The 288,358-nt window shown below is 40.0% G+C and overlaps 10 protein-coding genes across 32 annotated transcripts; 4 read left to right on the forward strand and 6 right to left on the reverse strand.

The window, feature by feature from the left end:
* Window positions 1–32,814: 32,814 nt before the first annotated feature.
* sncb (synuclein, beta) lies at window positions 32,815–166,989 on the forward strand. Of its 7 annotated transcripts, none has more exons than XM_040119017.1 (7): window positions 32,815–32,963; window positions 74,918–75,005; window positions 156,507–156,640; window positions 160,502–160,531; window positions 160,852–160,937; window positions 164,620–164,706; window positions 166,250–166,989. In XM_040119017.1, exons 3-7 carry the CDS (start codon window positions 156,520–156,522, stop codon window positions 166,277–166,279), a joined length of 354 nt encoding a protein of 117 aa, XP_039974951.1. In that variant the 5' UTR covers window positions 32,815–32,963; window positions 74,918–75,005; window positions 156,507–156,519; the 3' UTR covers window positions 166,280–166,989. The 7 variants fall into 7 exon arrangements, with proteins under 7 accessions (XP_039974951.1, XP_039974952.1, XP_039974954.1 ...); XM_040119018.1 differs by having other exon boundaries at window positions 156,510–156,640; XM_040119020.1 differs by lacking the exon at window positions 74,918–75,005 and adding an exon at window positions 96,364–96,483.
* Window positions 166,990–173,746: 6,757 nt separating this feature from the next.
* cdhr2 (cadherin related family member 2) lies at window positions 173,747–190,045 on the reverse strand. Of its 4 annotated transcripts, none has more exons than XR_005706598.1 (32): window positions 189,983–190,045; window positions 187,999–188,055; window positions 187,848–187,907; window positions 187,593–187,729; window positions 187,432–187,482; window positions 187,255–187,344; window positions 186,917–187,006; window positions 186,705–186,827; window positions 185,450–185,596; window positions 184,988–185,063; window positions 184,775–184,884; window positions 182,992–183,213; window positions 182,718–182,867; window positions 182,406–182,567; window positions 182,234–182,295; window positions 181,869–182,112; window positions 180,588–180,827; window positions 180,416–180,485; window positions 179,748–180,332; window positions 179,533–179,604; window positions 178,704–178,753; window positions 178,448–178,599; window positions 177,734–177,830; window positions 177,518–177,606; window positions 177,292–177,363; window positions 176,816–176,951; window positions 175,936–176,057; window positions 175,665–175,778; window positions 175,477–175,560; window positions 175,049–175,112; window positions 174,072–174,967; window positions 173,747–173,959 (listed from the first exon to the last, which is right to left on the reverse strand). XR_005706598.1 is itself a non-coding variant. In XM_040120066.1 (32 exons), the coding sequence occupies exons 1-31, from the start codon at window positions 189,990–189,992 to the stop codon at window positions 174,818–174,820; spliced, it is 3,888 nt and encodes a 1,295-aa protein (XP_039976000.1). In that variant the 5' UTR covers window positions 189,993–190,045; the 3' UTR covers window positions 173,747–174,207; window positions 174,813–174,817. The 4 variants fall into 4 exon arrangements, 3 of the variants coding, with proteins under 3 accessions (XP_039976000.1, XP_039976001.1, XP_039975999.1); XM_040120066.1 differs by having other exon boundaries at window positions 173,747–174,207; window positions 174,813–174,967; XM_040120067.1 differs by having other exon boundaries at window positions 173,747–174,964.
* Window positions 190,046–192,438: 2,393 nt separating this feature from the next.
* rnf44 (ring finger protein 44) lies at window positions 192,439–205,150 on the forward strand. 7 transcript variants are annotated; one of them, XM_040120358.1, is made up of 13 exons: window positions 193,836–194,300; window positions 196,076–196,268; window positions 196,834–197,056; window positions 197,281–197,448; window positions 197,930–198,103; window positions 198,234–198,395; window positions 199,963–200,078; window positions 200,413–200,500; window positions 201,018–201,139; window positions 201,239–201,338; window positions 201,459–202,387; window positions 202,591–202,716; window positions 205,025–205,150. In XM_040120358.1, exons 2-11 carry the CDS (start codon window positions 196,162–196,164, stop codon window positions 201,519–201,521), a joined length of 1,323 nt encoding a protein of 440 aa, XP_039976292.1. In that variant the 5' UTR covers window positions 193,836–194,300; window positions 196,076–196,161; the 3' UTR covers window positions 201,522–202,387; window positions 202,591–202,716; window positions 205,025–205,150. The 7 variants fall into 7 exon arrangements, with proteins under 7 accessions (XP_039976293.1, XP_039976292.1, XP_039976290.1 ...); XM_040120356.1 differs by having other exon boundaries at window positions 201,459–202,373; XM_040120360.1 differs by having other exon boundaries at window positions 201,459–201,611; window positions 202,243–202,716.
* A 1,427-nt stretch (window positions 205,151–206,577) lies between these two features.
* faf2 (Fas associated factor family member 2) lies at window positions 206,578–211,426 on the reverse strand. The gene is made up of 11 exons (XM_040120275.1): window positions 211,289–211,426; window positions 210,278–210,346; window positions 209,974–210,108; window positions 209,494–209,570; window positions 209,273–209,411; window positions 209,052–209,137; window positions 208,725–208,816; window positions 208,098–208,275; window positions 207,683–207,854; window positions 207,408–207,551; window positions 206,578–207,006 (listed from the first exon to the last, which is right to left on the reverse strand). The coding sequence occupies exons 1-11, from the start codon at window positions 211,349–211,351 to the stop codon at window positions 206,824–206,826; spliced, it is 1,338 nt and encodes a 445-aa protein (XP_039976209.1). The 5' UTR covers window positions 211,352–211,426; the 3' UTR covers window positions 206,578–206,823.
* Window positions 211,427–211,963: 537 nt separating this feature from the next.
* On the reverse strand, window positions 211,964–215,265 carry pin4 (protein (peptidylprolyl cis/trans isomerase) NIMA-interacting, 4 (parvulin)). The gene is made up of 4 exons (XM_040120276.1): window positions 215,097–215,265; window positions 214,814–214,881; window positions 213,558–213,677; window positions 211,964–212,810 (listed from the first exon to the last, which is right to left on the reverse strand). The coding sequence occupies exons 1-4, from the start codon at window positions 215,131–215,133 to the stop codon at window positions 212,652–212,654; spliced, it is 384 nt and encodes a 127-aa protein (XP_039976210.1). The 5' UTR covers window positions 215,134–215,265; the 3' UTR covers window positions 211,964–212,651.
* A 983-nt stretch (window positions 215,266–216,248) lies between these two features.
* On the forward strand, window positions 216,249–219,007 carry nek12 (NIMA-related kinase 12). The gene is made up of 2 exons (XM_040120606.1): window positions 216,249–217,386; window positions 218,793–219,007. The coding sequence occupies exons 1-2, from the start codon at window positions 216,249–216,251 to the stop codon at window positions 219,005–219,007; spliced, it is 1,353 nt and encodes a 450-aa protein (XP_039976540.1).
* Window positions 219,008–231,188: 12,181 nt separating this feature from the next.
* Window positions 231,189–232,295, forward strand: drd1a (dopamine receptor D1a). Its single transcript, XM_040120185.1, has one exon. It carries the CDS (start codon window positions 231,189–231,191, stop codon window positions 232,293–232,295), a length of 1,107 nt encoding a protein of 368 aa, XP_039976119.1.
* A 15,579-nt stretch (window positions 232,296–247,874) lies between these two features.
* LOC120785736 (homeobox protein MSH-D-like) lies at window positions 247,875–250,964 on the reverse strand. Its single transcript, XM_040120607.1, has 4 exons — window positions 250,936–250,964; window positions 250,472–250,595; window positions 249,600–250,002; window positions 247,875–248,875 (listed from the first exon to the last, which is right to left on the reverse strand). The coding sequence occupies exons 1-4, from the start codon at window positions 250,962–250,964 to the stop codon at window positions 248,427–248,429; spliced, it is 1,005 nt and encodes a 334-aa protein (XP_039976541.1). The 3' UTR covers window positions 247,875–248,426.
* A 13,880-nt stretch (window positions 250,965–264,844) lies between these two features.
* On the reverse strand, window positions 264,845–276,227 carry LOC120785180 (cytoplasmic polyadenylation element-binding protein 4-like). Of its 8 annotated transcripts, none has more exons than XM_040119637.1 (12): window positions 276,089–276,227; window positions 274,031–275,150; window positions 273,803–273,901; window positions 272,820–272,913; window positions 270,920–270,970; window positions 270,252–270,275; window positions 269,657–269,833; window positions 269,232–269,321; window positions 268,997–269,115; window positions 268,285–268,399; window positions 268,007–268,188; window positions 264,845–267,839 (listed from the first exon to the last, which is right to left on the reverse strand). In XM_040119637.1, the coding sequence occupies exons 2-12, from the start codon at window positions 275,093–275,095 to the stop codon at window positions 267,612–267,614; spliced, it is 2,244 nt and encodes a 747-aa protein (XP_039975571.1). In that variant the 5' UTR covers window positions 275,096–275,150; window positions 276,089–276,227; the 3' UTR covers window positions 264,845–267,611. The 8 variants fall into 8 exon arrangements, with proteins under 8 accessions (XP_039975571.1, XP_039975569.1, XP_039975573.1 ...); XM_040119635.1 differs by having other exon boundaries at window positions 269,657–269,836; XM_040119639.1 differs by having other exon boundaries at window positions 272,820–272,910; window positions 276,089–276,226.
* A 3,668-nt stretch (window positions 276,228–279,895) lies between these two features.
* Window positions 279,896–286,610, reverse strand: stc2a (stanniocalcin 2a). The gene is made up of 4 exons (XM_040120014.1): window positions 286,417–286,610; window positions 284,064–284,206; window positions 283,173–283,384; window positions 279,896–282,931 (listed from the first exon to the last, which is right to left on the reverse strand). The coding sequence occupies exons 1-4, from the start codon at window positions 286,553–286,555 to the stop codon at window positions 282,568–282,570; spliced, it is 858 nt and encodes a 285-aa protein (XP_039975948.1). The 5' UTR covers window positions 286,556–286,610; the 3' UTR covers window positions 279,896–282,567.
* Window positions 286,611–288,358: the final 1,748 nt, after the last annotated feature.

Raw genomic sequence — 288,358 nt, forward strand, 5'->3', positions numbered from 1 at the left:
ACATATCTCATTATTTTAGTGTTTTCCTTTTCGATGTCCTTCATTAAGACAGTCTGAGTCATCCTAGCAGGGCAGTTTCCTACACTACAGCAGATCTAACTGTCAAAATGAGATTTGACCTTTGGGTCCTGTGAGTTATCCTGTATTTATCAGAGCTGCAGGTTTCTACCTAGGTCATTAGGAATCTGGAGCTACACCCCTCATGCTTTATCAAAGCCATAGAGATGAATCTTGTGTGATAAATATTGTAGCAGACACCAGTCTTTCTCAAGGAGACCTATATGTATGTCTCAGAGTCAGAGCCCAGCCTTTCGTGACCTACAGAACCAGGGAGTTATGTATTTTGCTGAGTACAGAATTTTTTTTTTATTATTATCATCAATCATTTACTTACCGCAACAGTCAAGACACGATTGAAATCTAGTGAGAAATCTGACATCATGTTCTTACTTACTGGTGGCTGAGCGTGTAGGTTGTAAATATTCTCTTTGAATAACATGAGGCATGTTGTATTCTTAAGTCTTATTACTAGTCAGCGTAACAAGCCTTGATAAAGTCTTGACTTGCAAAAAACATTTACTCTCTTTTGCTGCTTGCTTGTTGTTGGATTTACATTGCACTGGGAATGCAACTTTATTCAAAATGTTAATAAAGATGAAAAGAAATGTTTCGATCTACACATTTGAACCCACTCTGAATCAAATTGTTATCATATTCCACACATGTAATCATAAGTATTTAATCCAGAAACGCATTGTTAAAAAGAATAACTGATTGTTTTAAAATTGTCTTAAACAATTCGGTCAGAAGATCCTGCTTTCTTCTTTCTTTCCAGAATTACATTTTTGCACATATTTACTCATACATAGTTTCTCTATCTGTTAAATAGAGTACATCTGTAATAGTGGTTGTTCAGTGTCTGTTTGACTCCTGAACTATCATTCTAAATTGGTCCTAGACCTCCCGAATAACAGGCATATCAAGAGATTTTTACCCAACAGTCTGACTCAGTGCCCATAGCCTGCCATTCCAGACACACCATCACTTCAGATGTGTGAGTCTTCATTTGCCATGACAACAGTGCAGAGGATAGAGCATGACACATCTTTGACAGACTGGGGAGTAAAATAGGCTTGTATGTGTTGTTTTCCTGTCACTCTTGGCTTTATGTAACAAACATCTGTAAAAGCTAGCGCTGCTTCTTCTTGTGCGATCCAAATTGCTTTGCAGAGCTGATAATGGTATTTTATCGTGCGTCTGCAGACATCCAGAGACCATTAATGGATGCTCCCTGGCTTGGTGTAACTGGATGCACCCAGCCAACTGGTCAAGTCACAGGCTGGAAATTAAACATTTCGCAAAATAGTGTGATGGGGATAAATGCATTTCCTCTGTTGTGCTCCAAAACAGTTACTGTACCGTACTAGTTGCAGAACCTAACACACTCAGTTGGCCTAATTATGGGAGATCAGCCAGAGTTGTCTGTTGTTAAAACCTGCAATTATTCATGAAAATCTGTTCTTTAAATCCTTTGACTCATTTTACATCACAGCCTAAAACAATAAAAAAGAAAGAGGCTCGTCAGCTTTCTACTGTTCTGCCATAATCACCATGATATATTAAACATAACCAGTTATGAGAACAAGGTCATTAATTAAGCTAATTAATGCACGAATTGGAAAATTTTCTGTGTCAACATCTGTTTTTGCACAACCCAAGTGGTATTAATATGATCTCTGTATTGTAAAAGCGTGAAATAGTTACATAGAGATTTAAAGACAGTCTGTTTGTTTGGAATTAATATGTAAATTTGTGCAGAAAGGTGCTCCAAAATCAAATCCTCTACTTTGTAGAGGAGTTCTGCACGAAGTTCTTGAACAACTGTTTTCACATGAATATGTCAACAGACTGACATGTGCCAACTCAAAAACATAATGCCCAGGATGCTACTTACTGTGGTGGCTGGGGAGTAAAAAGACAGAGAATTATGGAGGCACGAGGTTAGAAAATAGAGCCACTAGTCAAACAACCTGATGCCAACGCATGCAGCAACAGTGATGGCTGATGGCCATGCCTCAGCTTGGCCTGGCTCAATATTTACACAGCTGTGTCTGGTCTGGAGCACATCTATGCAGGTCGGCCACCTCGCTGACCACAGTGGGTCACCACAACATGCATACACCAAACACAAACTAGCGCAATCTGCTTTGACTCAGGAACTTGTGGGTGGGCTCTCATGAACATAACTGAACAGTAAACACAGCACTTGTTTCCCAGTGCTAAATATAATCCGTCCTAGCTGGGAACTTTTATTCACAGGAGGATGGTTTTTATTTCCACTTATTCTAATCAAGTTCTGACAGAGTTCAGCTGTTTTATTAGCAAGCTTCTGTTTCTGTTTCTGTTTCTGTTTCTAGCACACTATAATTAGATTATTTCTAATTAAATAATCACATCTAATCACAATGTTGGAAACTGTTAGGGAGAAAGGCACACTCAGGTTAGTTTAGGGTTATCATTAGAAATGGGTACTGAGGACCAGCCTTAAACCGGTACAGTTTCTTGACTGGTCGTATCTGCAATACTGACAAGCTCCTGCAGTATCTGGAACTGTTGTTGGTATGTGAAAGTCATTCTCTCATTTTTTTTACAATCTGCATTTTCAGTTCCCCTGTTGTTATTTTTTTTTTTTTTACAACAGGTAGCCGTCCACTAACGATGATGCATTTATTGACATTGCTAAACTATACCATGGGTTTGATTGGGTTCTTTGGACTGGGTGAAATGCTCTAAAGAGTGGGCTGACTGTAAAGTATAAGGATACACAAGTAACAATAAACTACCGACCAATTGGGGAAATGCACCGAGTATTCCCAGTGATTAGAATTTTTCTGAGCAGAATTATTACTGCACCGTGGTCAATGCAGATCTCAAACAATAACCTCACACTCAACGTCTCTTCATCCTGGTGAACAGCAGTTAACAATATAGCAGGATCACTTTGCAAAAAACTAATCCTAGTAAATCATCCATTAATCCCATTAAAATTAAGGAATATTGTATAGAGAAGCAATACTACTATCAATATAATTCTAAGGATACCTAGCTGTGTCAAAAGTTGCAGTAACTGACAGGATTGGTAAAAAAGAACCTTGGGTTAAATGCTTGGAAAGTCTCAGGGTTTTGAGTGTAGAAAACCGCTTTGCTCCAGGAGTGCATTAAAACGAAAGTTTGAAGTTAATTATGCTTTGTTGGAATTCTAACAGTCTGTCATTAAATCAGGTAACACTTGAGAAATATTCTTGATTTTTATTTGGAAAATGTCATATGCTATGAGCAAGATGGAGCTGCCTAACCGCCGTCATACTGCCAACGCCACTCGAAATAAAGTTTGACATTATTCATATAAAATATCTCTTTGGACTTAAACTAAGCTGGTGTTAACAGGAAGTGAGGAAGGAGTACAGAGAGAGGGAATGAGATTTCTAACCCCAACACTTAATGCCTTGTGAGAAATGTTTAATTTAATGTCAGAAGAAATATCCTACATGGCATGAAGTCATGCATTTACAGAAGAGTTAGAGAGTGCTTAATATTTAAGGAGCGTAAAGTAATTATATCTTTCCTTGATGGATCCAGGGCTTCATCTGAGTAAACACAGTGCACTCTGGGGCTAAAAAACCAAGTTGGTGCTGTGATCATTTACTTTCTCTCCGTGGCATCTGTCTGGACGTCTAACCTCACACATTAGTTTCTAACATTAGATTCTGCATGTTGGAAAGTGAGCTCATTGAGCAGCAGCTCTGCAAATAATCCAGGATCTTCTTTCATTCTGATAGATACTGGCTGTGCTACTGGGTTTTCCTTGAATTGTAATGAAAGAATTTGTGTCATATATTTGGCAGTTTCAGGCATTGTGAGGTAGATATTCAAGCCTGAGTCATTGGATATAGACTAAGAAAGTGTGGCATACAATGATTTGCAGATTGGTTTTTTGGCCAGTACAGAACTTCCACACAGTAACTTCAGTTCACAGATATGTGCTATTGTGTGCTTTGAGCTGAGACATGCAATGGGCTGACCAAAGTCTAAACAATGGAGCCCATAAATTTCTACATCATTATGAGCTATTCAGATGTTCCCCGCTTGATGTGCATATTTTAGAAGCCAGAGGGCCATCAAAGTCGAGCATAAAATACAAATGAGACCTTTATGAACTCATACTCATTTACAATCTGTTGCAGCATTCTCTCTGAGTTCCCCTACCTCACTCTTTATCTCAATCATGCTCCTCCAATCTGGTGAAAGCTTAATATGCAAAACACAACAAACAAAATGCCTTTTTATCAGATCATTAATCTGTGATTATGTTCACTGTGTGTACACATACAGTATATATACATATCTCCAAGGTACTCTAGGATTTAATTGCAGCATCTTTCACTCAGCTATAATTGTTAATTTATTAAGAGAAAATTCTGAACCTAAAAATACTCCAACCTTAACAACTCCCCATGGGAGTGGCCACTAAAGTAGGAGCCTCAGGCACAATCTGCAGTATTTGGCCAGTCAACGTCCTGATTTCCCAGGCCATCTGATATAGCTGTACCAACAGTCATAACTCACACACCTCCATTCACCTGCCAAAGGCTAGTGCCCAAGGTCACATTTAGCTTCAGGTTAACACAGTACAGTCCACTGCCACCATGAGGTACCACTGTTGGGCATTAAGCCCTCTGCTGCACAGTTTTTGAAGTTGTTTAAGTTAACTTTCATCACACTGACTTTTAAATGAAATATAAATATCTAGGAATATTTAGTTTGAATAATTTTTCCAGATAACGACTTCATTTTCTTCCTATTTGTTGCACATACTCTAATTTGATTCCAATCGAGTGGGTTTAGAAAACAATCTTCCCTGTCAGATAGTGTAACATTCAGTTTTTGTGAATTCAGATAACCTTTTCTGAAAGATTAAACCTGAAAAATATTTGTTGTTTAAAATAGTATTTTTAATTTGAAACCTGCTGTAGAATTTAAATAGTTGTTTATAGAGCCTGCATCACCGTTGGTATTGGCACACAGTCCATAAAGTCACTCAGCACTTTGGCCTTTTTTTTTTGGCATTTTTGGCAGATGGAGTTCAGCCCAGTTGAGTTATAGATGTTCAAATTTACTTTTTTTCTGAGTCTTTTAACTTAAGACTTTAAAGGGCTCAGAAAAACAATTAAATTTGGAACATCTGCAATTCCACAGCATCTGCTGATGTAGATCATGTGATATGAAAGAAAGTGTTAATTTTTAGCTTCTAATAATTGCTGTTGCAGCTCCAGAGCTGAAAAAGATTAGTGAGGACAGAGGAAGTGATGTTTGCTTAGTACAAAACAAAGAGTCTGCATTATAATAAAGACCGGAGAAACATGATAAAATTCCTAAAGGTCTACAAGTCTAATACTCAAGTATACTGCACATACAGCCTTTAAATTTAATTTAATCTTAGTGACAGTTGTGTGTCACGGCACTGACACTGGGACAGTGACACATGACCACATGACAGGCTTACAAGTTACAGCCGTGTTGGCAAGATTTCGAAAATGTGAAGCGTCTGGAAGAACAAATCCAAATTTGTAAAATAGCTGTCTCGCAACTGCTAGAATTTGTTTCTACTGTGGCTGATGTTAGTCCAACTTCCCCAACCCCCTAACCCCACCCCACACTTTGTCAAAGCTTCAGATATTGGTGGTAATTCTCACTGAAGCTTCGAAGCCCCAAAAATGGTATTCTCGACAGCCCGATTTTGGATATTGTTATGGTGTTTTGTGTGGTGTCCACAAATAGAAAAACGTAAACATGTAGCATTGTGGTCCAAGATGGTGCAGAGAAGAGTTTTGACTCCCCAGTGTCTTAAAGACATGCTGATGCACACAAATCCAGACTGACCTTGTTCAATGTCAGAGGATGTGCATTGTGCTTTTCGGAATCTGCTCTGGTTTATTTGGTGTACAGCAACGCAATATTGCAAAATAATTACAGTCAAGACCAGAAGTATTTGGATAGTTGTACAATTGTTCTTTTTGTTTTCTTTTTGTTCCTCAGGCTTTGAGCTTCAGCATAATCAATTAGAAAATAAAATAATCTATACTACGTTAAAGTCTCAGCTTTAATTTGAGTAGGTTAATATGAATACAGAAAGACCTGTGTGGCAGATATAGCCCTTTAAACACTTAGTGCCCACAATTTAGGGGTTCAAAAGTAATTGGACAGATGCAATTGAAGTCAAACACATCATCACAATAAATATTTTTGTGGAAATTCCTTTGCGGTCAATGACTGCCTGAAGTCTTTGACCCACAGACATTTTGTATCTTCCCTAGTTTCTTTAGTGTGGTTTTCAGCAGGTGGAATGCTGCTTAGTTGGACTGAGATCCGGTGATTGACTCAGCCAGTCCAGGATTTTTTACCTCTTCACCCTGAAAAGCTCTGTGGTTGCTTTGGCTGTATGTTTAGAATCATTGTCCTGCTGAATGATGAAATGTCGTCCAGCGTGTTTTGATGTATTTGACTGAATGTGAGGTCACAGAATGCTCCTGTATTCCTTTGCATTCATTCTTTTGCTTACAATAATCATCAATAAATGCCAGTGTGTCATTTCAACTGGCTGCTATACATGCCCGAGCCATAACAGAACCACTGCCGTGAATGACAGATGAGGTGGTCATAAGCTGTTCCTTTTTTTTCCCCCTCACTTTCCTCTTTCCATCATTTTGATAGAGGTCGATTTTTGTTTCATCATCATGTTTAAAGGGCTATTTCTCTCACACAGTTCTTTCTATATTGATGTAAACCTACTCAAATTAAAGCTGAGACTTGGCTATTTAATGTAGTATCTGTTTTTTTTTTTTTTTTCAAATTGAATGTGCTGAAGATAAAAGCCCCAAGAACAACAAATGTGCAACTGTCCAAATACTTCCAGTCTTGACTGTATTTGCAATGACGGGAAGACGCTGAAAGGCATTAGGGAGGGTGGAAACGTTTCTGCAACAGAGTGAGCATGAAAATAAATGAGCGGATGGAGGAGTGAGAATTGGGCTGAATCTGCCATTGACTCTCCGAGGTACTGTACAGTACAAGGCATCTCGAAGAGTAAGGATAGTGGAGAGATCACAGGAAAAGCTGTTTATCTTTGATTTCCCTCAATCAGTAATCAGGGCCCTGGTTTTGTCAATTATTAAGCCCATAAGATCCAACAGAATACTGAGCCTCATAAAGAAAGGCAGATCCAGACTTTATAGGATTACTGACTCCCTCATAAACTAGGAACTCAACACCCTCCTGAGCGAATATTCCATTTATAGGATTTATTTTGTAGATCCCAAAACAGAGAGTTCACTGCTTTGCTGAACCTAAGGGGATCTAATGGTAGATCCCTGATGTCAACAGCGTGCTAAGCTTTTCAATATGCATCACTTCAGCTGACACTGTGAGAGGTAAATCTGATGGGCCATGAATAGAGGGAGAGGGAACTGAACATGATCCAAAATCCATTAGATGATAGATCACTGAGGTGAGGTTAAAGGGAATAGGGCTGCTTGCTGCATGGATACAGAACACATGAAAATAATAGCCATGTTAATGTAGCATACATTGACATAATTAGCTAAAAGTAATTGATAGATGGTTGAAAGGTCCAGCTTGAGGGATGCAAACTTTACCAAACCTACATAAACACTGACGGTTCAATTGTATGAAAAAATGATGTGAAGATATCCAGTTTATGTAGAGTTACTTAACCTTCAGTTTGAAATCAGCTGAAACATGACGAGTGGTATTGATTAGAGCTCAATCTTTCATTCCAGCTCAAATGTGACAATTAAATTTAAATTAAATAATCAATAAAGAAAATAATCATTAGTTCCAGCCCTAGTGGTGATGAAGGAGCACTTGAGGTTATCAGACAGGGATGTGGGGGTTTGTTAGGAAAAGGTTAGGAACCACTGCTATACAGAGAGGTAGTGGTAACATTTTCATCTAGTTTTGTTTCAATAATATTCTTTAAAGAACTCTTTTGTTTTGCACATTCTTTGTCAGTAAAAGACTCAAAGCACTTGTCTTTGCTACAAAGAAAAGAGAAAGACATTCGCTCATTATAACATTAGATTAAGCCCACTCATTCCACAACTCAAGGGTTTGTAGAATGAGTAAAATGCAAAATGAATAAAAACTTTTATGTGCGGCAACAAAACAACGCAGCAAAACAAAAAAAATGACAACGATATAAAAAAAAAAGGCATTCAGCTCAATTCAAGTATAAGTAAAACATTTTGCAATTTAAAGATTTCATTCTTCTTGTTTGGGAAAAACACAAGACATATTGTATTTGCAAAGATTTTTACTGAAGCAACAACTTCAAAATCATATTCAGAGATGAGCCACAAAAGAAAAAAAATCCTTTTAACTCTGTTCCATTTTCTTCTCTATATTTGAAAGTTGAAATGAGCCCATATAAGAGACTCACACTGTTTCTTCCCTCTCTACAAATTCATCTTTTCATCTTAAATCAAATCATACGCGATGTCCCCCAAGCAGCATGAAGACAGGCTGACTGATTTATGTTTCCGTCCTTCTTTTCATCTAAGTGCATGCTGTTTACATTCTACAGTGTATTAATTTATAAGTAAGAAGACATTTCACACGACATATGACATTGTTTATGGATAAGGCTGTGGATCCACATGTAAGAACCGTTTGTGTTTCCCCAGGAGTGCAGGTAATTACCGAAGCTAGGAGCGATTTGAGCTTTCTTCTTCTCTGCTTCCATATTTAATATGCCAACATGTGTGATTTTCGCCACACAAGAAAATACTGTGTGCCCAATGTGTTGGAATGACACACATTAAGCTTATGGCTTTGTGCTTCAGAATGACGTGTGGGCTGTGCTAAAGCAGGATATTTCCACGCGTATGAATTATTTTAAGCTCGGAATGATAACATCTAATTAAATGAGTCAGTGGGAAGGTCTGCTTTACTCATTTGTTTGGATGCCTTTAATGCCAGCTCCTATTCTTCCACACTAAGAGGGCATCTTCCTTTTCTTTGATAATATTACTAATGATAAGACATGTAGCCTATATGTGCCTACTATATATTCTCCTTGGCTTGTCGTAATGGTTAGTTTTACTGTCCTACAGCAATGTAGTTCCACATAGGCCGTAGTGCTGCTTGCTTGTTATTAGATGAGTACCGGAGGGTATTACAATCACTATCTTAAAAGTCAGAATATGCACCAACATCCTTGCCATGAGTTCCTCTGTCTTTCTCACCAAGTCGATAACATTCGCACTGTATTGAAGAAAAATCAATGTGTGTGAGGCATGATGGTATTGTGAATTCTAGACACACCAATCTCCACTGCAGAAATGTCTCCTGATGACTCAGGACGGTTGCTGTGTGTGAAAATTGCACATCATCGAGCAGTCGGAGAGTGAAGGATGCGAAGGAAATAAGTCAAGGTGAAATCAAGCTTTTCCCAAAACCATCATGTGTGAAAAGGCATGCGGCTCCTCTTCCTCCCTGCTTGAGATGCACACACGCCAAACATGAAAGCCAGTAGATGAAAACAGGAAAAACATATCAAGTATTCTTTGCACTTTCTCCACAGTCATGTCAATATGAGGGTAAGTGACTGTTCAATATTCTCCACCGACCTCCAAAATGATGAGAGGGGGGTGATGTAAGAGTTACAACTGCTGCAGTGTATTAGAGAGAGAGTTGGCGCAGAGAGGAGGGAAGGGAGGAGCGAAAGAGGAAAGAGAGGAATGACAAACTGACAGACAGATTCAGAGAGAGAGAAAGAGCATAGAAAATATTTAGTGGGAGCCATAGAGAAGAATGCTTACATGACTGCTGTGCTTTAATTTGCTTCTAATGCACTCCCATCTATAGCCTGATCAATTATTTACACAATATTTTCCTCTAATACTTAAGTCATGCTATTTAGCGAGATGAAAAAAATCTAAACGCCTTTGGTTAAATTCAAGCTCTTCAATTGGCTTCATGATGTATTCAGGCTTATCAGACATGCTCTGCCCACACGGTTGTACTGAGTATCAGATCACAATCCACAGTCAATGGCTTTTTCCCGTACTCTGTAGCTACACGTTCTTGTGTGTGGGGGGGGGGACTCCCACACACTTACTCAGTTTCATGGTAGTGTGAAGATGTGTGTTGTGGGATGGGCTGAGGTGACCATTTCATAAAGCGCTGCTCTCGTACAAGTCTCGTTAACAGAACGTGATGTTGTTGTGTGGGAGGACATACGGGGTGTATTGTAAATGGCGAGCTGTGCAAGAGACAGTAACAGGATGGTGGGAGCTCTAATGCAGTCATTATAAAAGACAGTGAGAAAAAAAAAAAGGACTTTCGATTTCATTTTGTTCAAGTTTGTCAATTAGGACCTGGTTTTAAAGCTGGAGCAGTTTGAACAGTACAGGTTCAAGGCAATCAGACAGCAACAGTACTGCTTTGAAGAATACATTTCATTTAAAATAAATAATACAGCGTTGACACCAGTGGGGATCTTCACCCTCATGGCTACATTTTGAGTTTTCCTTCTCATTTGTGTTCAGGCTCTGCAGCAGTTTGAGGTACAATGACTCAGGAGCTATATTTTTCCAGGTGAAAAAGTAAGACTGAATTACAGTGAAACTGAACACCAGACAGTATAAAGTCTGCTGGGAAAAGGGACACAAAAAAAGAGAATAAATCAAAATGCCACAATAACTGTTGAATGTTTGCTCTATACCCAGAGAAGTGTAAGTTAGTGGCTACCACAGGTCAGAGTGATACCTCTTCAGGGACCCATAAAGAGATTTGTCAAGTCCCTGTGCCTCGGTGTCAAGTGGGCGTTTAAATGGCTCGAGCTCGCTCCCTGACCTGGCATACTTGTCTTGTCAGCCTAACTCAATAAAGCCACAACCATCAGGTTGATTTTGACTGATTTTGTGGTAAAGGTTTGTAGCTGTGACTATTTGGCTATAGTGTTTTTGAACTCACCAAGGAGAAATTAACATCTCTGGAGATTCATTGACCCTTCACTTATCTCCACAAGCTTACTTTCCACGATCCTAATCAGGATTAGTGTAATGTAGAGATTAATTAAAGGATAATTCTGTTTTTTATGATACTGAGATATTTCTGTGGCCTGGGATTTGTTAGGGTACTGGAGATTGTATTTATCAAACATCTCAGATTTACTCCAAGGTATTATGCAGAAAGTTTGTCCAGAACTAAAACCTAGTCTCAGCTTAGATGAACATGAGAGATAATTATAAAGCCTCCTGTAGGCACACAACTCTTATGAGACAATTTTATAAGACTGAATACAAAATTATGATGTATTTTGTTTTCATTTGCTACGAATTACGTTCTTTGAAATTACTATATCTTGGTAATCAGAAAATTAATCAAAACGGCAATCAAAATGAGATGAAACTGGGAAATTTCATATGAGCATGGACCTTTTGCAATAGTACAGGTTCAATATCATCAGTAAAGCCTTTTCTACTTTCAGAAATCTTCAGGTTCTGGAAGGTTTAGCTATTGCAGTTTCTTTCCTCGCTTCCCATTTCAACTCAAAACCATAGAGCAGACCAAATTAAAGCAGACTGAACCCTGCCCAAAGAGGGCAGAGCGAAAGTGCTTTACACTCCATGTCTCAAGAAGGTAGATGTGTACTGTATCCCTAAGGGGATTGTTTGAAGACCCTGGCGTGTAAATTGGTCGGATGATATATGGGCTGATATTGGCTCATCATAGACATACAGGATTTGGTATCTATCTTGGCTAATAAGTTTTGAAGTGTGTTGAAAGGTTTGATGTAGTTTAGAGGAAGTACCACCATTACATTGTTTGCCCACAAAAGAACACTGTAAGGTTTAGATGAACTCAGAAAATAGTGAAAATCCCCATTAAAATTTCCCAGAGTCCAAGATAACATCGTCAAATTCCTGGTTTTAGTTGACCAACAGTCCAAACCATAAAATATTCTTAGTTCACTGTTGTATTTGACAGAGACAACCACCTTTGAGACACATTTGAGAAGCTGCAAGTTTGCCATTTTTGCTTGAAAAATGACTGAAACAATTAATCAAGTATCAAAATAGTTGACATGTAATTCTCTGTCAAGTGGCTAATCAATTAATAGACTAATCACGTCTGCTCTGTTGTTATTGGTATCTAGCTCAAAAGTCCACTATAGGTTGGGCTGTAATTATGAATTTCCTACTTTACAACATTTTAAATAAAGACAGTGAGCGTGCTCGTGTAAATGTGCACTTTGGGTTCAGAGCTTTGTCTTTGGTCCCCAGCTCCCTTTAAGTCGAATTAATTTATAGAGCACATTTAAAAACTAAGTCCTTTACAGAGAGAAATTAAAATACGAGCCAAAAATAAACTCAAGACAGGCAAATATTATAATTAAATTAAATAATAAAGTAAGTGGTTAATTTAATTTATACAATTAAAGATTAATTAAATAACAAATAATAATAATAAAACATAAAAGGGTGCTAACCGTGACAGACAATTTAGAACAATTGTATCATTAAGTTGATAATTATGTAGACTTGAATGCAACTGCGTAATTTTTAGCCGGGATTTAAAAGTGGCAGCAGATGGGGAAGATCTGACACTGAGGGATTAATTGTTCCACAGTCTGGGAGCGGCAATGGAAAATGGCTCTATCACCTTTAGATTTGGACTGCAAGCGAGGAACAGAGGAGTAGCTATTTAGAGAATCTGGATGTGGCAAGCGAGATGAGGAGGTCGGAAATGTAAGCTGACGAAAACCAAGCAGTGATTGAAAAACAAATGAAAGCCTCAAAAAATCAACTCTATATTTAACTGGCAACCAGCAAAGAGAGGCCAGTACAGGAGAAATGCGGTCTCTCTTCCTAGTACCAGTGAGGAGTCGCATTTTGAACCAGCTGCAGGTGAGCTAGGGATGACTGACTGCCTCACTCCCATAAAGAGAGAGATGCAATAATCAAGTTGTGAAGTAATGAGGGTGTGCAAGACTGTCTCAAAATCTCCGAGAGATAGAAGGAGTTTAATATTGGCTGCTGAACCAATGTGGAAGAAGCTACTGCTGACAACACAGTTTCTGTTTATCAAAAAGTAACGCAGAGTCAAAAAAACATTCCAAGATTTCTGGCATGTGCACAGACATTTGAAAACAGTGCGCCAAGAGCACTTGCTAAACCATCAGGGAACTTCTCGGCACCAGCAATAAGGACTTCTGTCTTACTCTCATTTAGCTGAAAAAAATGTTTCATTCATTTGGTTCATTTGGTTTCAAAGGGAACTATAGCTGCGTATTTTCAGCGTAGCAGTGGTAAGGGATGTTGTGTTTTCTCAAAACGGATTCCACTGGGATCAAAAACCTTGAGAATAATAGAGGGCCTAAAATGGAGGCTTGCGATACACCACAGAAGACAGCAGCATAGGAGGATGAGAACTTGATACTGATACTGATCTATGTAACAAGTACGATGTATTAGCCACCATTTCAACTAAAGGTTGGAGAGAAGATGAGGCTTTCAATTACACTTTCACTTGGTTTGTACAAGCTTTGCTTGGTCTACAGTTAGCAGCGTAGATAAAAAGGGAATTAGTTTTTAAACAACATAACATAATCTGATTAAATACCTTATTAATGGTAATGTTTTCTTATGGTGGGATTACAGAGTTTTGGAATCGTAGTAACAGATTACAAAACACAGTCAGAAATTTTAGAGAATAGTTTTTTGCTGTATTTGCAGAAGAAACCAGATCATATGCTGTTTGAAAATTACATTAGATAAACCTGCTGCCCATCCAAAACAAAATGACTCATGACTCATGACTCATGCCAAATGTTTGAACCTCCTTGATTCTGATAAGGTCCTGAATCAAGTTAATCTCATGGCTAGACTGGAGGCCCAAGGGACTTTCTGTAACTCAGACGGAAGAAAAAAGAAGGCCATCAAGATCCATCCAACCTAAATAAACAACTGCGAGCAAATAAACAGAACAGCTTTCTTTTAAAGGTCAAGTGCTTAAATCTGAAACGAAACATGACTAGGCTGTAATCCAACATCTCAAGCTTTGCCAAAGGATCAACAGCCATGTTCTAAACAAATAGAAATGTCAGAGCTGGGCACAAACCCGTCTACACAGGAAGCTCTTTTCATCACGGCAACACATTGAAGAGAAATTGTTTACATGCCAGCCATCAGGAATGAGAGCAAAGAAAACAGGTACAGTAAAAAAAGAAAGGAGCAAGACATAGAAGTAGCAAGCGTGGCAGAGATGGAAACAGAGGGATAGATGGAGGCTGATGGTATGTGAGTATAATCCTGGACATATTAAACTCTAGGGTGTGCTGCTGGATTGTTATGTTAATAATGTGCACCATCACATTGCAGGTTGTGGATGCTCCCCTTTTTAAATTAGGTCATTTACTATACCAGCACGACTTAACATAACCTGAGATGAGACCAATCCTATCTGCGGCGCGCGGCTACGATGGCCCTTTCACACAGCACACGCTTGATTATGTAGGTTGCTCTGAAAGCAACTGGACTTTCACCATACAAGGGACAGATACAGTAAATGCATTCCATTAAAATTTACAGCATGTAACTACCACATCACAAGTGATGTGTTTTGACTCCATTTATGTCTCCTTATTTTATCAGTTGTAGTGACTCCATGCTGCTCAGTAAAAATATATTAGCCGAACATATTTTCCTCATCATGTTCCTCTAAATGTCCATAAGGACAGATGCCCACAGCCATGGAGTACATCCTGGTTCACTGAGTCTTTCACTTAATCATAATCTTTGTCTCATCAAATCACATCATAGTTACTTCCCCCATGATGTAGCAATTTGTCATTGTAGTTTCAGTTGAGTGCATTGCAAATGCCCTAAATCCCCCTTATGTTTACTTTCTTATTGTACCGTGATCAGTTTACAACATGAAAAGGCTGAGGGTTTTAATGAAATGCTGCTCAGCATTAAATGTTTAACACAATTAACACTAATATCCTAATTACAAATAATTTTGTTAACTGCCCCTCATGTATGAACAAATGTAGGGAGCTTTAAACAATTCCCAGTGTTATACTGTGTATCGGTTATCTATGCATGCTGTTGCCTTTGAGTCTGAATAAGCAGTAAAAGCTGAAGAATAATACTGTACCTTTCACTGTGAGCTTGCAGGAACTGCTCAGCGTCTTATGCATAAAGTAGTGTGTTGTTTATGAGCTTACTTTGATCTCTAGCAGTGTCACAGATTCACTCACACGCACATAAAAATAATAAAAAAATACAAACTGCAAAATACTCCATAAACCCTAACACTTTGAAGAAGGTGTATAAAAACAATACAATCCCACATCAGCGCAGCCTTTTGGGGGCTTCAGTGTAAAAGACTGTTTACTGTTTTAAGTCGCTTTCGGAAATTGTGCTATTTATCACAAAGCTTAACACGATGCAAACATTTAGGACATTTATATCTGGAATATTTAAATTACACGATCTTAGTAAAACTCTGTGAACAATTATGTCTTCCTGAAATGCGGTGCTTCACTCCATCATTCTTTAGGTTCGACTTTATTATGTCAATCATTTTCTAAAATGCCCACTTACAAAACGGAGGACATGGAAACTGTTTTTGTCAGAAATAGCAATGAATGTGACAGATGTAGTGTGACACAGGGTATTATTTCCAGATCTTGTGAATCATTTACATTTATATGTTCTGAAGGAACAATACCGAGCAGAAATGGTTTATTTTAGCATCCATGCAGGTATAAATGTCTACATCTTATTTGTTACATGTGCTTTGGCTATGTATTGCGTAGTCACTTTATTATCCCATTAGTTATCTATACATTTGCTCCTCCAAATGAGCTCAATTGCGGCCAGTTTCAGAGAGATTGACGTCCTATTGCATGCCGTCAGAGTGTGGGTCTCAGTACCCAGAATTCCTTGGCATGCACGTGCAGAGTTGCACTCCTACAAAGTCACTCTTCACTTGTATTACTGATCCTTGCGTCATCAGGTGTCTGCTAACGTCAGCAGAGATTTGAGATTTGTCTGCTTGGTGTACACTTTCAGCAGTAAGTGGTAGAAAAATATCTTGGAGTAAACTCTAAAACGTCTCTGAGGCTCCGTGACAGTTGTTTTTCTGTAGCCTGTAGACCAGGCTGTACATCATCAAATGATGCACATTCCTCGGTGGTTTCATACAAATACACTTTGGATGAATCAAATGGCCAGGGGTGTGATTTTGCATACACACTCAGAGCCGCACACACACCAGGATCCACAATTCATTTATTTTTATTTCTTGTACCCGACCATTTTACCTCAGTTGTATTCATCTTTTTAAAGTAATTTTTGTCAGATGTGAAGGTGGTGCAGCCAAGGAGAATGATGCACATTTGTGACAGTTTCAAGATGACCCAATGGGCTGTGGACAGATAGACAGACATAAGTTGAATTGACGTATGCATGGATAGACAAAGGTGGGTTGTATATATGGATAACTGACAAATACATAGAAATGAGCTGGAAAGCCATAAGGCTGGATGGACAGATAGAAGGGACTTTATTTTTCTCTGAAGTTGGCTTTCAAGGCAACTCTCTGGCTGTGTATGGCTTCATTCAGCAAAACATAATCCATCATGAATGTTTCGTTTAACGTATCTACCAGCAGCCAACTATCACTTAAATAGTCACAAACCAACCAGAAATAACTGGATATGAAAACGAGCCAGGGATTTTTAAGAACCCATTTTTCTACTGGCCTTCTGACTCTACCACATTTATTGCAAAAATAACTTTTGTATTGTGTTGCAATGTTTTTTTTTTTTTTTTTTTTAAACTCTGAAATGTTTCACTGTTCCCACAAGCTTAATGTAAACATAACTGACCTTTTTTACCTTGTCTATTTTCATTGGAGTTACTTTGCTCTGTTGTATATTTTTTTCTGTCAAACCTACACAAAACCTACAACAGAATTCTTTCTGCCAACAAACTAAGCACTCAGCAAGCACACCAAACTTAAAAGTTGAGAGCATGTTTCAGGGCTCTGTGAAACCTGCAGTAAGGACCATTCATGCAGAGTGGCATCTCCAGATTAGAAGCAAGGAGGTTTTAACCCTCAAATATGGTTATCAGTAAAAAGAACAAGTTCTTGATTATGTAAAGTACAGACAATACAATTTCTCTCAAAATTAAAACGATACTTGGATGAATTAACCCTATGGTGGCACACTGTGGCTGAGAATCATGGTTTATGAATGGATCACTTTGAAAGCATATCTCACAAGCAAAAAACCCTCAGAACGGGCACTCATGGGGAAAGCCAAAACAAAAAAAGATTTGTGGCATCATATTATACACTATAAATTCTCACCGAAAATCCCCCTAAAACACTTGTCTTTGAACAGATAGATCGTATAGTCAGGCAAATACACAGCCACACAGACTGGGAACAGTTTAATAAATCTGTGCATCAGTGGTTGTTTACAAGTTCCTAGAGACAGTTTGTCAAATAATTTGTGCCTTACTGCGCTATAAATTTCCAAACATCTGTGATAAATTTACTCTGTGCCTTTGACGTAGTGCCATTTGTTTGCAAGCTTTATGATTTGTTTGGAAATCCGCATTTGCTTGCTACCTAAAGCAAGAACAACTCTAAAAAGATCAAATCTCTTCCTTAAAGTCAGTTCATTTGAGCTCACCCCTGTTCATTGCCTGTCTCTGGCCCAACCCCTCACTGTACCAACACTCCATTCACAGAATATGGAACCAGTATTAAATATCCTTCACATTAGCTTTCAGGTTTATACTGTTTGACATCTGGATAGTTGTGTGATAGCTCTAAGCTTAAAGCAGTCACAACTATCCTGCACACTTGCAGGTAGACACATGGGTCAAACCAAAAATGTTAAGCATGTTTAGGAGACAGATCCTATGATTTTTGGTTCTGATATCTGTAACAGCTGATTTTATATGAATTTTATTATTGCTCCTCCTCCCAGATAGTAATGCCTTGAAACATGGTTCTACTTTTAAAATGTCAAGCATGACTAGGCCAAATTAGCTTGTAAACAGCTTGTTGATAGCTCTTACAGATAATGAGTAATTCCTTTTTTGATATCTCAAAACCTGTGAAGGCTACAGAATTGAAACTTGACAGACAGCTGGCCACTGATGAGATGTTTCACACAGTCAAAAATTGTTGGTTGTTAAAATTGCGATAGTACAACTGTTTGGTCGGTTATTGATGTGTTGAGATTTGTCCTGATCACACATAAACCATGAAATGTACAAGAAAAATTATTTCATCTGTGGGTTTTATGTGTGGCCTCAAGATTTTCAGTCACTTAAATTTTATTATCAAAACATATTTTTCATTTCCTAGTCTGCATGTTTTCATCCAGTCTTCACCAAACTTGGGGCATATATTTGGAGCACCAAGGGAACAAAAGTAAAGATTGTTTTGAATTTTTCTGAATTTGATTGAATTTGATTCCCCATTTGTACAGAATTGTGCTTTCACAGATGGGAAGCACTAGAGTAAAAGTAGAAATCAACATTATTATAATTCTGTTTTTAATAAGATAAAACATGGTGTAGAAACTGCAAGCAGGCTGCAAGAGCTGAGAGCCTGTTTCTGCAGCTGCAAGCAAGTCTTGGAAGCCGCAAGAAAGCTGCAGTAGCTGCCAGCTACAGCAGCTGCAAGCAAGCCGCAGGAGCTTTCAGCAATCACACCGCATTTTCTTCAGGAATCTAGTTGACAGTTACTTTCTGAACGTGCCCATTATGTGGTTGTGAAAATACATCTGTGTAACCACAAATTGAAATTTCAGCAGGTTAAACTGTTGCATAAATCTAAGGGATTTTTTGCCACTGCTGTAATCACTCTTTTGGTTTCTAGATGTAATTTTTGCTTATCTGTCAAATTCAGGAATGTTGGAAGCATGCACTGTAATGAATGCATATGAATATGAATATTAAGTTAACTGTACTGTTTTCTTAGGTGAAAAGAGCCTGATCCTTCTTGCAAAGCGGGAGGCTTTCCACTTGAGAAATGAACCTTGGCCCTTACTTTAAACACATGTCCTGTGGCAGCATTGCATCATGGTCTATTGAATGCACTGCTGGTGCCGAAATTGCTCTGCTCCTCCTCTATGATGGATTTCAACTGTATTATTGTTGTTATGAGTCTAGAAAGAAGTCTTCATTTCTGGTCTTCATTCTGAGGGGCTCAAACATCCTTAGATGAAGATTTCTCACTGATTAATTTTTGCTGTTATAAGTAACAACAAATCAGAGCAAAAACGGTCAGTCGATTATTGAATGACAGGAAATGAATCTGCATAATTTCATTTCATTTTTAAAGTAATTTTTCAAGCAAAATTGTCAGTTTCTCAAATGGACTGTCGGCTGGACAAAAAAATCAATCTGACTATGTCCGATTCACTTTGCGTTTTAAGAGAACATTTTTCTCTATGATATTTTATCGACCAAATCAATTAGCTGTGAAAATAATACACAGATTAATTGAAAATGGAAATAATCATTAGTTGCAGGCCTATTTTTAACCCCAAATGACCAAGTCAAATGAATTAAAAAAAAACAAAACATCCAATGGCTGCTGAAGAAGATAAGAACTTATGTTATAATTTTTAGAAGAGCAATAACAGTGCACAAAGCATTCAAGAGTGCCAACCTCCAATACAGCATGTTCATCTCTCAAGGGAGCTCTGTTAGCTGTCAGCAGACGACACAAAGGTTATATAAAAGTTGCCAAATTTTGGCCTAATGCTGGCACCTGTACATGGAAACAAATAGACAAATGTATGTTTATGTACTGTACTACAAAAATGAACCAAATGGTTTGAATTTCAGGACTGTAATTTCGTGGTTTTATAAAACATTTTTGTTTGATATAATAGAGAACTGTTAAATTTAAGATGTGCACTGTCTTACCTGTATAATGTGCAGCAGTATTAGAGCAAATTGGGTTTGTTGCCAGTGGGAGTACCAGTGGGATCAAGTAACGCTGTACGCCAAGTGATTCAGTAAATGGAAAGAGGAAAGCTCTGCCAAGTGCAGTGGGACAGAAAGCGCTCTTTTTAAAGCGTATACTATAATCAGGGTTTTCATGTTTGTATTCTCGCCTCACAATATGACAATGGGACACATTTGTGCTATATCTGATGTGTCATTACTCTCCTCCCAATTTCCAAGTTTAAATACTGGAAGTTGAACCACGGAGCAGCGCTGCCTGCTCAAACACTTAAACCATCGCAGAGATCTTGAATAGTCGACTGTAAATAATGAATGCTAGTCTACTGTTGTCTCTATATCATACATGAGAAAGCTTTTATGCCGTCAGAGAGTACAGTCTGACAAATCAATGTACCATAGCCCGAGGTCACTCACTTTTTATTGTACCTATGTAATACACAAGCCTTTGAACAAATAGCAGACAGAAGCTGTGCTGTTAAAGTCAAGTGAGGATAAAAGAGCCAGAAAGGCGTAGGAAAGGACACAAGCTCAGTTACTTGAAGGAATAGGGAGCTAAGTGCCTTTTCTGTATACTATGTTCATATGAAAGTCTCCACAAAACAGCCAGGTAGTCCCAAAATCTGTCGTTGTACACTTCTCAACTATCTCATACAACCAACAAAACAAAAGACTGTCTAGGGTTTTCTTCTTCCCTTCTTGATTCACACAATACCTCCCCATACAAACACACACCCCACCTTGGCCCCATTAGAATGAAAACATAAGAGCTAGCTTGCATAGTTCCAAGAAGGGGATTGATCTTTAACACTTGTGTGACACATGTATTTTGGACAATTTGCAAGAATGCCAAAGGGTGTGATTAAGTCAACACACAGCACTGAACAAGGCTATTTAAGAGGCACTTCCTGATTATGAAAGAAAGGACTCCTTTTTTTTTTTGGTCAGTCTAATCTTTTTCATCACCAGTCCCTTGGTTGAAAGTCCTAACTTTAAATCTATTTTTTAATTGATTTGTAATTTTTTTTTTTCCTCTGGGCTGAGGTCTGTTAATGCCCACTTAAGTCACTTTCTCCGTTTTTTCTTTTTCGATTTGCTGTCATGTTTCTCTTCTCTCCCGCCACTCTGCCTCCACAACAGCTATAGTGTGAAATTATGTTGTCTGCCTCAGGTCATTAGTAGTCAATTTTAAGTTGTTTCTTTTAAATGAAAATGACAACTTTTCATACTCTCTTCTGCAAGAATCAGTCAGACAATTACATCTTACCGGTCACTGTTTTTTTTTTCATTGCACCAGTTCACTATTGATTACCGTGTATCGGCTTAATTGGCTTCTTGGTATTTAATTAACCATTTGGTTCTGTTGCTGACATTTAGTACAAATTCAAGTATAGATTCAATATTTTATTCAGTGCAGTTGAAATTCCTGAATGCAACACCTAGATTTTGGAGCAAGCACATAGAGTTGGTGTTTTCGATTATTCATCTCAAAGTGTATATAGGAGGATGATATTATATTTTTATGTTTATGAGACATACTGTTGCCAGTGGCATGTACTCCAAGTCGTTCTATTCCTAAATTAAGTCTTACCTTATGCAACATGTATTAATAATATTGATTAATAATTAATACCTTTATCATGTAGTCGATGGCATGTCAGTAAATAGAGAAAATTTCCTAAAGCCCAAGTTAATATCAGCAAATGTCTTAGACAAAGAGGAAATCCTCACAAGTAAGAAGCTGAAATTGGGGAATGTTTTGCATTTTTGCTTGAAAATTACTTGATTAATGATTCATCAATTAGCAAAATAGTTGCAGATAATGTAATCATCTTAATGTCTAACATGTCGGGAACCAAATTCTCAGCAAATATTTAACAACAAAAGCGAGAATGAAAGAAAAGAACTTGATTTTAAGTGCATCATTTAGAGATTGCAGTGAAGAAATGCAAAAGATATGTTTTAACTATATTTTTGGCAATTTTTCTCAAACATTTTTTATTATTTTTTATTTTATTATGAGTTCTATGTTTTGTGTGTATGTATTAAAAAAATCAATTTTGGTTAAAATCTCATAATCAGATATCAAATATCGATATCGTTATCAGTCTCAAAAATCCAGTATTGGTCAGGCTCATTGAGGATGCAGTCTGCAAGAGCCTTATCATTTTTACACCAGTTACTAAGGCCAGTTACTTCAGGCTGCCAGACCAAATCCATTTTTTGGCATGTCCAGATTGTATCTGGATTGATTTTATAAAGTCTGCACAGCAAAAAAACCCAACAAGAAATGCGATTTTTGCACATTTGGATTCCATTCGAATTTCTACAGATTTTTGGCGCTATGGAGGACAACTTGACAATGTGATTGTTTGAAGGGCAAGATGATGGACCCCCATTTCTCAGTCTTCTGCGTTGGAAAGCCAAATCACCAACGTATCTATGATTATGACGTTATCACAGCAACAAAGCCTGATGAGCCTTGATTGGTATTTACTTCTTTTTTGATTGTAATTTCATACCATCTATAATTTCGCAACAGGATAACCCTCTTAATTTAATAATTCTCCTAATAAGCAGATTCACTTGCTTTAGACATTTAATTTTGGGACGATCATTTTTGGAATAGTTCATTTGTAAATTCAATCAAATGCCTCATTATTAAAAAATTGACAAGGAAATTACCAGCATCAGAGAAAAATATTACATTTCTGATTTATGATCAGATCAACATCTGATCATTTGAAGCTCCAAAAACTCTGATCACTCTGAGAGGGGGATAACATATGATGTAGCAGACTGAAAAAGTCATGTGACTAGGCCACTAAATAACTTGCAAATTGAAAGGCAGCAGTGAATTGCGCTCTGAGGAGTTATTTGCCCTGTGGAGAGCGCCACTGGCAGCCAATGTGCTCGCATGCACGGCCACTGAGTGAGCATGGAACCATTTGGCCTGCTGCCTCCAATTCCAAACATTCAGATCCTCTATAGGACTACTCTTCTTTAAGAGTGCTTAGCGTCCACTTTGAATTAATGATCAAAAATTTTCTTTGTCTACTCTGACTTCATGAATGCTCAAATTCGCCAACAATGTTTCCCACTGTTCCCCCGGAGCACCGGTTTTTTGAAAACACATCTCATGCTGAACACAAAATTTGATTCTAATTCATGCTTCTGTTCAACCTTAGAAATCTCATTTGAGGCTTAACATGAAAATGTTGTCTGACTATAATACTCCTTGTAGAGCTTTTATAGCCTTGATGTGTACAGTTCTTTCACTTTAGATCATTCGTCTCACCTCCTTCATTAACACATACCGTAACCCCAACTGTAATTCTTTACATGACACCGAAAATTGAATTTACGCAGCATGAAAGTATAGCAACCAAATGATCTCACATTCTTCAACAGAATGATATGTATTTAGTTGACAGTAAAAAGCCACTCTGCATAATAGCAGCTTCATCCTCAACACCCTGTATGATTCATCCTAGTTACGTCTTTTTAAAAGTTCAAAGGTGAGCTGAGGTTAATAGAGAGCACACACACACCTTGACAAAAACATGTTAAGTAATTACTGGAATATTGAGCCACATTCATCTTTATATTTTATTTTTAAATCCTAATTATAATTTCTCTTTTGAGAATCTACCAGACATCTTAATTACTCTATTGACATGTCACTGCACCGTTGTATCACAGATACAAGTATGTTTGCATCGGCACTGCTCACCCACCAAGCTATTAAAAGATAAAGAGATATACGGACAGAAAGGGGAATGTGTTTCTCTGGCGTAGCCATATGAAGATTAATATAGCACTAAACGGACATAGTTTTATTAACTGAGTAGTGATCATGTCTATTTGCAGTTTTTCCACTGTTTGGTTATAAAAAAACAAGTTCTTGCTCTTTACAATAATTATTTAGTCGCTCTTAGTAAAGTCCCAGTAATTAGTATCATTGCACGGTCAAAAACCTGACTATGATATAATGACCAAGGCGTGAGGGGGACTTGTTTGTACTTGTTGTTCAGTAAAATGGAAGCTAATGATAATTTGCAGGGAACATGCATTTCTTTTCAACAGAATGAGCAACTCATTGGGGCATGAAGTCATTATGAAACTATGGCATATGGGAGAGATTGCAGGTGACCGCAGAGGTCTGCACTCACTCACAGTCTTCATCTAAATGAAAGTCAAATCCCACCAATCAGAGTGTACTCAATAGGTAAAAATAATGTTTTGTTCGGTGGTGATCATGAGCAGTGTTTACAGAGGGCTCGAGTCCATGATTTCCCTCAGTGAGAACAAGAAAGCGCCCCCAGTTTGGGAAGAAGTCACTCAGATATCAGCTCTCCTAATGTCTGCAGTGGTTTTTTAATAACTTTTGAGAAACTGTACATGTAAGTGAGCTACACAAGACTCTCCCCATCGTGTTGTTCCAGTTTGCCACACCCATGTACCTATTTAACATGGAGCACAGTATAAAAACTTAGTAAATAGACTGAATATATTTACACCATACGTCTACATTTATAGACTTTTATGGAGCAAGCACTGTTATGTACATATGTTTCACAAAGTTTGATGAACATGTCCACAAAATAAAATTCTGGGTGATTCCAAGTCCCAGCTTCTAGCTTCATGTGTGGCTAACCAAATAATCAGAGCTAGACATCAAGTTAACATTAACGTCACAATTCAGTCAGGAAAATCTTCTGCTGGGAAGGTCAAAGAGAAGCTACACAACACTTCAAATCTAAATGCGTGTCTTCATGTCTAAAGGTCAAGTTGCCATAAAAAACATGTTTTTCTCTCAAACACTGCTGCAACTCATACTGTCAAATAATGTTTTTACAAAAAAAAAAAAAAACCCCTACAAAAATGAAGAAAAACCAACTCTTAGACTCTCAGTGTTTCATCTTTGTGAAGGTGATACTTTGGCTTCTACTTTCCTGAAACTGGACACTAGGACAGTCACTGACACAAACTCCCAACATCAAGTGCAACTGGGTCTAGGCAAATAAGTTTTGCAATTTTGGGGACTAAACGCATACATGCACAGCTGCTGCTGTAATGTGTGGAAAAGAGGTTGAAGCAGCATAAATACAAAAGCATTAGGAGGAAACCAGCATCAACGGGTGGAGTCAGGGAAGACAATCATGTCAGCTCTTGTGATTACCTTTTAAAGATCATGCTGGTTTTATTTAATCTTTTATTATCAACCATTGCCCTGAAGAGACTACAACCTACAAATCATTCATCCTGCCACCAAGTATTTTCTGTGTAGTCATATGCTAGCATTACTTATATCTGTATACTATAAAACTGTTAAAAACATACTATTTTTGTGCTATCAACATGGCGAGAGTGGTTCATTGTGAAACAGCTTTACACTTTCATTTTCAGTCTCTTAGCGTAAGCTCAGAGGGGTGAGATGCACATGTCTAGTCTGTTTCCAGACATGGGAATTGCCGCCAATATCGCAGATGTGTTCAGCGATTGAAATAGGTCTGGTGTTGTGCCCAGTAGTAGTTGGCAGGGTTGAGATTGTCACGGTCATCTTCCATCAGGGCGAGCTAGCTACCTAGCTGCATTCCTTAAAAAAATATAAAAACTGTTTGCTTGATGAGCTGAGCTGATGAGCTGAGAGGAATAAATTAGACTGGTGGCAGAATTAACTGTTTGAAGAATAGAAAACTGAAAATTCTGCTCCACTTCAGCCTTCACTAGCTCTTGTCTCTGTGTGTATTTTCTAGAGAAGGTATTTTTCAGTGCTCTTTCTGAGAAACTGAAACATGCTGTTTATATTTTTAGATAAATGGGGATCTAACACTTTACTCAGCTGTAAAAACTTGAGGAGCTTGTCATTTGTCAAAACAAAAGTAGGAATATTTTGAAAAAATTCATCTACAGCTATCATCAGTCAGTAGTTGTTCTATCCAAACTTGTTCAGCTCTTTATAGAATAAAGAGAGTACATTTTCAAATCCAACCACAACTAACCAGTTGCTTTTTTAAAGTTGTCAGTTTCAGAAAATAAAAAAAAACAACAACTTACAGACTTCCCCCTAATTCAACCATTGGAAAGGGCCTTTCTGACACTGTCTGCTGTTTGGAAGAGCACTTTGAGTGAATCATGCAGCAACGCCTTTGGACTTCGGAGCGCTTAAATGTAGAGTGCAGTGTTTAAGCTGAGAAGTGCATTAGGCCCATCTTCTTTTAGCTCCAAATGCTTTGAGCTAAAAGATTCATCTTAAGGAGAAAAGTGCTGCACTGTAGAGGGTTCACTGAGAACTAGCCACAAAACTTTCTTGGCTCATTTACCCATTGGATAACTAACCCCCAAATGACACAGTGAAAAACAATTTAAAAAGCACCGCTTTATGTGTGTATTGGTGGGTTGGTTTATGCAGTCCATTCGTTGTCTATCAGTTTTACCAGGGGAGAAGAGTAATGGTGCCATCATGGGGGATAATCAGTGGAGCATAGCACATTACAGAGGAAGTGTTATTGAGCTATGTGTCACCCTTTCCTGTTACTTCCTTGGAGAACAATTACTGTGTTTGAGTAACCAATGATTGAGACAAGATGCACTCACAGTGTGTGTAATGGATGATCACTGTTGCATGCAAAACAAGGTGAATTTGCTATTAAAGGGTGTGGCAGCGGTTTTGTTTTTGCTTTTAAGTTGCTGTAAGTTTTAAAAAACGCTCTCCTGCTCCGGAGTTGACCTCGACTGGTGAGATAGCGGAGCTGCAAAACACATTTTCAAGCAAATAGCAGAGCAGTGTTGCTACCTGTGCTGCTGAGCAGTACCGTAACACAAATTCAACCATTCATGCAGGGCTTCCCTGCAGCTCGCTGCGAGGAGCTCTCCTCGCAGCCACACACACACACATGCACACACACACATACATATGCACACACACACACAGACATACACACCCGAACGTACATACGCATAGGTACACACATATATAACATTACAAAAATGTGTGTTCTCCTATTAAAAATAATTTATTAAAATAATAAAGAGAATTCATACAGGGTCTGATGCCCTTTGTATTATGTTCGTCATTGAATGACGGGATCCAATGGGTGAGTGACAGCCCACCTCATGAGATTCGGAAACAATGGTGATTACTCATTTCTTTTCAACTAGTATAAGGATAACTTCATCTGAATTTAAATTAATTCTCAACTGAAACTCATTGAATACCTACCAACTGTGTTTTAAGACATATAAAAACAATCGATGCATTAATAATTTGTGTCTTATTTGATTTTTCCACATAAAAATTAAATTATTTAATTAAAACTTCTAAAAAAAGACATCTACTCCTTCGCCCTAATTGAAAAATCCAGAAGTCTATAAATACAAAAATATTTTTCATTCTAATTTAACTGCTGCTCACATATTGCATGCGGGACAATGAGCTTCCAAGCTCATTGTGACTTCACAAAATTGAGCTCATACATGCACGTCTTAAACTCAGATTTAAGGTGAAAACATGAATGTACAGTTGAATGTGAAAACAGCCCTCTAGCTTCAAACTCTGCACGTACAGTACATCGTTCTGCATAGTGAGAGTAGAACATCCAAGTAAAGTAACAAAGAGCAAAGAGCAAGGAGAAGGTTTTTTCTGTGCTTTTTATTTGTTTACCCACAGCTGTAAACAAATCCCTCTCTCTTTTTGATAAAACATTACTGTTCAATTTATGAGTATGTTTACTTATTTTGAGAAAGCTCAATTGTCTTGGGATAATGACTAAAAATGAATAAAAGATATATACATGTATATTTAATGGCTGAGATGGCTTGTTGTCGTGTAATCAGGAATCTTGAAATCTTTGTGGTTTGAACATTACATGACTGATCAGCACCGGGGGCTCACAAGATTCCAAGATCTTTCACCAGGAGGAATCCCCAATGAGTCTGTCTGGTCTTCAGACTAGGTTTTGTCACAAAAACACACGCAAGACGTGACATGGGCAATTACATGATACCATAATGAGCAAATGAATGACATATTGTTCATTGCTTGAGAAATTAGGATTGTTGAATATTAATAGCAAATCATGTTCTTGACGTGAAATTTCCTTATCGAATTATGTTTTAAGATCCAACTGAAAATCCGCCCAAAACATTGTCAATGGTACACACTGAATAAACAGATGTTCACTGTTCTATATGGTTACAGAAAGAGCTTTTGTCTTTAATATTAGGAATATATTTACAAATAATGGAATTTATCATTTAATATCAATATAACATTTTAAATAACAGTTCTTTCACTTTGTTAGGCAACACATAAGTAAATATAATATTATTCTACCATTGAGAGCCTGGTCTGTCCATTTATATTTCTATTTATTCTATTTTTATTTTATATTTATTTATTTATTTAGAATTTTTATGATGTTGTACAACCCCTCCCCCGGGTTTCACCTGGTATCTCGCACTTTCATTGGCTGTAGCTCGTCCCTGCACTCTTTGCCAGTCACAACAGTTTTCACACCAGTGGATTAGGACTCCCCGACGGGTCCAGATATTTAGCCTGCTAGATATCTTTCAGGCATCTGCAATGCCTCGGCGAGTCTCTCAGATCGCATCTTCGAACAGTTCACAAATAGCGACTGAGCGTCGATTTGCCTGTTATCTGGGGCTTTTTTTGGCCATCTCCAAAAACTTTCAGCAAGTGGAAGATCACGGCTAAAATCGTGTAGTGTGAACTAAGCATAAGCTGAAACATAATCTTTATGACTATTGAGGCTTCCCTCAATCACCAGTTTTCACTGAAGCACACAGCTATGTTTCATCAGCAAAGAAACCCCAAACAATTATCTGACAAAGAGGCTGCACAGACATGGAGAATAACCTTGGAAGGTTTTTGAGGTATTATGCGGTTAAAATGTGACAAAGAGGATACAGCACTGAACAAGGTGACTGAATAGATACCGTAAACTAGTTAAGAGCAGTTTCTCTAATTTCTCAGCCAGTGCTCATTGTCAGTAATGAATAGATCTTTAGTGGCAGCGCCAAGGTGAAGCAGAGCTCAGAGTTGTCTCCTTTCTGTAATGCCAAAGAAAATCTACTTTTTCTATTCATTTTTTCTAATTTTCTGATTATTTCTATTCAGTGTCAATGTCTGTAATTAATGAGAAGAGGTTCCAAGTTAGATTTTTTTTTAAAGATGATTCTAGCTTAATAGGAGAAATGCACACAAATATTACAACAACTTATCTCTGGTCTGGGCCAGCTGGCATTAACAGTTTAGACATTTGAACAAAAGTGGTTTTCATGAATTGTGATCCTCAATGTAATAAATTTGAAATGGAGAAAAAATGATCTGATTTTCATCATATGGAAAATTTAGTAAATGTGTGGGTTTTGGTTAGGAAAAATTTAAACCTTTGTTGATCCAAGCTTATGCTTAAGGGTTACAATAAATCAAATTTCTAGTCATACCCATATAATTGTCTTTTTTCTGATATTTATAAAAATAAATGAATATAAAATATTATAAGTAACAAATATAAAATAGGATTTTTATGCCTGTATGTTAAGATGCATTAGTAGGTTGAAACAAATTTATCATTATGGTCCTAGAGACTGAGTTACATAGTACTGGGAATGACTAATTACCCTTTTAATGTCATATGATGACATTTTCAAGTTGAGATTTTTGTTGTGTTTACTTTTACTTTAGTGAATGACTCAGTTTTTCAGCATTTGGATTTATAAGTGTGATAGTGACGTGAGATGTCTGCAGGAAGGTTCACATTTAATGATCCCAGTGTCATTCCATTTTAATGGAAAAACATTTCAAATGTGTGCCAACGGGAGAAGCAATTAAGCATTAAGATGAGACAATAAAGTGTACATGCTAATGGCCTTAAGGTCAGTGAAGCCAGACTGTGACCAGAAGGTCAAGCGCTTAAATCTCAGAAGATAGATTAAACAACTATAAGTAGAAAACCTATTTGAACAGCACCAAACTATAAACATGTTAGTTAAGCTGAAGTATGCCAAACAGCAGAAGATGGCAGGGTTAGTCAGTAACAAACTTGCGTGCATCAGGGCGTTTGCTCCATTAAACTCAGATAAATGATGATTATGCAACAGGGGAAAAATTCTCTGCCTGCAAGCTCAGCGTAATAGGTAATTTACACTGGTTTTCGTTTACATTTTTGCAGAATGACTTTTTAACTACACACTGGTAATTTTAACGCGAATCATTCCAGGGGACAGTTACAACTTCTCCCCAGTGGCCCTTTTACAGTAAGTAATAAATAATGAAAAAATGGTCTAGGGTAAAGGATCTAAATTGCCTTATGAATCACCCATTCAATAAAAAGAAAAAGTGGTCAAATAGCCATATAAGTATTCTTAAATATTCCAAGAACAAGAATGCATTTACGCTTATTAAAACTAGTCAGAGCATGATTTCCTTAGGACAGATTAAATTATCTTTCAATTCCTCGTCTTGAATATTATGCCCAAATATACAATGATAGACTGGTCAACTGTCAAAATGCATAGTATTGTAAATTCAAATTGAATTTAGTTCATTACCAGCACTAATGGATAACTAGAATGTCACAGTTAGTGCCAGAATTAGTTTGTCTTAAGAGTTTGAGAAGAAGCAAAAGGAGAAAAGACAATAAAATGAAAGGGATTACATTTCAGGCCCAGATGCCCCATTTTTTTCCTGTAGCCATCATCAATCAAACATAGAAAACAAAGTAAATGTGTGCTCAGTGCTCTTGTTCTCCCAAAGTGTGTTTTATTACATAACCCAAGGACAGTGAATTGCATTACTTCCATTGTAGCCCAGATGATATATACTTTTGGACACAAAGGAACAATGAACAGAGATTAACCTCTGTTTTTGTACTGTTGAAGTTATAATATGTAACTTTTCCACATTAAAAAGTCTAAAAATGACTAGACCTATGTTACATATTTCACTGAGTTGCGTACTTACATTATCCCTAATAACAAAAATTTGTTTTTTTATTTAGTTTGTCATGAACCGGTGCTTGACCTCCAGAAATTTCTGACAAATGCCCAGAACTGAAACACAAGTAAGCTAGTGTCCAGATTCACTGGCTACCATAGATAAAAGTCGAAAAGAGCAGCATTGTTCAATACAATAGCAAGCATAAGAATGGATTTCTGGTGAGCATAAGAAGCAAGTGAAATCACTGAAATGGGAATAGGTCTTGATTTGTCTCTCAGTGATGTAATGTACCCTTGGTCAATCTGAATGCAGTAGTATAAAACAAAGTCCAGGTAATGGACACAGGCTTCTTATTGGGTGGCTGTTGGGTAACAGGGTTATTAAAAACATATATTATCTGTTTCGTTAAGAGGCATTTGGACATTAGTTTCATTAGAAGTCCCTTTTGTCTACATTAGCTGTCTAACTCTACCTTGAGCTTCAGGATGACAGAAAATTTAAATTCATGAAGTACAACAGTACAGTTGGCTGTGAAATTGATCTTAGCCTCACACATACTGTTTCATCCTGCAAAGCAACACCATAGTGTTTACCAGTATATCCTTCGCTTGTCCGTTTGAGCAGTGCATGAAATGACGTTTAGAATATGCCATTTACTCTGCTCTTCTCATTATAGGTAAGGCAAGTTGTAAGAAATGGCTTCGGATTATGTAAAATAGAGCCGTGGCAGGAGCTGAGCTGAAAAGTCCCAAACCTTTGGCGCTCCCCCACTGTAGAAATTCTGGATGGAGGGTTTGAATGAAAATGCGTTCACAGTAATTTTATGTTCACAGGTTAGATGGGTGGAACATTAATATATAAAGAATAATAACATTCATGACCAACATTTGCTGTCATGGCAAGAAATTATGAAAGTAAATATGATCTCATGGGACAGAGTAGTTCCCTTTGAGGGAGTCAACTTGGCAAAGCAGTGCTCAGTGCGCACATTTATCTGCTCATACAGTATACTGTCCGCTGTTGCATGATGCAACATAAGTTTTTGAAAGGAATAAGACTAAACTAAAACAATAGCACAGGCCATCTATCTGAAAGGGAAGCATTTTTGTTGAAAACTCTTGATCTGTATGAACATGTTTTACTGTCATTTTTGACTTGTGTGGGGACGGCGCCCTGGCTTCTGCGTATTTCATCAGGTATCTTTGTCCAGCTAACACTGTTTCCTGTGCCTGACATGAGTGAGGGGTGGGCACTGATAATCCCTGCACATGAAGGTTGTTTTGCCTCCAGGTGTCATTGCCGAAAGTACAAATACAGCCCAAGGCTGTTTGGCCTAATTAAAGCCAATATCCCGCACGGTTTGATCACAAACGTCAATTCAAACTTTGGGTCTGCTGCCTCTGTGCTTCTTTTTTGGTTATGTTACTTTGTATTGCTGGACTAGGCAGGCTGCTTCTTTACTTGTTATCTTTTGGCCTGCAGGTGAACCCCATCAGCATCTACTATATAGAGTATATACCTTTAATGTGGAAATGAGTACCCTAATAAGAGTATGCGTGCCACAACCAACTTTCATATTCTGATGAAATATTCTGACAGATAATTGAATGTAAAACAAATGAATGTTTACATTTTTAACTTTTTTGGCCTTTTTCTGTTTATTCTGAATTGCCTAGGTCTTTGTTTGACTTCCTGCCATAGGCCATTGTCACAGCAGGCATTTTGACTTGTCATTATAGGAAAAACACAGGTGTTACTAATAACATTAGCGATGGCTCTGTTCAGTCTGACGGTGAGCCAGCATGAAGAATACCAGGACTCTGAAACTGGAACAGTTACAGGGTTCTCCCTACCATAAAAACACTTAAGCGCTGCACCTAAGTGTCTCTGCAGAGCTCAGAATCAGCGTAAAGGTAAGCTGGCAACAGAATTGACCTACCATTCAACAATCAGTGGTTGGAAAAAAAATTGTGTGATTGGTATGTGACAGGTCGCCAAGCTAATCAAACAGATGATTGGATATCTCTCTGTACTGTCAACGTGAGATGGTAGTTACAGCCTTCGGCTCAGATAAGGAAGTTGCAAGCCATCGATACAGTAATCCTCAACATCCCCCCAGAACCTAGACAGCACCTAAGCCTCTGTACACCCAGGGAAAACCCTGAGTTACACGGAAGTCAGCCATCTTTAATTTTTATTATTTACACTTGTGCTTCTCCTACTGTGACATGTCAAAATGTCTTCTGTGAAAAAGGTTTGTTGGTGTATAATTCTGAAATATCCTGGTCAGTGGGATTGGTCAAAATATGGTGAGATAGGTTGTTTACATGAGGGGACGTTATGGATTATGTTCCTCTTTATTAGGTGGTGCCACACCTGAGGAGAGCAGATGTTTGAACTTTACCTGGCATTCAGCTGCACTGTTTGTCTATCTGTCATCAGCGCAGACACCCGGTTGTTAAGGAAGCGGAACTGTTACTTGTTGTTGCTGTTATTCGCTCTGAACCCTCATGTGTCACGTTAAATAGCCCACAAACCCCATGGGTTGGGCATGTCGGACATCAGACCACAAATAACCTCTGCCAGGTTTTCTTTTCTTGACCAATATTGTAACTTTGTTTACAGCTTTGTATCCCGGGGGTCCAGATTGATAGCTTTGAAGGTAATTTTTAAAACAGTGTTATGATAAGGCTTGAACTGTTGGGCTTAGTGAACAGCGAAAAGGCACAGAATACACTAAGTCTTTTCGAACATCAAAATTAAACAGAGTGGTGTTTCTTCCCCAATGAAATCACCTTTGCTCATGTGTAAAGAGTACAGACTCTGGCATGCAGAGACCATAATAGCCAGACATCAGTAAGTTTACCTTTTGTTGTCAGTGACAGCTGAGTAAACTGGCAACATTTGTCACTATAGCTGGTGAATATAGTATTCGATGATTTAAACTTTCCTCTTTCTACAGCTTGTAAAAGCATTGTTAATTGAGTGATAATTAAAATGATTCTTGCAGTTTGAAAATTACAAGCTTACAAAAGACGTTTTGCCCTTGTACCGCCCCACACAGATGAAGTAAAAAATGTAAAATATCAGTTATTTCAGTTTGATTCTTTTGATCTGGGTCTAGTCCATTGCATGTCAATGCACCTTGTAGGTTTTTAATTTTTAAATTTTAAATTTTTTTTTTTTTTTCAGTAAAGGTGACTTTTGTAGCACAATGAGTGTCCAGGAGATAACTAGAGAACTGTGGGTAAGCTGAGTGTAGCCAGTTGAAATAGTTTTGTGAGCTAAGGTTAGACATGAGGGGAATATGTCTATATCAAGGCACATTTAACTCCCATGTGACATTCTTTACCATGTTTTAGGAGTTTTTTTTCTCGCTATGTCGTTGGCATGTTTGAACACAAGTATAGTATGATTTCCCTTCCCTTTCCTTTGATCTCTCTCCCATTCCCTGTCTACCCTTTCGATCCCACTGTGTGAATCTCTTTCAACCTCATATAAACCCAGTTGGTGGTAGCGATGCCGTGCGGCTTTCTGCGGTAGGACTAGCTGTGTACCCTGGTTTGAAGTGGAGATGAGCAGCAGATTTGTCACTGCGTGGAGCCAGCTTATATCTCTTAAACTCTAAAACAACGTTAGCAAGAATGTAGAGCTGTTTAACGGACAGCAATTCCCACTGAAGTTTTTTCTGCTCTTGCTCCGATGTCACACTGAGAGTTTCACATACATCTATGTTCTTGTTAAAATGCTTTGTAGTTCCACAGTGAGCTATAGTGAAAAAATAAAAATCTCAGGTCATTTTAGTAATCAAATTTTTCCTTTATGTGTAAAATTAAAGGTGCGATTTTAGAGTGAGGCTGTTCTGTTGAGATCTGCTTAGGGGATTTTAAAAGATGTGCTTTTAATGAGACAATACAGGCAGGATTTTTGAAAAATAATTGCTCTCACTGTTGGTAAATACAGTGTGAAAGAAAGATGGTCTGCTCCAAATTTAATCAGCATCAACATGCATCTAATTCCAGCCCTGCAAATATCACTATGTTTGTGCCTGCAATTTCTCCTCAGAACAAATATTAACCTTTTTATACAATGTAGTATGAAAGATCAGGCATTGAGGCCTGTTAAAAATAATGGTATTGTTGACCTGATGAACTGCAAAGGACAACCACTGTAACTAGCCTTTTTTTAAGCTACTAGTTACATTAAAATCAATTTTTTTATTGAATTTTTTTAATATATTAATCCTATTTGGAAAAAAAAAAAACATAAGCCCACCTAAAACATGAACATTATGTTTTGAGTTACATAGTCTGCAGCTAACCAAATAGTAAATAGCATACCAGGCCCCTGCATCTGTAGATAAAGCTGCAGTAAATTATGCAACTACACCAAAACAAATAAAAAGGCAGGTCTCACCCGCAGCTTCAAGGTGTTGCAGTACGTTGCATTTGTTACAGGTTTAAGTTGGTTTATGTATATGATTTTACTTCTATTCCAGGAAATGCCCATAAATACTGTAGGTTTATCAGCAGCACAGTTATTAACTAAAGACAAACAAGATGATTCATTCTCTACAGAGTCATCCCTAAATATATTTTCAAAAGTGATTCTTTTGTCAGCAGGTTTTTTGGAAATTATGCCCAGCTGTGTCAGTTTATGTATCATGGCTGACTTGACAGTGGACATGTTGTGATAAACAGAAGTCACAGCCCTCTTACAGCTGTATTCCACTTTATCCATAACAAACTAAACCCCTCATGTTAAACAATTTGTTATTTACAGGGCCTTTCCTACATATTTTTGTTTTCTCTAAACCAGACTGACCTCATTTCTCTGATAATAAACCAGGTCATACATACTGTAAGCATTACCATAGATGGTTGAAGTCTAAATCCAAAACGTTTACCAGCCTGCAGTCACAGAAAAAAAGGTTTGAGGCATTTGTGAGAGGTCATGCTAAATTTTGCCTTGTTTTATATTTTAGACTGGAACTGAATATAAAATCATGTGTTTGCCAAGTCTTTTTTTTTAATTGCCAGGGTAAATGCAAGGCTACCACTGGACCTAAGGCACTGTGCGTGCAGCTGAGCCAATGTAATATTTTGCCTTACACACATGCAGGAAGGCAGAGAGCACATCTCTCTCTCTCTCTCTCTGTGTGTGTGTGTGTGTGTGTGTGTGTGTGTGTGTGTGTGTGTGTGTGTGTGTGTGTGTGTGTGTGTGTGTGCGCTGACCCTGTACTCTGGTGTCACTGGTGCTCTTCTGCCTTTAAGCAACACAACCATGTTACAGCTGCTGCTCTTTCAGTGGACACTTAGGTTAACCACTTATGAAAATTGTTGTCCCATTTGGGATGATAGTTAAATAATTTGCAGAAAAAGGTTAAAGAATGAAAATGTCAGTAATATTTTTTTGTAGATTTGGACAAATGTTATGCATTAACCTTGAAAGTGAAATAGTTTGAGAACACATCATGATTCACAAATATAAAAAGGGGCAATTTGAGACTCCCTACATGTCTCATCCCTGCTGGTGTGGTTGAATCAGTCAGAGAAAATCATCTTGCAACACTAGGAAGATACATTTTATGTGGTGAGACAAATGAAAATGAAAATTATGCCACAGGCTGTAGGCCATCAAGGGGTCATGGCTGTAGGGTGTCTGCATGTTTTGTTTGCTTACTGCTTGACTGTTGCCAGGTTACCGCATTGTTAAACCACAAGAAAACCATGCAACAATGGCAAAGACCATCAACAATTTCTAAGTTTGTCAAGAGATGAGTTATGCCTTGTGACTGTGGTGAAAATGTCGATCAACATGAAGTTCAGTTATTAATCCAGATTATTCAGTCATCAGCGCTTAAATTTCACAAAAATCAGCCCTCATACTAACCTTTACCACTTAACTATACTTAAACCTGAAGTAAAGATAAATAAATAAACAAATAAATAAAGCACAACAACCTTTTTGTTTTTTATATAATTCCACTAGGAGTCACCAAAGTAAGAAGTGTTCAAATCCTATTTACATAGTTTACTTTAAGCTCCGCCCCCCATAGTTACTATTGGTGCGCCTGTCAAGCTTTCCATTTGCGCCCAGTACATTAAGCAGCTTACACTGACAACAACGAAAGATTGTCTTTGGGTCTCTGACTTCATAAAGAAGTAAACAGAAGCAGGCTTGTCTTTCGTAGCTGACAAATGACAATTTTCTGGTCGGGACTGGCGCCTTTTGCTAGCAGATTTTATCAACTGTATCTAGCTGGCTGATTAGTGCTTACTCCCTGAATTGGCTGAAAAATTTTTGATGTATCCAGCTGACTCGCTTTAAAACACGAACCATGGACAAAGTTCTTTAATATGCACTTGATGACTTTATACATGATATAATGCTAAGCCTCATGGGTCAGCGCTATACCCGCGTTCTCATGGGTTGATGATCCATGTAGAATACCTAAGTAGGGAGCTGCATTGTTCTTGGCATGCAGGATAGATCTAGTTAGCCCCAGTATTATACCCCTGTATAGCTTTATTGTAGGACTGTGTTTATTGTTATGTATTATCAAAAATATGTTTCACTAATGTAAGAGAGAGAGCTTTGAGAATGAGTAATAACCGACAAGTTTGACAAACTTAATGCTATATGGAATTACAAGTTTAGCTGGGGATGCTGAAAGGTACACCAATCCAACAAAGAGCAGTACAGAGCCACTAACTTTCCCTTACGCTCTGATATACTAGCATGTTTGCTTCCACCCAGTGAATTTGTCAGTCTTGCATGTGGCTTTTTCTAATGTAAACTGTAACCTCACGTAACAGCATAGTCACCTTATGATTTGCTGCTTGGCTTTGGAAGAATTGCAAGGTTACTGCTGTAGTTAATAAGCTAAATGTTAGCTAGGAAAGCTAACATTTGACACTTATGTTTGAGAAGACAAATACACTGTTTGACGCATTCCTTACCCTTTTGCTGTTTCATTTGTACTGCAGCCCCATGCACACCACTTCAACGTGGAGAAATCCGAATCTTGACAGGGCCACTTTTGCAAAGCGAGGATGGGATGGGCGTTTCTCGGGGAAGAGGTTTAGCAAATTAATTACACATTTTGGCATAGGTAAAATGTTTTTGTTATTCCATTATTTCACTTGCAACTTCAGTGGGCGTTATTAATACATATGCCTTTGATGCCAAAACAAGCCTATTTTCTGCCTCGCCCCTAGTGTGTTACAGGCTGTGACATCAAATGCAGGACCTCAGTAGTCAGTCACTGTGAACGCAAAGTATCTGTGTCGCACCCGGTGAATTTCAGCTAACTGCGGATGCCAAATTAGTGATGATATTTATTTAACGATTATTTGTGTAGTATAAAGATAAGCCTTACAGATGTATACTGTGTAAGCAGAGGCTGAAACACTAACCAAAAGACAGACAAGCTATGAGGCACACCAAAAGTCTTCTCCAATTTGTAAAATAATTTGTTCTACTTTTTAAAGTCAGCTAACAGGAATTGATAAGCAAAGGTAAAAACTGACTTTTAATATCATCTCTAGAATAACCGAGAAGAAATCCATACAACAGATGTTGAAGTAAATATGTTATTTAACTTGTGAAGTATCTAGCTTGAGAAAATGACTAATTACAGTAGGCGTAGCTTATTCATGCTGTTCATTATGACACGCTGTGCCATGGCCTCCAGTACCATTGACATCAGGCAGCTGCCTGGATCATACAACGCACACCAACTCTACAGAAAGGAATGTCCCTTCAACAGAATGCAGATACCCTCTAGTCATGACCCTGTTTGGATTGTTATAGGTGCAGTGCAGCATGGCAGAGGCTGCTCCACTGGATTGGCTTGACTGCCTTCTGCCATCCAGAAAAAGAGAATTAGCTCTTTGGAAAGTCTCCAAGCAAAAAAATGAAAGTGATAAGCAGCGCAATGAAGGAAAAATAGCCTTTTGTTGCAGCATGTACTCAGCAAACTTCAAAGAGAAGTATGTCAACAGAAAAGCAAGAGAGCAGACATGACTTGCATTAGTTACCGATGCAGAAATCATGATTTCTATCAGTCATTATGAGGACTGCAGACACAGACTGTAGCCTTGCTGGTGACTCATAAAAAATATTGTTTTAGTGCTTTACCGGAGTGCTTCTTGAAAGCTGTTAGAAACAATAAATATTATTCCTGTATCACCTAGATTTTCTTTCAGAGACCCAAAAAATCGAATCAGCCTCTCCAAATTTGTGGACATTATTATAGTTGTACTTGACCTGTAACATAACACAAATATGACAGCTACTGTTCAGACAGTCAGTGTTATATTTCAGAGGCTGAATTAACTCCGTTTGTAATGTTACATTAGCCTGTCAGTCAAAATTACAAAAGTGTCTGGTTGCAGTTAAATAAGAAGAGAGCTGTCTTCTGAAGGGTGTCCAAAACTAAAACCCAAAGTGCTTGCTGTACATTATATATGTACATTGTACACAGTTCGTGAAAGCTTTTGCATTTATCAACACTTATGAGTAGGCGCATTTTCCTGAAGAAGAAAAAAAAATCCTCTAGCAAACAGAAAGTGAAGTACCTTACTGGAGGTAGCATTAGTGTATTGTTTTGAATAAATCAGAGGATCACAGTAGTTTTGGATGGGCAGTATCATTCACCTTGGTGGAATAGACAAACACAAGACTGTTACAGTTTATCCACTCAGATGAGGGCGAGTGAAATTGCCCTCAGGACAAAATTATTTCAAGGATTTTAAAATTTTCGGCTTTGAGGAGTCCCAGTTGTAGTATCAAAAGGTTGTTCTTGTCAAAATAATTTTTAAACAATTTTAGATTCAGAGTCAGATTTTTTATTGACACAAGACAATGCTGAGATGGTCTGGAGTATGAACAAAATATGCAATGCTGTCACAACAGAACAATTGTACCTGGCAAGAATGAAGTGAAACATAAATTATGTAAGCAAGAGAACACTCTTTAAGAAGGCACCTAATTAGCATTTACTTTTGGCCTTATCTGTTTGTAATAACAAAATTAATTTAAACATTAATGGGCGGTTTATATAGTACTTTACCAAGTAGTTTTCTCCACAGTATTTCTAATTATGCTTACTTAAGAAGTAGTAAGTGATAATTAAGTGAACCAGGCTTGTCTCCTGCAAATCTTACAAGTTCAGTGAAATATTACTGCATGTGAACAATTTAAAAACTAATGTTTCACTGTGTCTGTCACAAATAGCGAATATCTGTAGCAGCCTAACGAGGCTTTGATTTTTCTTTTGCAAACAAACAACCCATCAGAATGATGTAACTCATTTGGATGGGGACACTCAAATTAGCTCTCAGTTTCCTTTCAGATTGCCAGGATCGGGTCTCCAGTCCCAACTCCCATTGCAATATGGAAAATTAGCATATGAGGTATGCAAGCCAGGCATGTGACCTGACTCATCTGGTTTCGGCGGCACTCCCTGGCTCAGGAACAGAGCTAAACATTGTGCTTATGATTGCAGAGAAAGACCTATTTTACTGTTTTCTATGGGCTTGCACTTAGAAATATAATGTTGTACCAAAAAAACATTTCTCGAAGTTCAAAATTAATCACTTCATACTTTTCAGTCTTCTTGAAAACTGACCAATAATCATAGTATTTAAATGTGGTAAATTTATTGTAATCTGGGAAATACTTATCACTTAATCTCAGTAAATTAATTTTTTCATCCTCATGTCTAATAATTTGGCAGTAAGTAAATCGTTATGCCTTCCTGTAAAACTAAACATAACTGACACAGTTGCTGCACGTAAAACAGCTGAAAACATGTATATCTTAATGGCCAATTTCAAATTTCTGTGCAGGGAACACGTTCAGAAAAGGTACCTTTCGTTTCTCCAGACAGGTGCACATTATTATGCAATTGGTCTTTAATGAGCATGCCGTGTTTGTACAGATCTGTCTGAGCTGGAGGCCCGTCTTCATTCATTTTAGATGAAGTGCCTGGAGAGATACCACATCAATATTCATGCACTGACGATTACAGGAAGCAGGCAAAGATATTACTGCACTGTTAAGTGCAAAGAAATGTCAGATGTAAACATGTACAATATGATTTATGATATTTAAATGACACACAATTAGATTAATGGTTTGAACCAACCTCCCTGACCTCCATTAAAGACACATTTAATAATTACCCTCCAAGACATTGGGCAACACTTCAGGAAATTCAGTCATAATGAAGGAATGGACTGATTTAAATGTTTGATATTTGATTTGGTGACGTACTGGAAGAGTTTCCAAACATTTTCTCATTGCATTAAAGAGAGACAGTCATCCATTGCATTAAGGGAGTATGCAATAATTCCACGAATAACCAGCTTGTGCAACTATGAGAATGAGTTACCTGGTCACTGTCTCCCTAGTATCTTCTAAAAGTGCAAATACTGTGGAGCTACAGCTGAAGATGCTAACGCAAGCAAAGATTTCCACCAAGGATTTCAGCTTTGTGCTTCTGAAGCATCACCTCTCAGTTGATGTGTGTGGATGGCTGATTTCCAAAGTAGCTGAGGTAGTATTGATCTGCTAAGATAAGGAGGATATGGGTATATTTGAGCGGCACTGTGGGGAGGGAATGAATACTGCTTGAGAGGCTGGAGAGAATGTTAACTCAAGCACCAGTTTTACCATGAGGTAAAGTGCCAGTTTATATTTAAAGACTTTTTTTTAATTCAAGTATTCAAGAGAGAATCAGAATTTTCTCATGGCAATAGTGAAGACCTCCCTCCACATAGTCATACGAACTAAATCTCTAAAAGTTAGGTGGTGATGATCATGTGAAGAGGATGAAGGAGACTCTGCTGTCACCATCTTGATTGCATATAAAGGTTTATTACAGAGAATTACAGCTTCAAGTCAGGCATCTGCAGATCTGCTCGTTAGAGGTTGTGAAGCCAATGAACAGCTCTGAAAATCAGTCTTGACCACCGAGTCTTAAATAAGGCATTTGTTTTCCTAAAAACTGTCACTAACATATGGTTTCAGTCACAAAGCTTTAACTTCCTTTTCCGAACTGTGAGGCAACCTCTGAGGACCTTTTGACCTACGGCCTCTCTGTAAACACAGCTATACATATGTAAACATACACCTTAGTTTACTTTGCATAAAGTAGAATAAGAAAAGTGTGTCAAACTATAGAAAAACCCATTTACAATATTGTTTCAACATTGTTTGCTGTTCCTATGTTTATTTGCTGTCTTTTATGATTTGTGAGGATAGATAGAGATTTGAATAATATGATCAACTGTGTGTCGTGTTGCAGTGTATAATATGATGACATCAGGTTAATGAGACACCTGCCAAAATGTCTTGCTAACTGGGAAAATCAGATCTCTTATTGTTTGGGTCTAATTCCCACCTAGGTGTTAAACAGTCTGATAGATACAGAAAAACAATGATGAATAGCTTTTGTTTGCCATCTTAATAGAACAACACAATCTTGGCAATGTCATTATGGTAAGCCATCTCCACTGACAAAAGAAACCGGGTAAACATACTTAATATTCATCAGTAGCCTTCAACACAGTAAATAAAGTGGAAAAAGAACAAACACAGACTTTGACATTATTTACATCTATTCGAATTAACTGGAACATATTTATTTTGAACTTCTTTTACACTCTTCACTGGTTCTTTTTAATCATCATTTAGGTATAGTGTTTGAGGCGGAGCCAACAAAGGACACAGTTAATCAGTGGTGGCCAAATCTGAAAACTCACAATAAATCATGGTGTTTGTGTTTTTTTTTTTTTGTTTTTTTTTCTCCCTTCTATGTACTGTGCCACAGATTTCGATTTTTTTTTTTTTTTTTTTTTTTTTTCTTTTTCTGAGAAATTGCTTTTTAATTCCATTTGTTCACATTATATTTTCCACGCCCTGCTCAATAAAATGGGAGGTTAACAAACACAAGAAAAAAATATTATATTTTTTTCCAATTGCTAGAGCCATCTGTTAGTAGATGCTTTTCCATCCAGAAAGAATGAATTTACTTGAAAATGTGAGAGTATGTCAAATCAGCCTAAACAGAGTCTAAAATGAGGAGCAGGTTCTCTTCAATATTCATTTTCTTGTGCATAATGTGTCTTGTAAATAGCTGTTGTATTTGGTGGGAAAAACTAATTGGGTTTTGGAAATTAGATGGAGAAAAGCATATGTTTACCTTTAGTGTAACTACAGGTGACTCTGGAATCCTGAATTTATCAGCTTGACTACTGGAAGATGTTAGCCTATTGTTACCCGCAATTACAATGTCTGACCCATATTTGCATGAATCCAATAGGGGGCAATGGTAAAGCCATTGGTCCTTTCATTTATATTAGATGTGAAGCACCTGAGGCAACAGGCTCGTAACTGACAAACTTTAGGAAGCCAAAAGTTGACTACCAGGGGGAGCTGTTCATTCCCTGTCACCGCCAGCCTGTGCCACCTATATGTTATAAAACAGCAACAGCTTAAACCTGCAGTTGTAGACAAATTGATGTTGCCACCTACAGGCAAAGGAAGAAACAGCTGCGGCAATTTCAGCACCTGCACCACCTGCAGGCAATAAGTGTTACAGCTGCAGTTGTTACAGCTTTTTGCTGTAGAACACTAAATGTTTTTATTTATTCAATCTTTTTTTAAGATTTTATCATTTATTTCCCTTTCTGAATTTATTTTAACAAAGTTCTTTCGCACACTTGACTGACAGATATGTAAGCCTTAAAATTTTTTTTTTTTTCAGTAGAAACCTAGTAAGCGCTGCGTGGTGTGTGATTGTTGCTTTGACATACATTATTTTCAAAACATCCAGCAATAGTGGCTATTTTCACATGTTGTAGAAGTTGTTCAGAATTAAAATGGAACTGATTTCTGAGACTTGGCTTTGGAAATCTACTCAGGAAGTTCCAGTGGAATCATTATCAACATCAGAAGGCTGTACTGTTCCTCAGTCCGCACAGGCAAATAATTACTACTAACTAAAGGCAGGTGTATCCGTCCAAAGAAAACCGAGTGAAAAATGAAATGCAAGAAGCTTTTAACAAAGGGCTAACAAAGATGCAGCTGGTTGTAGTTAATTTGATTAGTAAAAATTACTGTGCAGATGCGAAAATCCCTTTTTGCATCCAACGCATATGGCATCAGCTCCCACTGAAGCACTACAGTAAATCCTGAATGCCAATTAGGATACTGACAAAATTCCTTAACAACAGTTGAAACACAGGCCCATAAATGTCTGATCTTATCATCAAAAGGTGAACTTACTTGTTGACAATGAGCTAAACATACATGTTAACAGTTGCAAGAAGACCTACCATTTTTTTTCATTACTGCCGTTTTGGGCTTACTGCTTTACAACCAAATGTTTTTATTTGCAACTATTACCTTTCACAATTACACAAAATGTTATTTCAGGCCTAAATCTCATGTCAAAAACCAAATAAATCATTCTTAACTAAAAATTCACCCAAGAAAAGATCACACTATTGTAAATGATTTAAAAAAAAATAATAAAATAAAAAAAATACTCAAGACCAATCCAATGACCAACCTAATAATGTGAACATTAAAAAATGATTATGGGTATGTAGGCCTGGGAACACTTTGAATGTATTCATACTTACTGATAACAATTAAGTCATTCTAAATAATGATAGTTCTTTGTATGGTAAGAAACAAACAAATATTTTGCATGCATGTCTGACACACTGTAACCTTACATTCGCTTCAAAACTGTTTCCTACCATTAAAAAAAAACACCACTCTAGCAGCTAGCCACTGTAGTTAGACCTAGTTCATTAACTTCACTGCAGTCAGGGGTACATGTCTACATCTGCAGCTATAAATTGCTGCGCCTTTTACTATTCTGGCTGATAGGTAGCACAACTTGTAATGGAACAGATCCGAGATGCAGCTCTGAAGTTGCTGGTGCTGTTTTTTTCCCCAGATATGACTCCTGCATGGATAATAAAGACCAACATTCATAGTTGAGAAACATTACAGCACATCTCAGCTCTGCTGAATGTGGTATCAGAATAATAAATTCACTCTTTTTCCCCTCTTCACTCATTGTCTGAGTGAATTTGATGATTTTATGATATTATTCAAGCACCAGACGACTGCTTTTGCATGCTGATACCATTTGGTCTAGCAAGCTGCTCAAAGAAGTCTGCTCCAAGTTGCTCTGTGTGCATAGCTGACACTTGTTGTGATTTGATGCGTTAATGTGCTAGAAAGGCGGATTTTCCTCATATCGATGAACCAAAGCATTTTTAATATAGCTTCCAAATCTACATAATTCTCACTGATAGCAAACACATTTACGTCTTGTTTGTTTTTCTGAACTTAAATATGTGATAATTTAGCTTGTTATTCAAGCCTTTTTTTGGCAGCCAACACACAAGTTTTGAATGACCAAAACTTCACAATACAGTTGAATGTGCCGCAGAGCAGTCTGTATTGAGTTTTTCCCATCCTGCACAACAAGGTAGCATGAAAAAGCTTGGGCACCTCTGGTCAAAATGTCTGTTAATGTGAATAGTTAAGCGAGCAGAAGATGAACTGATCTCCAAAAGGCATAAGGTTAAAGATGACACATTTCTTTAATATTTTAAGCAAGATTACTTTTGTATTTCCATCTTTTACAGTCCAGGCCATCTTGCTTGCACTGCTCTTTTGAGGTCCATCCACAGATTTTCAATATTGATTAGATCAAGGGACTGTGAGGGCCATGAAATAACCTCAGCTTGTGCTTCTTGAGGTCGTCCATTGTGGATTTCGAGGTGTGGTTAGGACCATTATCCTTTTGTAGAAGCCCTTTTTTCATCTTCTTCTTCTTTTCAGCTTTTTTAGAGACGGTGTGATGTTTGCGCCCATAATTTTCTGGTATTTCATTGAATCCATTCTTCCCTCTACCAGTGAAATGTTCCCTGTGCCACTGGCTACAAAACCAGGTCAAAGCATGATGGATCCACCCCTCTGCTTAACAGTTGATGAGGTGTTGCTTTCATTAAATCTACACCTTTTTTTTTTTTTTTTTTTTATACAAACGTACCTTTGCTCATTGCAGCCAAGAAGTTCTATTATACAATTCGGGAAATGTTTCCAAAATGCATCCCACTTGTTTAGATGTTTCTTTGCAAACTTCTGATGCTGAATTTTGAAGTAAGGATGCAGTTTTCTTCTGATGACTCTTCCATAAATGTCATAATTGTGCAGGTGCTGCTGCACAGTAGAACAGTGAACAACTACTCCAGAGTCTGTTGAATCTTCCTGAAGGTCTTTGGCAGTCAAATGGGGGTTTTGATTTGCCTTATTAGCAATCAATGAGCAGTTCTCTCAGATTTTTTTTTTCTAGGTCTTCGAGACATTAACTTAACCTCCACTGCTCCAATTAACTGGCATTTCTTAATTACATTACAAACAGAGGAAACGGCTACCTGAAAATGCTTTGCTATCCTCTTTTAGCCTTCTCCTGCTTTGTGGGCATCAGTTATTTTTAATTTTCAGTGCTAGACAGCTGCTTAGAGGAGCCCATGGCTGCTGATTGTTGGCACAAGGTTTGAGGTGTCAGAGTATTTATAAAACTTTGAAATTTGCATCACTTGACCTTTCCTAACGGCGACTGTGAACAAGCCATAGCCCTAACAAGCTAATTAAGGTCTGAGACCTTGGTAAAAGTTATCCGAGAGCTCAAATCTCTTGGCGTGCCCAAACTTTCGAACGGTTCTTTTTTTTTTTTACTCTACAATTTTGTACAAAACAAAAATAATACACTAATCTTGTTTTAAAATGCTGACAAAAATGTTTCGCCTTTAACTTGATGCCTCTTTAGAGTTCAGTCCATCTTCTCTACTCATTTAACTATTCAGTTATTGAAATTTTGATCAGGGTTGCCTAAACTTTTTCATGCCATTGTACTATTACGCAGAACTCTCTCAGGATTATGTTACCTCTATTACCTTGGCTGCAAAATAGTTTATCAGGTGGATAAAGATTGCAGCCTCCGTGATGTTGTTTGCCCCAGAGTGCCATGCACACACAGCATTTCTGAACTTGCAAGATTAAATGTTGAGACCCGGATGATTTCTACAAGCCTGGCAAAATCATCTTCCATGGAAATAAGGTCAAAGAAAGGGAATTTATCTATACCTTGATCTGAACCACAGTATGACTAATTGGTGGGGATTTAAAATTCAGATTTACGTTGTTGGCACCCTTTCTGCTTATAAAGGGGATCGACACAGTGTGGATGTGCTTTATCTTTGCAAAGACTTGAGGTTGCTTATTTCTAAAGCTACAGGAAAATAGATAACAATCAGACAGTTTCTCTTCTGGACAATGATTCAGGAATTTTTTGGAGTGTTATCCAGCTTTCAGTGAAAATGGCCCCTAACCTCCAGTGTTACAATCAGGCATTACCTCACCCTTTTCCCCTTTATGCCGATAGAGAGTAACAGTAAAAAAAAAAAAACTAAAAAAAAAAACGGGAAGAAAAGGGCTTTAGAGAACTAGAGTTCATTCCAGCTCTACCGATGCATGCTGGTCCAAGGGCATGAATGCAGGTCTGAAGGTTAATTGCTACCAGATGTTCATCCTCAATAGTTTGTTAATGGAGTAAAATGATATAGTGAATTACCCAAGCTATAGTAAGAGTTAAAGTAAGTAGGGTACATGATGAGTCCATGCTTAAGGACTGTGGCACTAATGTAATGAATGGCAGCAGCCTACAATCTATCAATATAATTCTTGAAGGAAGTCTTATCTTTGACACATCTTGGTTTTGCCCCCCCCAAAAGACAAAGATCTGAAAAAGATATTTGAGTTGAATGTAGCTTTATTCACTACTGTGGTAACTGATATTTGTTTTAAAAGCCTTCTCTCCTTCAAAACAGCCTCCTAACACTCTTTTGAAAAAACCTCACCTATGAGATTATCAGACACTTTGCGTGGCAGTGTAGATTTACAGAATACGAGAGATGGGACTAAATAACAACACTACCCTTAAACCTAAAACAAAAAAGCCAACATAAAGCTTCTGAATAAAATAAGATTAGCTTGGGGGGAAAGAACCTGGGCAGTTAAAAGTGATCATACCAGCCAGCCTTTTTCCTCTGACTTTGGAGAGTGTCCCACCACTGGCATAAAACCTGATGGCAACACTGATTGATGATGCTGTATGTTCATTATAATTTTGTTTACAAAAATAACAAAGGAGTGTAGTTGGAACCATAAAACTGTGGGGCAGATTGAGCCACAAAAATATATTTGAAATGTAAAGGAGCTGCTCTGTGAACGTGTTATCTTTTGGACAATCAAGGATTTTGCATTAGCTTAACAATTGAAAGAAATTAGAAATAATCTCTTCTATTTTTCTTATGCAATAATGTAAAAACTAGCACAAGCTACCCTATGTTTCTTTGGTGCCTTTCTGACCTTGACCTATGCTTTATCGTTTTGGTATTTTAGCTCTCTGTGCATTGTGTACAGCATAAAGGTGGATGACACATCAGACTGAAATAGGAGTCTGGTGTCATATGTTCTTTTGTAAATGTCTTACAATATTTAAGTTTAGTCTACCACTGCATTTTGAGTTGTTTATAGCCACTTCACCTTTTTTACTTTTTGTTTACTGTATTAAAAGTCATATTAAAAGTTAGTTTCCTAATTTAATCAGTATTTTACACTGCTCTTGGTTCACTCTCATGGTCAAGGTGCTTCTTTGGCCACAATATCAAGGATCAGGCGACCTTAATCAATATGCACTGTATTTGGGCTTTGAGGTATAAATATAATAATCGCAGTGCTTACCTGTATCAACTTTGAATCCAATCAAGAGGCTTTTAAGGGGCTTGTTATTTAAATCCATTGATCTACATTTTATACTCCCAAAACTACAGGAATGCATATACATGTTTGTGTTATCTTTATCCTCCCTCTGGGAACTTCTAGGACAGCTCTGCAGCTCCACTAAATCCTGGAGGGACTGGGTGTCTTCTCTTGTTAAGAGCATTGATAAACTGCTTTTGCTTCTGTTCCTAAAAGTGGAACCGAAAGTTCACCACTCTTCAGGTTTTAGGCCAGTTAGGACTAATTTCTCTAATTACCCTTGGATGCTCCATAAATACAGACCTAGAGCTTACATTATCCCACAGGATGGCAAGGAACTGAGAGGTTGCATCATTATCCCAAATGCAGATAAGTGTATGTGCAGGATTAACTAGACTTCTATGAAGCTCAGTTGTTTCAGGACATTCTTAATAAATTAAGAATGTTCACATTCAGAATGAGAGAAAAAGACTCACGAGCTCATTTCACAAGTTTATTTTATTGCAGGTCATTAAACAAACCTAAACCATTTGGATTGAAATAAATCTTATAACTTTCAGTAATGTTCTTGCTGGCTTGCAATCGTCACCTGACAAAACTAGCCAATGGCACTTCATCAAGTGAGCAGGAGAAATGGCTGCGTGCTCTAAACAGGGATTTGAGGATTAACTCTCCTTTATGTGGGAATATAAAAGACAGGCTGGATTAGAAGAGAAATGATTAATGTTGAGTTGTGCATGGACAAAGACCAATAAATATTCAGTTATAATCCTCCAGTCTAAAATCAAGATGACAAACACAAAAAATGAACCTGGAGGTGGAAGTAGAAGAGAATTGAAAACATAAATATAAATCAAGCCACGGGAGACAGAGGACAACAGTGGCTTTGTGTGTGTTTGTTATTGCATGATTCATAATTTTGTTGTATGATATTTTAGTATTAGACCTTCAATGAGAATACTTTTGCAAAAAAAGGACATTTTGGCCATTTTTTCTTCGAGAGGCAATTGAAGGGATTTTCTCAGGAAAAAGGCTTTAAGCCACTGAGATCTTAATGTACAGTATTTCGTCTCATGGTCAGTTTAGTTATTAGACAATGGCCTAAGTAAATCCCACACTCATCCATGCTCATTAAATATGTGAGATTTCATGTGTGAAATGAGTGCTTATTTCCTCTAATGTTTAATTTCATAAAAGTGTCTCGCATGATATTACCTCTGCTATACAACAGTGCATGAAACACTGCGTTGAAGATATAGAAGGAGGTTTAGGAGTTCAGCTCAGGGTTAACTGGTTAGAGATGGTCCATAAAGTATTGTATACTACAGCATAGGTTGGGTATTTTTTTCTAAAGTGAAGTGTCATTGTAAAATCACTAAATTCCAGTTGAACGTACTTGCTTTAAAAAGTCAATTAAAAGCTGCTTCTTACCTTATTTTTTCATTTTGTTAGTCTGTAAATACGGTCTCTTTTGGGGATACATTTTTAAAAAAGTCTGTAATTAATTTCAGTATTTAGTCTCAGTCTTTAAGCTTATCAGTTACACTCATTACTAATTTACAATGTTCATTAATGTGTTCATTACCCAAAAGGAAGAAATATCAGATATTTATTTGTTGTGATTTTGATTACATACCTCAATGTGTATGCCAAAGGCACAGCACACATAAAAGTACACATGTGCATAATGTGGTACAATAACAAATACATTTATACATAAACCATACAAGTTAGAGTATGACTCCTGAGTCCTTGTCACAGGATTTAAAGAAGCACCTGAGCGAAGGGGGGCAAGAGGTAACAGAGCAGTGAAAGCAGAAAAGAAAAATAAAGCGGAGGAACATAATGTGGGAATGATTTTAAAACACTCATGAAGTGTAGTTACTATGAGGTGAGTCATAGATTCACATGTATTTTGACTAATGAGAAGGGAGTGCAGAGGAATCTTTTGCAAACCAGCCTAGCTAAACTCGTATGTTGGTAAATTAAGCTTTATACCCTTCCGATGTAGTCATTACAGGGACATTGGTGACATGGTACTGGGCAGCAAATTGAAACTGGCGTTAATCAATAAGTGACTTGGTCTGTTTATAAATGACAGCAGGGGTGATTCAAGAAGTTAATAAGGAGAGGACAGGGACAAAATCAGGATATTATTTCACCCTTAAATAATGCTCTGCACTTTACAGGGGTGAAGTACTGTACTCCTATCATGAAAGTGTGGCATTGATGAAGACATATTTTGTTCTTACTGTCTAAGATTTATCCTGAGCTATTTGGCCAAGACAAAGTAAGTAGAGCTCATCCTCTGCATACCAAAGAGAGAGGTAAAATGAGGATAGATTACCAATTAGTGAGACAGCGAGAGACAGTGAAAGTCTCCAAAGACAGTTTACTGGGGCGCCCAGGGTTCCTCCTCCTTCCAACTTGCCAGTAATGCGGAGGAGATGGTCCAAGACATGTTCGTAGATGTTACCACTATGGACCCATGCTGGCACAAAACAATCCCTTGCTGAGGAAGATTAGATTTTTTTTTTTTTTTTTTTTTTTAGGAGAATTGTATACAGGACTTGCTGCTTGTTTGCTTTTCTGTTTATCCTCCTCCCTCCCTCTTTCTCTTTGTGATTCACAAGTTGACCCACATGACATAATAATAGTGTCTGGGGAAAAAAAATCCTTTTGGTTGCTCTCAAATTGGAAGGAAATCTGCAACATCAAGCTAGAATCCACATGGATCTGTTTTAATGAGGTTGAGTCATGCTGCAAAATATTTCTTCATCTTTTAGCCTTTTTCTGTGCAACTAAATTAATCTTGAGGAATACTGAGGTAGAATTGAATTGCGTGTGCGCGCGCGTGTGTTTGCTCTCTTGCGAATGCTTGCACATGTGTACTGTGAAATTAACAGCTGTGGGCTATGATCATCCACAGTCCAAAGAGACAAAAAAGAAAATCAGGCACATGAAATAGGAAAAAAGTGAAAAAAAGAGATTTCAGGTGTGCTTTGACTTTTCTACCTCAAAGCCAGTGACCCCAGTCCCAGTCGCCAAAAGATGGGAAATGCATGTCATATCGAGTCTCATTTGTAAGTCCTCATTATCCGTAATTCACTTTTAAATTTTCTCTCACTCCGGACACCACCACCAGTGGCATTTCTGGCTGCACTGATAATGCAAAATTTCAGTCAGTCACAGTGATATTAAAACGCAGTCAATAAACTGCTCTTTAGTGACCTTTTATGTTGTCACAGGGTTTGACCTTTTGTTGCAATGAACCAGAAGTGGCTTCTGAATGGCAGCATTGACACGGCAATTGCAAATGACATGTGAAGACAGTGATGTACTGTAAGTGCCATGTATGGATATGATCTCCCATTTATATAAAGGACAGAAATGCCCAAAATGAGAACATGTGGAAAAATAGGGGGAACATGCAGAAGAGGGGAAGGAAGGGATCATGACCTTCATTGATACTGGTAGCAATGGGAATGAGAGTGATGGTATTTGAGAATCCATCAAGCGTGAGGCTGGTCACCTCTAATGTCAGAGATGATTACGCACTAATTGAAGTAATCTAGTCCTGCCACTAATCACAGTTAAAGAATCCACCCTTTTATCACCTTGGACCGGATGTCATGTGGACTTGATGACCCTGACACTTTTAAATCAAGTTGCACAAGTGGAAAAAAATGGGAGTTGGCATGATACAATGGGCCATCTACCACTTTCAAGGGCATTTGGCTTTCAGTCACTTAGGCTTTCACATTGAGTGTAGTGGGTTGTTCAGCTGAAATATATAGTTTTAAAAAAGTGCTGCAATATAAAAAGGTGTAGATTTAGAGCAGTGCCTTGTAGGCAGATATATAAATAGTGAAACTTCAACAAAATCAGTAATTGAGTATGCCGGCTAAATTACCAGAAATAAAAGGAATGATTCTAGGGATGCAACAGTTATTTTCTTTATCGATCAATTTGTTGATTATTTTCTTGATTAGTTGATTTATTGTATTATCTATTGAATGTCAGAAAAAAAAAATATTTTTCAGTTTTTTTTCTTACAGTTACTTGTTTTGTCCAAATAATAGTCCAGAGCCTAAAAATATTTAACTTGCTGTCATCTCAGACAAAGCAAAGCAGCAAATCCATCACGTTTGGTAATTTTGCTTGAAAACCAATTATTTCAGCAGCTAATGATTGTTTTCATTATTGATTAATTGTTTTGTCAGCAAAATGTCACAGAATAGTAGAAAAGTGTCCAAAGCCCAAGTTAACAACTTTAATTGATTAGTCTTTTTTTTTTTTTCTGTCTCTTTTTATTTCTACAACCTACGGTTGGAACCCAAAGATGTTCAGTTTTCTTTCATGCAAAAAAAAAAATAAAAGCATGAAATCATCACTTTCAAAAAGCTGGATCCAGGGAATGTTTGGCTTTTTTGTTCCAAATTTACTCCAATAATCATAGTTAAAGATTAATTCTTTGTTGATTGATTAATCAGTTAATTGACTAAATATTGGAACTCTGCAAAAAAATCACTTATCAGAATAGTAAAAAGACCATTTAAAGGGGCACCAATTTTACACATGAAGATCGGTTTGTTTGCTGTGATGAGTACTACTCAACCTATGATAATAACTGCGTAATCTGGAGGAGCTTTCTGAAGTCTGAGAAAATTATCCTAATAATGTCATCAGGGTTATGTTGGATTGGGCTTGAGACTTCAAATTTTTAACAGAAAGCCTGTAATATGAATTTGGGATGTGGAGTTGAGACTCTTAGTATTTATCAGGCAGAGAAGCTCTGACAAAAGACACTATTGAGTTAGACAATGGGAATTGTAGGATCCAGTGTTTTTGGAGCTTGACCCATATTTAGGACAAAAAGTCAGGATGTCTCGATCTCTGCTGCTTAGATTTTGACTATTCTTTTGTTTTGTTTTTTTGTTTTTTTGATGATGCAGTTATTCCAAAAATTTAATTGAAAATAGGCAGGCTGATGTACAGGCTATAAACAACAGAGCACCTACCAACCACAGCTGTTTTCACACTGTGGCAGTTGTTACAGAAGATTTGGTTCGTACTCTCCACCAGGATCTAGATGAACATTTTTAGCAGACTCAATTAGGATTATACTGTTTGCTGTTGTGATACTGCATATTTTATGTGTTAAAATTTTATCTCACTACCCTTCTCCGTGAAGTGCTGTGAACATTAAGTGAATATTTTGACTTTTTTTATTGTCCAGTTACAACAAAATGTCAGTATTTTTTGTCCATTGAGCTAATTTGGGGGGTAAAAGGGAGAAACCAAACTTTAATGCAGGGCTTCAGTTCACTTAAGAGCAAAAATCATGTGTCTTTTCTACTGTGCTGAGGTGCCGCGAGAGCAGGAAATAGGGGTTGCCGGTCAGTCCGACTTCTTCACTCACAGTAACTCCAATTCATGATATTATTGCAGTTAAGGTCAGACTGAGCAGAAACACAGAATGAAGGAAAAGAGGGCCAGATAATGAACATGTGACAAAGCGAGAAGGTATATTGGGGGGGGTGTTGTGTATGTGTGCCATTCAAGTCATCTGATAATTTTATGGTGAATGAAAAGTGTAGCGATGCGGACCCTGCTCTTTTAACTGGTTTTGATGTTGTTCTTTGGACCAGAAATCTCTAAGAACAAGAGGCTGTCTCCTTGTCACAGTGAATATATACCACCTACTTCCAGCCCGCCTGCCATGCTTGTTGCTCCTTACTCCATGTCCTCATGCAGTTTCCAATAGCAACCACCTGAACTAAGAGATTTTTCCGTTGACAGATTATTATGAAAGATATCTTTTCTCCCCTCTACTGCATCTACCTCTGTAGATCATTGTGGAAGATGCTGCAAATTTGTACTCTCGAGCTCACTGAGTTTCTTAGTGAGGAAAGAGCTATGGGGGTGGATTGGGAGGGAGAGGGGAGGGCAGGCTGTTGCACATGTCTGTTGCCATGGGGATTCTGGCGCAGTGACTATGCAGTAATGCGGCTGCGGGAATGGAGGATTTGTTTTCACAAGGGAAGCTCTGGCAAAAAAATGGAGTGTGCATGAGCTGGAGCCTCAGCCGCCAATTATGTTGAGGGAGCATTTATTTTAGAAAGAGTTAGCAAGGCTTTACTTAGACCATGAGCAAGGTGCCGCATCAGAGACCCATGATGTTTTCATACTACCTCACCATCCAGATTAAATTAAGCATCGGCCACCACACAACTGGTTAGGAAGAAAAATCCATTTCACTAAGGGGAAGACAATGGAGAGCTAAAGGAGGCTTCATAATTTCATGTTCCCAAGATAAACGTGTTAATCAAATAAAAAGCCTGCACAGAAAACAGTAAATTTACTGTTCAAGAAGAGGAGCCTATTTGCGATATCGCCAATAAAATCACTAATATAGGCTTAGATGAATTAATTTTAATTAATAATAAACAAACTCTGTCCTTTAATTTGCATAATTTGAAAGAAAACATTTTAGCCATTTTAATATTGGAAATGGCAGTAACCCTTTAGTTGTACGTAGTAATTCAGAGTCCAATATATTTTAGGTCAGGGTAAGATGATAAAACTCACTGACAGAACTAGTCATTATACAAGACTTGTCAGTCACTGGGCTCTTTCTGCGTTCACTCTACACTAAATTGTCACCTTGACTCTATTTTGATGCAGCCACAGCTCTACTGTAAAGCAATCAGTGGCCTGGAGAAATTTAAGTGCTTTAAAGACCATTTACAATTTTCAGTGGTGAACAATGTATTTGTATTCTACACAACTAATTTTGATGTCAGGCACCAAGGACAAACAGGTTTACTTGTAAATTTAGGATACAAATTCAACCATTCTATAACTTTAAAAATTTGAAATGTCATTTTAGGAAAAATAGGTGGCAAGTAGCGGCACTTACAATGTTATGCAACCCTGTCCCCTAGAAATTACATTTAAAACACAATTTAACTGCAACAACAAACACGTTTTGTGGGAAATGTAACTATGACCAGATTACATTTTCTATTAGCGCAATGAGGGAAGTTTGTTAATTACCTCCACCAAGGAGGTTATGTTTTCACCTGTGTCTGTTCGTTTGTTTATTTGTCAGCAGGATTATGCAAAAACTCATGACATTTTGGGGCAGATCCTGGTCATTACTATGAATTTGAATTTTTTCCTCTGAAGTCTTGAGATTGGCCTTGGCAGAGGTCCGCTCTCTACTGAGCACATTTTCTAGTTTATGTATTTGGCAATACATTGATACTGAACTTATAAATAAAACATTTTTTGATTTCCACCAAAATAGTGATCTTGCATCACAATATCCACTTGTAATGACTACAGCAGTATTAAACTTTTTTATGGTTATGTTTAAGAACTCATAGGATTTGGTTAAGGTTTGGGAAAGATCAAGGTCTGGTTTAATAGAGAAAAAGTTCGCGGTGACTCCAAGCGCCGTGTGTTTATTTACTTTTCACAAAAACCACAGATTTTCCCTAACCTTAACCAACGTGCTTTGGTTGGGGTTGGGGAAGCTCTGTTGCCTGAACCTAACCATAGACAGGACTCTGGATATGAATCTGGTGTGACAGTTGTGCGCTTTGTACAATTGCTTTTCTTACAAAACATATTTGCTGTTGCAGTTTTGTATATAAATGTAATATAAACTTTCATAACAGGGTTGTGTTATGAAAGTTTATACCTATCTGTAACAATCTGCACAATTTGTTTTGATGAAAGAACATTCAAATATGAACATCCTATTCGACATAATGCTTTAAATTTCCCCCCAAAAAATCCAGTTAGTTTCCCCTGAGATGTCGTATCAGCTTCTGTTGGCTAGAGGCAGAATTACAACAACTTTTAATGGCAAACCATACTCAAAAGCTGTGGGTGCAACTTAAATAGCAGAACAAGATATGAAATGTTGAACACATATTTGTCAGTTAAATACTGTATTTAAGCCCATAATAGTACTTACTTTTTTAATACATAAGCAAATATTACATATTGCTGATTCCCACTTCAGCTTTAAATCTAGAAGTTATTTTCACTGAACAGAGGAATAAAAGAATAGAATTTTAAACCCAGTTAACATTTGTATAGTTGACAGCTTGACTGAAAGCTGAAGGAACATTCGTGTTGGACTTGACAGAGATCACAACTGTTTCCAATAAAATCATAACAATTTCATAATAATTCGTTTCAGAAGTATCATTTATGCATTAAGTCTTCTTCAAGCTCACAGATTCCTTTTGTCACAGAACAATTTAAGCAGTCGTTGAGGAAGTATTAAGATCATAGAAGTAGCAATACTGTAATAAAATTTAATCACTGGCAAAAGAAAATGTCCCCTAAGTAAAAGTTCATACGTATTATCAGCAAAATGTACTTAAAAAATGAAAAGTGAAATTGCCTGTGTTCTACTATTATTGATAATATTGTTGGATTTTATTACTGTTGTATTAATGTGTAAATAGTATTTAACTGTTGTAGTTGTTCATGGTGGAGCTCATTTTAACTATTAAACTACTGTGCAGTAATTTCATCTATGACAGTGTACATTTTGGAAACACGTGTGTTTTTGATGTAAAATCTTAATCTGTAATGCAGCTAGCAACTACAGCTGTCAGATAAATGTTGTTGGTAAAAAGTACAATATTTCCCACTGAACTGTAGCAGAGTAAAAGAATCAAGTAGCATGAACTTGAGAAACTCAGGAGGAGCTCAGATTTTATTTAATTACAGTATTTCAATCAAGTTCCTTAGTTTCATTCCACCACTGAATTTAAGTATGTATTTAGTGCTCATTTCTTAGTAAATCAATTAGCAGTGGTACCAGGGAGAATTTATTTCGGTACAGCTCACAAGATGACATCCACTTGGACTTTAAAATAGACTTTTCTGTTACGTTAAACAGTAATGTTAGGGTGTGCAGGTGGCTTACTGGTTAAGACACATATCATATAATCGCAAGCTCTTTGGTTTGATTCATGGCGAAGGACCTTTGCTGTCTAAGTATAATAAATATATGCACATTTGAAATAGTGGGTAGAAATACAACCAGTTTGGTGTAGCATTTTATTTTTGTTATTCAGTAATTGTTCTCATTAAATTCCATCTCTTTAATTAGTGCAGAAACTTCAGTTTGAACTTTTTCGCTGCATAATAATGTGCAATGACATTAAAAATGAACAGTCACTAACAAGTGGTTTTTCCGCCATGGCAATAATATCCGTGAATTACTTAGTCTCATGAAAACTTGGTTTCAAATCTTAAATGTTTTTTCTGTAATATTTTGATATTCTTGACAAATTAAAGAACAATCAATCAAATCTTGGGAAAACATTTAATTATCTATTAAGAGTTTCACATTAAGAAACTCTAATCTTCTTCAACAGGACTGTGAATGTGATGGTCATGTTTTAATATTACCCAAGTTAGTCTTGCTTTCTATCAGTTTTCCAATTGCTTGCATTTTAAAATATCCAATGTAAAGAGCATGCTTCTGTGGATCAGCATCCAGGCAAGGCAACAAAAGGACAATCTTGTTTATAATGGGGCTGTAAAGGACAGCTCACAGCGGTGGTATTAAATTAGTTTGTCTTAAGGAATAAATTATGGGAACGAGTTGGCGTCAGCTGCCATGTTGTGATGAGTACTACCTGGCAGTAGTTCCTTTCTCATAATTCATTCAAACATAAGAACACATGTGAGCATGATACATAATACACTCAGATGTCAGAGTGAAGAAAAGACTTTGAAAGAGAATACCAGAAGACAAAAATCTTAACTTTGCAGTCTGGTCTCACCAAATGGCGTATGAATAACAAATTTGAACAACAAATTTCTTAAGTCATTACGCGTGTTATTACGAAGTGTTTTTTGCTTTTCGCCCCTAACCCCTAACCCTAACCAAAACGGTGAACAGGGATTACACGGCGTTAAATTACATGTGAAAAGCTTAAAATGGTTAGACATGACACACGAAATATCCCCGAAAGTGGCGTTATATTTAAACACAATCCCAGTAGAGTACATTGAACTTGAAGATCTTATCTCCCCCTGTTTTTAGTATTGTCTTATGTGGCATCAAGGCACAGCAGTCACTTCCTATTGTAAATATGCTCTGATTAGCATGAATAATCAATGGGACACTGTCTCATCGCTTTGTTGTCTTAAAAGAGATAACGTAAGGGCATTTTTCAGATGCTCTGCTTCCTATGCAGGGTAAAAACTTATAGAAACATGATGATGATCACTCAAAAGCATCGCAGTTATCCCACGAATACCTGATGTTAGGCAACTAAATTATTGTGCATCCACATTTGGCATGTAAACATGACTGCATTTAATTTAAGTCTCTGCACAATGTCTTCTTCTTCTTCCCTTCCTCCCACCACTCCCACATGGCTCATATATTCATTGCGTCTCGTTTGCATCCAGACGAGGTAAATTTCATATCCCAAAGCAAACTCTGGAGGATCTCAATGTGGGCACAAAAAAACCACAACCTTTGCCATTGGAATGACACTTTTATCTGAAGAATGTTATTGTACGCCATGACTGCAAAATCAAATTTTCTGTACACGAACACTTGACTCTCTGACACACCTGGCATCTCTCTCTGCAGTGAGAAGATAAATGTAATTGTCAAGCGCAACTGAGGTGTAGATACACTGTGCCTACAGCAGATCCAAAGCAACAGATCTCATGCACGTAACGTTATAGCTCAGAAATTCAGAAAAAGGAAACCATTAGCTACAGCAATGTCAGACTTACTGTATGACTTTCAGCCTCATGACATTCTGGATGGATGACACAATGAGGTTCACTATTTCTGATATGACACATGTCACTAAAGAGGGATTTAGTCTGCACAATACCTTTTGAGTAACCTTGCAGACCACGGATAGAACTGTAAACATGGAGACGGTTGGTGGTACCAGGTCTGCAGTACAGTGTGACTGCTGTAAATCGCTGGGTATATTTAGTCAACAAATTAGCGAAACAGTTCAATAACTTAATGGCTAAAGTACGACCAGAGGAATCAGAGAGGAAAGAAATAGAATCAATATGTGGGTATTTATCCATTTTACAACTTTAGCTTTTTGATTTGGGAAACAACTCATGAGACACTGAATGTGTCAGTAATGAAGCCAATTAAAACTTTTCATCAAAGTCTCAACAGAGGCTTTGATACAGAGACAGCTGAGATAAACTATGAGTTAGATATTGTGTGATTAAATTACAGTGCTTGGGTTTCTGACCTAAAAAGAGCATGCAACATTAAGAACGTAACAAACAATAAACATATGTCATCCCTAGGGGGGTGATCCTTTGGGAGGCTGGGGCTAATTGCCTTTAGGGTTTTACCTCTCAGGGACCGACGTAATAAACTTGGGAATTTTAGTTTTTTCCCTGAGACCAAGAAAATCTGTCCGTGAAGATCAGAGTTTGTAATTGGCTATCGAAATGTACTCTCTGTTTTCTACTGGGAATGCCCTAACACGTCATCGTCAATCAGAGAGTCATAATGAGTGGGTTCATCAGGCTGAGTGGGTTCATCAGGCTGTGTGCCTTGCTTTTCAGCTTTAAGCAATTTCCTGCACCTTTTTGTGGCTTTCATTAACATACATTAAAATCTCTGGATGAGCCGTTATGAGAGATATCTAACCCTTCAACCCTGCTGTAACCTTGAGGGGAAAAAAGTGGGTCAAATTAGTTTAAACACTGGTGTTTAGACCGCATTCGACATGAAAGCAGGGGAACTTGAATACTTGTACATACACCAGTAACTGGTTTTAATGTTGCGGCTGAGCAGTGTAAATAAATTCAGGTTCAATCGGACCTCTTCCGCTCAATGTGTGTAAAATTCCTTTTAAATGTACAGGTGCAAATTGGCACTCTTGTATGCGCCCTTTTTCCTGGTTCTGATGCAAAATAATCTGCAGATTTGCGTCTGTTTTTAGCAAGGGACAAAGTGCAGTTTAGCTTGACTCTTAGCCAATTTGTGAAGAAGGATGACAGTGAACACAATGCCAACATTGTTTTTAATGGGACTTTCACCTCTTTATTTTCCTGAAATAAAGAGGTAGGTTTGTTTAATGTAGTTTTAGCCACTGTAGCTGAATGTTTATCATCACCATTACTATAAACAGGTAAATAAAGTTTTTTAAAATACATTATACCACCTCTGTCCTCAGTATATCAGTTAGGCTGCCCTCCACTTCATGATCTCAAGTGTCGTCTTGTCCTTGTTAGCCCTTTCAACAACATGAAGAGTAGGGATAGGAGTAAATCCCCTAAAATAATGAAATCTATTTATCTGTCACAACTGTGTTTAGGATTGTTGGTCCTTTTGGCTGTTTGTTTATTTATTTCTCATCTTTTAGCAGTTACTTCTTCATTCCCTGCTTTATATAATGTGCCCTCTTGACAATACTAAACACAAGACTGTGACTGCGTCTTGGTTGCTACTAACCAAAACTCTGACTGATTAAACTGTCAGTACATGTATTCATAGAAGACTAATGCATATTCCTTCACCGAAGTTTGATTCTAACATATTAGACAGAAACAAAAACAGGTCATAGGTTCATTAACAATAAACTTATTTTATATAACACTTTTATCTGTCAGTATCTCTGAGTGAATGTACTAGTACAGCGTGACATGACAAGAAAAACATAAACAGGTGTGGTGAAGCACTGCGTTACCTAAGGGGCCCCTAGGGGTTGCTCTCAGGAGCATTAACATTGTTTGTGTTTACTACTCCACTGAACTTCTCATATGATCATCACTGTAACTGTAATATTTTTTAGCATGTTGAATTAAAACAAATGCTCCAACCACAGTTGTAACAATTCGGTTAGGTTACTCCTACATTGTTACGGTAACAATGTAGGAGTATTTTTACAGAGTTCGACATGAAGTAAACTAGTGCTTTAAAAATCTGACAATATTAAATTCTATCCCCAGCATAATGCTTACATCGAACACCCAACATGACCAGCAGACTATAAAGTTTATTTATCAAACAAAGCCTCTTTATTTTGGGGCTGTTTTTAAAACCTGTTTTTTCAAATTCATGCTACCGGTTGGTCAAATAAAATTTTTCATGCAGTCCTGCTGTATAATAATGAGTATCTTCTGCCACTCTCATAACACAGAAATATAATCTATAATACATTTCAAATGTAAAATACTTAATTAATACACAAACTTAATTGCTATTTTCCATGTACAATGAAGTGGAATTGATTTAAATTAATCACTTTACAGGAAAATTGTAAATAAGCCTATTAGAAAGTGGAGAAGAGACTACTTTTTCTTTTTTCAAGATAATCATTTGAAAGAGTGTTAATCCTCGGTTCACTTATCAAGAGTGTATCCCAGGATAAACGTAGTTATGTTGTGTGAAGGCTGCTGGCTTTCAGTTGTGAACTCAAACCCTATTGATCTGAAATGACTTACAATGATTAGCGCTGATGAAGGTTGATGGTATCAGTAGATTACTGTATATGATCGATAGTCAGGCAAGCACTTCTTCATTTTTAATTGGCCCTCCCCTTTTACCCCCAGTTTCAGCTTTAACCACAGCTGTGTGTCTAACAACTGCTTGTGCTGCAGGTTACCTTAATGTTACCTCCTCAAACTAGAGGCCTAAGTCATTTGTATTGCACCAAGTTTATATCGGGACAAAGCTGTTCTTAGATTGTGACAACAGAACGTGTCTGAGTTGAGCTGGTGAGCCTCATACAGAACTCACAGCTCATAGATGACGACTTTACTGCAATGAGGCGTAGTTATTAAACACTTGCGTATAATCTGCCTCCAAGAACAACTGCAGACAAAAGCTTTGTTTCTGTGGCACAGTCGGATAGCGGAAGAAAGTGAGCCAAAAATATGACTTTAAATAAACGAGTGAAAACTGGCTGGGTGCTTGTTTAAAGCTTGCCACTTGTTCACTTTGATACAGATCACTATAACGGCTCTTGCAACCAAAACACATCGATTGTTCATTCAGAATTTCCAGTTTACTCTCAATGAAAGCTAATGACAGTATCACACACATTATAGATCCATAGGTGATTATCAAAAATAGGCTACATGACTAAAATGTAGCATAGAAAAAAAATCTTACTTTTACAATCAGGTTCTGACAAGGCTACATGTGCCATGCTGAAAAAGAAAGAAGCTTTTCACACACTGCTGTGGAGCAAGAGGTGCTGGTAACTGCAAAGGAATGCAAATGTGCGTTCAAGAAAAAAATGTTTTTGGTAGTAACTGCACACTCAGCCCATAAAAATATTTATGATTGCGAATCTTTAATTGATACTGGCATGAGCAATGCATTTTGCTCAGCACTTCATCAAGCTCATTAAAAAACATACAACAAACCAAAGACCTAAAGCCCCAATGTGGATTTTCAAAATTATTGATTTAAGCAACTCCTAGCGTTACAATCTTAAAAAAAAAAAAAAAGGGATTGACGTCAATGCAGACTATTACTGTTCACTGACTGCTGCCCCTACAGTTTTTACCAGGATGGTCTCATTATTCTACAAATGAAACTTACAGCATCAGAATCATTTTATAATCACCAAATTATACATAAAGGGGCTTTATGCAGCTCAAATGCTAATCAGGTGATGTATCTACATTTGTATGAACAGGCATAATTATATCCGACATACAATGAATGTATTGAAATACAGAAATTACTGACTGTCCCATGTCATTTACCTCATTTATATCATTCTTTCATGCTTAACTTGTAATTCTGTTACTTCTGACAGCCCCCTGAAGGCAGTGTAACACTCATTTGTTAGTTTAAATGTATGCAAAACGCTGTCAGTCTGTAATAATTTCAGTTCAGCCCACAAAAATACAGTTCACAAAGTTAAATATGCTCAGAGAAAAATGATGGACTCATGAGATGTAGTGAACTTGCGCCTGCCATTCCACCACAGACACTCCCACCATCCAGATGGCTGGTCCTGCCCTGGCTCTCTGTTGATTCTCGCCCTCGCAATGACTCTGGCTGAGGCAACGCAACAGTTAGCCTCTCCACATAGCCTCGGCTGCTTTAGTTACATTCACTGACTGGATGGAAAGACAAGGGAGTGAACTGGACTAAGACTGGAGATTCTTGAAATTAGGCTCAGCCATCAGAAGCCGGTCCCAGTTAAGACTAACTGCTGGACATCCATTTGCATGCCTGGGAAATGTGTTGCCAAAAAGTAAGAACAGATATAAAACCCAACAAACAGTATAAGGGCACAATTAAAGAAGTATTTTTGGTTTTATTGGACATTTCCACTGTTTTCTGGCCTTTTTATATACTAAACAATTTACCTGTCATTGTAGATGACGTCTTCTCAAACACCTAATATTAGGTTATATACAGAGGTTAGACAAAATAACATCAACACTTCATGAAAAACATTGAAATAATTAAACCACCATTGCAAACACTTGCCTATTTGACAAGATTCGTCCATTTTAACAGTCATGTTACATTCAAGCCCTTTTAAATTGACATGAGACAGCTAACAGAACTACAATGAGACCAAATCACCTGCATTGGTACATTGGTCAAGAAATGTTTAGTATGACGAGCCCAACACTAACCATTTAGGCCAAATTCAGACAGCACAGTGGTCACACACAGTGTACACTGACACACTGTACATGCTCTATGGGTTTCAGAAATGCTGATAATTAGCAGGCAACCTTTGGTCTGTCTTTGCTCAGTGTTTTGAAGTGGTGATTCGAAACCTTCAAAATCATTTCATCATGATGTATTTGCAGGATTTTTTCCACTCTCTGTATATTGGCAGACAGTTTCTAAGAATTATTTAAGTTATTTACAGTGCAGAATATCAAGGGCACAGTAGAGGGCTTCCTCTTGGCTATGGTATTGATCTAGGTGTAAGCAGAGACAACATTAAATGAATCTAGCGAGGCAGTAATCTGTGTGGCAATGACTATGTCCTGAGAAACAGAGGTGATTTGTATTCCAATATTAAAAAAGTTATGCCCATAGAAGGTTCACGGGTCTTCAAATTTCTCAATGGCTGGTTCGATATCAGCCCTGGAAAGCATTTGGTTCAGAAGAAAAAGAAAAAGCATCTGGTACAACTAATTGAACTGATAAATAATCAGGATATAGGCTTAACAAAAAACTTTGTTGAAGTGGTAGTTTTAAAAGAAGGTTCAGAATTGACTTTTTATCTTAAATATGCAGTCTAATCTCCTTTATGTTGGCATACACATGCTTTACGGAAAATGCTGCTCTGGGCCACAGAGAGAAACTATCATGCGGACTTAACTTTGCCATTTTATCATTAATTCATCTGCAGGCACCCCTTCTCAGTGATGTACCCTTTTAGCTTATCACATCATGTATTCTGCTGGAGCGAAGCCATGTTGTTATCATTGTTACCAAAGAGTAATACCAACCTCTTATACAATCTCTTCACAGCTTACTCATTACATGCTTAAACTCCAGCTGAACTGACAGTATTTTCAACATACACGCTGTATCTTTCCAAGTGACTTTAAAACACTGAAAAATCACTGTCTATAAAATCACTTCAATTGAGCTCTGGATTCTTGAGTGATATTTTCAAGTATGGTTTCTGTTTTGAGATGTCATTACTATTGTGCCATTACATAAAAGATTCAGTGAGTGGTTGTAGATAGAAAATGTGTATTTGGTGTTCCTGTTGTAACACTGGAATGTGCTTTCTATGCCAACTTGTATTGCATTTGTTTACACAAAATAACTTGCAGGAATCTCAAATATATATGGTGTACACAGTACATTAAATATGAATTATAGTGTGTTTAAAGCTGCTCTGATAAGAAATTTTATTGTAGTGCTGGATTAATTGACTGTGTCTAATGTGAAAGGGGTTGCTTCCAGTGATGAACACAGAGAATTATTAGCCAGCTCTGAAATTCACCACAGCTCTATGGAACATTTAAGTGTCTTTTAGATAAGTGTTTTGGTGTTACGGCCCACACTTTTACTTTTCAGGTTCATTTTCAGCTGCTGCGGACAGCTGTTCATAACAAAAAAGCTCTGATAAACCCACTGTACGCTACCTGCCCAGCACTGAAATGTTGACTATGAGACTAGTGCGTGTTGAGCAGGATCATGGAGGAAGTAGGTGGTTTTCAGTCACAGATCCAGACTCTGCAGCTCTAGAGGCAGAAACACCTGCAGAAAGAGACAGGTGGAAAAAGGAGAGGGAGAGACAGCAGAAAACTATGGGAGAGAGAAGAAGCCAAGTTAGTAACGAGCATTGATGCGATATGGATGCGTACAGATGGAGAGGAGGAGAGAGGAGCTCGGTGCATCCCTTGCAGTCTAGGCCTATAGCAGCATAACCAGGGGATGGTTCAAGACAAACCTGAGCCAGCCCTAACTATTAGCCTTACTGAAGAGGAAGGTTTTAAGCCTCCTCTTAAATGTGGAGAGGGTGTTTGCCCAAACTGGACGATGGTTCCACAGTAGATGAGCCTGATAACTGAGGGCTCTGCCCCCAACTTCTACTTTTGGAGACTCTAGGAACCACAAGCAAGACTGCGTTCTGGGAGCGCAGTGTTCTAGTGGGGTAATAGGGTACTATGAGCTCTTTAAAATATGATGGTGCCTGACCATTAAGGGCTTTGTATGAGGAGGAGAATTTTAAATTCTATTATGGATTTTACAGGGAGCCAGTGCAGTGATGCTAACACGGGAGAAATATGATCTCTTTTCCCAGTTCCTGTCAGTATTTGCGCTGCAGAATTCTGGATCAGCTAAAGAGTATTTAGAGATTTGTTGGGACAGCCTGATAATAAGGAATTACTGTAATCCAGCCTAGAAGTAACAAAAGCATGGACTAGCTTTTCTGCATCTTTTTGAGACAGGATGTGCCTGATTTTTGCAATGTTACATAGGTGAACAAAGGAAGTCCTTGAAGTTTGTTTTAGGGAGTTAAAGGAAGTAACCTGATCAAAGACACCCCTGGAGCCAGATATTTCCCTCAGGAACTGGTTGAGACCAAACAACAGAGCTAAAAGAAGAGTCAGTATTGGGTTTATATTCTTCACAAGGTCAAAAACATGACTTCAAATGAATGCTAACGTTGCTTTATGTCTGCTGGATGTATAATAAGAAAACTGGTTGCTAACATGTTCCTCATATCAGCTTTGTAAGGTGATTATCTTTCACTATTATTATATTATACTATATTTCATTTACAGTCACATTTAATTTGATAGATAATTGTACAGATTTTGCTGTAGGCTACCACTGGTGTTTTTTGGTATATAGAGGAATAACAAACAGAAGTGTAGATTACATTGAAATTGTCAAAATTTTAGAGTCTCTTGTTGAAGGAAATGTTTAATTTCTTGGTCCTTTTACCAAACCTACTTATTCCTGATCAGGCAAAAAGTGATGCTGTCCTAGAATACCCTGAGCAGAAGGCAAGGAAACAGTCTGGAGTGTCTGTCTGTGACACAGCAGTGCTTACCAATGAGCCATCATGCTGTCCTAAGAAAATCCTTCCATATCTTGCTCCTTGTACTGTTTATTAAAGGGCACCTACCTGCTTTTTTTGGTCACAGAAATGCACAAATCTTCTCTCTATAAGAGTAATGAAACATGTAAAGAAAAGCAACAAAAAAAAACTTGCGAAATTGTTGACACGTGGTTGCAGGTGTTGGTACATGAGATCAGTGAATGAAGCAGTGCAAGAAATAATATGAGCTATTTTGGCCACTGAGGTTGCTGGGCACACTGCAGCAGGCCAGTAAAGTGGCTTAATTTTCTTTCTTTTATAGACCTGTAGCCTCACTAATATTTGCTTTCTCCATTCAGTGCTCCTCCTATCTTCTCTATATTGCACAGAATGTGTAATATATATGTAATAGAATGCGTGTTTTTCTTACACCACGCTCATACTTGTGGCGTATAGTTACGGATATGTGCATCCTTGTGGGTGTGCAGGTACAACACATACATACACACACAATACAGTTGATTGTAATTAGCAATCAGTTAGTTGCTGATTTGTTCCTTGGTAACTGCTCTGGATTTTATTGGCCTCTTTAAGTGTTATCCACAAGCAACCATAGTATCAGGGCATCGTTAGGTAAAAGCTCTCGTTGTGAGTGAATAAATATAGAGGGAAGCACTGTAACATAAGATGTCGTGTTATGTATGAGTACATAATGCTAAACCAAACAGCACAGAAACTCAAGTTTCAAAGTGCCACTGAAAAAGATGGATGGAAGTATACATAATGTCTCTGATCTCCAGGTATGCTGTTTGCTGTTACCTGTTCTACACTGCTTATACCCAAGTGAAGAGACTATACTGTAAGCCCAGAGAGGCTTGGAGGCATCCAGCCCCTCCTGCTCATAGAGAGGCTCAGTGATGCAGGAGGACAGCACCGTCGTTCCCTGGATTACAGACTACTGTACAAAAACAGGTCACACTTTGTTTGTGTCGAGAGCAGTGTGTCAAACAGACAGCAGAGTAGTACAGGGCTGAATCAGGAGACTGTTACCTACTGTACAGCACCAGTCAAATGTCTGAATGTGCAAGCTGTGACACTGCCGGCTTCATACTTGAGAATGAGTGAAGGAATTCATGCACTCACCCTCTTTGTGCTTTTACACTTAACAGGTTGACCCCGATATTTGAAGTTTTGGCTGAGTTTTGGCCCATGAGCCAATTCTTGTCCACTCATGTTTCTGTTGTTTCTTTGCTAAAATTGAGCTTTATTTGCCATTTTCTGTACCCTTACTTTCAGCAATGACAATCTTGCCCCAATGTTACTTGTGTTTGTAGACATGACTGACATCTAACAGAGAGACTTTTATACTCAGGCAGTTGTTCGAACATCACATTTCAGAGCTGACTCCTTTTTCAGACTGAGAAACCCCTTGCTTTGGGGGACCATTTCATTCAATTTTTCCATTTTAATTTCAAATCAAAATTGTGAGTCTAATTCGCTTGTGGTTAGAGCATGAGCTGAAATCAAAAGTTGGCTCCAAGCAGGTTAAACCTGTGACTGGTAATTCTACTGTTACTGTTAACTTCACTCTATCTACACTGAGGCTTCAAATTCAACTCTGGATTGTGAAAAACTACAGAGGGATGCATCAGTTATTTCAAAGAGGAGGGGAATCAGAGTCTAGTGGCAAGTTTAGTCTGGGGTGTGATAATAACCAGATGTTGCTTATTGATGGTAAGATCAACCAAGCAGCTGGTGACACTTGTCAACCTTGCAGGTGTGAGGAGCTACAGACTGTGCCAGCAGGCAGGCAGCTGGGGATGAACATCACCTGGACAGCGCAAGAGGGCAAATGTAGACTGTTGTTCTTGAGGAAATCTGAGGTTCTTTTTGTGAAAGCAACAACCTCTGTGCGGTCTATCATTAAGTTGTTACCAGTGAACTTTATGCTTGTGTGCACAGTGAACTACAGTGTTTCAGTACAACACCTACTGAAGAAAGTAAGAGGGTAATATCAGAGCAGAGCATATAATCAAACCTGCACACCTTCCACCACCACATTACCAAATCTACAGAGAGCTTATGTAGTTATAGAGCATCCTTAGCACCTGCCTTATCCCCTTAAAGATGCAAAATTGAGTTTATTAGGCACTTATTTGTACCACCAGCTATCAGACAGCTCTGGGCTTTGTGCCTGGCTGCTGAAGCAGGGCGTCTGCTCCGTCTGTATGAACTATCTTGGGCTTACTTCACATTCCTGTGCTTTGATCTTCACAGGAACTGCTTGCAGAGTGTATGCACTATATAAACATGTATAATCTGACAAGACAACAAAAGAGAGAAGATATAAGAAATATGTTAGCTCAAAGTAATTATAAAGTATTTTTAAGATGATGTTTGATTGGCATTGATTATCCTTCCAAAAAAAACACCGTTAATTGTTTCAGCAAACGCCCAAAGGCAACATGTGTCTACATTTAAGTGATGTAGCCCCTTAGCTGCTGTAGGAATTAGGACTCTCATCCTTAACTCAACCTCATTATTAACGTCATTATTTTGACTAGAGCTGAATCGATTTGATCAATTAGTCGATTGACGGAAAAATAATTGATTTAACTGTAATGATAATCAAATAGATTCACCTAATTTTTCAAGCAAAAATAGGGGAAAGAAAAGCCAAACACACTGTTTTTTTCTTCTCAAATATAAGGATTTGCTGCTTTTCCTTTTCAATGTCATTGTAAACTACATATGTTATGGATTTTGGACTTTTGTTCAGTCGAAACAAGACATTTGAAGATGTCACCTTGGGCTCTGGGAAGATGTGATGGGCATTTTTTCATTTTGACATCTCAAGGACTTAACAATTAATAAATTATTGGAGGAAATAATCTGCAATGTCACAGTCTGGACCGTGACTCCAGTTTTTTCCCTTGTGTTTCTAATGTTTCCCTTTTCCTCGTGTTTTCTGTCTTTCCCCTGTCCATCTCTGTACGTGTGTGTATGTCTGTCTGTGTCTGGGGCAAAGCGCTCCTCCCTCTCCTTCTCTCTCAGCTACCTGTTGCAAATCAGCCAGCACACCTGCAGTCTATCAGCTCATAAAGTCAGCAGTATATATTCCCTGGTCCTACAGCCACTCTTTGCCAGCTCACTCTTTTCACTGTCCGGTAGATTATACTCAGGCTGCTTAAGCATTTTTCATTCTAAGTTCTTGCACCAGTGTTTCCTTCATGTTAACATTTGTCTCCTTGTGTTGAGGACCACTACCCGCCTGCTTGCCTGCCAGCTTTTCAGAGTGCCACGCCCCAGACCACCTGCTTGCCTTGCCAGCCACCAGGCCTCTAAACCCCACCTGCCTGCCTGCTCATCTACTCCATCTCCAGTTTCCCAAGTCCTGCTTTTGGGTTCCCCTTTTACTTGTGACAGACAGATTAATTGATAACGAAAATAATCAATATTTGTAACCCTTACTTTAACCCAAACCATGATCTTTTTCCCCAAATCCAGCCAAGTTTAGTTATGCTTAAACTTAACCATAGTGGTGTTAGATTTCAAAATATCTTATTTTGGCGACATCGGTTTGTAACAGTTTTTAAAGGCACTGACAAGCAGTGTCCTGCCGGGGGGGAAAAAAATCAGAAAACACTCGTATATCTGGAGGGAAATTACAAACACTATTTTCTCATTAATTTTTACATTGAACTTTGAAATGTTCGGCATCCTGGTGGCCTAGGTGGTGGTTTTAAGGCCCATTGAAACAACAGTCAGAGCATCTTTAGATACCATAATGTGACATATTTCTGCGAGGAAACAGAATGTGTGGGCAGGATTTCATTTCAAGATGAATTTGATCAAATTCCTTGGATAAGCCACACCTGTGTTTAGTCAAATACAGTTGTGGCTTAGCAAGGGTGAGTCTCTGGAGAATACATAGTGATGGTGAGCTTGAGAAGACATTTCACTTCCACCCACAACTCTCGCCCTTTCTACGTCTGTCTCTTAGATTGCTCTGAGGATGACGGGGAAATTAATGAACTACACTTTGACCACGCTCTTTCGGAAATGTTAAAGTTTTTGACAGCTGACGTCCAAATACACACCTCATCCACTCATTTGCTATCAGATTTTTATTTCATGTTATCCATTAAGGCAAGAAAAAAAAAAAATCCACAAAAGTTATTTAAATACACAATGTGGAACACATAAAAGTGAATAAAATGTCTAGGACATGTTGCAAAGTCTGTATCTGTGCTACCTTTTGAGTAGAAATCAGCCACAAAAGGAATAACCATTGAGTGTAATTTTCAGGAGAAAGTTTGAAAAGCCTGAATGCTTTTAATAGTGTTTCTAATTTGCTTTATTCACTGAGGACCACTATATGAGTTTTCATGGAGGGAGGTATTTCGGTATTCATGTTTATAAGATCAAATCAATCCTAAACTGTAAACAAAGACTCCACCTTGAGATCAACTTTATTGTCACACTGCGAGATAGAGCAGCAGAGGTGTCGCAAATAGAGTTGGAGAGCTATTTCCAGACAATGACTCACCACTCTTCTAGCTCTCAGACTTCAAGTCTTGTATATCAAAATAATTACATCTGCAGAAGAGTTATAACAATGAAGCTTATGCAAATGCATTTTAATTTGCACTGATGAGACAGCATTCAGTATGTACTGAAACTAAAGCTGTTATGTTAGTCAAAATGAGTTATGAGATGATAACTAGAATATGAGTTGGTGTTGGACGTAAAACTGAATACTGACACATTTCTCACAGGTACTGTAGATCCTATGTGGGCTTGGTGAGTCAAGACACAGTTTTAAGTGTTAATGTAGTCATAGGAAAGGAGACTCGCAGGCAGAGCTGCTGCAATTGCGTAGGTTTGATGTTGTGGATGCTCAGATCTCCTGTTTCTCTCCTCTGTGACCATTTGGCAGGGCAAAAATGTATGTCTTATGCTGCAAGGAGCAGCAGTCCTCGGCAGGGGGCCTTTAAAAATATATCATTTTTATCAGATGATCTAAATGGTAAATTATGAAATACTGTTTATGTATCTATCAAAATCCAAACGTAAGAGAAGGTTTACCACACCATAAAATTGAGTAATTGGCTATTTTAATCTATTATTTATTTCAGTCATGTTTAAGCTAAGAGGTTAAAAATGTATTGATTCTAGCATCTCAAACATGAGGATTTGCAGCTTTTCTCTATTTGATATCATTTCAAATTGAATATCTTTTTGTTTCGGACTGTTAGCCATCCAAAGTTGCATAGTTTATGGACCTGTTTTCCTTAACAATAATTCATCTTAAAAGGACCTTCGATGTGTCAGCAAAAACAAGAGCTCGAGTCAATTCAGAGGCAAGAGGTTAAGGAATGGCCTATGATTAAGCGTGGCTTTCAACCCTTATGATTAAAGTCACAAACTGACACCCAGTGTTTGATGAACAATCTATTATTCTTTTAATACATTTTTCAATAAACAGCGTGATGGACAGGGCAGATGAACTGCGCCAGGGTCAATCCAGAAATGTGCTTAACTGAGAATAGTACACAGAATTAAGCACTTAGACGGCTTCCATTGAGAAAAATTGGAAATGAACCCAGTAACAGTCATGTTGTTTTCACATTTTAATTCATCTTAACAAGAAAGTGCTCAGTAAAATTCAGCCTTCCCCAAGTCTGACAGCCTTCTCAGTTACAGTTAACTTTGCAGTCAACAATGTTCTGTTATGTGACAGAATAGTTATGTAAAAGTACGTAAACTGATACACTGAGAAATCAAACACCTTCTATAGGCTCGACAGGTGAGAAGTTTTTTTTTTTTTCGTTTTTTTCATGAAGAACTCCATTTGTGGTAGCTTGTATTCCTGTCAGTAACAATGTATTCCAGTAGTGACAAGTTTTCACAGTGGGAAAGAAAGGAATGGAAATGTTACAAAACTTCTCAAACCACTTCTTCATCGTAATCCATTTCCCCACTGCTGAGTACCATCAGCAAGTGGATAGTATATGTTTTGTTTCTGCGGATATTTTTTCTGCCATTAAAACTTGACACCATTAGAATACATTTAACCAAGCAAGATGACTACACCTTCAGTTTTTTTGTGAAGTTAAAAACCACTAACTTTTTACAGCCACTTTTCAAAAACTACAGAGGTTGAGTGTTTGATACTTGATGATAGCTTTTAGCACAAGTATTACTTTAAATGCACTTAATTAGAGCTTTTGAGAATTGATCTTTTACAATTGAACCCTTCCTCACAGTCAAAAGCCCTTCTGAGGCTGCCTGATTTGAAGCTAGTGGCTAGTTAAAGGTCACCAGCAAGAGTATTTCTAGTATCGTACCTAACATGCATTTCTCTATCACTCCAGTCAGCCTTAGAGGAGTTCAAACCCAGGACATTTTGCTGTGAGTCACAGTGCTAACCACCCAGGCACCGTGCCACCAGAGTAGGCAAAGTCTGACCTGAAGGTGAAAGGCTTTTTAGTAAAGTCAGGTCACAAAAATTGATAGGTTTTTCTCCCAGTAGGGAGCATGAATGTGCACTGCACATTTCATGCCAAATCAGCCATTAGTTTTGAGATACTCTCAGGTTGCAAACGAGCAAACAAACAAAAGGTCAGATGAAGGCAATTACATAGCAGAAGTAAATATGGTAACAGCACAGCTTTCAAACAATTTTCATATACAATACGAAAAGACTAGTGATTCTTCCTTCCAGCTGCAGCTTTTCTAGATGTGAATACGTCAGCTTTGCACAGTTAAGCTCAAAGATACCACTTGAGTTGGAGGTTAAGCTTTTAGCTTAGTGGAATACGTTCTCTCTTTTGCAAGGTTGGAAGAATGGACTTCTGATTTAGATTCCTGGTCACTTTAGTGAGGATAAAAGGGGCTTAGAGTCAGTGATCAGTGGTGGGACAGATTGACTTTGGAGTCTTTATCTCAAGAAGGCCAGAGCAGAACAGAAAAGTGAGATATTTCACCCTGCAGTTACAGCTTCACTCAGGGTAAAAGATGAGATTTTATATTTCTCACAAAGCGAGAGTGTGCTACTTGTCCCATTCAGCATCTTGGGTTTAGACATTTTGCTCTGATGTTAAAGGTTCTCTTAAGATTTTCATCCAGATCCGTTTTCCATATATTTTGTAAGCCATTTATGGTTCATCGAATAAGAAACGTGCTGCTTAGCCAACCACTTGGCACATTAAAGCTCAAGTTTTTTACCAATCAAACCTTGGGTTTATTCCTGCATTCAAAGGCAAAAGAGCATGATAAATGGTTGTTTAATGATTGTTCCCCTACACACTGTCTAACTTACCATCAAAGCAAACTGTAAAATTCAAGCCATTCTGGGATGTTTTTGATCCATGTATAGGTTCTTTATGCAGAAAGCAGTTATCTAACAATTCCCAGAGCTGAAGGTGATTGGGACATCTGTCTGCTTTAGAGTAGCTTTTCTTTTATCATCCCACAAGGTTTCACGAGGGACTTCTCAGATGGAAGCAGATAAAGAGGAGGCCAATGTCCCAGGGGCTTCACCGAATCTACAATCAGCAGAACAAGGTATTCGCTGCCCTCTTTGTAGCGCAATATCAAAGTTCAAAAGTGTAGCATCTCCCATTTACAGTTAAGGAGCCCAACCTTCAAAGTTATCCATAAGGTATCTTGTCGGATTTTATTGTAAGTGATTGTTTTTTGGTGCAACGCTTCTGTTTTGGTTTTCCCAGTTTGAGTTATTTGTATTGAATTGGGTTGGGTATAGATACTGCATGTAGATAATCGTATCTACCTCTCGATACTACTCTATCAATACATGGATTTGGAGTATAATTTGATAATGATTATGAAAACAAATTTCCAGTAATGTTAGCAATGCTTAGTTGTTTTGTAGTCACTTTGCATGAGACAGTATAAATGTACTGTTTGATCATGTCTCAGAAGTTGAGTAATTGATTTTTTTGCCCTTAGGGGCAATAAAACAAACTTTAAACACAACACTGACACATTATCACTGACAGGAGACGTACAGCAGACACAGAAACATTACCATTTATTTGTAGCCCTTTCGCTGGCCACCTGATGATTATTCAATATTTGTTTTCTTTCTAGCTCTATTTTTGGTCTTTTTAACTCCTGAGGGAAATATTTGGCTCTTTAGCAAATAAATGCTCCACTCTGTCCATTGTTGTGTCACTAGCTTTTGTTGATGTTGGAAAAGTGGTTGATGAGAACCATGAGTGTGAACCAAAACAGTGAGGTTGTGGGCTGTAAAACTGCTGTGTCTTTGAAGACACGAAAAAGCTCAGTAGAGCTGAAGGGAACTTCAGAATCTGATGTTAATTTTCTCTGAGTTTGTCATGTTGAGCAACACCTTTCACTTTAATGTAATTGTTTAATCCATTGTTAATATGAAATATTGATTAGTGCAGCTCTAAGAGTTACAAAATACAGCCGGATCACTAAAGAAAATGAATCATTGGATTACTAAAGAGACATAGAACCCATGATTAGCTAGAATCTGAAGCAACAAGATGTTGATTTTTTTTTTTTTTTAAATAACTCATATACCAGCAACTTTCTAAGAATTCTTTTTTCATGAAACCGTTCATGCCAGATGTTCAGGCAAGAAGAGATGTTAGGAGCAAAGAGCACAACTGAAAACAAAAAGTAACCAGTTCATGGATCACTACGGTTGCCCTTGATGTTTACTGATGGCAGGTCACACTTGCCTATAGAGAAGGACAGGCTCCTTAGGAACTGAGAGCAGCTGTAGGAATCAAAGATGCTGTAGCCCCATAATGTATGACTGCTTGTGCCCACCATAATATGATCCGACAATGCAACACAGTGCAATGGGAAAAGGATAAGTTGTATACCAGAGTCCATGCACAGCGGGCGTATAGGTCTGAGGTCATGCAGCTTGATGTAACTTGACAACACGGATTGTATACATAGAAGGAAAAATATTGGATCCACGGAGCAGCATCCAGCAGGTGTGTGCCTTAAGATGTCACCCCCTCACATGAATCAACAGTAGAACAAGGGAGGGGATTGTGGGGTGGATGGTGCCAGGGGGCTGCAGAGACCTTATCATAAAAACAACTAGAGGAGCAATCATGTACCACAAAGTACAGAACAGCTTGCATCATACCATCCATTGCTTGCAATTGTGTCCTTTGAATTAAACAGGCAATGGAATCACAAGTGGTGCTATATAATCATTTTCAACCAAGCAAATTAAACAACGCAGCGTCAACAGCTGTAACTTTAATCATTGATACAAGGACACACGCAGAGATTCAATATTTGTGGGGGTAACAGTATAATATATGACACCTTGTCTCAAGGTCAAGAGGGAAATGTATTCAGCAAAAACTCTGCACTAAGTATCTACGTGAAATTATGTTTGCTGGATGGTAAAGGACGCAGTCATAAAGGGTGTGTGTAAAACAAATTGCAATCTGTCTGTCAGCTCATGTTAAATGGAGTGCACCACTGATGAGACATGCAATCTGGTGTCTGCTGTTGTTAGAGGCAAGCAGTCGCTTATGAGTCATGGCATTTAATATAGATTTTATACATTGCATACATTTTGGGGATGATGAAAGCAAGATGAAACATATTGTTCCTTTCATTATTTGATGACATCATGTTGTTGTTCAGCAAATGTCAGAAATGACCTTCAAGAAGAAGAAAATATAGTGAAATATTTAATCCCATTTAAACTGATAGATTTACGCCTGATATTCTGTGAATTATTAAACCTGGAGATATTCCTCAACACGGGCATAAACTATTGAGTATAAAAATAGGATTCAAACACCGTAAGCCATGCAAATCAGTTGAAGTATGTTCACAGAGAAAAAATTCAGTGTTCCAATTTCACTTTCACCTCAGTTGATGTGGAGGCATTAACTGTCAATCCGGTAGTAGCCCTTCTTCATGCTTTTTACATTAAGTCTATGTGAACATTTTATGAATTTATTTTAATCCTTAGTCATGAAATTCCTCAATTCTTTTTACCAACAAGAGCATTTATTATTCTGCCAGCACTGCATTCAAAAGGGCTGGTGTGGCAGGGAGGTCAAACATGAATCAGAGCAGCTCTCTAATATAAAAATATCGCCTCAAAGCAGACAGCAGCAGAGGCAGTTAAAGATATGGGCAAATGCCAAGAGCCCTGTTTGCAGTATGGCAGCTGGCTGTTAGTGGTTGCAATACTATATACAGTAAAATAGCAATCATATAATATTATTAAACATCGCTCTTGTCATCACCATCAAATACTATAAATCCAGTTCTGTGATTAGAGCCACAGGTGTTTAGCTTCTGGTAAAAAAAAAAAAAAAAATCCATTATTGCTTCCAGCTATGCGGCTGCGTATTACTCCTGTTCTCTATGCTACTGATCCTCTGCGTTGTCACCATGAATAAGAATATGTTCTTAGGGAACTCAGCCAGCAAATTAAGGATTATTTAAAAAACTATCCCTCATGTTCATTTTGTTAGTTTGTTGTTCCACACAAGAGATGCATATGTTCCTTTTAACATCTGACTCGACAATCACCACCACTTCCTACTGCCATACTCCACAAAAAGAAAAAAGAAAAAAAAGACAAGTGACATTGTTTGGATGACAGGCCGAGTGTTATGGCATCAAAGGAAACCGACGTTTTTGTTAGCGCACTCAGTCTTTCCACCTATGCTTTGTCAGGATAGACTCCGTGCCCACCATGACTCAAGACAGACAATGCATACTAATCCAGCCTTACATGCATGTCTGCAGCCCACAGACCAGTGAATAGTGGCAGCCTGCCTCCCTGCGTTGCTGCATGGCACCGGGTGCCACTTACCTCTGCTGCTGTCTGAGCTGCCGTGGACCCCAGTGGCCTGTATGCTATAGGGGTGAGAGGTCTTACTGTGCTTTTACTTTATGGCCGTGGGTTTATGTCGGCGTCTCAAAGGACAGGATGGAGGGCACATGAGAGGAATACGTAATTCATCACCAGCAGGGCCTTGTGAGTACAATCTTGTGACACACATTGGACGTGTTAAAAAGGCGCTGCTGTTTTATGTAGCATTTCCAGGCATCTATGGAGTGCTCTGACATCAAAGCATGTGTCATTATTATGCTTTCAGGGAAAAAAAAGGTAACATCCATCAGGATGAAATGTGCTCCTCTCTAAAGTAGTCCTGATGGCTGGTATTCTGTGTCTCTTAACACTTTGCTGATAAATATTTACACCCTGTAAATATTTGAGGGCCAAACAACATGCAGTGCCATTTATTTTGATCATATTGTACCTTTCATTATTTTTCTGAGGCTTACAAAATCAATCTCTTCAGAGTGTGCAAAGACGCATTTAATTTTCCCTCACTATTAATCTCTAGCCCAATGAGATGATTAATTACACCGTAATAAAGGCTTGTCGCAGTTAGAACTGTGTCTTTATTCATGAAGACCTCCACATGGAGCTACATTTACATTTAAATGTGTTCATGGGGGGGTTGTTCTTATCTGCCGGGCTTAAGTTGGAGGGCAGGATAGGTTCAAAAGAGACAACAAATGTGGTGTTCTGCCCGAGTCGAGGTTGTCAAACCAAACTGGGAATCCTGCATGAATAGCCAGTCGGTTGTTTAGACACCGCAGCACAAATCTCCTGCAATCATAGGTTTTCAGTGTTTGGTGAGACGAAAGACAAATTTGTCCCATGGCGGTGTAGATAAATGGTTTATTGAAATAAGAGTTGAAAGGGCCAGTAAAAGCGTCTTGTCACCTCTTTTATAGTAAATGTGCAATGTGATTACAAGGGGGATTGTTGGTTTTGCGATTGTCTGCTAATTGAATTGTGTTTTTAATATGTTTGGAGCACAAAAGGCGTGACTTGTTAAGTGGCATTCTTGTTGTGAAAGGTTGAGACACACCTCACATGTTGAAGGGTGTTTTGCTCTAGAGGAAATAAATAACTAAATAACTACTGTTCTTATTCATTTGCATTTTTGCAGTCCATTCATCTCCACTCAGCGCAATTAAGATGTCACTTCAAATAAGCAGATCTATCCTTGAGAGATGACACTGAAGCAAGGGAATATTTAGGGAGGAGAACTTGAGTTTTCTTATACCCTTGGAGTATAGCAATTCATTTGACCTTCAGATGGTTTTAAAGGGAATCTCATTCAGCCATGTAAAGAGAAATGGCTTGTGTTAATGCAGAGGTATGCTGCTTGAATACAGAAGAGACTCAAAATACGTTTGGCATATGGATTCCCTACTAATAATGAACCCTTGCCCATTGGTACTCCAGGAGGAGATAAATGGATGTTGTCTGTTCGTATGTACAGCACTCCATTCCTACATACAGTCTCTCTCTCTTCTCCCTTTCCCTCTCTTTATCTCTCTTCCTCTGCCTCTGTCTCACTCCTTCATAAGCATATTTTCCTGCTTGCTCCTGCACTATCACACAAACAGGCTTGCACATACCCTTGAAAAAAAAAAAAGGATGTGGGGGGAAAAATGAAATGCATGAGTAAAGTTTTAATAAGGGTGAGAGGTAATTTGAAAAGTCTTTGGAGGTGTTTGGAAATTTATCAATAACAACCAGCTGGGATTTCATGCATGGGAGCATTTGGTGTAATTGCCTGAACATTCCTGATAGAGGTTCCTCTTCAATAACAAAAATATACTGTTTAATGCAAAAAAGACTGACACTACTCACCAACTCTGACTTTGTAGCTTTGTCTAAAAAGGTTCATAACATAAAATGATGGCTGCTGCTGCTTTTGTTTTTGACCACTAACAAAATGGCCTTATAATATATTTCATCTAGGTTCTCTTTGTGCCAGCTTCTACTGCTTGCAGTTTTTATCATGCAAAAAAATAAAGATCGCTGTACTTCAAAGGCATTCATTTGCATTCAGCAGCACAAATTTAAAGCCCCTTTTTGAAACAATAACATTCCTCAACGTAGCTCATTCCCTCTTAGAGCCTGAGCCAGCTACAGAAAAACATCACTTTTTTGGTCAGAGTATCACGGGCTCCTGGTAGTTGCAATGGTTAACAATTGAAGATGTACTATTGTAAATTATAACCCATCCTTTGTCAAATTAGTGTGACATGGATTAATTCTCTTATCTACAGTGTTTCACAGAACAGATTCTGCTTGTTGTAGATACTTTGGAGTAGCTGATGATGAAGCCTAAATAGCACATCAAGTAGATCTCTCTGTTCTACATAGCCATGATTCAAGCACATAAACTGTCAATACAAGTCCTAACCACAGACATCAAAAGTGGCATAGATGGATGCTGAAGGATTTTGATAATGAGAAAGCTAAGCTACTCTCACTGGCACTTCATATTTCATTGAATGGCTGCCACTGTTATCACCCTGATCAATGGAAGAACTCGTGGACCATAAAACAAAACAAAAAGGAGCTCAAACATTAGGCTAATTGTCCACCCAGAGGCCCAGTTTGGTTTAAAGAGTAAGCTGGAGAGCTTTCTTTAGTAACATCACACCATGTCCCTGATTTGATTTGATTTAGGGGATTCCAGTTTTCACTCAGCAAAGTTATCCAGATAATTCACTAAAATCTGTAAATATAATTTTTTTTTTTTTTTTTTTTTTCCTGTCATATAGTTTCTTGCCAAGGCAACTGTAAACCACTCGCCATGGAAAGTTTCTGTCCCATCCTTGTTGACACTAAAAAAGACGCTGGGCTTGGTTTTTCTTGCTGCCATGAAGCAGTGTGTGAATTCTCTCACACAAATTACACATGAATGATAAGGTCATGGTCAATAGCAGCGTAATCATCCAAACTGGAGATTGGATGTCTGTCTGTCTGACTGTCAAGAAAGAGTCACGCAGAGGGAAGCGAGTGCTCTCTACTGTGCAGGGAACAAGCTTAGGGCCTCATAGTGTATTACAGAGGGAATAACCCACACTGCCACCCCTGCTATCAAAATTGCTTGGGAGGAGATTGCTGCGGGAGGTTGTGTCTGTCTCCACGTCCCAGTTCTATATTTTGTACTGTGCCCAAGGTGTTTCACTGATCTCAGGCCAAAAGCTGTGTGAAAAATTCTGCCAACTCATAGAGGATGATAGCTATAGGAGGGGAAATTCAACAATCCACCACAAAGCGCTCGTGAAAAGGAGAGAGAAGAAAGGAAGGGGGTGGGGGGAAATGAAAGAGGAACTGGAAAATGAGGACAGGATTCTAGGCTCTTATCTCCTCTTGTTGTGATGTTCTCAGAGATAAGTACCGCCTAAGTATGTTGTCAGGTCCACTGCAACACATTACTGACAGCAACACAAGTTCTGGGGAGGTCTTGCGGCGTTGCTGCTTGGCTAACCTTTCGATCCTGCACACTTTTGGTTTCAAAGAGCCATTTTGTCTGGAGTCACTGAGCTAGAAATTATTCGACCAAGGTTTATGGATGTTGTGGAAGTGGAGAGTCCTAGTGGTTAGAGAGATCGTCTTGTTATTGAAAGGTCATATAGTCAGTCCTTGCAACGGCCATTATGCATCCATCAGTAGGCATGCGTGCTGTCAAAGTGTGCTGGAGATGCCTGAATGCTTACCTGCTCACTCACAATACTTAGCCTACATAAGTGTCAGCAGCAAAATATGTAAATAATAAATATGGTGATTGTAAATGAATTAGATTATGGATTGCAATGCTATTTCCAATAATCATTAGTCCAAAAAAAAGTTACCACTGCATGATTGATTCTAGCCACTTCTTGTGGTTTCATAACCATTTTTCTTTGGACTTTACTGTGACCTTGTTTTTCTGCGGTGTCCTTAATATGACTGATGTGGATTCACAGCTGCACACGAAAAAGCCATGAACCCAAAGCTTCTCTTAGAGGTCCTATGAGATTGGACAACTTTTATTATGCTGTTGAGTATTTTTCTCTGACTGCATGTGCACTCAAAGTCTGAAATAAACAATACAGCTTAAAAATTAGTTAAAGGTGAATGTTATCTTAGACAGCCTTAGATGTAAGTACAATGATTCATTTCTCTCAGCGTGGCACATTTCAAAGAGCCATTTTGACTGGAGTCCGGAAAGACTGAAAACCATTTACTTCCATGCAATGCCCTGCTCAAAAAGCTTGCCATTGCAATATGTCTACATGGCAAAGCTGCCATCACTCTACAAAACGTCAATGTTTCCCTGCCATACAAGTGTAGCTTTCTTGTTTCTGGTTGTTTGTTTTCTAAAGTTGGGCCGAGCTTACTCAAGCAAAACTCAGTATGGATTATGGGTTTAGCTTTCTACACTGAGGTGTGCACGACACATGTAGAGTACAACCGTGTTTCCTCACTGTGCTGTTTGACTGCACTGTAACCCTAGAGGTGCCATGTTTGTTGATGTTATGGGGAATGCGCTAATGGTCTGAATGACAACACTGTTCTTTGTAAATAAAAAGAAGAAGAACATGCCTGCTGCTTTTTCTTGTGAACACACAGAAACAGAGGGAGATGATGGACCACCAGTATTTTTCTCTATTACCATCTGTGTTGAGTATTACTCCATACATAGAATAATCTGTCTAAATAAGAGAACTGAGTATAAAAGAGCATACAAAAGAAAGGAGATAACTATATCCTACAATGTAACATAATATACACCCTAAAACACTTAAGAGTATACATTAAACAGAAGCACATTACACCCTTACAGCTGCCTGTTCCAGTTAGTCTTCAGTCAACTGATCTGGAATTCAAACATGAAACTGTCTTCAAGTGGAGCTAGTCAGGATGTGTTTTTGACATGGGAGGTCGAGTACACACTATTCTTTGCATTGAAGTGGTTTAACCCCCGGAAACACTCTCTAGGCAATTGACAACAGAAACTTGCGTTACCTTGCTCTCTCTTTTTTTTTAAAGAATGGTGAATAGGTTTTCTGAATTTAACCATTAAGCTCATGAACAGGAAAAGAAAATTAGATGACAAAAGGTGACAAACATTGGTGGGCTCCTAAACTTAAAGAACGCCAGCATACGTCACATCATATGAACTCTGAGCTAATAGATTTTCACTTATTAAGTTGTCACATGGGTTGTTAATGTCATTTCCTGTTAAAACATGTTCAATTGAAAGCATATGGAAAAAAACACGAGTGCAAACCAGGTATTTGTGAATTTCGGAGTATTTGTTAAAGGTCATACAAGATGAGTCAGCCATCTTTTAACAGGAGGTATTTAAAACCAAGCATTGTCTAATTTGAAAATTGACCTTTTTCTGCTTGGAATGGTTAAATCTGATCATATTGCTGGAATAGTAGTGCAATACACCCTGTTTAATTGAAGAAACGTTGAGCAAAATGCTTGCAGCCTTTTGAAGTTTTAGTTTTGTCATTGTAACTCCAATAAAACGGCAGTGCAAAGGTTTATTTTTCTTGGTGACCTTGATCAGCCAGCCATTAAAAAAAAAGTGGCTTTGAATTGTATTGATCAACAACAAGCATAAACTTGTGTCTGTGACTCTTTCTTAAAAGCACCATTAAGTTCCATCCTCTTTTTCATTAACAAATATATAAAGGAGTGTTTTTAGAGGACTAACATGAGAGAGGTCGAGCCTATGCAGCCACTGGGTTGTATCAGTGCAATTTTGCCATTCACACAAAAAGAATGAGACGTGGATAAAACATTCAATGGATCTGCCTCCTGTTTTAATTAGTTCTGAATGGAGCGTTTTGTTTTCATCACTTATGATTTTGTATTGGAGTAAAATCCTATTCATGACCATATATACAAATATAATTGTAACCAAAAAAAAAGCCAATGAACAGCCACATATACAGCATGCAAGCGCGCACGCACGCAGGCACGCACACACACACAGAAATATAAGTGTTTTCTGAAGATAGTATATCGTTGGTGTTAGGTATACTGACAGGTTGTTAGTGCTCACATATTGTATAAATCAGGTTTGGCCTCCTATCCGAACTGTTGGTCATTACATATGGCAGTTTTCCTACAGACATGCTGCATAATTGGCCACTCTGTAACTGGTTCTTGTATAAATCAGCCAGCTTATCTTTATAGCAAATTGCCAGGGAACACGTTGCATGTTATTAATGATGACCAACGTCTGGGGTCTACTTTATACACTGTCGTTTGCCCTGTTCAAATTTATGGGGACTGGGAGGCTAAGCTAAAAATGTAAACACTGTTCAGAAGCTCCAGTAGACTCTGAACACAAACCCAATAGCTCAGCAAGTCATTATATCTCGGTAACTGGATAATTTCTGCTGTCCCATGTCTTACATGTTGACTGCAATCACATCTCTGAGAAATTTATCAACAATGTTTGAAACATCAACTGCAGGATTCTCATATCATTTTGAACCCTGTCCAGGACAAGCAAATTGCTGCCTGCAATATCAAGCTACATTGATAAATGGTCCCTCCTACCAGTGGCCTGCATATTTGCATTTGCACAATTACCTTTCACTGTCAAGGGTTTGCATACAGGTTTCATCAGATTAGAAATGTAACATGCCTCAACATGTGTGTGTGGAAAGGCCTGCGGTAGGATTCCCAAAGGGCCATTTCACACACTCATGTTCTTCCTCAAAACAAGTGGTGGAGGCCTTTGAATTACAGGAAAGACGGGGTAATACATCAGGCCCGATCAGAGCATTCTTTTGGAGTCAGCACTATTGGGCAGTATTTCTCAGAGATGATAGAGAAGGAGAGTGAAACCTTTTGAAAACAAATTTGTCACTGGGGATTATTTTTATCTTTATGATGACCTTGCAGTAAAAGAAACAAGCAGCAAAACAACATATTAGCGAACCTTTCAACTACATCCCACTGCTTGGGTTTCTGCCACAGAGCAGATGATACATTCTGATTCACCGGACCCCCCTGGCTCACGAATCTGGATGGATATAAAAAATCTATCAAGAAGACTGAAATTATAGCAGAAGAGTGTGTTTTTATGTAGTTAAAGTATTCCTGTTAAAGTATACTATATACAGCTCATGTTTACTTGCAGAGTTTTTGAACTATTTTAGCCCCAGCTCGTAAAGAAGCACTAATGTTTTTCCTGATAAAGACAGAGTATCTGTGGAAGTTATGTTTGTTTAATATTCAGTTGTATGCTGAGACAGTTTAGGAAACAAACCATTAAGTAAGAAAGGACTTATTCATACTTCTCCAGCCCACTGCTCCCTGTTGCACTAAAACCTGACAGATTTGACTTTGGCCAGCAGTCTGAGTGTGATTAATGATCAAACAGCGCCTGAACCTGGGATTTATTATCCATTACTGCTGTCCATCAGGTAAAATTACACTCCACTCCGCTGTTCATCTCAGTTTGCCAAGCAGCAATACACCACCAGAAGAAATATGCTGTTGAATGTAGTTTAACTCATGCAAAACATCGAGTGACACGGCAGTGTCTGAAGGGGTTTTTTTGATCCCTCCAACCTTTTCTTTTCCTCTCAGTTCTGCTGAAGGGTCATTTGATGTATATCACTGGGTTGCACATATTGCTGTGCCATTACTACTTCGTTCCTTGCAAGCATGTATTTGATTACATAGTACTGAGAAATAGCTTTGTGAGTCTGAAACTATATACTGCAGGTCTGTCTTTTCCTTTTTCTTTGTAGCAGAATAGAATCGTGTTTGGATTCTTTGAGTTGACAGTTCAATCCAAACTTAAGTTCCACTTACTGGCATGTATTCGGGCTGTCAACGAATATTCTAAATTCGATTTTATAATCAAATAGTAAAAAACAACAGACATCGCAAGTTCTGGCGTGGACCTGGGCCAGGGAGTCACATAATGTCACAGGTCAAGCTGAACCAAGTGAATTCAACGACACACGTCTGGTAAAATGGCAGACAATTCACAAGACAACTTGGCCGCAGAGATTGATGTGCAAAAAGGCCCCGATTGAAAATACTTTGGATTTGGTCAGTAGACGGCAAAATTGTGGAACCTCGAGATAAAGTTGTATGCAAGCTATGAAAGCTACAGTTAGCCCGCCATTCCAGCACTAGGCAAACCTGAGGTCAATCTCGAAAATATTCACCCAAGTAGTTACGTCTCTCGTTTTATTGGTTTGCCCTCTTATGGACGTAATGCGCAAAAATACATATTTTGTTTTTTAGAAGGAATAATCAAATGTGGTTTTTGGCAAGTTTTGACAGCACTCGCCTGTATTGTATGCTGTTGTGAGCTTTTGACAGCAAATGTAAATCCTTTAGCCAGAAATCTGCAAGTTATTTTTGTTCCATACATACCTGAATTTCAATCAGCACATTAAAAGCCTTATGCAATCCTGCTGCCTCTGTAACACCTCTAAATTTAGAACAATGCTGCCTAGAATTACAGTTGAGTAAATTATCCACGCCTTCGTTTCCCCCTGCCTAGAATAGTGCAGCTATTTACATGTCTGAATGGTTCAGCAACTGCATGTTAGCAACTGGTTCATTTGAAGCAGGGCTTCTGAGCTGCACTATACACAGATAAGGTATTACTCCAGTTCTACTTCACTACATGGACTCCCAGTGCATTTTAGAATTTAATATAAAGGAATACATCACCAAAAACCTATGGTTTTAGTCCCAAACATTTTCTGTAGGTTTAAAATGTGACTGAAAAGTTTTTTTTAGTTTGTGCCTTTGTGGAGAATCCAAAGGTCACATTGAAAATACAGAATCAAAATGTCCATAGAAACGTCTCATCTTGATTTCAACTATAAATACAGGTTTTACTGCACAATAGTTCTGTCAGCTGGGAAGTGAAACATTTGACACTCAGTACCTCAGAACTGCGCTTTGCTGATTCCAAGTTCACAATGTGGCAAATGAAAATAGTCTTCCTTAGAGCATGCCTTCTTTCGCTGACCCTTATTAGTATTAAACAGGTTTATTGTGTCTACACTGATTCTGACTTTGCATGTCATTAGGCTGATCAGACAGTTACAAAGATGTGGGCAGACAGTGTGAATATCAATTATTACTGTGTTTTTCCTGGATACAGCTGCTGTATAACTACTGGACTGACCTGATTATAAGATGATATATTTTTCTGAAAATTCTGTTTGAAAAAGTAGGAGTCTTAACATTTACGTGCCCAACAGCAGTTCTCATTGAATAAAGTCACTGCTCATATGCTACAGAGTGAGCCTGTTTCTTTTAGAGTGTTGTAATATGGGTTGTTTGTAGCCTTAATGTTGCTAGGTTCGTGAATTCATATCTCTACATGTTCATTGTGTCTGCTAGAGTAAGTCAGCCCCAAAAGTGTCCAGTAGTCTCAATTTAATATACAGCTGTTACTATATATACTAAAATATGATGTTATAGGTAAAGAGGGGCCAAAAAGACAGACAAGAAAAATGATAACAGTCAAAGTAAAGTTTTTCTGCCGCCTCCAACAGCTTGACAGGAGAGTGTGTACTGCCGTGGTTATGTGTGTCTTTCCCATCTACTATATTTTGTTTGAAGTTTGTTAACGTGATGCCTTCGTGTGTCTGTGGAAAGCTCACACATTCAAGACATGCGTGTAGACTGCCAGACAGCTAAATTTATATTTGAAGAAGCTACCAACAGTATCACAGTATCCTGTTTACAACATCTATGTTTGTTTGATTTTCAGCTCATTATGTGAACGCTATTCAGGAGCAGTCTCCACAGTTGGCTTCCAGATGACTGGCTTCTGGACAGATCCGACCCCGACTGCGCCATCCGTCACTTGGCTCAGTTGTAGACAGTACTAAAGTGTTTGTGTGTCATTCCTGAATTTCTTCACACTTGTTACCAGGACAACCTGCTCCGTCAGTGTGCCCTTAAAGTAAATCATGGGGAGGATGGGTGGAAAGGAGGAAGGGATCTAGTCATTCAGATCTCCTGGGAACCCTCGGAGAGACGGAGGGAGCAGATGTTGAGGATGAGCCCTTCTATTCTCGGCCTGTTTCTGGAGGTGTGTTTGGTCATTAGCAAATATTCCATGCAAGTGGAGAAATGGCATAGGATCAACATTTGCATAAGGCAGAAATGTGATTCACTGCTCTATAAAATGCATGACTCTCATCTGCCAAGACTCTGGGACTTCTGAGTATCTGTTTTTGCCTGTGATCAAACATGCATGACAGCTCGCCTTCAAAGCCAAGACAATGTGAACGAGGCATGCTGGCAGAGGCATGCAATCACTGCATCAAGACGAAACACACACCCTCACGCATTACAGTTGACAGTCCTGCTTCTTTCATCCAGCTACAAAGATGTGTGCTAACTCTATGTATAGTTGATAGAGTTTAGGCTAATACCCAGGTTGTAACTCCTATACGTCAATAATGAAATGTCAAGACAGCCCCTCGACAGGCTCACCGACCCATGTATCATCTATTGGTATGCATAATATCGCTGAAGCCTATGAGAGTTTCCCCAGTCTGAAACAATTCATTTTCAACTATACATCTGTTCAAGTCTCCTTTTAGAAAGGAGAAGCGCAAACAATTGACACTTAATTGCTCAAAGGCAAACGACACTAAAGGCTCATTTCGCAGCAGCCATCCAGTGCTGGCTTCTGATGACTCAAACATGAAGACACATCATCACAATGCGCTGCCGGTTTTGATTAACACAAATGCTGTTCAGACCCTTTTCGCACATATATTCAGAGGAGAAACAGTGCAGCAGCTTCATTTTTGACAGAGCTGTAAACAAGGTACAGCAGCTTTAAGCCTCACATAACGAAAACAGACAGGAATAGCAATTGTGTGCGCTTCCCCCTGAGGCAATTTTCCCTGAGGCAACTATCCCTGAGGTAAATAGATTTGCCAGCGCACACTTGAATCTGAATGTAGTGACCGACACTGAGATCTCTCTTTGTGGGAATAGGATATGCAGAGCGCCACAGGTTGGTGGGGGTCTGCAGTGAAGAGGTAGAAATCCTTTGAGCACAGAGTTGTTGTACCAGAACATTGTTCCATTTAGCTGAAAAACACCTCAGGTAATAAACAGAGGCATGTTTGGCTACATACAGTCGAAGATCAATTTTTAATAAAAATTCGAGGCACTGATATTTTTCAAATGTCAGAGGCAAATCTAAAGAAAGCAGCGAAATTTGAAAGAGCTTCTTTTTGCCATGACTCAATAAATTACACACTTTTTGGAGACATCTTGTTAACAAACAAACAAACAAAAACACATCTACAACTGAGACTTTCATGGCATGGTGTAAGCATTTGCATCCCTTCTGATTTGATGCAGGCTGCAATTATTTATGACTAATAGTTGATAGGAAACTTCAGTATTCACTGCTGATATTTTGCAACAGTGTGTATTCAAACTGTTGATCTATGTATTGGAACAACCGGGATTAATACATTTTATTAGCCTAAATGTGTTATTTGGGTGCCAAAAAATTACTTGTATGTTGATGGCATGCTAAGTGTCCTGTTGTGTGTGTGTGTGTGTGTGTGTGTGTGTGTGTGTGTGTGTGTGTGTGTTCATTTTTACTGAGCTTCTATCACATCAACCTCATTAAGTACAAAATGGAAAACAAACCCGAGTCTGTCAGTCTGATAGATTCCACGCAGAAGAGACACAATGATTCGGGTGCAGTTAGCCAGCCTAAACTTTGCATCTATCCAGTTTCACTTTGATCATGAAAAGAGTATTAATTAGAGGAACCTTTCAAGCCTTAAGTGGGAGGATCTGAGGTCCAACTGTTTTCCATCACTTTTTATTGCAATTGTGCTCAAAGGACCCCTGAGAAAGGAGCAGTTGCCATGATAAAACTAATTGATAAGGCAGCACTTTGATCTGTGTTCACCGAGAGACAATCAGCAGACACTGACACTGAGGTGATGTTTATGTTTTCTTACTGCGCACTGGTAAATCCCTCTCTGAAAAGACATGAAAAGGTCTCAATGCCTTCTTTAATTAAAGAGGGTTGAAGGGCTGAACGAAGGATTCAAGGCTGTTCTTTATATCATGCTCAATATCCTTTTTAATGATGGTCAGACAAGGACATTAAATTGTCATACTGAAAGTCCTTATTCATGCAGTCTGAACTGTACGTAAAGTACCATGCAGTCTTTTACATCTTCATTTTACTGCTAAGATACTACCACTCCTTATGATCATATTAAAACAACATGGATAAAAAACTAAGAGGGAAATCATATCAGTATAGATGGTGAAAAATTATGAACCATCTTACATTTTTCATGGACTCTAATGCTTTTACCCACAATTCGTAGAGTATATATAATGCTTATGTTTCTATACATATGCCTCACAAGATGAAGGTGCTCTGTGGCGTTTTCTTGTAAACAAACTTTTTATTCACATGTAGGGTTACTCACCAAAATGCGCGTGTGTGTGTGTGTGTGTGTGTGTGTGTGTGTGTGTGTGTGTGTGTGTGTGTGTGTTTTGAATGCATTTCTTTCTCATAGTCAATTGCAAAGCAGATGTTCTGGAGCGTTTTGAAACCTGCATTTTTTACATCCATGCTTACCAGCTAAAAGTGTTGTTCTTCTTTCTTGGCACAGTTACTGCCGCCCTTCAGTCAGTGGTATAGCGTGAAGCCATTGGCAGGAATGTGTATCTCCTAATGTGCATGCACATGGTGAAACAAAATGGGGTCCTGCTAATAAAAATATTGCCTTATACTGTTACTAGTGGTCAAAAACTGCACAGGGCACATTTAAGTGCCAGCCATTGATGCTTCACATGAGCAGCCTTGCAGTACCGCTTTTTTTTCCATTTCTCCCCTTTTTATTTCATTTTTGAGCAGACCCTAAACCTACTGACATTTTAGACATCTGATAAATTTTCTACTGTCAAGCTTTGTTCCTGATATCCAACAACTGTAGCTCCATGTCATCAATATTTAAAATGAAGAAAGGAAAGAAACTGCATAAATATAGCCTTTAACAACAATAGCTGTAAATGCTGTAGGTTCGGTCCAAGTTTTATTATTAAACAACTTATTAACATGTTAACACTGTGTGTAATTATCTTGTATCTTGACCATATAAACTGGGTGTTTGGCCTCTCTTTAGGATGTGCTCATATAATCTTAATAAAATGCATGACCAGATTTCATTCATTTCCACCCTAATTACTAGGGCAGGGATTATTTAATTAATCACTATACATGGTTTGTAATCCACGCATGTGGGCATATACAGCTACATTAATTTTCAACTCAGAAAACATGAGTAAATGTAACACCGTCAAAGATAGATTGGTTCAACAGATGTTTTTGCATTACTTTAACTCACATCATAAGCATTCATATTATAACGATACAGCCCAAACAAGGTTTAGTTCAAAGTCTCTACAATTTATCAGCACACAGATTCTCTCGGGCACAGCTTTGCTGTTTCGGTAGTTGCACTCAATAACCACAAGTTAGTTTTAATGCAGACAAACTAAAATGTTGTTTTTTGCTGAAGCCAAAAATATTAATTTGGATAAACTCATCACCACCACTAAAAGTGGGAGCAATATTGCAAGACTCGTGGTATACAAAATAAACTGGCATCTGGATTGATGAAAAGATATCCTTAAAAAAATCTTGTCAAATTTGGTGAGTAAACGTAGGCAAAAGATTGGCTTTCCTTTAGGAATAAATCCTGTTTCCGGTTGCATTGTAGAAAAATCCTTTTTGGGTCAACTTTTTCCTCAGTTTTAGATTATGGTGACATCTTGTGCATGCATGCTTCATCTGTAACTCTAAAGCCCCTTCATGCTGTCTACCATTCTGCACTCAGGTTCATTACTGGCGATGCATATAACACTCGTCACACGGTACAAAAAGGTCGGGTGGTCCTCTCTCTCTGAGAGGCGTGATTAGCATACATATGTTTATTTACCAGCCTCTTATTGGAAACCTGCATTCATATATTACTTCCATGCTAGTTTGATCCACTGAACCACATTACACTAGGACTAATGACTGGTTTACGCTCCATGTCCTTCGAGTTCATACTGAGCTTGGAAGATCTGATTATGGCTTCTTTGCACCTTCCAGCTGGAACTCACTACAAAGCACTTTAAAAATTAATTTGTTAGTAACTCTTGGTCATTTTAAATCCATAATCCCAAACCTATTAGCTTCTGTTTGTACGTGTTTTAATTGATTTTGTTGTTACGTTAATTATTAGTTGTATTCGTATGTTTGTTTTAATTGATTGGTCTTCTTTTATCTTCTATCTTTATTATTTTGTATCTGCTTGACATCATTTCAAATGAGGGATTTGCCCTCGATGATTTTCAAGTTTAAATGAAGACATATATAGATGCTTTATCATTATGCTGGGGGCGCATAACGACTGGGATTAATGTGGGGAATGTAATCATGATGACAAAAATTTTAGATAATCTAAATTAAACAGTAACTTCATAAAGCTGCAGACATCTGAAACAAAAGTGTACTTTTAGTCAAATCAAAAATGACACATACAGATATTGAAGTAGCATTTCTAAAAACTGCACATTCAGATTGATCTAACGCCACTTTATAATTTTATTAAAATGTTTCCTACTTTAAAAGATAAGCCCTTATTTTTCATTTTGCAGATTACAAAGTGCCATTATTATCAGTTTAATTATTCTCAGTGATTAGAGTCTTTAATGAATAAAATGTCTACATACTGTAATAGCAGTGATTCACTCTCATTTAATGATGGGTAATCTCCTCACTGAGAAACACTTCCCATGCCTTGGTGCAGACATAAAATCCACAAGAAAAGGGGTTTGAGCTTTAGTTGCTAAAAAAAAAAAAGTAGCTGCCCTTGGTTTAATAATGGCCTTTTACTTCAGATATGGGAAGTGGTTTTGAAAAGTACAAAATAAGTACTAATCAGATCAACAGTTAACAATACAAAATCCACTTTGAGTTTATGGATGGTTGGAAACAAAGAAAGCATTTGCTTATCAACTCTATGTATTCTCACAGTGGAACAAACAACAGTGTAATCTAGTGGAAAAAACACAACATAAAAACACTAAAAATAATGGTGCAGAAGTCATAGTCAGTGGCCAGACAACTACTCAAGTTACTGTTTTTACATCTAAGGTTTCTACAAAAATACAAATATTTATTTATTAACTTGCCTCATTTGGATTTGTTATTTTTTTTAGCTGTTGTTTTGCTGCACATGCATGAAATTCCTAAAATGGCTAAGAGTTGTCACTTTTGTAGGCTTGGCTTTCATGTAAGATCACTCGTACAACTGATTGCATAATGCTGCTGTAAAATAACATGACATACTAATAGAAGAAGTCACTTTTATAGAAATTTAAAAAATCGGTCATCATGGAAAAAAAACAACTATTCAAATCCTTAAGGCCCCAATGTGCGTCTTTTCACCTTGAGGCTACAAAGTGCATTGTTAGTCCTTCATTTGTCCCCTCAGGTGCAGGTTAGACCAGCACTTGTCACTCAATTTGATGGGCTTTTGAGACGACATTCAGCCTGAGGCGGTGGTAAAATAAAGCAACCATGAGCTCTGCGGAAATGGACAGAGGAAGTTGATCAGAAAAAAAAAAAAGAAATAAGGTAACCACAACTGGCAAAACCATGGCTCGGCCCATGTGACAGACACCCACAGCAAATGTATACACCCCAAAACATGCTGGAAAACAGCCAGCTTCAGGCAAAAAGGGGATTTTGGGTATTGTATGTGCGCACAGCGTGTCAGGTGAACAGTATAACACCTTTAATGCTTCTAATTAAATGTATGATATAACTTATTTAATCTGACATTTCAAAACTACGGTTTACTTTGAATCATATTCACTTTGAAAACACTTAGTCAGAGAAACGCTGCATGTTCAACAAAACACTAAAAGATCGATTGAATATGTTGTTCACTTGTCAAAGTTGTTCGAAAATGGCGACAATGTTTACATTTTTGGTATTTTCTAGTGTGTTACTCACTTTTTAGTGCTCTTTTTTTTTTTTTTTGCTCGATTGTTTTAATTTTTATTTCTTTACGCCACACGTGTCGTCAAACTGGTGAATCTGTTTCTTAATTTGCTTAAGTTTCACTTATATGCTGCATTTTTTCTAAATGTCATCATAGTGGTGAAGAGGTTTTATTCACGTGATTGTATTTTGTCAAACTGATTGTTTGTTTTTTCTTGGGTTCTGAGCTCTCTCAACCGCTGTTTAGCTTAACAATATAACCTGCAATCCTACAGTAATCTTGTCAGTCAAACCTTAACACAAATACCTAAAATCAACACATTTAAATTAGGAATGTCTGCTCAAGAAGTACAGATGCCTTAGTGTTGAAAACGCAGTTGCATTAACTGTGCATACAATCCCTCTAGTTATTCCCAATAAAAATCAACCAAACAGAAACCTCTTTCAGTGTCTCTCCCTGTCACTCTCTTGTGCATTTGGACAAAAACACACACACACAGCTCCTCTTGAATGTCACTCTGCAGTTATTTCAAATAGCATGCTTAAAGACATTTGAAATGACGTAAATAGCATTCAATTCCGCAAAGCTGTGAGGCAAACACAGGCTGTCAGAGCAAGATGTACATTTCTCGATTGACACTTGGCTGATTACAGTGTAATTTATAGAAAGCAACTTATTTCTCACTGCAACACACATACAATCGGCTGAAAACCGCTACTCAGTTGTGTCTGACAGAGATCCGGTCAATACTGTCAATAGCCAAGTAGCTGGAACTACCATTGTGAGATGGTTTTTGGCCTTGTCTGCAACCTTTCTCCTCCTTATTTCTTTAGTTAAGTCAATTAATTGTGTTTGACTGTGTATTTCTGTTTGTCTCCCTCTCTCTCTCTCTGTAGCTTGTATGTACACACACACTAATGTGAAAGCAGGTTAAAGCAAGAAAGCGGTTAGCACATTTACATGCAGTGCAATGCACTGATGATCAGTTTAATATGTAGGATCACCCTGAGTATATAAATGGTCTAATAGATTATATTGGGTATTTAATCGCTTTAATAGACTAACAGACCTCATAATTTTTGGAATTTGACCACTGGAGAGTTTACCGGTCACAGTGTGTGCCCAACTGTGACAGCTCAGCTTCTGAATGATCTCAGAACCATCCAGGAACTATGGTTCTTTGTTATTTTCCTCCACACCTCTACATTTTTTGTCTTCTCCCTGTCGGTTCATGAACTGAAGTCACAAAGCCCCTGGGATAAGCACAAACATTTCAATCAAGGTGAAACATTTTCATCTCACGTGGACATGTTTTTTACTTGAGTTCATGTTGCCCCGGGCAGACCCATGTTTATTGGCATCCACTCACGTCCTCGCATATGTAGTCAGGCCACCTCTAAAACCCACTTTGCATTCAGTCTGAACACACCTGGTGTGAACTGGCTGCGTAGAAAAAGCAACATGTAAGCCGCTGCAGTCTTCTGCCACGGGTTGCTGTCAGCTAGGGCTGGGCGATATCACCTAAAAGCAACATGACGATTAATATGTACATGTACCTCGGTGACGATTAATAAAACTCATATCTTATTACGCACCACTGCACACAAGATTCTTTGTCCTCACAACGGACCCAATAATTCTTTGCACTGAACAGAAAAACATACACATTTAGGTATTTGCTAAAACAACTCCTATGACAATCATAACTGAGTAACTCTTTATGTCCTGCCATCTCATTATTCCATCATCGGGATGTTTTAAGGTATATAGTGACATTATTTTAACAAAGGCTGTAGACTGCTGAATCTGAAATGACCTGCTTTAGCCTCCAAACTGTGGTTGGAAAGCACAGGGGAGGCTCCTCCAGAGCGCCAGGGCGAAGTTGTAGCTACTTTCAAGGTTATCCTCTGTCATTATTCTCAGCTGCTGGTAAAAAAAAAAAAAACTTGGGCGCTCTGCTTGGTTCTTACAAACTGTAGCACATAACGAACATTTACTGTTACATTTACAGTTTACTGCTAACCTGACTCTGCTCCCGATGGCCAACACACCTGCACTTCCCAAGTGAAAGCCACACCATTTCTCCTTCCTGCACTGTCCGCACAGAGCGCACCGAATGCTTCAAACGTAGGTGTGCCACTATGCTACTTTCTCACAGTATTCACATTTAGCTTCTTTTTGTCCTGTACCGTGTTGACTGAAGACAAAGTACGCCCAGACGACCGACATGACAACTTTTGTCTTAAACAGGACATGCATGGTTGATTACATCGCTAAAAACTAGTAGGTGGGACAATGCCAACTCGACCAATGAAATGAGACCACACAGCAAACTCAGACTGGATGTGTACATAAGGTTAGATTCACAGCACTGTAGGCTGCATTAGGCACCAGCTTGTGAATAAAATGGACTTACCCAATATAATGACATGACTGAAATTAAGTTGGTTAGAGTCAATTGCCCGGCCTTACTTTCAGCTTCGGTACTGGAATGCACTGAGGTGCATTTTGAAGCGCTGACATTAAACAATACACAATCTTGTACTTGTGTGTGTAAATGAAAAAAATAGCCTTAAAAAGATGATTGGTTTATTGTTGTTACATCAGATGTCAAAGTGATGACTGAAATGCATTTGGTGGTGGGTTACTTAATAATTTAGTAGCAGTCAGTTAAGTAAGAGGTCAGTAAAGTCTGACTGCAAAGAAACCCAGTTTACACGCAGCTGGTCAGTAATATCCCCCCACCCATCTCCTTACTGCTGCCCATATGATACTGCCTCTATCCTGAGTCTTTCACGTGCAAATGCTCACACTGAAAACATGTCTGTGAAGATTCAGGTGCAGGTAATGGATTACCCAATAAAACTAAGTCAAAGGTAGCTGGATTTGCTGTTTTAGTCTTGAGCACATTCATCTCCACTCGACCAAGAGGCTTCATCAGCTTAGCTGACAGCTGACGAGTTCCCAGGTATAGAAACCGTTGGAGTCATTCACACATTTATGTCAAACGTGAAATGTTGAGGTCACATGAAAGTCATGCGAGGACTGTGAATGGGGTGAGAAAGTGACTCGGAGGGCTTGTCAAGTATGACAGTGTAACTATCTGATAATGGGTTGGAGGTCCCTTGTTGTTAAAATGTGACACTGAAAAAAACAGTTTATAAACCTGGCTAACAGTTTATAACCAGTTTAACACCATTACACATCTACTGTTGAACAAGTTTCTCTTTACCCTTTAACCTGACGAAGGAAAGCAAGTTTTAAGTTTACATGATGTTTCAGAAATCAAATCACTGCCAAAAGATGGGAATTGTAAAGTCGCTCAAGTGCATGTAAACACAGATAAGAGTAATGCAGCAGCAGTTTTCCTCCCAATGTGATTCAGTGTTGATTGATTTTTTTTAAAAAGATGTTGTGCTATTTAGAAAAATCACAAACTACCCAAACAAGGTACAGCCTCATCAACTATCACATAAAATGCTTCATTTATGACAATTTACTAATGCACAGTTATTATTATGACACATCCACATACTTTTGAATAAAGGGGACAGTATTTTCCAACCTTCTGTCACCGTTTGGTGTCACTGTACTGTACATCTACTAAATACATCTGTGTCTGTGTTTCACCAAAAGTTTTTTTTTTTTTTTTTTTTGGGTGTCATCCAACCTCTAATTCTTATTCTTAAAATCTGTTTGACCATTACCCAAACATAGGTATTATTCAAAAGCCATTGCCAGATGAGATTATTGTTATATGCTATTGCTCTTTTTGCCCTGATTGTTTATCTAATATTCTATACAAATTATTTAAAACATTTTTCTACTAAACCTTCATCTCTATACATGTCGTTAAAAGAATTGCTAAAAGATTCAAGCTGTTTATACTGAATACAGAAAGTGAACACTTGTTAAGTCACGGGGCAAACTCGTAGCTGACAAGAGTTTGACAAATGCTAAGGTAGTTTTCACATCATTTGTATGTATAGTAGGAAGGAATAATACCATAGGTTTTGACTCATCATCAGCACAGGTTATGACTTCTAGCAGTAGGACTAAAAATTTAGTTTTAGACAGAATAAACCCTTGTATTAGCAGACATGCAAACTAAAGCACGTGTATACTTCTTGTATGCACCCTGGTGTACCTAATTTTAGAACATCTTTGAAGTGTGATTCATTCGTCTTTCATTTAGATGTGGATTTTATAGTATAATTGCAGCAAAATGCTCTAATGAGGGGGGCATTTGCAATTCACAGTGACAAGCTCATACATAGAGTATGTAGCTATAAAGACACCAGCATGTGAATATTTAATCGAAATGACAGAGATAGATATTTCCTAGATCTATTTCTGTTGAACTGTTAATCTCAGAAGTCTTAAACAAATAAATGCCAAAATCATGAATGAAAAGGGACAGATATGGTGTGGATATTACCAACTGTGCCTTAAGGTTATGTTGCTGTTTTCTATTGATGAGAGCAAAAACTATAGTTTTAATACAATTTCCTGAATAGGGAGCAGCAGCCTTTAAATTTCAGCTTCAAACAATGCTTGTGATACAGAAAAAATCACATTGTGAAGATCAACGCAGTACCATCCCTGCAGTAAATGTCAGCCTGTGTACTTGGATGTCATATTTCGTCTTATATTTAAGACTCTTAACTTAACAGACATACTTGAAGCTGTACTGCTCTGAGCTAAAGGCTAATGTCAGCATGCTAACATGCTCACAGTGACAATGCTGACATGCTGATGTTTAGCAAGTATAACGTCTACCGTTATCACCATAAACAGTTTAGCATGTTAGGAATCTAAGATTTGCTAATTAGCATAGAATACACCTTTCATTAGTTTTGCAGGTATGTGGTCATACACTGAAGTGTTGGATGTGATGATGGTGCTAGATGAAAATTCAAGGGTTCATCAAAGGCCCATGAATGTCTGTACAACATTTACTACCAATCCATCTAATAATTGTCATAACCACAAATGTGAATCTTAACCTTAGATTGATAGTGAAATATTCTACTTGAAAATAAAAAATCGGCCTCAGAGTAGTAGATGAAAGGTCATCAGATCAGCAGAGTCCTAAGAATTTGTCCTCTGGTCACCATGAACGTTTATACCAAATTTCATGGCGATCCATCCAACAGCTGTTGAGATACTGTATGTCAGTCTGAACCAAAGTGTTGGACCGATCAACCAACATTGTCATTGATGGCGCCACGCTGATAGCGTGCTAAAAACTATAAACATGTGTTGTTATTATACACACATTGAAGCTGCTCCACGCAACATAGGGCACTGAATCTGAGTTATTACATATTTTACATCTTGAATCAGTGCAGGTAATTTGGCTCAAATGCTACAGAGTTTGTCATTGAGGGGCAGGGTAGTTAGTATTCACAAGAAAGGCTGAACTCTCTTGTATCATAAACAAAAACATAATTCAATCCCCAATTTTGGCAGTGTTGTCCTTTAAAAGAACTGGAACAGATATAGCGTTGTGCAGTTTAATAAGCACGGCTCTCAGCCAGCCAGATGCAAAATGACACTTGTAGAAGGTCAATGACAGATGGAAGGCAGGGTGTCAGATCTGGGAGCGTGACCGTGAAGCACCAACCTAGTGTATAACCCTTGAACTCTACATGATGGATTGTTTCCATCAACAAGCTGCAGGTGATGTTGTGTCCGGTCCAAGATCTGCAGTGTTCCTGGAAATCAGCTACTGTACAAGCAGCGGGTGAAATGGAAGACATTTTTCAGAACATAGAGAGCAGCAGGAGTTGACAGATAGGCCATGACAGAAATTATCAACAAGGGGTGAGTAAATAAACAGAAATTACGAAATTACAGCATTACTTTTTACAGTTCTAAATTTACGCAGTACTGTTTCTCTTTTTCACTTAAGGCTCTGACAGTAAGCGGGGCATTGCAGATTCCTTTGAAATTCACAGTGGCCTAGTTAAAAGATGTGCAGACCCTTAGCGAAAATTCCATACTAGATTCAGAGACATATAAAAACTTCAGTAGACTTTGCTCAATCACCCATTCATTCACTCACTGACTTTGTTAGCCTCTTATGGGCATATGTGGAGCGTTCCCACCCAGCGGCTAATCTCTAGCTCCCTGTGCTAGATTTCCTGCTTGAATGCACTGTAATGACATTTAAATCATTTTGTGAGTAGCGTACTCAGATTCCTTATAAGTCCACCCACTCACAAATGTGCATTACATTATGGTGTATGTGGAAGAAACATTGTGATGATTACAAAATAAATTGTAAATTGGAGTGAATCTCTCATAAATTGCCCATCGAGGCTCTTCTGTACTGTGTTCTGCTGCTTGGCTGGTTATCATTCATTTTTATGTGGCGTATGCTTTAAATATGAATTTTCTCACAAAGTGTTTAATCAACAGTGCATGTGCTTGGAGTGTTCATAGGGGCCCAGAAGGTGTTAAATGAATCATGGATTGCAGCTGGTCCTCTGGTACAGGGGCTTGCAAGGTTATATCTGGCTGAAAGGGCAGAGGGCTAATAAACTACTTTCCCAAATTACTTTATCTAACTGTAAGACTAATGCCTACATATAATCAAAGGATGTCATTTTTTTATAGCCCCTGGACCTGGTGTTTCATTCCTCCTTTTAATTAAGATTCACTGTGATTCTGGTCAAACTGGAGGCACAGTTAACAGTTGTCTTTCGGTTCTGCAAGGAGGTGTAGAGCTCAGGATCTGAGTGACAAAGGGTCTCATTCCCTATCAGATTGAACACACAAATCTATGCTTTAACACATATACACACACATTATGGACAATCATGGATTCATTAATTAGGTCTTACTTGAATTTGTTCTTACTGTGGGAATAAATCTAGATTTGCCACATACCATTGACCAATAATACGATTTTTACGATCAAGTGTAGAATATCCTGCATAGCACATGTCTTGGTCACATAATGAAATTAAACATAATCTTATAAAAATGTTCTGCTATGTTATGGGTTTAGGTAAAAAATTCAATATCTGCAAAACTTTGTCAGACTTTCTTTAAGCCAAAAATACTAATATCAATATCTGTCTCAAAAATTCGGTATCGCTTGGGCTCCAGTTAATATTATTAAAGCTGCATTTCAAGGTTTTTCTGTAACCTGGGGGGCAGAAAGATTCCAAAACAAACATGCCAAAACACAGCCAAGATGTAATAAGCTGACCGAATAGTTGTGGCTAAAATGTTTGTGTAACTGACTACTTACACATGTAGATCCAGCAGACATGGAGCAACATAATCATTCCATTGGAGTCATGTTTCTGATAAATTTAAATCTGATTTTCGCCGACCTTAAAGATCTGGTCTCATCCACCAACTCCTTTAGCCAGGTCTTCAGCTGCCTAAACGCTAGACTTTCATCATCAGTCAGGCTAATGAGACTCAGTCTTACTGTTTATGTGCAGGACACAGAACCAAACCTAGCGCCATAAGTTCAGAGTTCATGATTGCCATCCATGTATTTAGTGTGGAATAGTTTGGACAGCACGCTAGTTGCAGTGAGATGTATTAACTAGATGTGATATCGTATTGTGAGTCTGCACTTTCACTATGTGGGTTCCAGGTATGTAAATACAGCGATCAAAAGCTGATCACAAAACATAATATCTCTCAGTGGAGCTTTAAAGTTGGCCTAGTTTGCACTCATAGCCATCAATAGATTGCTCCTTAATTTCCATATCAGACTCTACCGTATTAATTAACATCAGCAGAAGTGTGTACTTCGTGGTGACAGAGACGCAGCATCACTGCCTCTGTTATTGCAATCCAAGCCTTTTTTTCCCTTTTTTTCTCACATCAGGCATTCCAGGAGAGATAAGTCGAAAACCACCTTTTTGGCTTCAACTTCTAAATTAAACACTTCCCTTTCAATATTGATAACTGTGTTTTTAAAATTCCTTTTTACTTTTATGGCAAAGTTTTTTTTTTTTTGGTAAGACTCTGACTATGTGCAAAGAACAGAACAAAAGTGCCTCACAAATGCCTTGAACCCAACACAATCTGTTTTCTGCATAAAGAGTGATCTTTCCCACAAATACGTTTTCAGTGAATTTAATCTACGACATGGGCAGATTCTTATAACAGAACACCAGACACATTTCATATATTGTGCCCTAACCGTGTCTCTTAAGGTTCAAGTTTCAAGGAATTTATGAACATATGCATTAAAATACCACCCGTGCATTTCCATACAATGGGAAACTTTGCTGTCAGCACATCATATGGTCATACTATCGTACACAGTCTTACACACAGTGTAAGCAAAGCACAGTAAGCAAAAGGCAGTTGGATGCTGTTGGTCTTATAAATGACCGAAAATTTGAAAATGTCTTTGTTATAGTATAACTATGAAACTGGATAATATCCACCAGCCTGAGTGAAGTCATCTTCCAACTTTGAAGCATTCCTCACAAAAAAAACATGATTTTATTTACACAGTGCCACACTTGATGTAACTCACAGAACAAAGCAGATGCTTGTTTATCGTTGCCAAGTTAAGTATCCTGTGGTGGAGATATATGTTTCTATCTTGTTACTATCTGTAGTGTTGAAAGGACTGTTCGCTGCTCATCTAGTCATCTTTTCACCGTCTGTTGACATTGGAGACGCAGTTACCAGGTTAACGCTGTCCTTGGACTTGAGTAGTTGTGCTGTTTTGGAGTTCTGCTAACTGCTGGTTTTTGACAGGAAAGCTTGATTAGCTTGCTGTTTTGTTTTGTATCCCATAGGCACTTTTGTTGAGTGGAGAGGTGCATCTACTGTCACACTCATGGCAAACTGTGGCTTGTTCACAGAGATCAGTGTCAACACACGCACCCTAATAAATACACACACTTTTTTTAGTAGCAGCTGATGCGATCCTACTCAATGCATAAGCGCCCAAGTGGCACCCTCCATTAAAACCATACCTGGCACTGCTGGGGTTGTCAAATGCTCCATAAACTGGACTAGTTAACATTCCCCAAAGGTACATCAGTACAGCTTCACAGGCCTTCAGTAAAACTCTTTTCCTGGGATCTTAGCATTCTGAATATAGACACAGTGACTCTCCAGCAGGTTTTGAAGTATGGAGCAAACTTTAATTTCGCATCCAATTGCAGCAATGTTATTAGGTGAAGTGATGAACATGCTGAAACAAAATTGTCTGTCACAGTGCACACACGCTGCGCTCTCTTTTCACTTCAAAAGGCCCACTGAACCTTAACAACCATGGACAGTGGATGTTAGCTAACACATCCACCCCACCCCCCACCCCTGTCCACAAAATCCCTAGAGCAAATACTGTTTGCTAAGTGTGTCTGTATGTACAATGGGCTCAGATGTTGGAATAAAAGTACACACAGATTTTCCGCCGACCACAAACAAATCCCAGTGCTAGACAACACCTTGCCGGGCCCACTTCTGTATATGCTAGTCTCAGTTTTTAAACACTAGATTAAAATATCTTTACCCGCATAGTCATTAACCATTGTCAGTAACTAGTCAGACTAAAAGCAGCACATGTTCCAGTATAATCACCTCATCAGCGGGAATTTCACAAACATTGCGATAGAAAATAGCAGTAGCTGGAGGCAGTGTACTGTTTCCAGATCCATGTCTCCCCTCCTTTTAGCTCGGCTCCACAGGGAGTGAAAGTGTGACAACATTCTGTTTGCTGTTCCTCCCCACCTTACTGCCTACACAAGCTTCCTACGTTACTCTGGGGAGGTTCGCCAGGCTGTTTTAACTTTAGCAGACTTTATTTTACTTTAATTGTCCTGTCCCTGAGCACAGAAAAAGTATCCTTTCTTCTCTCAGATACACTCTCAGTTGGTTTTATAGTTGTTTTTTCAGGGTGGAGGCTACAATAGTTCTTTCTGCAGTGAATGATTAAAGAAAACACTGTCTTGGAAAAACAGTTTGACGCTCCTTCTGACAACACGTCATCTTTTAGATAGAGCAGCTGAATATCAATAAGCTGTTTTACCTTAGTGAGGATGCATGTTACAGAAGGGTGGAAAGCGATGAAATACAATATACCCAGAGGGATCAAAATGTCTTCTATGGAACGTCTTAGTGGGTGCAACTTGCTATTGTGCAACAAGTTTAACATGCAAACAAAAAACTGGTGGTCATTTGGCCATTCTCTGCCTGTCTCCCATATATCCTGAGTGTGTGAATGGTGTAAGTAAAATGCCAATTGTCTCTTTCAGCCTCCAGGCTCAGCACACAGTTAAAGTTTAGCCATCTGTTTCCACACATGACCTTTCTTTTTAATTGCCTAAATTAGAGGAGAATGAGGAAGACTGGCTGGATGCTCACTCCTGTCCAATTCTAATATTGAAGAAACAATTGTTATTTACAGTGACAAATAGTGTGGGCGAGCTATGTCTGTGTCAGCTGCTTTCCACCTGGCCATGTTGAACACCTGCCCAGAGCCAGTTTGGTTCACTGCAGATGGCTAAGGTGAGCTTTCTATCCTCAACAATCGTTCCTGCAGGCGGCACCTTGTGCGCGGAGAGAGCTGCACTCTCCAGTCAGCGCTATATCAAGTTAATTCTTGCTCTCTGATATTAACTTCCTCCGATACAGAATATGAGAAGCTGTGGAGTCAGAGGAGAAAGTAGAATTAGTGTTGAGGAATGGAGGACGATAGATTAATCAACAACACAGTCGTGTGCACGTTTTCTTACAATACAGGATTTGATCTTATTATATCATATCTTAAATGCTTTCCGATATTGCTTAATTGTTGTATAATATGAATCTATTATTCTTTACAGAATAATGTGAAGGAACACATGGTCTTATAGGAACACATTAGGAGTCCTACTTACATTTAAATCAGGGTTTTGTGCTGTTTCCACAAAGGTTACATACACTCCCTCTGCTCTTCTAATCAAGCAATTTTGTGTTGGATGTTAGATTATTTTCCAGTTCTCAATGTGACTTCTATGGTTGAATAGATATTAAGAATAATGCTTTCACAATTAAAATCATTTGGTATTTTTCAGTCCTCTAATTAAGGCACTTATCAGGATGGCATTAATATACAAAACAGGTAGGCTGCTATTTATCATAAACTATTCATCAGATAACCTTGTTACTGTACACAGGAGATAACATTAGAGTGATCGTTCTTTTAAACCAGAAATTAGTTTTTCAATGGATCTTAGCGAAATACAAACCACTTAGAAAATACCGTAATTACATATCCTAGGAATAGTTTCTATTACCCACCTTTTGTTGAAATGCAACATGTTGTGGTTGACCTACTGATTGATCCAGTTGTATTTAATGAATCCACTACTACTAAAGAATTGTATTTTTAATAAAAATGAAGATATGTCATCTAGTCAACATTTAAATGAGTTTGCAGGTCAGCACTTCTCAAAGTTTACCATGTGGAGAAGCATGTGAAAAACCACCATTTATACTCAGACTTCACTTTGTAAGTTGTGTAGCCATTTTTGGTTCAGATCCTGATATACTTTCATTGTGTTTGAAGAAAGAGGGATCCAGGGAAATGCCAGGAGCCACTGTTCCTTTGATAACCAGACAAGCACAAAGCTCAGACCGACTCAGTAACAAAGCAGATCATCTCCTGTGTGTTGTCTTGTTGTTCTCTTTTCAATGGAAACAAGCTGAGGGAGACATATGACAGGCTGCCATGGTGATCTATAAAAAATTAAGGCTTGTAAAATAATACAGGCACCTTCTAGTAAGCTTTGTGAAATATTGAGAGACAAAAGAAAAAAAAGTGCTGCAGCCAAAATTCCAACTTCATTATTTATTGCTGACAAAATGTACTGGCCTCGGTGGAGGTCAGACCATTGTTGTGACTGTAGTCGGGGACTTAGCTAGTGGACATGTGGCTATTGGGCAGAGGTTTCAGGGTCACGCACTGATATGCCTCAAGGAAGCTGTGTAATGAAGCATTAGACACAGTTGGTGTTTGCCAGGGCAGGCCCCAAGTTACAACCAGGAATGAAAGGTCATTTTTGGACCAAAACTGTTTTAGATTAATAAAGTGTTTTTGTGGTGCAAGGTAGGAGGTGCGGGCATTGGCTAACTGTAGGTGTACTGTAGGTTAACCTTGGTTCGGAGTGACACACAGGATGACCTAAAGACTGAGAAAAGATGACAAATGACTTTGAAAGCGTGCATTTGGCCACCAAGCCCCTTTGTCCATGTATCCCTGCACAGCGCCAATGAGAGATGCAGGGGAAAAGCACGGCAAAGCAGATCTCATCAAGTAATGTATAGCGGCAATACAATGAACGTCGAAGGGTAGCCCAGGGGTAATCGATAATTTGAGCCACCAATCTGTTCCAGGTGCTTTATGATGTGACTGAGGTAATTATCACCAGATCAATAAAAGAGTTTGTTGTAGAGAGGAATGGGAGAGGGTGGGGTAATTGGTTTCTGCTGCTGAACTGATTTTATGTATTTATTTTTCCAACCTGGGGATAGGGGTTAAAAATGATTCTCTCTACAAGTAGGAAAAGTCCGCTTGTCCTGCACTGTTCATTCCCTCTGGGATCAGGACCAGTATTCTGAAATGTCCGTAGATTTATTTGCATTTGCTTGCATCATTAAATAATCACAAAGGGAGCTTCGGTGAGACTATGGAGCGAGAAAGAATGTACCGAGGTTGGGACTAAAAAGGGAACCCGAAAGAGGAAAGGGCTGAGAAAAGAGAACGGCCAATTTCAGAGAAGAGCTCATTTGCGAGAGGAAAGAATAAAGCTATTTCTTTTAACTTGCATCTTTTGGTTCACAAAATTGATCAACAAAACAGATGAAACAGTGACACAGTTTCCACCAACCTTTGACTCTGCCATGTGCACTGTGTTTAGAAAGAACTGAACAGACACAAGCTATAGAAAAGAGAGAAGGAACAATTGTGTGAACCACATTTTGTTCAGATGACAAAGAACATGTGGCCACACAGCTTGGTGGCCCACTTCAATTGTTTATTCTTGCTTTTTTTTCTCTTTATCTGTTTTATTTTTTTTCGGTGTGGTTGGTGTCCAGCAAGATGGGTGAAATCCAAGTGGCGACAAAAAATGTGTGGTTTTCCAAAAAAAAAAAAAGAGTAAAATCCTGTATTTATTGACTTTTTTAGCCATTGGGGGCATCACAGCCAACTGTAAACACAGTACTGACATATTGTTGATATGGTGAACATGTTAGCAAATAATCCAATATTCATTCTCCTTATAGTTCTGGTTTGATCTCTACAAACCCATGAAGGAAATATCCGGCTTTTTGGCCACTAAATACTACACTATGTTCACTAGCTAGTCGCAAACTTTGTCTGTTAGCAGCCAAAGAAGTTGGCTAGGCAGATAGTGTAAAGTGATTTTTAAGAGCTTTTTCGCAGAACACAGCTGCCTGATGAGCTGGAACTGAGTCTGGTGAGAGCAAACCAAAACAGTAAAGTTGTGAGTCGTAAAACCAAAACAATGAGCTGAAAAAAGTTAAAACATTAAGTACAGCTGAGGGAAACTGCAGAGTTAGTTGATAGTTCTTTGTGGGCTCGTCACTACAAGCAACCCATTCACTTTATATGTTGTCATTTGATCCATTGTTAATAAAGAATATTGATTAGTGTAGCTATAAAGTCTTAGTGAGCCATTTAAGATTTATATGTTGAATATGCTGAAGAAATAAAATTCACTTTTGTGCACAATTAAAATAACCTTCAACATGTTTAAAGTTATATACTATGTGTTGAACTGAGGATTTGTGTTTAGATATAGTTCTGAGGCACTCATACTGTCATCCTAAAAAAACCTTTTGCATTAGAAAGCTGGAATGATAACTGTAGAACTGGTGAAATCGGGACTGCAGGTGAGGAGGACATTCAGGATAGTAGGCACCATGATGAGCCAAGTCTGAGTCTTTGAGGTAGGGAATGTTGGTGATAGAGGCTGGCCTGGTGACCTGGAGTGAGTGAAAGTTTGAAGGTTTTTGTGTCAAACCTCCTCATGAACGGTAGGAGCCCATCCATTCTGTCCATGTGCAATTCCACCACTGGTTGGCCCTTTATGCCTTTGGCTAATCATCTTCCTGATGGCACTCTACCCCTGCCTCATGCTGTTCTCTTGAACACAATTCTACCAACAGACTGTTTCCTTTATTTTACATTTAAGCTCCCTCTGGGTCGACTCAACCTCCTTTCTGTCCTCAGTTCTTATTGACTTACTCTTATTATGATGAGGGATTTAATGTCTTGTATAATCTGGGGTTTGCAGTTGTTTTATGTAATTGTCGGGTCTGCCCAGTGTCCAAACCAAATAGGTATCTTAGGCCAGGGCTGTAATTGTATTTTAGTAAATTCTATGATTGGATGTACCAGAAGCAAAGAAAATGCTGAATACATTCACATGTTGTTACAGTTTCATTGTGAACTCAGCCTGTCTTATCCTGTAATTAGATGTGTTGCTCCTGTTTAATATTCTATTTTTTCTGTAAATAGTACTGAGTGTAAAATAATCCTTTATTTCAGTGTCATGGAATCTATAGAGCAAGGACACACAGTAGACACACTGTTGCTTGTTTTATGTGTAGTGTCTTCTTGTTCCTGTGGAGAGAGGGTTATAGTAAGTGACGGCTGGTGGTGATATTGGGTGGATGGGCAAACAATCGCATTATACCCACCAATAGTTAATGCTGAAGCAACAGCAGCATCACATTCGAGATACCAAGTTACAGCAATGACACTATATACCTTGTTATAGCAAGTGCTCTACCACAACACTATAGAGAAGTACCCATAAGAATGCAAGAATGACCTCTGTATACATTAACACATGCCCATTTTGAACAAAAATAAAATATGCAAGAATGATGGAATGATAGGCTACAGGATAGAACAGAATACTCTATCATGTAACCTACAGTTTCAGAAAAGGGTCGACCTAGGGATGCATTGCAGAACATATTCCCACTGTAACAGCTGCCAACAGATGTCTATGAAGTTTCTCAGTCATCCAAGTCATGGTTATCCAAGTAGGGAACAACAGCTTGTTTTGTTTTTTTGGACTGTGCCGTGTGTGTGTACACATTGGAAACCCACACATACGGACCAATACCTACTCTTGGACCCTCAACAACCAGTGTAACATAACCTAGGAGTTATCGGAACCCAGCACCACTGAGCTGATCATGAGCAAACACCTGAAAGATGCACTTTAAGCTTGTGGATACCCTAAATTAACCTTTGTGAAAACAGCCAAAACATCCAGGAAAAACACCAACACGACGGGTGTTGAAGAAAAGAACAAACGCAACAACGGCATCATCTCATATGTGTCTGGAGTATGTGAGAAACTCAGGAGGAGCTTCAACAAGCATTGATCCCTGTGTTTTTCAAACCCAGTAACACACTCAGACAGTAGCTAGTCAATCCAAATGACCCTACAACCGAACACAAGAAAAGCAGTCTAGTGTATGCAGTCCAATGCAGTGACTGAAGCACAGAGTTATATATCAGTGAGACTAATCAACCATTGAACAAACACATGGCTCAACACAGGAGGGCCAACTCCTCAGGTCAAGACTCTGCGGTATACCCACATCTGAAGGATAAGCAACTCTCCTTCGAGGAAAACAATGTACATATTTTGGATAGGGAGGACAGGTGGCTTTAAAGAGATGTGAAGGAGGCTATCTTAGTTAAAGTAGAGAAAGCATACCAAAAAAGAGGAGGAGGTCTACAACACCACTTATCCCCCACCTATAATGTTGTCCTTCCATCCCTTCCCAGGAGATTTAGCAACCATTCACACATGGCTTCACATGACTCAAACGACTGTCGTTCACACTTGGCCTCAGGTATTTCCAACAACTCTACCGACTGTCTTTTACAACAGCCAGGAACACTAATGAACCAAGTTACATCAGTGGCCTTGACAACGATCCCACAGACTCCCCTCCAGTCGGTCAGAACTGAAAAGTCCACTTGAACGTCAGGTGAAACGTTCTCGAGATCTACAACCAAGTTCAGTTGCCCTCGATTCCACTCCTCTTGGACAACCCATAGACACTGTGTTTTTATCATAAACATTTGTGTCAAAAATAATGTTCCAACTAAATCAATTTGGTAACCACAGCAAAAATAAGTTATTACAGAAGTAAGACAATCAATAAGTAGACAGGAAAGCTGAAGGAAACATGCGTGATGGTTTTTTAAGAGGTGTATAGGCTAGGACCTACCTTATTTGAAGAGAAGCTCACATAGTCAACCTCTCTGTGATTTTCCCGCTCAATAGACAGCATAGCCAGTGCTTTCAACCTATCCTGTTCCATAGTATTTAAGAGAAATGATTTGATCCTCTTAAGTATACTGTAACACCTCTCTGACTAAGCCAGTGTCACGGGGGTTTTGTGATGGCTATTTGGGCTAATTTCAGTGTTTCAGAGAAAGTGCTCTGGAGATTGTTCTCAATGCTCAATGCTTTAAGAGTTTTGTAAAAAAAAAAAAAAAAAAAAGAAGAAAAATCAGACTTAATTTGGGAAGTAAAATAAAATGAACAAATGTTCTTTCTGCTTTGTTGATCATTTAAGTGTTGATACATTGTAAATGAGGATGTGAGATTCAGTGTCTGAGAAATCTGTCTAATCAGATGATGTGATTTAATTGTATTAATAATTTGTATTCTTTTTAATTTTAATCTAAACTTGATGAACTGTTGTTACAGCAGTGCACTTTCCTAGCACCAAGCACAACACTATAATTTTTTTGTTGTGGTGAGCCCATCTCAGTTTGTTCTGCATCATAAGCATTCACGGCAGCCCTTGTTATTCATTGTAAATGTGATTGATGCTTACAAAACCACTCCAAGACAGTATTGCAATCAGTTATGTTTGATTTATTGTCTTTTCAATTTCAGTATGCATCGTGTAGCCAATATAACAACAGAAACTTTCTGTGCAGCCTCACTCACAGAACCATAATCATTCTTTTTCCAACCCCTCTGTATGTTGTAGAATCAACGCTCCCAAGCTGTGCTCATCATATTTCATTACTGTGATTCACAATGAAGGTCATTTTTATGAATTGACTGAGGAAAGACCAGTTTTTGTCCAAACTTAATTAAAACTCCGGCGTAGCTCTCTAGGCAAGGCTTTTTTTTTCTTCCTCTACGATTCAATAATCAACAGAAGTAAATCATCTACAGTCTATTGCATCAGTCGCCAGAAGGCTGGAACAAATGCAAAAAATAAATAGACCTACTTTGGCCTGCCCTGAGTTACTGGCAGGAGCTGGAAGGTTACTCTGGAGCACTCAGAGGCACCTTTAGACTACACGGCTACAGTTATCACAGAGAGAGAGAGACTGTTTAAAGCGCTGTGATCTATGTAGCGCTGACCAGCTGTGATATCAGCTATAGATGTTATTTTATCCTGTGATCTAGTGTAATCACAATATATCTTCAGTGCTGCTGGTGTCACAAGCTTCACTAATTACTAATGGTGATTTAGAGTAACGCCGTGACCATTTCCTCTCCTGTGCAGGGCCCATTCCTGCACTGTTGTCCTTGTAAATTAGTTGTGCACCACTGATTAATGGTTAACGGCCAGTATTCCAAGAGAAGCATCATCAGCAAAGCATTTCATTAAATGGTTGTCTCAATTACTTAGCAAACTCTGTTTAAGCTACATTAGTTTGCTAACTATATTAAACGATATGAAATGTCACCCATCCAGATTAAGTTGTACACAAATGTTCCAATACTAAACCATCTGGATACAGGTGTAAACCCGTATTTAAAAATACTATGATATTGTCGGACATAAGATACTTAATTTTTATATGTATTTCAGACCTAAAACAACTTAAGAAAAAAAAACACTAGATGACCATGTAGTGATAGATGACAGAGCAATGGTACAATTTGCAGGATATTTTTAGAAACTGTATATTTCCTAAATCAAAAGGAAAAAAAAAAATCCCCCCTCAAATTAATTGCTTCTATCAACTGGTTCAATTCCTGAGCTGCACTGCAAAAGACAAAGTGCCGAGCCAAACGTGGTGCCCCTTGCCATCAATCATTGCTCTGTATTAACTACCCCACCTCCCATTGCAAAGAAAACAATTAAAGTTAAACTTGTTGATTTGTTATGGTAGACCATAAATCACACTGGTATGTGAAACCCAGCATCTCCTGGGGCCCCTTTTCATGTTCCTCGATCAGTGAGCCGAGGTTAGAAAGCACTGCTTTGAACTAGTCAGATGGTATTCAGTTATTTATTTCCTTGTTTGTTTTGAATAAAATGATAGTTGCCTCAGTCACATTAAAATATGCTGAATTAAAGCTTCCAGTGTGAGTCTATAAGCACTGTACGTGTACAAGTAGATAAAGCGCTTACATTATTTGAAAAGAAAAGAAAAAACTTTTCAGAGGGAGGGAGATACTGAAGTCTTGAGGATTATACTGTCTGCATAACTTTATGTTTCTTCTGACTTCAGTACAGTGATGGGAGAGAAATGTTGTCTGTTTGTCTCAGCAGGATGTGATTTTGAAACCTGTAGTGACACATTGTTTTGAACAGCCAAAACCATTGCTGCTAATGAGCTGTTCTCTTCTCATAATGTTCCTTCCTTTCAGGATTGGCTATTGTTATTTTTTGCACCTACATTTCATCAATTTTTGTTTTTGTTTTGACAATAGAAACACACTGTGCCACTGAGACTTTTCCATCGCTCTTGGCCCCTTCTCAGTTAGCTATTCTGGTTCTGGCGGTGCCTTCGTCTGCCAGAATAAAAGAGGTGGGCATTGTGATAATGTCTGGACTTTGAACGGCTGACTAGGAGTGAGTCACCATTTCCAAGGCTTTGGCTTGAAAGTGTTTACTCCTTGGCCACTACTACTCATTGTATCCATTTGGCCACTGCTAGACATTGTATGCATTATTAAGAGAGGAAATGAGAGAGATCCCTCAGCTTGCAGCATAACTGGCAGGTTCATATCCCAGATCCTGTGACATTTGGGGATCATGCAGAGAGCACAGAAATTCTCTGCATGCTCCATTACTAAGGGGGAAGAAGTAGAAGAGCCAATTTGATAATGAGATACAGCATAAAGGCTGTCCATGGCTACTCAGCTTCAGCAGCACAGGAGACCTTGTTATTGTCCGGGGCAGGCAATGGCTCAGACAGTCTCTGTCTGAAAATGTTATGGATTGAAATTTGTCTAAAGAATATCAACTGCACAGAATCTGCACAAGTAATGAGACTTAACACGTTTCATTAGCTGAAGACGCATCAAAATCCACAGATGGAAGCATCACCTTGTTAAATTGCACGACAAATTAAGTTAAGACAGCAAATTACAAGACTCCCAGTAGCTGGACAAATTACCATATCTTGTTAAAATCAAGCCACAGCGCTTTAGGCTTAACTTTGATGTCAACAGACAGTACATGTTGTCTCTTATGGAATTTATTTTCATTCAATAATTGAATAAAAACATTATGCTCATCACCATTTTTGTCTGCAAAGCTAATCTGCTACTCCCATGGTTAGCACTCAGTGGCTGAAAAAGCAAATTAAATTGTTGACACTGGATATTCATTTCAGCCAGCTATTTAAAAAAGGTCACTTGTATAGATTATAATTGTTTTGCTGCTGCCTATTAATCGTAAGGTTAAAATTTGGAATAAATTAGATTCCGTGCAACAAATCTCTTTGTGCTGAGGGAAAACAAGATAGGAAAGTCATATCCATTAAACAGTCATTTCTTTTGCTGTTCCACCTAATTGAGAAAGCAGTACCATTTTCTGTTCACATACCTTAATGTAGGAACAATAAATGCAAAATGACTTCCTTTGTTACTGGCAAAAATCTCATCTCTCAAAAAAACATTCTTCATGCTTTATCAGAGGGGAGTAGTACTGTACAGAGAATCTCACAATGCTGAGAAAACTCAACTGAAAGAGAGACCCAGAGGTCACAGACATGGTCAGAAATTAGCCCATGATCACACAGAGAGCTGGCAGGTATACAGACGTTAAGGATACATTTGCAAAATAATCTGTAGCTGGAAAATGTTCTTATAGGAAATCAGTGGCCTACATTCTCCCATGCAAGAGCATATCCTCTATATCTACAGTGACTCTTGCCAATTTAGCCTGAAGCTCTTACAACTAGACGTTGAGCATGAACACAGCATCCATATCTAAGCCAACTGCCATGATGTGAACACACACTGTACAGCTGGTTGCCAATAAAGTCACTTTGGCTAGTCCTGACTTTGATTTTTGGCATGTTCTTAGTGCTCTAGCGCTGTCTGGAGGTGGCAGCTTAGCTAATGAGCTAACCATGAGAAGTGTAAAAGCTTACCTGCTGGCTTCAGAGCCCAGACTTTCAACTAAGAGGCAGGACAGCTAAGAGCCCTGCTGAAATGCGTTTCTTTCAATTAGACTTTGAAGAAACGCTGATTCCCTTCCTCTCAGCCTCCCTATTCATGTGGCTTGGCTCCAAAGGATTCTGAGTTAATACCATGAATAACCACAGGTTTGTTGTTTTGTAGATGACAAACAAATATTAATAAAATTTTGTTTGAGGACTTTGATTTATTTAGCACTTACTCAGTGTTCTGAATGATTAACAGCTAATAGTATCTGCGTGCCAGCATCACTGCAGTTTTATTAGTTGTATATCAAATGAAATACTTTGTTTACTTCAGATTTAACAAAAAGAGAAGTCCAAGTGACCAAGTTCAAGTATTAGAGAGCTCCACCACCAATTTAAATGAGAAAATGTGTTGATATGAACCCATAAAGCTTTGATTTGTGGCGAAACATTGGCAGAATCTTTATGTACTTTTGGCTCATTGATTCACTGCGCTGCAGGGGTTTGCAGAGAATGCCTACTATTTGGAGCTGCTCAGCACTCTACAGTAATAAGGACTGACTGTGAGATTTGTGCGAATAGTTCTGTTGGTTCTGGGAGTCTGTTTGAGCTGTGCACATTCAAACGATGTTACCCAGAAGGCTTTTTCGTCTGAGTGCAAGCTACAAATGACAGCATAGTACAGCTGCTGCAATTCTAGTAAAGAGAAGAGGAGGAGGAGGAGGAGGACAGGGGGAGGCTGGTCCACTTCTTTTGGGGAATCAGGGAATACAGCCTCTTATGGTAGATGTAGGGCGAACTCAGAGGGTCGTTTCACAGTAGGGGAAAAGAAAACAAAAAATAAGTATGATGAACTTAAAACTTTAGATATTCCTCACATGGTTTTGGGACTGCAGCACAGAAAATGTGAAGATCTCTTCATCTGTGTAGCAGAAATATCCCTACGCTCTCTCTCTCTCTCTCTCTCTCTCTGCCGTAGTTTTTCCTGTTCCATTGGTATTCCACCAGATTCATCCCCACATGAGGATGGCGTCCTGCCATCTCTTCTCTAACATAGCTGAGAGATAATTCTAAATCACCTCCTGCTTTAGGGACCGGCGGCTGCTGGATTGTTTTAATCACAGATAATTGATTTTATTTTAACAACGAATACGAGAAAAGAAATCCTACCACTAATAGATGAAACAGGGAGTGTGGAACAAGAAGACAGTCAGTTAAATGTTGTGCTATTCCAGTTTTCTGGAGGAATATAATTCAAATGCATTTCATTGTAGGAGCCTCTAATTGTAAATCTGTTATGTGCTCCTTGTTGCTGCCTTTATGGTCCAAATGAAGGATTAAAAAGAGCTGGTGAGTGTTAAATCAAATTGTATACATGTGATTGAATGCTGTTTAAAATTAAACAAGCTTTCAAAGACTTAGTAATCAAATTCACACAGTGTCTAAAAATCTGTTCCATTACCCTATATGTCCATTACCCCCCCCCCCTCGCTTTTATATTCCCAGAACTTTCATTCATTTAATGGCGAGTTCTGCTAACCTTGCCAATTTCTACACCAACTTAAATTGCATATAATTGCAGCAAATGCTGCAGCTGAGGAAAAGCTACATTTTAGTAAATGTTTGCTTTGTCGCATTTTGTTGTACAAGAGCCTCCTACTCATGTGGCTGGACTGTGGATAAACGGCTCGGAGCAGAGCAGCTCTGCTACAGATTTATACAAGAGATTATACTTGTCTGCTGGAGAGTACCTACCACCTCTTACCCATCCCCTCCAAATGCGTGTATGTGATATATTCATAGATACACGCGTAGGTGCATACATAATACTCTATGTGCGAGGGAATTTCAGACTAAACATATGGGTACCGCTTAGGAAAAGCTAATTACTCACTAGTATACAACAATATTTTAAAAACATATTTTCATAAATTGCCCACCTGTTCATATTGCACTATGGAGCAAAGTTATGTAGTGTTCTCGGGTAAAACTAAAGCAGATTTGAAGCTGATTGATTCCAGTTCATTGAATTTGCTGGCATCAAGGTTGTCTAAACATCTATTTACTTAAAGGCAGCATCCTCTGCAAAGTGGATGGTGCTGCCATTGTGCATGAATCTAAAAGCTTGTGAAATTATTTCTCATGAATCAAAGTTGTATAAAGTCAAACAGAACACATATTGTAGCTACAAGCAGAAAGCAATCTCTCTTATCCAACACCTCAACATGGATTCTGTTTTAAATCATGCACTTTGCGAACCACTAGTTTGAGCCAACGTTCCCTCCTCTCAGCCCCGAATGAAGCACAGCGATAACCTGAAAATATCTCAATGATTTTGTCTCAGCTCTATACCATGTGGGTATAGGCCTGTGTATTGGCAGGCGATCCATGCTTTGGCAAAAGAATCCCTCTCCTCATGTGCGAGCAGTTTCCACTGACGCTTTCACCACTTGATCCGTGTTCTGGGAGTCGAACATGTTAAGCACCATGCAGAACTGCCCCTCTCTAAATTTTTTGGGCTTCTCCTTTCATTTGAAAATTGAGCATTACATGTGGTTAATGATCATTTACATCTTATAAAAGATGAACATTCCTTTTCTTTTCTGTTTTTCTTGTGGAAATAGTTTGGTGATAAATCACTGTGTATCAAATCACCAGTTAAAGATTTGTGAAAGCATCTCATTAATTAAGTGACACCACCACAGTGAGTTTGTCTAAATTAGTTGAGGAGTAAAGACTCCAAATTACTTATCCTGTCTTGTTCTTAATTAGATTACCTATTGTAAACATTATAAATTATTCTCGTAACGGGACCCCAAACTGCTGATATTACAGAACTGTCTCTGGAGTGCTGAAACTGTGTGAGATATTCAGATGAAATAATCATCCATTCTTGTTAACAAATCTAATCATTGAAACATACTAAGTAGGGCTGCAAATTTTAATGAATTTCCTAATCCATTATTGGACTTGTTAGCAATCAATAGTTGGTTAGGGCTTAAAAAATGGTGTAACACAGTGTGCCAGTTTTTCCATAATAACAGTGTTGTTGAACTATCGGTGTGGCCCACTACTGCTAGCAATCCAAATAAATTAGATATTTGTGTAACATATTAATTAAAAATATTTTTAATTTATAAAAAAAAGTAATGCATTTACTTACGGCATTAAATTGTGGTTCTCCAACTCCCTTTATTGATATACAACTAATTGCCAGACAACCACAAAATATCAAATATAGCAAATAATGCTGCACAACCTCCAGGCTTCATTCGATGACATAAATAAGATGAGCCGAAATGTGTTGGGCAAATGTAGCACTTACAGTATAGTTATAATAGATAGTCTAACTCAATGTTCTTAGCTTTAAATGGCTGTTACAAAGTAAACATAAAATATGTTACATTGGACTTCAGGCTTACTGGTTTTATTTAAGATGAGGATACCTTAGTTTGGGGTGAGTCAAGCACTGTTTGTTCACTGTATCTGATCCAGATGCTGAAAACACCTGCTCAGGCGGGACAGATTTCCCCGGGACATACAAATGCTGTCGTGCTAATTTTAAATGCCTAGGGAATCCTTAAACTTTTCACCTGTAAACTGGATCTACACCCAAAGAGGGGAGATGATGCTCAGAAAGTTCATGATTTTGTTTTGATAGGGTTGGAAAGCACTGCTTGTCCAAAACATTAGCTATCCCTGTGATAGCAGTCAGCAGCAGTTGTTGATTGAGCAGCTGTTTGCTTGTTCTGTTGTAGTTTAGCATTATGTTGGGTTCAAGTCATATCTGAGTTATTGTAAATTACGGGTTTAAATTTAGAAGTAGTGTTCGTGTCAACCTCCAGTTGTAACCTCTAATTACAACTGGGAAACTCAGATTTTTAAGAAAGCTCTGATTTATCAGACTTCAAAAAAATTATGGATGCCTCATGTCAGCCATTCAGTTTAAATAAACCCTGATTTAATGGATCTGATATAATGTCAATGCACCGTATTTTAATCTTCACCCAACACACTCTTTAATGATACAACCATCGTGATGACGTGAACACTCGCAAGTTGTTAACATGGGAATCTTTCCCATCTCTGCCACCTACCCATATGGCGTGAACGCAGCATCAGCATGAGCCTCTGGACAGCTAGCTAAACCAGACAGCTGCCAGAGAACAATTCGGTGGGATTTTCTTTTACAGGAAAGCACTTAGGGGCGTTCATTTAGTTCATGTGTGCCGCCCTTACAGGTGGTTAGCACACACTTTCCTGCAACTCCGTCTCATTAAACAGACAGAGGCACCACTTAGTGATGCTGCCCTGTACTACACCAAAACCACAGCTCATTCTCTGACAGTTCACACCGCATGTCCCTCATCTTTTATGTTGTTGGTTACTATATTCTAACCAATCAAATTATTAACGGAGATGAACTGATAATTGATTAGTTGCTGAATTATTTGCATTGGTCTGCCTGTGGATTCTGGTAAGATTAAACTTGGAGAAGTGGTTTAAATTAATTTTTCTGTGTTCTTGGGGCATGAAGCAATAAGCTATGATATGATATAATTCCCTCATTAAGAAATGGCTGCTTCATGCAACCTATCTCCTTGGTCTGCCCCCTTGGTGGTAATTTCCCCAGTCAAGGTCATGGCCATCAGCCATCAAGCAGCCATCAGTCATTTCCCTACAAAGTAATACATTTAAGGGCTAATCATTAATTACCATCTCTTGACATAGCCTGCTTTTTATTATAATTTGTGACAAAGGAGAAATCAATAATATTTAATGAAATAAATTAGGTTCTGTAGGTATAGTTGACAGTTCGTTTGCAAAAAGGAAAGTCACATCAAACTTTAAAGTGGCTCCATTTATCCACAGGCAGGGTGACTGAATATGATTTGACCAATCCATCCCAGCATTTTGCTGTTCTTTCACTTAATCCCTGGAGTGCAAATGTTGTCAACTCGATTACAACTCCTGGCATGAATGAATACACTTGGCATGGTGACTTTTTTTAGATAAATATCTGTCTACTTGAGAAGACACTTTTAAGCCTGGAGCTCCAACAAGATTAAATGGCTGGGCGATTGTTTGTGAATTTGCAAATGATTTGAAACAAAAGCAAAAATGATTAAATATTTCCGTCTTTTTCTTGTCCTTCCAAAGAGAGAGGCGGATTTATGCAGGGAAAGATTGGATCATAGATTTCCTTTTTAATATCTCTCAAAACATTTGCTACATTTCATATTTCTAACAACTTAACATAAATCTGTTCCCTTAACTTGATGGTCAGATATCTTTTCAGAGCTGCCCAAGGATTAAACACATTCTACAAGTATCTGTGGAATGAATGATTAGCTGACATCAAACTCCCTATCGCTCACTGGAAAATCGCACAATGTCCTATGTCATCAGATCCCCATTATTATTTTTTCCATCTAAAAGCAACCTGATGTTATTGTATGGACAGCCATACTAATTATACCCCGCTGCACTATGGAAATGCACTGAATGAAAAATAGGTGCAACAGGAAGAAGGTCAGGCCACTTATGTCTTGTTAGTAATGTGTGTACATTTTATTTCACGTAAATGCGAAGGGAGTGGAGGGTTCAGTATCTATTAAAAATCCCGAACAAAAAGTGGCAGACAGAAATGAGCATGAGGGACAGAGAAGAAAGAGGGAGTGAAGGAGAGAAAATGGGTGTCTACCAAAAGTGAAACAGTGGAGTGAGGGGAGGAAGGACTTGAGAGGGTGTGTGAGGGAGAGAGAGAGAGAGATATTAAAGAGAAGCAGTGATGAGAGAGCACATTAGTACAAGAAAGAGAGAGGGGAAGAGGAAGGAGTGATGGAGTCACAGAACAAAAGGATGACAGAAAATGGAGAGGGAGTGCTGAGAAAAAGTGAAGATGGAGGGAAGAGAGCTACAGACAAAGAGGAAAGTGCTGGAGTGCCCCCCACAGGCCTGCTGACGCTCCACCATAGCAACACACACTGGACCATGTATCATTGTAATGCATTGCCTGTGTAAATTGACACATTACACAAGGATCACCTGAACGGTTGCAGTCATTTCCTAATAAGATAAGTGCAGTGAATGAAATGAATGCAATTTCTTTTTTCTGACAGACTTGTTTTGTCATTACATTAACTATTTAGACTTTCTTCAAATGTATACGCAGCCAGAGAAAATGAGCTAACACAAACAGCAACATTTGACAGTTTGCCATCACAAACAGCAAAACTGTTGCTGTGCAGACACCAAGAGACTTACCTTGCTGCTTAATTCATGTGGAAAGGAAACTCCACACCTCCAAGGTCAATCAGTACATCACATCCTACTTGTGTTACCATGAGAACAAGATGCCTAGCAGTCTCATTCATATTCACAGGCACACAGATGTACGTTTGCAATAGCAATTAAATGCCATTTTGTCTTTGTAGGCAGAGAAGAAAAAAAAACAACAGGGTGATGACAAAACCATTGCAATGTAACTGCGGTAAATTGATTTCATTTTGAGTAACTCTGCTTTTCATAGATTTTTCATGCAAACCTCAGAAAAACACATTTGACTTGTTGCGATAATATGCAGGTTTTATTATTGCCGTTCATATCAACCTAAAAGTGTAGCCAAATTCAAATTGAAACTGGGTGCTAAAATGCCAAGAGCACATTTTAAATAATTCTATGAGTGAACCCGATTTGAATCAAGCTAAAAGCAAAGGAGGTTCTCTTTGGCGTGTCCAAGCAGTAAGTGCCCTTCGTCTCTGTTCCTTGTCTGTGAAGTTTTCTCAGCACAGTGGGGGTTGCTGGAAAAAATGTGGATAGTAAGGATTAAAACCTGAAGGTTCAGTCAGAGGTAGAAACACAAACACGTTTTCAACTTGTAACTGTTAAGCAGCAGTGCAAGGAGCTAGAGGACCTTCAGGGGAAAAAAGGCGAGGCGTATTTGAAAGAGGGACAGGTGAAGAATGTGATGAAAGGCTAATGAGAGATAAAGGTGAAGGTTACAGGGACACAGACGCCATTTTAAAAATTTACATTTTTCTCACCTCATTTTTTAAATTTCACTTGCCTCATGCTGCCGCTGTGGAGGTCAAAAAAATTATGATACAAGCAAGTTTCCAATGCTCAACTCAGTGTGCTCTGATTTAAAGGGTCAGGTGTTTCATGACTAAACATGCTGAGGCTCTCTATAAATAGTGCCGAGCAAATGCTCATAATGGCCTTGGAGAGCTGGGGAAGCATGACTGACATTTAGCATGTCCATATATAACAGAAAACTCCTATACTTGCCCGTAACTTGTCCTGTAGGTAGCGTGCCAAAGTACTTATTGATCTGCAATTGCCTCATAAAGGCATTTCTCAGCAAATAAGGATGGAGGCGTAAATGGTAATGTATTAATTCATTCTCCTCATGACCCCATTCAACCAGAGAGGAGAGAAAAGAGGGCATTTGAACGAGCAGTCAGGAAGGATGTAGATAAAAATTTATAATTCATACTGAGTACATATAGAGAGTTGATCTTAAGTAATGCTTAAACATTTTCTATAATATAGCAAACCTCATCTAAAGGTGACCCATGCTCTTGATCCTCAGAGCAGAGAGGGTTTTCAGGGAGACTCTCAACGCGCTGCTATGCCCTGCAAGGAGAGAGTCACATGATAGCTGAGCTAGCACTAGTGCAAGCAAAGCTCTGCCAGCCCGTTTGCTGTTGGCTGACCACTTTGGGCAATGTGAGCTGTTACAGTGTTCTCTCACAGACCACACTGGCTGTGGGTTTGACTGTGTTGTTTTATGAGTTTTTGTTAGTTAAAAGAAAACGGGGGAACAAAGGACATAATGTGTTAATGTGTTATCTGATATTCATCTAGCCATACTGAACAGAGCTGCTGGATGTATTTAGCTGTGCGACAAACTCAAGAAACTGGCGACAAGTCAGTGGTAATAGAACTGTAAAACACTGAAAAAATTAGAAGGGATTCTTCATTGTTTTTTTCAAATTTTGATTAACTAGAAGTTATGTTTATATGATCTTTCATAATGAATATAATCTTATATTTTGGAGGGAGGTAAGTTTGCCACAATTCTTTTTTTCTCTAGCAATTAGTCAAAGCTTAATAAAGGTGAAAGAATTGGGTTTTTTTTTAATGTGGCAGGTTGATTAACAAGCTTTACAAAGTCTTTCCCTTTGCAGTAGAAAATTGTACACAATTTTTAAGGATAGTTTTGTTATGAGCTTTTTCTCCATTCACCTTCTTCTAGAGTGCACGTAAACAAGCTAGCAACGCTACCAACAACGAGCCAAGATACACCTTCGTCTGTGTTTGCTGGTGATTTGACCCTCACAATAAAATCAATGCCATTCAAGAACCAAGATGGATTGATGAGTCCATTGAGTGGAGTTTGTATTTTCTCTACAATATTCATCATAGAGTCTGTTATTGAAGAGCAAGTGTAATGTACCAAATCAACAATGTTTTTATACAACGCCAGTGAGTTTGGCAGCTTAAAATGGTTGATAAATATGTGCAAGTGCCATTTAAGGTAAAGCATCAATTCATTAAAACATCCAATCAATCATCAGTAATAATGAGTAGAAAAATAAATGGATTTTCAAAGTAGCCGCTGTACCACAACCCAGTGATTAACTCTGCAAAAATGGCACATCCGCGCCTGCGCATCCGCTGCCCCAGCAAGGACTTGACAACAATAGCCCAGCTGGATTCTGCCATTCCAGCTCAGTGTAATCAAACGCTGTGTGCTCAGAAAATGCAGACATGTTAAAATCTGAAAGGATGACATTAAGGATGAGAGATGAACAGGATGACAGAGGGCTGTGTGAGACAATAAAATCAAGGCCATCCAAGAACCAAGATGGATTGATGAGTCCATTGAGTGGAGATGGCAGGCAGCCAGCTAGCGCAGAGGTCAGTGCAGAAGGATATCTCTTGGAAGAAATGATGCATTTAAAAGGGCCAAGGCTGCCAGGGTGGGCTCACTGGCGTGGAGAGAAAGAGGGAGATATGAAGTGAGCGATGGATGAGGAGGCGGGGAGAGAAGAGTGGTATGTAGATGAAGTGAGGGACGTGAGAAATATTCAAAATGAGAGAGAAATGATGGAAAGTGAAAGATAGATCGATTTAAAGAGGTGGCAGGTTAGTGGACAATGGGAAGGGAAATATGGAAGCAGGAGTGAAAAAGAGTAATGAGAGGTTAGAAGCGGAAGACAAAAGGCGGCAGGTGGAGAAAACATGATGTGATGAGTTAAGTTAATTTGAATTAAATTTGTCACATTATTGGTAACAATGTTAGAAGATAAAATCAATAAGAAATTCACCCAGCACATGAACAAATGGTGGACTAGAGAGGTTAACTCTTCCTACAGAGACACTAGGTTCCACACCACAGTGTGAGCCCAAACAATTACACCTAAGGAGACTGGTTTTATTAATCAAACTGATTATTCAATGAGTCAGGCACTAACACAAACAAGGAAAAATAATGGGTTTGAGCCTCTGCCTCCAAAAAGGAAAAATATCCCCCCTCTGCCCACTGTGATTTGCTGCGATGGATCCGGCTGACACCCCGGCTAGCTAATTGAGTTAGGGCTGCAGAAATCCATGCTGTAATGTGAACAGCACTAGAGGTTGTCTCCCTTCATCATTTCTCTCTCCTCCAGTTTCTGACGTGTTGCAAAAGTTATTAGTTGACTATGGCTGATTGATATCCTCTATGAAGGCCCTAAAATGCAACTCTTTGCTTCCTGTTGCAATTCAAGGTTACCAGACTAATAAATGTAAGTATTTTCAGGGGGAAGGAAAGCAGAAAGCTTTCTTAGATGTGTGATAATGGTGATTTAATATACTTGTTAGAGTGAAACATGAGCTCTATAGAAGCAAGTAAGGCAATGCAACAGTCACATCAAAATGTAGCATGAATGAGTTCACTGGAAGGATTTCAACAAAACTTCAAATCAGAGAGACAGACATAAAGAGCTTAACTCTACCTTTAACTTGCCATGATAATCTTTGATGTGTCAGCTCATTGCATTCCTCTGTGTTTAGAAATGCAGTCAAATAATGAAATGAATCCCCTTAAGATGTCCCCAAGGGAAGTTCTTCAGATTTCTTTTTTCCTCCTCCATCTGTCAAAATCATACTCTCACTCCAATACACAGCCTGCGGAGTATATAAAACGAGAAGGTTGTCGTAAATGTATATTAAACTTTTTAGAAGCACAGTTGACAACTACCAAGGGCTAAATCGCTCAGTTGAAGCAGAACCTGTTTTCAGGCAAGACGTAACATCCTCATAATCCAGGTCATATATAGAGAGCTTTCTAACCCACAGGAGTATCATACGTGCATGCGTGTGCACATTGTGTGCACATATTAGGAAAAGATAAAAAGGAGTTTGCTCTCAGGCAATTAACTGGGTAGGCTACACTGCAAATTATACTTTGAGGTAGAAATACCATTTTTACATAGAGGGACTTATTTCCCCTTACCAAGAAAATACACACTGTAGCTGATGAAAAAGAACATGATCTATTTAAAATGCAAAAACTTGTGTCGCCTTGACTGATTTAAAGTAACGCTGCAGTGATTAGTCAATTTATCACTTAGTTGATTGACAGAAAGTCAAGCAGTAACTATTTTGAGGATCTTTTAAGAGTAGTTTTTTTTTTTAGCAAAAATGCCAAAAAACTCTGTGGTTCCAGCTTTCATGATCTAAGGATTTTCTGCTTTTCTCTGTCACATCATTACAAATCTGAATATTTTGGGGTTTTGGACTGTTGGTCAGACCAAACACGACATTTGTAGACATCACCTTTGGCTCTGGGAAATTTTATTGGGCACTCTTTAATTCTCTGAGATTTTGATGACCAAACAATTTATCAATAAATCAATTGCTAGCTGCAGCCCTGATTTAGAATTTCTAAAATTTCTGCATTGTTCTTTTCAGCTGTGATGAAGTTGTTCCTCTGCAGGAGTATTACTAGAGAGTGAGTTTGGTTTCTGTTGCTGACCTTTTGTTACTGCTGGTGCTCCGCTGTGCTTAGATGTTTGCCGCAAGCCAGCAATGTCATTCTGTATGACTCGCCAGGCAGGCGGCAAACGTAAGTTTAGGTAAGTTGTGTTCAGCTTGTTACATCAAGCTCTCCTCATTGGGCACACTCTCTGTCTGTCTGGTCTGTGTCAGCTTGGCAAATGTCCAACAAGCAGCGGGTTACCCCTCCTTTCACTGCCACTGCATCCACATGGGAAAGAAATACCTACAGCAGTGCTTTGATATTATTTCTAAAGTGCCGAATATCGCAGCTGGCTTTCTCTGGATGAGAGGTGTGAGTGTGGTGGTGCACAAAGAGCTAGGCCCCCTCGTAGTGAAATGTTGGACAAGTTAGGCTCACCTCTTTTGACCACACTAGCCTCTGTGCATTCCCCTGCTCTCACTGTGACAGCCAAGTCCAATCCCAATTCAGCTGGCAGGCCTGTTTGCATCAAGTTGCCATCCCTTTGACAAGAGAGCTTTAACCTACCTTGCTCAAAGAAACGCAGGACTCCAGATGAGTTGCAGATGGCAGCTCGGGCCCCATTTTTCTCATTGTGGTGTGAATTCCTTCAGGGTAGCTTGCTACCCCGCCCCGTGCAGCGGTAAACATGGCTTGCGACAACTTCCTCTCCTCGTAACTTCACTCTCTGTTGAACTCAGAAAAATTTCAACTTTTAACGATAAGCTGAAGCTGCCGTCACTCTGAGTTCCAGCTGTATTTCTTGGCCTGGTTCACAGAGTTGAAGTTATTGGATAGTCATTTGACAAACCTTGTCAGCTCGTACAGCATCTTACATGCACTTGTCAGCATCCCAGCAAAAGATCTACCATGCTCATGTACTCATTCCAACAGTCTGGCATCAGCACAGCTATCTTTGTCAAGGCACAGACTGGCAGAAAGTGGACTGCTTTTACATATAAACAGGTGAGAAACCAGCTCAGCACACCTTGGGGAAAACGTACCCTATTTGCAGTGGTGGTAGAACTACATTAATGCATTAATAGATTATTATTAGATTATCAGATATTAATACTGATGCAGAAATGTATAAGCAGCATTTTATTCTTGTAGCTGGTTTAGGTGTAGCTAGTTTTAACTATTTTATGTGTAGTTAAGTAGTGTAATCCAGTGGTTTCCAACCTAAGGGTTGGACCTCATCTAAGTGACAACAAGATGATTATCATGATCATTTTAACTCTCTGGGTCTCAAAAAGTTAATTAAATGAAACCATCTGAGAGGTTAAGAGGAAAAATGTCTCTTTAGTGGAACTGCTAACAACAAAAACACCACAAGGGGCCCCAACTAGTTACTGTTTTTCTGTAAGTGGTCACAAGGCAAAAAGGTTGTGAACCACTGGTTTAATCTTTGACAGTGCATTGTTTTTTGTAATCTTATTGTTCTTTGTTTATGTAAAAGCTTAATCTGAAAAGTAGTAAGAAACTATAGCTGTTAAATAAATGTGGTAGAGTAAACATTGCAATATTTCCCTCTGAAATGTAGAGTAGAAGAAGTAGTGATTTGCATAAAATAGAAATAAGCAAGGAAAGTACAAGTACCTCAGAATTGTGTTTAAATTTCCACCACTGCTTATTTTATAGTTATCAGAGGATAGTTTCACATAAAATTGCAGTATGTCAAATGTAATGTATAGAACTAGATGAACATAGTAAGATTTTACTGAATACACAAAAGTATGTTTATTTTTGAAATTAGTAGTCATACATAATTAAAAAGAGCAAGATTTCACATTATGTAGTAATAATTTCGAAACTGGTCGCAGAATTCAGGAGGAACCTTTTATACGAATAGTAAACTCTGTGAGGGTCATGTAAGTTAGAACTGATCTCATTTTTTTTATCATTTAACATTATTATAATCTTTAATGTTAGCACTCACCTCTAGCCTATTAAATTCTATGTAACAGGGTTATAGATTTCCCATATTTTTACATGCTGTCAGCAACTTCATACCAGGATATAATTTATCTAAAATTACAGTTTACCAGCATTTCCTTATCTAGCATTACAGTTTATTCTGCAGCTAGTTGTGTTTACTTCATTGGTATTGATGGATGAAAGGCGCACATTAGTCGACACCAGTTCAGTGTTACCACACTATCTGGGGATCTGTCCTTATTGGTAGATATACAATATGAGTCCCCTTTGGAATTACTGGATTCAGCAGGCCTTCTCATGGTCTCTTAAAACTGCCCTGTTCTTGGGTCGCTGCTTATCCAGGATAATATTTGACTTTCATGCACTGTCATCTCATACCTTCTGAGCCAGTTGCCAGCCAGTGTAAATATTATACCCTAATTTTGTGTGTACTCATAAGGCTCTTAACCTGTCTTAAAAAGCTGTTGGTTTCTACATAGACCTTTTTTCTCTCTTGTGCTTCTAAGGAGCAAAGGAGACTGACTGCCCTGTGCACATATTTAAGGCAAATACACAGCTCTTGACTCATGCAATCAGCTGTTTGCTTGCTTTGTAAATCCAGCTCAGGGCAAGCTCTGTCGAAAGAGTCTTTGTCACTTTGGATTGCGCATATTATTAACACGGCCTTTACTGCTAGGAGGGCTGATTGCCTGGCAACACTCACATTCGCACTTGCAGTAGTGAAACTGCATCTTGGAATTATTCAAATGAGTGTCATTGAGAGATGCCATTGATGATAACTTTGTTTCACCCTAACAAAGTCATTAGATAGCAGCGTAAGAATGTGAGGGGTTCCCATTAACCTCTTCTCTTCTCCAAACTGAACTGCCAGGGTTTGTCGGGGCATTACTTTATATCCTCCACACAGCTGATGTTACACCGGGTGAACAGACCAAAGTGGAATGCAAGCTTATCTACATAAACCCACTTTCCCCACAGAGAAAGAAGTGAAATACAACAGCATCAGTTGGCCTTCCATCATCCCTCAGGACTTGGTGAAGTGCAGAATCAGAGTCTGGGAGTAAGCATGTTACATGCACCCAAAAGAGACATCTTCCCCTGACACAAACGATTTTATCAGTCTGAAGGATGCCCCTCACTCACACTAAATTTAATCACCTGGGACACAAAAATCCCACATGATTTAACTTGCACCTTATACCTGTCCTTCAGCGAGCTGGCATTGTACGACTTTATACTGTAAATAACCTCATGGAATTTTTGTAGCTAAGGGAAAAGAAAAATATCTTGTGCAAGCAAAATTGTAAAAAAGATAAATATGTTGTGTGAAAGTAACCTCATAAAATAAAATAAATAAAACCATAAGGTAGTCTCTGGCCCATTCCAAAGCATTTATTTGGCACTGAAGCGCAGTAGTCCGGTTGTCCCAGGTTTCAAGGATTATTAGATGAGTTTTTGCTGTCAGGGACGAGCTGTACTCCGGCTGATGGTGTGTTTCACTCAGGGACTAAGTATCCTATCAATCTAACACTTTAGAGAATCATCAGTACTTTAGACCTTGGTGTGCTTGGCAGCTGAAATGAATCGACTGTCTGTTCCACAAGCTAAACCATAACAGTGCTTCTGGTTTCTCATTAGTTCACCATAAGTTACTCTTACTTCTGTAGATGGAATCTGCTGCTTTTCCATATGTTTTTCCACTCTTGAAGAACTCATGTAATTTTACACCAATGCCATGCCTTGCTTAAAGTCTTAATTCCTGATTCATGATTTCTATGCTCCTGTTTATTTTTTGTAGATCTGTTTACTGCTGAATCTCAAAATAAATATTTCCTTTCAAATGCAAATCATGCCATGCAGAAAAGTTTTTTAAAAAATGTGTATAGCTGTGTCTTCCGCTACTCTCCTCTTGCTCAGGAGCATGTACTGTGCATCCCGAGGTTAAACAGGGGTTGGGGAAGATGCTGTCATCATTCGCTATGACTAGTTCAAAATGTGCCGGGCAGAAGAGGCTGATTGCTTGGCCTGCGTTTATCCATCTTGCAGCTTTCTTGAGAGCATCATCCAAACAACTTCACACTCGACACTGCACTTTGTTGGGTCCTGAACAATACACCTGACATGACATAGTTGTGTCCCCAAGCAATGCAAGACTAAAAGCGTCATTTCTGGAGTTGGCTGCTCCGCTCTGATAGTGTCTGGGTGATTGTGTACAAAGTGCCATCACAGTTGAGTTCCGCCTTTCTTAACGCCCTGGCATGTGTGCGCTGTAAATTGCCCAAGTGCTGCACCGCCCTCGTAGCGTAGATGCGCCTTTTTCTTCACGTCAAGTAACATGTAGACAAGTGATGTTTCAAGATTTCTCAAGGACTGCTTCGAAAACTTCCCAGTGAGCACTGCACTTCCTCGGGTCCTCAGCAGTACACCTGCAAAGTTTGAAGTTGTTCAGATGGGCAGTTGTCGAGAAAAAGACAGACAGAGATTCCTCTACTTATAGTTAGAAAGTTAGTTGTAAGGCTGTTTTCTCCTGGGAAATGTTATCTGAAAGAGTATCTCATGAAGTTGTTGAATTTTTTTCTGACCACTACCTCAAAAAACAGCATTTGCATCATTATTGCAAATGTAAATAATGAATAAATTGTGCTCGGTGGTAGAGTAAACAAATGCAAAAGCATAGATTCATCAGAGACTGTTGAACTTCCAGCTGGGCTTGGAGTTGGTATCTCTTTGTACAATGACACTTAAGAACCTATTCATCTTTGGTGCCAGCGGTTCCTGATGCCTTTTTGAGTATTATAAAAGATGTCCTCTGAGTGTTAATCAGAGGAGCTCCTGATCAATTGTGAGAGAAAAGTAATAAAACATGTATAAATGTGGTAAGGTGGGGGGGGGGGGCTAACATTGGCTAGTGTATCGCCCTGCAGATTGATTTCTGTGCTGTGCAGCAGTGGAGTCAACTAAATATGTAATAGGCTGGCTATCTGTACAAGCTCAGGAAATTAAGAATGGATATTTAATGAACTGGTTGGACTTCAATATATCACTTCAACATGTGCACATACTGTATGTGGGAGGAAGAAATGAATGTAGAAGGCAGATCATGTTGGTTAAGAAATGAATAGGCTCTATCTCATCTTCAGAGTCTTAAATTAGATCATCAAGTCTATAATGTCGACTCCCACGATGGAATTTTATGCACAAGCAAAGTACTTTACATCTTACATTTTATCAAGCATTACCATGGAGGGTGAAATTAATGCAGTGGTATATGTATGCAGACACAGAGATGAGATTGTCAATTTGTTGAGGAATACTAGAGTCATGTAGATGCTCTAAATAGTATTAGTCTAAAAGTATTAAAGAAACAACTAATTTAAACCCATAATTGGCATGGTTTTCAAATACTGTAGACTAAATTTAGACATCTTTAGCTTTAGGCAAAGGAGCCGAGATTCTCTTGAAAATGTCAGCGAGACGTCTCTGAGGTCTGGTGGCAACAATGACGGCCGACAGTGAATGGGTGGCTGACAATGTGCGCAAAATATCAGTTTCACATATTGTGATGATCCAAAATAAAATAAAGATCTCAGAAAAAAATAAACATATTAATTACCATTAATCTCCATTTCACTTGTTAGTGCTCCAGTTTTATCTCACAGTGTTGCGCCACAAGGTTTTAGTCTCTAGCTTTTCAGTATTAAATTCGCTTCTGTTCATTAACATTGATTACTTATCTGAGATCACAATTATAACACATTTTTGCTTTAGCACAGCTACTGTATATGTTTAGCTGCAGTACTGTGTTTGAATGGAAGGCCGCATTAGGAATGTTGAGAGCACGACTGTGTGAAAAAATGGCATCAAACAAGCAACACTATGCCAGGCAAGAAGATTAATGCTTCTGCTTCACGCACACATAATGTACATTTCACTCAGTGCAGAGCATGAAACATGAAATATTCCTGCTTTAAGTAACACTAAGCCTGATTGATGAATCATACAGCTCTATGCCACTAAATGCTGTAACTCCCCAAAGATGCAGCTCTTTGTTAATAGCATAACAGGCCAAGGACTGTACTCCTTTACTGGCAGAGGTCCGATAGACAACCGAAATATCAAAGACAGACCAAGGTGTTTTGTGAATTCCTCCTCCGCACTCAAGTGCTATCCCTTGTTACTGAATAGAAATGCTTTTGATCTAAAACTTGAGACCGATGTGTTCTCAGATGACAATGAATATTACATGGAAACAGCCTTCAGATGCAATTCAGCGTCCTGTCCTCTACAATTATGTAGCGTTTGTCAACCAGACCACAAGCAAGACCGGAAACAAAAATAAGAGCCGGAGACTCTCTGCAGACTTTCTCAGAATGAGTACTGCAAATAGTTTAACTAGCTTGGGTGACAGCTGCTGTCACCTAATTGAATTCTGCAATTCATCATTCATTGTTTTTACCGCCAGCACAGCAGGTGACAGGCTGATGAGACATCTCCGAAGAATTAAATGATGAATGAAACCCACTGCTACTATCAGTGTGAGTTGTGGGCTCCCTGCCTGCCAAATGGCAGATGTCTGTATATTTGGTTACGTCAAAATCCCAATGCTAGTTTAAGGTGAAATCACACAACTCTTTTGAACTTATCAAATACCTTATCATTCCCTTGCTATGCAGTCTTCATTATCTTCCGTATTGCAGGAGAAAGGAGGAAGAAATAACCATTATGAAATGCAATTACAAGTTGCTCAGGGCCTCAAACACCCACGTTATGCATTACATTGGGCCAAATTTTCTTTTACCACGGTGAGTGGTTGCTCATACATATTGCACTAAGGAGAGATTATGTCAGCTCAGTTCCACCGGGCTTTCACATCCTTTTGCAGTAAGTGTTAACACTCAAAAATGTATGGACTTCAGCCAAAGGTTGAAAAGGCTAGTTTAGGATTTCCTTTAAGTCCAAGATAACAATTAAGCAATACTAATGAGAGGGAGTGCCATCCACAATGCTCTCACACAGAGGTACAAAGCGATCAAGCTGGTTAGTTTGCGTTGCCTAGCTGCCTGCTGTTCATTGGTTGCTAGGTTACAGATATGACTTGGTAAACAAGTTGGAGCGACACTTGTGGGACACTGTATTAACATACAGTATATTGGCACTTGTTCAAATGACAGTGACAGATGAGCTCACCTTGCTGTTATTAGTCTTTTACAGGACAAAGCCAAGATGAGCGGCTTGTAAAGAACGTATTTAATGCTGGACTTCCACCTTAAATTCTTAATTCAGTGTCATTAGTAAAATTCGTCCTGTTTAGGCTTTATTTTGTTATTTGTTTTTTTCTCTAAAGCTATGAGGATTCGGTTCCAGCATCTTGAAAGCGTCTGCCGATGCAGTGGTACCTGATTACTTTCATCAGCTCTTCATTAGTCATGCCTTAATCATAGATCATAGCAGCTGATGCACCTGGGAATGAAATGGTCTTAATATGGCTGCTGGCAGAGATGAGCTCTCCAGCTGTTTGCTACCCTCCAAAGCTGTCAGCCCTCATTTGAGCCAATTGCCCCGTGGAATTAAATAATCAAACCTGTAATAACCTCACACAACCTCGAATGCAGCAATGCACATGGCCGGCTGCTGCATTTCTACTCCAATTTTCTCTCTCTCTCTCTCTCTCTTTCTCTCTGTGTCTGCTTTGGCCGAAACCTAAGTGTTGTGCAGGTCTGTGTGGAATTGGCAAACCGAGGATGATTCATTTTGGACTCAGTTATTTGACCTCAGAACATGCCGACCTAAAGCTACATTTTTCAAGTTAGTTCACGTGGCTTGACGTTACAGGAAAGTGTGTATTTTCATTTTGTGAAAACCAAGCTAACATTTAAGGGAGATCAAATTTATTCTTATTTCTATGCTTGCTTTGTCTTGAATTTTTGTTTTGTCACAGGTCAAAAGTTGCCTTTTAGCTCGCTCGCACCGGTGGACAATAAATTATTTTACAAAAAATCTAACATCAACTTGGATCTTCAAGACTGCCGTTGTTTACAACAGCAATATATATTGATTTGTATGCCTCTACTGAAGATACATTTTGTAAATCAAGCATTAGAAAGCTTTATCTTCAGAATGGGTTTTTAGTAAAACGTGACACATCAAATTCAAAACAGATGCCATAACATGTGTTTTCTCAAGCAATAGATTTGACTAGTTCCTCTGTCAATGACAGATAAAAAAATGTATTATTTTTTTTTCTTGTGCTTGGACCAGAATGAGAGGTTACTGCAATGAAGAAATAAAATATCATGGTGTAGAAGTGAAATGACGTGATGGGAGTGCTTTGGAAAGTGCTTACTTAATTATGATTTTCTTGCAACATAGTGAGGTCTCACTACGTAATCCCACATCTCATTACATTTAAAGGATGCTGTCAGTAGCATACTTGACCTTTGTGTTGCTCCAATGCCACTGTATGTTCATTACAAGCATTTCACGTAGGTATTCCTTTAGATGTTGGCTATATAAAACAGTATCTTTCAAATCCTTGATAAGTGCATCACATAATGCAGTCTGTTGCTCTCATCGAACTGCAGTATCTTTTGTCACATGACCTTGTGACTTGGAGGCACCTTCTGGCTTGTACAGTGGTGTTCTTAATGAAAAGAGCTTGAAGCTTAAACTTTTCTGGACAGCTTCCCTTTCCTACTTTGCCTAACAAGTTCAGTATGCCAATTTCACTTGGGAGCTTTCAAATACATTTTAGTCTCTGTGGTGTGATGAGGTGCCAAAACTACCAGGGGAAGGCAACTCTGTGGAGAGTCTGTCAATGTGCTAGGGATCAAAGCCATTTGCAAAGAGCACACACACATCAAAAACTGCCGTGCAACGTGTTACCTAGCAACCCCAGACCAGGTGTTGCAGAGAGTAGGAAATATTAAAGCCCACAGTCTTCCTGTTTTCTGCAAATACAATTTTAAAGGAAATCGATAAAGCCGTGAATGTGTACTGCATGTGAGAGGAGCAGAGAAGCTTTTTTTTATTTTTTTCATCCTGCACTACGGCAGACAGCAGGGGTGCCAAGAAGATAAGAGTCTAATATCAAAACCTGCAGCGGGAGGAAAGAAAATATGAAGGAGTGACGCATATCCTCTGATGGATCACAATAATAATGTCAATATCCTGTCTATATAAGGAGGTGCACACTGAAGTGAGCACCAAAACCAAAACCGTGACAGACATACACACACCTCACCAAAGAGAGTAGAGGATTATGTGAAGCCAGAAAGGCCCAATTCCACTGAGTGGCCGTGTCAGAACAGAGTTAGGCAATTATGTGTGATGCGGCAGAGTACTAAAAGGGCGCAACGCTTTGAGCACCAAAGTGAGGCCACTGGGTCCTCATGAACCCCGGGCAGCCCCTTTATCATGATTAGAACACGGCTGTCATATTAGCAGGAAATTATGCAGTGCTACAGTCATAGGGTTTAACAAGACTGAGCAGCAGGCATGGATACCTGTTGTTACTGGCAACAACTGCATCAAGCCCCTGGCAGTGTGTGTGAGGTAAGATCCCCCTCAGTGAAGTCAAGCATAAGTCAACCGTAAGGGATGACAATGCTGTAATGTTGTTTGAGATGCACCACTGCCTCCGTGATGCAGGTGAGCCTGTGATTTAGGGACGTTAATAACAACCATTCCCTCTTTTGCTAGCCTCTTGTTACGCCGGGGCAGGTTAGCTTTATTTACCTATAAATAGCGATGGTCATTGTGGGGAGCTAATGTGAAAAGCATCAGGAACAGTTTGCGTGCATAGCCCCCTCAGGAGCTCTTGAGAAAGCGCGGAGAGTGATGTGGCAACACAGCCGTCCCAGCTTGTCTGTCTTAGCCAGCGGAAACAGGTGTAAGCTGTGAAAGTGCTTGATGAATGTTCTCTTTAGTGCCGGTGACTGACTGCCCTTATTCAAACAGCAGACAGCTCCTCTGGCGAAGTACTCACGGAGCAGATACTGTACATGGCTCACACAGGCATATAGTGCAACCAGGCAGACACACACACAGTTACAAGAACACGTGAGCAAAAGTAGACACATGAAGATATTTTTAGCATGCTTCTATATCACACAAAGCCCAGTTTACCCCACTTCGATAAGAGGACACTCATAGGGAACGTGATCATTGATTGATTGTTTGTTTGATAATAAGAGACATGAGCCCCATACCTGCAGCCTCCCACAGGTGCTGGGTGTGTGTGTGTGTGTGTGTGTGTGTGTGTGTGTGTGTGTGTGTGTGTGTGTGTGTGTGTGTGTGTGTGTGTGTGTGTGTGTGTGTGTGTACTCTATAAGAGATGCGTCCTTTGTGATAATTATTGCTCTGCAAGGATAAATAGGCTGTGAGAGGATACAGCCTCGCACATGACAACTTAATCAAGCCACACAAGAACAAAAATAGGATTAAAGACACAGAGAGAGATGTGAAACACGTCTCTCTTTTCATGATCTATGAATAGAGTCTGAAACAAAAAGACAGCAGTGGATGGAAGGCCTGCGTGATGAAGACAGACTGCTCCCCTCTGGGCTGAAGGGATGACTGACAGAAGCACAGGGTCGCGATCTGACTTCCCCCTGACAGAGGAAATAAAGAGTCACATTTCAACAAAGAGCTTGCCATCCAAACACAGCTTTCATCTCACTCGGTCTGACTATGAGAGGCATGAAAGGAAAATATGCTCACACAATCACTTACACCACAAAAAGCACAAGCAACCAAATCAGCAAGCACCCAGTTTTAGAGTGGTCCTAGCTTTATTACTTTTGGGTTATTGCTTTTTCTTTCCTTGGCTGACCTCTGACCCCATCTGCACTGCACTTTTATTCCGTTTCCGTTTTATCCTTTTTTTTTTTTTTATGGTACACGCAGTTATATCAAATGTGAAAGCTAAGAGCAAAAGTTACTGTAGAAAAGGGAAGTTGCCGAATGTGTAGTATCTACAGGCATAAATTTCTTCCAAGCTACCTGATAGCTATGCCGGTATTGATGAAATGACAAACGTGATGTCAGTGAGGAATTCTAAAAAATTGTCTCTGGTGTCGTGGTCTGGGGAGCTGCATGTCTGATGAACCCTTGTAACCTTTCCTCAGACACCCTGCCCCATGTCCCAAAGAAACCAATTACTCCCTTGTCTGAAGCTTTTCCGCAGCTCAATATGCCAACTTTTATCCTGGTCAAGGCAATCATTATTCGTTATTTCACTACTTAGTTCTCATATTCTTTCTTCAATCTTGCACATGTGGTGGCTCATACATAACAAAATGTTGCTTGCTTTTATTTTACTTCTGTGCTGACAAATATAAAATCCTTTCAAGCACAATTAAACTTATGAAAATAATAGGCAATTACAAAACACTGAGAAGGTTTGTCAAGTGCAGCAATGTGAAAATAATGTGAATTTGTGTTTTCGGACATTGATGCTAACTAACATAGTAACAAAATTGGTTCACTAGGTTCAGCAGGACAGCCATCAGCCAACAGTCAGGGGATTGCCTACAATATATCATCCTGCATACAGTAAATTCAGCATTGTCACACTATGAGTATCCATGCAGCATGGTATATAATGGTGAGTGTGCAGCAGTACGACTGCACTTCATTAATCACAGTTATACCAAATTCAGTCTTGATTCAAAGAAAAAGAGTTTGGCCTGTAGGTTGACATGAAAAACAAAATAGTTGTAGTACAGACAGTCGGGCAACAAATTAAAGGAAAAACCTACAAAGTGGCTCAGTAAGGTGTTTGGCCACCGTGAGCCACCAGAACAGCTTCAAGGCTCCTTGACATTCATTCTACAAGTCTCACGTTCAAAATCTCCCATAGGCCTTCAATTGGGTTGAGATCTGACGACTGCAAAGGCCACAGCATATGATTCACATCATTTTCATACTCATCAAACCGTTCAGTGACCCCTCGTACCCTATGGATTGGGACATTGTCGTCCTGGAAGAGACCACTCCCATCAGGATAGGAAAGTTTCGTTACAGGATAAAGGTGATCACTCAGAACATCACTCAGAACAACTTTGTATTGATTTGCAGTGACCCTTTCCTCTATGGGGATAAGTGGACCCAAACCATGCCAGCAAAGGCCCCCTACAGCATAACAGAGCCACCGGAGCCCCTCACTGTAGGGGTCAAGCATTCAAGCCTGTACCGTTCTCTTCGTGTACGCCCCTCATGCACTCGCCCACTTGTTGAGAATATAGCGACTCATCTGACAATATCGCTGTTTCCTACATCTCTGTAGACCAGTGTCTGTGGTTTTGGCACCACTGAACTCTCAAGTGTGCATTCATCTTTGTAATGAGGGGTTTATGCACTGGAACCCTGCTATATTATCCCTCTCTCCCTCTGTAATTGTCGATGGACTGTTCTTGGTGACAGTCTGATCACGTCCTGCGTTGACATTCTCCGTCACCTGATGAAGAGTTGCTCTTCTGTTTTTCCTTACATTTCACACTAATGCGCGAGTATCACATTCATCAAATATGCGCTGTTGACCACAATGTCAGACCCTATTTACTGACGTCTTTCCCATAGATCTAAATGCAGACCTCACTTTAGTCGCTGTTCCTACTGAAACAGGCCAGTTGAACAGTCTTTGTGACTGAAGTTCCTGCCATCCGTGTCCCAACAATGAACCCTCTTTCAAAGTCACTTTTCATCTTTTCCTCTTGCCATCTTGATACAAAATCAGCATCAACTGGGCCTGCTCAGCATTTTTATTCATGCCACAGAGCATGATTGGATTTTAATGGTTTAATTGAACCATGCAGCGCACCTGTGTGAAAGCATGTGCATTTGTTATGTTTCTCCTCTCATGTATTCAGGTTGTTCCTTTAATTTGTCACCTGTCTGTATTTCTACAGCAAATAAAGAGCTGCGTATCACAAAAAGAATACCATACACATGCTAGCTTTTGTTGCCTTCAAAAGCTTCTTGTGGTCTGTAGCATGAAACCCTTTGAGAAAAAGAGTCTTCTTGATCTGCCTTCATGCAACTGAGCTTTTCACTGGGGGAAAACTCTGTATGCATATTTAGCTTTGGTTGTCACAAATTTCACAATTTTGAACCAGCCAGCAGCGTGGTGTCTGGCAGGACGGTCTCGGTGGGTGTGAGGATGATTATGATTCTCTGTAGCATTCTATATTTATAGCTTATACATTTTTTAATCTTTAAAGCTTGAAATAATGACATTTTTTTAAGACAATGACTACACACTAAAAATCACTTAGGTCAAAACTGACCCAATTTGGGTCAATCTATCACTGACCCAGTACTCATTTAACTTTACTTACTGCCAATAGGTAGAAAACCACCCAACACAAGGGGTTGTTTTGATCCAGTGTAAGAAAAGAAACTACATTAACATCAGTTCAAAACATCCCATTGGTACTGGGTAAAGTAGCCCACTGTTGCATTGGTGCTTTATTGAGCCACACTGGGTCAACTTTTAACCCTGTGATTTCAAGTGTGTGTATTGTCATGTAGGCCTAAAATAGAGACGTGCAATATGGATGAAATAACAGTATATTTAAATTTAATATCACAATATTAATATATATAGTGATATAATACATTGTCTGGCAAATCAATTGATGAATTGTTAATGGGTAAAACTAATCTAAAACTGATCTAGCTAAGTAAATACATGAAAAACCAAAGTACTTTGTCACACTGATACAAAACATGTTGCCAATAAACAGCATATAACCAAGTTTGGTGCAAATCGGTTCAGTAGTTTTGCAAAATATCGCTGACAAATAAACCAAACCAACAAAAAGACGTGGGTGAAACATAACCTCCTTGGCAGAGGTAAAGTGCACATTTGTAATACAATATACCACGCTGTCATTTGCTCCATGCTGAATACAAGGAATAATCTTAGAGTAATTTGTTCCAAATAAGAATTCTATATTCTCGTATTTTCAAACCACTACAAATAATTTTCATGCCCCTCGGGCAGAGTAACCGTTGCAACCACCCCAAAACAACATTTCTATCCATGAGCAGATGCTTGTTTCATCAAACTTTACTCAAAATGTTTAGAAAAACTTATTTGGCCTGTGTTGGTTGTTGAATGAGTGTGAAGCAGTGGGTCAGTGGTTTGTACTGTCTCCTCACAGCAAGATCCCAACCCGACCAGCTGGGGCCTTTCTGTAAGGAGTTTAGCATGTTCTGCTTGTGTCTGCGTGGGTTTCGTCCTGTTGCTCCATTTTCCTCACACAGTCCAAAAACCTGCAGGTCTTGTGAATCGGGGGCCCTCCAATGCGTGTAGTGGGTGTGAATGTGTTTGTCTGTATGTGTTGGCCCCGTGATAAACTGGTGACCTGTGCAGAGTGTATAACACCTATAGGCTGCAGCCCCCAGGGACTCTAAGCAGGAAAAGAAGCTATAGAGCCTGGATGGATGGATGTGACATGTCAAAATGCATTGATTTAAGATGTAGACTATCGGTGAGATGCTGGCACCTTAAGAGTCACACTCAAGCATTTTTTCCCTTTAAGTTTCCATATGAGGCGTTAAAAGTCAAGCAAATTATTTCCCCATCCAATGATTGCCTCTTAGCAATATTTATATATTTTAATGATGTAGGTTTTTATGATTCTACTGGCTTTACTGTTGAGTTTATAAAACACTTTGACTTACAAAGTAAGAATCTGAGTCATGTGTTCTATGTGTAAAATCTGTACTGCAACCATCATACAAATGTTGTGGAGTAAAAAAATATGGAATCTCTCTCATAAATTTAGATAATTTAATTTTGCATAGTTGTCTTCTTCGCAGACACAGTAAGTCTATGAAAATCAGTTTCATAGTAATTTGGGTGAAATGTAATTTTCGTAAACATCCTGTTAGACTAAGTTTTTAGATGTATACCATATACTACATCCTCAATGACACGACATGTTCCTCTCCACACCAAGAAAGCCCCACTCCTGCCACCGAGGAAAATAAACCAAATGGCCACTTGTGACCATGTAGTGGCATCATACAATGTCAACAATCAAGTCTGCATTATGCAGAAAGTGGGTAAACAACAGACTGAGGGACACAAATTGGCTCAACACCAGCTGTCTAATTAGCTTTGTGCTGCTCTTGAAAAGCAAACAAACAGTGAAAGCGGGACGGTCTGAAAGCCGGCCAGGCATCGGTTCTAAGTGTTCTGTTCCCCCCAAATCAGATGGGGCTCTCTAGTTCTGCTTGCATAGAGAGAGAGAGAGAGAGAGAGAGAGAGAGGTTTCAAATAAGGCACACACATTAGATCGTACGTGAAGTCCCCAGAAGGCCTTTGCGCGGTTATTTTGGAAACACTGTAAAGACTCACAAGAGGCTCGGGTAGAATTTACATTTTAATGACACCTTAGCTGATTGCTATTACTTGGAGTTCCTCGCAACCGCCTAGTTTAAGCTCAAGCGAAGCACACAAGAAAGCATACACACACAGACACAGAAAAACAGCCACATTTGCCCACGCAGGCCTGCAGATATGCACACACACGCCCCACTAATTTCACACACTCCTGCTGAGAGGTTGTTGCAGAAACAAACTGTCCTGTAAACATAGGGAGAGAGCAGAGAGCACACCCAGGGGTACATTACATGACAAAAACACCATTCTCTCCCAGCATGATATGGCTAGAAAAAAAACATTTGCGACTATTTTCCTGCATTAAAAAATGTAAAAAATAAAAAAAAGAGGCTTTTTATATTATATAGGACATGAGGAGATCCAGTTAAAAAAAAAACATTTAGGGGAACAGGGAATGGGGTGGTCTTTTTTTTCCTTTTTTTTTCTAACATCACAGTGACAGGCACGGCAATGAGTAGCAGGAGCACCGTGACAACTGGCATTGGTGACCAGTGTCACTGACGATTTTGCTCTGCCAAAGAAGACATGTATCACGTCAGAATCGGCAGGACTCGTCACTTCCCTTTCATATAGCAACAGCCTGCGTGGGAGTGGAGACAAACCCACATTCCCACGTCGTTATCAGGAACACTGCAGTCGGGGGCGTGAGTAATGATTAGTCACATACAGTGGTGGCTGCCATTCACCGGTCGTCACTAGAAAAGATGGCAGTAATGGCAACTTGAAATTCCTGCCGTTTAATGACATTTTTGGTGGGTGACATCAAACACACTATGAGGCCGTTTGATGCTGTGAAAAACAAATCCAGCTTGTGCTGTGAAACAGAGTCCTGGCAGCCCTAACACCGCTTTATATATGATCAGTTCCTCCCTTGTAAATGGCATAGGCTCCTGGCACATCCAGAATAGGAGACATCTTATCTGCAGCACCCCTCTTATCGCTCAGCCCCAGCAGAAAAACTATTGCCAGGTAGCAGGCTGTCATGTGACACGCAGGACTGTGACGAGCCACAGCTCGGCATAGTTTGCCACACCACTGGCAGTTCCCATGTGATAATACATAACACAACAGTACTGCGGCGTCTCAGATAGCACCGAGAAAATGAACCCAGTGGTGATTTATATCTGCCTTATTAAAGAACTGACCTTGACCATGGGGAAAACGGGATTAGTCTGATTTCTTTAACAAAGAGGCAGGATGATGTTATGCTGTTGAAATGAAGAGCCTCTTCCTTTTCATGCCATTTTTTCCCTTCACTTTCTCTGTCTTGCATTTACTAGCATCCAGTGTTCATTGTCCCGTTAAACAAAAGGAAGGGCTGATGCAACAGTCTGCGGCCAGGCGTCTCTCCCTGGCACAACATAAACACGGCAGACACCGACTTCCCACTCGCTGTTGGGCAACACTGCTTGAGCATACAACGCACACGCGCGCCAGCCGTACTACCTCAGACAAAGCCTGACTAAAAGGTGATTGAAGGGGTACGCACATCCCACAGACTGCAGCCAGTGGCAGGTATAAATCGCTTTTTTTCTCCGAAAGAAATACATGAGCATGTCATTTTTGACTGCGAGAAGACGGGTGCGAGAAGGCTTTTTGTCCAGAACCGTCATCATTTCGACTAGGCTTGCATTTCCCTGCTGTTATGGGAATTTAATAAACATATCCTAATTAAACTTAGGTAAAGGAACCCCCGGGCTCTATTATTTGAGCATTTTTGCGATATTGCTCAGATTTCACAGAACTCCTGGGCGAAACAGACACAAACCCTCGCTACTAGCAATTACCTCGGTGACGGTGACCGGGGTTCGGTTAAAATCCATTCTGAATGCTGGTAATTGTAGAATGAGAAGTGATAGTCTCAAAGGATGAAGGCCAGTTCTTGGATAAATGAATTTAAAGGTATTTACATTGCAGAATTGACTGGGGGACATTGAATTGACCTTACATTATTAGGATGACTTCTTTCCTTTCTCTTCTCCCACATGGAACATTAGTGCTCCTCTCCTCCCCTTTTCTTTCTCATTTTCTCCTCTGCTCTCTATACGGCTGGCTCCTTTTTCTCTTTACCGATAGACGTTATCTCAAAGACCAGATCACCATGGCAACAATTAGTCACATCGTCATCGCCCACACTTGTATTTGATGGCTGTTTTTATTTTGGAGGGTTTCTCAATGCGCCCATACCTCACTGGCAGATTGCCAAGTAACCTGTTCTGGTGAAGAAGGAACAATGTTGCCATCTGTTGGATCCATGTGTTTGCACAGAGCGAGAGACATTGAAAAACACCCAGCATCCCTGTGATGACTCATGACAGGCAATCACATGCCAATAAAGACCTTCGGCTCCAACCAGGAGCTGTATGGGTCAATCTTATTACACACGTTTGAAACACATCTAAGCCTTAGAAGCTCCTCTTTGAAAAGGTCAAACGCGCACCATCGCATTTCTTCCCCTTTAAAATAACAGAAATGGAAAACAAAGATCCTATCTCCCTCTACTTTCTGATATAAAATGCAGCCATACACACATAATGGTGTTTGAGTAGCTCGAGGGTAGCTTGGTTAATTAAACATAGAAAATATTTGGGCTAAGGACCAGTACATGCATTTATTCATCAGCCCCTGCCATATTGTATATCCCTATCCTAAATGAAAAGAGTTCTCTCTTGCAGCGGAGTACAAACTAATGTGAGACATAATACATTTGGCTGAGATTTTGGCTTAGTGTTACCCTTGAAATCTTGGATCTGTTTCTGCTCTCTGGAGGTGCTAATTAAGTTTTTTTTTCTTTTCCTAAGTCTTACCGTTAAGTGATGTAATACTTCACAGTCACAAATAATTTTCCATGTGGGACAGATCATTGCTGTTGTTATTCATTCTGCTCACTCCAATCCTCGCCAAGGAAATGATGTTAAACTGTTTACCTACATTATCAGGATTTGTTCTCCAGATAGTGCTAAGAAAGATATTCCTCAGCAGGAACAAAGTTGGTCGGTCAGAGTGAGATAATGTAATATTGGAGAAAAATGAACTCCAGTCTGCTGGGGGCACTTCTGCTCTTTCACCATAGGTGGGGGCCCCTGCTAAGACGCAAGCCCTGGGCTATATCTTAATTATTATTCTGCAGAGCTGTTCAGTGAGGGATCTAATTCAACATCTTTATAGTCGGATTTACAATATGGCTTGTCCTCTAAAGATAAATGACCATGTCACACTGACCAGTCGCTGGCACACGACTGCGCTCTGCTTTCAGGTCTCCGACAAGAAAAGACAGCAGCTTCCCAGTTCTTGGACCGTAAAGCTCTGCTATGGCTTGCCAGATACTGGGAAATAAAAGAGACAATTGGCCTGCAGATGCTCAATGGTCCTCTGTAAACTGGGTACTGTCTTCATCAGCTGTGCAGCAGGAGACCAACTACAGTTTCACTATAGTAGTGACTGTAAGCAAAGCTGTCCTGTATAAAATAATGCAGTCACAAAAATGGGCATTTATAACAGGTAAGATGTACAGATGAAGATCAAAATGCTCTTATTTCTACAACATACTGTATATGCACATGAATTTATACCAGCCTTTTTAACCCTACGGTATATCCTTATGTTTAAAAACATACTCAGCTATTCATCTTAGTTTACATTTGGATTCAGCACCAGTCCTTAAATATATAACAGTTGTAGAATGTTTTCCATTTCATTTACTGTAATGTTCATGGCACTTTTAAGGTTTCCTCACCAAAGTGGTGCTATATTTGGCTGCATATTGTAAGACTACGCCGTGAGGTAAATGATCCCCAAAAAACCTTGGCTTAAAAGTCTGTGAAAATTTCTACATTTTATGCTTTGCAAATTAATGCAAGCACCTCGTTTCCTTTCATTATTTATTCATTGGGAGCAAATGTTTTTCTCTGTATCCATGTGGAGGCTTTTTCCCCATCAGAGGACAAATATACACTAACCTATCGTTATTTTACAAAATAAAAAAGTGCTAAAGAAACACTTTTTCATGTTTGCAGTCAATATACACTCCCTACAAATACCAAAAAACATTATCTTGGCACAGAGGGGCAAATAAAAATTTCTGACTTGTTTTTCAACAATTGCTGAGTTTTCTGTGTCAGGCAAAAAGCCTATCCCAGGCAGATTTGCATTAAGTTTTATGGAGATTACCAGTATAAAAATAATTTGACTGTTGATCCCTTGCCAGTCAGTGTTATTCGGGGATCGGGCTCAGATATCTTCAAATATCCTAAATATCACTACAACATTATATAACTGTGAGTTTAATCTGATTTAGGACCCCATAGGTTATAAACATTCAATTATGGTGTCTGTTTTTCAGAAAATATTGAACTGATGCTGATCTTTAGGAATAAATTTTCAGAAATCTGTAGAAAATGTTGCGTATGTGCTTTTAATGAGCTCTCGGTTAAATTTGCATTCTTTGGAACAGTTGCTTTCACCAGTTATCTACAACAGCTCATCACACCAGTTACCAGACCTTAAACAACCCCATTTAATTAAGCTGGATCGGGATCCTAACATAGACAGACTGCACGCATTGTTAAGGCCTTTCCCGCACCTTTAAACGTCTGTTGTAGTAGACATCCTCAAGACTGTATTGATCCTCTTGGGTACATTAACCTATCAATGCAGTAGGCAGTGTGCATTATGATTAGGCAAGTCGAAAACATCCACGTTCCTCACTCAGAGGTCAGCGAGAGACAGCTACAGTAAACCACAAAGCGCCGCATGGAGCAAAGTCCTGGCATTAATATGAATGAGATGGAGTTCACGCTACGCCATATCTATCATCTATCATGGAGCAAAGATACCATGATTAATTGGGGACTATTACGCCTATGGCACATCTGGACTATATAAGTGGGTCCAAGGTATTGATAGGGACACGTGGTTATATAAGGGAGGCGAGGGAAGAGGGAAATAGCCGGCCATTGAGGTGCGGTGTAATTAAAGTGCAGGGGGCGCTTGTGGCGCTGGCGGGCTCCTTGCCACGTTTCCCATTGACTTTCAACTGGACGAGGAAGGTCACCAGCAAGGTGTTTGGAGCAATCTCCGCAAATTGTTGGACTGAGGCTTGATAATCTCCAAGGCTTTAATGGATCTCAGATCTGTTTACCAAGTGAGTGCACCTTGCAAAGTCATTTGGCAATTGTTTTACCCTCTAACACAATAATAGAACTGGAATTGGCTTTTTGATCAATGACATCAGTGGTTAAGTTGATATATTCAATAAGCACGACAACCTTGAGCCTCATAGTATTACTACGTGCGTGTTTGTGTGTGTGCCTGTGAATTACAGAGCGAGGTGGCCGGTCTGTTTGTACTGTACCCCTGAACTGTACGAAAGAATTCATACTTGTATACTGAAGGCATTTCTTTGAATTTTCTCTTCAATATCTCATTAAACTGCTTTGAGGAGGTTTGGCCAATAGAATATTTGTGAGTAAATCTGTTTATGTACACAACAAAGTGCATAATGTGCACTGTCTATTCTGTGCTGTATGTTTATCCCGAACTCCCGAGACAGCTGAATATTGCATCAAAGGTAACTGTAATTTTAAAAAAACCAAAATGCTGAGCGCACAATAGTTTAAAATAGCGAGGAGGAGGATACGGCGAGGGTTCTGGTCTGTCTTGTCATGTGTAAGAATTATTGAATTTTTACCAAGGCTGGGCGAAGTAAGCAGTGAGTCTGAGGTGGAGAGGGACTCTGGACTCGCTGCCTCAGAGTTGATCTGAGGACTGTGATGTTTCCTCTGGTCTACTCTCAGGCATTAATGGTTGAATGGATAGGATTAGACATGCCTGAAGACTAAACCTGCCTCTAGATTCGCTCCCAGCAAATCTCAACAGCCTGCATCTTAAGCTCAAATAAGCACTGTGGTCACTGCCCTCCCAATAATTTGAACAACTCCCAAGTGTAAAAAACCCCTCTCTCATTTGTAGCTCATTTATCAGATAGCTATGCAGAGGCAAACCAAAAAGAGAGAGAGGCAGAGAGGGAGATGACTACCACACAACCAGCCTTAAATACTTTCACTTCCATAGCAACAACTCTGACAGGGAAAATGAGGATCTAATATACACATTATTTCAGGAGCTAACAGCTAATAGTTACAGATGATTATTGCCTATAAGATCGCAGGATTTCAGTCTCTTAGGCTGACACAAAGAGATGGGGAAGGAAAAATGAGCAATATGGTTTCATAAGTATTTAACAAGAACTACTTATGACTTGTTACGCCGCACTGCAGCTCTAATGCAGTTGTGAAATATCCCCCCTTTACAGCCTTTTAAGACAGGATTCTTTTTTTTTTTTCTGCCACTTCTTTGTCATCTTAATTTCACTGCAGCAATATCCATAATTCACAGGGATTTTCCCGGCCTCTCTCTTTCCCATGCGAATAAAGTTTAGAGATGGATTCCCCCTAAGTTTCATGAAAAAGTGTAAGATTCTCAGGCGAACAATGCGAACACTATTACAAGACTTGGCACAGAAAAGCCTCAAAGGCCTTGGCACAAAAGCCTGTACAAATTGAGAAGATAGAAGTGCAAACTCATTAGCTTACCAGGTTTCCAATCACAGAATTTTTTATATGCTCGATGTCTCAGTCTACAGAGTTCTTATCTGATGAGAGCCGTTTTGCCCAACTTCAAAGGATACAGCCCTGCCTCAGAACTTGTGGCCGATGTTTCCAGCACTGATATACTTTGTCTGAACATATATGCTGAGATACAACTCACCATAGAAGCGCCTTCTTTTCTTGCTATTGAGTTTTGCCCTGAGCTCCCGTCACCGGAGCATGACACCCTGCCTTCTACTGCCATTTTGGTGAGCACAGAAAAATTCTGCATTGTTATGTATGGCCACTCGCTCTTCTGAACCTATTTTTTGCTTTTGCTACAGTGTGACAAACTTCCTTCACCACAATTTCTTCAAGCACTTTTGAGAGTGTGAATCTATCTGCCCCCATCCAATATAGAGCTAAAAGACAGCCAAGATATTTCCCAAATGGTATGCAATACAGCACAAGGAAAAAAGAAATACTTGACTTCGTGTTTAGGGGCAGAGGCAATTGGAAGCTCTATTGAATCAGCCAGTTTGATCCCACTTCAACATGCACTTACTGGATGGCAAATTTGAAAAGGCCAAATCTGAAATAGCAACTTGTTTCAGCCTTGGAACAGGTAGAGGGTGCTCTATATTTGACATCAGAATACCTATATTTCACATGCCAACTCTATGCACAACAAAGCAATGTCTGGTGACAAAAAAATGACAAATCCTCCTGTAAAATATGCTCTTTGTGATGCAAATGTAGCCTTTGTAGATACTGTTGACTTATCGCATCCTCCTTGTTTGCTTTCTGTAAACCCAACTGGATGTCTTTTCTCCTGCTGTATCAAGTATTTAATCTGCAGTTTGAATATTATTATTGCACTCAATCCTGGATTCATTTACGTAAGTGACTGGATTCAAAAACTGCAGCCATACGCACATACATTCATTGCACCGCGACTATCAATGTGCTCCACTTTGAATCGTCCCCCCGGGTACACCATATGGGAGATGTTGAAAGATATACTGCTGTCATTCGTGATTCTGTCTTTTTTTTTTATGTGCTGCCTTGCACAATGATGGTGTAGGTAACATATTACCCTATTATCCCATTAAGGTTCGTACCTCCAGAATCTGCAGCGCTCATTTTCAGACAGCTCGTCTCCTGCACCATTTTCATCCTGTTCTGAGAGCAGCTCCTCTGCGATGCTGCACTACCATCTGCTGGGGAACCTAAAGGCAGAGTCACTCAAAGCAAATGTTTCCCTCTCTCTCTCTCTCTTTCTCTCTCACACTATAACAGAGATTGATTTCTCTGTCTGTCACTGATGACATTGTACGACTGCTGTGTTTAAATTAGCGGCAGTCTGGTAAAAGAATAGAAATGAATCAAATCCCCCTGGACCTAAATCTCAGAATTCATTTACAAAATATATTGAAGTACTGTAGGAGTTACAGAAGCCCCCACTGATATGGCTTAAAATTGACAATGATCTGTGACAGCTCCTATTTATGATTAGGCTGTTGTCTGGGTAGAGTTGTGTGCTAGAGGAGAGCGCTTGACTCTGGTCACAGCAGAGACAGCCAATAGCCACAGCTGTTTGACTCATCTAAAAGACAGCACAACACATTATGTAATGCAATTATGCATCAACATTACTAGCAGTAAATTGTGCAGGCAACTCACCAGCTGGGATGGCTTTATATAACCGCAAAAAATTGACAAATAAAAGAGAAATGGGCAACCTTTTCCTGCAAGGAGCAAATTCAGGCACACAAAGACCATAACTTATCTTTGTGCTCATGCAGTCAGCCTTGAGATGGGTTAACAAATTGCTATGACATAATTGTAATATTGCTTCCAGTATGTCACACTATTAATCTGTATAGCTTGGCTTACATTCAGGTGCTTTATATCGAGTTAAATCATTGGTGAAAGTGCTCTCACGCAGATTCATAGAATTAAGCCTGCATGCATAAAGAAGATGGAGAATAGCTTTGAGCGCCTGGTATGTACAATTTGCATAATGGCTTTAATTTTAGTACATCCGTTATTATACCCAAAGGATAGTTCCATCAGCAGACTATAGACATGCCCACCCTGTGTATAATGTATACAGCGAATAAAGGATCACTAAAACAAATGTGTTAACAACAGATGTAACATAAATTAACACACGTTATCAAAAGCGTGGGTCTATTTTTAAGAGATATAGAGAGATCACGGAGTTACCTTTATGAAAAATACAGACTGGTGTAATAAACAAAAACAAATACAGCACAAATCCTCTCTAAGAGCAGTAAACAGGGCACATTATGACAGTCACAGTGAGAATAGGCAGTGTGTATAATTAAAACACACATACAAGTTTTGTTTCTCTCTCAGCATCTTTATCATGAGACAGCAGTTCCTCTTGAGCCATTTTGGATGTGTATGCTCAACTTGCTGCTCGTACACATGCATGGAGACACGCAGAGCTAAGACCGTTCCAGGTGATGACGGCAGCACCCTGCTACGTCTACTAACCGGCACGCTCCAGCTCCGGAGCGGTGTCACATACAAGTAAATATTTCACTCCGTGCAACCGTGGGTATACATTAAACTGAATCGACTCATGTATGTCCTGGGTTGATATGTGCCCGGGTAAGTGCTGTGAATAGTAATCACGCTCTGTGAGAAGTTCAACAGTCTCTGCTGCCACCCAGAGGTGCTAAGGTTGCTGGTTTATTCATCGTCATTCTTAAAAACATTGTTTTCCATTCAAAGACCTGCAGCAAGCCCCCCCCCCCCCTTTTTTTTTTTTGGTTTTGGTTTTGTGGAAGACTAAAGAATATTAAAACGCCATCTGATGCAGTAAAATGTACCCAGTCATTCATGATTGCTTCAAAGAGGGAGTAAAACTCAGATTTGAAGTCTCCCACAGGCAGGGTTTTATTTTCACCCAGCTCTATGAGGCATCTGCAGTGTGTATTCACATGCCACGGGGAAATGACTTGCAATCTAAACAGCTGTAAATTTCAGCTGTAGCGCAGCCTCAGCCTACGTCAAGATTTTATAACTCAGATTGATTGGAATTATGTAAAGCTTGCTGTGACTGACTGACTCCACTCAATGGATCTGTGAAAGGGGAAGCATCATGCAGGAGCTCAGGTTGTAAAGAAGCCATGATAGATAAATGCAGGTTCACTGGGGGATAAAAAAAAAAGGACTGAGGCTGAGGAACTTGACTGAGCTAGCGATTTTTAAACTGCACACAAGGAACATTTTGTTTCACAGCTTATTTTCCATGTGAATCCCGTGTGTCCCATGTGTTTAATCAGCCTCATTTTTGGCCTGCTGGGTCTTTGGAGCTTGCGCGGTCTAATTCAGAAATACCCTGCTACTCATTCACGCTTAAATTACTGGACAGCCACCTGTGCAATCATAATCTTCTAATGCGGACCACTGGGCATATTTTGGGCAAACATAGGAGGTTAAGGCCCAGATATTATCCAATTTTCATAAATATACCTAAGCTCAGGATGAAAGTTGTTCCCTTTAAAGTGCTGTGCAAGTTAATGTAGTGTAGTAAAACTGTATTTGTTAAATGGATGGGAAAACCAAGTTTTCAAAGGCTGAACACCGGACCCTTATTAACAGCAAACAGCAAGCTGTTCTAAGACAAATAAGGTAAACCTGCTGAGAGGAGGCTTTAAAAGGTACCGTTCATTAAAATGCCGTTAATGCTGAGGGGTTTTAGGAATTTTTCACCAAGGGGAGCCAATCAGGACCAAGTCAAACTGTGATGTGTTTACTGGAATAATTGAGTCCCATCAATCTCAACTTTTTTTGAGTTGCAGAAATTGTAACTACTGAAATTAAAAATGAATTATGATTTGGAAATTTGGAATTTGGAAGTATCAATAAACATGATCATTAAAGGACCCTAAAAGATTATTCAGAATCATCATTTGATGCGTTTTTGATGAAAGCTCAGTCGAGCATTTATCTAATTTATTCTTTCATTTGCAAGATTTGACCCAGTGTTGATAAGCTCAGAAATGATTATGATTGTGATCAATACAAATTAGAGTCCACTTGAAAATGAGAAACTTATCCAATTACCTGAGGTGTATGATAAAAATCACAAGTTGAACTATAATTCCTAAAATGGTTGTGACTCAATGAATGATCAGTTAGACCTTTACTCAGCTCAATATCTACATCACAAGGCTGCAACTCATGATTACATTACAAGCAGTTTTAGCTTGTTAGCATGCTTTACAGGACATCATATTCATTTGACAAATTCTTTTTTCCAATGTGACTTACTTCCCAGCATGCATTGTATTTCAGTTCAGACTCCAGAATCCTAGATTACTTCTAGGTTTAAATGAAGGTACACGAAGGGGATTTGTGTGTGTATTTTCATTTATACGTAGCTGTGTCGAAGGTTTTAAATCCCAGGATCCCTTTCAACACATATTCCCACAATCATTAGTCAGCTCGACCGCAGATGTGAAATCCACTTTATAAATACTGGTCTGAATGTGGCTCCAAAAGTAGAAGTGATTCCGTGTGTGTGTGCACATCATAAACTGAACCTGAAAATAACTCTTGAGGGAATATTTGTTACCGGAAACCAAATCTGAGAAGTCATTATGACATAATAGTTGCTGGCTGAAGCTGATACCTGTTACGTGTATTGACCATGTTAAATTGACTCTGTGAGTCATTTTTCAACTGTAGGGGAGTGAATGGCCTTTTACTAACTGACTGACACACATTTTTAAAAGGGAACATGCGCAGCCCAAAGGGGCTGACTTGAAAGCCCCCTTTTTTTTTTTTTTTTACATTTTAGCAACTGTGTCATTAGATTTGGCAGCTTTTTCGACCCTTTAAGGTCTTCAAAAAAAGGGAAGATGAATCTTCAGTCCTCATGCTTGCCGTAGCTGAGGCTCGGCTGTATTGTGAAGTCAACTGCACAACATCCCATCTGAAACAGATCTAACTGCAGTGCATCATTGGTATACTGTATGTGAGAAAAGCATTTTCCACTTGTTCTGATCACTGAGTGTATAAAAAAAAAAAAAACTTGACTTGCCCAGTTTTTTTTATTTTTAGCTTAAAGAACTCAATGTCCTTTTTTTTTTCTTTTTTCCACACTGAACATGCGCTCAACCAGCATGGTCTGTGGTTAACAATATGGGTAACAATGACATTCTTTCAAAAATGATGACCAACTCTATTTCATTACTATAGATATTCTCCACATAGTTGGTTATTGCAGCACATCAGCTTATTTTGAAAAAACAGGCGCATGAGAGGGTAACCGGAGCTAATGAAATGGTGGCTTACTTTAGGGATGCTTTAAAAACACTGGTTATTCCTTGAGTTCCTCGGATTGAGGCAAGGCAATTTTATTTATATAGCACTTTTCATTAAAAGTAAACTCAGTGTGCTTTACACTAAATTGCATGTACAAACATTACCCCACTTATTTGGAACAGGAACCTTAACTGAATCGGGTTTTATTTAAATTAATACTGATGCTGTTGTTGTTGTTCGTATTAATGAAATGAATTTGGCAATGATGCTGTGAATATTCCTAATTTTTAACAAAAAGACGATCAGGTGAAGTACTCTGTTTTGAAAAGAACATAATGATGTGGTCTCATAAACAGCTCTTGCCTTTGATATCCATATGCAGTTTCAGGGAGGGACGCTGAAAATGCAGAATGATCAGCATGCCTTTACTACAAACCGCCACAAGAGGGCAGATGTGTCTTACGGCTACACGCAGTCAGCGATGAAACCAAGATAGTGAATTCCCAGAGCTGACGGGCCGGTTTCAAAAGAAAATCTGGATTTACAGTATGTAAAGTTATCTTGCAGCGCGTTAATGGCAGATGTTAGCCCTTTCTGTCGCGCACCTTTTTCTGCGGGGCTGTGTAATGTTCAGCGGCCTTGGGCAGAGGCAGACTTTCGGCTCAGCACCCTGGACAGCTCCCGGCTGGGACTCGGTGGAGGATGGAGCTTCACTCACTGTTCATGGCTGAGATAAGATGGGTGCTTATTAAGTAGCGTGTAATTGATGGGAGGATGAAAAAGAAGGTCGTTGTTGTGTGTGAACGCATTTCTTTCTTTGTAGGACGTCACGGTGGTCGTGCCTCTGTAGCTTACCTCCTCTCGGGACGTGACACACAACGGCCGGATCCGTGTCGAGCCAGAGCCACGGCCCTGCCCACTCACGCTCACGGGGACCAGATGAGACATGACAGGCAAATTCAACAAGACGTAGCTATCTGGGATTTCCTCAAGCTGGGGGGGGGGGGGGGTCGCAATCACTCGCCCACTACAACCGGGATGGCGTCACTGCACATGCGTCAGACAGGGAGCTGGTGGGGGGGGTTAGTCAACCCTCCGGCTAGGCTGCAAACCAGATCCGCGGATAGTGGGAGAAACGCGCCGTTTCCGGCGGCAGCAGTTTTAGCTCGATGTCGTGTGTGTTGCAGTCGTCTCCCGGGTTCGGCGTGGAGCACATGAAGGCGTCGTGATCGGTGCTCCGCCCGCGGGGGACGTCGCGGTTCGGGCTGGGGCTCGTCCTCTGCTCCGATTGGCCGAGGCACGCTCGACGCAGTCGTAAAACCACACGCGACGAAACTGCCGAGTCCTGACCGCAGCGCGTGGAAACTGCAGCTAACACGCGAAGTCGGAATCGAGTAACACTTAACGTGGAACATTAAATAACCCGTCTTGTGTTCTTAAATTATTTAAAGTTTTTTTGTTGTTGTTGTTGTGTGTGCGCGCCTTCTTATCTTAACCAATTCACCAGTTAGCTTCACTTGCTGGTCAAAAAAAAAAAAAAAAATCAATATACAGCACAGCCTCATGTGTCTTCATGCTAAAGTAACCCTCCCCCATCTCTTTCACAAAATGGTTTCACCCTCAGATCACACTCATGCCTGGTGAATGGCAGCTCTGAGTATGTCAGTACAAACTACTTGTATAATGACTGGTTTCAAATGTTTGCACCCCACACAGCTGGCAAATCGGCTAAACTGCCAATTGGAGCAGTTGAAATGAAAGATGCAATAAACTATAAGACATCACACTTACATAGGATGGAGGTTATATTTCCTAACGTAAGCCAAAAAAAAAAAAAAAAGGTGATACCAGTTTTCAGTGCAACATGCGGAGTCCGTAGCAAAGTTAAATCCAAAAATGGACTCCACAAGAACCCATCAGCCAGGTAGGCAGAGCAGAGTTACTTCTGGAATTATTTTTACCTAATAAAAGTTCACAAATCGTAACCACACTGCCTGACAAAATGTAGTGTCCCTAGAGTGACTGTCTGTCCAGAGCCCACATCATTGTCCTCAGTCGGATTTTCCTACGGTGTAAGGACAGCAGTCCGACATAGTCACATCGCAGCCACATAGCTCGATCTTTCAGCGTGGACACCGGTGATCGGGGCTGCGAGAGGAGACGGGACAGGGGGACGTGGTGCGCCCCGCTGTGCCAGTGTTCATCTGAGGGCGATCAATAGTGGAGGTGAGCAAGTGATGATGGAGCGAGAGAGGGGAGGGGAGGGGAGGGGAGAGGAGGGGGTGGGGGGGTAGGGTGTGGGGGGGGGGGGCGTGATAGTCTCAGCCGCACTGTGAAGGGGGCCGTTCCTGTTGGTGGAGATCAGCCCGAGGAAGGCCCACCTAGTGATCATTTGAAGATATCTTCCATTTAGACGATAGTTTGACTCGACCGTGCGGCAGAATCATAAGGGGACAAGTCGAAGGCTATTTGTAAATAGGTAAGGACGCGTCATTTTTCTCTTGCAATCCTTTATTGTTGTAATATTTTAAGCATATAGAGGTCACCACCATTTGAGGACCATGCATGTAAGCGTCGTCATTGGAAGGTACTGGTTATATAAAAAAAAAAAAACACAAAGCTCTTAACCCACATTCCTATATACATATATAATACGAAAGCTCTTGCTTCTGGTCTCGGTTCGTTATTAGTTGTGAATGGAAGATAAAGCAAAGGCAAAGCCATCCAGTCTGGCACGGATGCAAACGCGAAAGCTGGTGGACATAGTAAATCGCCGCACGTAGTGATTACAGGCTTGACCCTGCAACATCCAGGATGGGACCGGGAAGGATGGGTGTCTGATGCGGGAATATCATTTGAGCTGTCAGTCTGCAGCCCGGTGTGTTTTACCAAGATGTTCCCCAGCTCAGATTACGTCCACATCATTCAACGTTTAAAAAAAAAAAAAAAAAATTCGTGATTCGTGCAGATATGGTAGTGGACATCGTGCTTCCCTTCCCCCAGCAACGTTGTGTAGCTCTTGCCATAAATGCCACCTTCTAGTATAATATGCTGCACGGTCCCCTGAAAAGGCCTTCGCCTTTTCCCAGGCGCAGTCCTGTCGCCCCGCTGCCACTGAGAGTAGCATTACGGGCGAGCAATAATTAATGAGCGCCCTCACAATTAATCATTTCATTGAAATCTTTTTGCCTTTGAATATTTCATGCATTGACGAGGATGTGAAAAGGGGGTTGAATGCATGAGTGAACGGAGCGTTTGTACTACAGCCTGATGGCTGGACTGCAGCTGTCAGGATCTGCCACGGGAGGCGGTGCTGCCTACGGTCTTGTGTTAGACTGAAATCCTTAGAGCCCTGTAGAAATAGATGGAAATAATCTACTGAAAGTTGCTCGTTAATAGCATGAGCCATTAAATGTCATCCATGCGCATAAATGAAGTAAAAACCACATGTGCACGCATTGGCAGCGGCTATGGTGACTGACAGCCCCTATGCTCCCTCTCTCCACAGTAGCTCGGCCAAGATGGATGTGTTTATGAAGGGTTTGTCTAAAGCAAAAGAGGGGATGGCTGTGGCTGCCGAGAAGACCAAAGAAGGAGTCGCAGTTGCAGCTGAAAAGACTAAAGAAGGAGTTATGTTTGTAGGTAAGATGATCAGAAATCTCTGTTCGCAGGTTATTCACTCGCAAATCACACACAGGCCCACTGAGACTGCTAGGGTTCCTGCCTCATGCAGGAGCAGCAACAAATTAGCAGCGGGAATATTTTATGATTTAGCTCATGCTGCCTTCCCATATGTCCTGAAACAAATGGTTAAATTATGCACTAACCTCCTTTATCGGTTTGATAAATAGCAGAATCCTGCTTCCCCTATACATGGAAAAAACCAGTAGGCTGCATATATCTTTTTTCCGCATCATGATAGATGACAGTATCACACCTTCATGGTTTCCTCTGTATAACTATATTTATTTTACTGGATTAAATTTTTGGTGTTAGTTAAAATGACATATATTTCACATTATAGGGCATGGTAAAGTACAAATGAATGCACTCCCCCTGGTAAATGTAGTCTAGTTTATTATAGCAGCAGTAATTTAATTAATCATTCAGCAGGTCAGATGATCAATTTCTTGTTTTACTAATGCAGGCCGGTGCAGTGTATAAATAATCATCTATTTTACTCGTCTCGTCAAATTTGGTAATCCAGCATTTTTTTTCCTATAAATGTTGGTAGTTTTGAAAAGGGTACCCTGGGATAAGGAATTATTTTGACGTAGATGTTGTGATACAAAGCTCTGAACGTCCTTATGCCCTTTCGCCCGACTAGACTGGGCTACAGGCAGGAGATGGGAACAGGGGTGGGGGTGGGGCAGCGGGATGATGGGAGTAGCTGTTGCCACATGTCCATGCTTTGGATGGCAGCAGATTGCAACACAGTCTACTGCGATCCCCTCCTAGAGGCGCGGGCTAAAGGCCTCTGCTTTTGTTCTTTTCAGTGTCGCCTCATTTGTAATGTAACAATGTGAAAACTCGCGAGTCGCCAAGTATTATATGGCAGAAATTACTGACCCAATCTCTATCACCTGCTTTAAATCATTATTTGAGTAATCACACATGACACGGAGGTAGACACGCACCTGAGAAAGCAGCCGGGCAGAGGTAAAATAGATCCTGACAAAAACGTTATCTCAAACTCTTTTATCATCCTGTCTTCATAGCATTGAAATAATGACATTTTAATGTCATGATAACCAATGCTAACCAGATCCATTGTCTAGATAATTAATACCAAGCTCAATAAATTCAAATGTTAAATACAGTTATATCGACTGGTAATTTAGAGAACTTGAAAAACTAAGGAATCTTTTAATTATGTATTAATCTGAAGAATATTTTCCAGATTATTCAATTGATCCATTGATCAATTGGGTTATAAAATGTCAGAAAATTGTGAAAAATGGGCATCACAATTTACTAAGAGTCAGACATCTTCAGATTGCGTAAGTTGTCCGACCGACAGTCCACAATGCAAAGATTTACGGTTACATAAGATAAGGAAATGCAGAAAATCCTCATGACTGAGAGGCTGTGTGTGGGTAATGTTTGGCATTTTTGCTTGAGAAATGACTATTAACTATTAAAAAATTATCAAAATAGCAGCTAGGCCATTAATGGACTAATTGTTCCAGCTCTAAATATGTCATGTACCACACAGATGGGTGTAATGAACATTACTTGTTTTACTTTAGTTAATGTGATTTCAGCTGTTTCAGTTACTATAAATTCATACTGACAAATGTCCCCATGTTGTTTCTGACCATTATTTGCTTGTTACCCTCCAGTCGGTCTGCGATGGGTGAGTGGGAGGAGGGCTGGGTGACCCAGGGGACGCATCGATGGGCAGAGGCCCTGGAACCTGCTAGGTTTTACCGATATTTATATTATCGGTCGTTGAGCTGGTGTCACAGGGCCCAAATGTCCAGTGACACCCCCTGCTGGTACTTCTGTGGTCACCAGCTCGTACCATTGATTCGGTGACTGTACCGTATGTTTTGGGTGCATTCAAGAGGGGTGGAGTATTCCAGGAGAAGTTACCCTACATATTTCGCGCCATGTCCCTGTCACTCATCAGCACAGCTAAACATGTCACCACAGGTACAGGTTCGTCTTCATCCTCTGAGTGTTGCTCTTCAACTTGCTAAGGGAAAGGAGCATTTCTGTGGCATCTGTGTGCTTCGGCGTGCTGCTTGTTGAGCGCGGTAGTGCCCTAGAAAACTGCGTTTGATTTGCTTGAAGGCCCCACTTGGAGGAGGGGTGAGAGTGATCTGATAGGTCTGTTGCCCACCTTTTGACAGCTGCTGCTGCTGCAGACCGCCCACCCAGCTGAGCTTAGCAGCCAGCCCGAGTAAGTCAAGGAGGAGAGGCGGAAATGTGAAAACCCTGCTGCACTAGTCGCCACGTATTGTCACAACTGTCTCGTTCATAGAGCACATACTGTATTTACCCTCCTACGACACGATGGAGTATTTATACAGTGCTATTTTAGAAGCAATGTAATTACTTTTGTGATAGCTTGGCGTCACAACATATCAGTGTCAGTATATGGCAGCTCATTTCTACAGTTTAATTTAAGCAATTATCACCATTACTAATATTTTCTAAACAACAGCTATGGCCTTAAATTGCATTAAAAAATAAGGACAGTCTTAGTTATTGGTTTCAATCATCATTACATCATTACTTTGATGCTAATGTTTCTTTGTCCGCATTTGAAAGTCAGTACCACTAGAGTCATTAACTTTAAAAGTCAGTGACTCAAGAGTCATTGACTTTGAAAATGTCAGAAAAATCACTAGACTATTTTTTCTCTTGCAAAAGACTGTACTCTGAAATTATACCAATTTTTTTCTTCTTAATTAAACGCTTAAAGAGTTTAAAACAGTTCTCAAAAATTCTCATTAAATCTTTTGTTTTTGTTCACTTACATTTTGTAAAAGGTTGTTTTTCTGGAGACGCTTAAAAATATCAGTAGTCATTTGTACTAATTATACTTCCATTGTCTTTCAGCTATAACAACTACAGCTATCATCCATTTGTGTCGCACCACTTCACCAAAGCCGATGTTTAAATGGATGCATCTCTTAGATGTATGTTTTGCTTTAAAGCTCGCCTTTTGTAGAGACGGTTCTCTACTTCATCAACATCGTTTCGTCTCTCCTCAGTTATCTCTTAAAGGCCCGCAGGGACCAATAAGGCATGCGACTGCTGCACAGTACAAAGGATGACAAGGCTTGAGTGATCAGGACCAGTGGGCACACAGTAAATTGCCCAAATAGCTTGATGGAGTACAGTGTAGATGGATGAGATCTGTCCAAAGTCAGAGAAATTATCAATGCCATGGTTGTGGTTTAAACTGGCTACAAAGTTTAATAACTCCTCACAATTAAAGTACCAAGTGCAGAAGCTATGACTGCTCCGTTGTGCTGGCAAGGCTGTGGCAAGCTGTGACTTCTAAACCAAATTTCTTTCAAAATCACAAAATGAGAGGCTGCAGCTTAGAGTGCGGTCATGTAGGGTGGTCAAGAGCGCCATGACTTTTGACATTTGTTTCAGCACATTTTCTCTGGACCTGTATCACATCTAATTGGTCGATAGTCAGGGTACGTCGTGTTGGCCTACTGTAGCAGCAGTGCGTCGTGAATCACACCGCCCGGTAGATGACAATTGACTTGTGAGGTTGGCGAAGAGCAAGTCGTTCAAAAATGGTGTATTTCAAGTACAAGGCAGCCTGAAAAATTCAGACTGCGTGGACATTTTGTTCGTTTAATGAATGGGAGTAGTGCTTTGGTGGTTAGTTTTAGGAAAGTGTAAAATTTCTTTATTTCTCTTCACACAGACACACACACAAAGAAAACTAATCCTAACATGCAACATGTCAAATGGTGCTTGATTTGCAAAAGGACCTACACCTTTTCTAAATACATTCTTTTTTTGTCAATTCAGGTAACAAGGCAAAAGACAGCGTAGGCACAGGTGAGTTTTGATCAGATCATGAGTTTTCATCATTTTTTCAATTAGTTAAGATTTATTACAGTGACAACAAACATCTCACTGGAAAATGGCAAATTCATTATGATTACGGGGGAGGGTTTGTGTAATGCAGGGGGCGCCGTGTAAGTGTTCATTATGTACAATGATCAATTGGGAAACAATTGGTTATCTTTTAATCTGAATCTGTTGACATAATCGTTTGTGTGTGTGTGTGTGTGTGTGTGTGTGTGTGTGTGTGTGTGTGTGTGTGTGTGTGTGTGTGTGTGTGTGTGTGTGTGTACATGATGTTTGTAACTCTGCAGTGGCTGAGAAGACCACCGGGGCAATGGGGAACATAGCTGCTGCCACTGGCCTGGTGAAGAAGGACGAGTTCCCCGCGGACATGAATGTATGTACAACCTTTCGATCATTATCAACTCCCTGCTAGCACACGGATTAACTCTGTACTGTAACACACTATTTCATTTTCCCTTATCAGACAAAGTGTTGCAGTGTTCACGCACACCTTTGGTACAGGTCCTGAGTTGGATCTGAACTGTGAAACCATGTTGGTGTTTTACATGCTGCGTCTGTGTGTCCTGAAAAACACAGACTGGCAAAACTGAAATGTGTATTTTAAGAGTACATCTGTGATCATTATACATTTAGATAAGTATACTTTTAGTATACTTTCTAATGTATAGCATTTCTCCGATGCTGTATTTGATTATATACAACTAGAGCTGCAACAACCTATTATTTTGTATAATGGATTAATCTATCAATTGTTTTTCTGATTGTGCAGTCCTAATATTTGAAAAGTACTAAAATAGTGACAAATGGCATCAATATCAAACACAGAAAACCAGAAAATCTTCCCATTAAGAAGATGGAATCAGTGAATTTTTGGCAGTTTTAATGTTTTAATAAATGTCTCTCAAATTGTTTCCAATTTTTTGTTGATCAACTAATCAACTAGTTGAGTAATTGTTTCAGTAGCAATCCGAACATGTTCAACCTTCTCAGAATGTGGGATTGGGCAATGTGCAGCACAATAGTAGTTTCCCAACTTTATTAAACCTTGGCCCATCCTTTATGATGCGAAGATGTCGTAGCGGTGCAGATATACAAAATACGACTTCAAAGTGCATTTAAAAGGCATCCTTTATGCTTCAGAATCAAATGATGATATCATCGGGGAAACTTTTTCAAACTTAACAAAACTTTCTCCAGAGCCACAGAGGAAAAAGAAGTATTCCTCATGATAAATTAATTAAACCCCCTGTGTAGGTGCAGTGGAGTGCCCTTTTAATTACATGCCTAGGGTGAAATGACTGCGGAAACTCCCTGGTACATGCAACAGCCCGCTGTTATTCTTGATTGAGCTCACTTACAGTTGCCAAGGTGCGTCGGTTAAAGCCTTGACGGGATCGTGGTTGTAGCTGAGCCAGATTGACACAGTTGATAAATCTGCATGACGCTCCAAAACGGAGTTACTAATCTGCATTTCGTCTATTGTATTCCTCAGCCCAAACATTAACTGTAGTTGAATTTCTCTTATCTGAGGGAGCATGATCATGTTTTTGTTTATGTATTTTTTGTTTTGTTTTATGCGTGTTTGGGCTTTTTTTTAGAAAAAGCCTAATAAGTAGACTTCTGATTGACAGTGTTTATACAGTTAAATTTAGACAAATAAATCCTTTTCATTTAATGAAAATACATAAGGTCTTGTTTTACACATGTACACTTTTCGTTTGGAGGAAGCTCAAGGTTCTTGAGGATGAATGGTTGTTCCAAACAGTCTGCACTATCCACACGACTACCTTCGCTCTCTGATAAAGCTTCAGCCTTTTTCAGTGCTCAGCTGCCTTTACATGACCTGAACAATCTCTCTGTGGGACTATCGGCTCTCTTCAGCACACGGCTTTTCCATTATTGCACCCTGCCCCCCCGATGACCCCTGCTAATGTGACTGCTTACATCAGTTTATACACACCGTGGTCCTGGAGATGAGAGGAGAGAGGCGGAACGGATTCGACTTTCCACAAACATAGATCATGGAAAAGCCAACATATAATTTTGCGTTATTCACGCTTTATTCACAGACTGTTTGTTTTCCTCCTTTGTTCTTTAACTACGTGTGCTGTCAGTCTGTTACATTCAGACTGTCAGTGAAACAGGGAGGTCCTCGTCCCGTCCTACGTCATCCTTCAGAGTCAGACCCCCTCCACTGACTCGTTAATATAGTAAATCTGACACCAGCCCTGACGGGCTTCTGGAAGGCTCTGTCCCAGTGATAAACAACTAACCTCAACACCCTGACAACAGACTGTTAAACTGTTGACATTCTTTTCACAGGTATATTTTCATGGTTCAGTTTTAGCTTGTGCTGGGCCGTATATCCACTCTGTTAATTCTATTCTGCAGATATTTTGAAGAAAAAAATAACCAGTATTTTGCACATCAAAATTGCGCTTACGCATCCATTTATACAATAAGATATTTAACTTAGAAAAACTTAATTTGAAATATTGTTTTAGAGAGATTTGTGCTACACGGTCTGAACATAAGGCTCCTCTTGTGTTTCAGTCTCAACTGAATTCAAATGTGTGACCAATCTGACACACAACTTATCTTTCCCCTCTGTTATAATCACATAAACGGCCTTTTTCATGTTCACTTTTTCTCAGGCAATGATCCGGCTGATTAGGTGTCTTTGTGTTGGTTTCCCATTGTGTAGCGTTTAAGGCCATGCTAATCGTGTTGCTGGGCTTACAGCAATGACACCAGCTTGATGCAGCACACGGGATTATGGTCTGTTCTTCTCCGACCTAATTGACTTGATTAGTGCTGGGTTTAAAAATAAATGTGTGGTGACCCACTAGCTTTGTTTTCAGGGCTCTTAGTAGCAGGTGCGGCAATGATGGAGTGCTGTCCGCTTCAGAAAGCTCTCAGGTGGAGATACAGTATGGTTAATGCTCACATTGTCATGATATCAAGCCATTCGATTTTCAATGGTACCTTAATTATTAAATCATAAGGCTGGTGATATTCTGTATTTTTCTTATCGCAGAATCGATCTGCAGAATCGATCGGCTAAGAATTGTCTGTGAATCCAAAGCCTGATGAAGCTTAGTAGCTTGTGCCGTAGAGCTACATGGCTGTCCAGAGACTATTAAAAACACATCAGTGCAATGCCACGGTATTCCCTCATTACCATGGACACACAGGCTGTAGTATATTTCTGTTCTAAATACTCACTAGAGTATCAAAGGTGTATTAGTCCACAGCTGAAAATAGTCCCAAACCAATGCTCTAGCCTATATACAATACTTCTGTTTGAGGAACATTTACTGAAAACAACAGTGTCCAGCTGTTTTAGAAAAATTATTGATCCATGTATTCGTTAGCCATTTTTAAGTTCAGTTAAAACCAGTGCGCTTTGGGCTGAGTGCAACAGACAGGAAGGGTGAGAGAAGTACTGAGAGATAGACTAATGCATTGTTGGTTTCCATCTTTTCTAGCCCCGGTTTTGCCTCTTCCCTTTTACCTTTACATTCAAGTCTACGAGCTAAGCGCCAGATATTCTGAACTACTGACCTTTGAACGAGGCTGAGAGTCCACAGCCATGCAAGCGGCTCTGGTGTGGCTCTACTTTGCCACATCGAAGCTTTGAGCTATATGCTAACATTAGTATGCTGACATACCTATGATGACAATGCTAACATTCTGATGTTTAGCAGGTTTAATGTTTCCCATGTTCACCATCTTAGTTTAGCATGTTAGCATGATAACGTTTGCTGCATAGCGCTAAACAGACTACAGCTGAGGCTGATGGGAGTATCGCTAGTGTTTGTCTGTATCCTATTATTTAATATTGTCAAACATAATAACGCCTCAATATTTTTCTTGTGTTGTACAAAAAGACCATGGAGATATAGCATCTCTGGGGCTTCCTGGATAGGAAATAATGTCACAATTCAAGAAGCAGGATAAAAATCTACAATTAACCAGAAATGTGTATGGGTGGTTCTGGTACTTTGGCTCTTTCCTCTCTTCATCTCCCTATCTCTCTCTCTCTATCCCTGCAGCCTGAGGAGTATGGGCAGGAGGCCATGGAGGGCCAGGGAGAGGCAATGTTGGAGCCAGAAGGGGAGACATATGATGACACCCAGCAGGTGATCGGCCTACACGACACAAAGCCCACACATTTGCTGTACATTAAAGTATCTCATGTCTCAGTGTTTGAATTGAAGTATATTAATTTATTGTAAAGAGCTATTTGTATGTTATTTGAAAAGCTTGTTAAAAAAAAAACTGCAGAGCCGTGGACTAAAGGCAGGAATGAGTCCATTCAGTTACAGTAGATGGAGACTCATAAGTATTCACCAGCTCCGCATGGCTACACATTTTAGCTGTATTGCGTTTCAATAGCACTCCACACTTGCCCTCCACTTCTGCCCCACACAAACACTACAGCTCACGCCGAGGTAACTATTCTTGTCTCTGGAAATGAAAACAGAGGGTTTAACAAGCCAACTGCCACATAACAAGTACAGTGAATATAGCACCACCTACCTACACAGAGCGTTGGGTGTGTGTCGGTGTGTGCGTGGAGGAAGGATGCGAGTCTGACACAGATGGTTATTTTTGGGATTTGGCTGTGAGGGGCGAGACAAACTGTGCAGAACCTATTGCTTTGAAAACAGATTTTAAATAGCTGTAATAGTACATAAAAATATTCATCAATGCATATAATGCTGAAAAGTATCATTTTTACTCGTATGTATAATGATTAAAAGCACTGCACCAGTTATGCTTTTAGCCAGAAATCTATTATATTCATGGTTAATATAAAAAAATATTCAGAATCAGCTTCAGTTTCAGGAAGATTTAATATGAGATTTATACGTGATCTGTGTTAATGTTCCATTTATTCAGTGCATTTGCTGGGGTTTTCTCTTCATTCCCATTTACAGCTTCCATCAGTGGATTATTGCATTAATCGGCCAGAGGAAAAAAATGGAGATATTTCCTGAGATGCAAATTAAAAGTGAATTTCTCAGAGGCAGTAGCTTGGATCATCCATGTCCTCCTCCATCTCTCTCCCACTCCTCTGCATCTCTTTCCCCTCCCCCATCCCCTGCTACACCGGCGATGTGCAAGCTCTGTCTGAATGGGTGTGGTGATGACGCTCTCTGCCTCCTTTCATTGTGGGTAATGCCAGGGCCTCCCTGCATTGCTGTAAATATGGAGTCAGAATGCTGCAGAGTGAAACCAGCCTTCTCGGGAAGGATTTGGAGATAGAAATCCATCCCGGCCAGTATCGCACTTGGTTTTGTGACACATTCATGGAGGCTGTGTTATTTATGATCATGTGTGAGGAGGAGGCATGTGCAGGGTAACGAGGATGCTGGGAATGTGCTCACAGCACGTCCTTGAAGGTGGTGTAGGCTTGTGCTGCCCTCTGCAGGCTGTTGAGAGTCACTGACCCAGCAGAGGAGGTCAGCTGTAATGGAGTGACATCATTACCTTCAGCAGAGAGCTATCATGTGTTATCACAATAAGCTCTCTGTCATATATATTCTTCTTAAACTGTTTTAAATTGAATTGCATGAGATTAAGATTTAATTAAAGTCTTACTGATGAATTTAATTTGGAGCTTCTCTGTACTGCAGATGTGACCTTCCTGTCACTTAAAATCTTTTCTTCTTTTCCCAGGAGAGCCAGGATTACGAGCCAGAAGCATAAAAGCATCAGTCCAAGCCTCCATCCAACCAGCAGCACAATAATATTTCTAATAATAAAAAGGACAAATGCTGAAACTATTACAAATATACCCCTGTTGCAAAAAAACAACAAAAAAGACAAGCATTCCCACTGAAAAATGTTCTTCCTTCAAGACAAATCTTTTATTATTATATATTGTAAATGTCATGTTATTAATGTAATGTGTTGGGTGTAGGTATTTATTGAGATGTAGGATTTGTCCTCTCAGTCTCATTTCCTTGATTCCCTCCCAATGAAATGAGACCAGAGCCAGGGCTTTTGACTTTGTACTTGTGTGAATCTGTATTTAGAAACGTACAATAGATGTTCATCAACTTCCAATGAGACATTGGGAGTGGAAAAAATAAATATGTCCGGTTGCAAGCAGATATGAATACAATAATATCCCCTTAAGTGTCGACAATGCCTGTTTGTGGGTTTTTTCTTTTTGCGTTTCTTTGGAAATTTATTTGAAAGTTTTTTGAGGTAAGAGTTTTTTACATTGTATCTTTATAGTTGCTTGTGAAATCATTCCAGTAAACTATCTGTTAGAAATGGACAGAGTATTCACGTTTGTGTGTGCGTGTGTTTGTGTGTACTGAAGATTTTAAAAGGTCAATATATTATGTCTTGAAATCATACTGGTTGTCATATCAATATGTGTTTTAAATTGCAGGACTTGTCAATATTAAGGTTTATGTGTTAAGCCAAACATACAAATCCTCTGTAAATAAAAAGTAAAAAAGAAATCATTTGTTAGTGTTGTTTGATAATGTTTAAATGGACTTTTGGCATTGATCGATCATTTGATTTTAAAGCTCTTGTAATCAGTTTTGTTTCTCTGCCTGTTGAATGAGGATCTATTATGCATCATCCTTGCATGTTTCCATTTTTGCTCACTGCTGTCTGGGGGTTTGATTACAGGATGTGTAGAATCTGCTGAGCGAGCTCTGGCCCCTGGCAGGATGCTACCATGCTTGCGATGCCAGTCTGATTGGGCCTCTTTGGCCGGGTTTTGTTTGGGTTAATCCGGCTGGAACGTGCAGGCTCTGTGGTGTTGCGCTCAAACAGAGGGTATTAATCAGCCGCTCCCACCACTGTCTGCTCAGATGGATGTTTGGAGGCTGCAGGGACAAAGACGGGAGCCATGGCCTCATTCAAGAAGTCCTTTGAGAGCCTAAAAGGCACGAGCCACTCGGCTGCGAAAGGAGTCACAGACACTGCAGGTACAGAACTACAGATGACACGGGGCATATGTGAGGTCATGTAAACAGAGGAAACAATTTTACAATGATTTGTCCACTTGTTCATAAATTGTGTCATTTTTATCATTTACAACTGTTTAAATTGCTGGAGTTGAAATCTTAAAAAGCAAAGGTGTCAGCTGCTCTAGTTTTTCCATCCTGAGTCGGCCTCTGTAATTCCCTGTGATGTGTTTTCAGTGCAGGCAGCTCATGAAGCTGTGCAGCAGGTGGCAGACTCCTCCAAAGAAACAGCCAACATGGGTAATGTGCACACTCTTCTGTCTTTGACGCTTCATGATGTGACAGTGGACATGTAATTTTGACTTTTTTAGTCAATTTCAATTTTAAAATTAAGTGTTTAATGGTCGATGAAAGACAGGCTCCTAAAATGACATGAAAAATTATCCAAACACTCCACTTGTTTCTCTCAGAGTTGGAAACGTATGAAGAAGTGCAAGCGGACTTGGAATTTAAATAAGCCCATTCTTTGACTTGAGTAAAACTGAGTGTACTACAGCAATATAGAAATAAAAATTCACCCAAATTTTGCTTGGTTCAAAGTAGTTTTAAAAGATTTTGAAAATGTTATAGGAGTAGAGTGACAGTCGAATTGAATATTGACTATTTTGGAGATGAGATTTTCACAGATGCATAAACATATACTCACACTCGTTGTTGTGCATGTAACTTGATAAGAAAAGTTTGATAGTCTTAATCAAACTGTATAGTACTTAAACAACTTTCTTCAGCCTGATACTGATTATTTGTTGGTTGAGTTCCTGAATATTTCTCCTTTGCTTCACTCTGACTCTTTGAAGCTGCTCAAGAAGCTGGCAAACAGACTCAAGCAGCGATAGGAAAAGCGGCGGACAAGGCAACGGACACCATCAAGGAATTTGGACAGAAACTGGAGACCAAATGATCCCTATTACCCCTATTGTAACAATTTTAGCCAAAACACTACAGCCAACTTGTCTTATCATCCATAGGTTATAGACAAGTAGTGATGTTGAAATGGAAGTATGTTGGTATCAGAAAACCAGAAAGAAGTTACTATGACTGTATATCTCCACACAGTTAACATTCCAAAGGAAATATTTATAAACTGTCTTTTTTTTTTATTTCCTCTCTCCTTCATCCATTTGTGTTTCTTGCTTGTTACACATTTCATTATATGTGACTATTTTGGAAAATAAAAACAGATACCAACATGTTTCTCCGGTTTATAAAATGTGATATCCTGCCAACTACAGTAGGAATAACGCTGTTAGTAGCTGTAGAGGCACGGCGTCTGTGATGCATCCTGTTGCGGAGAGTGCTCACCAATGAGTCACCACCACAGTCATTAATACCAACACATTGCTGAGAAGATGGCCTTTGACAGGCTGATGGCTCCCGATGAGAATGTGATCAGAGCCGTCTACCTTGGCCCGCAGCGGCACACCTCCCTCCATTACACTACACGGTTGCTAGGCAACAGAACTCTGTGGCGGCCAGGGATTGGTGGAAGCCTTTGAATTAATGGTGAGAATACTTCTGTCAGTACATGGTGTTCTGGCCAAGCTGCAACCCACCACTACAGTAAAACCACACGAGGGAAGATTCTCAAAAATTCAAGAAAAATAGCATCCTCGGTCCCACACATTTACTCGAGGCGAGCAGAATTACAGAGGCTCTAGAGAAATGCACGCTGCAAGGCGGATAGGTTAGAGGGAGGTCTGAGTATGAAAGACGTGGTGGTTTACAAGTGTTTGTGTGGGAGGTGCAGCCCTGCTTCCTCCAGGGTCCCTCAGCTGATATCCCCCGTTGTCTTTCGCGTACTTTCACAGTTGCAGGGGTACTAATATTTCACAAATTTCCTCCACAGTACCTGAGTTTGCATTACATTTCTGGTCCTGTAATGAGCCTGTTCTCATCTGTATCCACAAAACTAAGATGGTTCAGCGGAAGTGTCTTTTTTTATCTTAACCTTTTTACTACAATGGTCAAACAAATGTGGCCTTCTTTTAAGGAGAAAAATCCCTCTTCTGCACACTTCACCCACCCTTCAGACACCCTCACACTGATCACCTGTATTAACATGAAAGCTTTTATCACCAATTTATGCCTTTTTTTAAATTTCTCAAGCAAAACCACTTCACAGGTTTATCTTTCTGCACAGTTGCCTTTGTGTTGCTATGAGAACCTGGAGTTAATTACTATGATTTACTGATGATTAGAGAGCTGAACAGTGATTTTGTCATCACATTACCGCTCACTGCCAGAACCCGACCGTGGTTTCCAGGGAAACTGGAAATGTGAAGCTTTTCAATAGACACAGCCAGAGCTTAAAGAGCGTGGATTGCCTAAGATAGATTCTTCTAGAGACAAACCTGTAGCCACTGCAAACAGTATCAATCAACAGGAGAGATGTACGGACAGATGTGGGTCTCGATCAACGCTGAGATTTGCGATGTTTGACCTGCTGAGGTATGTCTTTGACTCATGATTTCCTTCCATTTGTTTTATCGTGTTTGTTTTCATAGTTAAACATTGACTGGTACTCTGGATTCCTGTGCATGCAATCGGTTTTATGTGATTATGAACTAAAACAGAATTTAAATGTGAGCTATGTGAATGTATTTTTAGGGTAGAGAGGTCTGAATAACGATCAAACAGTAAGATATTCTTAAAAATCTAAAATTTGACATTTAAAATGCAGTTTAATGACATGTTTAATAATAGTGAATATCCCAGATTACAGTCTGATACTAAAATAAACGTGAATATTTTCCATCATGTCGTAGCAGTGATGTAACTTGTGTTACATGTCAGCGTTTTGGATACTCGACATCATATGACAGAATATTTTTATCACAAAAATAAACCGTTGTTTTATCCTCCACTCATGCCCTCAGGCTTGTTGTTATAGTTACTGATTACAAATTGCAGAAAGAGTGTGTCATCGCTGTGTCATGCCCTGCAGGTTCTTGTACATGTTTGATGCAGAGACAAAATGGGAAGTCTTAAGGACGAGATGAGAGGTCTCAGAGAGGACCACCAGCCTCATGAGAAGGCAGATGATGGAGAGCATCCAGGCAGCTCAGATGGCAGCACTGAGCCTGAGGGATCTCAGATAAACACGAGTCAAGAGTCAACAACTCTAGGGGACTATCAGCCAAAACTACACATGAATGCCAACTATGCTGAGGAGGGAGGAGAGAATCAAATATCCAAAGATCAAGTGCTTTCAGGAGGGGATAGTGATGAGACTGACTCTATACGAGTTAAAGTCTGTATGCAAACTGACGCCATCCCTCTGACACAACAACCTGAGGCGGATAAAACAACAGCATCTACATATAACAAGATTACAATCTCTAATAAGTTCCCGAATGATGGAGATGGAAATGCAGAAATTCAGGGGGAAATGTTTAAGGATAGAAGCATGCGTCAGGACAGAGAAAAAGAGGCAGAAATTGAGGGTATCTTGGAGCCTGTGCCGTCAACTCCAGACTCCTCCAATCCACATTCCCCTGACCCACGTTCCCCAGCTCCTTTCGGGCAGCACCACATGCGCACACAGGTGAGCCTGGAGGTGGTCCAGTGTCTCTCTGCAGCCACCAGCCCTATGACTCCTCCCGAGGGAGGCCATTCCTTCTTTTTCCCAAGCTCCTCTGGGAGATCCGGAGCCGTGGGTACTGACACTAAAGACGCTGAGCTACAGGTGGGTCAACAGGTGGAGTTCTGCTCCGTCGCCACCTCCCCCATGACCCCAAAGACGCCATCGACCACCGCTTTCCCAGAGCTTATTGGGAGGGAGACGGTGCAGAATGTGGAGAAAGCGAAAAAGAGTGAGGAAAAGAGAGAGAGTGGCCAACAAGAGAGTTTCACTGCCACAAAAAGTCCAGCAAAGGCTGAGTCAGAGATAACCGGAGCTTTGAAATTTCCTACATTAAAGGAGCTGACCGAAGGCTTCAGCTCAAATGCATCTCCAGAGAGCTCTGCCGGCTGCCCAGCTGCCGGGTTAATAGAGTCACCAACAACTCTGGAGGATAGTAATCAGCAGTGTTCGCAGCAGAGGATGGGAAGTATGGATCAGGACATTACAATCCTGGTGACCCACTATGGCAACAATGAAGAGGAAGATGAAGACAAGGCTGAGTTATCTTTTTATTCCATTGAGCCAGAGATGGTCAAGATAGATGAACACGAGGAACTCCGTGAACACAAGAGTGATGTGAAGTGGGAGGATCCAAAGGAAAAGATCTCCACAGAAACTGCGGCTCCTGGTCAGGCACAGGACACCTCAAACACAAATCCTCCACAAAACAAAATTGGAGAATCATCTGTTCCTGCTAGTGAACGACCAAAAAGCGATGTAAAATCTTACAGTTCGGAGGTCAAAGATGCAAATGAAGAGTTGAAAGATGTTGCCATGACAAAAATCCCTGTCCCTGAATCTCCAGCTCCCTTCGGCTGCCACAACATCCGCACACAGGTGAGCCTGGAGGTGGTGCAGTGTCAGTCTGCCGCTACCAGCCCTATGACCCCTCCTGAGGGGGACCATACCTTCTGCTTCCCAAGCTCCTTTGGGAAATATGTGGCTATAGGTGCAGAGACTAAAGACACTGAGCTGCCGGTTGGTCGACAGGTGGAGTTTCGTTCTGTGGCTACAGCGCCCATGACCCCAAGAACGCCCACCTCTATGACTTTTCCTGAGATCAGGAAGGAGCCTAGCATAGAGGAGAAGATTGTAGAGGAGGAAGAAGATAAAAAGGAGCAGGATGAGGAGGAAAAAGCGGAAGTAGTTAAAGAGGAGCAGAAGGTAACTGAAGAGGACCAAAAGGAGGCGATAAATTGTAAGGAGAAAAGTGACGAGAAATGTGAGGAGCCGGTGCAGGAGGTGAGCTGGGACGAGAAAGGGATGACGTGGGAGGTCTACGGAGCGGTGGTGGAAGTGGCCGTGCTGGGCTCAGCCATCCAGAAACATCTGGAGAAACAGGTGAAGAAGCAGAAGAGGCAGCCCTCCATGCCTCCCCCTCCTCCGCTCAACCCCTCGGCCACGCCCCTCACCTCAGAGTCCACTCAGGGGGGTGCGGGGTCGGGTAAAAGCCGGAAGAGAGGGGAGCAGGACGGGAAGGTGAGCCGACGCAGAAGAAACCCCTTCCGTCTGCTGATGGAGAACATGCAGCAGCCACATTGTTGCTCCAGGGCTCACACCACCGAGTGACACAAGAATAACGCAACAGCTGACTGGATGAGAAAATCTGTGCTGGAAAATCACATGACTTCTGATATGTGTGGCTGGGATGCTCACTGATCCACTTCCACGTGGCATTGTCTTGAAAGTGTGAGAATCAAATCACCTCCTAGCACAAGACGAAAGCGTACAAAAGCATTTAATATACAGTTTCTATCACAGAGCATTCGTCACTGAGAATCAGCCATAGAGGATGTTTTGTTTTTTTGGATTTCTCTTTTTTCATAAATTTCCTGGGACTTATCACTGTACAGACTGACAGGTTAATGGGCTCTGTGTCAGGAAAAATTAGTGTGATATATCAGTGTCATTGTTAGCACTTTTCCTTTAATGTTTTTCACCCAGACCATTGAATTGTGTGAGTCATTTTAGCTGTTGATGCTTTTTTTTCCCTTCTTTTTATGCACCTCAGACAATATGAAGCCATGGCAACCAGCTATCCTTTTTCTGGTTGCTACCGGGGTTAACACTTCGACCGAGAGAGATGACAGTAGAGTGACAGTTCTTGATTAAGATTTATGACCTCGTGGTCTGTCAGTACAATCTGGGGGTCACTTTATTTCGGATGTATGGAAATTTGAATTAATCTAAATGTTGCCTTCATCTATGTGTGTGAGAAGAGTCCCTACCATTAGTGCAAGCTTTTGTATGTCATATATTCTGCTTTTAGATTTGGCACAACAACTCGTTTGTATTGTGAAAAGTATAAAGATGTACTGATGACAAGCACAATCATGATCGTTTTAGAAACGTGATGACTCCCGTCACTACTACTTACGATGTTTTAATGCCATGACAAGTGATTCAGTTGTAAATTATGTGATGAAACTTACTTCAACTTTTAATTCTGAGGTTGTTACAGTGTCAGTGATGTTGGTGTTCATACATTAACTTCATAAAAGTGGGATGAAATCCACATTTGAAGAAAATTATTTTATTCACAGATTGCACTTGTGACACATTCATCTAGATGTCAGTAAACAGTGAAATAATCTTTTCAGTCTGCTGCTTGTAGGATGTCACAAAGTCACACTGCATGAGGTTTTATTAACTTGACAATGACAAATTAAACACACAAAGTTAAACCTTTAGGCTGACATGCAGTCATAATTAAGGATTTCATTCATACATTGACATTTTCAATATTATTTTCTTTGATTTTCTTTCTAGTAGCATCTGCTGCAACAAAAAAAATAGCATTGTGTGTTGGCATAACTTATATTACAGTTTATTTCAGTTTACACTTTTAAACCCTTGTTTAATATATGATCAAAATAAAGTGATTCACCTGTGCAAGAAAAAATTGTTTTGTTGGCTTTTCCATAGATTTTTGTCCAGTTTTTCTTTGTCCAGATGTTGTTTATGTAAAGTCGGTTTTAAAGGAAGAATCTGACATTTTGGGAAGTATGCTCTTTGCTTCCCTGCTGAGAGATAGATGAGAAGGTTAATACCACTCTTGTCTCTGTACAGTAAATATGAAGCTACCATTAGCTGAGCTTAGTTTAGCACTTAGCTTAGCATAAAAGACTGGAAATTGGAAGAAACAGCCAATTGGACTCTGTCCAAAGTTTAAGAAATCAGTTCTTTTGTGGATTAAACATCCAAGATATAATTTGTTTTTATTTTTATGTGTTTTTTAGTTTTCGAGGTGCTGGTAGGCAGTTTTTATGCTAAGCTAAGCTAATCGTGTTCAGTTCATAAGTAAATAAATTAAAAAAGTTCTAAATTCAGCAACCACAGTAAGAGTATAATGGTATCATTATATCATTTTCACAGAGAAACATCTTCAATTTTGGTTTTTACTTTTTGTTTTTCCATGAATTAAATTTTTAGACTAGGCACACTCATGCCTTTAGATGCCATTAAACTTATACAGTTATGTATTACTATTGGTCAGAACAGAAGGCTACTTGATGAGGTCTTCATGCAACACTATAAATATGTTGGATTTGTGATTTGGTCAGCCTGATTACAGAGAAGCAACACATGTCCATCTGAGACCTGAGCTCGGTGCCTGTCTCTTCATTACCTCCATCACAGGTCTGTAGTGCTGAATGCAGGGTTATTAAAACCCACGCGAGGTTTGTCTTTTTTCTGTCCCCGCTGGGCCAGCGCTGCACCCAGAGGCTCAATGTACTCTGGTGGCCTGCTGTCCTCCTCCTCCTCCTCCTCCTTGATCATCTGCTAATGAGGAGCCGTTTTAAAATTAGACCACATTCTAATAAAAAGTTAAAAAGGAGGTGGATTTTTAAAATGGAAACTCACCATGCTTGGTTTTGTGTCGTTTTCAGGAATGGTCATTTCATCACCGTAGTCCAAGGAGTTGAGGCTTTAGTTAAAAAGAAAAAAAAGGGGGATAAAAATTATTTTGATATGCACAGTTAATAATCTCTGAGAGACAATGTTTTCTTTTCTCGTAAGACAGTTTAGGTTTTTGATTTAAATAAAGGACACATGGAACTGCTGGGACCTGAATGCCAGCTCTCCATCACAACATGCTGTAGCGAGCAGACAGTGACAAAATGTTCACCTGGAAACTATTCCAGTTTATTAACCAGCAGTGCTCCTGAATGGAGAGTGAGGTTAGCTTGTTACTGTGAGCCACCACCTTGTCAGACAGTGGTGACCGAACAAATAACTGCTATCAGCAGATGGTGGATATAGTCACGATTGTTAGTAAGGCAAGTCTTTACCTGACTTTGTCCACATCTGAGCTCTCCTCGTCCAAGTCCAGGTCCATGGTTGTGTTAAAGTTGAGGTTGAGAACAGGATTAGCCCTGTCAGAGAATAATGACATACATGGAGTCAAAAATAAGTCATACTTCCTTCTGTTCATTCAACTTATATTCCTTGCTTGATGAAGATGCTGTTGTCTCCTCACCCCTCCATGGTGTACTTGTTGGTACCAGGAACCACAGGACCACTTTTCTGGTTGTCAGAGATCACCATAGATGCAGAGTTCATGGCTTTCGCTGCCTTCAGCTTCCTCCTGTATCTGTAGTATGAAGTGAGCTGATAAGTAAACAGGCACAGTACCTCTCACAGATGTTTTTAGATCAATGGCACTTTTGACACTGGGATGTGTGTCTTCACTGGGATAGATGGTAGGTTTTTGTCTTGTCCCTAACTTTATTCCAAATCCCTTTTCTTACTTTCTGCGAGTGCACAAAAGAGAAGTGGTGAGGACGGCCAATACAATGATGAGGCCTCCCACCATCCCCAGCAGGATGTACTTTACAGGATCTACATCTGCTTCGAACACAGGAACCATCCCCTGAAACAGAAGTAAGTATATTGTTGTCTGTAGACCTATAAGGTTTCATTTACACTTGTCGCGGTCAGATCTAACAATATAGTTCTAACACTTTTTGCAAGTATCATTCATAAATTACATTAAAATATAAGTTACATAAAAACACATACTATAATAATTATTATTTGTTTCATCTTTATGTGTGAATGATCAACTTTTATTAATTGTATTTGAAATAAAAGAGTCATCTGACATCTTGCAGTTCTGCAATAAGCTCCTCCATCATTAAATTCTTAAATATTCTGTAGTATAAAATAAAATATAGTCAATTATAATAATTAATTATTTAATTGTAGTAATTATGTAGAGGAAATTATGGTTACTTGAGGCAAATAAGTTGGAAAATGGTTTAATAGACCATGAACAATTTATGGTAGTTGCTGAATCATAACAAGCTAAACAATCGGTAAAAGAAACAGATTTTCCTCATTTGTGTCCTCCAAAAAATATTTGTAGAGGGTAATTGTTTTTTTCACATAACAGTATTGTTACTGATGTGCTTCTGGCTCTGATTTAGTTTAACTTGTAATTTTATTCAAGGTCTCGCTGTCCCACAGAAAAGAAAATCTCTCCCGGTGCAGTAGAAGATTGTGCACTAACAGCATTGGGAGAAGATGTGATGGAAAACTACTCCAAAAACTCACATGAGGAATGTAAAGCTGCTGTAATTAAGTTGATGATGTAACGTAGAGAAAGTAGAACATACTGCCCGTACTTACAATGTTCCTTAGGCCCAGGTCTGTCAGTACAGAATAATGCTCAGGATCGGAGAGCATAATTTCCACTTCATTGGAGGTAAGAGCTGTCCCGTTGGAGTAGACAAAATATGCCACCATGACAGTGATATCCAAAGCCCTGAGAGAAGAATATAAAGCTCTGACACACTGAATATAAAGAACTAAAATCAACAATTTTAGCTTTTAAAACTGAAATCAAAATCCTCTTGTGTTGCTGCAATTATCATCAGCTATTATCGTAAAATAAGTTATCCTGAACAGTATGACTGTTTACAGGCAAACTTGCACCACCTAGTGGACAAAAACAGTACGTATACCGGTGAAAAGCTAAACTATTTGGGAGTTTCTGTCAACACCAGCCAATGATTTATGATCTGTATTCACAGACTGTATAATATATTTTGATGTAAGATGATTTAAAGTTAGAGGTGAGGTGAAAAGAAAAAAAAAAAACTTGCCTGGATTTTTCAGCAGAGTCAGGCCTGATTGCAACAACTTCAACAGCTGCCTTGGTGGCAGCCATAAGCGACCTGGAAATGTAGAGATCAGAGAAACTGCTAAGTCCGCGAGGAGAAAAGAGCTCAGTTTAAGTGTTCAGTGAATGAAATATAGCAAAATGCTTCAATTCTCTGTCACCAGATCCAAACTTTACTAAAGCACAGTATAGCCTTGAGAAATGTATACCTGAGGATTTTATTGCGATTTTGTTCAACATCATCTACGGTTCTTGTAAACTGAAGTTCAACTTTATACGATTCGTCAACTGTGAAAATCTGCAATATAAAAAGAACAGAAGTATTAACAAAGGGAGCAGTTTTTATTGTCCCTCTGGTGTTTACAAAGACAGACAAGGCAATGCTGTACTTCATGTAAACTCATCTGCTGTTTTCAGTCACACACCTCCAGTACGGTGCTGCTGGAGAGGCCGCCAGTGTCAGTTGCAGTCACTGTTACCAAATACTTCCCTTTCAGTGACAATTCAAGCCCTTCGGTCGTTCTGTGGAGGGTTAAGAAATCATGAGAGCTGCCATTGACACATTATGAAGCAACAGGTGAAGACATGTAAAAGGCCTCCCACCCCTCCCATATTGAGGCACATACTGTACACCCAGCAAAGATCCCTGTGCTCATTTTGTGTCTCTTTGTGAGGGTTTGGTTTCTCTTTGTTGTTGTTTTCCGTCTCTTTGCAGTCATTTTTGTGGGGGGGGTTTTTTCTTTTGTCTCTGTGGAATTTTGTGTCACTTCGTCGTGGTTTAGGGTCTTTTTCAGCTACTTTTTTTTTTCTCTTGTGTCTCTCTTCTGTGTCTCTTGGATGTTTTGTAACTCTTTTGCTGATTTGTGTCTCTTTGTGTTAATGTTGCATCTCTTTATAGTCATTTTGTGCCTGTTTGTGGGCATTTAGTATTCCTTCCTAGTCATTTTGAATCTCTTAGTAGTTTTTTTGCATCTGTTTGTGGTTGTTTTGCTTCCCTTTGGGCCTCTTGGCCTGTGCCCATTAGACACATTCAAAAATCAATTGCTGACTGCAGCACTAAACACCAAAACTAATGAGAAACATGTTTAGAGCAGAATAAGGTATGCTAGTATGATGCTGATGGATAACTTTGTACTCACTGAATAATCCCAACAAAAATATCCTTTTGCTGTGTGGTGACGGCCTCAAACAGCATCCTCATGTTAGTTGTGTGATTGTTGGTGTCTTCAAATTGGACTGCTGTTACTTTAAAGTCAATCTCCCTGTTTATGTCAGAGTCACGATCTATAGCCTGAGAGCAGCATGAGATACAAGCAAGAATATCTGGACATCATGTCACATATTTTATTAACCAGCTGAAATCAGGTCAGATGTTTGTTTTTCTTTCATACTCACAGTGACTCCCGCAACTGATGTCCCTTTACTTGCACTTTCTGACACCACAACTAAAGTACAAAGAAGGGAAATCAGTATCAAACTCACAGAATGATGTGCAATCTTTGATTTATAATGTTGTCAAAACAGACCAATTTCACCTCAAAGTTGTATATTTGCAATTTTTATACTAGTTCAAAGGGGGGAAAGTTTACTGGTCTAAATGACTTTCTCAGGTGAGTATGTTTTGGCTGAATAGGACAATGTCCCTTTAAATCAGGGGCTCCTAACTCGGGCATCAGGACACTGGCGAAGGATGAAAAAATGTAAGAGGTCGATAAGAAAACAGAAAAAAAAAAAAGTTATATATATTACTAATAACAATGGTAATAATATATTATTTTCTCATACATTTCTCCAAAGTAAAAGTACTATGGAGAAATGTATGAGAAAAAATAATCATAATGGCTACTGAACTACACAACAACAACTACTTCTCAAGAACAACTGAGCCAACTCTGTCCACTAATGAAGTCCACATGAGATAGTTTGAAGCTCTGGGAAAAAAAACAAACAAACCTGTAAGTGGACCTTGAGTTGAGATTGCTTTGTCACAATGCTGTATTTTTTTGTTTCTTGTAAATTACTGGACATTTTTACTGACTTTATTCAAATAAACTGTGACCAAAAAAAAAGAAAAAACAGCCTTTGGTTGACCTGGTCAGACATGTGAAAGCTGTGACAATGGGTCATGAGTAAATAGCTTCAAGTTTCTGTGGTCACAAGTGAAATAAAACAAACACTCACACAAAAAAAACAAAAACAAAAAAACACTCAGACATACACTCACCAAATACAGAATGTGAGGGAAGGAATTCTGGAGCGTTGTCATTGATGTCCTCAATGTAGATCACCATTTTTCCTGAAATAAAATCAAAGAAAAACACAGTGAACCGACTTATGTTTGAGATGTGTATGTAGGTCTGTATTTGACGATTTTATGCTTGTACTACTTTTACTTCAGGCTGTTATGCTTTTAATATCTGTAACCAATCCAACTCTGACCTGTTTTAGCACTGTTGTTATGTCCCTTCTCTGTGTTTTCGTCCACCACCTGAGCCTCTATCACCACCTGGTCACATTGTTCATAGTCCACCTTGTACTCCGGGTTGGGTCTGACTTCCCCCGTTGGATCGAGGATAAACCAGCTGCAGGGTGTCAGAGAGCTGTTGCATCTGCATTTCATGGATTCCAGCTGGTACACCAATGAGTGGTTACCATCTTTATCCTGAGCTGTGAAACTCCCAACGGCCTCACTGCTGGCGGTGTTCTCCTTCACTGTCACGGTCTCTGTCAGGTTGAACTCGGGCCTCTCGTCGTTCACGTCCAACACGTCAACCGGCACCATCACTACAGCTTTCTTCTGCTCCAGATCTGTTGCCTCTACCTTCAGTATGTATTGTTTGCGCGTGCTCTCATAGTCCAACTCAATGTCTGGGTCAATGGCTATATTTCCTCTGTAACCCCACTCCTCTGCAAAGGTGCGAATGATGAAGCTGCCAAAGCTTCCATCGATGATGCTGAATGAAATGCGGTTAAAGTCTGTCGTTTGATCCAAATCCTCAGCGTAAACAGAACCCACAAATGCACCTGATTGTGACGGAAAAAGAAAATGAAAATCCAGCCACCCAGTTCTGAATACCTGAAAGCCTTTTGCAAAGTTAAATACTGACCCTTTTCTCCTTCTTTAACATAGAAATTGTAAGAGGAGGGTTCAAATTTTGGTGAGTTGTCATTGACATCCTGCATCAAAAAAAAACATTGACAGTTATCATCCTCACCAGGAGTGGCAGCATCAGTAGCAACACGCCACCAATGACTTACAATAAACTTTTGAAGTCGTACCTCTACATTGATAGTAACTGTGACCACAGTGTCCAGTGGGGGAGTTCCCTTGTCAGTAGCAGTTACATTGAGTTGGATCCTCCCTCCCAGCTTCGGGTCCAGGGCCTCACGATCCAGCTCACCACGGTTTCTCAACACACCGGTGTTTGGGTCGATGGTGAAGTTATTACTGTACCTGCTCGGCATGATTCCATAGACGATTTGGCTGTTTACTGTATTGGGGTCATCTGCATCAGTAGCCTGTCCAAATGAGAAACATTAAAAGACATGGTTAAGTATTAATGTGTCTTATTTAATATTACAAGTACACTACATTGACATAAGCATGGGGACACCCTATAAGAACACCTACATGTCATTGGTAAACGTTTAATTCCAAAACTATGGGCATTAATATGCTGCTATAACAGCTTTCACTCTTCTGGAAAGGCTTTCCACATGATTTTGCAAACTGGCTGCAGGCATTTGCTCCCAGCTTCACAAAAGCATTCGAGAACCCGGGCACTGATGTTGGGCTATACGGCCCCGGCAAACACTTTCCAGTTCACCCTAAAGGTGTTGGATAGGGTTGAGTTCAGGACTCTGTACAGGCCAGTTTTCAATACATAGTAAAACTATGCCAAAAGTTGGGTGAGCATTCATATGGAAGCCCAGTCAGTTCTTCCACACAAAACTGGGAGAACCACTTCTTTATGGACCTAGCCTCGCGGTTACGGGCATTGTTATGTTGAAACAGGAAATGGCCCTCCCCAATCTGTTGCCACAACTTTGGAAGACTATTGTCTAAAATAGCAATTTTATGCTGTAGCATTAAAGGGGAACTCCATTAATTTTCCACACCGAGTGTGTTTCTAGGTGTTGGGGAATACTACTACTGCATATGTAAAAAAAAAAAAGCAAAGAAAAGAAAAAAAAGAGTAGTATAAGGCCTTTTTTGGCTCCAGATATCTGATACATTACCACAGTTAGCTTCAGATTACCCTTGTCAGTAATTTAGGGGCCAGTGTTTGACTAGGAAGATTAATGCATGGAAAAAAAATACAATATGCCTGGTTCTGATGCATTGATTTTAATTTTTTAATGAACGGGTTTAACACTGTTATATGGGTGCAATGCTAAATTTGTGCAGTATTTTTTAAGACTTGGCAAAATTGTAAATAGCGGTCTATAACCCAAACCATGAAAACAACCTCATAATAAATCAGAAATCCTGTCAAATACAGCATCACTACCTATGAGATGGAAATGTTTACCGTTGTCTTATTGCTCTCTCATAGTTACCTCTATCTTAACATAAAGCTGTCCACCCTCTTCCACAAACACCAGGTAAGAGTCTCTGTTGATGACCGGATGCTGGTCATTGATGTCAGTCACAGTGATCTCTAGCACTGTGGTGCCGGGCTTGCCGTCTGTGTCTTTGGCCTGCAGAGTCGCCGAATACAGGGACCTGACCTCTCGATCCAACAGACTTTCGTTTTTCACGAAAACTGTGCCCGTGTGCGGCTCCACGTCAAAATACTGTAGTCTGGAAACACAGATACAGACTGTTCAGTGGTGTTGTCTCAGTTGGCATGACAGCAAGAAGCACACAGTGGCTGCATTCAAATAACCAGAATAACTGTAGTTTGGTTTGAGTGTAGACATACATGCTGTCTGGAAGAAGTCTGTAGGTGATTTTGCCCTGATCCATCGTGTCAGGATCCTCTGCCTGAGAAGAAAAAAAATAATAATTTGAGCTTGCCTGAGTGCCATTCAGGAGTTTTTTTTACATGTCAGCTCAAACTGTCTGAATAAGAAAAAAGGTAATTAAGGACTTACAGCAATTTTGGCCAGTACCGTCCCAACAGGAGAGTGCTCAGCCACCTGCAGCTTATATGTGTCCTGTGGGAACTTGGGGCTGTTGTCATTGGTGTCCTTGATGTTAATGGTAACCGTAGCAGTGGAGCGGAAGCTGGTTTTCTCTTGATCTATGGCAACCACCTGCACCATGACACAAGCACAGGAAACACCTCAGGCTGGTAAAGCACTTGAAAAAAAAAAAATCGCAGTTATGAAAGAATGATAGAGAGATAAAAGATTTCACTAATTTTTATCGTCACTGACTCATGTCCAGTTTTTAACTTTTCTTACCTGTACAACTATTTGCTGTATTTTTTCAAAATTCAGTTTTTCGGGCTGCTTGACCAGAAGCTGAACGATGCTATCTGATGAAGTAAATCGAGGTACCACGGAAAACACGTCACTGTCAGCTCCTTCTAGGATTAGTTCAGTGTTGGAAAACTGTGAAGATCCAACAAAGATGATTCATGCTTGATCGTTAGTGTTTTTCGGAGTTAGTCACTTATCACACATGCATTACAGGAAAATCTCATCTTTTAGTAAATAATTTGTCGTTTTCTTTTACCTTATCAAGATCTTTGACTGTCATGTCGATGGGAATAGACCCCAGCGAGTGCTCAAAGACCTCTCCTGTGAAGTTACTCGCCTTCACACAGAGAAGCTCTTCTCCTGAGCCTGCACACTTGTAAAACTCTGGCTTGTTGTCATTGATGTCGACGATGTTGATCTGTACCTTTGCCATGGTGCTGGCTTGCAACCCTTGGATGTTTGGTTTAGACTCTATGGCCTAAAAAACAACAGAGTAGAATCCTTTTATTGTCTCAACACTTTCCAAGAATAAATGTTCTCAATTAAATAGGTTCTCAGAACTCTTTTGTCATCAAATTCAGCTTTGATTTATTTTCAATTTTGTGAGGAATTTTTTTGTCAAATTCACTACAAATTACACCCTTCATACAACATAACGTATCAAGCCAAAGCATTGTAACACATAACTGATCATTAGGCTGTATATAACATTAGTTACAAAGTGACTGGTGTTTCTGCATATCTCACATATTCCTATACTCCTTCACATTGATTCAGAGTTTTGTCCACTACTTGTATCACATCATGACATATTTCATAATTTTTCTCCATCCTCTTCTTCTCTGAGCGAAAACAAGGGCAGAAATTTCAACAGATGATTGCATAAAATAATGCCTTATTTTCTGTTAAATTTCATAGACTGAAGCTGGCATCTTTCTTTGGTTTGAGCTGGTTTGTGACTGAGAGATGACTGGTTCTGTCTTACATTATTTTAACTTAGGTTTAGGAGCAAAGATCACGCTTCCTTCTAATCCAATTTCCTGTCTATGTACTGTTACAGGAGTGTCTCACCTCGTTCTCACTACGTTCCCTCAAAACCCCTTTTCATCTTCCTCAACTCCTTCTCTCTCATTACAGGAACCAAGCGGTAGGGACAATGAAGTTATGAAGAGTCATCAAGACGCTGCCCCCACACTGAGCCTCACTCCCTAAGGTCCTTGCCATCACACCTTCTGCTCTGTGTCCAGTGTTAATCCCCATTTGACCCTGTGCTTATCCCCATGTGCTCAGCTCCCATTTCAAGTGTAGCCCCCTGTCTCTTAAACATGATCCTCCAGGTGACTGAAATCTCTTTTAAAATATTTCTACCTACCAGCCTCATTTTGAGGCAAAACAAAATTGCTGTCATTTCGTTGACAATGATGTTTATTGGTGTGAGGGTTTTGTTTCGAACTATATAGGCTCAAAGAACAATGAGAAGTTGGGTAAAACTAGATTTTTAACACCTTAAAAGGAATAATTTGACATTTTGGGAAATATGCTTAGTCACTTCCTTGCCAAGAATTAGATGAGAGGCTCTGCCCACACTTCTAAAGGTACCTTATTAACATGTTATATCATTTGTTAAATCCATTCAAAAGAAGAACTGTAAAAGAACAATTTTTAGTTTTACAAAAACACTGTCTTTTGGCTGCCTTGAGGTTGCCAAGCAACCAGCAGACTTGTGAAAGGTGGATTTTTACCACTTTGGACAGAGCCAGGCTAGCTGTTTTTCCATGCTTCCAGTCTCTATGTTAAGCTAAGCTAATCGCCTTCTGGCTTCATGTTTAAAGTACTGATATGACAGTGGTATCAATCTTGTATTTGCCTAAATGCATTTCCCAAATGTTGAACTATTCCTTTAAATGGTGGTACCTGGATGTTAAAACTTAAACCTTAAAGGACAGAAATGTAAAATAAAAAAGTAAAACTTTGGTCAACATTGAACCGTATTACACTCACTGTAATACTAACTATTAGGGGGAAAAAAACAACTGTACCTTTATAGTCAGGGTAACGGTATCACCAATAATTTCTCTGTCAATATCTGTCAACACGGATATGACACCATCATCTCTTGAGATTGTAAACATGCCATGTGGTGTCGAATCTGTCAAACAATGTGGAAAAAATGAAAACATTTTGCATTTGCTTACTCACTGCAAACAACACATTTTCCCAACTTTCTCTTCAAGTTTTTGATTGAGGCCGACCTTCAATGCTATAGAGGATATAATCGTTGACTCCTGTGTCTTGGTCTATGGCGGTCACTTTAAACACAGACATGCCCTGGCAAAGAAAAAAAAGATTTTCTGTAAACTTGAAGTAGTGGAAAGTCTCCTCATTTACACACAAACAATATGGAAACTCAAAGCAGACTTCCGGCCTGTGGATTTGTGTCATGTTGCACCATGATTTGCAGCAGTATTGTTACATGAAATGGACAGAAATGTACATTAAAAACACACAAGGTCACATAGCTACATGTAAATTAGAATTAAAAGAAGATCTGATACAAGGAAATGGGAAACTGTGTAATGTATTTTTTTTAACTGAATGGTGAAATACATGGGATGACATAATGATAGTAAATCAATAACTTCCTATTCATTCACTCTTTGAAAATTAAGCACATTTTCTGATGCACCACCCTGAATAAATCCATCGGCTCTCACCTTAGGAGAATTCTCCTCAACTTTCCCTATGTAGGGAAGATTGATGAACCGTGGGTTGAGGTCTGGGACATCCACAACCGTAATGAAGGAAAAAGCAATGCTTGAGAAGTACACAGTTTCCTTAAAATAGCAATGGCCTCCACCATCCTGTTATGAGACATACAAAGCTGCATGAAAGCACGGCTGAAGCACAGAGCATAAATATGCATGCAGTAGATAAATGGATTAAAAAAAAGACTTAATAGCATAATAACCAACAATAACAAAAAGTAATATTTAAAAATAAAACAACATTCGACAGTCATCTGCACTGCATTAATTGCATAATGAATATCAAATTAATCATTTCAGAGAGCAGTTTTGCTGTATTCACAAAGGAACAGAACCGCTGAATTTCATACCTTCAAAGCATTTTCATATGAAGGTTAAGGTAAATGTACATGATTTGAGTAATTTAATGGGTAAAAACAATTGAATTCATAGCTTAATAGACCAAAATCAAGCTGTAAATGGTGCACTATGCTCCTGCTCTTATTTTTTAATTATTAATACTTATCATGAATGTAGCTTCGTGTTTTTTATATAAAGGAATATTTCAACATTTTGGGGAAATATGTATATTCAGTTTCTTGCTGAGAATTAAATGAGAAGATTGATGCCACTCTCATATCTGTCTGTTTAGTATGAAGCTACAGCCAGAACATGGTTTGCTTAGCTTAGCATAAAGACAAACTGGGGAAAACAGCAAGTCTGGCTTTGTCCAGAAAAAAAACAAAAAAAAAACAAAACCTTTCTGCCAGCACCTCTAATGCTCACTAATTAACATGTTCTAACTCATTTAATTAATTCATACAAAGATTGAAGTCTAAAAATGACAAGTGGTTTCAACTAGAATTTAGACAGAGCCTGGCTAGCTGTTTCCCCTTGTTTCCAGTCTTTATGCTAAGCTAACCGACTGCTGGCAGTAGCTTCATATTTACCACAAAAAACATGACAGTATTAATCATCTCATCTCTGTCTCAGCAAGAAAGCAAATACGTGCGTTTCCCAAAATGTCTACTCAATGTCTCCCAACTATTGCTTTGAAGATCCAAGGAACCATGAGATTATATGAAGGAGTGTTTGCATAGATGATCAGGGCATATTTCAGTTTTAAGAGATACTTTGCCAATAGTTCCACTTGTCCTTAATCATGATTAGTATCATTATGAGTAAATAAATAAAACCCATTCCAAAATTGAAGCATAATACTTACAGTTGCGTTAATCTTAAGCCGATAGAAAGTGCTCAGTGAAGTATAATTCAGATGTCCGTTTAATTTGACTTCACCAGTTGTGCTTACAATGCTGAACAGACTGAATCCATCATTCGGAGTAACCTAGAAAACAGAGGGCAGTTGAAGCGTTAATAACGTTTATGGAACATCAGAATATAATATTAGTGAATTAATTTATTGAGGAAGCTTACTTCGTCAATGCTGTACTGAACAACACCGGCAATTGAAGTGTCTGCATCAATGGCATGCACCTTAAACAGAGATGTACCTACAAGGGTATTCTGATGAATTGGATAAGGATAAAAGAAAAAGAAAAAAAAGAAAATTAAACAAAGCAACGTCTCTCTGTGTAAGCAAATTTTGACATCATGAAGGATTGGAAAATTGATGCTTTTCTCTGACCGAGGCTTGGAGTACATGGTTAAACAGACATTATACTGTATATACTAACAACATAACATGCCGGAGTAGAAAAACTGATTAACAAAAAGGTTAAGAGAACTACTAACTCAAATAGGATTTGACTTACTTCAGGGATCTCAACATCATATGAAGACTCCTGAAATATGGGTTTGTTGTCGTTGGTCTCTAATAATATTATATTTAATTCTCTGTTTCTCTGTAAGACAAGGATGAAGCATTCTATGAATACAGTCGACAAAATGACATGAAACGGATGATTAACAGTAAATTACATATCACTTACAGTATTGAAACCATCAGAGACAGAAACTCCGAGCTGCATTAAGTCACTACTCTATAATAAAAAAAAATAAAAAAAAATAAATAAATTGATAAAACACATACACACATAACCAAAATGAAGCTATTGACGACTGAAGGGGCTCTACTTCCACCCCACCATACCTCTCTATCTAGATGCCTCCTGACTTTTACAGTCCCAGTGTTGTCAACAGTAAAGTACAAGGCATTTGGCCCAGTGAGTGAAAAAGTCAGTGGGTCATTTTCTGCGTCTGACGCAACTATAGTAAACGCATCGGCACCTGTAAAAAAAAAAAAAAACATTGGTGGAACATGTAATAAAAATGTGTTCAGTATTTTTTGCATAATATCACAAAAGTGAAATAAAAACAGTTTTCAATATTTCACACACATGTATACCTATTGGGGTGTCTTCACACACATTGTAAACTAAAACGTGGATTGTAGGACTGGTATTTGCTGTAGAAACACACATTATTTGATTGTTAGGTAGTGAAGTAAAGACATAATGACAAAATTGTAGGCCAATAAAATTAACTAAATTACTCACCATTAGTTAAGCCAATAAGGCACAGCAGGAGAATACTTCCTGTTATCCCTTCCATGTCTGCAAATGAAAAGAAATAGAAAAACTTATAAGTAAAATAGTTAGATAGTAGACCCAGTGGGGTTTTGAGCTACATGCTAAGGTGGTTACAATGACAATGCTAACATGCAGCTGATTAGTAGGTATAATGTTTACCATGTTCACCATCTTAGTTTCGCATGTTAGCATGCTAACGTTTGCTAATTAGCACTAAACATTAAGTACAGCTGAGGATGATGGGAATGCCATCCCTTGCAGGTATTTGGTCACAAACAAAGGGTGAGATAATCTAAAAATTAGTTGTGCTAGATGAAAGGTTGGGGGATCAGAGTTACTACAATAAATCCTCTGAGTACCAAATTTCACCGCAGTCCATCCAATAGAAGGCGAGACCTGTATCTAAAAACCAAGCATATCACCCTGCTGGCGGCGTTACACGAAAAGTCAGGGGAACACCAAAGTCAGAAGGATTTTTTGCTCCGGGGACCATGTCTGTACAAAATTTTTATGGCAATCCCTCCAGTAATTGTTGAGATATTTCAGTCTGGGCCAAAGTGGGTGACTAACAGACCAACACTGTCATCATCATGGATTCCAACTTCTCAAATGTGAGGCTTTGGGTCTGTTCTCTGATCTCTATCATTGTGAATTAAAAATGATGTTATTTTCGCATTGCATTCCTCCGGTGAAACGTAAGTAATTTATGATGCAAGATGTGTTCCGTTTCGCAGCTGGACAACACACACTGAAGTTGCCTGGGAGTCACACAGGGCAGAAAACTGCGTTTGCCCTGATTTCTGTGGGTTGAAATTTAACGGCATATTTCGCTTTCGACCATACCCAGATTAGTAACATCAGAGCAGGTGATGGGACATCACTGAGTAAAGCGCCATAACACGTTGCAAAGTTTCATTACTAGAGAAAGCAGAGCAGCTTCAGCTTTCTGCCCTGTACGATTTCCTCTGTAATACCGGTAAGCTTAGAGGTACACTATAAGAGAAGCACAGATAGTTAGACGGAGACCTACATTATGTCAAATGATTTAAAAGGGAAAATATGGTTACACCATGTTTTCCAACGTAAGCAGGAACTTGAGCAGTACATAAACATTTTGACAAAACGGGAGCAACGTGAAAAAAGATCATCTGAGGATATTTTTGTAGTTTGGCCTTACATTCACTTGACAACAGAACTTTTTACTTTCATACCCTGAAAGCCCCTTAAACTTTTCGTATTAAAGTTGAAGTAAATGTGCATGAAATATTAATTATTATTCATTAATATTAATTTAATCTGTAAAAACAACTGAAGGTAATCTTGAACAGACCAAAATCAAGTTGGAAATTTTACACTTTGATTTTACATCCATGATTCAGTTTGAATGTTTAAATTTAAGCTTTACTTATGGAATTGTCCATTAAGGATTTAAGGACCCCCTGAGCTTATATGAATGAGTCTTTGTATGAATGATTACGGCTATTTTAAGCTTTGTAAGGTTTTTGCCACTAGTTCCAATGTTATTATCTGGTGTAAAGACTGAAAAAAAAAGTTCAAATCTGCCTTGTGGCAGGTTTTGGGATGTTAGGAGCAATGACCAATTTATAATAAGTTTGAGTATAAACTGATTTTTAATACTGAGATTTCTGAGGATGAATCACTTTGGTATCTTCATGCTTCTTAGAGTTGTTCCAAATTAACTGGTAACTCTCCAAAAAATGAGTAGAAACTTTAACTGTATCCCACAGTTATACCATTTTTACCACAGTAGATCGAAGAGACACATATTTACTGTCTATTCAATATCAGCACATTTAAGTACACATATATTGAGAAGGAGAATTGCATTTGTCCATTTTGCGAATGTCACCGAGCTGTACAGTCACTAAAAGCAACACACAAACACTTTAAAAGGCGTAAATCTAATTTAAAATGCAGCAGTCAGACTTACCAGAGGACATTTACAGAGAAGCTTCTCTTTTACTGATGTCAAGAAGAGAACTTTGGCTTTTCCTCCTCCTGGAGATTATCATCTAACAGTTGTAAAAATCAATGATTAACACACACGCTAATGCACTGCCAATAACACAGCACTAACCTCCTCATTGTGTTTGTTTGTTAAAGAAAAGATTGTTGTTTGCTCTCACGCGGCTACATTATGGCGGTTTAGGCTTGGGTAGTAATGAGAGACAGGTCCCATACAGCAAACTCCTCACCCCGCCGTTGGCGGGACAGCCCTGTCATCAGGAATACATGGCAGCGTGCCATACTGGGTCACCAGCGTCCATAACCGAACCCCGGGAGCATGTGAAGTGCTCTTTTGTCTGAATGGGTGCTTATGTTGTCATGGCAACAACAACAGTCTCTTTGCTTCCACTGAGGGAACCCGATGTGACCAGGGGCCTTTCTAAGCTGAGTCTCATCAGAAGTGATCATTGGACCGATGCCTTTTTTTTTTCAGAAAGCACAGATTTATGCACCTCCTAATGAGCTCTTCCAAATGCCCACCCCCAACTCGCCCTCCCAGCCTGCCCCCCAAATTAAAGGGCATCAAACAAAAGATCTTATCCAATTAGACTTTGGTTTATAACTAACAGTAGAGAACACAACGTTGCCACTGCTGAGCCAGCAATGTAAATAAAAAAATGGGTGGGAACGCAATAAACCAAATCAATTCCAGTAAAGAGTCTGAGATGAAAAAAATCCAACTCTATCTTTAGTAACCGAGTGGGCGTTGTCTTGCCACGTAGACAAGATGATAAAATGAGTCCTGATAATAAGACCGCTTTGGTCCAATATTAATGAATTAAGAAACATGATTGTGTGATGAGAATGACAGAATAATGTGGACAAAGTGCAATAAATAATAATAATGGATAACTTGTGCCAATCAGCATGTTGGAGGGTTTCACACAAGTGTTGATAGTTTCTTGTCTGATATAATTTATAAAATGTGGCATACCTCCCTTTTCACTCCTTTTCTCTTTATTACCTTCCTTTTTCAGGGTTAGGTTGGGTATGGAGTTGTATTTTTTTGGTACTTTTTAAAATATTTTTTCTCTTCCTTTTTTCTCTCTGTTATATCCTTTCTTTTGAACTCTTTATATGTTTTTTTTTCCAGTAAAAAAAACAAATTTCCCTGGTTTTCCTTGTGGAGGAACTTGTTTAATACCAAATGTAATAAATAACTGGTCATAAAAAAAGCATATAAATTACAAGTCATTAAGATCTAACTTGGGATAAGTTAACATCTTTTGAAGACATCATTAAGTTAGGTCACCACACAATCAAAAGAACAGACATTCCCAAAAAAAAGTCACCATAGAATAATCCCCTTAAACTTTAACTACTGAGCACACGCCTCCCTGTAATGTCTATTTGTTTTGAGCAGGTATGAAAAATAAAAGAAGTTGTGAATTTAAAAAAGGCACCTGTGGGGTTCCTCTATTAGTGTGGCACAAAAAAACAAAGTCCTAAAATGAGATAATATTTATAAAGGTTACTATAGAAGACTTGGCAGTTTCATATAAAAACTTTTCTCAAAATGTATAGTACTTTTTCCAAAAGAGAATTTCAACTCTTCATATTAATCCTGCATGGGGTCAAAACATAATCAGTGCAGCACTAGGGGAAAGTAAATAAGTAACTAAGCACATTTACTCAAGCCTGGACTGAGGTACAGTGTTGCAGTACTTTACTTTCATTTCCTGCTACTTCACACTTCCACTCCGCAACAAGTCTGGGGAAATACTCTACCACTGATCCCACTGCATTTATCTGCCAGCTATACTTAATAGTTGCTTTGAAGATTAAGATTATACATACAAAAAATAGGATCAGCAAAATATGATGTATTAGGGGTTACATTTCCCAATAAAGTAGGTAAAATTATTTTCACATGGACCATCTACAACATAATACTGCTTCTTTTTTTTTTACAGCATGTATAGTTATAATAAGACATTCATATAGTATATATTATTTTACCTTTGATACTTTTAGTAAATGTTGCAGGTTCTGTGCTTTTAATCAAGTAAAAAAAATTGAATGCATGAGCTTTACTTGTGCCAGACTATTTAAAACTGTGTTATCATTGCATGTAGGTTGTGGGTACTTCATCCCAGGATACAAATGAACGCTTTTCATAGGCGACCCAGAACTTTCGAGTCAGACCGGCACACTTTTTTCTGTCCATTACGGTAAAAAATGGCAGCGCGGCGTCTGCTCTCTGCTCTGGAAATGCGCAGGAATGGGGGTGTAACGGGGAAATGCAGAAACCCAAAACAACCGTGGGGCTGGGTAACCTTTCCCAAAACCAAAGAGCGGCGATTCCGGATGTGATCTCGGGGGGTCGCAAAGCCGCAAGGCCGCGCGATATTTAGTCTGACCGTGCTGGTGATACGCGAGTCTAATGTTTAGCACCTTTTTTCGCAGCAGTGGTGAAATCCACGGAATGTTCCACACGGGAACAGCTGACCACGGGATGCAGCACTTAGCCTAACGAGATGTGAAAATTACAAGGAGAATATCAGTGATCAGATGTTTGCATAATAACAATCAGGTAACGACACTGCTCCTCTTGTTACTGCTTCGTCTCGGTTGAATTGGGGAGATTTGCGGCGCGTGTTTACGGGAGATGCTTAGACGGGTTATTGGGGCTGTCATCCTGCTCAGCCTCCAGCCCCTCCTTGTTTCGCTGCTACCGAGTGCGATGTTGTAATGTTTACATTTAGGCTGCGTTGCGTAGCCCCGCTCCTCTCCTCAGCCAGCTCTTCATTTGTTGCCTGCTCCTGGATCCAGTCAAAACGCCAGCTCTGCTCCAATGCTCTGCGGTGAAGCAGTCAAAACAGACGAAGACATTTACTCATTAACTCTTACTGGGCAAACCGGGCCTGATGGGTAGCCCGTGAGGCCCGATAGGGGCTTGATCATTCTCAAGTGCAACATTCACATCCCCTCTTTGGCAGCCGCATTCGCTGTCCTGCAAAGACGTAAATGAGGAATGTCGTATGATGGCTGGCGGAGGATGTCTCCCACTCGATCATGCAAGTGCAATATTACATAACTGGCTGAGCAGTCTACAGTAGGACACTATGGCCTCCACTGAGAGCCAAAACAGACTGTAGGCCACAGCAGAGTTACAGACCTACAGTGAAGCACTGTGCTCTACAAATAAACACCCGGGGCATGTGGGCCGAAGCTAATGAGTTAAAATGACTTTTGGTTGAAATGGATCACTGGATGTTTTTCTTTTGTGAAGGGTTGCCACAAGAGAGATGTCTTAGTTGGGAAATTCCCCAACTTTTCTGGTTGATGGCGCTCAGATGGCTCGATATTTGACCAGGTTCTTTATTTGTAAAGAGTTTGACCTGTGCACACCTTCTTATTCTGTTTTCGATTTTATGAAATCATTTAGTATATAAAATCTTCACTCGAAAAGTAACCGGCCGCTTAACTGATGTAAGGGAGAGAAAAGTTCAATATTTCCCACAGAAGATGTGGAGGACTAGAGGTACGAAGTAGCAAAAAATGGAAACACGCAAGTAAAGTGCCTGAAGATTGTACTTCAGTACAGTACTTGAGTTAATGTATCTAGTAACTTTCCCCAGTAAGTAGGAACAAAAAGTAAAAACATAAGGTCGGAGTACGCATTCATTCTGTCATTGGGCCAACCATTCAGGTTGTGGAGATGGAGTTAAATGTTGTTTGTCACTAGTTTTTCTGGTGACCTGTAACGTCTCCGGAGGCTTATTGTTTGTAAACTACGTTGTGATACATTGTAGCCAGGGCTGTCTGGACGTCTGCTGTCTGTGTTTGCTGCGCGCCGATTGGCGGCTCAGAAAAGGAGGCGTGGTTTCACCATAACAATGCATTTCAAGGAACATACACGCGCCAAGGAATGTTTTCTGTCGCTGTGTCGTTAACGCTCTCGTTTCACACTTTTAACGGTGTCTCGTGCTCAGGTAAACGCTGCCGTCAACGGACAGGACGTTTTTGCGCTTTCCGAGGAAAACGGATTCCCTATGCAGCAGCTGGAAAGCGTTGTGTTAGCTGGTTAGCGTTAGCAGGCTAATCGCAGCTCCGTCGGGGACATTGTCGAAAATCTGTAGAAGAAAACAGCAGTCTTCAGTTAACGTCAGTTTCTACCGAGTGATGGTGGTTGGTTAGAGGCGGTTACACGCAGGGATAACTTGACAGGACACGACGTTTCGGAGACTGAAACACCTGCCATCCCCCCTTCTCACCGAGCAAGCAAACTAGCTAAGAAAGTAAGATTTTGGACTGTGTTGTTTGTTGGCCAACTCACATTGCTAAACGTGTGCGTACAGTGCCCCTCTCTCTCTCTCTCTCTCTCTCTCTCTCTCTCTCTCTCTCTCTCTCTCTGTGGTGTAACATGTTAGCTACACTGGGAGAAAACACAGTGATAGCTGAGCAGATGCCCTCACCATATATTAGCATGCTGGCTAAAGAGCTCGCTGGTCATCTGCAGCTGAGCCCTGCTATGTTTGGACAAAGCGTTAGCCTAGCTTGGCTAAAGTTAGCAGCTTCCCCTCAACAGGGGACGTCGAATTTGCCCTGGCACTGAGAAAACCAGCGGCTGCCACAAAGAGAGTGTTCCTAATTTCCGCAGCGATGTGTGCATGGTTTTGCATAATACTTGTGGGAAACGGTGTAACGGTACAGTGGCCTCCTAAAACTGCATGGTAGCGAGCGGTCCGCTTACCAACCATATCTTTTGTTGTTGCTTTGTCTTTTGAGCACATGGCTTTCCGTGTTTTTGTTCGGGCAGGCTGCAGCGACCCCTATTTATTCTGTCCCCGAACATACCATATTAATTACACTGCCACTTAAAACACCTCTGAATGTGCTATATTTTTGCCTTTTGCTTAAGCTCAACACATGTATCGGTGAAGTCTTTTTGATACCCTAAATTAAAGATGAAACTACGGAATATTTATAACTGAACAGGGATACGTTTGTGACTCTTTTCTTCATTAGACGTGACATGAATTTAGTTATAAATAGCCTAGATCTTGATCCGTGTTATTAGGCACCTGTAGCAGACAGCCTACTGTTATTTGTCTCATAATTGGTGTTAACACTGTCTTATGTGTTTTTAAGCAAGTATGGCCCTTTCCCCAGTGTATTTTCCATTTACAAAGCACTAATGTATGAGAAAAATATTTTAGTGAAACACCCAGCAGACATCATGGGAGGCAAATGTCATCTCACAAGAGAGGAAAAGGCAATGTGGAATTAAATATCCAGAGAAATTACCACAGGATTTGAAGTATTTTTGGACAAGCAGCTTTCACTGTCAAAAGGCACCTAGAAACGGGAGTGAAATGCTCTCGCAGACCTACTGTATGTTAATGCATGCAGAGAATGCCAGTAACAGTCACCATACGAATATGGAGAAGTTGGCTGATGCATGTGTCTAAGTACAGTGTTTAACTATGCCATTTCTATTAAAATATAAGAAGCCTGAATAAGGTCAGTGAAACTGAATTGTAGCAGTGAAGTGTATGATTCAATGATTATAAAATTCCCTGAACCAAAACATTTGCCCACATGCTTAATTTCTGCTTCAGTAAAATATGAGGTCACAAACATTTTCTCTGTTCCCGATATTCTTAATTCTAGGGGATTTAGGGCACAGCTGATTTGAAATTGGATCGCTTGAGATTTAACCTAGACTGCAAAGTAGAAGAGCTGTCACCAAAGTGGGGTCCAAATACCTTGAGTGGTCCTCAGAGAAATTTAACTTTACAATTTTTTCAACCTCTATTTTATTATCATGTAATTATATAATTATATTTTACAACATCATATCTAATCCCACTGGGCTGTGTTGTATAACGCATCAGGCAATCTGAATTTTTGATACAGGGTGTTACAATGCGACTGACACCATGGTTTTATTTTGAAGCTCACTTTCCGTAATGACTAGATGGTGTGCTCAGTTGAAAGATAAAGGCTATAGGAAGCTCTTGAGCATAAGAAGCAAAGTTGTTGATTTGTCCTTTTGTTGTGTTTTCTGCAGGGTTAAGACAATCAGAGGCAGCATACAAGTGCCTCCACTGTACTGTTTCCTTTCCCAGAGTGTGACTCGTCTGCACGACGTCACCAATGCGACCATGGGAAATAGCAGTAAATAGGCTGCCACCAACAGCCCCCTTAAACCCGAGGAGGTTCCTTGGAGAGCCCTGCAACGCCCCAGTGCATCTCAGGAGAAGGTAAGATCTTTGCCCTGTCTTTGCTTAAGACATTTTTTTCTTTTAAAGGTAGAATTTATTTATTTTGTTGTATCTAACGATTAAGATCGGGATGCTTTCAAAACATTACCAAATGTCAGCTTTGTGTGTGACTCATGTTGCCTTACTTGTAGGCGGAAGAGGAAAGCAATGTGAACCTATTATCATTAAAATAAGCCCCCACTGCAACACTTTCCCCCGTACTAAACATTCCAAAATGTGACTTGCTTATTTCCCTACACGATATACTAGTATGCTAGTAATTAGTGGCAAATGCTCATACTGATACGTTTTAATTCATTTTTAGACGTAAAAACAATATACCACTTACGACCACTTCTTCAAAAAAAAACACAGATTCTAACATTTAAACACATTTTAAGTGGTCTGTGTGGAAAAGCAGCCGTGCGCCTAGACTAAGGCAAATGAGAGCTCATTTTAAGGAAACAACATACTGTCCATTAACCTGATAAGTTTAGAGGGTTTATAGGGATTATGTATTGAACTATCTGTGGCAGTGATTAATTTTTTCTCTGTGATCTTACAGCCCACCAGTGAGACGCCAGTGGGGGAGACGAGACAGGCCTGTACTGCACACTTCCCTGGTCCAGGATGAGAACTTCCATCACCTGCTTTTCTCCCAGCATCACCAACAGGTTCCTTTAGATGAGTCCAGACAATACAGCCACACCAGCACACCACCACGCATGCTTCACCCTGCTGCTCACCTGCCCCAGCAGAGCCCCATCATGGTGGATCTACATGACCAGGTAAAACAACCAGAACAACCTGGTGGGTAAAGAAGTTATAACTTTTACTGAATATGACTTGCCATCTTGCCTGACCAAATGTTGTAGTAATGTGCAAATTTAATATGAAACATGCAGGGTGTGATGTAGCTGTTTGGAAGGAGTTCTTTTTGGCAGACAGGCTTCTGTTTTAGGCAGATTGTGGAGTCACCCCTTCTCCCCTTCCCCACTTCTTTTCTTAAAAGATGCACCAGGGATCAGTTCCAATATCATACACTGTTACGACGGTGACGACCCACGGATTTCCCATCCACACCGGGCAGCCCCTTCCAGGGTGCAACACTCAGCAGCTCCCAGCATGCTCGGTAATGTTCAGCGGACAGCTCTCTCTGCTCTGCTGCCTTCCTCCTCCTGTGAGTTTGAAAAGGAAGAGCCCAAATGTCAGTGGCATCCATGTAGCACACCATACCAGCCATGCAATCTGTCACTGTTCATGACTAACTAATAAGCGGCTGCTGTTACTAAGCAGGATTAGTAAAATAGTCTTGATGTTGGCACAATTATTAGCGGCAACACTTCAGCCAGAAAAATATGATTCTGTTGTACGTTTAGTTCATTATTTGTGGAAACAGACTTCAGAATAATATCTAGTGTGGTGCTGTACTGTCAGTGCTCTGGTTTTATGTGATGCATCGCCTCTGTTCACTGCACGCTTACAACATGCTTTCATTATAACTGCCTTACTGTGAATACGAGGAGCTAATTTACTTTGGTTAAGTGGAGGCCGCTTCAAAGTGTTGAGTTAAATTGTTGATGTAAACAAAAATCCAAAAAAGAAAATGGATTTGCGTAAATGTATGTCCCTTCTTGTGTGGTTTTTTTTCCTCTCCTCAGCTCATACAGGCATGTACGATGCAGCATATGCCAGTGTCTTATCAAGCCTTTCCACCCCTGATCTCCAGCGAACATTTTGTATTGCACCCAACCCCATCTGTACCCCCCCACCAGCCGCCTCACCTTACTCCTTTGAGCCAGTTTGTCCCTTTACAGCCTCAGCACCCACGCATGGTGAGTAGTTGACGGTATACACACGATTATTAATGAAAACACAGTCCAGTGCATGTAGAATGTTTACACTAATTTGGTCATTTGCATACACACTTTGAGTCTAATAGCAAAGTTTTCTCTCTCCTCTCAGCCTCTACAGAGGGTAGAGAATGAAGTTGACCTAAGAGGGGACCAGCACCCATTAGGGACCTTCTCCTACCCTCCCTCTCATCACCCACCAGCGCTGCCTCCTTCTCTGCCCCTGCAGTATCTTCCTCAAGAGCCTCTGCATCAGGAGCTTCCCTTCGGAGTGGTAAGACAGGCCCTCGGACATTTTTGGCCTTTTATTTTGCAGGGAAATCGACAGTGCACTTAGAACTCATTTTAGCATGACCTTCCTTACACCTACTCAGATCAACACATCAGTATACAGGGCATCTGTAGGTCTCGACAAGTCTTAAGAAGCATTTAATTTTACTTCAGTTTCCTTGAAAATGCCTTAGAGGGTATTAAAAGGTTTGGAATTAGATTTACAAGTCTTAAACTTTTTTTCTTGCCTGCCAGAGGCAGTATTGTTAGTTATAAAACATTTTTGTATCGGACTCTGGGCTGTTGGGAGAAGTTACACACTTTTAAACTAAAGATGGGATTGTTTCGACGGTGTATTGTGCACACAGGAGGCTGCTCAATCCTATTTTGTGGAGTTTCAGTCAGCACCATCGTGTCGATTTTTAACAATGACTTCACTGAAGTCAAATTAATTTATCATTTTAATTGGTTATTCCATCCATCCAGTTTTTATATCACTCATCCAGGTCCAAGTCACATTAATTGAATTAATTGCATATGCATACATACATTGATACTTTGGTTAGTATGACAGTGGAACAGGTATGGAATTGCATCTGTGTTGTATTAATAGGTTTTAGATTTAGCTTGGTGAGCCCTGCTGCAGAAACCCTGAGTAAAACTGCATTCTCATGCCGTTGGCCACTGAGCATCTCCGCTGCACCAGTCTTGGCCCAACTAACTTGCTCAAAGGCACCTAGGCGGTAGATGGGGGATAAGAGTGTTTCTCACCCAAGAAGTGCATATAAGCAAGAGGTAATAGGTTGAGTAAAGCTAAAGTTTAATAGCCCCTTTTCACAGTAGAAATTGTTACCCGTCAAACACAGGTGTAACAGAAAACATTAATTATTACATGGCAGTAATTGCTTGAGTGGATCATTAATCTTGTGCTCTTCCTGCTACGACAGGTCAAAATATCTGCTTAAACGGTGTATGAACCTAATTTATTTTGGAACAATAAAGAAACAAGTGTTATGATTTATTCATAAAGCTAAACTGGGGCAGAACCTGCAGTTGATGTTCTTGTTGATGTTGCTTTTATTAAAATTCAACTTAGCTCCTTTTTGTTACTGGCCAATAAAAATGCCATAACATATCACTGTCTTAACCAGTACCATGCACATTACTCACTTTACTTATTGCTGATTGAAAAAGAAATAGCATTACTTAAAAGTAGCAGTAAATAGTTACATTACTCATGACATTACCTGCTGTTGTTCAGCACAGCTCCGCCAACGTGCCTTCCAACAACTCCAGAGCTGCCACGTTTTGTCTTATACATTTAACACTTGTGGCTTATACTTAGAACTGTAATATAATTACTGACTTTGACATTTTAATCCCACACACTATTTGCTATCAAAACATTTGTCACAAAGTGTCACATTACTGTAAAACGGCTCTTGTATGTGCTGTTGTGCCTTGTTGTGTTTTTTACTCACTTTACAGTCAAATTAAAGAAGATAGTTCACTTTATTCACAGGCTTGTATTTTACATAATTTCATTAATATGTGTGTTTGTTTCTCTGCAGCCATATCCCCACATGTTGCCCCGGCGAGTAGGTGGTCAGAGATACCGCTTGCAGCAACCCCTCCCTCCTCCTCCACCCCCTCCATCTTACTACCCAGGCTTCCTCCCTTACTTCCTGTAAGTACCTGTGGTAGAAGCACCCTGTTTATGAAGTATAGAGGTCTGAATCGGGCAGTTGTTTACTTGATTGTAAAATGCCAGTAATACTAAGTTACTGGCCTCAGTGATCAAATGTTGTACTAGTTGTGTCAGAATACTGCAGCTGAGTTAGGGTTAACAGTGTGCTGCCCTTAAGCTTTTGCAACTCTGCTATTCAAAAAAGATTGGAGCAACGAAGAGACAGACACAGTAACTGTAGTTACCACTCATTGCCGGCATCTACAGAACAGGTGCTGCTTAGGATCACAGTGAAAGTTTGCTCAACAGGTTATGTTTCTCTATCTCTGCTCAGGTCAATGCTTCCTGTGCCTCCAACTGCAGTGGGCCCAGCCATCAGTCTAGACCTGGATGTGGATGATGTGGAGATGGAGAACTATGAGGTTAGTGTGGTGGTCAGAGGAAAACCAAACAAGGCCAAATTCAGCCTTTTTTCACACATTAAATATACAACAAAGGTTTGACGCTCTTTTTTTCACTGAGGAAAAACTAATTCTCCATTAGGTTAGCCATAACATAAACTAGGTTTTTGAGTTTTTAGAACAGTGAACAGTACCAGAGATTGTACATGAGTTTGACCCCATGGAATTCATGTAAACGTGTAGGGATTCACATGTACAATGAAGTTCTCATTTTATATCTAGTAAGAAATTCTATAGCTAGAAACAACACTAGACATCTTTTAAGGAAAAGTTACCTTTTTCCTTCTTTCACTATTCCATATCCAAGTTTAAAGGATGTGACTAAAATTATTTGGTGGCTGTGTGGAGCCCGTGCCAGGTTTATGACATTGCACATCCCAAGTAAGAAATGTCAATCAAAGTCCAAATTTAATCAACATTATCTCCCCCTCTCTGTCTCTCTGTCTCTCTCTCTCTCTCTCTCTCTCCATCTGTGTAGGCATTACTGAATCTGGCAGAGAGGTTGGGTGAAGCGAAACCACGTGGACTCTCAAAAGCAGATATAGAGCAACTTCCGTCCTACAGATTCAACTCAGAGAATCATCTATCTGAACAAACGCTGTAAGCCTTGTCCTCACCTTTGGAATAAAACAAACCACTTATGTTCAGTCCATGTAGATGTATCTACAGCCTGGTCATTTTTTCCTTTCTACCCCTCAGGTGTGTTGTGTGCTTTAGTGACTTTGAGTGTAGGCAGCTACTTCGGGTATTACCTTGTAACCACGAATTCCACGCCAAGTGTGTGGATAAATGGTTGAAGGTAAGTTGATGCCAGTTTTAAGACTTAAAGCATTCAAACTTTTTTCTCATTGTTTTGTGTGAGTACTGCCATATCAATAGTGGTTGGTGTTTTTATACGTTGTTTGCGCTTGACTTCCAGACCAATCGCACTTGTCCTATCTGCCGAGCCGATGCCTCGGACGTACACCGGGAGGTGGAGTGAGAGCTGTCTCTGAGTGCTGAACTGGAAAGCTGCACAAACCAGAGTCTGTCCCAAAGCCGGGGACACCTGCCACCCAACCTGCGTCCTCCAGTAAATATAGCTTGCCAACCCACTACTCCTGCCCCCTTCCTAAATAATAAGCAATCCAGGATTGTTTCTGGAACCTGTTGTACCTCTGCTGTGCTTCATGGTCTGAGTCTCATGAAACCCACTGCCTATTGCAGCCTATAGCCAGAGTTCTGGGATCGCCAGCCAGTTCTTTCTCTGCCCCCTCGTTGCAGATTCCAAAGATTTTCCCTACAATGCATTATTTGCTGCTTTTGTTTACAGGGTTTCATTTTTCTTTAAAGGATTTGGTTGTGGTGTTCATGAATTGTGGGCATCCAGCATTGGAAGAGGTGAGTTGGGAGCCTGGAGGATCATAGGCTGGACACCTTGTGCAATTAGCAGAAAAATAATAGGAATACTTCAACATGGATATCTGTGTTTGGAGGCGACGCCTGACCATCATAGATGCATGTTTGTGTAGGTGTTGGGCAAACTGACTTGTTAATAATGTATGTTCTGCAATAATGTATTGATAATTTCAACAGTTTTACCCCTTATTTGTTATAGATTTTGCCAATGCTATTGTGAAAGTGTGACTTGCTATGGTTAAATGCAGATTCTGTTAAGCCTGAGGTTATGGGACATGCAACTGTTGGGGTATCTTCTACCCCAGATTATCCACTCTGGAACACAGATCTGTACAAGAGCAGTCATGGATAAATGGACTGCGTCTTTTCGAGGTCATCTGGCATAACTGCACAAGTGCTACATCCACCCTCCACGTCGGCATTGTTCCTCTGGCAAGTGTGTACGCGTGTGTGCGTATTGTGCGTGTATGTTTGTCCTGTTCACAGACCCAATGCATTGTGTAACCACTGGATACAGGGCAGCATGCTAGGATTTGCATGAACTGTTGATTCAGACTAGCAATATTTTAATCAAGCATTGCCACCAAAATTATCAAATTTTAAGAAAAAGAAGAGACAAAGAAGCATACTAAAAGAACTGCTTGCTTATTCAGAAAGCGCCATGAGGGAAGACTAGCATGTGGTTCCAACCTGACCGCGTTAAAGGATGGGAGTCCTCGTCTGAAGGCTGTGCTGATGCCATAGACCTCTGGAGGCCTGTGCAGAAAGCAATATGTGCAGTGAGTGTCGAGTTTTAAATGAACATTTTCTTGCCCTTTTAGGACGACTGGGCTTTTTATTTCTTTGTTTGTGAGCCAAATCCAATATACAGATATAGCCTACTGTTCAAGATTTCAGATCTGCCTTCTTATGACCTTGACAAGCACAAACCTATTACTAATCCTGAAAATTACTTCCTCATTTCCGCTTGTTTTAATAGTATGCCTTTTTTTTTTTTTTTTTTTTTTAAGTTTTATTTATTGGTTTTATCTTCTAGAGAAAATACATTGAAGGAAACAGTTGGAGCACTAACAATGTTTGTGTATGGTATGTGTTATATTCTGGTAACTTGGTCAGGTCATCGTCTTAGGCCATGGTAATGGTGTTGTAAAAGAGCAACTGTATGTATAGCTTCAGTGTGAATGCTTTTAGATAAACATTTGAAGACAGAAGAATGTTGAAAACCCCTGTAGAAGTCACTGGTGACACTCCATTTTAGGCCAGCTGTCTGTATCCCACAGTGATCAAGACGGCCTTTGAATGACACAGAGCTGGAGTAATCAGTAGTGTAGAAACACTGTTAGACTTCTAGTTCCCTGCTTGTGTTCACACAAAAAAAAAAACAGGATATATTTGGGTTGGGAGGGAGAAGAGCAACAAATGAACTTTTACTTTTGATTCACTCTTGTCTCTTAACTGCCCCAGTAAGCACTAAAAGGCAGTTGTAACCTTTGCCCTTCACATGTAAAGGGATCTTGCCTTTTTCTCTACTTTTGTTTCTTAAGTGAATGTGAGTCTTTGACGTGTGTGCCACCTTCAAGAGAAAAAAAAAAAAAAAGAAGCCATTTAATGAGTTAAACCCACAGCTCTGAGAATTAACCTATGTGTACATATCTATTCGCTGGCATATATTGTAAGTTAAAAAAAATCACTCAGGGCCTCTCGGTATATAAAAAATAAATAAATAAAGGAGAACAGTCCATTTTAAATGGAAAGGATGCCATGAAAAGGGTATATCTGAATTTAGTTTGGTCGTTTTCCTCAGACCATAAATAATTTAATGTAATCAATTATAATATTCTGTTTTGTCTGAAATAGTAGATATTACATCATTTAAAGACAGGCATGCAAGAAAAAAAGATCAGTAAATATGTTATTGATATTCACTGAAAAGAGGCAATGTACACTGCAACTCATTACAAGTGTATTATTCAAACCTGTTTGACTTTTGTTCTTGTACTCAAACCATATGTTGAGACATAGCGGTTGTGATCCCATTTCTAAATGTGCCGCGGTGCACACTATTCTACCTAATTCACTCCCAAATCTACTTCAGAGGTGTTTGCATGACTTAAAAAAAAACAACAAAAAAAACAGTTAAACAAGTGTGTTATAGTGGAGGATATCTCAAAATCTGGTGGGGACCTATTTAATGGTGCACAATATGCATGCTTGTCAACCAGATCCCAACTGATTTTTAGCTCTAGTTGGCTTTGGGTTCTGGGGGTTTGGATCTTAATGCTCAGCTGATAACTGCCATGCATTGTACTGCACACATTTGTAATAGAACTGAATGACTACAAGATTTTATTGCGCTAACTTCATTTTATAGGAAAAAAAAAACCTGGTCTTGATTCCAGAAATTCTTACATACATTGTGTTACTGTTATTGCCCTAACGACTGAAAATAACATGCTCTGAAACTACTGTAGTTTATCAAAAGCCATAGTGAAAAGGTGCTAGATGTTCTGCTTTTAGGTATGAAAACTCACTTGCGTGAATGCAATAGTTTGTCATGGATCCCATGTATTCTTAAAGCATGTTATACTAATACCCCTAAACAATGTCAGTGGAAATCATTATAGTTTAAGGGATAAAAAAAAAAAAAGAATAAAGTGTTGTCATACTTATTTCAGTGTAGTACTGTACCTGCCTATCAGGCTCTTCCTCTCAGTGTATCAATATCTTAAAATGTATTGTTCACATATAGATACCTTAATTCATGTTGATGTTAGCACTATTATTTTTGGAGTAAATATTTAATTGACAATATCCAGCTACACTGTTAAATAAGAAGAGAACCTCCCATTAAGGTCTAGGTAATGAGGTAATTTTTAATGACAACTGAGAATAGAGTCTTGTAGTCTTTCTGTTAAGAGTTATTGAATAATCTCACAGCTTGTGTGGTGCAAAAATGTGTTCCAATAAGCAGCTAAAATTTATTTAGGATTTGTGATTGATTGCTCTGTAGATGCCATTTATTGTTTACCAATGATTTTTGCTGTGGTGGGATAGTGGTTTACTGTTCTTACTCTCCCTGGCCTCTAGGGGTCCTTGCCTGAACACCAGACTACCCACCCGCCAACAGAGCCAGGGGCATGTGTTCTGTGTTAGGCAGATATTTTGCTTTGGTACTTGCACATTTACAGTTACCTCATTTTTTCCATGTTTGTATTGGGGAGGGGGGGTAGGGGTGGGGGAGAAAACAACTAATATATATTATATATAGGAAATGGTTCTTATTAATGTTATAATTTTTCATTCCATTGGAATCATATTGTTTGTAGCATTTAACATAACTAGTTAGTGTATTATATATACATCTGTATACTGTTTGAAATTTTTAAGATTTGTACTTTTTTTAAATGAAAGTTGCTAGTTATGCTTTACCAAGTAGTGCAATCATATTTTTTTTTAATTGTTGTGGCTGATCTGAGAGGGTTGTTCACTAATAAATGTATGATGTATACCAATATCACACGTCTTATTTGACTGAAAGCTATTGAAAGGTCAAACTGCAGTATTTATAATAATGATGACACTAATCCCTCAGTGTACCTAAAATGTCATTCTGGTTAAAATAGTAAAGTCTGAAAACTACCTAAAATATCCCACTCATCAGAGTTACAGTTTCTCTTCATGGTGTTTCCCCACTCAACTCATGGCACAGACAAAAAAAGAAAAGCTGTTTATCTGAAGCACCATGTTAGAACAAGCAAGTCGTACATTCTCAGTAAACCCACGTTTTTAAAACGTTTTTAATTTATAGTTGGAAAATTACATCTTTACATGAGCCCATTTAGATGTTACAGGCAAAACAGGCATCTATGAGTAACCACAGGCACACTATGGGCAGACTTGGACTATACTAGATAAAGCCACATGTAAAAGCTGTGGCCTCAGTTAAATATTGTCTTTTTAAATTTATGAACTTGAGGCAGTCTGCTTTACATAGTAACAAACCTGCATTTGGTCATTTTATGACACACACGAGTCAAAAAAACAAGAGTCAGGTAAATTTGGAGGTTTTAAATATCTAACTTATGTACAGGTCATGGCTCATTTAAAACAGGGTTCCCATATTTCCTTTATGTCCAAATCCAGCAGCCTACTCCCTGAAGTAGTACATTTGCTCTCCACATCTCATGGATTAACAATCACAGCAATACCAAACCAAACTTTGACCAGTTCTGTGCTTGTCAGTCACTGTGGAGGAAGCATGTGTAAACTTAAGGCAAAAAGGGTGTTGAATTAGGACAAATGGAGCAAACATCTTTGACAAGAAGAAGAATAATTAAAAAAAAGCCAAGGCATTCACACCATCATAGAAATCCATAGTTCTCCATTCTGCATCCTGTGTGTATCAGTAGGTATTAATACAACCTGACTTTCTCAATTGCGCAGTTGGCATGAACTAATTTGGGATATGGTTCTGGTTTTGCACAAAGCTATGCTACTGTTTCAGTATATATTTCAGTAGATGATTAATCCTTTGCTGCAACAATTACTGGTGAGGAAGGACAAGAGTTAACTGGTAACTAGTACAGACAGTGGAAAGCAAACTTCTCTCTCCATACGGATACAAAGATGAGTTCAAGGAAGGACTTCAAGAAATATTTATTTGATAAAATTCAAGACTATCCAGGCTACTGGGAACCCTGTAAACACAACCAAACAAGGACTGGATGCAGGGTGGTTTGAATTTTTCCAGGTCAGAATTTTATCTCAATGATCCCTTGTGCATAATGGCCATTTAACAAAATAAGTAAAAAGGAAAAAAATGGGGGGCGGCTGGGCATTGAAGGAAAATGTGTTTTCCACGAAGAGGAGGTACTGTATGTCATCTCTTAATCGTCCGTAAGGTCCTGAACAAAAAGGACTTCGGAGCGGCTGAGTCCTGCCTCTTTCAGTGTTGGTGGATTGGGCTGCTCCTCAGTCGGGAGACAGGGCAAGACTCGGCGAGGGAAGTTTGTAACTATCTGAAACTTCTCTGGGGTTTCTTTCAAAGAGAAAAGGAAGTCGTATATTACCTGTGAAAGAAAAAATGGTCATGGGAATAGCTAATTAGTTGAAGTGATGGGACCATTCAGTGAAGAGAATAGCAGTATCTTAAAAAATGATTTCACATTTCCACATATGGACCAAGTCTGTATTGGATGAACATACAGTACTTATAATTATGGGTGTCAAACCATATGCCATTCACAGCATGCTTTGATAGCGCAAAGTTTTGTTCCAGCCTAAGACTAACATTATTATATGATGTGGTTTTACGCTGCCGTAAAAAGCACGTTTTGACATCCAGTGATAAAAATTTATTTGAGCTTTGACAGAAACTGTTTTCATTGTCAAATCTACTGAAAACCACTGCATAAGATAAATCAAGCAGGGTCAACTGGGTAAACAGAGCCTTGATAACTGTGGTACTCACCGTCAGAGACTGCCCAAAGAGGAATCGTCTCTCCACTCGTGTATCATTGGGCAGCTTAAACACTATTTTGACACTCTCTGGATCATCTGCAGGTGGCTCTGGAGGAAGACACTCCGACTTCCTCTCCTTCTCCTCTTCGAGTGTCTTGAGTCACACAACAAACAGTGACAACATGAATCAGAAAAAGACTATGTATTTAATTTTTTAAAAAACGGTAAGTTACAGTCTCTGTGTGTAAATTGGCATCTACAGCATAAATGGAAAATAAGACTCACTCTTCGTCTCCGCTCCTCGGCAAGAGCACTCTGTCGGACCTTCTCCTCCTCTTGCCTGCGCTGCTCCTGCTCCTCCCTTTTCTTTCGGTCCTTCTCCTGGTCTGCACGGAGGGAGGCCAGATAGGCCTCGTCCTGCTGCTGCCTTAGCACTTGGGTCTGATTCCTCTCCTCCCTGACAACAAAAACAGTCATTACACTGCACACTATTAACCGATTCTGGTACACTAGCAGAGTGTGGCATTAAACAGAGGACTATAAACTTAGGACTGAAAATGAAGTGAATTGCTACAGATAGTCATACTTTTAAAATTCAATCAAAATCACGACAACATGTAACTTCCACTTTTCTTTACATAAATTAGATGAAATGTCTGAAAGGAAAGCCATCCATTGTGAACTTATTGATTTCCCATACCGTTCAAGGCGTTCTGACATCAGATATGTTTGGTTGGCATCCATGATGAAGGTGAGCTGATTGATGAGGTCCTCTTGCTGAATCAGGCCCTCGAGCCTTCCCACCACTGTCATCTTGCGGTCCTTCAGCATTATCATGGCCAGGAATGGATAGGTGTTCTCCCGCAATGCTTGGGAAACTGAAACACACCCAAATATTATACAGTCAAATGTCACTCGTTCCACAGTGCTGCTACTATACATTTTACTACTTTAATTAGAAGGTGAGTTCACCCAAACACACAGACACACCAAACCATATCCACGTTAGCCTTTGTGGTAGCTACTATGCAAACACTTGCTGTTTTTATGTGCCAAAGTTTTAGGTTCTCAAGTGAGACTTCCTTTGCTTTTTTTTGATGATTTTCACAACACAAAAACAAAATAAACCTTTCAAGTTCCTTGTATTAGGGTGGTGATAGAAGTCTCAATGGAGAACTCAAAACCTGGGAACACAATCACCTCTTCACCTATGTACTTTTTTGTGATTAGGTCAAAGAAAAGGAGGGGCACATGGTCATAGTAACAAATGTTACATTAAATCTGATTCACAATAAAAGATGAGTTACATAAAAATAAATTTGCATACCTCTGTAGCCCTCAGGCTTGCTGGTTGAGCATGCCCAAAAGAGCATTCGCGTGTTGAGGAAGGTTATGACCTCTTCTGTACATAATGTGGAGCTATGTAGTAACAGATCAGTAGCACAAAACACAAAATTTAACAGAAAAGATCTTTTTCATGTCTACATGGTTAGAAAACACAAAGGTTATATACAAATACAAATATACTATAAAGTTATGTGCTTTCAAAACATGTAGCAAAAACCAAGCAGACTGCGCCTTGAGTAAAAAAACTCTAGCAACTGTACTTAACAGATAGTAACATAGACATAGGTATAAAAAATAAGTATCATACCGGGCGAACTCATCAGTGTCTTGATGATCATCCCCATGAAGGTACACTAATAGGTAGCGGAGCTCCCGCTTGGCATCATTCAGTGCCTACATGTTTCACGATAAACAAAAACATTACAACATATTGTAGTTTTTTCCCTGTTGAATGACTGAACTTCATTCAGAGCAGAAAAAGATGTGTGTATCAAGCTGGGCATTTGCACTCCATATATCTGAACTTACCTGGCTGTATGTTCCCTGGTAAAATACAGGATGTGCCCGACCATACTTCTCCTCAAAACTATGAATGAAGGACACAACATCTCCGACAGGGTCTGTCACACGACCACGAGGATCTGGCCTGATGAACCGCAGGGCAAACCTGGAAGAAAAATACATTGTGGCGATCGATTACGTTCCTTCTATCCAGCAGCTACAACTTTAGATAAATGTGCTTGAATTACCTGAATATGTCCAGAAGTGTGTAATATGTAAATCTGAATGGTAGCATTATCAGGTAGTAACTCCATCCTAGTAATCCCTGAAATGAAGAACCAATGCAGTTTATTAGGAAAAAAATCCATCTTTTCTATGTTTTGTGCAATAGAAATGCCATTAAAAATGAAGAAATCATTTAGAAGATGAAGAAACCACTTAGACTTACACTCCTTCAAGAACAAAGCTTAAAATTCACCTAATTTTCAGTCACCTAACTCATTATGTCAGAACGGTATCTGAGCGAGACCATCAACAACAAAAATATACATTAAGAAAGTCCAGACAGAATGTGGCTATATGTCAAACATCACCACGTTTTACAAAATATGGTATGAGCACTTTACAGGAATCCTCTATATTCATTTAATATTTTGTGAGGTGAAAATACTCTACAGCTACGCAGCCATATCATCCTAAAGCACAGACATGAAAGCCTGCAGACCTACCCTGGGTTGTGGCCTTGACACGATGTAACTATATACTCTATGGTCTGCTGTATTGACCTGTAATGGTCTGGATGGTGGAGGGTTAAACACACTGGGCACTCCTTCCTGCTCATTAAGTCTGTCTTGTACTGCAGCCTGAAACACAGAGTTAAATCCATCATACGTGAGTCAAGTCCTCCAATAATTTAAAAGAAAACAATGGCAGATGACAGCACAATTAACAGAATCTGTATAGGAATAAAAATGTAAAAGGAGCCATGAAAATCTTACTGTTAACCCTGCGGGACTTTAAAAAGCACTTTACCTCTATGTTCCAATTATGCTGCTCTAATGTTCGACGACATTGGTCCATTGACTCCAACCCGGTTAGGTCCTGTGAGACATGACAAGAAAAGACAGAATTAAGGCCTCAAGTTGCTCAGAAAGGCAGGGAAGTATGTTTGCCCGTGTACAGCCAGGGCTTCCTCCGGTAGCTCACATGCTACTGCTTTGCTGTGTCAAGTTCCTCCTGAACAAAAGTTAGCAAGAATCATACAAAACTAAACTGGCTCGGTTGTCAAAAGGTGTAAGAGTGAAATTATCAGTATAGCTGATTAACTACAATTTAGTTATCCAGCTATCTAACCTCAAAATTAACGTCAACATAAACAGAGAAGAAAATCGTTTACCCCAAGCAGGCTGACGTTAAAAGTTAGCTAGCTCTCCAAAACATCAAGAGATTTTAAGGGGTAGCTTTTCAATTGTGCACTATGAGAGCTACAACAGGCTACAAATTAAAGGGCGAAGAAAGTTGCATCACTGTTATTGTCATAAAACTGAAAATTTCATTTGGCATAGCTAAAAACAGTTGTGTCGTTGAGCAACATCAGTGACAGCTCGCTCATCACTGCTCTGCTAATGTTAACTCAGCAAGTGTTGAGGGGAGCGTCAGTGGAAACCCATCCTTAGCCAAGTTGATGTTAAGTCAAAAGTTACATCAAAAACGCACCACGAATGATGCTGATGAACAAAATTTGACTGAATGTGAGTAAAAACAACCCACACGTTATGCTATGCGAGTCCACCTGAGGCCCTTAAAGTGTGCTAACTTGTTAGCTAGTTTAGCTAATGTTAGCCAGCTTTGCTAACGTTAGCTGTGACTCCAGTTGACGGGTAACGTTAGGGGACTGGGGGTAACGTTACCGAAGTTGACTGTGCAAAAAGCGCTTCAACGCGCACGGTTTCTCCTGTTTACAGTGATTCAGTATCAATGAGAACGTATTAGCATATGAGGTTACAAACGGACACGTGTTAGTGTTGTATTTAGGCTGTCTACCTGAAACTGGAGGAGTTTTTCGGTCTGCGCCTGGGATAATTCTGGCTCCTCTGGCGCCGCCATCTTACCTCGCCAATCATCTAGCAAGGCGTAACAACGTCAACTGCCTTTTCCCGGTGCGGGCCGTGCTGTCACGGCCTCCGCGGGCTATCGCCGCCTAGCTGTACGGAGGTCACCACGTCTGCGCAGTACTAACGGGTTTTATTACTCTATGAGTAGCTGTCACCAGGGACTTAAGGGAATGGTGATGCAGATTAGTGAAGTCTCCAGCGGAGGATACTTGTACATTCTGTGAAAGGTTCATGAGTCACAAGTGTCCATCCCAAGTATATTGCTATATTTGCCGTCTAACTGATGCGCATTGTTGAAATACATAAAATGAGTACAAACTACTTAACGCTTCTATTGAACAGTCAGTAGCCCGAATAGTGCTGAAACAACTACCTGATTGTTAGTCAATCAACTGAAAAATACTCAACTTTTTTTTTTAATTAGTTAATCATTTCACTTAGTTCCAGCTTCTCAGTTGTGAGACTTATTAGTTGCTTTTGTCTTTATGTGACAGTGACCTGAATATCTTTAGGTATTAGTGTTGGTCGTACAACAAGCAATTACATGCCATCACCTTTCTCCAAACCTTTACAGACCAAATGAAAGAGACTGAGAAAATAATCAGCGAATTAACTGATAATGCAGATAATCACTGGTTGTAACCCCACTCAGTAAATATACTTTATCTGTATCAGCTCTGCTTGGTAAATGTCAGCTTCATTCTTTTTTTTTAATTTAACCAGAACACAGAATAACAGAAACAGAAACTTCACAAGTAATTAAATGATCTTCATACCTTTTTAACAGTTCTGGCTTTGCCATCATTACAAATATGGGTTATATTTCTGGAATAAAACATGTAATACAATGTAATGTCAACATGTCCCTTTCTGAAAGACTTTACAGCAAAAATTCCTCGGGGTGAGGCCAACACTTCCTCCACCAAGTCTTTTTCTGTCACTCTCTCATACACACACAAACAAAGCTTACACGTTTTGTACAGCATGAGTGAAAATGCATTTATTTGGCCCTTTGTGGTTTGAGTTCCACAAAAATGAATAGACTGAAAACCCAGGTGATAATGTGAATGTAAAAGCTAAGCTTGTAAAAATATTAAGGTCGGATTGTCAGTATGGTAGTGTATGTTTAACAAAGACAAACCTGACATGATTTCACTCCAGGATCATTTACTTTTCTTATTCTTATACATTTAGCAAAACATAAAGAAGTGAAATCAGGAATTCATCATTTTAACAATATAGCCAAAGGTGGAATTTGTATGTCCTAATTTCAAATGTTGAGCCATCCTATGTCACTTTTTTCCTTCTACCATAATGATGTGATACCCAAACTTAGTCTTGACAGGAGGGTCTGTGTAGACAGGTTTATCCATGGAACTGACAGGAAGGGCAAATGCTGCATCCTGGAAAGGTCCAACCATCGATCCTCGCGTCATCCACCCCAGATCACCCTGTCATCGACATAACAGTCATGAAGAAAAACCCCACAGTATGAACTTAATATGGGTACCACGCCAGAAAAAAAGTGACTGAACATGAGCAACAAACGCTTAACGATGGTGAAAAATAGTCTTAATTTCCATGAAAGTTTCCAAATAGCTGGGAATACACCAGTGTAGGTGTTGCGGTGGGATGGAGGCATAACACACAATTCTGTGAGTTATGGGGAAGCAGAGAAGCATCATTCATCAGTCTGGAATTCATCACCCTTCAGGACTCATTATGAGGTTTAGGCCTGTATATCATACGAAGCATCTCCCATATCTCGCCTGTATTTACCACCACCAGTTAAGACGTATTTGGTTTTGAAAAGCACACTTCAAAGAAGGCAGCGCCTGATTTTTTGGATGCAGCTTTTAACTACGAAATGGAACCCAGCCATGTACTTTTCCTGCTATGAAACAATGACAGGATCAAAACGCCTGCCATAAATGGACCCTACCCAAACCTCAGGTATGTTGGTATCCAAATAAGGCTGATTAATAACAATGGAATAGGATAAATGGTGACCCAGTGACCCAAATTTTCAATTTCTATATTACATTAGTAGAGACAAATGTAAAGGACCTTCAGTGTTAGGGTTTGTAGTTAATACTATGGGATAATTTGAATCAAGCAATAAAAGGGTAGTAATGGACAAAGTAATGGCATTGAACCTGACCAAAACTGTACAACTTATTATGAGAGCATGTTCTTACTCCTTGTCTAGCTTTGTCTTCACTGTATTGTGATGCTACTTCACTGAAACGGACTCCAGCCTTCAGTTTCTCCATTGCCTCCATGCATTTTCCATGTTTTTCACAGAGGATATGCCGAACCTGGGGAACACGGACCATAAAAGCACAGTTAGACTTCCCGGAATAAATAATGGACAGGAAACAATGAATATCATCACTGTAAATGTTAAGCTTAGCAATTATACACTCACTGAGCACTTATTAGGAACACCTGTAAACCTGCTTAATTGTGCAATTATCCAGATGATGCAAATACAGGTCAGGACCTTCAGTTAATTGATGTTCACATCAAACATCATGATGGGGAAACAAAATATGATCTCAGTCACTTTGACTGTGGCATGACTGTTGGTGCCAGACAGGCTGGTTTGAGTATTTCTGAAACTGCTGCAGATATCCTGGGATTTACACACAAAACACTTTAGAGTTTAGTCAGAATGGTCCCAAAAACAAAAAACATCCAGTGAGCAGCAGTTCTGCGGATGGAAACTGCCTTGTTGATGAGAGGGGTCAGAGGGAAATGGCCAGACTGGTTGGAGTTGACAGAAAGCCTACAGTAACTCAGATAACCACTCTTTACAAATGAGATGAACAGAAAAGCATCTCAGAATGCACATCATGGTGAACCTTTAGGCTACATCAGCAGCAGACCACGTCAGCCAAGAACAGAAATCTGAGCCTGCAGTGGGCACAAGCACACCCAAACTGGAAAGTTGAAGACAGAAAAAAAAAACGTAGCCAGGTCCGATGAATCTGGATTTTTGCTGAGGCACGCATGGACCCAACCTGCCTTGCGTCAACACCACAGGCCGCTGGTGGTGGTGTAATGGTGTGGGGAATTTTTTTCTCGGGCACAGTCTGGGGTCCTTCAATCAATCGTGGTTTGAATGCCACAGCCTGAGTATTGTTGCTGACCATGTGCATCCCTTTATGGCCACAGTTTACCATCTTCTAACGGCTACTACCAGGATGATAATGCACCATGCCACGGAGCAAAAGTCGTCTCAAATTGGTTGCATCAACATGACAATGAGTTGAGAGTACTTCAATGACCTACCCAGTCATTGTCACCTCCTTCCAGGAAGCTCATTCAAAGGTCACGTCGTGATTGGGGAAGAGGAAGAGGGCAGTGATCGTTTGGTAAAATTTCCCCCAATGCATCACATTTGACTTTTGCAATGCAGCTGCGGATAAAAATAAGCAACTATTGATATTACCTTCACAGCGGTGCCTCCCTTAGGTGCTTTTTCTTTCTTATCGGCCTCTGAACTTCCCGCAGCAGCTCCTACACAGCACCGAGGTTCGGCACCGTGGGAACACAACAATAACAGCAACATACAATCAAAACAAGCAGTACTTCGCGACCAGGCGAGCTACTCCAACATTACACAGAAACGTGTGTGGCAGTTGTATGCTACAGGCGATTAAATGTGGCTGAAGTACAGCTAAGCTAGAAGTACATAACGGATAACAAACTGTACACTTGTAACGGCCACTGACCTTTACCACCCTTGCCACCTTTACCCTTTGGCGGCATACTCGATTAAAATATACTGAAATTCAGAAAGTACTGAAATAAGGAAGACTAATAGCATGCCCCCATTCTCTGTTGTGATTCACATGCGCAGTAACCTGCGCCGACGACTCTTCTTCTTCAGCCAGTTATTGGCAGACTGCAGCCAGTTAACGGCCATACCGCCACCTAGTGTGATGAACCACGAATGATACAGCCACACCGCAGTTCTTAAAATACCTTATATTTAAATATTTTAAATTTTAAAAGAAGCACAAGTGGACCTTTACTTTTCTCATATGAGGGAAATATAACTTTCCTTTTACTCCTTAGTAATTAGACTGTTTTGAGAAAGAAGGGTTGAAACATGTTCAGATTGTGCAAACTTTAAAACACCTCATTACTGAATACCATGATGACCACTACAGATGCATGGGTTTACGCGTGCTGATTCATTTATTCGTACGGGTTTGGCAATGGTTATCTAAAGAGGGGAAGGGGGGGCCCCCGTGAGACTGCATATGTAAGGGGCCCCGATTTTTTTTCGCTACGCCACTACACATCCCGAGCTTTCCTAAATGTGTAATAGCCTACATATTATACATGCCATAATGAAATCCATAGCAACACAAAGGACATAGTAATGCTAGTAGGAATAAAATGTTGTGTACAATACAATACAAGAAAACATGCCACATTTTCAGAACTAATTCAACCAACCAAAAAACAGTGCAAGAAATACCTACATAAATACACAAGAAAAAAAAAAAAACACCCTGGCACAAAAATGCAAGGCCACAATGACAGACATATAAGAACAGTGGGGTTTTTTTTTATATGTATAGAAAAAAACCTCAGGGAAATCAGTTAAAGAATCTAAGAATAACCACGAAAGGCAGCGTCTTTAAATCATTTACATTTATTTGTAACTTTGAAACAGTTGGGGCTACTCATGAGGACTATCTAGTGACACAACAGTGAAATCCAGCGTCAGCTCTCAGGCCTGTCCCCCTTCCCGATCTCACGGCGTCAGCGCGACACGGTTGCCGTGGCAACCGACGCCCAACACAAGCGGGCCTTTCTCGCGTTGCCGCTCGTTCCAAAAAAACGACCTCGCTCGTCGTCCCCCAGACCGAAGCATGGAGAGGTACGAGCGGGTTCTGTGTTTGGGCCGCGGAGGAGCGGCGGACGTGTTCCTCATGAGGCACGTGGAGCGGGAGAGCCTGCACGCGGTGAAGAGGCTGAAAGCGGAGGACGCGAGGGCAGCAGGCGCACAGAGAGCTGCTCTCCAGGAGGCTGACATCCTCAGGAGGCTGGAGCACCCGCACATAGTGGCATGCAGCGACGCCTTTGTCCACTCTGGTGATGGGTTGATTTACATCGTGATGAGCTATTGTGAGGGCGGGACCTTAGATGACAGAGTGAAAGGGAGGAAGCCGGGGGAGTTTTTCACAGAGGACACCGCGATGGGGTGGTTCGTGCAGGTGACTATGGCTGTAAATTATATACACGCGGCGAAAATACTACACAGGGACATCAAAACCTCAAATGTGCTGCTAACAAAGCGAGGTGTGGTAAAGTTAGGGGACTTTGGGATATCCAGACTAATGAACAACACCGCCGATATGGCCTCCACATGTGTTGGGACACCCAGCTACCTCAGTCCTGAGCTTTGCCAGGATGTCCCATACAGCTCCAAGTCCGATATCTGGGCTCTCGGCTGTCTGCTTTATGAGATCTGCTCTCTCAGACCCCCATTTGCAGCCACAAACCTCCTGAGTCTGTCATACAAGATCACCAGAGGGGAGTACGATCCTTTGCCCGACGTGTACTCGGACCACGTCTCCTCTTCGATAGAAAGGATGCTCTGCCTCGACCCAGAAAACAGGCCCAGCGCTGCCTGCATACTTAGCAGTGCCTATGTGCAGGATCACCTAGAGAACATCACACACACAGAGACTGACTGTGCTCCTGTGACTGAATCTAAAGGGGAGAGCTGTGACATTAGTACAGAAGGAAAAAACACAGACACTGGCACCACACTGGGGCCACACGTTCTCAGTCAGTCCCACTTATGGGAAGAGAAAAAAGACACTATGGAGGGCAGTCTCAGTGACGTGGAGGACGAAGATTGTGATGCTTTGTGTGTTGGAGGACAGAACCACTGTGACTGCCACTATCCCGAGGACTTTGATGAGGATGAAAGCTTGTCCTCTCCAGAAGTTCACAGTGAACGCTCGGGGTCTCCGATGAGCAGCGATTCTGCTGAGCCCATTGGTAAACATTAAGTGCAACATCTTCTTAGAAGTGGTGGGAGAGGTGCTCAGATCCTTTGCTAAAGTTAACGTACCAGTACCACAGTGTAAAAATATGCCATTGACTAAAAGTCCTGCATTCAAAATCCTGCTGAAGTAAAACAACAACAAAAGGTACTTATTTGTATCAAAAGTAAGAAGTACTTGTTCTGCAGAAAAATGGCTCCCATGAGTGTCAATTTATCATATATTACATTATTAGATTATTATTGCTAATACACCAATGCAAAAGTATCATTTCACTATTATAGCTGGTGAAAGTGGAACTAGTTAAAACTACTTTACACACAGTTAGATAGCTTTTAGTCCAGTGGTTCCCAAGCCAGGGTCAGCCCCCTCCAAAGGGTAACGGGATAAACCTGGGAGATGATTAATGTTGTAGGAAAGAATAAAAACAAAGTTCTTAGATGCAAATCTGTATTCATTCTTGGGAATTTCCCCCTACTCTTTCCTTAATTGTGAAATATTGGATAATTTTATTTCTCTGAGCCTGAATGAAACAATGAGAGAAGTTTCAAGGGTTAAGGTTAGCTCAGAGAAGATACGGCTCTTTTGTAAGGGATCACAAGCCCGAAAAAGTTGGGAACCGCTAGTTTAATCTTGAACAAAGTATCGCACTTGAAAAGGGCGTTTTTTAATGTAAAATCCAAATCCGAAAAAAGTCACTTGTAGCTATAGCTGTTAGATGAACGTAGTGCAGTAAAAAGTATAATATTGCTCTCAGGACACTGTAAACAGGTACTTAACAATGACAACCTGAAACATTTATGCCATCAAAACATTTGTGGACTTGTGCTGAAACAATTTGTCAGGAAAATGGATGGACAAATATTTTTTAAATCGATTAAGCATATAAGTAATTTATCAAGCAAAAATGTCAAACATTCACTGGTTTCGACTTCTCAAATGTGAGGATTCCTTGCTTTTCACTCTGTTATATGATCCTACATTTAATATTTAGGACTGTTGGTCGGACAGAACAAGCAATTTGAAGTTCTATTTCTGACTTGTTGGGACTCTGGTCTAACAAGTTTTTATCAAAAACTCCCTCATTTTGTCCTCTTAGTCTGATTTTGATTATACTTCCTACAAAACAAGAAATGATATACATATTAATCAATGCAAATATATAAACTGTACTATACTACAAATCCTTATGCAGGCCACAAGCCATAAGTTGTTTTTTTTCATGTTTCCTCAGTAGCTTATTTTTATTAACCTTTATGACTTTTGATGAGCATTTGGTGAATATGACCCTCTAAATATAGAAGTTGTTTTATGATTAAAACAAAAGCCTTCAATCTTGGTATGAATTTTTCGAATGGAACTCAGTGGCAAATCGCTCAGCAGATTGTTTCTCTCTTACAGTATTTCCAGAGCTTCCTGACATTTCAGAACAAGTTGACTATCCAGATGACTTTGAGGATGACGAGGAGGGGGAGGATTACGAGGATGAAGCAGACTCAGTCCACGCTGCTGCTCCTCAGCGGCCACATGACGATGATGGACTTGAGGAAGAGTTTCAGCTCTGTGATGCTGGAGGACTGAGCATTACACTGAAAGCATTGAAGGAAAAGGGCTAACAACACCTCTACAGCCGCAGTGGACTGCGATGTGAAATAAAGGGACCTTGGGAGTTGGAACCGTAAAATCTTTGTCGAGTGCCCGTTTGTTAAGTGCCTATGTGCATTTGATGTCATGAAGACAAGACAGGCTTTGTACGTTTGAGAAAGGCCTGCTGACACAGTCAGAGCAAAAACTGGAAGCAGGCCATTTGGGAGTCTCCTGTCTTACCATACATGCACTGCGCACCATGAGACACTGTTGGGCCGATAGTGCTTGATGTTTTACTGCTAGATGATGTCCACAAATTAATTAAGTCCTGCTGAGTGTGTGTTGTAAGTGCGGCTGTTCAGTGACATGAATATTCCTGAACGTGGTTTCTGATTTGCATCATATCAAGTGGCGGTAATGATAAATACACCATAAATTACTAGATTATTTTATAAAATAAGAATTTATTTATAAATGTGAAAGTATCTAGAATCACCCACAAGGACTGTTCATAAATTCCATATAAAATATCACATTGTGAATTTCAAAAAGGATGTAAAAGGGCTTCCAGGGGGTCACAATGTTTAATCTGGGGTCAAAACTTTCCTCATATCTATTACATATGCTTCATACTTTATGTACTATATTCTGTCAATTTTCCCTGTCAGTGTTTTTTTGTCCGTAGTTGTACAACATTGGTGTTGCACAGATGAAATGAAATAACTTTTCTTGGTTCATATCTTTGGCTCAAACTGAGATAAAAGCACAAAAATGCATGCAGTTATGCCTTCAAAGGAAGTATGTGGTATAAGCAGTTTGCCACAAAGATGCTTTGATATCACACGATAACAGAACTAAAATGTGATAAGACAAAAACCTTGCGTAAGAAACAGTTTTGGCAGCTGAAATCAGTTGTTGGTTCGGCCTTAGGTGCTGCATTTTTGTGTCTATTTTGTGGATTGTGGATACTTTGGTTTTTTCAATCACTTCACTCAAAGATAAGATGCTATTGAGCCTTGTTTGATGTATTTTATTGTTGCAGGAAACCATGTTGCCCCAACACAAAGTAAGCGGAATGATTAATGTAACCGATTATGATTAAAAAAAAAAAAAAAAGTTAGCATTTGCTACACACATACACACAACTTACATGACCTGAACAACTAATTGCACCATATTTTTGATTGAAATCTATACTTTTCCGTCCGTGAGTTATCCCGGGAGAAACACCACCATCACACTGGCACAACTGGATAATGGCCGGAATACTCGATACATGTATTATTATCGCAGACCGGCGTTTAGTGGATCGTTCTCCTTAACCCTGTTGTTTCTCCCTCTATCTCTCCGAATGTTGGGCCATTCATGTCCAAATAGTTTGTGTGATTAGAGTCTCTGATTATTAAATGACTGGAACAAATAGTTTGCCAGTGGTCATTTGATGACTAGAAAAACTCAATTCAGCAAACTGAGAATATTGAAAAGTTTTTCTTGTTTAGATTTTGCCCTAATCACACTCGCACAATTTCAACCCAGCAGAAACTGACCTGCGGCTACTGGGCAGTTGGGGGTTCAAAGCCTTGCTCAGGGGGCACCTCAGTGGTAGTTACTTTCTCCTCCCAGGTTCAGCCTGCTGGTCTGGGGATCAAACCGGGAACCTCTGAGCCATAAGCCTGATGCTCCTGTTTCTCCCTGCAGTTCAGTGAATACCACAGTCCAATAACGTGGAAATACGAGTGACAAATTTACACAAAAGGCTTTCTCTCACTGTCTATTCTGAAACGCTGAAATAAGGGACCTGGGTTTTTGCCCCTGTTCAAAGGCAAACAGTTGTCCAAACCCGTGGAGGATAGAAAACTCCTCATTAAGTACTTTTACTTCATGCTACTGTACTAACTAGCCGTTGGATAAACTGAACAAACAAGCAAACAAGCTTAAAATAACGCTTTACAATTTGAACATAGCTTTTGTCTCTGTCGGGGGGCAATGATATTAGCATAAGGATACACTCCAATGTGTCCTCATATAGAAATAAACAAACTCATCAACACGTTATTTGTTATCACTTCTGTAATATACCTGAAATTTTAAATCTCTTTTGCTCCTTCTATTTATTAGTAAAGTATTCATCATTTGAAGCTATTATAATTAAAAATAACCTTGTCATGGCATTATCATGAATAAAAAAAGGTTGGCTTTAAAGCTCTTTTGCGGCAATGTCCACGAAAAGTACTTTCACACACACACACACACACACACACACACACACACACACACACACACACACACACACACACACACACACAAACACACACAATCAAACCCTCAAGATTATTGCTTTGCCATTGACAAAGTAATTGACACACCAGACATAAGATGTGAAGTAGATTTTACAGGAATCATGTTTTTCTATTAACTCATTTAAGGTCCTGCACTTTCTGGGTATAGATTTAAAATCTAGTATTGATGGGGACAAGTTAAGCTTTGAATGAGCCAAGCTCGAGGTTAAATGTTTTCTCAACGGAAATGTAAGATTCATGGTTTATCAACACGCAATCTCATGAGCTGACCAAAGTTTTTTCCAAACTCACAGTCAGCAGTCTCGGGTTCACCCACATTACATTTACAAACCATACAATACAGGCCCCACTCTGAGAGATCAAAGACACCAAGACACAACAATCTTTCCATGAGCTAATACTGAGCACACCATTACAAAGAGCTTTTCCTATGAGAATCTCTACTGCAAGCAGAGGTTAACTGGGTGAAGCGTTTCCGCATACATAATCGGCGATCGGTTTGGGGTGGTGATGTCCCCGGTCAGTGTTAACAGGCCCCGTGCAGGTATTTGTGGTCTTTGTCCACAGCCATCACCACGGACGGATTGCTGAACGGGCCCGAGAGGTAGCCCGAGCCTCTGTGCGATAAATGTTGGAGAGTTGAAAGGTTTTGTCAAAACTCCCTGCAGTCATTTTCATTTACTTCTTTTATCTGACTGCCTTTGGAAAACATCTTCACTTTGAAGTCACAACAATGAAACCACTGTGATACCTTCATAAACCGTGTCAGTCTGGAAGTATGCTATGTATGAAAAGGGAGGGGGGGGTTGAGACACCGGTGCCCAGGGGGGCACTGATCATCTCATAGTCTGTTCATGCTGGCTCCAAGCTTTATCAGGTCTCTGGTCAACACTTGTAAGGTCAACACACATACATGTGCATATTTGACATGTGCATAGGAATAAACGGTGGAACTTGATCTTGGATTTGTGATGGCACACCGGTGGCTTTTCTTTTTTTTTTTTTGCCGTTCTGTGACTTTCTGTGCAAAGATTCCCCTGCTGAGCACAAAACGGCGATGTTCCCCTCAATCATCCACAACTTGATACCTGCATACTCATCTGATTATTCATTCACTGATGGTGTTACAGACAAAAACACCCCAGTAACTTCCATGATGACAGCTGCAAAATGTTGTAACCACATCCACACAATAGATGCAATGAGTCATGAACTACAGCTCCACAAAGATATTAAGAGATACTGTGGGTAACCTTTAGGAGAAATGCACTTCGCGGATTCGTAAGTATGTTTTTTAGAAATGGGATTCTGTTGTGATTATATCCTGTGATATTGATCTGCTCACCACAGCACACCTAACCCGAACTCATTTTCAGTAGTGTCAGATTACTCACTTCAAAACGCTTGTTTTAACGTGAGAGAAGCCCATACTTTTGTCAATTCACAGCACTTTGTAAGATTGGAAATACATTGTAATGACTGCACTTTTCCTATGACTCTGTGTGGCTCCCAAAATTGCACAAGGACATTGCAGTCATTTTCATTTGCTTCTTTAATCAGACTCCCTGCGGCGTTTCACTTAGACAAGTCTTTTCAAGTTTCAGTCACACTCATCTAATTTGGTCTACTTCCAAGGAGTGAATAATACATATTTGAAACAATCAGCCATTCCTCAGAGAAAATTTTTTTCTGACCGTCTGGATGCAAATTTTTCCATAACATTGTGATTTAAGAAATGAACATGAGCTATTACAGTTGCTAAAACTGGGTTTTGCCTGTCAATGACAAAATTATTCAGCCAAATACATTTAATTCTCTGTCACAGCCTGATTGATGTCTCTTGTTCATCTAAACAAGATGAGTTTGTTATCAGGGCTCCCAAACATATATCCAGTAATCGGGATGTCATGCAACATTGTGATACCTGTGTGAAAACTGTAACATGGTGGCAACAACAAGAGAAGAAAAATTAAATAGTTATTTATAAATATGGGAGAGTCCAAGAACTTTAACAATAGATGACAGCAAGTAATGTAAATCTGTAAGAGAAATCCTAAAAACAAAACATGTTCACCATCTTATCATCACCATCAGACTGTACAATACGTAAGCAAGGGGGGCAAACCCTGGTTATTTAAAGGAAGGCCAAATGCAGTATATGTGCTATCTGATTGATGCCTGCGCTATATTGTTTCAGGATGTTCATGATGACTCCCATAAAACAACATCAATATCAGTTAACAATTTGCCAAAAGGTGAGTCTTGTATTTGGGATACCAGGTGGACTGTGGGCTCAAGCTAATGATGACTCTCCTGCTCCCCGTACCCAAACATGGCTCACATGTGGGTTTTATCAGTGTTTCCTTCCCAACTTCGCCGCCACAAAGGCATGTGCATGCTTCAACTGAAGTGCTTGTCGGAACAGTGTCTAAAACCCCCCTCCCACCACGCTTTTCTGGTGTCAAATTTGAAGAGGCTGCGACACATTCTCTACCTTTCTGAACCCGACAATTTGACAGGCACACCCACTCCAGCCAGTGTTTGGTCAGGTGTCTGGCGGTGAGAAAGTATTCGGGATTTAAAGTTCTCTCTCAAGCTCTTTTTTTCTTTTTCAGTCTTCACACAATTAGCTACGGCTGACCCGAATACCTCGAAGCTTTGAAGCTTCTACCTTTGCCGTGGTAATCGACGTTCAAATCAGTATTTCAACACTCTCATATGCTATATATACTATATTATCATATATGCATCACCACCAAAAAAAACCCCGAACCCCATGAAATAAGAAACAGTAATCCAACATTGTTCATTATGCGTCAACATTGATTAATATTAGTTATTCTCAGACAAGGACATCCAATCTTAGTGGCAGTTTTGTGAGTCACAGCTCTCATCTCACATTACCGCCGCTGACAGTGGGACAGTGATACGTGAACACGTGACAGGCTTACAAGTCACAACTATGCTAGCCCAGTGTCGAAAAAAGTCAAGCATCTCGAATAACTTCGTAATTTGCGGAGGTGAAAAGTTGACAACTAGGACAGAAACATGGTAAAATCGTTGAATGTCAATCAGAAAAGATTTGTCCGAACTGAACTGGGAGACTCCTCACAAATATGACATGGAATGACAACAAATACGCCGGCCAGTGCGACATTTCAAGCACCATTTTTTTTTTTTTTTTTTTAAAGTTCAGGGAAAAAAATGTACAACATACTGGCACACACACACAAACCAAAATGATGGAGGAGTGAGACTCTGACAACAATGAGCCAGTGCTACTGCCAAAGCTTGTTTGTTTTGCTGCATTTCCAAAACATAAAAGCGGTGCAGATGGATGGCACAAGCTGAGGATGCCCCGCTGCTGCCTTTTTTTCTATTTACATTTCAGCCCACATTCATTGCACAGTCTTACATTCCTCAAATTTTACAGATATAGATTTTGAATACAAATGTATTTTACCCATTCATTTGGTTTCGTATGACATACTCAGTGAAACTATGCTAATATTAGTTGTACTATACATGTCTTCACTTGCCACAGTATGGGGATGGGATCTCCCCATGTCTTCCTTCCCCATTTTGTTACCACCTCTTTTGTAAAGATAAACATGAAATTAAAAATAGCACATTTCGTCAGGGTTTCTTATTGACTAGACATCAGATAGATGACTATTAAAAATAGTTATCTATCCTAATCATTACTTTGAAGTATGACACACAATCATGAAATGCTTTTCCTAACCACAGACAATGAATCGTGAAAATATGAGTGTGTGTGTGTGTGTGGTGGTGGTGGTGGTGGGGTTGTCCATCTCAGTACTTCCTTTTATTGGAAGCCCACGCAACATTTTGATGTTTAGCATGCTTCCTCTGGTCAGACAAACCAGTTCAACTCTCGCAGTGGTGGTCAGGTAGCTTTTGCATTCAGTTTATTGATTACTGTGTGGAGACCATCCCTATGATAGGTACGTGTATAATATTTGCCATGAGAGCTCACAGTATTGACCTAGTCGGATGACCTCCAGCACTAACTGGTGAATGAAAGAGGAAAATTGCACAGCTCGGATCGTCAGTGCTCATCTCTTGACATGTCAGCAGAGAGAGCGCTCACTTTCTATGTTTGAAAACGCAGAAAACAGATCAGATTTGCCAAGGTTGAACGGGAGAGTCTGGTTGACTGATGCTATCACTGATTATTTATAGATAAACACGATCACTTCTGGACCATGTGTAATAAGCCAGGCGGATGCTGTGAAGATCATAATGTTCAGTTTATTAGTATGAGAAGACATAAGTTGTCCATTTGGCGACAAAAATAATTAAAATAATATTGTCCTACAATATAAAACAACAAAGGGTTTTACATTGTGTGTTTGTGGCTGTTGTATTCATTTTAATTTACCAGTTTAATATCTCATAACAGAATGTTGAAGGCGTCTTCTATTTGTGTTTCAGAACACAGCTCCTAAATATTATATATTATATGCTTTCTTTTTGCTTTCTTCTGTCTTGTAGAGAGCACTTAAGGTAACAAACTACTTGTTACTAGCAACCCTATTGTCCGATCAAGATTGTCTTGTTACAAAATGCAATGCAACAAGACTGTTGGCAGTCATTCTTAAAAGAGGTGATGAAAATATTTTTCTCCTCCTGGTGCAAGACAGTCAGCACCGTTTTCTAAACCTTTTGCCATAGAATCTGTTTTAATTTTTGTTTTTAAATAGCCTAATTTGTCCCAACCGGTAATGTAATGTACAATTCGCACATTGCAAAAATGGAATGATCATTTCCAGGTAGGTGTAGAATTCTGACATCAGACTTCCTTTTTCCTCGCTGACTTCTGCCTATAAAAGTATGGGCAGATACCGATCACATCAGTAGTCACACTTAAGAAAACAAAAAGAAGCTGCTAAGCAAGAGAGAGTGAGACAGCGTTACCGTATGATGAAGTGCATATTTGCCCTTGTTGTCCTGCTGCATCTCTACAACAGTACTGCGGTAGATATGAACTTAAACGGGGAGATTATAAATAGACTGGAGAAACTCCAACAACTCCACAATCAAAAAAAAGTCAATATAATATCTGTAAGTATAATGCATTGATATTATCACACTTTATTTCATTTAATGCTCTCGTGTATCTGCTGTGGAACACCTCACTCTCAATGACTGTTAATGTCAGTTAAAGTGGACACCCAGTGCTTGGCGCATTAATGAAATTAATATTCTGTTCCTACAGCCGGAGCTGGTGCACATGCCACATATGCGCGTAAATGAAAATGCGGTAAGTGTTGCCTCTTAACACCACCTGCCCTCTTAGGGACCTCGACCAAGCTTTGTATCTGTGTGATATGTTGAGCTCAGTTCGTGACGGTATGTATGTATTCCCCCGACGCAGTCTTCCTGTGTGGCTTACTTCGCCAAGGAGCTGCAGGCTCTGCTCAAAAATGTGAGTGTGCGTGAAAATGACAATAACCTTCTCGAAGAACTTGAGGGCCTCCTGCAGCATCTGAAACCAAAAACAAAGGTTTGCCAACAAAAATATGAACGTGTGATTTTTCAAAAGACACTGAGTTCTGACTCTACTTTGTGACTGTTGCATCAGCAGTGGGTATCAAGATGAGACATAACCCCAAACCCTCTCTCGCTTTCCCAGATTATCCCCAGATGCCGTATGATACACAACACGAGTGTGTTTTTTAGTGGATACGCTGAATTCCTCAGGAACCTGAACAACTCAAACAGCAGATGAAGATTCTAGCCTGCTTTTTGTTTTCTGCAGCTTCAATTGTTAATGATTAGAGACTTATTTTCAGTTGTTTTCCCATAAGATGAAATGACCGGTCAATGTATTAGATATAGATTTTTAGTATTTATTAGCATTATTTATGTGTATTTATTTCATTATTTATTTATTTATATGCATCTGTTGATTTCCTCAGACTTTTCATACGATGTATTCAGCTTACTGGATGCGACAAAGTATCATTCACAATGTGAAAAACATTATTTGTGTTCAAGAATATTGTGCTGCTGTTTTCAAATAAATCACCTATTTTCAGAACACTGACTGTTTGTAAATCCCTTTGAATTTTTGATCCCACTGAACTGCTTTTATTGGGATGCCAAAAGAAATAAAAAGGTCTAGCAAGTAAGAAATCATTCACTATATAAAGTAGAAATCTACAAATGGTGTACAAAACACATTAAAATAAATCACTGAAGCAGAATTTTCTTTATACATGAGCTAAATTCAGTCTTGAAATCGTCAAAAAATCTTTAGATACTTATAGGCTATAATGCAATGCTGGGTGAAGAGGTGGAGGAGGAAGTGTTGGAGGTAAAGAGGGCAAAATTAGAGGAGGCAGAAAGTTCCCCACCTCGTGTTTGACCCAAACACGAGGTGAAAGTATAAGCGGTTTTACAAGTAAGAGAAATAAAAGAGATAAAAGACAGGCAGATGGAGCAAGAGAGAGCTACAGTCAATCAGCAGCCCTTTTATCCATTCAATCTATCCGTCTATTCTACAGTAAAGGTTGAAACATTGACATGCTCGCACACCAAAACACACATAAACTCACATGAACCTGCACAGCTATGAACTCACACTCACACGTAAACGTGGCAGCACAGAGAGAAGGCGGAGGCTTTCTAACATTTTGGCTCCCAAAACAGCCTGTTCTGCTCTCAGCTGTCTTACTCATAGCACTTGTGTGTTTTGCGGGTGACCGGGTCACATGTCGTCCTGCATTGGACCAAAAACACTCAGGAGTTCTGTTCATGACTTGACCATCTACACGGCAGATCTTGGAGAGTTTAAAGCCCTATCAGCCCAAGCATCCATGAGAGCATGTGGTGATTGACAGATTACGCGAAACACTGTCTGCAGATGAGGTTTGCCTTATCTCTTCTCACACATCTTTTTTAGTCACATTTCACTGCGTGAAAAGAGCGAGTGACTCCGTGACTCATTACATTGGTACAAAGTAAGATCCAGAGGAGTTGACAGTCAGCGTGTTTGGGAAACCTTAGCTCACAGCACATGCAGCAGTAGCCTCTGTGTGGCGCAAGAGCCGTGGAACTGCATGGGCCGTGGGTTAGAGGAGCAGCAGCTGCATCTTTGAACACAGAAAACTAGCAGAGCAGGAGGCAGGTGGAGAGAGAGACGCTCTGAAGTGGGTCCACAGTGCACCGCAGCTCGCCGGTCTATCCCTGGTCCCACCTCTGACCGCTGAACTCTGAACCCTGACTGGCTGCCAGGTCTTTGATGTCCTGGAAGCACGGCAGAACTCAGCGTTTGAGTCACAGAAAAAGACCAGGGAAAGGGAAAGAACACACTGTCTTTCTATGACTGCATGAAGCACAAACGGAATGACTACAATCCTAAATAAAACAGAGGCAGAAAAGGATACTGATATTTGACCAGTTTGCAGGTTTTTGGGCCAAATTTTCAATGATTTCTGGCTGGAAGTGGTGAACAGAGCACTGATACTGAATATGTGACATGTTAAACTTTTGATCACAGGACAGAATCAGTTTGAAGTTAAGGGAAGGGTTTGACGCTTACAGTTAGGATGAGATATGAGATGTTCCACGTCAATTTGCGAGCCCTAAAGGTGGTGGTAGGTAAAGGCGTGGACCAATATGAAAGAGGGCAACTCTCATCAAGGAGTCAGAGTATTTCCCACAATGTCGATTTATTCCTTTAAAGGTTTCCTGTGTAGAATCACTGACCCCTCTCCACAGACTATGACATCCCCATCGGTCACCATCTCCCCGTGAATGTTGGAGTGGTTCAGAAACTGCCCTCAGTGTTCCGCTGAAAACAAGCCCTGTGTCTGGGTGCTCAACACGCCTTCAAAAAACAGTGGTGAACGGTACTGTCATTCACTTTCCTGAACATAGGCATCTACTGTATAATCTGGAGAAGATAAGAGAACAGAGAGAGAGACGGTCAGAAAAAGATGGCAAAAGGAAAATGATTTGGGGTAATAGTACAGTATATTTCCTTCTTATTTTATTCCCTTATTTGCATCACTCCTTGAGTCTAAATGCCCGATAGGGTGGATGTTTGTGGAGGAAAAGGGTAAAAGCCGTTTCTTTTCCTCCTGTCAGAAGTACTTACATCAGCGTAAGGTGACAGCTGGCATGTCACGACTGTTTCCGCATCCCATGATGCTCTGCATGCGAGATACCAGCTCGAACTGAACAAAACAACTAGGGGTATATGCCGACAGATTTCACAAGCGGTGCAGAATTTTTTTTTTTTTTTTTTGGTCGGTCAGAGCAGAGAGAAATGAGGACTGCGGGCTGAAGGTGACATTGGTCTGCACCGGACAACTCCGGCACGGGTGGACGGGGAATGGGAGGTTTTGATCTAATCTCCTGCCTGGGCACAAACCCGTCCCTCATAAACTCTCGGTTCCATTCATTAAAAAACCCTGAACAGAAGTGACCCCCTTCTCAGGAGCCCTGAGTCCCGCCAGCTGTAGCTCCTTCCGCTGACGCACTTGTCCTCCTTCTCCATTAGGTGGCCTCAGTAACACACTGCCCTGCGTGTTTGGCCCTTGCCCCGACGCCGTTTTCTAACCTGCATCTTCATTTCTTTAAACTACACCCCAGCACCAATTGAACTCGGTCAAATTAAGGAGAATCCCCCGCTGATGACAGGCGGGGGGGGGGGGGGTCAACCTCTAATCTCTGCATGCGAGGCCCCCACCACAAGTCCAAGTGTTACCTGTCTGCATCACGCTGTGCATTAGGCAGTCGTAGCCGGGCTGATCGCCGAAGGGGCCACACTCACACGCTTTCCTCCCCCTTCTTCATCTTTTTCTTGAATGGGACGACGTCAGAGCGCCGGTGTGAGACTGAGTCCGCCGGAGCGCACGGTCCCTGGCCGCAGACGCGCACCCGGAGACAGGCGGGAGGACGCAGCGAGCGCGGCGACGGCTGAGTGACATTTCAGCCCTGCTGTGTGTATTATTTATTGGTGCGCAACAGTCCGAGCTGCGGAGCCCGTCGAGGACACACTCGGACTGTTCCTTGGTTCTGTTGTGGTCAGACAGGGAAACTCGAATAGCCCTTTTCGGTGGACTCTGCGCTGCGAAGTTCTTATGGAGGCGCTGGGACATTTATTTTGAAATTTAAAAAAAAAAAAAAAAAAAAATCAGGCTTCAGCTGACCGCGTCCCTGTGACTGAGAGGTGAGTTTGATGATAGAGACTCAAATAGAAAAAAAAAAAAACCCATCTAATGCACGCAAGGAGGTGTGACTCGTGGTCAGAGTCATGCCTTAATAATTACAACGCGCTCGTGGGAAAATCTCGCTCTGACAGTTGCAGCCAATACGGTATTTTAAATCGGATCATAGTCAATACACAATATAAGCGGCTATACAAGTAAAGCCTACATTTAATCGGAACTTACATAAACAAGAAACTACACTAAAAGGGAAATGCTTTAAAAAAAATGTTTCATTTTTATAACAACTATTTATACAGATATATCCAGTCTTGCCAAATCCATTTCTTAAATCCACAGGGCTGCTGGCGACTCTGGCCAGCAGACAGAGGATCCCTGAAATTATAGCTGTTTGGGACCTGCCACCGGGGCGGACAGAAGAGCCCCGTTGGTTCCACCGAGGAATTAAGTTACCGCCAACTCCTCGGTGCCGCGGCGCAAATGATGTGGAATCCGATTGACAAAGCAAGGGGCCACATCTCCAACCCAGAGAGGGTTTGCCTCCGACATCTGCTCAGTCGCCGGGTATCAGAGGGAACAGTGATGGAGATTTTTCGCCTGGCAGCAGCGCGGGGGGCCTCCCGGACTCTAATCCTGTGGATATAATGTAGCACGACTCTGCAGTATGACCTAAACGAGCCTTCGCGAACCCACACACATGTTCAGGGATGGATCTCAAGAACTTCACAACTGTCGTCGACAGTGGGTTCTTGGATGACGCAGCATCGAGCCGTGTCCTGACCGGCTGCTTCCTCTCGCTGCTCATCCTCACCACCTTGCTGGGAAACACGCTCGTGTGCGCGGCCGTCACCAAATTTCGACACCTTCGCTCCAAGGTGACCAACTTTTTTGTGATCTCCCTGGCCGTGTCAGACCTCTTGGTTGCCATCTTGGTGATGCCGTGGAAGGCGGCGACAGAGATCGCTGGGTTCTGGCCGTTTGGCTCCTTTTGTGACACCTGGGTGGCTTTTGACATTATGTGCTCTACAGCGTCCATTTTGAACCTTTGCGTGATTAGCCTGGACCGGTACTGGGCCATCTCCAGCCCCTTTCGCTATGAGAGGAAGATGACACCCAGAGTGGCCTTTGTGATGATCAGCGTAGCCTGGACACTGTCTGTCCTCATTTCCTTCATCCCAGTGCAGCTCAACTGGCACAAGGCCCAAACGAAATCTTACGCCCCTCTCACCGGCTCAGGTTTAAATGCTACATCTTACCACGGCCTGGAGAACTGTGACTCGAGCCTGAACAGGACCTACGCCATCTCGACGTCTCTGATAAGCTTTTACATCCCTGTGGCCATCATGGTGGCCACCTACACCCAGATCTATCGCATTGCCCACAGACAAATCAGGAGGATCTCTGCCCTGGAGAGAGCGGCCGAAAGTGCCAAAAACAGACACGACAGCATGGGCGGAGGGTCCAGCATCGCAGAGTCCGAGAGCTCTTTCAAAATGACATTTAAGAGGGAGACCAAGGTGCTGAAGACGCTGTCAGTCATCATGGGGGTGTTTGTGTGCTGCTGGCTCCCATTCTTCATCCTCAACTGCATGGTGCCCTTCTGCGAGCAGTCGAGCAGCGGGGAGGCTTTCCCCTGCATCAGCCCCACCACGTTTGACGTGTTTGTGTGGTTCGGCTGGGCTAATTCCTCCCTCAACCCCATCATCTATGCCTTCAATGCAGATTTCCGCAAGGCCTTCTCCATCCTGCTGGGCTGCCACAGACTGTATCCAGGAGGCCACAACATAGAGACGGTCAGTCTAAACAAGAAATGACTCATGACTCTCTCACAGCACTGACTCATCCTTGATTCTAAGAGTCCAAGCGTCCCTGTTGAGGCCAGTCTGATCGACTTCAAACAAGGACGCTGCTCTCTGTGCTACCTCCTAATTTGACTGAAGGATACGGTGGCCCTATATGTACCCGTGTTTGCATGAGGCGAGTGGCCCGCCTATGTGCAGTCTGTCAGCGTGAGCTTGCCATGTTCTCCGTGGTCCCTATACTGTCGTCAGACGGAAGAAGCTCCTGAAAGAGGAGAGGGGTTTTTGGGGATTGAGGTTAAGACTCTCTGCTGTTGTGCCAGGGAGCTGGGAGCGCAGCGGTGGTGACACGCCTCTGGGATAGATAATCCCATGACTGGGCAGCACATTCCCTAATGCTGTCGGACACTGCTCTCTCCAATATCATCACACACACGTACACAAACACAAACACTGTCAAAACATGCCCCTCTAAATACAGTGTAGTTGCAGCACTCAGCATGCACACTACAACAAATTACGCAACAACACACAGAAATACTGTTACTCATTATGTTAACATCCTGGGCTCTGCAAGGATCCCTGCAGTAAAGCATCAAACCAGATCATGTTTCTACATAGATGAACGTGTAGGTAAAGTCTGTCCACAGGCAAATTAATATTACAGCTAGAATGAAAAGGTTTGATTTTACATTTGGCTTTATCCGTTAATGTTTTAAAAACAGCGCTCTGAGTAGTGAACACTAATGAAAGTATGATCTTAATGTCTTTTGGAAGTAAAGGTATACGCACACGGAAAATGCAGCTAGCCTAACTGCAGGCTATGTCTCTTTGGTGTTATGGTTTCAGAATTGTTATTTATATCTCATTGAAATCTCATATCCTTATAACTTTAAACCAAATTTACTCAACAGACACCTCATAGATTTTTTTTTTTTCGCTGCTTGAAAGTGTTTTATGGATGAGTGTCTCCTGTTACTTTGTGTGTCCTGTAGTTTTCATAAACAACAGCTGACGACCTCTTTTACAGAAAAGGCAAAGACCTAAACAGAAGTTTTGCTTGACTCATGGTGTCTTTGACTGATCTGCTTGTTTTGGGGCTGAAACAGAATTGTAATTGATTGAACTATGTTTGAGTAAATCCGTTTTAATTAGTTCTTTACTGTGAATTATTAAAGGACAATGTAGGTTTATAACAACCTGGGTCTTATTTTTATAGGTCTGTCTGTCGTTGCTTTTGGTTATTATAGCACTATACTCCCCAAAGTAATTACTGAGGAAACAATGAAATCAGCCAGACCATCGGGCAAGTTGTAAACCAGCCCACAGTTTAGGCAGATTACTGAAGCCATTTTATTTGGAAGCAAAATTGAGAGTGGGCACAAATAAAATGTCACTGATAATCCTTGATCGCACAAGAGCAAAAGAAAGAAATTGAACTAGCAAGTAAATAGTTTGAATTGATTAAAAAACACATAACCTTACGTTATGTTCATTCGATGCCTAATTCGAGTGACAGGATAATGGTGCTGTATTGCAGTCGTGTTTAACACGGTCAGGAAAAAGCCTTACCTTCACCTGTGATTTTCCGAATCCAAAATGCTTCCTCACATTAGCGTTTGCTAGTATTCTACATTTTGCATTTGGAAAAAGAACAAAAATAATCTAGTTTACTGAAGGCAACAGGACATGCAACGGATTGGATGGACAGTGCATTTAATGTTATGCTTACACACTGTGAATTTTTTTCTTCAAACAAGTCATTTGGATGGTAGTTTGAATTTCAAATAAAAATTGACAGCCCTAGTGCACATAACTAAGGTATTTACGGTACTTCAAAATGTTTTGGGTGTACACTTTTTTGCTGGTACACCTTTCTTTAAGCCTTTGTACAGAGCCAGGCTAGCCGTTTCCCCATGCTTCCAACCTTAATACTAAGCTATGCCCACCATCTCCTTGAGAGTGGTATCAATCTTCTAACCTAACTCCCGGCAAGATGATCAGATTTCGTCCAAAACCATGAAAATAAGACCCAGGAATGATCCTATAAAGAGATGCATTGCATGGTGGAATATCAAGAACAGGATGCATTGCCATCATCATCATCATCAACGGTTACCTCTGATTTGGTGTACTGTATTTATTTTTTTTTACATGCTAACTTACTTTATCAGGTAGCTACAGTGAGCATTCATGAAACAAACAAAAGCTGTAGGTGTGCGTACTTGGCTATAAACAATCTCTTTAGAGTATGCAGTTGTTTTAGAGGTGTGGCCATTGCATACGTGTTGTTATGTTACATTCATAACGGTATAACCCATCAGAAGAAACAGTGCAGTGTCTGCTTCAGTCATGTGGAAATATCTCAGTGCACAGCTTAATAAAAGTGTATTTGTCCATTTTCATGAAATCCCCGGTGTGGTGTATGTGTGATTGGCTTTGCAGCTTTGACCTCCACACAACGTACTTCCTGCAGCACATTTCACACCAGAATCTAAAGGGTAAAAACCTAATGGGACCAGCTGTGTCTCACATCCAAAATTTCACTCTCTCACATATCTCTGGTGTTCGTGTCTGTGTTCAGTCTGGTGATTCATTACCATCATGAGCAGAGTGAGAGGACCTATCTGGAGTCGTGAGTAGCCTGGTGTAATAAAGTAGAGCAACCACTGTGACACCTCTTTTGCCCCACTGTTGTCTTTGTTTCCGTCAATCACTCAATTAAAGTTGTTTTTTTTCACCCTCAAAGGATTGGCTCGACACTAGAAACAAAACCTAGCAGCTAAACATGAAATTTGGGTCATAGCTGAAACAAGGAGACAGAGGTGACTGTAAATGTCAGTTTTCAGCATTTTTTTCCCCAAACTTTTTGTATATTAAGAATGCACCTGTAACGAGAACTTCCACACCAGCATCTATTCAGATGCTCGAATGGGGAGAGAGACGGAGATCGGAGCAGTTGAAGGGTGAAGGGAGAGCAGAGCAGTGACAAGGACTTGTGATGGATTTTGTTTTGTGGGATCCAGTTAAAAAAATCCCCTCCCAGATCTGCTTGTTGTTTCTTAAATGAAAAATGAAAGACCAAGGTTTTATTTATTAAAGCTAATGAATATCACTGTAGATGTGTCTGGTCTTCCACAGCCATAAAAATCTGAATTTGATTCATTTTAGTGTAAAATGGTTGCTTTGTCTTGTCAGATGAAAATTTTAAAGTGATTACAGTCATGAACGACTTCCATTAAACAGCAAGTCTCAAAAGATCGAGAGGATGGATCTTTAAGTCAAATTAACTTCATGCTCATTAGAAGTATGAAAAACTGTAAATACTGTGAAGATAACTCTTTCTCTCTCGCGCACAAACACACACACACACACACACCCAGACTAGTCCTTTAAAGCCCACTTTCTCTGGGCCCCGGACTGTCCTTGCCTCTGTGAAACCTCCTCAAGCGTGCCACGGAAAGGGAACAGCAATTAATTTGACTGACATCATTCAGAGTGATGGCTGAGGTGGCGACAAGACAGGGTGTGTGTGCATGTGTGGGTGAATGTGTGTGTGTGTGTGTGTGTGTGTGTGTGTGTGTGTGTGTGTGTGTGTGTGTGTGTGTGTGTGTGTGTGTGTGTGTGTGTGTGTGTGTGTGTGTGTGTGTGTGTGTGGTGCAGTGCAACTATCACCTGCTCCAGCGCCCAACCCAGAGTCCCTGCAATGTCAGCCACACTCTGTAAACACAGAGAAATTGTTTCCTTTCCTTATCTTTTTTCTTCCTGGTGGAGCTTGTGAGATTCTCAAAGTGATACTGTCTTTTTAGATTGGCACATCCAAGAAGTGATATTAGATGTGGCAACTTCAGATGATGCTAATGACTGGCCCTGAGGAAGTGATTTGCTGAGACAGGGAGAGAGAAAGAAAGGGGCAAGGAGAGAGAGTCTTATGTAAGTATCAAGCAGTGGCGACTTAAAAAAGAGGCTCAAAGGATGCTCTGTAAATATCACATAGACCACAATTATCACCAAAGTCACACTGCTGTCACATCTATAATGAAGTGCCCTCTGTGGTAACATGCTGATTGCTTATAGACAGGCACACCTGGCCATGTGGAAGTGGATTGTAATTGTAGTTAGTGATTCCCTTGTCACCCTCTCTCTTCAGGCAGGATCTTGGGGAATTAAAATGCAATTAAACAGTTTGAAATAATCTGTATTACTCTCCATTAAATATGCATTATCCACCACTGGCAGCGCTATCATAATTGCACTGGAGCCTAATGTATTTTTAATACCTCACACGACACAAAGATAAGCATAAATCAGAGTGAGAGTGTTGGTGACTCCAAAGTGCGTCAACACAGTTACATGCTGACAGACGTGAATGCACTTTGCAAGCTGAAAAATGCTGTCGCTCTGTTTTTCCGCGCCTGGTCTTCTTGGAGGGATAAACAGATGCTCTGTATTCCTTTTCAACTGACAGAGAAGGGAGCGATCAACAAGACAAGCACACGAGTGAAATTTGTTCATTTCAGGGCCGAAGGAGACTATCTTTGTAGACCATGGAATAAATTCAAAAAGTATGTAGACACATATCTGATTTCACCAAGAGGCCATTTCATCCAGAGCTTCAAAAATAGATACATAAGCCTGTGTCGGAGACCGCCCTGCACATCTTTTGACCTTTAGTGCCCATCCTTTGCGGCAAGCCCCTTCATTCTTCCTCCTCGTTTACTCTTGCTCTTCTTTCCTCTTTATTATCCCATTCCTCCACTCTCTTCCTCCGCCCTCGCTCTGTTTACTGTTTGTGCTGCCGGCCGCTGGCAGTGCCGCGTCGCCATTCGTCATTCCAACTGGCTCCAGTGGAGCTTCCCTCATTTACTCAGGTTTTTCCTTTAATTTGGCAGCTATCTGTGAGTGGCCGGAAGTGAAGGGGAGTGAGAGCGAGAAATGACACTGTTGCACACAGAGGTAGAGAAGCAGCAACAGGCTTCCTTTTGAGAAGAACACAGCAACTGTTAAGTAGAAAATCCCCTTTAATCCACTTATCTAACTACCACTTTCACATTTCACTGCACTCTCTCTTTTATATTCAAAAGCCACTCCCCCGTCATCTGTTTTTGGGTCTGGTTATATCTTTGGCTTTTTGATTCTCCTCACAAACCTCAGAGTGCCCATATTCTTGCGTAAACCATCTGAACTAAATATCAGAGAATATAACCACTTTACATTGTCATACTGTGTCATGGAGTGACCTCTTCTGGAGATGAGCCAAAAATGGAGATGAGTTGACCTGGGTCTTTGCTAAATTTGGCCCAATCCAATCCTCCAGAGAAATAAAGACAGACTTGATGTATTGGCTGCGTAATTTCTCATATCACCCTCATCAGATCGTATCACCCCATCAGTCAGGCAGAGATGACAACATCACTGCGGCACGTTAAATGAGTACTACACCAAGTCATTGAATGCAAATCAAATTATACAATGAATAATAATTTGGGTGCAAATGAGGCTGTCTGATGAATACTGTTTTCAACAGGGGTGATGTCCATGCTCCGCAGCTTAGCTGGAGAGAGGTGCTGTCTGGCAGAGACGGGTCTGAGTGGAGATCATGCTGTTAATGATGCCAATGTTAATGCTCACGCTGGTAGGATGCCCCATGGGTGAATTGTGAAGATGCTAATGCTAATCCGCTAGCTTGTGGGGGAGCGCAGATGCGTCTCCTCTCTTTAAGGGCACGACATCGGCAGCAGGAACTGACAGAGACAGAGCGGCAGAGCGATTACTGACACTTTGCGGGGAAACTGTGGGCTGGGCTGAAGACAGGTGATGGCGGCTGTCCGTCTGGCCTCACTGTGACCGTGAGAGGACAGGAGTTGATGATCAGGTGTGCCCGACCACTTTAATGCAAAACTCAGATTCTTCAATTTTCAACACATTTTAAAGGGCCAGTCGAAGGCTGGTGCACAGGGAAACACTGCACATTATTACAGAAATAGCCCTCACTGTAGCTAGTAATTGTAATGTGTTGCACAGTTTCAGTTCTCATGCGAACACGCACATCGGGTGTTGAATCGTGTCATTTCATTAAAATGTGTTAAATTCTAACTTCTTTCACTAGCTGAAGTTACTGTTATCTCAGAAAGCCCCACCTCAATTTTCGATTCAAACGTCTGGAGACAATCTCACCGAAAAACAACGAAACCCTGGGGCAGCTGAGTTGAAATTGTCTGGTTTTGAACTCTGGTTAGTTTTAGTTTGAAAAAAAAGATCTCACTTACAAAACTGTATTGGTTTGAAGTTATAATGACATCCCACTGTATCTCTGCCCTTTTCTAACTACTATTACATTTCTCCAGACCGGAGCTGTTGCCAAATTACACACTACATACTAATACTACACTCGTTTTGTTTGTGTGTAGTGACAAAATCCAAAGGGGCAAAGGGTTTCTCGTCACGAGAAGTACTACACGTTGTGTAATGTATTCTGACGTGATGTCAATGGAAGATGCTATTGAACTGCATGATGGGAAAGGTGAGAGCCAAAGTATTTGGGGGGGGGGGGTTAAAGTCAGGATATCTCAATCTCTGCTTCAGTCTTCACCATTCTTTATTTAATCTGTCTCTTGTGGGTTCCCCAACTATATGGAAATGCAATACTTAATCCAAGGGTAACTCAAAAAGGGGCAGTGTGCTCTATCAGTATGTGCTGGACTTTATGAGAGTAATATTATGTGAATCATTTCAAACCTCGATTTTTGTATTTGTCATACATTTTTTTGATAGATGGTTAAAAAAATAAAATATGCTGTAATTAATTATGGTAAATATAAAATACAGTACACCACTGGTTAGAATGCATCTGGCAGGAATAGAAGAACAGAGAGGGCAGGGAGAGTAAACACTAACTACAACCATTGCCGGCAACTCCCGGGAGAATATAAAAGCCAGGCATATTTTTTAGGTTCTGCTATGTGCATCCAAAAAGGGGATTAACAGACCGGGAGGATAGTACAGAAGACCACTCAGCAACAGACATCCCACTTGAGCAAAGACACAGTGACAAGCTGAACAAACATCCCCAACAGAGAGAGAGAAAGAGCAGGAAGGAGGAGAGGGGAGGGAGATAAGGACGGTGGGGTGGAAAGACTGCTTGAGAGCTTAGGAAGAAGCTGGGCGAAGACAGTGACAAGGTGTACGATAAGAAAATAGCTCTAAAGCAGTTGTTGTCCACTTTCTCCTTGAGAGAATGAATGTGAATCTTAGAAAAGACACAGAAACGTTTATTTTTTGTTCCTTAGTGTTAAATTGGGTGATTTAAGTTAAGTATTTAGAGGCTGTGTTTGGGAAGACTACAACCCCTGCAATGATCTTTTCTAACACTGTCGTGTCCAAGTAAGTATGGGAAAAGTATGAGAGATAGCTAGAGGGGAGAGATCATGTTACAATTCTGCTTTTCTTTAGCTTTAACTGGAGGATCAGCCAGACTTAAAACTGAAATGTGAATAAAGATAACATCAATAATTAAGTCTGTGAATCTATGGCTTAACAGTGTTATTATTCAATTCGTGACTCAGCAGTTTTAATTAGATTACAGAGTAATTTTTTACCAATCGAGTTTGAAATTTTTGATTGTAATACATTTTCTTTTGGATAAATGTACAGTAGTGAAATCAACAAAAGGTGAAAAAAGTAATACTTAGAAACAGGTTGGGTAGATTGACAGTGTGCTTCTGGCAGTTTTACAAACACTACGCAGCATATTAACAGAGTTGACCGGTTCTGTGAGAAGCCAAAAACTTTGGACTTCAGAGGTTCAGCAAAACATCAAAACCAAATCTCCAGGTCGCTTATCTTGTCTGCCATTTGAAGTTTTCAATGCGCTGAACAAGAGGTTCTTATTTTTTATAACAACAGAATAGTACGGACAGTGCTGTGGCATTTGCGTTGGTTTTTCAATTCCATAGGAGGGAAGCAGACAACAGACACAATTTGGTCTATTTTAGGAAGGGACTCGTCAAACAGGAGCACAGCAGGAGCATCTTTTACCCTCTGGAAAGTTCAGATGGGACCACACGAGCACGAGCAGACGCAAACGTGCTCTCACACACACACACACACACACACACACACACACACACATATGGGACACAGCTGTGTGGCTGTGGGAACAAGGATTTTGGATCCGTCATTTGGTCGTTGTCCAAAAAACCAAAAAAACATTTTACCACTTCTGTTTTTGCCACATAACTGTTTAATTGAGCGTCCCACTCCAACCATCTGAAAAATCAAGCCTTTTCATATTTGATGATATCATTGAGGGATAAAGTCAGACAAGACAGGATGGCTGACAGCTTCTCTGTGGCCTCTACCTGACAGGCTGATTTCATTACAGTTAAAAACTGTTGAATATCCAACAGACCAGGAGAAGAGCTCATGCAGCTGTCTGTTCTCTACGCTTTCATATAGCAGCTACATGACAGGAAATAAAGCAGTGAACTGGAAAAAATTCTTACAATTCACCAGCTGACCAAATGCTGTTGTAACCCATGTAACCTACTGTAAGCCACTTTAGGGCTTACTGTGACTGTAACAATGCAATATGACTCCCATAGGACAAATCTCTTTTCCCTGCTGTTCCTCCACACAGAGGTAAAAGGTCAGGGTCGGCTGCAGAACAGCCTCCCTGCGGCTGGTAGGGATTCAGCATGTTGTTCAAGGACACGACAGCGGGGTGGATGCTCGGGAGCTTAACCCAGGTCTTCCTAATCATTACACAAACCTGCTGCCATATTACCGCTGTGTGACAGCTCTAGCGCATGAAGAGAAGGACTTTCTATGAAGAGTCTACAATCATGACGCTAACATGCTCACAGTGACGATGTTAACGTGCTGATGTTTAGCAGGTTTAACGTATACCATGTTTAGCACCTTAGTTTAGCGTGTTAGCATGCCAACATTTGCTAATTAGTACAAAAAACAAAGTACAGATGAGGCTGCTGGGAATGTCACGAGTTTTAAGTGAGTCATAATCAAAAGTATTTGGCAGATTAAACTGTTGACCTGATGGTGACGCAAGATGAAAAGTTAAGGGTTCAACAAAGTCTTAACAATTCATCCCATGGGACACAATGATTGTCTGCACGAAATTTCATGGCAATCCATTTGTTAGATATATTTCAGTGTGATACGAAGTGGTGGACCGACTGACCGACCGTCGTTATGCCATCCATAAAGCAATGCAACTAGCATGGCTAAATAACAGGCACTACATAAGTAAATTGACTGCATTCACGTAGAGCTTTTATCCAAAATGCATTAGAATTTTGCCTCTTGTTCAATGATTCGCACACACTCAAACCGATGGCAGCAAGGTACCATGCAAGATGCTGATATGGAGCAATGGGGGGTTCAGTGTCATGCCCATTTCAACATGTGCACTCTATCTCATGAGCCAAGTAATACGAGAACGGATACACAGTCCAGGAACTCTGAAGGTCAGTAAAAACATTTGTGCCGAAGTATTTAATGCAGTAGTAGAGATATTTTGCAAGATTAGTGAAAACCCTGAATTGGCTCTAGATTAAAAGTCAGGGGATCACCAAAGTCAGCAAGATTCATCCTCTGGGGACAATGAATGTCTTTGCCAAATTTCATGTGAATCCATCCATAGTTGTTGAGATACATCCGGTAACTGGTTTTAATGTTGTGGCTGATCGATGTATATTTAAAGGGTTTACATCAACCCTGGGGAGAGAGAGAGTGCAGGAGAGGAAGTGGACATGGACGGTTTTTCTGAGGGCTATGTTAATCTTCTTTAATTGTCCCATCTGGAAGTCTGCTCCCCTGCTTAGCCCACCTTCTGTTTATCAGTAATTCAATATGTGACCAGACAGGGGGTCAAGCCTGCTTGCTGAATTATATGCCATACAAGAGGCGTGTTTACAAATATTAAATCTGGTAAATGTATACATGTTTAATGAGAATGGAGAATAAAATTAAGCACAAACAGCTCACAGGCCTTTTTTTATGCTTTCCTTGGGGTCAGAATTACTTCTTCAAGCTGAATTTTGCTATCTTCAAGTAAAACTACAACATCACAGACAAAGCTGGAAGCCAAACTTTAGCTCTTTTTAAAAAAAAAAAAGAAGAAGATACATTGCAAACATGGGAAAACAGTTGCTCTTTCCCATAGTTACCATAACTCTGATTTCAGGGTTCAGAAAATCTGAGGCATATAATCTCAATCGCGTGTGTCCGCGTCTTTGTATTTCTCAATATCAGCGTGCATATCTCATGTCATCGAGTGTCTTCTTAAGTTACCAGAGAGTGTTGGAAGGCTAGGTCTGCTTCAGTACAATAGAGGCCATGGGGAAGATTGATGACTCATAGGATCTCAGGAGACGGAGCGGACACACAGCTCTGTGAGGAGACACGGACAACGGTGAAGGCTACAGATGGCACCGCTCTGAAAAGGCTCGGACAGAGGGTATAAACCTCCCACGGGGCAATGTATGGATGTCAAGGCAAGACTCTAATTCAGTTGACATTGGTGTGTCCTATCTGGGAGAGTCACTTCAGAACAACATAAAAAAGATCTCATCTTAAAATGATGGTACTTTGCAGGCATACTAATCTGGAGAAAAGAGGACAGTATGAACTGAATGTAGAGTCCTATAAACAGTAACTAACATGTAACTTCATGCTGTTCTTTAGTCTCAGAGGTCAACAGGAATGTTGAGCCCAGATGTTCTTCTCAGGCCTTCAAAAGATAATCAGGGCTCCACAGGAGTAGACACTCATTCAATCACTTCAGCGCACACAACTCTGGGCCCGTGCTTTGTAGGGGGAGACAACAGTTTTCCTACAATAACACACTTGGAAATAAAAAAATAAAAGAAAGAAAAATCCACAGGGCTTGAGAGTTGGGGAAAGAGACGGAAAAACAAAACGGGGTTAGAATGAAAGAGAGTGAAAAAAATGATGTGTTTTCAAGGCCTTAAAGATTAGAAAAAATATAAAAAAGGATAATATCCTGAAGTGTGTTGTTCTCATTTTTGTGATGACTTCTTCCCCTTGTTGCCATGAGTGTCCCAGATCTGCAATAAAACAGACATAACCCCAGAGGAAGCTTTCTGTCTTATAACCTCAAAGCCAAAGCTTTTAGGTGCGTCTTTATGTTTAAATAGGTCGTGTTGTTTGATTGAAGAAAATGTCTCCTGAAAACCAGTTGAAAAAACTAAACAAAGGAAAGAAACTGCTAGAGGTTGGATTACTCTCAGCATAGAGGATGAGGAAGGCCCCTCTGTGTGTCTGTGTATGTCTGTGTGTGTGTGTGTGTGTGTGTGTGTGTGTGTGTGTGTGTGTGTGTGTGTGTGTGTGTGTGTGTGTGTGTGTGTGTGTGTGTGTGTCTGTGTGTCTGTGTGTGTGTGTGTGTGAGCATGCGTATTTCAGTTAAGATCAAGTTCTCCCAGTGAGGAGTCTGTCAACTCTTTACTACAGCTAAGCCTGGCTCCAAAGTTTGAATTAACAGCAAAGTGGTGAAGGCTGACTGTGTGTCTAATTGCATTATGCTTGTTAATTCCAAGTCCGAAGGAAATTGAGACAGTCAGAAAAGTAGAGGAAAACTACGGCGTTCAGAGATGCAGAACTTGAAAATCCACAGCAACAATGGAGGATAGAGCAGGGATTGTTCAGGGAAACACACCTGCTCCACAGCTTTGAAGCCAAGATGAAAGCATGTCCTCTAATTACAGCACCTCAAACAACACAAATGTCAATGCTTTACTCCTCTGCCCTGCGAGGTGTGCGGAGTAAAAAAGAAAAGTACACTCTCATTCTCACACAGCCCCAAACCTCTTTTGTTTCTCATATCTCACATTACTTGTAAGAGGCGATCCTCAAATTTTGTGTGTTTTTCTGCAGTGCGATGAAGCGCGCACTGTATCTCAACTTTGCTCCTGCATGCAGTTAGATGGCGAAATGTTCCTCTGAATCTTAGTTTTGCCTAACAGGCTGGGACAGGAGAGGAGAGGGGCAGTGAGAAATCCCAAACTGGCTCCCCTTTTCCTCTAACACAATGGCTCTGGCCGCTGTGTTTCGTTTTCAGTGCATTTTTAACAGTTAAACGGATTCATAAATCATGTGCAGTCATGTTCAGTGAAAAATGCCAGTCTGATAGAAGTAATAGGATGGCTGCTAATTATGAATATTGTGATTATCTGTATTTATCACGTTGCATTTTTCACAATAAAAGAGAGGAGGGAAGAGCTACTTATTCTCAATCAGGTTCAATCTTATTCTCAATCTGAGCAGAATCGATGCAACACTGCTTTGCAATGATGCATGTATAAGGACCCAAATGCCTCTGTCCTCGCAGCACAGAACTCTAGAAATCTCCAATCCCCAAACTCGTGCCATTTACCACTGCCACAACGGAACAACGCATAACGGTGTCATCTTTTATTCACCAGTGCCCTCATGATGAATTAAACAGACATTATCTAAGAGCCTGTAAGTTGCAAGTTAACATGTAAATCTCTATCTAGGATGATATGCCGCTACCTGGAGCGTACTGAAATGTCTTTTAAATGCCAAGAATAAGTCTATTAATATGAGAGTAGTAATGACTGTATGGCCTGGTTGAACTCGGCGAACGGCAACAGTTGGGCAGCTGCTACACCTTGTGGATTTATGACAGAACTGCAAGACGTTAAGGTTAGGAACGAGGCTTATGTACTGATATGCTGATGATATCTCTTTAAAGTCTATTCAATGATTTGAAAACGTAGGATTTCTTAGTTAGATAGAGACAGACCAGGAAGAATCAAGTTCGCACAACATGATGGTGAAAATCAACGCAAAACTCAGCCTATCAAAGGATAGGTTCACATTTTTTCACTACTCATGCCCATATGTAGGTTAATAGAGTTATTAGTTGTTACTCTTGTCCTTACTGTTCCTTACTAAGAAATGGGGGCAAAATCCATAGTCTTCGTTCTATGCAAAAATGTATTCTACGGTTCAGAAAAGGTTACAAGCCATTTCAGTAAAAGATTTCCTCTTCAAGTTAGGGGAGCAAGAAAACACAGTCCAAACGCAAAGAGGGAATCTGGTGGTAAAAAGGACTTTAACTTTGGAAGATACACACTTGATTCGTCTAATTCAGACGGCTGAAGTCTCATATTATCATTAGCTGAACTTCAGACAAGCACTTTTGCACAGAACAGGGACTGTGGATCTTGTCTGAGGAGGAATGATTACTGCGAAAAACTGCAAAAACTGTTTTAATCTACATATGGGCATGTGAGCGTGGTATTAAAACAGACTTGGAACAAATGTAAACCTATCCTTTACGCCTCTGTGAGCTCATCTGCAGCCTTTGCTCTCTTGGCTGAGGATATTATAAAGCTTGCATGATTAGAACCCTCTTTCACTATTCTGCCTGAGAAGCACAGATTAGCTCAGTTAGTATTTAAGTGACTTCTCACAGCACATTCACATAAAAATGATGTCATTCTTTGTAAACTTGCAGGTCTACTTTGTGTGATTATTTATATTGATGGATTTGATAATTGTAAGACTCAGCCTCTCTTTATTTATCAGAAGTCAGCCGCTCCACTTTTGGCTGTGATCATTTCCTCCGATAAGGTTTCACAATGAAAACATCTGAAAGTGGAGGCTGAAACTATTGGGCAATCAAAGCTATTAAAGACCACACTATCAGCTTAATGCTGGGTTTAATTTCAAAATGGAGGGGAGCAAATGGACTGTGAAATATGTGCTAATGGTAACAAGCTTTCTCTAAGATTACAGAGAGAGACAGGGAGAGAGGAAGAGAGAGAGAGAGACCATATAATGCCCTGTGCTGTTATCACCGAGTCTACACATATAATTTCACAGTGTTGTGGAGTCAATTCAGAGACAAGGACAATTTAACCACTGACTGCAAAGGGACAGCCTGGTATAATGCTGTGTTACAAAGTTCAAAGAGAGAGACTAAGTTCACTGAAAGTATACAGTTTAAAAATACAGGTCACATAACACAAATAAATCTCTACCTCTGTGTTGTCAAAGACCAATATGAAAACATGTTTGCAATTATGACGATGTGGGATGTGCTATTTGCATAAAACATTCATTTTTGCAAACATAAATTAACATCTTTAGAGGAAATTTGGCTGGATAAATACTCATTAGAAAAGTGCAACACCTCTTCACTTGGGCCACCCTGTTGAACATCCACCCACACTGTACATAACGTGGAGCCTAACTTATCCTCCTTAGTACATGTGAGGTGCATGCAGAATTATACCTTGTTTTCAAACTCCTGTGTAAAGCTCTAAAGCAGATTAGGGAGCTAAATAGTTCAGTGGTTCCACTAATATGTTTTGGTTCATCATGCACAGCTTCCTTACTTCGACGCCTCCTTGATTAATGAATACAGGAAACGCAACCAACTTCAACGCCCAGAGGAGACTTGGTGCTCGAGCTGCAAAGTATATCAATAGTTTTCCTCCAAGCAAATGATGTTTTATTGTTTTTCTTAGGACAAAGTTGCCTTGGAACATTTATGCTCAGTTTGAGAGCCATATAACAGAGCAACTCCATGTTAAGCATTTAATAGATTGCTACAGGCCCAAAGATTTACTGTTGTAGTGTGGTCAACTAATCAGCTTACATCATGTAAAATACAAATGGTTTTTTTTTTATAAATTAGTATTGCTCAACTAAAATCCTAAACTCAAAAAATGTCAGGTTTAGTATTCTCTCTTAACTAATAAATCCAGATAGCAGGAGGGGCAGCAAAATTGATGTTCAAAGTTGGAACTAAACCATTTATGATCAAGAGTTAGAAATCCAGCATGCTGTATTGGTCTTTTTCACAGAAAACGAACAAGAGTAATCATTCAAATGAATGTCACTCTGTCGGGGCTTACTGGAACACACGAGTAGAACGGAGCCATCGATAGTGTTATTCGTAACATCTGTGCTTTTTCTACTATGGCAAGTCAAAATATCTGTTGTGAAAAGGGCCCATTGCAGACGACAAGACCATGGGAAAAGACGGTTTATGTTGAGAGTAGCTTCATTTCCAGTGGGGATCCATAACACTACATGTCAACAAAAATCACTCTGGTTGAGTTCAGCGTGCAGTGAGAGGGAGGAAAACATCATCAACCCCTACTTGAGGACTGCAGAAACAAGAGATCTCAAATATTCATGTTCGCCGTACATATTTGGTAAAGAGGTTTCCCGAGCACATTAATGTTATAATTTCTAACCGCCCTGAGCATTTGTGGAAAAAACATACCAAACAGAATGGGGTGACAACCATAGAGAGCCTCTTGGTGGATGAGGAGGACAAAAGACGAGGCAGCTGGATGTGAGAAGCAGATGGACCACCAGACTGAGAGAGCTGCAAAAGGACTGAGAGCTAAAACGCCCAGATTGTGTATCACGAGACAAATGCATTCGAGCAAGGCTGGCAACTCACCACTCACCAAGTAACTGAGATCAACCTCTATGTGTGTACGCCACAAACAAGCAAAGAGAACAAAATAGAGGGTTCGCTAAAATGTTTAATTTAATGTCAAACACATGGAATAATAACTTTTAAAAATGTAGATATCCATCATGAAATATATGAATCTTAGGGCTATCATAAATAAATATGTGTCACTTGTGAATACTTAGGGCTTCATGCATGCACTTCACCTGGTCAAAATCGCATTCTCTTCAACTTTAGCCTCTTATGTTTCTCAAAGGAGGATAATATAATCCCTGCATATTCAAAGCTAACAAGTGAAAAATAATCATCCAGGAAATACAAAAGAGTAGAAAAGACAAACCAAAAGGCTACGATATATGCGGTCTGTTATTCAGGGCAATAATCAGATACATTTAGCCTCAGTGACCTCTGCTGACTCAGGATTTACAAACATCAAAGAAGGACTGTCGGCTGCTTTATCCTTGTCCCTCCATGGAGTCTTTTTCAAAAAGTAAAGAGAACATTTAAAAATTCTGCTTGATCTAGAAACCTCAAGTCAAGTCAAGTCTCTCATAAGGTGCATGATTTCATGATAAGCTCTCCTTATTCCTCTTTCCCTTTCCCCCATCCAGATCCACAGCACTTTGTCTGCATACTGCTGCTTCCTCTCAGGAGAGGTGGAACAGGCTGTAGCCGACCTGTGAGGCGTACATGGCCAGATGTGCAGCAGGAAGAATGGGGCTGCGGCTGTATGAGGAGCCCAGTCCGTAGAGTGCTGCTGAACCAGCCTGCAGGTTAACACTGAGGGGGAAACTTAAGGACGAGAAGCCTGGGTGCAATACCGTCTTGGGTCCAACGCCAGCTGCTATTTTGAGTTTCTCCACCTCGGCCTCCTGAAGCCTCTTGGCCTTAGCTCGTCGGTTTTGGAACCAGATCTTGACCTGGGTCTCAGACAGCGACAGGGAGGAGGAGAACTCGGCCCGCTCGGCGATGGACAGGTACTGCTTCTGGCGAAACTTTCTCTCCAGGGCCAGGAGCTGCGCGGTGGTGAAGGGAGTGCGGGGCTTGCGGTTGGTTTTGTGCTTCCTCAAGGAACAGACTGCTGGACCAAGCTGCCCTGGAGGACGCAGGAGAGCCATGAGTTGGGTGTACATTTAAATTGTAATACACTATTCGACTGGTTTGATATCTAAACAACTGGATACGGGTCGAAAAGAATGGTTGATTATTCAGTTAATCGAATGACAAAAAAATGTACCGACAACAATTTTGGTAATTGATGAATTTATCAAGGGGGAAACGCTGAACCTTCCCCGTTTTCTGCTTCTGAAAATGTTTCGTTTGCTGCCCCCCCCCCATTTTATATCCATGTAAACTGACCCTTGGGTCTTGGACGGTTAACTGACGGACTAAATGATTAATCAGTCAATTATAAAAATCATCTTATTAAGATAGAGATGAGTTTATTATCGAAAAATGTCGTCATGGCAAAAAGATGACAGAAAAAAAGTATTTAAAACATTGATTTCATTAACCAGCTTTTCTTAAAATATGTTCTTGTTCTGCCTGTCATATGCGTCTTCCTTTACTTGACTGAGAAACTGACTGAACCCGTATATTGATGCATACATTTATTTAAGGTTTGCCTGACTCGTTCAATTCATCATCTCCGAGCGTAGAGCCGGCTGCGAACCGAGATTTCTTTGCTACCCCATTGTCATATCTAAAAAGGTGTTAGACCGGATCCTTCCTTGGCCGATATAAGGCCCCAAAGACGCAAGACGCCTTCGGAAACCATTATCCGAGAGCGAGTAATTCAAGACGAACCCCGGAACACTTACGGGGAGGTGTGGGCGTCTGAATGGGCCCGGATATCCAAGGCGCGCTGTCCCCTGGGCCCGATGGTTCGGATTTGATGGACACTAACTGTTGGGGAAACTCATCCGGCCTGCTCGCCGGATCGTCTTCCAGAGCGTCACTCCCCTTTTCGCCGTCCCTCGCACTCGGCGGCCTCCTGTCCGACATGAGCGCCTCCACGCTGAAGGGCAGGCAGGACATCTGCGCCGTGCGCGTCCTCGGCCGCGGTGGCTGCACATCCTCGTCTGCAGAAAACTCCTCTCTCCAGTCTCCAGGGGAGGACATGCTCGCTTCTTTGGGATCGACACCTAATTCCGACCCCGAAAACACATAACTGTCTGTCACCGAGTGCAAACGTACACCGTCCGCACGGCGAGAAAGTTGGAGCTGGAGAAAAAAAACTTTGGGAGGCACTCGGGACTTTCAGGCAATGATGCGTCCCGATCCCGGGGTTGGAGGAGGACTTGTGATTGGACGGCGGGTTTTGGGGCGCTCGGGACGGGATTCCTGTGGTGCCACACCCCCAACTAGACAGCAGGTCAGCTACACATCAGCCTCATTTAGCAGTAATTACACAGGGAGAAGACTGTTTCTTGAAAATAGCTCCCCAGGCAAGTAAGTAATCACAATTACTAACAGCAACAGGCTTTATTTTATTCATTCTGCAGAATGCAAACCCTGTGTTTGACACTGAAAGCACTGGAAAACAGTTTGGATGTTTTGTATTAACGCACAGGAATTCCGGATGGGACTGAGGCCTGGCATATTGTGGGGGGGTGGGACCTACTAATATTTGCAAGTCGATCCCCTGCCTGCTAAACTCTTTCCCATCCCGCAATTAGGCTGGAGGACTGACCCCGGCCGTGTCTCGGCGCATCAGCGGCAGCAGGATGAGAGGCATCAGTGTGCCATCTGAAGAGCTGTATTTCCACTTAACAAAAGCTGACAGAGCTCCAGATTCAAGCCCGGACACGCCGGACCTGACACACCAATTGTGGGAGCGGTGACAATGGTAATCAATAAGCATCATGGTGCTTTTAAATTTCAGACATAACTGTACAGCAAAGCACACACTTAAATGTGAGAGTCAGTTGGGAGATGGATTAAGGTTTTGGGCAGGCCTTAAAATGACTGTCATTACATTGTTATTATTAACACCTTGTAATTAGGTCTGTGGAATCCGGTTCTTTTATGCAGGATTTAACGGTAATGACGGAAAATTGCTACCTTCCTGAGGTGTGTGGCGCCCGCTGCGATTAGTCCCAGTCTCTGCTCTGTCGGTGGAGACAGAGGCGTCTCGTGCCTATTTGAAGCTCGTACCTGTAGGGCTCTAGAGTATTAGGAAACATCGTGAGAAGTGGAACAGCAGCTCTGCCCTTCCTAAACACTGCCTCTAACCACTCACTGATGGGAATCATCACTGAAGGTAATGCGACGTCCTGAACATCTGCAGCAAAGTGCGCGGACGTTAAAACTGGCACAAAAAGATGCACAGTGGAAGGTTTCATGTCCTTCTGAGTGAGGTTTAGTGTTCGTTCAGGCAAGGAGAGACATGCACAGCTGCCGATGCAAAATGAATGTGCTTATTTCATGCTGTGTCCTATAGTCTGCTCCCAGTTTGCTTCTATACGCTCCTGTGTGTTTCCTTGTCTTTGTGTCTCTCTCATATACAGATGCCCACACACACAAAGGCCACCTGTGAAGTGACTGGAGCGTGCTGTCCAGAGCTCTGTGATCAGCCCTCAGAGACTGTGTACTCTCTGTAATCAACAGGATTACAGTGACATCAGGGACTCGACTCCCCAGCACCTCAACATCATTAGTCTCCATATGAACCAAAGTGCTCACACACCATGAGCTCACTTTCATGTAAAAACACTTGCAAATCAATTAAGGGGCCTCTCTGTGGTTTAACTGGGCTCTGTACAGATAGGCTTACGGAGTGCACAGAGACATGGGTGTGAGTGTGAGAGTGTGTACGTGTTTGAAATTTAAACCAAAGTGAAGGGTTAATGAAATCAAGACTTATTGGCAAAATTCAGCCACGAGCTGATAACAACAACATTTCTGTAGGATCCAATTAGCTGGAAAATCTAGGAAGTTGTAGGTGGATAATTGTGGTGGTAATGTTGGAAAAACAATGAAACTAAATAATTATATTTTTTTTTAAATCACATTTTATCAAAATATCAATGGTACACATTGCCTTTTAAATTTGGATTTAAGATCATATCAACATGTTGCATAAATTGTTCTTGAACATAATCTTTTTAAACTTTTATAACTACTTACGTATATATTGTTTAGTAAGTAGCAAAAATGCACTGACTTCTTATTCCAAAGTATCATTGCATTTATCATTCAATACTGGAACGGGATATGAGAAAATACTACAGAAAAACTAAAATATTCTGAAAAATATTGCTTTGCTTGAATGAATGAATATAATTCAAACTTGGTCTCAGCAGTAGTAGTTTTACCTGCAGGAGTTTGAAGTAGCAGCATCAAGGTACATTTGGGGAAGTAGCAGCAGGTGTTTTTTGTTTTCACTGTTTATTAGAGTATCATCCATAGAATGAGTATTGACATGTTTGAGCATTAGCTTGTCAAGTTAGTTGCAAATAACCAGAGGTATCCTAATTTTTGGCTGGACCGCAACAGTGGGGCCAGCCTTATAAACTCGAATGTCTGTGAGTGACTGACTGAGTGATAAAGTTACACCATTGGTCGTTGCTCTTTCAAAATGAATTGGCGGAGACAGTTTCTAATGCATCATCAGGGGGCTTTTACAGGCGTTGTTGCCAATCTAGCGCCTTTGTCGCTAGATTTAACAATTTTTCACACCCCCTTAGCAACTTTTCACCACAAAAGAAGCTGGTGACAAATCTAATCTGAGTTTTTGGACAAACCTTAGCTACTGTCTGTTGAAGAGAGTCGCCAGTGTTGCCCCACTGGCACGAGGTCCGGCTTTCCCTCTGCAGGTACACCTCTCTATGCGTCTCATTATATTGACCCTTTGCTAAGCCCTGCCCCTTTGTCGTTAGCCACTGCTAGTCCATCAGCCTGTCGCCGGCCACACTGTCACTAACTGCACTACCTAAAGAAATATTATCTAATTTTTTGGAAAAACAAAAAGCAATTTCAGACATAAAAGTCCACAGTATGTCTTTGAGTGATACTGTATATCCAGGAATCAAGGATGTCACACTGACATGTTAAAAGTTAAAGATAGAATTTAAAGCCTACAGATCACAATGTAAAAGTTACAAAAATCCACAACAATTGCATGAGAGTGTACCAGAGCCGTATAGTGTCAGACAGTGGTTGGAGCTGGCCAGTGCTACGCTATGATTGGCCAGTCTGCGTTCGAGGGGTGGGATTGAGCGAAGGGTCAAGTGATCGCACGGCAGCTGACACAAACGTGAATGAGCTCCTAACGTTTTCTCTGATTGATCATTGTACAAGTAAATATAGCAGAAATCATGGCACATCCGTTGTCTTTAACTTATGTTTATGGTGATTTTGTCAGACAACCTCCTGGTTATAAAACCAGGATTTTAGCAGTCTAGAGCAGCAGCTTGGAAAAGGCTTGGAAGTGACTGCTGGTTAACATGTGGTCTTAATGGGCTGCATTTCAGTCAGTATTTCATGCTTGTTCTGTTGTCTGACAATAGAAACAGAAAAACATGTAAACAAGAGCAGCTTTATTGGGAATTTGGCTGTATTAAAATACTATGTATGTGAGCACAGACAGAGACAAGAGAGAAACAAATATATAAAGGGTGGTCCAGACATATACTAGGTTTTGACCTAGTCTTTTTAAATAATTTGAGGGCAATTCAACAGTGCATAAGAAGCCCTCTGTAATCTGCCACCAGTTGGATCTGTCTTTGTAGTCCTTCCTCCAGTAACAAGGACCGATTAGCAACCAATCCATGCTGTCAACTGGTCTCAGCGCTTAGAGAGTTCCTACTGGGTCTGTCTCCCATTGTTAGGGGAAGATGCACTGGGGAAGTTACTGACAGAGCTGCTGCAATACGACCATCCAACCAAAGTTTACAAAGTCAGTGTCTCTGTCTGGGGGAGCAGCAGCGGACCAGAGGGATAACGTCCTCAGCTCATATTGATCGCCCCAAAAACCATTTAGCACTGCTCTCTCTTCCTCCTCGCTTGGTGTCTTGCATAGGGAATGGTCATATTACATTATATTAATTTATATTTGTTTATATTTTAAAAAGTGAGGTTTGCGTCTACTTTAGCCCTGGGGTTGTCTCCTAGACATGCAGCATCATGTTGAAAACTGAGTGAAACACACTGCTACACACAACAGCCTACGGACTTTATCACTGTAGCCATCACAGGCCAATCAAGACCAAATCAATATTTCATCTGGAGACAGTTAAAATAAACTACCCATAAAAAAAAAAAAACAGAACGACAGAACCACGGACAACCTCAAGATAACCGATGTTTAATGTAGTTGTAAGTATAGGGTAGGTTGGATTACAGTGAAAAGTAAAACGGGCTCTTAAGATGTTTTTCTCAAATCCAAGGAGAGGAGTTTATTTGGGGTGCATTTCGGCTTGCATGCCTTCGGATGCGTCCTGTGTTATAAAGCTGACACCCACCACTCCCAAAACTGTTTATTTACTGAAGCACAGTGGTTAGAGTGTACTGCAGTCTTGCTCTACATATTAACGTGTATGACCATACCTCTCTACTTTGCAATAACACATCTCCAACATCATAACAGTCAAAAGACCAGAAAAAAACAATCAAATCAGCCTCAAGATTGAATTTATTAGCCTTTCGTAAATATCGTTTCTTCTGCACTTTCCATGAAGATGAAAATGGAGCTACAGGGCTTTAGCTCTACACAATGGAACGGAAGTAACAAAAGTATGCACAAGTACCCTAATTATGCCATAATTTTTTAGTTTTGAAGTAATTCAAAGTATAATGAATGCAGAAGACATTACGTCTTTTGACTTTTGAGGACAAAGGGGGAAACCAGCTTCAATCTGAATGGGTAACTACATACTGGGATGCTGGAGGTGGTCAGATTATTATTGCTACTTCAGTCTCTTCGGTCAATGCAATCATTATTTCATGGTTAGTTGATGGATCTTTCAGCAGCTTCATTCTGTTTCCACACACTGTTGTTTGCAGCAAGTCCCTTAATTATATTTAAAAAGCCAAAACAAATTAGACTAAACCCCTGACTGATGAAAAGACTGGAGCTACATTAAATCCCAAACTCACCACAACAAATCACGGATGTGTTATTTTGCAATGTGCATGTGATACAGTATCGCTCTGGTAGATAGTCCTGTATAGCCCGATAGTCTGGTAGCAAGTTAAACGTTTTAACTTTGACTCACATTTACTGTAAAAAGCAAACCACAAAAAATGCTAAGTTATGTGATTTCACAAACTCATTATCAAAATTTCTTCCTGAAACTGAGCCTTGGCTTCAAGAGGTCACATTTATGTATCAACAATCGTGAAAAATTAGTCATCACCATCAGCAGCGGGTGAGAGTGACACCTTCCGCACAGCCTTGCGGGCTCCTCCAGGCAGAGTGATTACACTGTAGTGTAGCTACAACCAGGTGATGCACAGGTAAAACATCACCTTGACAAACTATCCTGCCATTATTTTTCATGGCCTCTGAAGGGGATTTTACAAATGACGGATCAATCCAAAAATAAGTATAATTATCAGTATAGAGGAATCTTTGTTTTACCCTGGTAAGAAAAGTGTTATTTGTGTTCTATTGGCTGCTAAGAATATAGTGCCATTTTCATAATTTACAACTTGTCATCAATCGTCATACAACAGACATAGTCAGTTTGAGACACAGGGAAAGCAAAAAACAAGTCTGGGCCATTCTGAAGAGAAAACTGTTGCACATTGATATATCATTGTGATATATATATATATATATAGCTTGGTTTGCATTTTCAAGTCTGTAGGATAGTGTAGTTGGTGAATATATCTTGTGTTTTTCTGCAGATGGCACCAGCACTAAAAAAGACACATTGGTCTAACACTTAGCAATAGTTTGCTCTTGGCTTGCAAAGGGATCTTTGATTTTACAAGGATAAAAGCAAGTAAAGTGTTAAATGCTGTCAAATCAGATACTTTTAAAATATTATGTGGTTGCCTCTCTTCACTACTAACATCAGAATAGGGAAAACATAAACAAGTTACAAGATTTTCTTATGTTGAACATTTAATAAGAATGTTTTTTATTTAAGGCGTCTCCATTGGCCAAGTTGGCCTAACTGCTCAGGGGATTTTGAATGATTTGATTTCAATATTTTTAGCCATGCGGCTATGGATGACAATTTTCCGGCCCTGTCAGTCGGTCAACCACTTTGGTCCAGACTGAAATACGGAAAAACTACTTGATGGATTGGCATGATATTTTGTGCAGGCGTTCATAGTTCCCAGAGTATGAATCCTAATGGCTTTGGTGATCCCCTGACTTGTCATCTAGCATTGCCATAAGGTTCACATTTGTGGTCATTACTGAGTTCTCACCAGCTTTTGGAGGAATTAAAATTAAATTTAGAACGCATATTCCTGTCCCCCTCGGGATAAATTGTAATAACTTTGGTGACCCCTTATCTTTTCATCTAGTACGACCACCAGGACAAAATTTCAATTTGTCCAATACTTTTATGACCAAATACCTGCAAAACTAATGACATTCCCATCAGCCTCAGCTGTACTTTTGTACTACTTAGAAAATTCTAACATGTTGACATGCTAAATTAAGATATTGAAAATGGTAAAAAGTACACCTGCTAAACATTAACATGTTAGCCCTATCATTAAGCGCATGTTAGCATTCTGATATTACAGTCTTATTATTGACTGATGTTAGCATTTAGCTCAACATACCACTGTGCCAATGTACAGCCTTACAGAGCCACTAGCGTGGCTGTAGACTGTTAGTCTTGTTATATTAACAATGAATCAAATGACTGTGTAATGTAAAAGTAGTAACTCATACTGGCAAACCCACCAGGAATTGTCATGGTACTTTGTAGTTGCCCTCAGCTATCCAGGGCATTGTAGTGTCTTTTAACTCATTGCTTTGGTTTTACAGCCTCCAGCTTTACTGTTTATGTTCGCTGTTATCGCTCTCAGAGTTGTTTCCAGGCCACAACAGACAACTGTTTTCACAAAAAATGTTCTGATAAACCCACTGTACACTACCACTCCAGCACCAAACAACAGACAGACAAAGTTATCAACTAGCTGGTGAACATAGCGAGCATTTAGCAGCAGATACTTCCCTCAGGAGTTGGTAGAGACCAAAACAGAGCTTAAATGCAAGTAATGATTGGACTTCCATAACAACTTCATAAGGTGATAATATGTCAATGTTGTGTTAATAGCTTGTTGCACTGCTCCCTAGTGGCCAATAAATGCAGGGTAAGTTCATTGTTACCGGCCACAACAGCATGTGTATGTGTATGTGTGTGTGTGTGTGAGATCATGGCAAATCGTGGTCCTGGAGACACCTATTGTAGTGGAAACTACCAAAGAGGTGGTTGTGAGTATTTTGGCAGGTGTTTTTATGTCTGTCTGTTTGTGGACAGATTTAGTCACAACAATAGGGTCACAACTGTGTGAGATAAAGTCACGAAGCTTTACAGGCGTGTTGTTGAGATCAAAATGAAGGCTGAGTTCAAAGATGAGCTTGGTCTGAGCCATAAGTACTGAGTACTCATGTAATAATATAGTAATAACTACTGAGTACTCATGGGTCTGAACCCCAACATGTTGATGGGCGTCGTGGCTGCTGTGATCCCATTGCAAGATGGTCTCTAGTTTAGATGAAAATAATTTAACTTGTTTATTCACTAGATAAAAATGTACACATGTACAAACATACACATCTATAATCAAAGAAAGGTAAATCCAGGTTTTATACCATTTATAGTGTGTTCTGTGTATTTTGTTCTGTGATCAAACTGCAGGTGGAGATTCTGGAACTTCTGTTTGTGTCGAAGACAATGTGACTGTGAGCTAAATGAAAAAGGTCAACCAAAATGACACAGCACTTTAAATTTTGCTGAGCGTGGGACTGAGTAAAAGAGATGGAACGTTATCGCTTCCTTACCTGCTAGAACAACACAGCTCTAAAATCTGCTGACGTTACAAAGTCCTGTTTCACACATTGAGCCATATCAGTCAGGAAGTGGTACAGTATGTGTTAAAACACAACGAATCATGAGAATCACAAGCACCTCCACACTGCTGTCTAAGGATGTCAAAATTTGAATAAACTCAAAATGCAATCTAACCTCAGAAAGGTGCTTAGAGTGCAAACAGAGGCTTTGCATTTTATAGTTGCAACAACAAAGGGCGACTTCATGTAAACATGAATTCACAGATAGGCCCAAACAATACTTAATACACAACATATTTTATTGCTTTACATTACGCTTTACAACTCAGTGTCTTTTATTTATCTCTCTAACGCATCTCCTGTTTCTGCTGACTAAATTATTTTCTGAGCCGCTCCTGAACAACAAAAACCAGTTCGTTTCAAACTGCACAACATCTTGGGGCCTCTGTCCATGTAAACAATGCAGCAAACCACCAGTCATCATGCTCAGCAGTCTGGAGGTACAGCTGCCACAGCCTGACAGTCTCCTTGCAGACCGCAGCTCTGATTAAAAGGCCTGTTTTTATACGTAATCACCACCCCAACAGTCATTTAACCTTGACGCTGTAAAAACACTTGCAATAAACCGCCTGTTTACTAGGTCAAAACAACCAGATCTATTTGCTGCAGACTAAATCAGCCTCCAAACTTATGAATTCCTTTCTGAAACAGTGTTAAAGCATCTTTAATTTTCTGTGTTCACTTAAGCTGAATGTAGCATGATATAACATTAGTACAACAATACTCAGCACAACCAAATTGCTTGTAGTTGTATTATAGAGGGAACAGATAATGTCAAAAGTCAGATTTTAAACAATATGTTATTCAAATCAGCTGTGAAGTTTTTGCTGCAGGAACTTTTAGAAAGCAAGAGTGTTACACGTCATTAAGCTTTTTTAAAGATAGGCTGCAGTTACAGATGAATCAAGTTTGATTACATGTATTATATGTTGTGGTGGTTTAAGGTCGTGAGAAAGTTAATCGCATTAGTGACCACAGGTATACCAGGAAAACAGTCCACTACCTAAATGTAGCAATATATCTGATAATAATCCTATGAAAATTCAAAAGCTACAACAAATGTATTTTTAAATTGTTAAAATACTTGCAGCTGTAGAAAATATGGGTGGTACACTATCTAACAACATGAAGTGCTCTATATTATAGCACATACTGTACTTCCAGAGGCAACACTTGTATGAACTTTAGTGAGAACTCTGATAAGGCTGCCATGGTGTGTTCAGGGCAGAAAAGGGTAAAACAACTGGCCTCTAAACACAGAGGCAATGAGGCTCATCAATCTAAACATTAAGAAACTGCAGAACAATTTAAAGTAAATTGTCCATGGGTTAACAACAATTATTTTACAGTTAAAACTAGAATGGCACTCAGTAGAGCGCATACCTCCGCCAAGGCCAAATATTGACCAAAATGTTGAAAAATGCTAAGGTTAAGGAAAGTGATATAAAATTCCTGGATCTGCCCCTTTAACTGGATCCGCACCAAAATTGAATGAGTTCTTCCCTGACCCATGCCCCATGCCTCCACAAGTTTGGTGCAAATCGGTTCAGTACTTTTTGCGTAATCCTGCTGACAAATAAACCAACAAACCAACAAACAGACAGGAGTGAAAACATAACCTCCTTGGTGGAGGTAGTAATCACAGCCATATGCTGCTCTCAAGTTGATTTACTAATATAAATTCTAATAAAAGGAGAAATCTTGAAACCTTTGGTGGCAGATTCATCACTGAAACATTTGGTGGGTCAATGCCATTACTTTATATTATTCACCACTTTTTTTTATGAATGAAAAATGCAACTAATGAACAATGACAACAAAACCAGCTGAATTTATTTTGCTATGAAAACGTTATATTAATAAATAAAACATTTAAATCCACCCAAATAACAGATCCTGCTTGTCACCCTCAAAAACATAAACAGTATTCTCTTTTGTAACTTGTTCGGTAACTGCAGCTCATAAATTAGCAGCTTTTGTAACTATATAAGATGTCAAATTGTCTTAGCTTTTGAGACAAACTGCACTCAACTTCTTAATCTTAGGGAACAATTCTTCAATTCATAGAGGGACAACACAGGCCACTATCTGAAATGTAAAACACACAAGTAACAAATGTAAATTTTACATTTTCATTGAAAAAAAATATAATCCCACCATACATCTTTAATACAACAGACATTTATTCATTTCCTGATGTTACCATAAAATTGGCTGGTGACATCTCTGTGCCAGGGTCATAAAAATGAGTTAATTTACAGTGTAAGACTATACTGTATAGTTTTGTGCAACCTGTAACTAAAAAACTACCACAGCAGACATAAATATTAGAGTAAGTGGTGCCCTCTGGTGGATAATTAGGGGATATTTATCTTAAATAATCTAATGGTAATTCCTTCAACATGCTATACTGTGAATGGACTCATAGCATAAATAAATTGTTAAATCTCATGCAACACTACTTTATATTTTTTGAGAGTTGTTTGTAGTGTTACTGTACTGTTAATGTGTACATAATATTTTGTTCACCCATTGTTGTTTTGAGGGGTAAAAACATTACAGTACACTCTACAATATTATGTACTGTACTGCTCTGACACAGTCTCCACCTACACTCAAAGCTACTGCCTTTGTAAAAGCTTTACCCGACTAATACCAGGCTTTTTTAAATATATTATCACAAAGACTTGAATATGGACTCTTTTAATAAAATAACATTGTCCATTGAACCTTGTGTAAAATACTGTTCTCTCAGTTGCTTTATTGTCTGAAAGCACATTTCCAGTGTGCACAAATACAGCAGAACCACCAGACTGTGCCTTGTTGTAACAATGGTTTTCAACACAGCATCAGTTGGCCTGGCTGAGGGTGATGAGTCGCTGTCTGATAAGCTGGTTCTCCTCCAGCATCTTGGAGATGGTCCTAAGGACTGCCAGCTTGGCCTATCCAGGACGGGGGTCACATCCCCAGGAAAAGAAAGAGGGAGGAATAAAAGAGCTTGGTAGACTAGTTCATGAGTACAGACAATACAATGTACATATGTGTCTGTATGGTGGATGAGGAGGAGCAGACTCAGTGGTTTTATTAATAGGCCTTGTTTAAAGTAAACAATTTGACTTGTCATAGTGGTAGGAAGAACACAGGTGTTATTGATAACATTAATGATGGCTCTGTTCTATTCAAGTGTCCCAGTAGGTCAAAGCAGTGTGCTACCTGGAAGTCAGCCATTTCCAGTCATTATTATTATTATTATTATTATTATTATCATTATTATGATTTTTATTCACACACCTATTTTCCCTACTGTGACATGTCAAATGTCCTTTTCACTGGATTTAACAGAACACACATTCACTTTTATTTGTATTGGCTAGTATTAAATTGCCAGTATTGAAGTCCAAATTAAATGAATATTTACAAACTGATATGTTACCTAAACAAGTATGTTAAAATAAACAGTAAATATCTGTGTATGTGCCATCAATCAGAAACAATGTGTGGGCTCTAGTTAGTTTTTGACTATGACTGGTGCTTAACTACAAAGTGATTGTGGCACTAGGGTTAATCTTCATATCCAAGGTGCTGAAAAATACAGTATAGCTGAAATGTGAGCACCCACAATAATGCTCATGTTTAGAGAATCAGAGTCACAGCCCACCCTTCTGCTTTTTGTCATCTATGCAATTATAATCTGGTAAATAAACTGGTCATCTTAAAATTAAGTCAAACAGTCAAATATGCATACAGTGATGACTTGTTAGCGCTGGAGATTTTGATGTGCAGCAGGCCTAAAAGGAATTGATATGTTACCGTGTTTGATTTTTTTTATTATTATTATTACATTGAACCCAAAATCATAGAGTTCAACACAATTGAACAACAAAAATGTTTTTGAAATTTTTCTGTTTCCATTGTTCAATGTTTTTTCCTGTTATTCCTTGTCACTGCACATACTGTATACTTTGCATAGGGCCTACCTTTTTCTTCTCGTTTGTTGCTTTGCTAGTGGGTCTCTGGGAGAAAAAGAAAACATTTCCACCAGCTGAGTCTGAATCTGTGCCAGCACCTGATAACAAAAAAGCTAAATGTGAATATGAGGCCTCTTCTGCTGACACTGGAGCCTACCAACTCTACAGAGTGCTAATTCATAGCTTATTTATGCTAAGTTATTTATGCATAGCTTATTTAAGCTCTGTAAAAAGCAAGTCAATGTTAACTCTGGGGGTGGACACAATAACAGTTTAATGACAACATTTTAAGGGAATCCTGTGCACAACACCGCAAACAATAGCCTAAAAAGCCACTCAGTTGAATCAAAACTGACGACGATATCTCAGAAAACTTGAATATTAGTAAATGTTTTAGAGAAGTTGTTTGCTGCAGGAATAGTGTATTGGATTTCCTTATGACAGTAGCTCCCAGCCTTTTTAGCTTGTCACCCCATATTACAGGTCACGACCTTTGTGTAGACATGAGTTATGAACAGTTCAACCACACAGACATTTTTCCTTCTCGGGTTGTTTTATCTTGGTGACTTAGTGCCTTACAGTGGTGAAAATAGTCAGCATTTCACAAGAAAACAAAAAACTGATATAAAAAAAAATATATAGTTTTATGTTTATTTATACATTGTTTCAGGGACAATGACACTGACAGCCGAAAGGGGCTAATTTTCAACCTTTGAACATATTTTAAATGTGGCGTTAAAATAACAGACATGTTCTTTTTCTTCCCTCCCAAGATAAACTACCGCTCATTTTGCTGGTTTTAATGTTACTCTGGGTCAGAAACTGCTGCTAGCCAGCTAGCAAGAGCTAACCTCACTAGCTACCTTCTTAGCTAACATTAGCAGCTACATTACCGTGACTCCATCCTCCTCCGCTCACAGACGTCTTGGTTTTATCTGCGGCGGGCTCCAACATCCATCTTGCCGCTGTTTGGTCCTCCTCTGTCGCCGTCTTCTTGGACAAAGTGCGAGCGCTCAGTTTTGGGAATTTGACTTTTAAAATAGTTTTTTCACCTCTCGCCCGCTTGTTCCCGCGCATGTCCCTCTGGCACTGAGACGGGGGATCAGTGAGGTCCATGGTCTGATCCCGTTGTGGTTCATCTCTTTGACTGGAGCCCGCCTGTGAGCCAAACCGGGGCACATACACAGTCTTAACCGGCGACATCTTGCCCCCCCCCTCAAACTCTAAACCACCAGAGACTGAAGTAAGACACACTTGCCTTTACTTACAGGTAGTTTAAAAAAAAAAACAAAAAAAACATCTCTTTAGCCTACTGTGTCTGTACTGCAGCTTAAATCTATAAACTATGCATCAAATTTTATAGGCCCATCATAAGTTTTTATGTCAAATCTTAATGTGTAACATAACTAGTAACTAAGTAAATGTGGTGGAGTAAAAATATTTCTGAACTATAGTATTGATTATTATGACATGAAATGGAAATACTGAAGTACAACTTCCTCAAAACTGTACGTCTAGAGTAGATGTACTTAGTTACATTCCATCACTGCTAAAAACGAATTCCTAATTCCTACTACAAAACCACTATCTGTTTTGAACACCTCCCTATAAGCATTTCATTACTGACAAAATTTGGTCACTGTTAACAAGAATTATGTTTCTATGCATCAGGGTTGTAAAATCTGACTTTGAGCTCATTCATGACATGTTGTTGCCTATGTGTAATATTTTCACTTAGACAAAATACAGGCTTTTATTAGACCAGAAAAGTTTTGCTGAGAAAGAACACAGGGGGTTTAGGTGAGCTAAATAACACCCACATAGGCCTGAAATAAACCTCAGCCTATAAATACCTCTGACCCGATTCAACTTAATTCACCAGATGTGCCAAACAAAGTGCTCTCTCACAACAACAGCATCAGGTATGAAGCTCACATTTACTTGAAAACCTTTAGGAAGCAAATCAGTTATCATAGGCCTCTCAGGAAATACTTGAATAAAAAAGGAAAGAGCTTTAATTGTTGTAAATCAACATTAGGCATATAATTCTTCCTCACAGCTGTTTTATTCGTTCAACATCTCACATTACAAATACTTCAAATGTATGCATACAGTTACAAACAGTTGGCAGCAAATGAATATATGACATTAGATCTTTGTTTTACTTCAATACTACAAACCAACTATAAAAACTGACGTCTGTATTGTAGCGTAAATTAATCAGGAAGAAAATATAAAAATTGAACTTACGTATAAATGTCAAATGACTTAATAAAAATGAAAATATCAGGTAAAAAAAAAAAAAAACATCTCTTTAGCCAACTGTGTCTGTACTGCAGCTTAAATCTATAAACTATGCATCAAATTTTATAGGCCCATCATAAGTTTTATGTCAAATCTTAATGTGTAACATAACTAGTAACTAAGTAAATGTGGTGGAGTAAAAATATTTCTGAACTATAGTATTGATTATTATGACATGAAATGGAAATACTGAAGTACAACTTCCTCAAAACTGTACTTCTAGAGTAGATGTACTTAGTTACATTCCATCACTGCTAAAAACGAATTCCTAATTCCTACTACAAAACCACTATCTGTTTTGAACACCTCCCTATAAGCATTTCATTACTGACAAAATTTGGTCACTGTTAACAAGAATTATGTTTCTATGCATCAGGGTTGTAAAATCTGACTTTGAGCTCGTTCATGACATGTTGTTGCCTATGTGTAATATTTTCACTTAGACAAAATACAGGCTTTTATTAGACCAGAAAAGTTTTGCTGAGAAAGAACACGGGGGGTTTAGGTGAGCTAAATAACACCCACATAGGCCTGAAATAAACCTCAGCCTATAAATACCTCTGACCTGATTCAACTTAATTCACCAGATGTGCCAAACAAAGTGCTCTCTCACAACAACAGCATCAGGAATGAAGCTCACATTTACTTGAAAACCTTTAGGAAGCAAATCAGTTATCATAGGCCTCTCAGGAAATACTTGAATAAAAAAGGAAAGAGCTTTAATTGTTGTAAATCAACATTAGGCATATAATTCTTCCTCACAGCTGTTTTATTCGTTCAACATCTCACATTACAAATACTTCAAATGTATGCATACAGTTACAAACAGTTGGCAGCAAATGAATATATGACATTAGATCTTTGTTTTACTTCAATACTACAAACCAACTATAAAAACTGACGTCTGTATTGTAGCGTAAATTAATCAGGAAGAAAATATAAAAATTGGAACTTACGTATAAATGTCAAATGACTTAATAAAAATGAAAATATCAGGTAAAAAAAAAAAAAAGTTAATAAATATAACCTTCCCAGCATACAATTAAAAACTATTGAAATTTTGCAATCAAGTAATACTAACAGACATAATATTCTTTTCATCTGAAAATGTGGAGCACAATACAGTAATTAGAAAAACTAGACACGTCAACGAGTTTAACACATCACCCCAAAAATATAACAAAAATCTGATCAAAATGATAGTTATACATTTCAATTCAAAATAGAGCAAATGCTAAATACATTATCGACCTAGTATATACAATGTTTTCAATCACAGTAGCATGGTAGTAGCAAAATAAGTAAATAAGCACAAAACTAATGTTTAAAAATAAAATTCAGGTATAAATTAGTTTTTTTTTTTTTTCTTGCAGACATCAGCATGAACAATAAGAAACAAACAATGTGTAAATGACTGCATGGTTTATATGGATTAAATGACTTACACTGCAGAGACTTGTTTCTGGAAAGAATAAGTATTGCACATAATGGCTCAAAGGTAACTTGCAACATTAAATCACATTCAGGTTATGTCCCAAAGCATGCCACATCACAAAGGGGGTCAAGTGATCAACTATCCTCACCTATGTCCCACTGAGTGTCCTCTACATTACAAAAAGCATCCAAAGTGTTGTCACTGTGTAGATTGCATAAACATCATGTCTGTGTAAGGAAGGCAGACTCCATCATGTAAAGAGAGGCTATAAGAGAGGTGATCTCAAAGAGATAAGGAAAAGAAAGTCAAAAGGGAAAAAGGAGATCTAGTGCATTACATTAGGTCCTGCATTAACACTAGCCATTTTATTTCTGTATTACATTATGCATGCCAAGAATAAGTAGAACTTACAGGCAGGTCCAGGAAGAGGATCTAAATATTCAAACAGCTGATATCCACTCCGGTGATAGAAGGAAAGGTTTCACATTGACCAAAGCCAAAACATTTACCCTAATGATAATCTTATTGACTACACCTAGGAGCGAAATATCAGAATATATTTTCAAGACTATCAAAATCAGTTTAGAAAGGTCTTGTCATGCCTTAGGATCCTGTAATTAGGTTTATTAGGACAGAGGAGAATCCATATATGACTGGCTAATGATAGCCTTATTTTTTTTCTTTATCTTCAGAATCACACCAATGCACCAGACAATTTTCAGATTTACCAGCACTTAAATATATAAAAGCTAATTGAAAATTATATTAATATCATTCATTTTCTTTTTAAATTAAGTTTACCATAAATGCAGATCTCTTAGTAACAAAGGTACAAAATTATTTTTCACCAAGTGAAAAAAATGAGGTATTGCAAAAGGAGTTCTCCCATCTGTGAAAAATGTGCCTAAAATGACTATTGAAAAAAATATTTAGAAAAGTAGTGCATAATAAATGTATATATGTTCATGACAAAATAATCAGCTATAAAACACTGTACAAAAATCAGCAGGCCATGTATAAAATAATATCTTTATCTCTGTGACAGCAAATTCTAGCTACTACCATATCCAACCACAACACTTGTGATAGAAGCTCCAGTCATGGTAGAGCGTGCAGTGGTACACCATGAGGACAGCTCAGGGAGACTGGACTGTGCATTCCCATTAGTTTGTACTACATTAGCATGTTAGCTTCCAGTGCTAATATCCCTGACAATATAAAGTGAGCAAATACTACTGCCAATACCTGAGCCCTGAGGGCTGTGTCTTTATTAGCTGAAACCCAGAAACCAAAACTCCAGACAACTCCAGCCTTTCCTCTGTCATATGACAAGAGGACACAACATTATCCTAAAAACCCTCAGATCAATGTCTGCTTTTGATGATGTGTTTTAGGCCAATCTTTGGTTTGCCCTTTCTGGTTACAAAGTGTCGACTTTTAAACCAAGACCAAAAAAAACTCATGCCAGCAATCTAAACACGTGTGCCAGTCTGAGGGGAGATTTTGTTTTTTGACGTGGCCAGATGCTATACACTGAGCTGTTTGAAAAACTCAATCGTCCAACCATGAAACGGTGTTCCTCCTCTGTTCAACCCAACCATTTGCACTCAACCTTTGGTAAATGGTACAGTTGTTCTCTAATCCTGCAAGCAAAAAGTAAGAAAATGCACCCTTCCTAAATTCAACTTCCGTAGTTAGTATACTGATTTAGGTATGATGAACCTCACTTAAATTTTATGTTACTTTTGACAACAAATGTAAGCAGCTTTGCCAGCTAACACGAAAAGAAAGTACAGTCAAGTCAGAAAACGTCTAAATCCAAATCTAATGCATCCATATGCTCATGCACGCTTAAAGTCAAAACATAAATGGGATTTCACTCTCTTCTTAGCATTTACTTCTTTTAGAAGGCCCAATTAAAAATAAAATAAAATAAAATAAAAAATAAATTATTATTATTTTTTTTTAACTTAAAAGAAAAGTGCATTTATTTTTCATATCATAGCCCGTACCCCTTCCCTAACTACCCCTTTCTCAGTCCCTCCCCCGATCCTGCATTGTCTCCCTCCCTTGCCCTCTTGCCTCAGTTCCAGCGGAAGGAGATGTGTCGTGGTCGATCCCCTCCCTCCTTCACCAGCGGTTTGTGGAACTCACGGCCAGCCCGGGAGTGGATGGCTGCCCAGCAGTACTCACAGTAGTACTGCAGACAGGTCACGTTGGCGCAGAAGAAAGGAGCAAACTTCCCCCCACAGCGGGTGCCCTGGCACTCATCACACAGCTGGTCGTCCAGGACATATGGCTTCACTTCCACCTGGGAGGGAGAGAATGGATGAAAGGAAAACTGTTAAAATGGAGGTCGAGAAAAATCTGAATGCATGAACAGCAGCATGTTGGATAGGTCAAAATTAATATTTCACAACATCCACTCTCCATTTTTAAGACATGAATATAAAAGCTGCTAGCATCAGATAGACTCACCCGTTTATCAATCTCCCCATGCTGCAGTTGAACAAATCGGGCACTAATGGCTGCAATGTAGCTTTGCTGATTGGAGAAGGCCACTCGCCCTGCCCCCTTTGGATACTTGAGTTCAGGGTCTGTGTCAATCCCAGCGTAACACACTCCCCCATACAGACGGTCCATGATCATGGCAAGCTCCACTGGAATAGCAATGCAAAAAATTCGAGTTAATGGATTCTAAACAGTTCCAGTCATAGGGACGTAATGCATTTAGTAGTCACCACACACACACGTACCTGCACGTAGGGGACGAGGGACACCTCCTACAAAGATAGTCTTCCTCGGGTCCAATGGCTGAGAGCCATCCATTACAAAGTCACTGTCATTCAGGTTCCAGGGCCGGATCTGGACCTGCAAAACACAAGATGAAAAAAAAAGAAAAAAAAAACAAAAAACCCCAAAACATTAATTTCCTTTCAGTCAGGCTCTTTATGAGCAAGATACATTTTAGATAGTGAAAGCGGCTTGCTGCTCATCTAACATGGATTAACAAATTTCTTTTGTTCAGTTTCCTGATAATGGAGGATGTTGTTGGTGGTGGCTGGGGCTTTTTACATGACCCTGCTGGAATGATGGAGAAATAGTGTAGATGCTCCAACTGCTGAGGTCGCTATTTTCACATATGGCTCATTCTGTGCTGTGGGCACACTTACTGTAACATCCACATGAGCGTACACAAATATAATGAGGTGGGTATACCCAGATATGTACCACTAAAATTAGCCTTATTGCTTACTACAAACCATAGTTATCGATCCATTGTTCATTCAGGTTTTGTGAGAAAAATGATAATTGCTGCAAAACCCTCATTTGGGCAAACAAATAAAGGGAGCTGTACTGAACTTTGCAGTTTTCTGGGATACAAAGATCAGACACTAAAACAAAGACCACTTGTGCGGATCTATAATATTCTGTATTAGATATAATATCACAGAATAACATGCTCACAGGCTTGTCTTTGATGGTGGGGCTGGAGACACACAGGTAAAGCTTTCCGTCCTCCTGAATGCAGGCATCAATCAGAGCCTGAACAGAGCTCTCGTCTTGGAACAGCAGGAATGCGTAACCTGTAAAGGTTTGACAAACAGAACAATGAGCACACACAACAAGAAAACGTTCATCATCACAATGCTGTAGAGTCAACACGGTGGCACAAATGTAGTGTTAAACTGGTTTGACTTACCTTTTGGTGGAAAATAGGACTTGCTCTCTGCCTTGTGAGGCCAGTCAACGAACAAATGACCAAATCGACGGAAACTGGCAGTGATTTCATCTGAAAAAAGAAAACTCTGTTCGCAAATCAGTAGGTAAATCAATCAGTACCACCGTTAAAACTAACTAATGTTACAGAAACTGAGAGAATGTTTTGTTACACTATAACTGAACTGAGGTAGTAGAGATACTTTAAAAAAATGGCTGTATTACATGCAATCAATTCTCACAAATTAAAAAAAATAAATAAATAACTTTGCTGTATAAACATTATGGAAGTCAAAGAAAAAAAAAGTTCAGTATTGTTGGTTTGTTATAGCTTGTGATCTCCAACAATGTAGATTAGAAAAGACTGAACTTAGCGACGCATCCACTGTAGCCATAACATGCTTTTACCTTCGTCTATGTCTGGGGGCAGCCCTCCAACAAACACCTTGCGAGAATAGCGTTCCACACGTTCACCATTGAGGTGGGGGAAACAGTGGGCTGAACCAAGGCCAGGAAGCCCCTGGTCACCTGACTCGTCCTCTCCAAAAGAGCGCTCATCCTCCATGGGGAACAGAGAGGAATGACCTACTGGAGAAAATGATCTGGATTACACATACTGGCTCACCGCTTGTGACGCTGAAGCAGAATTCTTACTGTTTCGAAAATGTATTAATACAATGAGCAGGGAACTTGATTGGATGTAAAGAAATTAAATTATGTTAAGAAATATATACAAAAGCAGCCATGATTACCATTTTAATGACACATTAAAAGCATGAGTATCATCACCACTAGATCTTCGCAGGGAACCTTTAAAGGCTTTTACGCCCTGAAGAAAAAGGGGCTCAAACCCTGACAACATTCAAGGCAGAAATAATCAGTGACAATGACAAAATCAAGCAGACAAACACAGAAGCCAAACAGCAAAGAAGTCATCATTTCAGGGGTCATTAATGCTTTCTAAATAACTATGAGCAAATTAAGACACATTCACAAACTTTACCTCGTCTTCTGCCATAACTTCTCGCTGCATGTAAAACAACACAAAAAACTTTTGAAACGGCTATTTGAAAAAGGCACATCTTAAAAAAAACGTAGAGGCTCCAACTGACATTACAGTATCAACTAGATGCAGATGAAATCATTCAGATAACATGGTATGTAATCATAACCAAAAATGGGGAAAGAAAAAATAAAAATCTGTGCCTGCATTTTTAATATCACTACAAACAAAGGCACATCATTTGTCTTTGAGAGCATATCCATGGTGTCATATATTTGCTCTTTACTGTGCCTGAACCTACCTGACAACATTATTTTCCTAATTGAACTCCCTATGGTGAGCCATTTTGGTTGTGTACCACAGTTACTAGCACAGCAGTTTGGAAAGTTATAAAACAAGTACTGGGACTTAAATCATTTTATGTTTTTAATCACTTGTTATACAGCGCATATTAGTGTAGCTATATGATATCCAGAGGTTTCACTTGTTTTTTATTTTATGTGAGCTCACCAAAGTAAATTGCAATCAACTGCTTTTAAATGGTAATTAAATGCTGACTTGCATAAAAAATGGTGCAAATTACTTTCTATCTGCATTTGGCAGGCATTAATTTCAAGCCCTGACCTCTGCTAAAGCACTGCATATTTGTATTCATGTCATTCACATACCATTCATAGGTAGAGGCCCGTCTCCACCCTGGTGAGAGAAGCTGTAACGTCCTATGTGACAAAAACAGGAGAGGCCTCAGAACACCATGTCATGAAATGATTCCCAAGTGGAGTAACACTTTTACGAATTCCTTTCTCTTACATATAAAAAGCTTCCAAACCCACTGATGTTACGTTGGAACAGTTTGGGGTAATGTATTCTGTTCTGTGTCTATCGGAAAAACAATCGTGATGGCATTTAAGATTTGAGAAAGTATGAAGTTATTTGGTAGACAAAAATCAAACAGTGCACGAATGTAGTTCAGATTATTCTTACATGTAAACAAAAGGTCCATGTTAGTGTAATATCATATGCAAGAAAAATACTGGAATATATTCAAGAATGTATGTTAGCCTTTGTGTGTTACATTGTGAAAACAATGCAAATTATTAATAGATTATTGAGGAAGCTGACTTATTAATTAAATGACAGAAAACATTAATATGACAAATGGCAGGAAGACTATTAATAATGAAGGAGAAGTTTCAAAAAAGAAAGTACATGCATCAGCTGGACAAAATTTGCATCAGTAGAGCTGGCTGTGAGGGATTCTTTTAAGATGGACTACAACAAAACTGAACTGCAATGTTTTATTAATGAGGGAGTTGGTTGAGATCAAAGAGAAAATGCAAAAATTATTGTTCCAGAGACTGAGACAGAAATGTACTTTCATGTAAGACTGAACTGTAACCGATCTGAGTGGATCTCATTCATGCAATGTTAATACTGAACACCTGATTTGATTGTAAAATATGAGTAGAGTTTTTGTACTGACAATAAAAATAATAATTTTGATACTTGAATTTGAAAATTTGAAAAATTTGGATTTAAACCCAGAACTTATATTATCAAAGAATCTAACCAGACATGCAATGCCAGTTTTTGGTGTTATTGATAGTCACTGCTATGGACATAATTTGGTGGGTACTAAAGAACCCCTTAAGTTTGATATGCATCCCTTCTTATAATCCATTTAAAATCAAATTCTACTGAAAAAAGAAAGAAAACAGGAAAAAAAAAAAACGGATATAGGGAAATCGCTACTGTCAAATATTCAATATTATATTATAAACTTTGGGGGATACTCTCCGCCCATTGTAGGAAAGTATATTTTACAGTGTATCCCTAAGGGGTTAGATAAATTAGCAGAAGAACAAAGGAAACCTTTTACACATAGTACTTGGGTATCTCACCTCAATACTTCTTGAGTGCCAGCCTAATTGTGCCTGTAGCATCCTTTTAATGTCATTACCAAAACTCAGGTATCATATTGTCACCCATATTGAAAAATTCTGAATGATACCCAGCTCTTCATACAACACAATAACACTGCACTCAATATAAATAGGCGAAGCTCATTAATATTTGTTTTTTGTTGGTGCCATTAGTACCAAATTATTTTATGCTGCAAGTCTTAAAATTATGACAAAATATGTAACTGTATTAACAAAGAAGAAGTGTAATCACATTTAAAAACCCACTAACACTGATGGAAAGACAAAATAATGTATTAGTTTGACAAAACTTCAAACTGAAGAATCAGAAGTTGCCATTGAGCTAATCAATTGTCCTTAAAGTCTAGATGAAAACCAACATTGTGGGCGTCACCAAATTGCCATTTACTACATTTGTTTTTTGTCCACCTGCTGTGGATACACAACCTTCTAATTTTTAGGACCCAATAAGCAGCATGCATGTTCAAACTTGAGATCTGCCGTCAACAAAATCAATTGCTAGCATTGTGAGATAATAGCCAATTTGTACTTGCTGTCAAATACATGCAAAAACCGGCTGCATTTATCCACAGCCAGTGGTGAGGAAAACTATCCCTTCCTCATTATTGTTACTGTGGGAACCAACCTTTCATGGAATCCTGCTCAGCCCTCATAATGTCAATCAGTGAGTTCTCCAGAGAGTGCATACTGAAACCATCAAAAGGCCGTGTTCTCTCCTGCTGAAAGAGAGGGAGACAACAATTAGCCTCCTCACTTCCCACATCACATCTAAAGCAGCACAAGCTGCAAGAGCCCTGACATAGTTTGCTATGACGCTAATAGCTAATAAAAAAAACTGCAGAGAATATCCCCGTAGAGACCTCCAGTGGAAAGCACTGCAAACAAAATGGATCCAAGAGAGTGCTACACAAAACCACCTGCATCTCTCTGCTATAAAATCACATCTCTGATTTCTGACAGCATCAGATAATATGATGTGCTACTTAAGGAGCTAGAAGAATGCATCCTTCCACTTGACCAATTTCAAATCAATACAAATTCTAATTAAATAGCCTGAGGTTGAAAGATAAATTAGTAATTGAATGAGTAATACAAAACACAAGAAAAGCTAAGATGAGTAATACATAACACTCTGTATCTAAATGGACTGAGAGCATGTAAAGATGCAGTAGAGCACAAGACTTCTCAAATCAAGACAAGAGGAAGGCCATGTGATCACAGCAGATAAGAGTGCTCTCCTTAAACCAGATGATCTAGATAAGACCTCAGACACACACATACACAAGAAGTTTCAAATCATCCATTTAGTTGGCTTAGCTGTCATGTATTGTGTTTTTCTCAAGGGCTTATTTGTTGAATTTGATGCGGATGAACATGTTTAACAGGATTAACATCATTGTCCCCTGGAGGGGAGACAGACATTTGCATTTCTTGGCTGTATAAGACCATAGTCCACGTCTACTGTAGTTTTCAAGTGAAGGTCAACTGAGCTGAACTTTTTTTTTTTTTTTTTTTTAGAAAAGACACCTAGTAATTCCCAAAACATTGGCCTGGGGATTACCTACAGAACGTAGGTAATCCTCAGGCTGAAGTATGTGATATGCTCACCTGGAAAGGGTAGATGCTGTCACTGCGGCTCATACTGTCCTCCACCCATCCCTTGTGATTGAAGCCAGAGCTATTTCTTGAGAACTTCTGAGAGGGAACCTGTAGGACAGATAGATGAGTTTCATGCAAGTCTCCTAACCAAATGTATTGCGTTCAATCATATCACTTAAAGCAAATATCTGCTAAGATTTATCAGTGTTTGAGATGAGTCGTGACAATCTCATCTACCTGGTTGTTGGGGAAGGACTTCTTCAGCGGGGAGATGGAGTTAAGGCCTGTCATGCCTCCACCTACCCCCCGCCGATATTCTCGAACCCCCTGTGTGCCTCCCCAGCCACCATACCCACTGGGGCTCCAGGAGGTGGATGTGGGAGTGGAGGGACTCTGATAGCTTCCCCAAGGTGAAGGGGGTTTGTTCTGGGCAGGAGTGAGGTGGGGCAGCTGGGTGAACGGTCCAGTGCGATGGGGATGCGGAGGGAAGGAGGGCTGGGGTGGATGAGGGCTAGCTGGGGAGCGCCGGTGCTGCTGTGGGACCCCCTGACCATGGGGGTGGTAGTGCTGGGGGTGAGGTGTGGGTGTGTGGTGCTGAGAGACTGGTCCAATCTGTGGGGAGAAACTTCCCCCCGCCCCAAAACCTGGACCAGCATGGTGAGAGAAGTTCTGGAACAGCAGGGGCGGTCCGTTGGCATTGGAGCCAGCCGGGCCGAAGAACCCTCCGACGTCTTCCCCGACCACTGGAGACTGGGTGGATGGGACAGCAGGGGACCAGTTGTTAAAGCTGGTCAGCGAAGATGAGGAGGAGGTGGACTGTGCACAGCTCGTACCCATTCCCAGGCTGTCCTGGTAGTCGAACCCGCTTAGCACCGGGGACTCCATCCTCAGTTTCTCCTTCCCACTGCTGCTCTCCAAAGAACCCTTCTCTAGTGAACCGTCTTCAGGAAGAGCTCCCTCAAGCTCTCCTAGGCCTCCCCCAGCCTCCTGCTGGCCAGGAGACAGGGCCTGGGGCTGGGTCTGGACCTGAGACTTCTCCTGCATGTCCTGGAGGTCCAAGGCTTTGGACTTGTCTGACTCCAGAATCTCATCTTGCATGTTACTGTGTTGGGCTACGGCAGGGAAGAGCCAAGCACTGCCCCCATTGGTGGAGCAGGTGTTGTTTACGAAGGAAGGGGGGCTGGGGGGGTTGGAGGGGTGGTGAGGGTGCTGGGGTTGAAGGTGAGGAGGGATCCTTACAGGGAAAGCAGATTTGTTACCACTGCTGTTCTTCACCAGAACTCCGAACCCGTAGTCCCCCATTTAGGACAACCAGTAAATCTTCAGTTGACTTTTGGCTTTCACCTTCTTCTTTATCCTAAAATATGGGTTGAGGAGGTGTGGGGGAGGAAGGGGTGACAAAAAAAAAAAAAAAAAAAGCAAAAGCATAAGACTGTTACACCTTTTTTTTTTTTTTAAAGCCTCGCCAAACGCAGTTAACGTGCTTGTGCTGCACCCTGCTTGGTCTTGTGATGAAATCAATGAGATTAAATCACTAACTCCCTTGGCCATGGAAGGCCTTGATGAAATATAACACTCGGATAGCAGGCGGGCGACCACAGAAAACACCCAGCCTAACCAGCGCTGGCAGCTAACAGCCTGAGCTGGTGAAGCTGACGTCTCCAAAAGGTCGTTACGCAGCTAGCAGCAAGCTAACAGCTGCTCCGCCACCTTCCATGTGCCCTATTAATCATGCAGGTCCCAGCGGTCAATTTTGAAGTACGTTCATGCAATAAAGTGCGTATGTGAACGCTCAAGCGCCGCGGTGGCTTACAGCACGGACACCTACCGAATAATCTTCCTTTTTCAGCAATGACCTCCTCGTACGCAACCATTTAAATACAGGAAAATGTTGATGACGTCTCCTGTCTGCTCTGAATCTGGGGTAGTTCCCTTCACCGAGCCGCTAGGCTAGGATAATAGCTGATAACCGCAGCGACGTTGTAGCATATTTGCAGACCAGCTTGGAAGCAATAAACGCTTTCAGCGGCTACGGCGTTCCGCCAATCTTCGTTAACGTTCACGGCACCGTTATCTACGACAGCACGACGGAAATTTTCCAGGACATGACAAGTTGGAAATGGTGTATGGCTCTTTAAACGACCTCGTCTGTTTCGTGTCCTGTATGTTCAATGTCACACAGCCTACCAATCCCTGTCATAATTTTTACATCTCGAAATAACGTAACGCAGCCTCGACCGCTGTTCGCACGTATCTACAAACGTGTGTATTTGGTGGTATGTTGGGCATAGCTACCTTCAGTTCTGCGTCATGACCTTATCGTTTTGATGTTGCCATATTTTAGCGTTTTTCCTTTTTCTGCACTTCCTAGGCAGCCGGTGTAAATGGTCTCCTCTCTCATCTAGATGACAGCTGGGCCAGTCGGGAGACACTTCCGTCTACAAGCCCCGCCCCCGCCGTCAGCCACCAGCCACTGGGCGTCAGGATTTCCCTCCGAAGCCCCGCCCATTTTGGCTAAAAATCTAACACTTGATTGGATGATTGCGGCGAGGTCACGCCCACAGCACGCCTGCTGAATAAATGGCACATGCACTCAAGACGTTCTCCTCCCAAATAAGGATGCCTTCAAATCAATGGGAGGAGTTGGTGTACGGAAAAGAACATATATTAATGATCCAAGGAAATTTATATCTGAGCCCTCAACCAAGACAAAAAAATTATTTTTGATATAGGATTACTTGAAGCAAATGTAATGCAAAGGGTTAAAATCCAAAGTCTAGTATTGGTAACCATTTCCTCCAAATGCAAATGAGGTAATTTGGCTAAACAAATGTTTTTGCCCCTCACCTTAGCCTGTAGCAGTTGTTCAGGCCCTGAAAAGCAATTAATTTTTTTGATAGATAGATAGATAGATAGATAGATAGATGGTTTGGGGTTGGATTTTGTTGCATTGTTATATCCTAAGACCACAGCAAATTAAAACACAGAAATCTCATTAAAATAAGATGCCGCTATTTTCAGTGCTTAATGGACCTTGAGAACTTGATTAATTTTACTCTGGCCAGATCTGTGCACTAATCATACCACCATATCATACTTTTACTTACTAAAATACAGATAATATTATTTATTTGGCTTTGTGGTCTTCTTCATCTGATGTTTAGTTGCAGGCCAGAGCCTCACATAGGTGTGCAATTCTCTTTGCTGAAGCTGACTCATTAAAACGTTAATGATCAATCACCGGACGAGGAAAGAGTGTTCTGTTCAAAAGAACTACTCCTGCTGGACCTCCAGTATACATTACTCAAGTGGGAGAACAATTAATTGTGTCAAACCTATTCAAGCAAAAGTAACTCTTTTAAACTGTTGTAGTAAACACCATACAGCTAATTGCAGTCACTGTGAAAGGGCATATTAGGTATTCTGACCAAATCTGTATTAACATGAATACTCCAACAAGAAATTCATGTGCAGTTCAGCAACGCTGTTGTGACTGTTGACCATTTTGTCTCAGAAGGCAGTAGCAAATGTTGCCTCAGTAAGGAAAAAGCGATTCCAAGCAAACTCAAATGGAATATCTTCATGATTGTGAAATAACAACTCAACTGTAGGCTGCTGGGTGATTTTTTTTGTAAAATCAATACGAGTACAGTCCATCTTTGAAGTTAACTTAAATCAAAGGAGACTCATTGGTTTCAGAACGTTCTTAGATAAGCAGAATTACCAGAAGAAGTGGCTTGATTTCAGTTACCTTCTCCCCCAGTCTTTTGAAGTATTATTTACTGCTTGTTTGGTGAGTTAGTCTTGTTAACACAGTGTTCCACTCCCTGAAGGCAGACCCACCCTTTATTTATATCCTGTAGTAGCAGAAGCACACACCACCCCACCCCACTCCCATGTGCTGCAGGGCCTGTTGGGGTGGTTTAACAACACAGCACCATTTGTCTTGAGCTTCTGGTTTCTTGTTGAAAAATAACAGACTGCTATTCCAGGTGTTACTGGTTTGATATGCTCGGGTCAGTATCCACCAGCTGATCGAGGCAGCTATAGCACTAGTAAGTTTGTGCGTTTGAATGTGTGTTCCACCATCCTGTGTATGCTGCATATATGCTCTCTACTATAGGCCTTTTGAGGCTGACAGTAACCCGAGCACAGTGAGTCGTGTCAGCAGTTTCTACCCTGGGTGCAACGCACTTTGTATTCCCCAAGGAAACTGAGCTGTGCTGCAGAGGTTCCACTCATTTTCTGCTGCTAAACAGGTAGACATGGTTATACAGCACAGTGTAAATCAAATTTTAAGTTGTACCAACTTTAGGTAAATACAAGACATCCATTGCTCTGAGGCCATAGAGGAGTGAGGTGCACCAGATCACCCCCAGATAGTTCTTAAGTGATTCATCCATGGAACTTAGGCACCAAGTCATTAATTAATGAGTTCACACTGCAGCACAGGGCAGACATTCACAAAGCACCCAGGGCTGACTATCTCAGGTTTCTCTGCTCAGAGGGACAGTCTCTCTCTGCTGCTCAGTCTCCTCTCAGATGTGATCTCTGCCGCCTCCATATTGATAGAGCTTCGTTGCCATACCAACCATGCAAGCAGGGAGATTTTCTGGTCCAGGCAGAAGCCCTTTGTTTGGCCGGGAGGTCATCCATCAGACTCGATGTATTGTTACAACCAGATGAATGTGACACAGCATAATTTCTCCCACACACTGTACTCTAAGAGACAACAGATAATAGTCAAAACTGAAGCTGCAAAGGATGAGATATGCTAATTTTTAGTCCCTAATCTGGGTCAATGTCCAAAATGGTGGATTTCCCATAATGCAACTTGATAGTGCACTCTTCCTGTTACCTAAATACCCACATTTTTCACACCCCACACCTTCAGTTTGTAACACAGGCTCAAGTCTCAACCCCAAACTGAGATAAGACTGATGACATCATCCTGGTTTATTTTGTTTTTGTTTTTTAACTTTGGAGAGTTCCCCCAGAACCATATTATATATAAGAGAGATCTAGGGATTATACAACTGTTTTCACAGGCTGAGTAGTACAGCCCAGGATGACTAAACTGAAGTTCATCGGTGGAGTGCCCCTTTGGTATAGAGCACAAAAGAAATGCTCCTGTCCTGCTTTTTCGGAGACGTAATGTTCTTGTGTGCTTTCTGTAATCCAAGAGAAAGGCAGATAACAGGAAGTTAAGACACTTTAGATTCTCAGGTCAAATGAAAATTCAAGACATCAGATACTTTACCTTACTATTTATTTCAGCCTTAAAATAATTCATAGCTTCAGTTAAGTAACTGAACTCACCTCTATTAAAAATCAAATACTTGCACCTGCTTCCACCATCTGCTTTTATGTCAATAAGCAGAGAGATGTCACCACCCAGTGGTCATTTAGTATCACTACACATTCATAGATGATTTGTTAACAGCTGTGGCACTGTGGTAGACTGTGCAGAGGTGCCGATATCACATAAACAATATATATGTGTTATGACATGGCATGTAGCTTTCCTTCTTCCTTGTCACACTTAAGACGAATTGGTAAAAGTAGAGGACGGGATCTGCGTGTCAAACTCCCATATTTGGCCACTGCAAATGTAACTCATCATACATAACCTGACTCTGGAATGACTTAAAGCACCGAAACAACAGCTGGAAGTCTAGCTTTCAAATCAGAGCACTGTCTAAATTGTTAGTGAGGCACTGTACACTGTTGGGACAACTCATAAAACCTGACAACCTGAACCCACCCCAAGCATTTCATACAATCCAGAGCCGCTGATGTAAATGTTTAGGCCTTTCAATAGCGAGGATATTTCCAGTCCTTGAAATTTTAAACACAGCCCGTATTTCAGTGTCAGAAAGGAGGCAGCAAGTCAAAGGAGAATGGGGTGTCTTTTAACCTGTGTGTACACCTGAGACGACGAGGCCCTCTCTCCTTACCTGCTCAGAGCTGGTTGATTGTTTTGCCTCTGAAAGTTTTGTGTACAATTTTTCATCTTTTGTTGTTCCATAAGATTGTATCTGTTAACGATTTAATACTACCATAAATAAAAATTATATTGAAAGACACAAGATGTAAAAAAAATACAGACAAAATATTTTAATAATAACAAGATACATCTGATTTCAGGAGTCCAAATATATTTATAGGATCATATGCCCAATGTATTACAGGTGACTTACAAACTTCTAGACCATTTTCTGTATTTTCAACAGTGAAAGCGGAGTCCTTGTGCTTAACAGAGGAAAACACGTAGTGTGGCAATAGAGTACTAATAATACAGGAAACGCTGTTAGTTTTAATTTCCTCTGAACACATAAAGAAAAGCCATTCAAGCCACTACATTATTACAAAAAGCCATATCAAACCTAATGACAGAGAGCTGAACAGATTGTCACTTTACACACATACAGTACATTCTCAATAGGATTAGCTTATGTCTTGTGCTGGGATGTCAAAGGAATCCCAAATTCCACAACAGAATTTAAAAAAAAAAAAAAAAAGAAAAGAAAAAAAAAGCCTGAAAGCCTCACTGATGACTCAAACCATTGGAGCTTATAATAGTCTCTAAAGGATTAGGCGTAAAAACATTACCTTACTGTAAGTACATCAGGAGAAAACAAAGTGAAAAATAATAAACTGAGCCACAAAATGTGAGCATGTTTTATTTTCATTTTGCACCGAGCGCTCTCTAGCATGTGGTGTAATGTGCTCACAAACTGCACTTCCACAGCTATAGCATGTGACTGGCCTGAAATGGTTGAAAAGCCTGTGTCTGTAACCTAACGGAGGAAGAGAAGAAGAATTCTAGGAGAAGTAAAGACAGAGTCACTCATCACGTTAAAAAAAAAAAAAAAAAAGTTGAGTATATCTCTCTCCTTCTTGCTCCGATCTTCTCTGCCTCACTGTGTTGCTGGCTCTTGGCTGTGGCCCAGAGGAATTCTCTGGTGGCCTCGGTAAATATAACATTTAGAATAACAGCGCCAGAGCCCCCGTGTGTGGACTTAACCCAGTTCCTGGGTCCTCGCTGCGTTGCCTGCGGCTCTAACGGGTAGAATAACAGGCCTTCATGTCTCTCCTGACCTAGGTAAGGGACCAGAGAGGAATAAGGGCTAATTTAGAGGGGCCAGAGATCTGGAGGGTTTCTGTCAACCCTCTTTCCTGGCCAGTGGGAAAAGGTAGCATGGCTCTTTTAAAGCAGAGACTAAATGTGGTCCCAAGGAGCATGTGGGATACAGGGCTTGGTGCTGTAGTTGATAAGCAAAACCTGGCTTTCTTAAATCAAATATCCTCTGATTAGAGGACTGCTCTAGTAACCTGGTCTCATTTCTCAACCTGCAGCAGTCCAACAGAAATTTACAATCATCCAAAGTGCAATATCTAAGACTTTTGTGGCTCAACATCATTGTAAAATAGCTCAAAATTAAATCTCCCCATGACACAGTATCATCCATTCACTTAAATCACAGAGAAGCGGTCGCTATGGACAATAACAAGTTTAGGCACCTTGATGTGTGTGATTTTTTACATTTAAAAAGGCCATAGCATCGAAACTTGATTGGACATCCTCTCTTTGCCGCAGTTCACTGATAGCTGACGGTTAATCTGAAAACCAACTCAAAGAGAATATATAACATTTGACAGTTCAGTTATTATTTGTGCACAAGAACAATGATGTCTCCTGAAGCTACACACGACATTAATCTGTAACGTCACTGAGACACAGTTTTTCTGAAGCTCTGTTAAATGAATGTGACAGTTTCTGCATCTAAATGGAGACACACGTCAGAGTAGCACTAATACATATGAAACAGAAAGAGTCCATAAAACGGTGTCTGCTGTGCTAGTCTCCCACTCATTGCTGCCCAGACAGCCGTTCTTGATGACATCCGAAATCAGTCTCAGCTCTCTTATTTCTAGCTTTATGATCAATACATAACAAAGGGTGAAATAACTGTCCATTTTCATAGTATTACATTTGCATCCTCTTTAGAGTGGATTTTCACTTTAAGAATGCACAAGTTTGTTGGCTTCAGGGCCATCATGCACTACAATTCATATGTGCCAGAACTGGACTTGAAACCTGTACAATTTGTATTTAATCATCAAGTATCTATACTTATAATACACATTCCCACTTTGAAACAACAAATGGTGTATGTTACATATCTACAGATCAATGTGTGATGGGTGCAATTCTGTGAAGAGAACAACAGACAGCACACCATATACTATGTCATCTATAGAATACTAGTATTGTGTATTGTAACTATATTTATACATGTTTATATAAATATAGATTAGTATATTTCTATGTACATTTTGATATTTCAACATTGCATAAAGAATAAAATAAATAATACAAATATGATCAAATCTTACAATAAGTATGATTTGAGAAATGCTATATTAGAGCCAAAATAGTCCTAAGAGTTGAAATAATCATGATAATAACAATTATTATTCAATTTAAAAAAAAATTGTGTCCTACAGTCTGGCATAACATTACAAGCTACACCACAATTACCCTGCAAGTTTACCATGTGGGACTGCTGGAATGACTGGAGAGGGCGGAATAAGGATGGGAAAGGTCGGGGCTTGTTTCCTTCTGCTCAGTCTGTCTGGAAATTTGTGTGTGTGTGTGTGTGTGTGTGTGTGTGTGTGTGTGTGTGTGTGTGTGTGGAGTTGCGCATAAGTCTGTAAGTGTGGTTTTTAAACGGTGTAGGGGGTCAAAGCCGGGACAGTCTCCTGCACTTTCACCTCCGGATGTCGGTGGCCTCGTGGTCCTCCTGCTCAGCCACCACTCCGGCCTCTGGACTCTGGCGGCGCGGTCCCTGACCGCGATTGCGTGTTTGAGCGTTTAAGCCCGCCTTACCGGCTTTGTCCTTGTCGCCTTGCCGCGAGGGGCGAGGGTGTTCCGGCTCAGGCTGGGAGGGCAAAGGGCGACGGTGGTGTTCGACGGTGGAGCCGGCAGGAGATGGGGCGAGGGAGGAGCAGAGACTCAGGCTGTCACACAGCGCCCCCCAGTTCTGCTCGCATTGTAGCCGGACGCTCCGTGTCAGCGCCTCCTTCACCTCCTCTCCGCAGCTCAGGAGAATATTCACCAGCTCCACATATGGACTGGACAGAGAGAGGCAGATTACTCACATGACGCCTGTGGTTTAATGTTTAGAAGCACAATACATCAAGGTTTGGCTAATGACAGGAATAAATGGGATTGTACTATTACTATACATGGAAGGCACAGAACAAACTGTCAGAAGAGTCCAGGAGAAGGTAAACAATTGGAGATAAAAGAGAATGGACAAGCCTGGGGAAAATATATTTAATCATGCTGTCCCAAGTTGAACCAGCCACTCACCCTTTAGGGAAGAGATCTTGGAAATGGATCATCTCCACCATGACAGCCACATTCTCCTTTGCAGCAGAGCACAGGTTGTGTTTGATATAGCACTCTCTCTGGAGCTGGAACACCATCTCCTTAATGGACACACACTTCCTGCTGATGCAGCTGAACTTGTGCCGTAGCCCGTGTGCCATACATTTCAGAGCATCCTTGATGAAGGACTTCCCCTACGTGCACACAGGGACACGCCTGTTGAGTGAACTCTCAAGACAAAGAGCCTTGTGGATGCTGTTGAAACTTGAGGGCTCGTGCATTAGCCAAAGGAAACACCACTTGTTACTTGCACATAATAGTTTTGGTAGATGTCATGCACCTGTTTCGGCACTGTTGGAGTGTATTGTGTAGCTGACTTAGAGAAAACTTTGAATGGTGAGATCAAATTCTGCATGAATGGCAGTAAATCGTGATATTCTTCTGCTGAAACCTTCTTGATTTGTCTGCCAAAGATCTAAGTTCTTAGTATGTGACCCTATAAACATATTGGATTAAGACCCCAGTCAGTCCTGGCTTGGCAGGGCTTCGGCCTCTGCTATGTATTAAAAGGGAGCTAACTGGGCTTACAGCCAGCTGGCTCATGACCCTTGGTCCTAACTGTGCATGCATCAGTCCAATGAGAGGGAAGTGAACTTCCCATGAGAGGATAACAGATTACGAGATGAGTGTATGTTTGATTGTACTGCTAGAAAAACTGACATGTTTTGAGGTATGTAGAAAAAAAAAAAGTAAACAAATCTGTTCATGGATGACGAGTGTGGAGCAGTGAACCAGTGAACCAGTGAAAAGGAAAAGGAATGTTGCCTCCGGTTATTCCGTTGTTGCAAACAGACAGACAGACTAGTCTAGTACCTGAGAGTCAAATTTGCCAGCGTTGTGCAGGAACGTCATGCAGATTTCTTGTAGCCCTCGTATCTCGCAGGAGTTATTCTCAAAGCACTCAAACACACCACAGCCGACATCCCCTGCACTCACCAGGCAGTGCTGGATCTCAGCTGGAAAGAGAGAACAGGTTAGGGGAGGGACCTTATCATCTGCTCACAGATGAGACAGCAGCAGATTGTTACAGGCGTGATGGCAATGCAGACCATACGGCTTGAAGCCACAGCTCCACAGATTGCTGCACGAATCACAAAGCTGATGTGGCGTACAACCATTTCCAAAGACACAGGCGGTCGGTTCGTGCGTTCACGGCCTACAGTCTGTTTCGGATACCCTTTGCCTGAGAGAGAAAAGGGATGCCGGGTAGGGGGGGAAGAAGTCTAATTTCCCAAGCTGATGGGGTTCCTGCAGAGGAACACTTGGTGACAGAGATATTACTGTGTCATTCTGCACCACAATCCATCTGCACTGCCTAGCCTTGAGATGGGATGGTGCATTGCAGATACGGGCTTGACTATTTGTGGAGGAAACACAAACGCAGTCATTTCTATTGTCTGTTGACGAACTGTGCATCAACAAGTCTCTCATTAACGCATCCCTAGACCGACTAAGATTGCACACTGAAAATCACCATACTAAGGGTGCATCATTAGCTACAAACGGGGGCACAACAACAGCAATGCAGGCAAAAAAAAACCTGGTAAATATTGGAGTATATGTCATGTGAATACATAATATCAGCTCCTACACACTACTGGCTGGCTCTCCAGGGCCAATTCTCTTTACTGTAGCCATTAAAGACAGGGCTAAAACAGACGACCTAGGAGAGATATTACCAAGAGAAAGTGAGGGTCTCTCTTTTAACCCCAAAGTGCTGTCCGAGAACATGTACTATGAGACATCCGATTACCAGCAGGGAAGCTGTCACATAAACTGCTGCTTACCCCAGGCGACATATGTCTGGATCGTTTTATTTCTAAGTTTGTGTGGCAACGCGCAGGTTAGGTCTGGAGCCGGCAGGCCGTTTGCACTTTCGGTTTGGCGATGAAAACCCCAACTGTTGACCTAAGTAAAACATAATTACACGCGTGATTAGTCTTGGAGCTGATAACTGAACGGCGTGAGAACGTTTTCGCCCGTGTGTGTGAAGTGCACACCAGTTGCGTAAAAAAAAAAAAAAAAGAAAAAAAGAAAAAGAAGACTTTTTTTGTCTCGATCACAGCAAATAAAAAAAGGACCGAATGTGACTTATTAGAAATCACGCTTGTCAACAAAGAGCCTCTGTTTTGGGGCGGGGGGCGCAGCAGAAGGGGGAAGGGGGGAAGAGCTGCTGCGGGGCTTGTAGGCAATGAGTTGAACTTTAGTGCGCAGGGAAAAGTGAGCCGCTGTCAGCAGTGCTTGTTTTGGCATCGCGGGAATGTGCTTGGATCGTACGAGCTCGGCCGCAACGTGCATTGAATTACACAGTGGTGTTACCAGGGTCTCTGCTGTGAAACCTGTATTGGAGTTCGTGCCTAGTTTTCGGGGTCTAGGCGAGATAGCAATCACGCTCTAATATTCGGACACGAGTCTACATGCTGGGTCGCAAGTCATGCTGTGTGCGAGCAAACTAAAAAGAAAGAAAACCAGCCAATCTTATCGGCACGGTTTTAGGGAAAGTGCAGCAGCTCAATGTGCTATTTGTGCTTAGTGTTAATTCAAAATCGCACTTGTCTTTTCTAATCGGTTTTTTTTCTTTTTTTTTTCTTTTTTTTTTTAAATGGTGTTCAACTAGCACTTCCCCCGAAAGACTGGTTCAGTACATTAAACCCAGCTCGCCTCCAGCGCTGACCAACCACCACACTACTACAATCCTTACTGCTCTACTAACCTGCTTGACCACATCATCCAACATTCATTTGAAGAGACAGCCTACACAACACATGCCAAAAGCATGACCCCCCCCCAAGAAAACCACTGAAACTGTTCCCTATAACTCGCGCACACACGTACACCAGTGCGCACGAACACCTAGATGCGCTGCCGTATACATTACCTATTACCTTGTGCCATTCTATTAATAGTTTACTAACATATTGAATTTCTGTCTGAGAGTATTTACAGGATATCGTCTTTCTGAGTAATCGAAAAGGGTCACTGGCGCAACGTAGCGCCGGGATTTCAGTTAAAAAAAAAAAAAAAAAAAACACCCGGACGTGTCTTCTGCATGGTTTAATTTGCAGCCACAGAAACACGTGTCCGGACAAACACCACGTAGATGTGTGAGCGGCTGCGCCAACCGAGAATCTCCACATTCTGATGGCTCCTGGCACTTATTTCCTACCTGTATTCTGCAGGGAGAGGCGTCCTTTCTGGCTCGCAGGCTTCTCCGGGGGGCTGTCGTGAATATCAGTATTATCCGATCCAACTACTTGATCCAGCACTGACAAGACCAGCAGAGCCACGGCCAGTTTGACCAACATTGCGTCTTCGACAGCTTGCGCCTCGACTCCCAGCAAGGATCCCGGCAGTGCGTGTGAGGGTTCACCTTGGATCAGTGCTCAGCGCAGCTGCGGCTTGGTGTCTTATGGGGCAGCTGTGGGACTGAATGCATGAGCTGGAAGGGATGCTGCCTATATTTCTCAGAGCCCCGGGTGTCAATTTGGATGAAGGAGTTAAGCAGGTGTTGTCGGTTGGGGCTTCACAACCAATCAGAGACGCAGACATCCACGTCCAAGGTTTTAGGGGAGTGTCCTGTGAAAGTCCCCTTTTTGCCGTAAAACTGGCGCTAGAAAAGCAATGTTCATGAGTGAGTCGTCTGTGACAGCGCTTGGGTGATCAAGCAGTGTTCCACAAATCACGTCTGCAAAAAACGCAGTCATATAATATCCAATATAACCCGTGGACGTCCAATAACCCACACAGACATTATAATAATCTTTCAACAGGTCAGATTTGCATATATTGCAAGATAACTTACAGCTCCCGCTTGTTGTTGCACTTGCAGCAGTGAAAAGTCAACAGAAAGTCTGTTTTTGCCATTAAACTGGAGCACTTATTTAGGCTACAGGGCTTTGTATGAGAGCAGTGGGAGGAACAAGACATGCCAAGCTTGCCAACAGACTGGAGAAAATTGAGGCATACGATGTCCAAGTACTCTACATAAAAAGGGCTTAGCTTGTGGGTCTACAACCTTCTAAGTCATTAATGCAAGGTAGTAATTAAATTAACTGCAGCTTCCAAGATATATCTGCAGTCCGGTCTTTCACATAAAGTGGGTGAAAAGTTATCGTGTGTAGAAACAGTTGATGCATATGAACTTTACACTATGATCTTGAAATTAGTGGTCTAATAATAATGATACACAAAATGTACAGAATAACAGAATAAATTTACATAATAGTCTAATAATATTATATGGATCTTGAGATTATGCTATAATGACGGTGTCCTTACAGTTGAAAGCTCCTATAAATAGAATGCATTTAGCGTTTTTATGGGGAAGGGAATATAAAGAGATCTGTTACACAATGCCCAGTTTAGCTTGTGACAATGAGGTCTGCTAACCACTACTACAGGGAGTGATCTAAGAATAGAGGACCAACATTGGCAGGGCTGCACAATTGGAGACGTTAGAGGAATCTTTTTCAAGAGCAATGCTTGAGGATGCCATGTGGAATAACTGCAAGCAGAATGAGCCTCCAGGAGGAACATAAAGTCTCTGTCCTCAAAATGTTTCCAGTGACCTAATGGTGTTACTACGTTCACATAAAGGCCTCTATAGGAGCTAGTGGTGCAATGCAAGCCCACTCGTTGCTGTGTCCATCAGCGCACCAGAGGGCCGCTGGTGGACGGGAGCTGGTACCGATGGCAGGAAATGACCATCGGGTTGCAGGGTGGGCAACTGCACTTGGGTCCCAAGCCTCTAGGGGGCCCACTGATACTAATTGTTTCTTCATTGTCTTAATTACAACATAGGAATAGAGCAAACCCATCCAAATAAACCCCAGGATCCAACTGTCCCAACGTCCAGACAGTCATAGGTCTAGCACCTACAGACAAATGCACTAGCATTCACAACAACAGGCAATTTTGTTTTCCCTCTTCGCCTAACCTGCATGTCTGAGGGTTGTGGGAGCACCTGGAGGAAACCCAGGGTGGCATAGAGATGACATGCAAACTCCCAAAACCACAACCAGCAGATTTCTTATCGCTGGTGGTTTACTGTTAAAATTCTCAGGTTGGGTGGCAGAATAATGAGGAACAAGGAGGTGGTTTAGTGTCTG

This window comes from Xiphias gladius, chromosome 23, assembly GCF_016859285.1.
Source record: "Xiphias gladius isolate SHS-SW01 ecotype Sanya breed wild chromosome 23, ASM1685928v1, whole genome shotgun sequence".
Classification (NCBI taxonomy): domain Eukaryota; kingdom Metazoa; phylum Chordata; class Actinopteri; order Istiophoriformes; family Xiphiidae; genus Xiphias; species Xiphias gladius.

Bases quoted from the DNA above. Each gene is read 5' to 3' on its own strand.
- rnf44 (XM_040120359.1), top strand. From the start codon at position 196,162: ATGCGACCATGGGAAATAGCAGTAAATAGGCTGCCACCAACAGCCCCC. The intron at 196,269-196,833 runs GTAAGATCTTTG...GTGATCTTACAG, and splicing joins CCAGTGCATCTCAGGAGAAG to CCCACCAGTGAGACGCCAGT. The intron at 201,339-201,458 runs GTAAGTTGATGC...CTTGACTTCCAG, and splicing joins GTGTGGATAAATGGTTGAAG to ACCAATCGCACTTGTCCTAT.
- cdhr2 (XM_040120066.1), bottom strand. The intron at 180,828-181,868 runs GTAACTATGAGA...TCATTTGGACAG, and splicing joins AGCTTTATGTTAAGATAGAG to GCTACTGATGCAGATGACCC. The intron at 175,561-175,664 runs GTGAGGAGACAA...ATTCTCTGACAG, and splicing joins AACAAGTACACCATGGAGGG to GGCTAATCCTGTTCTCAACC.
- pin4 (XM_040120276.1), bottom strand. From the start codon at position 215,133: ATGCCGCCAAAGGGTAAAGGTGGCAAGGGTGGTAAAG. The intron at 214,882-215,096 runs GTCAGTGGCCGT...GGTGCTGTGTAG, and splicing joins AGGTGGCAAGGGTGGTAAAG to GAGCTGCTGCGGGAAGTTCA. The intron at 213,678-214,813 runs GTAATATCAATA...CGTGTTCCCCAG, and splicing joins AGGGAGGCACCGCTGTGAAG to GTTCGGCATATCCTCTGTGA.
- LOC120785736 (XM_040120607.1), bottom strand. From the start codon at position 250,964: ATGTTTCCTAATACTCTAGAGCCCTACAG. The intron at 250,596-250,935 runs GTACGAGCTTCA...TTGGTGTGTCAG, and splicing joins AATACTCTAGAGCCCTACAG to GTCCGGCGTGTCCGGGCTTG. The intron at 250,003-250,471 runs GTCAGTCCTCCA...TTTTTTCTCCAG, and splicing joins TGCGCCGAGACACGGCCGGG to CTCCAACTTTCTCGCCGTGC.
- sncb (XM_040119015.1), top strand. The intron at 156,641-160,501 runs GTAAGATGATCA...TTGTCAATTCAG, and splicing joins AGAAGGAGTTATGTTTGTAG to GTAACAAGGCAAAAGACAGC. The intron at 164,707-166,249 runs GTGATCGGCCTA...TTCTTTTCCCAG, and splicing joins CATATGATGACACCCAGCAG to GAGAGCCAGGATTACGAGCC.
- LOC120785180 (XM_040119635.1), bottom strand. From the start codon at position 275,095: ATGGGGGACTACGGGTTCGGAGTTCTGGTGAAGAACAGCAGTGGTAAC. The intron at 269,116-269,231 runs GTAAGTCAAACC...AAACCTTTACAG, and splicing joins GTCCTATTTTCCACCAAAAG to GTTACGCATTCCTGCTGTTC. The intron at 267,840-268,006 runs GTGAGTCTATCT...TCTCCCTCCCAG, and splicing joins ATGGGGAGATTGATAAACGG to GTGGAAGTGAAGCCATATGT.
- nek12 (XM_040120606.1), top strand. From the start codon at position 216,249: ATGGAGAGGTACGAGCGGGTTCTGTGTTTGGGCCGCGGAGGAGCGGCG. The intron at 217,387-218,792 runs GTAAACATTAAG...TCTCTCTTACAG, and splicing joins CGATTCTGCTGAGCCCATTG to TATTTCCAGAGCTTCCTGAC.
- drd1a (XM_040120185.1), top strand. From the start codon at position 231,189: ATGGATCTCAAGAACTTCACAACTGTCGTCGACAGTGGGTTCTTGGAT.
- faf2 (XM_040120275.1), bottom strand. From the start codon at position 211,351: ATGGCGGCGCCAGAGGAGCCAGAATTATCCCAGGCGCAGACCGAAAAA. The intron at 209,571-209,973 runs GTAGGTCTGCAG...TCTTCATTTCAG, and splicing joins TGTCAAGGCCACAACCCAGG to GGATTACTAGGATGGAGTTA. The intron at 207,552-207,682 runs GTGAGTCTTATT...GTGTGACTCAAG, and splicing joins CCGAGGAGCGGAGACGAAGA to ACACTCGAAGAGGAGAAGGA.
- stc2a (XM_040120014.1), bottom strand. From the start codon at position 286,555: ATGTTGGTCAAACTGGCCGTGGCTCTGCTGGTCTTGTCAGTGCTGGAT. The intron at 283,385-284,063 runs GTACTAGACTAG...GTGTGCACGTAG, and splicing joins CTGGCAAATTTGACTCTCAG to GGGAAGTCCTTCATCAAGGA. The intron at 282,932-283,172 runs GTGAGTGGCTGG...CTCTCTGTCCAG, and splicing joins CAAGATCTCTTCCCTAAAGG to TCCATATGTGGAGCTGGTGA.